Source organism: Zosterops lateralis (genome assembly GCF_965231275.1).
Source record: "Zosterops lateralis genome assembly, chromosome: 22".
NCBI classification, from domain to species: Eukaryota; Metazoa; Chordata; class Aves; order Passeriformes; family Zosteropidae; genus Zosterops; species Zosterops lateralis.
The window spans coordinates 6,563,963-6,824,150 of record NC_139782.1 but is presented as its reverse complement, the minus strand read 5'-3'; the positions used below and the strand labels follow the sequence as shown (position 1 = coordinate 6,824,150).

At 45.0% G+C, this 260,188-nt stretch overlaps 3 protein-coding genes and 2 long non-coding RNA genes across 16 annotated transcripts; 3 read left to right on the top strand and 2 right to left on the bottom strand.

The window, feature by feature from the left end:
* The first annotated feature begins 19,587 nt into the window (after positions 1-19,587).
* Positions 19,588-175,973, top strand: AGRN (agrin). Its single transcript, XM_083876993.1, has 42 exons — positions 19,588-20,229; positions 36,532-36,765; positions 39,475-39,502; positions 66,830-66,850; positions 86,540-86,587; positions 94,215-94,430; positions 96,586-96,807; positions 101,115-101,339; positions 102,830-102,882; positions 103,062-103,215; positions 111,551-111,772; positions 114,332-114,526; positions 117,781-117,981; positions 120,576-120,724; positions 120,807-120,912; positions 122,206-122,297; positions 123,399-123,420; positions 127,860-128,024; positions 132,131-132,274; positions 134,103-134,227; positions 135,079-135,184; positions 137,401-137,817; positions 139,087-139,230; positions 142,455-142,582; positions 143,947-144,061; positions 145,488-145,607; positions 147,264-147,643; positions 147,707-147,824; positions 149,662-149,854; positions 151,942-152,157; positions 153,116-153,345; positions 154,105-154,239; positions 154,322-154,418; positions 155,691-155,855; positions 157,310-157,421; positions 163,575-163,691; positions 164,603-164,792; positions 165,670-165,785; positions 169,535-169,800; positions 171,014-171,238; positions 172,107-172,210; positions 174,171-175,973. Exons 1-42 carry the CDS (start codon positions 20,050-20,052, stop codon positions 174,326-174,328), a joined length of 6,654 nt encoding a protein of 2,217 aa, XP_083733119.1. The 5' UTR covers positions 19,588-20,049; the 3' UTR covers positions 174,329-175,973.
* Positions 175,974-181,277: 5,304 nt separating this feature from the next.
* RNF223 (ring finger protein 223) lies at positions 181,278-184,323 on the bottom strand (the record flags this gene model as incomplete). Its single annotated transcript, XM_083876992.1, has 2 exons — positions 183,104-184,323; positions 181,278-181,637 (listed from the first exon to the last, which is right to left on the bottom strand). The coding sequence occupies exons 1-2, from the start codon at positions 183,551-183,553 to the stop codon at positions 181,278-181,280; spliced, it is 810 nt and encodes a 269-aa protein (XP_083733118.1). The 5' UTR covers positions 183,554-184,323.
* Positions 184,324-202,262: 17,939 nt separating this feature from the next.
* On the top strand, positions 202,263-224,423 carry LOC310918041 (uncharacterized protein C1orf159). 11 transcript variants are annotated; one of them, XR_014591575.1, is made up of 12 exons: positions 202,263-202,331; positions 203,609-203,703; positions 208,890-209,013; positions 209,978-210,066; positions 210,869-210,944; positions 213,486-213,590; positions 215,726-215,791; positions 217,224-217,358; positions 219,772-219,797; positions 220,197-220,227; positions 223,046-223,472; positions 223,651-224,423. XR_014591575.1 is itself a non-coding variant. In XM_083876746.1 (11 exons), the coding sequence occupies exons 4-11, from the start codon at positions 209,995-209,997 to the stop codon at positions 223,114-223,116; spliced, it is 582 nt and encodes a 193-aa protein (XP_083732872.1). In that variant the 5' UTR covers positions 202,263-202,331; positions 203,609-203,703; positions 208,890-209,013; positions 209,978-209,994; the 3' UTR covers positions 223,117-224,423. The 11 variants fall into 11 exon arrangements, 2 of the variants coding, with proteins under 2 accessions (XP_083732872.1, XP_083732873.1); XR_014591576.1 differs by having other exon boundaries at positions 223,628-224,423; XR_014591577.1 differs by having other exon boundaries at positions 223,046-223,548; positions 223,746-224,423.
* Positions 224,424-237,235: 12,812 nt separating this feature from the next.
* On the bottom strand, positions 237,236-239,178 carry LOC310918043. Its single transcript, XR_014591584.1, has 2 exons — positions 238,824-239,178; positions 237,236-238,406 (listed from the first exon to the last, which is right to left on the bottom strand). It is a non-coding gene; the product is annotated as an uncharacterized lncRNA (long non-coding RNA).
* A 19,160-nt stretch (positions 239,179-258,338) lies between these two features.
* On the top strand, positions 258,339-259,758 carry LOC310918094. Of its 2 annotated transcripts, none has more exons than XR_014591587.1 (3): positions 258,339-258,392; positions 258,493-258,638; positions 258,741-259,758. It is a non-coding gene; the product is annotated as an uncharacterized lncRNA (long non-coding RNA). The 2 variants fall into 2 exon arrangements; XR_014591588.1 differs by having other exon boundaries at positions 258,361-258,426.
* The last annotated feature ends 430 nt before the right edge of the window (positions 259,759-260,188 follow it).

Here is a 260,188-nt window from a genome sequence, read left to right as displayed (position 1 = left end):
ATCCAATCCCATCCCATGGAATGGAGAATGGAATGGAATGGAATGGACTCCAGGATGGTTTAGATTGGGTGGGACCTTCAGTCCCATCCCATCCCATGGAATGGAGTTTCCACTCCAGGGTGGTTTCGGTTGGAAGAGACATTCAATTCCATCTCATCCCATCCCATGGAATGGAGTTTCCATTCCAGGATGGTTTGGGTTGGAAGAGACCTTCAATCCTATCCCATCCCATTTCATTCCATCCCATCCCATCCCATCCCATCCCATCCCATCCCATCCCATCCCATCCCATCCCATCCCATCCCATCCCATCCCATCCCATCCCATTTCATTCTATCCCATCCCATCCCATTTCATTCCATCCCATCCCATCCCATTTCATTCCATCCCATCCCATCCCATTTCATTCCATCCCATCCCATCCCATCCCATCCCATCCCATCCCATCCCATCCTGTCCCGTCCCGTCCCGTCCCGTCCTATCCTATCCCATCCCATCTCATCCCATCTCATTCCATGGAATGGAGTTTCCTCTCCAGAGTGGTTTGGGTTTGGGACCTTCAATCCCATCCCATCCCATCCCATCCCACCCCATGGAATGGAGTTTCCATTCCAGGGTGGAATGGTTTGGGTTGGAAGGGACCTTCAATCCCATCCCATCTTATTCCGTGGAATGGAATGGAATGGAGTTTCCACTCCAGGGTGGTTTGGGTTGGAAAGGACCTTCAATCCCATCCCATCACATTCCATGGGGAGTTTCCTCTCCAGGGTGGTTTGGCTGGGAAAGGACCTTCAATCCCAACCTATTTCATCCCATCCCACCCCATGGAATGGAGTTTCCACTTGTCCTGGATTTGTGAGATAAGAATGTATTCTATTTGCCATCTGTTGGAGGTGGGGGGCAGTTATCTTATCTCTTCCAAGAACAATGTCTCCCTCCGGGGAGATGTCTCCTGCTAATGGGCCATTAAGTGACTCACTGCATGACTGATAAGGTACATCATCCCATTGTGAGATGCTCCACCCAGAAGGAGGAACCAAGCATTCCTACCTGCATAAAATAAGCTTGGTCTAAGCCATCGGCCCCAGTTTTCTTCACTGGATTCCCAGAGGAGCAGCCATCTTCGCTGGATTCCCAGAGAAGCAGCTTCTTCCCTGCTGGATTCCCAGAGGAGGACCAGGCCCATCTACTCTATCACCAGACCTTCACAGAGAACTATACCCTTCTACAGGATCTCTGCTTCAGCAGCATTTCATCTGCCACTGCAGGAGGCACAGCCACCATCCAACTGGACTTTTACCAACACCCTGACTCCTCAGGGTGTCAGGTTTTCTGACTGTATCAGTAGTTTTGTTTGTACTAATTACATTTGTTGTTTTTTTTTCTATTTTAGTTTTTTCTAGTAAATAACTATTATTCCCATTCCCATACCTTTGCCTGAGAGCTGTTTTTATTTTGAAATTGTGGTAATTCGGAGGGAGGGAGGGGGTTTACCTTTCCCACTTCACAGGAGGCTTTTGCCTTCCTTTACAGACTCCTGTCTTTTCAAACTAAGACAGATCTTGGCGCCCAACGTGGGGCTCGAGGGCATTGAAAGGAAAAAGGGAATAATAGTTCTTAAGTAATCTAATTGTGTGTACTGATATAGAAACATCTTTGAGTGTCACCATGTGGTCTAGCTTACCTTGGTTTGGGTGGCACGTGATCGTGGCTGTATTTCTCCCATTTGCAGGCCCTTATCTAGATATGGGTCCTATAACTAAGGCTACTGTGGCTGTTATCCAGTTTGGCTTATGGGTTAATAAGGTGAGGAATTCATGGATCTTTAACTTCCTCTGGAAGGCAGGTACATGGATTCAGAGCTATCATACACTAACTGTGTGTTTTTGGGGTTACCTTAATAATGGTACCTATTGTGAAGAAATGACACCAGGGGAGATTTTCTCCCAACCTTTTAACCATCTTTTTGGGTCTGCTCCACCAGTTTTTGAAGGGTTAAGATCCACTCTGAATGCTAATGATGTCATACAATGGGTGGTGTTGTTAATATGCCTGTTATATTTAGCACTCAGAGATAAGGGAAGATTAACATGGAGAACTACCCTGACACCTGCCCCAGAGACTAGAGATGCTGCTGTTCCAGAGCCTGACCCTGCCCCACAGTCTGTCTCAGAAATGAACCACCCAGATTGGGTGGGGGTTCTGGTTAAGGAGATACATGAGATGAGTCAGATGCTGAAGGAGTGCATTTCCCCAGCTATTGAGAAACTCTCACTTTGCCTTCAAGAGGGACAGCCAAATAGTACAGCAGTGGAACCCACAGGTGTTACAACTGTCCAGGGTCCAGCCGAACCACAAAGGCAGTCACAGCCAGCAGCAGTTGCCCCGGTAGAAACAAGGAGGTCTAAGATGAAAGCTGAGCACCCAGATAAGGATAGGAATGGAGGAACCTCACAACCCACAGGGGAGCCAGAGGTTGCAATCATCACCGAGTCCCTGAGGTACGAAAGTCTCCGTAACCTGCACAAAGACATTGTGCGACGGGGACGTGAGGCTTATACTACCTGGTTACTCCGGGTCTGGGATCTTATGGGTACAGGCGTGCAGCTGGATGGTGGTGAGGCAAGGAACTTGGGACCCTTGACCCAGGACTCAGGTATGAATCAGATTTTTGTAAGGGAGCCAGGGTCTCTTTCTCTCTGGGAGCGGCTTTTAATGAGTGTCAGAGAGAGGTTTGTCCACAGGGAAAGAATGCAGGAGCACCACCATAGGATGCGCTGGAAGACCCTTGAGGAAGGGATCCAACAGCTGAGGGAAGTAGCAATATTGGAGGTACTCTTCGGGAGGGATGGACAGCATGACAATGACCCCGACAAAGTCAGGTGCACAGGGCAAATGCTGTGGAGCCTAGCAAACCTTGGGCCATCTCAATACACCACTTTTATTGCAACAATTGATGCAGATACTAACCGAGAGACCGTGGGTTCTGTTGCCAACAAGCTGAGGAATTATGAGAGCATGATCAATGGCCCAATGCAGGCTCATATCTCAGCTGTGATTAAGGAGTTCAAAGAGGAGATGAGGGAGATGAGGGAGGAGATGAAGAAAGTTAATGCAGCCCCTGTGCAAGTTACAGGCCCCAAATTCAGTGCCCAACATTCCCCAGCTAGAGACAGAGGGTACACCCCAAGGGCCAATTTGTGGTTCTTCCTGCGTGACCATGGGGAAGACATGGGTAGGTGGGATGGGAAACCCACTTCTGTCCTGGCAGCACGGGTGCGTCAGCTCAAAGAGGGAAACTCTAACCGAGGAATTTCCACCAAGGTGAAGGTAGCCTCGACCTCCCATGACCGAGCTGCCGGGTATGATGTGTCAAATCCCCTTGAAGGAACCTCTAGTATGTATGCCCAGGAAGGGAATAATAACCAGTGTTAGAGGTGCCCTGTCTCTAGCCAGGGAGAGGCACGGGAAAACCGGATCTTCTGGACAGTGTGGATCCGATGGCCTGGCACATCAGAGCCACAAAAATATGATGCTTTAGTTGATACTGGTGCGCAGTGTACTTTAATACCATCGGGACAGGTGGGGGCAGAGGCTGTTTCCATTGCTGGTGTGACAGGGGGATCTCAGCAACTGACCCTGGTGGAGGCCGAGGTGAGCCTGACCGGGAAGGAGTGGAAGAAACATTCTATTGTGACCGGCCCAGATGCTCCATGTATTCTAGGCATAGACTTTCTCCGGAACGGCTATTACAAAGACCCAAAGGGACTCAGGTGGGCTTTTGGAATAGCTGCTGTAGAGGCAGAGAACATTAAGCAGTTGAACACCTTGCCTGGATTATCAGAGAACCCGTCTGCAGTAGGACTCCTGAGGGTGGAAGAGCAACGTGTGCCAATTGCGACCTCGACAGTGCACCGCCGGCAATATCGGACAGATCGAGATGCTGTGATCCCCATCCACCGGATGATTCGTGAGCTGGAGAGCCAAGGGGTGGTCAGCAAAACTCACTCACCCTTCAACAGCCCCATCTGGCCTGTGCGCAAATCCGACAGAGAATGGAGATTGACTGTGGACTACCGTGGCTTGAATGAAGTGACTCCACCGCTGAGCGCTGCCGTGCCGGACATGCTGGAACTCCAGTACGAGCTGGAGTCCAAAGCAGCAAAGTGGTATGCCACTATTGACATTGCTAACGCGTTTTTCTCCATTCCTCTGGCAGCAGAATGCAGGCCTCAGTTTGCTTTCACGTGGAGAGGTGTGCAGTACACCTGGAACCGACTGCCCCAGGGGTGGAAGCACAGCCCCACCATCTGCCATGGACTGATCCAGACTGCACTGGAAAAGGGTGAGGCTCCAGAACACCTGCAATACATCGATGACATCATTGTGTGGGGGAGCACAGTGGCAGAGGTGTTTGAGAAAGGAGAAAAAATCATCCAGATTCTCCTGAAAGCCGGTTTCGCCATTAAGAAGAGCAAAGTCAAAGGACCTGCCCGAGAGATCCAGTTCCTTGGAGTGAAATGGCAAGATGGACGCCGCCAGATTCCCACTGAGGTCATCAACAAGATCACGGCGATGTCTCCACCGACCAGCAAAAAGGAAACACAAGCTTTCCTGGGTGCCATAGGATTTTGGAGAATGCACATTCCCGAGTATAGCCAGATTGTGAGCCCTCTCTACCTGGTTACCCGCAAGAAGAACGATTTCCACTGGGGCCCTGAACAGCAGCAAGCCTTCACCCAGATCAAGCAGGAGATTGCTCATGCGGTAGCCCTTGGCCCAGTCAGGACCGGACCAGAGGTGAAGAACGTGCTCTACTCTGCAGCCGGGAACAATGGCTTGTCCTGGAGCCTTTGGCAGAAGGTGCCTGGTGAGACTCGAGGCCGACCCTTGGGATTCTGGAGCCGAGGTTACAGAGGGTCCGAAGCCAACTACACCCCAACAGAGAAAGAAATCTTGGCTGCCTATGAAGGAGTTCAAGCCGCCTCGGAGGTGATTGGCACGGAAGCACAACTCCTCCTGGCACCCCGACTCCCGGTGCTGGGCTGGATGTTCAAAGGAAAGGTTCCCACTACCCACCATGCCACTGATGCTACATGGAGCAAATGGATTGCCCTTATCACCCAGCGTGCCCGTATTGGAAATCCAAATCGCCCTGGGATTTTGGAGATAATTACGAACTGGCCGGAAGGTGAAAACTTCGGTCTCACTGATGATGAGGAACAGGAACAAGTGACAAGGGCTGAAGAAGCGCCACCATATAACCAACTACCAGCAGAGGAAACATGCTACGCTCTTTTCACTGACGGTTCTTGTCGCATCGTAGGGATAAACCGAAAGTGGAAAGCAGCCGTATGGAGCCCCACACGACAGGTTGCACAGGCTACCGAAGGAGAAGGTGGATCGAGCCAACTCGCTGAGCTCAAGGCTGTTCAGCTGGCCCTGGACATTGCTGAAAGGGAGAAGTGGCCAAGGCTCTACCTTTACACTGATTCGTGGATGGTAGCCAATGCTCTGTGGGGGTGGCTGGGAAGGTGGAGAAAGGCCAACTGGCAGCGCAGAGGAAAACCCATCTGGGCTGCTGATATATGGAAAGACATTGCCTCTCGGGTGGAGAAACTAACAGTGAAAGTCCGTCATGTAGATGCCCATGTCCCCAAAAGTCGGGCTGATGAGGAGCACCGAAACAACGAGCAAGTAGATCAGGCAGCAAGAATAGAGGTGTCAAAGATAGACCTAGATTGGCACCATAAGGGGGAGTTGTTCCTGGCTCGATGGGCCCATGATGCGTCAGGTCATCAGGGCAGAGATGCCACCTACAAGTGGGCACGAGACCGAGGGGTGGACCTAACCATGGACAGCATTTCTCAGGTTATCCATGACTGTGAGACGTGTGCTGCCATCAAACAGGCCAAGCGGGTGAAGCCCCTATGGTATGGTGGACGGTGGTCCAAGTACAAGTATGGGGAGGCCTGGCAGATAGACTACATCACACTGCCCCAGACATGCCAAGGCAAGCGCTACGTGCTGACCATGGTGGAAGCCACCACTGGATGGCTGGAGACCTACCCTGTGCCTCATGCCACCGCCCGGAACACCATCTTAGGCCTGGAAAAGCAAGTCCTGTGGAGACATGGCACCCCTGAGAGAATAGAGTCAGACAACGGAACCCATTTCAAGAACGGCCTTATCAACACCTGGGCCAGAGAACATGGTATCGAATGGATATATCATATTCCCTATCATGCTCCAGCTGCCGGCAAAGTTGAACGGTGCAACGGACTCCTTAAGACCACCCTGAAGGCACTTGGTGGTGGAACTTTTAGAAACTGGGAAATGAACCTGGCAAAAGCAACCTGGATGGTCAACACCCGAGGGTCCATCAATCGAGCTGGTCCTGCCCAGTCTGAACCCGTGCACACAGTAGATGGAGATAAAGTCCCTGTGGTACATATGAAAGGTATTTTAGGAAAAACTGTTTGGATTAATCCCACCTCAGGCAAAGACAAACCCATCCGTGGGATTGTTTTTGCTCAAGGACCTGGTTATACTTGGTGGGTAATGCAGAAAGATGGAGAAACCCGTTGTGTACCACAAGGAAACCTAGTCTTAAGTGAGAAATGGGTGTAAGATTTCATTGTGATGCAGATGGAAATAGAATAAGGGGTGGATAATGTCCTGGATTTGTGAGATAAGAATGTATTCTATTTGCCATCTGTTGGAGGTGGGGGGCAGTTATCTTATCTCTTCCAAGAACAATGTCTCCCTCCGGGGAGATGTCTCCTGCTAATGGGCCATTAAGTGACTCACTGCATGACTGATAAGGTACATCATCCCATTGTGAGATGCTCCACCCAGAAGGAGGAACCAAGCATTCCTACCTGCATAAAATAAGCTTGGTCTAAGCCATCGGCCCCAGTTTTCTTCACTGGATTCCCAGAGGAGCAGCCATCTTCGCTGGATTCCCAGAGAAGCAGCTTCTTCCCTGCTGGATTCCCAGAGGAGGACCAGGCCCATCTACTCTATCACCAGACCTTCACAGAGAACTATACCCTTCTACAGGATCTCTGCTTCAGCAGCATTTCATCTGCCACTGCAGGAGGCACAGCCACCATCCAACTGGACTTTTACCAACACCCTGACTCCTCAGGGTGTCAGGTTTTCTGACTGTATCAGTAGTTTTGTTTGTACTAATTACATTTGTTGTTTTTTTTTCTATTTTAGTTTTTTCTAGTAAATAACTATTATTCCCATTCCCATACCTTTGCCTGAGAGCTGTTTTTATTTTGAAATTGTGGTAATTCGGAGGGAGGGAGGGGGTTTACCTTTCCCACTTCACAGGAGGCTTTTGCCTTCCTTTACAGACTCCTGTCTTTTCAAACTAAGACACCACTCCAGGATGGTTTGGGTTGGGAAGGACCTTCAATCCCATCCCATCCCACCCCATGGAATGGAGTCTCCACCCCAGGGTGGTTTGAGTTGGAAAGGACCTTCAATCTCATCCCATTCCATGGGCAGGGAATTTCCACTCCACAATTCCAGAAGGATCTGGGCTCGATGTCCTGCAGGGTGAGCCTGCAGAGGGGTGAGGGTATTCCAGAGGGCTGGGGATATTCCTGAAGGGTGAGAATATTCCACAAGTGTGGGGATATTCCAAAGGAATGGGGATATTCCAGAGGGGTGAGGATATTCCCAAGGATTGGGGAGATATTCCAGAGGGGTGGGGACATTCCAGAGGATTGAGAATATTCCAGAAGAGGGGGGATATTCATATTCCAGAGGGATGGGAATATTCCAGAGGAATGGGGGGATATTCCTGAGGACTGGGGAGATATTCCAGAGGATTGAGAATATTCCAGAAGAGGGGGGATATTCATATTCCAGAGGGATGGGGATATTCCAGAGGGATGGGGATATTCCAGAGGGGTGAGGATATTCCCGAGGATTGGGGATATTCCAGAAGAGGGAGGATATTCCCGAGGATTGGGGATACTCCAGAAGGGTGAGGATATTCCACATCAGGGTTATCTGGTCTCACCCTCCTCATTCCTCCCCCTCTCCCTCCTCGCCCCAAACCCCCAATTTCCCCTTCCCCTCCAAAATCCCTCCATTCCCCCTCCCTCTGAGCCATCCTGGCTCTTCCTCACTCCCATCCCGACCTTTTATGGGATTCCATCCCCCTCTCCGTGCTCTGAGCCAGGAATTCCAGCCAAACCTCCACTTTAACTCCATTAAACCTCCTGGCTCAGCTGATCCTCTTTAATTGAACGTTCTCCTGGGCTCAGCTTTTAATTTGACGTTCCCTGCCTGGCTCCATCCCAGCCCTCTGGGCCCCTTCCAGCACTGCAGGGATGGGAAAAAATAAAAAGGGAAAAAAAAAGGATGGAGGTGGCACTGGGACAGAGCCGGGGACTGGGACACGCCCTGGGTGGGGTGAGGAATTCGGGGGGATTAATTAATTAATTAGGTGGGATTAATTAGGTGGGATTAATTAATATTCCAGAGGGGTGGGAATATTCTAGAGGATTGGGAATATTCCAGAGGGATGGGGATATTCCAGAGCATTGGGGATATTCCAGAGGATTGAGGATATTCCAGAGGGATGGGGATATTCCAGAGGGATTTGGGATATTCCAGAGGGATGGGGATATTCCAGAGCATTGGGGATATTCTAGATACCCCTGATTCCATTAAAAAAATTCAGAGGAATGTGGATATTCCAGAGGATTGAGGATATTCCAGAGGATTGGGACTATTCCAGAGAATTGGGGATATTCCAGAGGATTGAGGATATTCCAGATATCCCTGATTCTATGAAAACAATTCAGAGGAATGTGGATATTCCAGAGGGATGGGGATATTCCAGAGGATTTGGGTTATTCCAGAGGGATATTCCATTTCCCACCCTGGCCTGGGATCTCACCCCTGAGACCCCTCAGCCCCCTCTGGCACATCCCACTCCATCCCCTCTGATCCCAAACCCAGGCCCAGCTCCGGGATTGGATCCACCCTGAACCATCCCCTTGCCTTTGGCAGAATTTTGGGAGAAGGGGAAGGGGCAGAGATGTTTCTACCACGGCCTGGACCAGCCAAACTGGGAGAAAAACCAGCGCAGGAGGGACCAACCCAGCTTTAAACTGGTTTTTCACTGGGCTGGAGCAGGATGGGCAGAGGGAGGTGAAGGATTTCTCTGCCCAGGGCCCAGCACCAGCCGGCCTGGTTTGGCCACCTTGGCTTTAAAAAGCAGAAATATAATTAATATTTGTGTCCTGGCAGCCTTTCCCAGGGTGAGCCCAGGGCTGGGAGCAGCAGGAGCCGCCTGTCCCTTCCTGGGGAGATTCCTGGGGCAATCCTGGGCTCCAGCAGGGTTGGATTGACTCAGGGATGGGGCCAGGACAGAGAGAAGCTGCTGCAGCAAATCCTGCCTGACTGGACCTGGAGCGAGCCCTGGGCAAGGCTCTGCTGTCAGCCTGAGCTTTGATTTGAGCTCAGACAGGGTGGATTTATTTTCCTTTCCTTTCCTTTCCTTTCCTTTCCTTTCCTTTCCTTTCCTTTCCTTTCCTTTCCTTTCCTTTCCTTTCCTTTCCTTTCCTTTCCTTTCCTTTCCTTTCCTTTCCTTTCCTTTCCTTTCCTTTCCTTTCCTTTCCTTTCCCTTTCCCTTTCCCTTTCCCTTTCCCTTTCCCTTTCCCTTTCCCTTTCCCTTTCCCTTTCCCTTTCCCTTTCCCTTCCCTTTTTTCCCCATTTTTGACCATCCTGTGAATAGGATGGAGTCACTCCCAGACCCAACAGCTCTGCAGGACAAGGATCCCATTCCTGAAATGGTTTGGGGTGGAAGAGATTCGAAAAATCATCCCATTCCCACCATCCCAGGGTGCTCCAGCCTGGCCTTGGACACTCCCAGGGATGGGACAGCATCGATTTATCAAATAAATCTGTTCCAGTGCCTCTCCACCCTCACCTAAATCTCTTTTGGCCCTGAAATGGGAGAAAAAAAACACCCAGAAAAACCTTCCTGGGACTGGGAGCTCCACCACCCTCCAGATCCCCCCCAGTGCCCAAATCCCCCCATTTTTCCCCCTGGCAGAGGCACAGAGTGTCCCCAACCCAAATATTTTCCTTTATTTTTTTTCCCCCTTCTTGACCATGCCATGAATGGGATGGTGTCACCCCCAGACCCGACAGCTCTGCAGGACAAGGATCCCATTCCCAAAAGGGATTGGTGTTTAAGGGATTTTCACCTTAGTTTTCACCATTCCCATGGGCAGAACCATCCCATTCCCACCACCCCAGGCCTTGGACACTCCCAGGGATGGAACAGCATCGATTTATCAAATAAATCTTCTCCAGTGCCTCCCCACCCTCACCTAAAACTATTTTTTTTACACCAAATCCCCCCGTTTCCCCCTGGCAGGGGCACAGAGTGTCCCCAGGCCGGGCAGTCAATGGTGCCCCTGTCTCTGCCCGGGCTGAGCCAGAGGAGTTTCTCCCTTCCCAGCCCGGATTGTGTGTCTGGACAAGCCCTGGCAGCTGTTTTCCAGCTTTGCTTTAACAAAGAGCACTTTGATGGCTGCGGGGAAGGAGTGGGAGTTGGGGTTTGCAGCTGGGCCGGGGGGGCTCAGGGTGGGCTCAGGGGGGGCTCAGGGGGGCACTGGGGACAGGGACAGCTCTGTGCCCATGGAATTCCCCTTCCCTGGCTCTCTAAAAAATATCCTTGGGTTTGTTTTTGGTGTTAAAACTGAGCCCAGCCTGCCTGGGGCTGGGAAATTTGGGGTTTCCTGGTGGGTTCAGGTTTTCCTGGGGCTGGGAAATTCGGGTTTTCCTGGTGGGTTCAGCTTTTCCCCTGTGCCTGTTCCTCCTTTTTCCCAGCTGGGGAAAGAGGAGAAGAACTTCTGTCCCTCCCTGCCCACCCCAAAAAACATTCCTGGGCTCATTTTTGATATTAAAACTGAGCCCATCCTGCCTGGGGATGGGAAATTCGGGTTTTCCTGGTGGGTTCAGCTGGGGAAAGAGGAGAAGAACCTCTGCCCCTCCAGAATTCCCACCCCAAAACATTCCTGGCCTCATTTTTGATGTTAAACCCGAGCCCATCCTGCCTGGGGCTGGGAAATTTGGGTTTTCCTGACTTTCCCCTCCTCACCCTCCCTTTTCCCCTGCTCTTCCCCCTTTTTCCCAGCTAGGGAAAGAAAAGAGCCTCTGACCCCCCAAAATTCCCACCCCAAAACATTCCTGGGCTCATTTTTGCTGTTAAAACTGAGCCCATCCTGCCTGGGGTTGGGAAATTTGGTTTTTCCTGGTGGGTTCAGCTGGGGTTGGGTTTTCCTGGTGGGTTCAGCTTTTCCTGGGGCTGGAAAATTCAGGTTTTCCTGGTGGGTTCAGCTTTTCCCCTTCACTCTCTCCTCTCCCCTGTGTCTGTTCCCCTTTTTTTCAGCTGGGGAAAGAGGAGAAGAACTTCTGTCCCTCCTTGCCCACCCAAAAATATTTTTTTGCCCCATTTTTTTCTGCTAAACCCAAGCCCATCCTGCCTGGCGCTGGGAAATTTGGGTTTTCCTGGTGTGTTCAGCTCTTCCTGGGGCTGGGAAATTCAGTTTTTTCTGCTGTTTTCACCTCACCCCTCTCATTCCCCATTCCCGTTCCGGGCTGGGGCTGACTCAGCCTCACTGATGGATAAATCTGCAGAACACTTTGGATAATGAAAAGGTTTTGCCAGGAGGATGCGCTGCCCCAGGAGGAACCCAGAGCTCCTTTGGCTCCTCTCCCGCTCCCTGCAGCAAATTCAAAAGTGAAGAGATTCCATGGCTGAGGTGCTTTGGGATTTTTCTGAATTTTTTTTCTGATTTATTTTTTTTTTTTGGATTTTTTTTTTTTTTTTTTGGAATTTTTTTTAAACAGAAAAAAATATTTTTATAAGTAGTATTTATATTTTTTTATTCTTTTTTCCTAGGAGGGACTTCTTGCTGTCTTCCTTCCCCCTCCTTTAATGTCTTTTTTTATTCTTTTTTTTCCCTCCCCCTTCAATATTTTTTTATTCTTTTTTTTTTCCTCCCCCCTCCTTCAATATATTTTTTAATCTTTTTTTTTTCTCCTCCTTCAATGACTTTTTAAATTATTTTTTCTTCCCCCCTCCTTCAATGTCTTTTTTATTCTTTTTTTTCTCCCACCTCCTTTAATGTCTTTTTTTATTCTTTTTCCTCCTTCCCCCTCCTTTAATGTATTTTTTAATTCTTTTTTCCCCTCCTTTTAATGTCTTTTTTTATTGTTTTTTTTCCTCCCCCCCTCCTTCAATGTCTTTTTTATTTTGATTTTTTCCTCCCCCCTCCTTCTCCCTCCCCTTATTTTATTTTATTTTATTTATTTTATTTTTTTGTTTCTTTTTGCCCACGCAACAGCTGCATGAAAAGAATTTGGGATAAAAAAATTCCACACAAAAGCCTCAATCCCCTCCTGGGGGCCAATAAATCCTGGAAATGGATTTTTTTTTTAGTGGGAAAGAGTGTGAAACCCCAATTTGGGAGGGCTGTGCCCACCCCTGGCCCTCCCTGGGAGAGGCTCCAAAAAATCCAAAAACTCTCCCAGGGGTTGCCAAGAGCCCTCGGAGGGACTGGGAAAATCTTGGCTCCTTCAATCCTTAAAAAAAAAAACTTTAAAAAAGAAGGAGAAAAGGAAAAGCTGGATCTCTACATGCCCTGAATCTTAATTTTTTTTCTCTTTCAGGCTGTGATTTGTGTTTTCCTTCAGGGAGTTTTTTTGGGATTTTTTTTCCCCAAGGAATAAATGGGATTTTCCAGGAGGAGCTGTGGGAATTCCCAAATTTCTTTGGTTTTTAAGGAATAAATGGGATTTTCCAGGAGGAGCTGTGGGAATTCCCAAATTTCTTTGGTTTTTAGGGAATAAATGGGATTTCCAAGAGGAGCTGTGGGAATTCCCAAATTTCTTTGGTTTTTAAGGAATAAATGGGATTTCCAAGAGGAGCTGTGGGAATTCCCATATTTCTGTGGTTTTTAAGGAATAAATGGGATTTTCCAGGAGGAGCTGTGGGAATTCCCAATTTCCTGTGGTTTATTCCAAGGAATAAATGGGATTTGCCTGGAGGAGCTGTGGGAATTCCCAAATTCCAGTGGTTTATTCCAAGGAATAAATGGGATTTCCAAGAGGAGCTCTGGGAATTCACCCCCTGGGGTTGTCCAGAATTCCCAGCCCCTTACACTGAACACAGGAATTCCTCTGGAATTTAAACCAGGAAAGGTTTTGGGGTGTTTGATTCCAAATATTCTTCATTTCTGCACCCACAGTTCACGCATCAAATCCAGGGAATTCTGGAATTTAAACCAGGAAAAGGTTTTTGTGGTGTTTGATTCCAAATATTCTTCATTTCTGCATCCATGGATCCCACATCAAATCCTGGGAATTCTGTGCTGGGATGAGAGGAGAGACTGGGGATGTCCAGATCCATCTGGACAAAATTCCCAGGGCTCTTTACACAGAAAATGGGCTCAGAATTCCTCTGGAATTTAAACCAGGAAAGGTTTTTGGGGTGTTTGATGCTGAATATTCTTCATTTCTGCATCCATGGTTCACACATCAAATCCAGGGAATTCTGTGTGGGATGGGAGGAGAGACTGGGAATGTCCAGATCCATGTGGACAAAATTCCCTTACACTGAACGCAGGAATTCCTCTGGAATTTAAACCAGGAAAGGTTTTTGTGGTGTTTGATTCCGAATATTCTTAATTTCTGCCCCCCATGGCCCCACATCAAATCCAGGGAATTCTGTGTGGGATGAGAGGATTCAATTCCATCTGGACAGAATTCCCAGCCCATTACACCGAATTCCTCTGGAATTTAAACCATGAAAATCTCCACCTGTTCCCTCCCAAACACCCCCAGCCCCAGTGAGGACAAAATCCAGAATTCCCACCCCAAATCCTCCTCCCCATCCCCCCGGGCCTGGCAGAGCTGGATTTTCCCCTTGCTGGGAACAGCAGGAAAATAAAATAATAAAATAAATAAAATAAAATCAAACCTGCTGTGGCTGCACTTTCCCTGCCCAGCTAATCCCATTTGTCTCCCAAAAAAAGCCTTTTAAGGATTCCCAGCAATGCAGCAGCAGAAAAAAAAAAAAAAAAAAAAAAATCCATTTCTCCTGGCAGGAGAAAGGGGAATTTTGATTTCCTGCACTTATTAACCAGTGACACGGTGAAGATTGATGGTCTCCAGGGAAAAAAAGCTTTTTTTTTACTTCCCTCTAATTAATCCTGATTGATTTTAATCAATCCGGGAGAGGGAGGAATGAGGTGGGAACGTTTTTCCTTCTCCTCATTTTGGGGGGGATGGATGGAGATAGAAAAAAATAGAAAAAAATTGAAAAAAAAATTTTGTTTTTTTCTGCTGGAAGTCCAAGGAAAATCCACTTAGCTCAGGGATTTCTGGGAGAAAAAAAAATAAAAAATATGGATATCAGGGGCGAGGGGAGCAGCTCCAGGCCATCAATCCACATTAGGGAGGCTCCTGTGGCCACAGAGAATTCCAGCAGGAGGAATTCCAGCAGAGATTTGGGGTTTTGGGGGCTTTTTTGGTGGTTTTTTGGGGTGTTTTTTTGGGTGGGGTTTTTTTGGGGGTTTTTGTGTGTGTGGTTTTTTGTTGTTGTTGTTGTTGTTGTTGTTGTTTTGTTTTTGTGGGGTTTTTTGGTTTTTTTTTTTTTGGTTGGTTTGGTTTGGTTTTGATTTTTGGTTTTGTTTTTGTTTTTTTTTTTTTTTTTTTTTTGAGGGTGGGATTTGATCCTGGGGAAATCCTTTGCCTTCAAGTTCCCGCTGGGTTTTCCTTCCTTTTTTTTTTTTTTTTTTTTCCTTTATTTTCCCCCTTTTTCCCCCCTTTTGATTTTGGTTCAAAGACTCCTCGTGGTTCACCGGGTGCTCTGGGCCCTGAGCTGGGGTGAAGCCAAACCCCTCTGGAGGTTCAGGGATGATAAACCCACCCCTAAAACACTTGGGGTGATTTTAAAAGCCCCTTTTCCACCCCAAACCGTTTTGGGAATGGGATCCTTGTCCTGCAGAGCTGTCGGCTCTGGGGGTGATCCCATCCCATTCACAGGATGGGAAAAAAGGGGGGAAAAAATTAAAGGAAAATATTTCGAAATGGAAGAGGCAGAAGTTTGAATCCAGAGGGTTTGATGGGGAGGAGGGAAAAGGGAAAAGGGGAAAAGGGAAAAGGGAAAAGGGAAAAGGGAAAAGGGAAAAGGGAAAAGGGGAAAAGGGGAAAAGGGAAAAGGGGAAAGGGAAAAGGGGAAAAGGGAAAAGGGAAAAGGGAAGGGAAGGGAAGGGAAGGGAAGGGAAGGACACTGGAAATGAGGGATGGGGACCCAAAATCAGGGATGGGGACACTGGAAATAAATCAGGGATGGGGACACAAAATCAGGGATGGGGACACAGGAAATGTGGAATTGGGGACACTGGAAATAAATCAGGGATGGGAACATGGGAAATGAGGGATGGGGACACAAAATCAGGGATGGGGGACACAAAATCAGCGATGGGGACGGAGAAAATGAGGGATGGGGACATTGGAAATGGGAATTGGGGACAGGAAATGAGGATTGGGGACACTGGAAATAAATCAGGGATGGGGACACTGGAAATGAGGAACTGGGGACACAAAACCAGGGATGGGGACACTGGAAATGGGAATTGGGGACACAAAATGAGAGATGGGGACACTGAAATCAGGGATGGGGACACTGAAATGAGGAATTGGGGACACTGGAAATGGGAATTGGGGACACAAAACCAGGGATGGGGACAGAGGAAATGAGGGAAATGAGGGATGGGGACACTGGAAATAAATCAGGGATGGGGACACAAAATGAGGATTGGGGACACTGGAAATGGGAATTGGGGACACAAAATCAGGGATGGGACACTGGAAATGGGAATTGGGGACACTGGAAATGGGAATTGGGGACACAGGAAATGGGAATTGGGGACACAAAACCAGGGATGGGGACAAGAAACGAGGATTGGGGACAGGAAATGAGGGATTTGGACACTTTTATCCCCCCCAGGGCTGAATTTTCCACACTGGGACCTTTTATTTCCTTTAAGGCAAATATTTGGCTCAGAACTCTGAAGGAATTCCTGCCCTGACTCGTCCTGGGCTGTTCCAGTCCCTCCCTTCCCTTTTCTCCTTTTCTCCCTTCTCCACTCCCTCCCAAAAAAATCCAAAATTTCCACCCCAAATCCCACAGGAAGCGAATCCTGCTGAAAATTTTGACAATTTTTCCAAAATGTTTTAATTTTTCCTGCTGATTCACCTGCAAAATTCATTTCAGGAAGTTTTTTTTTCCAGTTCCAGGTTCACCAGGAAGAGCCTGGGAGAAATTCTGGGTGTTTATTTATTTTTATTTTTATTTTTTGGGCGTTGATTTGACAAAGAATTTGGTTCTTTTTTTTATTTTTTTTTTTTCCCCCACAGGAAACATCCCTTTGGTTTATTTTTGGTTTGTTTGTTTGTTTTTTATTTTTCTGGGGTTTTTGAGGGGTTTTTTGGGGGTTTTTTTTGTTGCTTTTTGTTTGTTTGTTTTGGGGTTTTTTGGGGCCATTTTTTGGGGTTTTTTTTGTGGGTTTTTTGGGGTTTTTTTGTGGTTTTTTTGTGGTTTTGTTCTTGTTGATTTGAGTGGGGGTTTTGGGGGGGTTGGGGTTTTTTTTCCAGGTTTTTGGGGGGGTTTTTTGTGGATTTTTTGGGGTTTGTTTTATTTTTGTTGTTGTTTTGGGATGGTTTTGGGTTTTGGGGTTTTTTTGGGGGTTTTTTTTGGGTTTTTTGTTGTTTTTTTTTGTTTGATTGTTTTAGGTTTTTTGGGTTTTTTTGGGGATTTTGGGGGGGGAGTTTGAGTTTTTTTGGGTTTTTTTGTTTGGTTGGTTTTGGGTTTGTTTTTTTTGTTTGTTTTTTTGGGGGGGGGTTTTGGGTGGTTTTATTGTTGTTGTTTGGGGATTTTTGGGGGGGATTGGGTTTTATTGTTGCTTGTTTGTTTGGTTTGAGGTTTTAGGGGGTTTTGTGGGTTTTTTTGGGGTTTTGTTGTTGTTGCTGTTGTTTTGGGGTGTTTTTTTGGGGTTTTGTGATTTTTTTTTGCATTTTTTCATCTGTTTCTCCTTTTATCACCTCAAGATCCCTCTGAGGACGTTCCATGACCCCTAAAAACATAATTATTTCCTTTTTTCCCTCCCTTTTGGAAACTCCTTTTCCTCCTAAACCCCCAAAAAACCTCCTCAAACACAACAATCCCCTCCCATCTCCCCCCACCAGAAAAACCCCTCGAGGCCAAAGAATTCCACACCAGATTGGGGCAAAAAATATTAAAAAAATCTGTAAAATCACTTTTTTTTTTTCCTCACCTCCGAGCTCTGAAAACAGATGGAGGGGTGGAGTTAAAAAAATTATTTAAATATAGAAAAAGTGGTTAAAATTCAGCAGAAATAATTAATTCAATATTAGTATATCTATATAAATAAAAATATATTTATATATAAAAATAAATATTATATATAAAAATAATTATTAAATTTAAATATAAATACAATTTTTATTCAATTTTAAATATTTATTTATTTTTATATTGATTCAAATAGAAAAATATTTATATAAATATAATAATAAAATTTTATATAGAATAAATATTAAATATTATATATAAATAAATATAAATATATTTTTATTTTGTAATATTTATTTATTTGTATATTGATTTAAATATAAAAATATTTATATTTTTATAATATAAATACATATAAATAAAATATAAATAAATATAAATAAGTGTATAATAAATATAAATATAAATAAGTATATAAATAAATAGAAAAATAAAATGAAATAAATCTAAATATAAAAAATAAAAAATAAATATAAAAATTATTAAAATAAATATAAAAATAAAAAGAGCATGTTGGGGGTGCAGGATGGAGAGGGGACAGGACTGGGGGTGACAGGGAGGGGCATTTCGGGGTGTCACCCCTCTTTGATCACCCCAGGGACACAGACTGGACCAGGCCAGCTCTGGGGACATTTTGGGGACATTTCGGGGTGTCACCCCTCTCTGAACACCCCAGGGTCACAGAATAGACCAGGCCAGCTCTGGGGACAAGGCTGGGGACAGGCTGGGGGTGACAAGGAGGGACATGTCACCTCTCTTTGATCACCCCAGGGACACAGGATGGACCAGGGCCAGCTCTGGGGACAAGGCTGGGGACACTCTAGGGGTGACAAGGAGGGACATTTCGGGGTGTCACCCCTCTTCTATCACCCCAGGGACACAGACTGGGCCAGGCCAGCTCTGGTGACATTTTGGGGACATTTTGGGGACATTTCGGGGTGTCACCCCTGTTGATCACCCCAGGGATGCAGACTGGACCAGGCCAGCTCTGGTGACATTTTGGGGACATTTTGGGGACATTTCGGGGTGTCACCCCTGTTTTATCACCCCAGGGACACAGAGTGGGCCAGGCCATGTCTGTGCCAGCCGGGCCCCTCCTCCCGCAGTCGCTGCACCTTTAACAATCTCCTCACGTTTGCGGCTGATTATCCATTAACCGGGCCCGGCTCCCTTTATTTATTTTATTTTTTTTTTTCTTCCTGGGGGCGGTGTTCCAGCAGGGCGGCTTTTCCTTTTCCCTTTTTTTTTTTTTTTTTTTTTTCCCTCCCCCCTTTTTTTTTTCCTCCCTTCCTTTTTTTTCTCCCTCCTTTTTTTTTTCTCCCTTTATTTTTTTCTCCCTCCCTTTTTTTTTTCTCCCTTTTTTTTCCTCCCTCCCTTTTTTTCTCCCTCCTTTTTTTTTCTCCCTCCCTTTTTTTTTCTCCCTCCCTTTATTTTTTCCCCTTTTTCTCTCTCTCTTTTTCCCTCCCTCCCTTTTTTTTCCTCCCTTTTTTTTCCTCCCTTTTTTTTCTCCCTTTTTTTTCTCCCTTTTTTTTCCCTTTTTTTTTCTCCTTTTTTTCTCCCTTTTTTTTTCTCCCTTTTTTTTCCTCCCTTTTTTTTCCTCCCTTTTTTTCCTCCCTTTTTTTCCTCCCTTTTTTTTCCCCTTTTTTTCTCCCTTTTTTTTTCTCCCTCCTTTTTTTTCCTCCCTTTTTTTTCCCACCCTCCCTTTATTTTTTCCCTTTTTTTTTCTCCCTCCTTTTTTTTCTCCCGTTTTTTCCTCCCTTTTTTTTCCCTCCCTTTTTTTTTCTCCCTCCTTTTTTTTCTCCCTTTTTTTTCCCTCCCTTTTTTTCCACCCTCCCTTTATTTTTTTCCCTTGTTTTTTCTCCCTTTTTTTTTCTCCGTCCCTTTCTTTTCTCCCTTTTTTTCCCTCCCTCCTTTTTTCCTCCCTTTTTTTTTCTCCATTTTCCCCCCCTTTTTTTTCCTCCCTCCCTTTTTTTTTCCCCTTTATTTTTTCTCCTTTTTTCCTCCCTTTTTTTTTCTCCCTTTTTTCCTCCCTTTTTTTCCCCTTTTCCCTTTTATTTTTTTCTCCTTTTTTTTTTTTCTCCCTCCTTTTTTTTTTTCTTCCCTCCCTTTTTTTCCTCCCTTTTTTTCCCACCCTCCCTTTATTTTTTTCCCTTTTTTTCCCTCCCTTTTTTCCTCCCTCCCTTATTTTTCATCCCTCCCCTTTCCCCCCCCTCCTCTTTCCCCCCTTTATCAGCAATTCAGATTTTATGCAAATCCGCTCTTTTCTCCCAGGCAAAAAAAAAAAAAAAAAAAAAAAAAAAAAGGCAGCAGCGCTTTTTTTCTCTCTCTCTCTCCGAGAATTCTCCTCCTCCTCCTCTTGGGATTTTCCTCCTTTTTCCCCTCCCCTGGTCCCTCCCTCTTTTCTCTTTCTTTCCTCCTTTTCACCTCCCGCAAACAAAAGTGTCTCTTTCGCCTTGAACAAAACGCTTCTCTTTTTTTTATTTTTATTTTATTTTATTTTTTTTTTAATTTAATTTATTTTTTTTTTTACAAAGAAGAAACGCTTTGTCCCAAAAAAATAACATTTTGGGGACACCCCCAAAAAAATAATTTTTTTTTTTGGGGGAGAGCCCAGGAATTTTTGGGCGGCCATGGGGGGCCGGGGGTGGGTGTTTTGGTGGGTTTTGGGGGTTTTTGGGGGGGATTTGGGCAGGACAAGCTGCCCCGAGAGGGATTTGGAGAGGAGGGAGGAGGAGGCCAACGTGGTGCTCACCGGGACGGTGGAGGAGATTCTCAATGTGGATCCCGTGCACCACACCTACTCCTGTAAGGTAAGAGAGAAAAATAATGAAATCATGGAATTTTTAAAAAAAAAAGGGTGGAAAAAAAGGAAAAAAAGGAAAAAAAAGGGAAAAAAAAGTAAAAAAAAAAAAAAAAGGAAAAAAAAGGTAAAGAAAAAGTAAAAAAAAAAAGTAAAAAAAAAAAAGGGAAAAAAAAGGTAAAGAAAAGGAAAAAAAAGTAAAAAAAAAAGGTAAAAAAAAAAAAGAAAAAAAGGGGAAAAAAAAAAAGAAAAAATAAAAATTAAGTGTAACTACTCCTGTAAGGTAAGACACAAAATGGGATAAAATAATAGAATTTAAAAAAAAAAAAAAAAAAAAAGATAAAAAAAAGTAAATAAAAAAGGTAAAGAAAAAGTAAAAAAAAAGTTAAAAAAAAGGGGAAAAAAAGGTAAAAAAAAAGTAAAAAAAAAAGGAAAAAAAAAGCAAAAAAAAAAGTTAAAAAAAAAAGGAAAAAAGGGAAAAAAAAGGTAAAAAAATAAAAGAAAAGAAGGAAAGAAAAAGAAAAAATAAAAATTAAGTGTAAAGTAAAATGAAGTCCACACCTACTCCTGTAAGGTAAGACACAAAATGGGAAAAAATGAAATAAAAATTAAAAAAATAATAATAAAAAAAATGGAATTAAATGAAATAAAATAAAGTAAAAAAAAAAAAGTAAAAAAAAAAGAAATAAAAATTAAATAAAATAAAAAATAAAATAAAATAAAAAAAAGAGAAAAAATAAAATAAAATTAAATTAAAATAAAGTAAAGTAAAATAAAATTAAACTAAAATGAAGTAGAAAATAAAATAAAAGTAAAATAAAATAATAAAATAAAATAAAATAAAGTAAAATATAAGTAAAATATAAATAAAGTAAAGTAAAATAAAATATGAAATAAAAGGAAATAAAAATAAAATAAAATATAAATAAGATAAAATAAAGTAAAATAAAATAAAGTAAAATAAAGTAAAATAAAAATAAAATAAAATAAAGTAAAATAAAGTAAAATAAAATAATAAAAGAAAAGAAAAGAAAATATAAATAAAATGAAATAAAAAATAAAATAAAATAAAATAGTAAAGTAAAATTAAAAAAAAAAAGGTGAGGGTGGAGGGGAACTTTTTTGGGCCCGTGCGGTTTTTTAATTAATTAATTTGGTTTTATTTATTTATTTTGGGGGGGTGGGAATGTGATTTTGAAAGCTGCAGGAGAGGAACTTTTGGCCCCGTCCGTGTTTCTTATTTATTTATTTATCTTATTTATTTATCTTATTTATTCATTTAATGGGGGGATGTGTGTGTGGAATGTGATTTTTGAAGCTGTGGAGAAAAACTTCTGGCCCTGTCTGTGTTTCTTATTTATTTATTTTTATTTATTTATTGATCTTATTTATTCATTTACTGGGGGAGGGTGTGTGGGAATGTGATTCTGAAGCTGCAGAGAGGAACTTTTTTCACCCTGTGCAGGTCTTTAATAATTAATCTATCCACCTATCTATCTATTTATCTATCTATCTATCTATTTATCTATCTATCTATCTATCTATCTATCTATCTACCTATTTATCTATTTATATATATATATATAATTATTATTATTATTATTATTTTGGGGGGTGGGATGTGATTTTGAAGCTGCAGAGAGGAACTTTTTTCACCCTGTGCAGGTCTTTAATAATTAATTTATCCACCTATCTATCTACCTATTTATCTATCTATCTATCTATCTATCTATCTATCTATCTACCTATTTATCTATCTATTTATATATATATTTATTATTATTATTATTATTATTATTATTATTATTATTATTATTATTATTTTGGGGGGTGGGATGTGATTTTGAAGCTGCAAAGAGGAACTTTTTTCACCCTGTGCGGGTCGTTAATAATTAATTTATCCATCTATCCATCTATTTTATCTATTATTTATCTATTTATTTTATATATTTATTTATATATATATATATATATTTATATATATATACTGGAGATGGGATGTGATTTTGAAGCTGCAGAGAGGAACTTTTTTCACCCTGTGCAGGTCTTTAATAATTAATTTATCCACCTATCTATCTATTTATTTATCTATTTATCTATCTATTTATCTATCTATCTACCTATTTATCTATCTATTTATATATATATATATATAATTATTATTATTATTATTATTTTGGGGAGGTGGGATGTGATTCTGAAGCTGCAAAAAGGAACTTTTTTCACCCTGTGCGGATCTTTAATTAATTAATTTATCCACCTATCCATCTATTTATTTATCTATCTATATCTATCTATCTATTTATCTATTTATACATTTATTTATTTATTAGGGGTGTGTGTGAAATGGGATTTTGAAGCTGCAAAGAGGAACTTTTTTCACCCTGTGCAGGTCTTTAATAATTAATTTATCCACCTATCTATCTATCTATCTATTTATTTATCTATTTATCTATCTATTTATCTATCTATCTACCTGTTTATCTATCTATTTATATATATTTTTTTTTAAAAAAAAAATTATTATTATTTTTTTTTGAGGGGTGGGATGTGATTTTGAAGCTACAGAAAGGAACTTTTTTCCCCCTGTGCGGATCTTTAATTAATTAATCTATCCACCTATTTATTTATCTATTTATTTATCTATTTATTTATCTATTTATACATTTATTTATTTATTGGGGGGGTGTGTGGAATGTGATTTTGAAGCTGCAAAAAGGAACTTTTTTCACCCTGTGCAGGTCTTTAATAATTAATTTATCCACCTATCTATCTATCTATCTATCTATTTATCTATTTATCTATTTATTTATCTATCTATCTACCTGTTTATCTATCTATTTATATATATTTTTTTTTTTTAATTATTATTTTTTTTTTGAGGGGTGGGATGTGATTTTGAAGCTACAGAAAGGAACTTTTTTCACCCTGTGCGGATCTTTAATTAATTAATCTATCCACCTATTTATTTATCTATTTTTTTTATCTATTTATTCACTGTGGGGGCCTGTAAAATCTAATTTAAACCCACCACAGAGAATCTCCCCCAGAGCTGAGGCCGAGCCCAGGAAAGCAAAGAGACAGAAACAAAAACAGAGAGAAAAAAAAAAAAAAGAAGAGAAGAAAAAAAATCTCCCAAGATTTCTTTCCTTTTTATGGCCATTTCCCTCCTGGGGGATCTGGGAGGTGCCTTTTCCCAACTTTTCTGTTGCTCCGGGGGAAGGTGGGAAAATTTCCAGATTTTTTGTTGATTTTTCAGCATCTCTTGAGTTCCTGGAGCCAAATCTGGGCTGTTGTTTAACCACCAACCTGCCCTGGGGCTCTGGTTTTTTTCTTTTTTTTCCTTTTTTTTCTTTTTTTTTCTTTCTTTTTTATCTTTATCCCCTTTAAGAGAAGTCCCGAGTAAACCTGAAATCTCATCCGGCCTCTTGTCAGAAAATGTGCCGGGTGATTTAACCCTTGACGGGACAGGGACTCCCTCAAAAAATCTTGATTTTTCTGTTTGTTGGGGCAGGAATCTCGTTCTTGCTTTGCTTTTTTCTCTTCTCCCCTTTTCTCTTTTCCTCTTCTCCCCTTTCCCTTTTCCCCTTTTTCCCTTTTCCCCTTTTTCTCTTTTCCTTTTCTCCCCTTTCCCTTCTCCCTTTTCCCTTCTCCCTTTTCCTCTTTTCTCTTTTCTCCCCTTTTTTCTTTTCCATCCCAAAAATCCTCCTTTTTTTCTGTCTGCTGGGGCAGGAATCTCCCTCTTCCTTTTCCTCTTCTCCCCTTTCCCCTTTTTCCCTTTTCCCCTTTTCTTCTTCTCCCCTTTCCCCTTTTCCCCTTTTCCCTTTTTCTCTTCTCCCCTTATTTCTTTTCATCCCCCCCAAAAAATCTCGTTTTTTCTTGCCCACCAAGGCCAAGGACGATGTTTTTTGTGACAGAGGAGGGTGAACTTTCCCCAAGTATCCCCTGAGCATCCCCTGAGCATCCCCTGAGTATCCCCTGAGTATCCCCTGAGCATCCCCTGAGTATCCCCTGAGTATCCCCTGAGCATCCCCTGAGCATCCCCTGAGTATCCCCTGAGTAACCCCTGAGTATCCCCTGAGCATCCCCTGAGTATCCCCTGAGCATCCCCTGAGTATCCCCTGAGTAACCCCTGAGTATCCCCTGAGTATCCCCTGAGCATCCCCTGAGTATCCCCCGAGTATCCCCTGAGTATCCCCTGAGCATCCCCTGAATATCCCCTGAGTATCCCCTGAGCATCCCCTGAGTATCCCCTGAGTAACCCCTGAGCATCCCCTGAGCATCCCCTGAGTATCCCCAGCACCTGTGGGGGCTGGAGGTGTTGGGGGGTGAGGAGGGGATGGGAGAGTGAGGAATTAAAATATTAAATTAAATTATTATTTTTTTATTCTTGCACATTGTTGAGGGAGTTACGGAGGGAGGGGGGAGAGAAATTGTCCCACGGCAGCAGCAGGGCCTGGGTGGGGGAAAGTGGGATGGGAAAAGTGGGATGGGAAATTCTGGGATAGGAAAAGTCAGATGGGAAAAGTGGGATGGGGAAACTGGGATGGGAAAATTCAGATGGGAAAACTTGGATGGGAAAACTGGGATGGAAAAAGGTGGGATAGAGAGAGCTGGGATGGGGAAACTGGGATGGGGAAACTGGGATGGAAAAAGGTGGGATAGAGAGAGCTGGGATGGGGAAACTGGGATGGGGAAAGGTGGGACGGAGAAAACTCAGATGGGAAAACTGGGATGGGGAAACTGGGATGGGAAAATTGGGATGGGGAAACTGGGATGGGGAAACTGGGACAGGAAAAGTCAGATGGGAAATGTGGGATGGGGAAAGGTGGGACGGAAAATGCTGGGATAGGAAAAACTGGGATGGGGAAAACTGAGACAGGAAAACTGGGATGGGGAAAGGTGGGATGGGAAATTCTGGGATGGGGAAAGTGGAATAGAGAGAGCTGGGATAGGAAAACTGGGTGGGGAAAGGTGGGAAAAGAAAAGCTGAGATGGGGAAACTGGGATGGGGAAAGGTGGGACGGGAAAAGCTGGGATAGGAAATGCTGGGATGGAGAAATGCTGGAATGGGGAAAAGATGGGATGGGGAAAAGCTGAGATGGGAAAAGCTGGGATAAGCAAAACTGGGATGGAGAAAACTGGGTCAGGAAAAGCTGGGACAGGAAAACCGGGATGGAAAAGCCGGGGTAGGAAAAGCCGGGATGGGGAAACTGGGATGGAAAAACTGGGATGGGGAAAAGCTGGGATGGGAAAAGATGGGATAGAGAGAGCTGGGATGGGGAAAACTGGGATAGGAAATGCTGGGACAGGAAAAGCTGGGACAGGAAAAGCCGGGACAGGGAAAGCTGGGATAGGAAAAGCTGAGATGGGAAAAAACGGGATGGAAAAGCTGGGATGGGGAAACTGGGATGGAAAAACTGGGATGGGAAAAGCTGGGATAAGCAAAACTGGGATGGAGAAAACTGGGACAGGAAAAGCTGGGACGGGGAAAACCGAGATGGAAAAGCCGGGGTAGGAAAAGCTGGGATGCGGAAACTGGGATGGAAAAACTGGGATGGGGAAACTGGGATAGGGAATGCTGGGATGGGGAAAAGCTGGAACAGGAAAAGCTGAGACGGGAAAAGCTGAAATGGGGAAATGCTGGGATGGGAAAACTCAGGTGGGAAAAGGTGGGACGGGGAAAACTCAGATGGAAAAACTGGGATGGGGAAAAGTGCGATAGAAAAACTCAGATGGAGAAACTGGGATGAGAAAAGCTGGGATGGGGAAAACTCAGATGGGAAAACTGGGATAGGAAATGCTGGGATGGCATTTTTTTTCTTCTTGCTGACTTGGCCACAGAGTTAATTCCAACCTTGGAGTCGTGTAAAAGTGAAATCAGGAGAATTTTTATCCCATTATCCCATTATCCCATCCAGGAATTCTCACAGTTCCCTGTTCCCTTTTCCTGCCCCTCAGCCCGTCCTGGATCATTTGTTTTTGGTGGAATTTGTGGTGTTTTCTGCAGGGAAACAGAACTTTAGGGTGGAATTTGTGGTGTTTCTGCAGGGAAAAGGAGATTTATGGGATTTGTGACAGGGATAAATCCCTGCGGTGACTCAGGGGATGTTTTGGCTCCTCAGCCCTTCCAAAGTCTTGGAATTGTCTGGATTTTTTTTTATTATTATTTATTTAATTTTTTTGCTGGCTTGGCCATAGAGATAATTCCAACCTTGGAGTCGTGTAAAAGTGAAATCAGGAGAATTTTTATCCCATTATCCCATTATCCCATCCAGGAATTCTCACAATTCCCTGTTCCCTTTTCCTGCCCCTCAGCCCGTCCTGGATCATTTATTTTGGTGGAATTTGTGGTGTTTTCTGCAGGGAAAAGGAGATTTATGGGATTTGTGACAGGGATAAATCCCTGCGGTGACTCAGGGGATGTTTTGGCTCCTCAGCCCTTCCAAAGTCTTGGAATTGTCTGGATTTTTAATTTATTTTTTGCTGGATTTTTTTTTTTTTAATTTATTTTTTTTGCTGACTTGGCCACAGAGTTAATTCCAACCTTGGAGTTGTGTAAAAGTGAAATCAGGAGAATTTTTATCCCATTATCCCATTATCCCATCCAGGAGTTCTCACAGTTCCCTGTTCCCTTTTCCTGCCCCTCAGCCCATCCTGGGTCATTTATATTTTTGGCATTTCATGGTGTTTCTGCAGGGAAAAGGAACTTTAGGGTGGGATTTGTGGTGTCTTTGGGGGGAAAAGGAGATTTATGGGATTTGTGACAGGGATAAATCCCTGCAGTGACTCAGGGGATGTTTTGGCTCCTCAGCCCTTCCAAAGTCTTGGAATTGTGTGGATTTTTTATTATTATTATTTATTTAATTTTTTTGCTGGCTTGGCCACAGAGTTAATTCCAACCTTGGAGTTGTGTAAAAGTGAAATCAGGAGAATTTTTATCCCATTATCCCATTATCCCACCCCATTATCCCATCCAGGAGTTCTCACAGTTCCCTGTTCCCTTTTCCTGCCCCTCAGCCCATCCTGGGTCATTTATATTTTTGGTATTTCATGGTGTTTCTGCAGGGAAAAGGAGATTTGGGGTGGAATTTGTGATGTCTTTGGGGGGAAAAGGAGATTTATGGGATTTGTGACAGGGATAAATCCCTGCGGTGACTCAGGGGATGTTTTGGCTCCTCAGCCCTTCCAAAGTCTTGGAATTGTCTGGATTTTTAATTTTTTTTTTTTTTTTTTTTTTTTGCTGGCTTGGCCATAGAGATAATTCCAACTTTGGAGTCGTGTAAAAGTGAAATCAGGAGAATTTTTATCCCATTATCCCATCCAGGAGTTCTCACAATTCCCTGTTCCCTTTTCCTGCCCCTCAGCCCGTCCTGGATCATTTATTTTTGGTGGAATTTGTGGTGTTTCTGCAGGGAAAAGGAACTTTAGGGTGGGATTTGTGGTGTCTCTGCAGGGAAAAGGAGATTTATGGGATTTGTGACAGGGATAAATCCCTGCGGTGACTCAGGGGATGTTTTGGCTCCTCAGCCCTTCCAAAGTCTTGGAATTGTCTGGATTTTTAATTTATTTTTTGCTGGATTTTATTTTTTTTAATTTATTTTTTTTTTGCTGACTTGGCCACAGAGTTAATTCCAACCTTGGAGTCGTGTAAAAGTGAAATCAGGAGAATTTTTATCCCATTATCCCATCCAGGAATTCTCACAGTTCCCTGTTCCCTTTTCCTGCCCCTCAGCCCATCCTGGGTCATTTATTTTTTGGCATTTCATGGTGTTTCTGCAGGGAAAAGGAACTTTAGGGTGGGATTTGTGGTGTTTTCTGCAGGGAAAAGGAGATTTATGGGATTTGTGACAGGGATAAATCCCTGCGGTGACTCAGGGGATGTTTTGGCTCCTCAGCCCTTCCAAAGTCTTGGAATTGTCTGGATTTTTAATTTATTTTTTGCTGGTTTTTTTTTTTTTTTAATTTATTTTTTTTTGCTGGCTTGGCCACAGAGTTAATTCCAACCTTGGAGTCGTGTAAAAGTGAAATCAGGAGAATTTTTATCCCATTATCCCATTATCCCATCCAGGAATTCTCACAATTCCCTGTTCCCTTTTCCTGCCCCTCAGCCCATCCTGGCTCATTTATATTTTTGGTATTTCATGGTGTTTCTGCAGGGAAAAGGAGATTTGGGGTGGAATTTGTGGTGTCTTTGGGGGGAAAAGGAGATTTATGGGATTTGTGACAGGGATAAATCCCTGCAGTGACTCAGGGGTTGTGCAGCAGCAGCTTTTGGCTCCTCAGCCCTTCCAGAGTCTTGAATTGTTGGCTGGGCCATCACTGCGGTTTATTTTTATTATTTATTTCCTTATTTTAGTCAAAAACACCTAAATTTCATCAGCAATTGGGGATTGAACGTGACCTCAGTTCTCCCAAAGTCTTGGATTTGTTGGATTTGTTGGATTTGTTGGATTTGTTGGATTTGTTGGATTTGCTGGCTGGGCCATCCCTGCAGTTTATTTTTATTATTTATTTCTTTATTTTAATCTAAAATAAAGAAATTCCAGCAGCAATTTGAGATTAAACCTGATCTCAGCTCCCTCAAAGTCTTGGATTTGTTGGATTTGTTGGCTGGGCCATCACTGTGGTTAATTTTTATTATTTATTTCTTTATTTTAGTCTAAAATGCCAAAATTTCATCAGCAATTTGGGGTTAAACCTGATTTCCTCAGTTCTCTCAAAGTCTTGGGGTTGTGTGAAATATTTTTTTTTTTTTGCTGGCTTGACCATCCCTTGGCAGTTTTATTTTATTTTATTTTACTTTATTTTATTTTATTTTACTTTTACTTTTACTTTTACTATTTTATTTTTACTATTTTTTTAATTTTTTATTTTAATTTTTTATTTTATTATTTATTTTAGTTTTTAATTTATTTTATTTTTATTTATTTTATTTTTATTTTATTATATTATCCTATATTTTATTTTATTTTATTTTATTTTACTTTATATTTTTTAATATTTATTTTATATATTATTTTAATTTGATTTTATTATTTACTTTATTTTCCTTTATTTTATTTTTTCCTTTATTTATTTATTAATTTAGTTATTTATTTTATTTTATATTATTTTTATTTAATTTATTTAATTTTTTGTTTTACTTATTTCAACCTGAACTCCACCACCAATTTTGGATGAACCCTCCCCCTTTTTTTCCTCCCATCGCCCCCAGGGCTGGGAGAAACTGCGAAAAATCCTGAATTTTCCTGAGGAAATTCCTCCCCCAATCCCCTTTATCTCCTGCCAGACCCCAAAAAATCCCAAATATTTCCATATTCCTGGGGCTGGGTGGGCCCTGAGGGGAAAAAATAAAATTCCGTGAATTCCTCCCTTGAGGGAATTAAAAAATCCCTCCTCAAGTTCACATTTCTTCCCTTTTTTGGGGTTTTTCTCCCTTTTTTGGGGGGTTTTCCTCCCTTTTTGGGGTTGTCCTCCTTTATTTGGGGTTTTCCTCCTTGTTTGGGGCGTTTTCCTCCCTTTTTTGGGGGATTAGACTCCCTTTTTGGGGATTTTCCTCCCTTTTTTTGGGCCTTTCCTCCCTTTTTTTGGGGTTGTCCTGTTTTTTTCGGGATTGTCCTCCTTTTTTTGGGGTCGTCCTCTCTTTTTTGGGGTTTTTCTCCCTTTTTTTGGGTTTTTAGGAAGGCAGATGTTGTTTTATAGGACCAATCCAGATTTCTGTGGGGAAAGGATGTGGATCCTGTGCAGGACAATAGGACACGGATTTATTTTTATTTTATTTTATTCTCTTTCTCTCTTCCTTTCCTTTCCTTTCCTTTCCTTTCCTTTCCTTTCCTTTCCTTTCCTTTCCTTTCCTTTCCTTTCCTTTCCTTTCCTTTCCTTTCCTTTCCTTTCCTTCCTTTCCTTTCCTTTCCTTTCCTTTCCTTTCCTTTCCTTTCCTTTCCTTTCCTTTCCTTTCCTTTCCTTTCCTTTCCTTTCCTTTCCTTTCCTTTCCTTTCCTTTCCTTTCCTTTCCTTTCCTTTCCTTTCCTTTCCTTTCCTTTCCTTTCCTTTCCTTTCCTTTCCTTTCCTTTCCTTTCCTTTCCTTTCCTTTCCTTTCCTTTCCTTTCCTTTCCTTTCCTTTCCTTTCCTTTCCTTTCCTTTCCTTTCCTTTCCTTTCCTTTCCTTTCCTTTCCTTCCTTTCCTTTCCTTTCCTTTCCTTTCTTTCCTTTCCTTTCCTTTCCTTTCCTTTCCTTTCCTTTTCCTTTCCTTTCCTTTCCTTTCCTTTCCTTTCCTTTCCTTTCCTTTCCTTTCCTTTCCTTTCCTTTCCTTTCCTTTCCTTTCCTTTCCTTTCCTTTCCTTTCCTTTCCTTTCCTTTCCTCCCCAGCTCTTCACTCCAAGGCAGGATCCTCCTCCAAACAAGTCCCAACCCATTTTTATTTTATTTTATTGTATTTATTTTATTTATTTCTCTCTCTGCCTTTCCTTTTCTCCCGGATCCTCCTGGCTGGATCCTCCTCCAGTCAAGTCCCAGCCCACTTTTATTGTATTTTATTTATTTTTATTTTATTTTATTCTATTTTATTTTTTTATATTTTATTCTATTTTATTTTACTTTATTTTTTATTTTATTTTATTTTTATTTTTATATTCTATTTTATTTTACTTTATTTTATATGTTATTTTATTTTATTTTTATTTTTATATTCTATTTTATTTTACTTTATTTTATATGTAATTTTATTTTATTTTATTTTATTTTTTATGTATTTTATTTTATTTTAATTTTATTTTTTATATTCTATTTTATTTTATTTTACTTTATATTTTATTTTATTTTTAATTTATTTTTATTTTTTATATTCTATTTTATTTTATATTTTATTTTTTTATTTTTATTCTTTTATATTCTATTTTATTTTACTTTACTTTTGTTTTACTTTATTTTATTTTATTTTTTTTTTATTTTTATTTAATTTTTATTTAATTTTATTTTATTTTATTTCTCCCTTTCCTCCCGGCTCCTCCTGTGTGTGCCCCATGAGTCAGCGGTGCCAAAGTCTTCATTAGAAAGGGAGGCCCCGCAGTCATTAATTAACCTTCACCAGCCTTGGGGGACTTTTTTTTTTTTCAGATTTTTTTTCAGATTTTCAGAAATTTTTTTCTGATTTTTTTCTCAAATTTTCTGAATTTTTTTTTTTCAGATTTTTTTCTGATTTTCTGGGATTTTTTTCTGACTTTTTTTTTCCAGATTTTCCAAATTTTTTTTTTTTTTTTAGTTTTTTTAAATTGTTATTTATTTTTTCATTTTGTTATTTTTATACTTATTTTTATACTTTTTTTATACTTTTTAAAAATTTTTTTATTTTTTTATTTTTACTTTTATATAGTTATATTTTTATATAGAGACATATATCACATACTATATATGTTATAGTTATATTTTATTTATCTATCTATCTATCTATCTATCTATATATTTATACATTTATGTATCTATTTATATAAATAGAAATATAAACGTATAAAAATAAATATAAAAATAAATATATAAATAAATAGAAAATAAATATAATTAAATATAAAATAAATATAATTAAATATAATTAAACATATAAATAAATATAAAATAGATATATAAATAAATATATAAATAAATATAAATTAGATATATAAATAAATATAAAATAAATATAAAATAAATATAAAATAAATATAATTAAATATAATTAAACATATAAATAAATATAAAATAGATATATAAATAAATATATAAATAAATATAAAATAGATATATAAATAAATATAAAATAAATATAAATATAAATATAAATATAAATATATAAATAAATATAAAATAAATATAAAATAAATATAAATATAAATATATAAATAAATATAAAAATATATAAAAATAAATATAAAAATATATAAAATAAATATAGAAATAAATATAGAAATATATATAAATAAATATGTAAATAAATATATAAAGAAATATAAACTAAATATAAAATAAATACATAAATATATATAAAAATATATATAAAAATATATATAAAAATAAATATATTTTTACATAACAAATTTAAACCTACATCCCCCAAACCAACTAAACCCCCCCCGCCTTTTCACCCCATTTTTATCTCCTCCAAAACCCCAAAAAAACCCTTTAAACTTTCCCTCAAACCACTTTTAAACCCTAAAAAAACCACCCCAACCCTCCCCAGGCTGGAGCAGCCGAGGCTTGTCCGGGCCCTTCAGCACCTCAGGAATGCACAGGGCAGGGCAGGGCCTTGAAAAATTAAAATAATTTACATTTAAATTAAAATAAATTATTATTTTTATCATGGTGGAGATGAACTCCCAGCCCCAAGTGGGGAGGGGGGAAAGGAGGGGAAAGAGGGAGGAAAATGGGAGAGAAAATCGTAATTTTGGGGTTGAGGTTTGGGTTTGTGTCCGCGGGGCATGGGCGGGGCTGGGTTATTTGGGATTTGTTTCCTTTTTTTCTGCTGGGTTTATTTCCTTTTTCATGTTGGATTTATTCCCTTTTTCTCTTGGGTTTATTCTCTTTTTCCTCTTGGGTTTATTCCCTTTTCCTGTTGGGTTTATTCCCTTTTTCCTGCTGGATTTATTCCCTTTTCCTATTGAATTTATTCACTTTTCCTGTTGGGTTTATTCCCTTTTTCCTGCTGGGTTTATTCCCTTTTTCTATTGAATTTATTCCCTTTTCCTGTTGGATTTATTCCCTTTTTCTGTTGGGTTTATTCTCTTTTTCCTGTTGGATTCTTTCCCTTTTCCTGATGGATTTATTCCCTTTTCCTGCTGGATTTAATCCCTTTTTCTGTTGGGTTTATTCCCTTTTTCTGTTGGGTTTATTCCCTTTTTCCTGCTGGATTTATTCCCTTTTCCTATTGAATTTATTCACTTTTCCTGTTGGGTTTATTCCCTTTTTCCTGCTGGGTTTATTCCCTTTTTCTATTGAATTTATTCCCTTTTCCTGTTGGGTTTATTCCCTTTTTCTGTTGGGTTTATTCTCTTTTTCCTCCTGGATTTATTTCCTTTTCCTGTTGGGTTTATTCCCTTTTTTTCTGCTGGATTTATTCCCTTTTCCTCCTGGGTTTATTCCCTTTTTCCTATTGAATTTATTCCCTTTTCCTGTTGGGTTTATTCTCTTTTCCCTGCTGGGTTTATTTCCCTTTTTCCTTGCTGGATTTATTCTCTTTTTCCTGCTGGATTTATTTCCTTTTCCTGATGGATTCCTTCCCTTTTCTTGATGGATTTATTTCCTTTTCCTGCTGGATTTATTCCCTTTTTCCTCCTGTGTTTATTCCCTTTTTCCTGCTTGGCAGTTGAGGCTGGAATTTGGGAATGACCCCATTCCTGTCCTTCCAGCCCTGCAGGGAATTTGGGAATTCCCTCAGGGAATTTGGGAATGACCCTGTTCTTGTCCTCCCAGTCCCACAGGGAATTTGGGAATGACTCCATTCCCATCATTCCAGCCCTGCAGGGAATTTGGGAATTTGGGAATGACCCCATTCCCATCATTCCAGCCCTGCAGGGAATTTGGGAATTTGGGAATGACTCCATTCCCATCCTCCTGGTCTCACAGGGAATTTGGGAATTTGGGAATGACCCCGTTCCCATCATTCCAGTCCCAGAGGGAGTTTGAGAATTACCCTGTTCCCGTCATTCCAGCCCTGCAGGGAATTTGGGAATGACCCCATTCCCAAAGGAAATTTGGGAATTACCCTGTTCCTGTCCTCCCAGTCCTGCAGGGAATTTGGGAATTTGGGAATGACCCTGTTCCCATCATTCCAGTCCTGCAGGGAATTTGGGAATGACCCCATTCCCATCCTCCTGGTCTCACAGGGAATTTGGGAATTTGGGAATGACCCCATTCCTGTCCTCCCAGTCCTGGCAGGGAATTCGGGAATGACCCTTTTCCCATAATCCCAGTCCCTCATGGAATTTGGGGAGCCCAGAGAGGGAAAAGACAAACCCAAGGAGGGAATTGAGGAGCCCAGAGAGGAAAAAGAGAAGCCCAGAATGGGAAAGACAAACTCAGGGAGGAAAAAAAGGAGCCCAGAATGGGAAAGATGAGCCCAGGGAGGGAACTGAGGAGCCCAGAAGGGGAAAAAGAGGAGCCCAGAGTGGGAAATACAAACTCAGGAAGGGAATTGAGGACCCAGAGATGGAAAAGAGAAGCCCAGAATGGGAAAGACAAACCCAGAGAGGAAAAAAAAGGAGCCCAGAATGGGAAAGAGGAGCTCAGGGATGGAATTGAGGAGCCCAGAGAGGGAAAAGACAAACCCAGGGATGGAATTGAAGACCCCAGAGATTGAAAAGACAACCCCAGAGATGGAATTTAGGACCCCAGAGAAGAATTGAGGAGCCCAGAAATTGAAAAGACGAACCCAGGGATGGAATTGAGGAACCAGAGAGGGAATTGAGGAGCCCAGAGATGGAAAAGAGGATCCCAAAAAGGGAATTGAGAAGCCCAGAATGGAAAAGAGGAACCCAGGGAGGGAATTGAGGAGCCCAGAGATGGAAAAGAGGATCCCAAAAAGGGAATTGAGGAGCCCAGAGAGGAATTGAGGAGCTCAGAATGGGAAAGACGAACCCAGGGAGGGAATTGAGGACAGAGATTAAAAAGATGAGTCCAGAGAGGAATTGAGGACCCCAGAGATGGAAAAGACAAACCCAGGGAGGGAATTGAGGAGCCCAGAGAGGAAAAAGAGGAGCCCAGAGAAGAAATTGAGGAGCCCAGAATGTGAAAGACAAACCCAGGAAGGGAATTGAGGAGGCCAGAGATTGAAAAGACGAACCCAGGGATGGAATTGAGGAACCAGAGAGGGAATTGAGAAGCCCAGAATGAGAAAGACGAACCCAGGGAGGATAAAAAGGACCCCAGAAAAGGAATTGAGGACCTCAGAGATGGAAAAGACGAACCTAGAGAAGGAATTGAGGAGCCCAGAATGGGAAAGACAAACCCAGGGAGGAAAAAAAGGAGCCCAGAATGGGAAAGACAAACCCAGGAAGGGAATTGAGGAGGCCAGAATGGGAAAGAGGAACCCAGGGAGGGAATTGAGGAGCCCAGAGATAGAAAAGAGGAGCCCAGAATGGGAAAGACAAACCCAAGGAGGGAATTGAGGAGCCCAGAATGGAAAAGAGGAACCCAGGAAGGGAATTTAGGACCCCAGAGAAGAATTGAGGAGCCCAGAAATTGAAAAGACGAACTCAGGGATGGAATTGAGGAACCAGAGAGGGAATTGAGGAGCCCAGAGATGGAAAAAACGAACCTAGAGAGGGAAAAGAGGAGCCCAGAGAGGAATTGAGGAGCCCTGGGAGGAAAAAAAGGAGCCCAGAATGGGAAAGACAAACCCAGGGAGGGACTTGAGGGGCCCAGAGATGGAAAAGACGAACCCAGAGAAGGAATTGAGGAGCTCAGAATGAGAAAGACAAACCCAGGGAGGGAATTCAGGACAGAGATTATAAAGACGAGCCCAGAGAGGAATTGAGGAGATCAGAGAAGGAATTGAGGAGCCCGGAATGGGAAAGAGGAGCCCAGGGAGGGAATTGAGGAGCCCAGAGAGGAATTGAGAAGCCCAGAGAGGAAAAAGAGAAGCCCAGAATGGGAAAGACAAACTCAGGGAGGAAAAAACAGGAGCCCAGAATGGGAAAGAGGAGACCAGAGGTGGAAAAGACGAACCCAGGGAGGGAATTGAGGAACCCAGACATTGAAAAGAAGAGCCCAGAGAGGAATTGAGGAGCCCAGAGATGGAAAAGACGAACCCAGGGATGGAATTGAGGAGCCCAGGGAGGAAAAAAGAGGAGCCCAGAATGGAAAAGAGTAACCCAGAGGGGGAATTGAGGAACCCAGAGAAGGAACTGAGGAGCCCAGAGAGGGAAAAGACAAACCTAGGGAGGAAATTGAGGACCCCAGAGAGGAATTGAGGAACCCAGAGAGGAATTGAGGAACCCAGAGAGGAATTGAGGAGCCCAGAATGGGAAATACGAACTCAGGAAGGGAATTGAGGAGCCCAGAATGGAAAAGACGAACCCAGGGAGGAAAAAAAGGAGCCCAGAATGGGAAAGACAAACCCAGGGATGGAATTGAGGAGCCCAGAGATTGAAAAAAGGAACCCAGGGAGGAAAAAGAGGAGCCCAGAATGGGAAAGACAAACCCAGAGAGGGAACTGAAGACCCCAGATAGAAAAGACAAACCCAGGGATGAAACTGAAAATCCCAAAGATTGAAAAGATGACCCCAAAGAACCAAACCAAGAACCTCCCAACCCTCACCCACCTTTCCATCTCCCCCCTCCCCAGGTGCGCGTGTGGCGTTACCTGAAGGGCCGCGACGTCGTCACCCACGAGATCCTGCTGGACGGGGGCAACAAGGTGGTCATCGGGGGCTTCGGGGACCCCCTGATCTGTGACAACCAGGTGGCCACGGGGGACACGCGCATCTTCTTCGTCAACCCCGCGCCGCGGGCGCTGTGGCCGGCGCACCGCAACGAGCTCATGCTCAACTCCAGCCTCATGCGCATCACCCTGAGGAACCTGGAGGAGGTGGAGCACTGTGTGGAAGGTGAGGTTGGGGATTTTGGTTTTTATGAGGGTTTTTTTGGTGTTTTTAGGGGTTTTACGGGGTTTTTATGGGATTTTTTTTGGAGTTTTGTGAGCGTGAGCACCGCAACGAGCTCACGCTCAACTCCAGCCTCGTGCACATCACCCTGAGAAACCTGGAGGAGGTGGAGCACTGTGTGGAAGGTGAGAATGGGTTTTGTTTTTTGGGGTTTTTTTGGTGTTTTTAGGGGTTTTACAGGTTTTGTTTAGGGGTTTTTAGGGGTTTTTATGGGGTTTTATGGGATTTTTTTTGGAGTTTTGTGAGCGTGAGCACCGCAACGAGCTCACGCTCAACTCCAGCCTCGTGCGCATCACCCTGAGAAACCTGGAGGAGGTGGAGCACTGTGTGGAAGGTGAGGTTGGGGTTTTTGTTTTTTACGAGGTTTTTTAGGGGTTTTTATGGGGGTTTTGTGGGATTTTTTTGGGAGTTTTGTGAGCGTGAGCACCGCAACGAGCTCACGCTCAACTCCAGCCTCGTATGCGTCACCCTGAGGAACCTGGAGGAGGTGGAGCACTGTGTGGAAGGTGAGGTTGGGGTTTTTGGTTTTTATGAGGGTTTTTTTGGTGTTTTTAGGGGTTTTACGGGTTTTGTTTAGGGGTTTTTAGGGGTTTTAGGGGGTTTTTATGGGATTTTTTTTGGAGTTTTGTGAGCGTGAGCACCGCAACGAGCTCGTGCTCAACTCCAGCCTCGTGCGCATCACCCTGAGAAACCTGGAGGAGGTGGAGCACTGTGTGGAAGGTGAGGTTGGGGTTTTTGTTTTTTACGAGGTTTTTTTGGTGTTTTTAGGGGTTTTACGGGTTTTGTTTAGGGGTTTTTAGGGGTTTTGTGGGGGTTTTGCGGGATTTTTTTTGGAGTTTTGTGAGCATGAGCACCGCAACGAGCTCGTGCTCAACTCCAGCCTCGTGCGCGTCACCCTGAGAAACCTGGAGGAGGTGGAGCACTGTGTGGAAGGTGAGGTTGGGTTTTGTTTTTTGGGGTTTTTTTTGGGGTTTTTTTAGGGGTTTTACTGGAGTTTTGTGGGATTTTTTTTGGAGTTTTGTGAGCGTGAGCACCGCAACGAGCTCACGCTCAACTCCAGCCTCGTGCACATCACCCTGAGGAACCTGGAGGAGGTGGAGCACTGTGTGGAAGGTGAGGTTGGGTTTTGTTTTTTGGTGTTTTTAGGGGTTTTATGGGGGTTTTGTGGGATTTTTTTTGGAGTTTTGTGAGCATGAGCACCGCAACGAGCTCACGCTCAACTCCAGCCTCATGCGCATCACCCTGAGAAACCTGGAGGAGGTGGAGCACTGTGTGGAAGGTGAGGTTGGGGTTTTTGGTTTTTATGAGGGTTTTTTTGGTGTTTTTAGGGGTTTTACGGGTTTTGTTTAGGGGTTTTTAGGGGTTTTTATGGGGGTTTTATGGGATTTTTTTTGGAGTTTTGTGAGCGTGAGCACCGCAACGAGCTCGTGCTCAACTCCAGCCTCGTATGCGTCACCCTGAGAAACCTGGAGGAGGTGGAGCATTGTGTGGAAGGTGAGGTTGGGGTTTTTGGTTTTTATGAGGTTTTTTTGGTGTTTTTAGGGGTTTTACGGGTTTTGTTTAGGGGTTTTTAGGGGTTTTGTGGGGGTTTTATGGGATTTTTTTTGGAGTTTTGTGAGCATGAGCACCGCAACGAGCTCACGCTCAACTCCAGCCTCGTGCACATCACCCTGAGAAACCTGAAGGAGGTGGAGCATTGTGTGGAAGGTGAGGTTGGGTTTTTTGGTTTTTACGAGGTTTTTTAGGGGTTTTAGGGGGTTTTTATGGGATTTTTTTTGGAGTTTTGTGAGCGTGAGCACCGCAACGAGCTCGTGCTCAACTCCAGCCTCGTGCGCATCACCCTGAGAAACCTGGAGGAGGTGGAGCACTGTGTGGAAGGTGAGGTTGGGGTTTTTGTTTTTTACGAGGTTTTTTTGGTGTTTTTAGGGGTTTTACGGGTTTTGTTTAGGGGTTTTTAGGGGTTTTGTGGGGGTTTTGCGGGATTTTTTTTGGAGTTTTGTGAGCATGAGCACCGCAACGAGCTCGTGCTCAACTCCAGCCTCGTGCGCGTCACCCTGAGAAACCTGGAGGAGGTGGAGCACTGTGTGGAAGGTGAGGTTGGGTTTTGTTTTTTGGGGTTTTTTTTGGGGTTTTTTTAGGGGTTTTACTGGAGTTTTATGGGATTTTTTTTGGAGTTTTGTGAGCGTGAGCACCGCAACGAGCTCACGCTCAACTCCAGCCTCGTGCACATCACCCTGAGGAACCTGGAGGAGGTGGAGCACTGTGTGGAAGGTGAGGTTGGGTTTTGTTTTTTGGTGTTTTTAGGGGTTTTATGGGGGTTTTGTGGGATTTTTTTTGGAGTTTTGTGAGCATGAGCACCGCAACGAGCTCACGCTCAACTCCAGCCTCATGCGCATCACCCTGAGAAACCTGGAGGAGGTGGAGCACTGTGTGGAAGGTGAGGTTGGGGTTTTTGGTTTTTATGAGGGTTTTTTTGGTGTTTTTAGGGGTTTTACGGGTTTTGTTTAGGGGTTTTTAGGGGTTTTTATGGGGGTTTTATGGGATTTTTTTTGGAGTTTTGTGAGCGTGAGCACCGCAACGAGCTCGTGCTCAACTCCAGCCTCGTATGCGTCACCCTGAGAAACCTGGAGGAGGTGGAGCACTGTGTGGAAGGTGAGGTTGGGTTTTTTGTTTTTTATGAGGTTTTTTTGGTGTTTTTAGGGGTTTTATGGGGTTTTTTAATGGGATTTTTATGGGGAATTTTGTGGGGATCTATGGGATTTTTATGGGATTTTTTTTTTTTTTTAGAGTTTTGTGAGGGTTCTATGGGATTTTAATGGGATTTTTATGAGATTTTTTTTCGTGGGATTTTGACAGGATTTTTTACAGGGGGCAGTTCTGGAACTTTCTGGGGACACCAGGGGCTGATCTGGGACTTTTTGGGGACACCAGGAGCAGCTCTGGGGCTGATCTGGGGACACCAGGAGCTGATTTGGGACACCAGGAACTGATCTGGGGGTGACTGGGGTCACCAAGAGCTGTTTTGGGACTTTTTGGGGACACCAGGAGCTGTTTTGGGGCTGATTTAGGACATGAGGAACAGCTCTGGGGGTGATTTGGGGACACCAGGAGCAGCTTTGGGGGTGATTTGGGACATGAAGAGCAGCTCTGGGACTGTTTGGGGACACCAGGAGCTGATTTGGGACACCAGGAACAAGTTTGGGACTTTCTGGGGACACCAGGAGCAGCTCTGGGACTTTTTGGGGACACCAGGGGCTGTTTTGGGACTTTCTGGGGACACCAGGAGCAGCTCTGGGGCTGATTTGGGACATCCCTGTCCCATCCCTGTCCCCCCTGGAGTCCCTCCCTCCCTCCCAGAACATTCCAGAACATTCCTGGGCTGTGGCAGGAGCTGAGAGTCTCTGTTTGTTCATTTGTTCAGTAAATTCCTGTGGAATTTTAAATTCCTGTGGAATTTTGATCCCAACTGGGGTTAAATCCTTCTGGGAAGGCTCCCATGGACCCGAGCTCCACCTCAGGGGATGGAAGGCCGGATTCCCCTTTTCCAGCATCCCTGGATTGCCCAGGATCCCCAAATTTCCCTTTCCCAGGATCCCTGGATTCCCATTTTATCCCTTCCCAGTATCCCTGGATTCCCAGTTTTCTCCTGTCCAGTATCCCTGAATTTTCCATTTTTTCCTTTCCCAGTTTCCCTCAATGTCCCAGTTCCCCCATTCCCACTATCCCAGAATTCCCAATTTTTTCCTTTCCCAGTATCCCTGGATGTCCCAGTTTTTCCCTGGATTTAGATTCCTGGTTTCTCCCTGCCCAGGACCCATGGATTGCTCACAATCCCTGAATTCCCAATTCCTCCTGTCCAGGGATCTCTGGAATCCCAATTTCCCCTTTCCCAATATCCCTGAATTCCCAATTTCCCCCATCCCAGTATCCCTGAATTTCCCAGTTTCCCCTTTCCCAATATCCCTGAATTTCCCAGTATCCCTGGATTCCCAATTCCCCCATTCCCAGTTTCCCTGGATTTCCCAGTTCCCCTTTCCCAGTTTCCCTGGATTTCCCAATTTCCCTGGATTTCCCAGTATCCCTCAAATTCCTAGTATCCCCTTTCCTATTACTCCTGGATTTCCCAGTTTCCCCTTTCCCATTACCCCTGAATTCCCAGTTTTTTCCTTTCCCAGTATCCCTGAATTTCCCAGTTCCCCTTTCCCAGTTTCCCTGGATTCCCAATTTCCCTGAATTTCCCAGTATCCCGTTTCCCAGTATCCCTGAATTTCCCAATCTCCCCTTTCCCATTACCCCTGGATTTCCCAGTTCCCCCTTCCCACTATCCCTGGATTTCCCAGTATCTCCTTTCCCACTATCCCTGAATTCCCAATTTCCCCCTTCCCAGTTTCCCTGAATTTCCCAGTATCCGCCTTCCCAGTATCCCTAAAATTCCCAGTATCCCCTTTCCTATTACTCCTGGATTTCCCAGTTCCCCTTTCCCAGTATTTCTGAATTTCCCAGTTTCCCCTTTCCAAGTCTCCCTGAATTCCCAGTTCCCCATTCCCAGTTTCCCTGGATTCTGAGTTTCCCTGGATGTCCCAGTTCCCTGGAATCCCAATTTCCCCTTTCCCAGTATCCCTGGATTTCCCAATTTCCCCCTTCCAAGTCTCCCTGAATTCTCAGTTCCCCCTTTCCCAATATCCCTGAATTTCCCAGCTCCCCCTTTCCCAGTCTCCCTGAATTCCCAGTTTTTCCCATTCCCAGTTCCCCTGGCTGCCCCATGTCCCCTCTCTCCCTGTCCCTGTCCCTGTCCCTGTCCCTGTCCCAGTGTCAGGAATGTGGCTGTCGGGGCTGGAATTCCAGCAATGCTCCCCTGGGATCCCGCCAGGACCTCCCGGGGCCCTCCCAGGGAACTCGGGCAATGCTGGAACTCCCCTGCTCCAGGGGATTTGGGCATTTTCTGGGAGTGTGAGGGAAAAAAATCAGGAATTTCAGGGAATTTGGGCATTGCTGGAACTCCCCTGCTCCAGGGGATTTGGGCATTTTCTGGGAGTGTGAGGGAAAAAAATCAGGAATTTCAGGGAATTTGGACAATGCTGGAACTCCTCTGCTCCAGGGAATTTGGGGAGTTTCCAGAGGTGTGAGGGGATTATCAGGATATTCTGAATTTCAGGGAATTTGGGGAATTTCCAGAGGTGTGTGAGAATTATCAGGAATTCCAGGGAATTTGGGCATTTTCCAGGTGTGTGGGGATTATCAGGATATTCTGAATTTCAGGGAATTTGGGCAATGCCAGGGCTTGTCTGTTCTGGGGAATTTAGGCAATTTCCAGGGGTGTGAGAGATTTATCAGGAATTCCAGGGAATTTGGGCAAGGCTGGAGCTCCTCTGCTCCAGGGAATTTGGGCATTTTCCAGGGGTGGGAGATTTATCAGGAATTCCAGAGAATTTGGGCATTTTCTGGGAGTGTGAGGGAAAAAAATCAGGAATTTCAGGGAATTTGGACAATGCTGGAGCTCCTCTGCTCCAGGGAATTTGGGGAGTTTCCAGAGGTGTGAGGGGATTATCAGGATATTCTGAATTTCAGGGAATTTGGGGAATTTCCAGAGGTGTGTGAGAATTATCAGGAATTCCAGGGAATTTGGGCATTTTCCAGGTGTGTGGGGATTATCAGGATATTCTGAATTTCAGGGAATTTGGGGAATTTCCAGAGGTGTGTGAGAATTATCAGGAATTCCAGGGAATTTGGGCATTTTCCAGGTGTGTGGGGATTATCAGGATATTCTGAATTTCAGGGAATTTGGGCAATGCCAGGGCTTGTCTGTTCTGGGGAATTTAGGCAATTTCCAGGGGTGTGAGAGATTTATCAGGAATTCCAGAGAATTGGAGGAATTTCCAGAGGTGGAATAGGAATTTTGGGGAGCCCCACTGGTGCCTGTTCCGGGGAATTTGGGCAATGCCAGGGGGGTGTGAGGGATTTATCAGGAATTCCAGGGAATTTGGGCAATGCTGGAACTCCTCTGCTCCAGGGAATTTGGGCATTTTCCAGGGGTGGGAGATTTATCAGGAATTCCAGGGAATTTGGGCATTTTCTGGGAGTGTGAGGAAAAAAAAAAAAATCAGGAATTTCAGGGAATTTGGGCATTTTCCAGGGGTGGGAGATTTATCAGGAATTCCAGAGAATTTGGGCATTTTCTGGGAGTGTGAGGAAAAAAAAATCAGGAATTTCAGGGAATTTGGGCATTTTCCAGGGGTGGAATAGGAATTTTGGGGAGCCCCACTGGTGCCTGTTCCGGGGAATTTGGGCAATTTCCAGGGGTGTGTGGGAATTATCAGGAATTCCAGGGAATTTGGGCAATGCTGGAGCTCCTCTGCTCCAGGGAATTTGGGCAATTTCCAGGTGTGTGAAGGGATTATCAGGATATTCTGAATTCCAGGGAATTTGAGCATTTTCTGGGAGTGTGAGGTAAAAAAATCAGGAATTTCAGGGAATTTGGGCAATGCTGGAGCTCCTCTGCTCCAGGGAATTTGGGTATTTTCCAGGGGTGTGAGGGGAAAAAAATCAGGAATTCCAGGGAATTTGGGCAATGCCAGAACTTGTCTGTTCCAGGGAATTTGGGCAGTTTCCAGGGGTGTGAGGGATATTCTGAATTCCAGGGAATTTGGGCAATGCCAGGGGTGAGAGAGATTTATCAGGAATTCCAGGGAATTGGGGCAATGCTGGAGCTCCTCTGCTCCAGGGAATTTGGGGAATTTCCAGGGATGTGTATGGGAATTATCAGGATATTCTGAATTTCAGGGAATTTGGGCAATGCCAGAGCTGGATCTGCTCCCTCCAGGGAATTTGGGCAATTTCCAGGGATATGACTGGATTATCAGGAATTCCAGAGAATTTGGGAATTTCCAGGGGTGTGAGAATGATCAGGAATTCCAGGGAATTTATAAATTCAATTTCAAGCGATTCAAGAGCAATTTTGGAGATCCCACTGATGCCTTTTCCAGGGAATTTATAACACAACAACAAACCCTGAGGAATTATCCCACAACACCATTTTTTAAAGCCAATTTTCCCCCCTGAAAATCCCAATTTTTTGTGCTCTGGGTGTTGTTAAACAGCTGCTCCTGTGGTTTTTTTCCGTGGGAAATGGAATTATTTTCCCAGCCCAGCTCCAGGATGTGTCCCGTGGTGAGGTTTGGGAGGTTTGTTTGGTTTTTTTTTTAAATTTTTTTTTATCTCCCGTGGCTCAGCTTTTTGTCCTGGAAACATCAAAGGATGGATTTTCCCACCCACTGAGGGGGGAAAATGTGAGGCTGAGATGGGGTTGGGTCCAGGGATGTTGTTTTGGTTCAGGGTTTGTTTTTAATTCAGGCTGGTTTTAGTCTAGTGATGTTTTTTGGGGTCCAGGGCTGAGTTTGGGTCCAGAGATGTTGTTTTGGTTCAGGGCTGTTTTTAAATCCAGGGCTGGTTTTTGTGTCCAAAGATATTTTATTTTATTTTATTTTATTTTATTTTATTTTATTTTATTTTATTTTATTTTATTTTTATTTATTTTATTTTATTTTATTTTATTTTTATTTTATTTTATTTTATTTTATTTTATTTTATTTTATTTGATCCAGGGCTATTTTTTAATCCAGGGCTGTTTTTAGTCTAGTGCTGTTTTTGGGGTCCAGGGATGTTGTTTTGGTTCAGGGTTTGTTTTTAATTCAGGCTGTTTTTAGTCTAGTGATGTTTTTGGGGGTCCAGGGCTGAGTTTGGGGTTCTGGGCTATTTTTTAGTCCAGGGCTGTTTTTAAATCCAGGGCTGGTTTTTGGGTCCAGAGATTTTTTTTATTATTATTATTTTTATTATATATATATTTATTATTATTATTATTATTATTATTATTATTATTATTATTATTATTATTGGTCCAGGGCTGTTCTTAAATCCAGAGCTGTTTTTAGGGTCCAGAGATATTTTTGGGGGGTCCAGGGCTGGTTTTGGGTCCAGAGATATTGTTTTGGTCCAGTGTTATTTTTTAATCCAGAGCTGTTTTTTAGGGTCCAGGGCTACTTTTTCACTCCAGGTTTTTTTGGGTCCAGGGCTGGTTTGGGTCCAGAGATGTTTTTTTGGTTCAGGGATGTTTTTTAATGCAAAGCTGTTTTTAGTCCAGAGCTGTTTTTAGGGTCCAGAGATATTTTTTGGAGGTCCAGAGCTCATTTTTAGTCCGGGGCTGTTTTTTAGTCCAGAGATGTTTTTTGGGTCCAGGGTTGTTTCTTTAGGATCCAGGGCTGTTATTTGGGGGTCCAGGGCTGCTTTTTCATTTTTCTTTCCCTTTCTCTTTCCATTTCCTTTTTCCTCCTCCTCCTCTCCAGGACCATCCCACTCTCCATGTCACTGGGAGCACTGGGAGCACTGGGAGCACTGGGAGGGCACTGGGAGCACTGGGAGGGCACTGGGAGGGCACTGGGAGCACTGGGAGCACTGGGAGCACTGGGAGGGCACTGGGAGGGCACTGGGAGGGCACTGGGAGCACTGGGAGGGCACTGGGAGGGCACTGGGAGGGCACTGGGAGCACTGGGAGGGCACTGGGAGCACTGGGAGGGCACTGGGAGGGCACTGGGAGCACTGGGAGGGCACTGGGAGGGCACTGGGAGCACTGGGAGGGCACTGGGAGCACTGGGAGGGCACTGGGAGGGCACTGGGAGCACTGGGAGCACTGGGAGGGCACTGGGAGCACTGGGAGAGCACTGGGAGCACTGGGAGCACTGGGAGAGCACTGGGAGCACTGGGAGGGCACTGGGAGGGCATTGGGAGAGCACTGGGAGGGCACTGGGAGCACTGGGAGGGCACTGGGAGCACTGGGAGGGCACTGGGAGCACTGGGAGCACTGGGAGCACTGGGAGGGCACTGGGAGCACTGGGAGCACTGGGAGGGCACTGGGAGGGCACTGGGAGCACTGGGAGCACTGGGAGGGCACTGGGAGCACTGGGAGGGCACTGGGAGCACTGGGAGCACTGGGAAGGCACTGGGAGCACTGGGAGCACTGGGAGGGCACTGGGAGCACTGGGAGGGCACTGGGAGCACTGGGAGCACTGGGAGCACTGGGAGGGCACTGGGAGCACTGGGAGCACTGGGAGGGCACTGGGAGCACTGGGAGCACTGGGAGGGCACTGGGAGCACTGGGAGGGCACTGGGAGCACTGGGAGGGCACTGGGAGGGCACTGGGAGCACCGGGCTGTGCTGTCCCCACTGTCCCCAGAGTGTCCCCAGAGTGTCCCCAGCCCTGGGGGAGGATGTTGGACATTCCAGAGCCGTGGGAAACCTTTTGGAAAAAAAAAAATAAAGATAAAAAAAAATAATTCCTCTGGAATCCATCCCAGAGCAGAGGCTGAGAGGGGCTGGAGCTGCTCCTGCCACCAAATCTGTCCTGATAAGGGGAAAAAAAAATAAATTATCTTTTTTTCAGGGAGTTTGGGCAGTTTTTGGGGTGTGACAGGAATTCCAGGGGATTTGGGGAATTTTCAGGGGTGGAAAAGGAATTTTAGGGGGTCACACTGGAGACTGTTCCAGGGAATTTGGGGAATTTCCAGGGGTGTGAGGGGATTATCAGGAATTCCAGGGAAATTGGGGAATTTCCAGGGATTCAAGAGGAATTTTGGGGAGGCACCACTGGTGCCTCTTTTAGGGAATTTCAGCAATTTTTTGGGATGTGAGGGGAATTTTGGGGAGCCCCACTGGTGCCTCTTTTAGGGAATTTGGGGAATTTCAAGGGCTGTGAGGGGAAAATTCCTTTTCCAGAGAATTTCAGCAATTTCCAGGGATTCAATAGGAATTTTAGGGAGATGCCACTGTTGCCAATTCCAGGGAATTTGGGGAATTTCCTGGGATGTGAGAGGGATATTGGGGGGCACCACCAAATCCAGGGAATTTGGGGAATTTCAAGGGATTCAAGAGGAATTTTGGGGAGTCACACTGGTGCCTCTTTTAGGGAATTTCAGCAATTTTTTGGGATGTGAGGGGAATTTTGGGGAGTCCCACTGGTGCCTCTTTTAAAGAATTTGGGGAAATTCCAGGAAATTCCAGAGAATTTGGGCAATTTCCAAGGGTGGAAAAGGAATTTTGGGGAGCCACACTGGTGCCTCTTTTAGGGAATTTGGGGAATTTCAAGGGGTCTAATGGGAAAATTCCTTTTCCAGGGAATTTGGGGAATTTCCAGGTATTCCCTATCAATTTTTGGGACCCCACTGACACCTTTTCCATACAGAAAAAAATCCCTCCAGCTCCAAACCCTTTTTCCCTCAGTTTTTTGCCACTCCTTTTGTGCCTTTTGCTCCATTTTTCCAGCTGGGATTTGTTTTATTTATTTATTATTTTTTTTTTTTCCTGAGTTTTTATTTCCTGAGAGCTCTGATCCCACGGCCTGAGAGCTGCAGGATGGACACGTCCCAGCTGTCCCTCTGTCCGTCCATCTGTCCGTCTGTCCGTGTGTCCAGCCAGGGGGTGGCCCTGTCAGGGAAGGGATGGAATGTCCAGCTGGAGCTGCGGGAGGTCATTGTCCATCCTGTCCTGAGGTCACACATTGAGTGATGTGTCCGGTCTGGGGTGGACATTGAGTGCTGTGTCCAGTTTGGGATCTCAGCTTAGGATGGACACTGAGTGCTGTGTCCAGTTCTGGGTGGACACTGAGTGCTGTGTCCAGTTTAGGGATGGACACTGAGTGCTGTGTCCAGTTCAGGATGGACACTGAGTGCTGTGTCCAGTTCAGGATGGACACTGAGTGCTGTGTCCAGTTCGGGATGGACATTGAGTGCTGTGTCCAGTTCAGGATGGACACTGAGTGCTGTGTCCAGTTCGGGATGGACACTGAGTGCTGTGTCCAGTTCAGGATGGACACTGAGTGCTGTGTCCAGTTCTGGGTGGACACTGAGTGCTGTGTCCAGTTCAGGATGGACACTGAGTGCTGTGTCCAGTTCAGGATGGACACTGAGTGCTGTGTCCAGTTTAGGGTGGACACTGAGTGCTGTGTCCAGTTCAGGATGGACACTGAGTGCTGTGTCCAGTTCGGGATGGACACTGAGTGCTGTGTCCAGTTCAGGATGGACACTGAGTGCTGTGTCCAGCTCTGGGTGGACATTGAGTGCTGTGTCCAGTTTAGGATGGACACTGAGTGCTGTGTCCAGTTCGGGATGGACATTGAGTGCTGTGTCCAGTTCGGGATGGACACTGAGTGCTGTGTCCAGTTCAGGATGGACACTGAGTGCTGTGTCCAGTTCTGGGTGTCCAGTTTAGGGTGGACACTGAGTGCTGTGTCAACTGCAGGTTTTTTGGGGGGAATTTCAGGTTTTTTGGGATGAATCTCTAGGGGAAAATTCAGGTTTTTTGGGGTGAATCTTTGGAGGAATTACAGGGGTTTTAGGATGAATTTCTAGGGGAAAATTCAGGATTTTTGGGGTGAATATGTGAGGGGAAATTCAGGTTTTTTGGGGGAATTTCAGGGGGTTTTGGGATGAATCTTTGGAGGAAATTTCAGGGTTTTTTGGGTTGATCTCTGGAGGAAATTTCAGGGTTTTTAGGGTGAATTTCTAGGGGAAATATCAGATTTTTTTGGGTGAATCTTTGGAGGAAATTTCAGGTTTTTTGAGGCGAATCTCTGGAGGAAATTCAGGTTTTTTGGGGGAATTTCAGGGTTTTTGGGGTGAATCTCTGGAGGAATTGTAGATTTTTTGGGATGAATTTCGGGGGGGACTGCAGGTTTTTGGGGTGAATATCTGGGGGGAAATTCAGTTTTTTTGGGGGGGAATTTCAGGTTTTTTAGGATGAATCTATAGGGGAAATTCAGGTTTTTTTGGGGTTGATCTCTGGAGGGAATTTCAGGGTTTTTATGGTGAATTTCTAGGGGAAATATCAGATTTTTTGGGTGAATCTTTGGAGGAAATTTCAGTTTTTTTGGGGTGAATCTTTGGAGGAATTTCAGATTTTTTGGGGTGAATATCTGGGGGGAAATTCAGTTTTTTGGGGGAATTTCAGTTTTTTTGGGATGAATCTCTGGGAGGAATTTCAGGGTTTTTGGGGTGAATTTCTAGGGGAAAATTCAGGATTTTTTGGGTGAATATCTGGGGGGAAATTCAGGTTTTTTGGGGGAATTTCAGGTTTTTTTGGGATGAATCTCTAGGGGAAATTTCAGGTTTTTTGGGGTGAATCTCTGGAGGAAATTTCAGGGGTTTTAGGGTGAATTTCTCGGGGAAAATTCAGGTTTTTTGGGGTGAATTTCTGGAGGAAAATTCAGATTTTATGGGGGGAATTTCACCTTTTTTTGGGTGAAACTCCCTCTCCTGCCCAACCCCTTTCCCTCAGCAGGATTTTCCCTTTTCTCACCATCCCTTTTCCTGTTTATTTTTATTTTCCATGTGCCGCCCTTTGTGTCCTCCCCTGCGGAATTTTGGATTATTTATCAGGTAAGAACATCATTCCTCTTATTTTTGGGGATGGAAATTGGGGCAGGGCAGGAATTCTGTGTCTGATTAATGAGATTGGAGGAGAATTCCTTGGAATTTTCCTTTTCCTTGGAGTTTCCCCTGGGCAGGTGGCACAGAGGGGACAAAAACTCCTCTGTCCTGGATTAAAAAATATTCCCTGGAGCTCAGGGATGGTGAGGAAGGTGGGGAAAAAAAGGAGGTGACAAATTCCCATTTTTTTCCTGTCGAGGATCCCTGGATTTTCCAGTTTTTTCCTTTCCCATCCCTGGATTTTGCAGTTTCTCCTGTCCCAATATCCCTGGATTTCCCAATTCCCACCATCCCTGGATTTTCCAGTTTTTCCTTTCCCAGTATTCCTGAATTTTCCAGTTAATCCTTTCCCAGTATTCCTGGATTTCCCAGTTTTTCCCTTCCCAGTATCCCTGGATTTTCCAATTTCCCTTTCCCATCCCTGATTTTCCCAGTTTTTACCTTTCCCAGTATCCCTGAATTTCCCATTTTTCCCAGGATCCCTGAATTTTCCAATTTTCCCTTTCCCATCCCTGGATTCCCAGATTCTCTTGTTCACTTTCCCTGAATTTCCCATTTTTTCCCTTCCCAATATCCCTGAATTTCCCTTTTTTTTCCTTTCCCATTATCCCTGAATTTCCCACTTTCCCCTTTTCCAGTTTCCCTGGATTTCCCAGTTTTTTTCTGCCCAATTTCCCCAAATTTCCCAGTTTCCCCTTTCCCAGGATCCGCAAATTCCCAGTTCCCCCTTTCCCGATATCCCTGATTTTCCCACTTTCCCCTTTTCCAGTTTCCCTGGATTTTCCAGTTCCCCCTTTCCCATTATCCCTGAATTTCCCAATTTCCCTTTCCCAATATCCCTGAATTTCCCAGTTTCTCCAGCCCAGGATCTTTGAATTCCCAGTTTCTCCTGTCCAAGATCCCTGAATTTCCCATTTTTTTCCCTTCCCAATATCTCTGAATTTTCCACTTCCCCCTTTCCCAGTATCCCCATATTTCCAGGTTTTTTTTTTCCTTTCCCAGGATCCCTGGATTTCTCAGTTTTTCCCTTTCCCAATATCCCTGAATTTCCCAATTCCCCCTTTCCCACTATCCCTGAATTTTTCATTTTTTCCCTTCCCATTATCCCTGGATTTCCCAATTTCTCCTTTCCCTATATCCCCAAATTTCCCAATTTTCCCTTTCCCAGTTTCCCTGTATTTCCCTTTTTTTTCCTTTCCCAATTCCCTGAATTCCCCATTTTCCCTCTCTATTTTCCTGCCCATCATTCCCTGACAATTTTCCCTCCTGGAAAACAAACCCCTCCCCATCCCACATGCGGCTTTTGGGAATTTATGGATCCAAACAAACCCTCGGGGTCACTCGGGGTCACTCGGGGTCACTCGGGGTCACTCGGGGTCAAGGGGAGGGAACTGGGAGAGTTTTGCCCGAGGTCGGGAATTCATTAAACTCCAGGAATTCCCTGGGAAACCTGAGAACTCCAGGAATTCCCTGGGAAACCTGAGCCCGTCCCGGCAGCCTCTGAAGAGATGGGAATGGGCTGGGAATGTGAGCTGGGAATGAACAGGAATGGACTGGAATGAACTGGAAATATGAGCTGGGAATGGGCTGGGAATGAGCTGGGAATTATTTGGGAAGGGGTTGGGAATTGACTGGGAATATGAGCTGGAATGAGCTGGGAAGGGGCTGGGAATGAGCTGGAATTAGTTGGGAATGAGCTGGAATATGAAGTGGGAATTAGTTGGGAATGAGCTGGGAAAATGAGCTGGGAAGGGGCTGGGAGTGGGTTGGGAATTATTTGGGAATGAGTTGGGAATGAGCTGGGAATTGACTGGGAATGAGCTGGGAATCAGCTGGAATCAGCTGGGAATAAACTGAGAATGAGCTGGGACTATGAGCTGGGAATTAGTTGGGAATGAGCTGGGAATATGAGCTGGGAATTATTTGGGAAGGGGTTGGGAATTAGATGGAATGAGCTGGGAATCAGCTGGAATCAGCTGGGAATTAGTTTGGAATGAGCTGGGAATGAGCTGGAATCAACTGGGAATAAACTGAGAATGAGCTGGGAATATGAGCTGGGAATTAGTTGGGAAGAGGTTGGGAATTAGATGGAATGAGCTGGGAAGGGGCTGGGAAGGGACTGGGAATTAACTGGGAAGGGGCTGGGAATGGGCTGGAAATATGAGCTGGGAATTAGTTGGGAAGGGGTTGGGAATTAGATGGAATAAGCTGGGAAGGGGCTGGGAATTGACTGGGAATGAGCTGGGAATTAGTTGGGAATGAGCTGGGAATGAGTTGGGAATTGATTGAGAATGAGCTGGGATTATGAGCTGGGAATGGGCTGGGAATCAAGTATGAGTTGGGAATGAGCTGGGAATTGACTGGGAATATGAGCTGGAATGAGCTGGGAATTATTTGGGAAGGGATTGGGAATTGACTGGGAATGAGCTGGAAATTAGTTGGGAATGAGCTGGAATCAGCTGGGAATCAGTTGGGAATGAGCCGGGAATATGAGCTGGGAATTGTTTGGGAAGGGGTTGGGAATTAGATGGAATGACCTGGGAATGAGCTGGGAATTAGTTGGGAATGAGCTGGGAATGGGCTGGGAATTGACTGGGGCATATGAGCTGGAAAAAGCTGGGAATATGAGCTGGAAATTAGTTGGGAATGAGCTGGGAATATGAGCTGGGAATTATTTGGGAAGAGGTTGGGAATTGACTGGGAATGAGTTGGGAATGATCTGGAATCAACTGGGAATAAACTGAGAATGAGCTGGGAATATGAGCTGGGAATTAGTTGGGAAGGGGTTGGGAATTAGATGGAATGAGCTGGGAATTGACTGGGAATGAACTGGGAATATGGGCTGGGAATGAGCTGGAATTGACTGGGAATTGGCTAGGAATGAGCTGGGAATTTACTGAGGATGAGCTGGGATGAGCTGGGAATGAGGTGGAATCAACTGGGAAGAGGTTGGGAATGAACTTTGGGATTCCTGCTGGAATCAGGAGAGAACGGGATGATGGAGAAGGATCCAGGATGTTATTTTAGGCTCTCCAATAAACAATTCCAAGGAAATCTCCTCTGGAGTTTAAAAATCCCAGGAAAAGCTGGGAAAATCTGGGAAATGCAGGGAAATTCTGGGAAAATCTTGGCTGGAGGAGGCAAAACTGCAGAATTTCTGCTGGAATCAGGAGGGAACAGGATGAGCAGGATGATGGAGAGGGATCCAGGATGTTATTTTAGGCTCTCCAATAAACAATTCCAAGGGAATCTCCTCTGGAGCTTTAAAATCCTGGGAAAATCTGGGAAAACCTGGGAAAATCTGGGCTGGAAGAGGCAGAACTACAGAATTTCTGCTGGAATCAGGAGGGAACGGGATGAGCAGCTGACGGAGAAAAACTCAGGATTTAATTTTGGGCTCTCCATGAAACAATTCCAAAGGGAATCTCCTCCAGAGTTTTAAAATCCCTGAGTTTAAAAAATCCCAGAGTTTTAAAAAGGAAAAAGGAGGCAGCTCTGCCCTGGATGAGCAGCAAACAGCAATTCCCAGAAGGAGAAAAGAGAATGAATTTTAATGGAAAAATCTTGAAAGGCTTTAAATATTTCATGTTTCCCCCGTCAATTATTCAGGACGACGGGAGGAAAAAGCGACTTTAAAGAGCAAAAGGGAAAAGGAGAGAGAACACTCGGCTTCCCCTGCAGGGGATTTATTTGCATTTTGCTCCTGCTCAGGAGGGAAAAAAAAAAAGGAGTTTTGGAGAGGAGGAGGGATTTGGGGAATTTGGGTAAAGGGGTGGAGTCTGTGCTGTGGAATGTGGGCTGGCAAAATTCCCCCTGGAGCTGATCCCAGGAGGGATTTGGGGCTCTCCCAGAATGGAATGGGGGAGGCAGGGATGGATCCTGGCCTGGGACACCATTCCCAGTTCCTGAAGGAAGGGAATGGTTTTTTTTCCCTGGCAAGGGGAGGGTTTTTAGGGTTTCTGTCCCTGTGGGATCAGGGCTGGGAATGTGAGCTCACGGAATTCCCAGTGGGAGCTGATCCCAGGGGGAATTTGGGGTGGAGACAGGGATGGATCCTGGCCTGGGACATAATTCCCAACTCCTGAAGGAAGGGGGAATGTTTTTTTTCCCTGGCAAGGGAAGGGTTTTTAGGGTTTCTGTCCCTGTGGAATAATCTGGCTCCTTTCATCCTCCAGCCTGTGGAATGTGGGCTGGGAAAATTCCCCCTGGAGCTGATCCCAGGAGGGGTTTGGGAGGGAGGCAGGGATGAATCCAGGCCTGGGACATCATTCCCAATTCCTGGCCTGGGAAGGGAAGGGATTTTAGGGATCCTGGACCCGTCCTGGCTCTGTCCCTGTGGGATAACCTGGCTCCCTTCATCCTGTGGGATCAGAATTCCCAGTGGGAGCTGATCCCAGGAGGGATTTGGGGAGGAGACAGGGATGGATCCTGGTCTGGGACACCATTCCCAGCTCCTGAAGGAAGGGAAGAGTTTTTCACTTGGGAAGGGATTTTAGGGATCCTGGAGCCCGTCCTGGCTCTGTCCTTGTGGGATACTCTGGCTCCCTTCAGCCTGTGGAATGTGGGTTGGCAAAATTCCCCCTGGAGCTGATCCCAGGAGGGATTTGGGGTGGAGACAGGGATGGATCCTGGCCTGGGACACCATTCCCAACTCCTGAAGGAAGGGAATGTTTTTTTCCCTGGCAAGGGAAGGGTTTTTAGGGTTTCTGCCCCTGTGGAATAATCTGGCTCCTTTCATCCTCCAGCCTGTGGAATGTGGGCTGGGAAAATTCCCCCTGGAGCTGATCCCAGGAGGGATTTGGGGCTCTCCCAGAATGGAATGGGGGAGGCAGGGATGGATCCTGGCCTGGGACACCATTCCCAGTTCCTGGCCTGGCAAGGGAAGGGATTTTAGGGATCCTGGAGCCCGTCCTGGCTCTGTCCCTGTGTGATAACCTCCCTCCCTTCATCCTCCAGCCTGTGGGATCAGAATTCCCAGTGGGAGCTGATCCCAGGAGAGATTTGGGGAGGAGACAGGGATGGATCCTGGCCTGGGACACCATTCCCAGTTCCTGAAGGAAGGAAATGTTTTTTCCTCTGGTAGGGAAGGGGTTTTAGGGTTTCTGTCCCTGTGGGATAATCTGGCTCCTTTCATCCTCCAGCCTGTGGAATGTGGGCTGGGAAAATTCCCCCTGGAGCTGATCCCAGGAGGGGTTTGGGAGGGAGGCAGGGATGAATCCAGGCCTGGGACACCATTCCCAATTCCTGGCCTGGGAAGGGAAGGGATTTTAGGGATCCTGGACCCGTCCTGGCTCTGTCCCTGTGGGATAATCTGGCTCCCTTCATCCTGTGGGATCAGAATTCCCAGTGGGAGCTGATCCCAGGAGGGATTTGGGGAGGAGACAGGGATGGATCCTGGTCTGGGACGCCATTCCCAGCTCCTGAAGGAAGGGAAGAGTTTTTCACTTGGGAAGGGATTTTAGGGATCCTGGAGCCCGTCCTGGCCCTGTCCTTGTGGGATACTCTGGCTCCCTTCAGCCTGTGGAATGTGGGTTGGCAAAATTCCCCCTGGAGCTGATCCCAGGAGGGATTTGGGGTGGAGACAGGGATGGATCCTGGCCTGGGACATAATTCCCAACTCCTGAAGGAAGGGGGAATGTTTTTTTTCCCTGGCAAGGGAAGGGTTTTTAGGGTTTCTGTCCCTGTGGAATAATCTGGCTCCTTTCATCCTCCAGCCTGTGGAATGTGGGCTGGGAAAATTCCCCCTGGAGCTGATCCCAGGAGGGATTTGGGAGGGAGGCAGGGACGGATCCTGGTCTGGGACACCATTCCCAATTCCTGGCCTGGGTAGGGAAGGGATTTTCCCTGGGAAGGGAAGGGATTTTAGGGATCCTGGACCCGTCCTGGCTCTGTCCCTGTGGGATAATCTGGCTCCCTTCATCCTCCAGCCTGTGGGATCAGAATTCCCAGTGGGAGCTGATCCCAGGAGGGGTTTGGGGAGGAGACAGGGATGGATCCTGGCCTGGGCCATTATTCCCAACTCCTGAAGGAAGGAAATGTTTTTTCCTCTGGTAGGGAAGGGGTTTTAGGATTTCTGTCCCTGTGGAATGTGGGTTGGCAAAATTCCCCCTGGAGCTGATCCCAGGAGGGATTTGGGGCTCTCCCAGAATGGAATGGGGGAGGCAGGGATGGATCCTGGCCTGGGACACCATTCCCAGTTCCTGGCCTGGCAAGGGAAGGGGTTTTAGGGATCCTGGAGCCCGTCCTGGCTCTGTCCCTGTGGGATAACCTCCCTCCCTTGATCCTCCAGCCTGTGGGATCAGAATTCCCAGTGGGAGCTGATCCCAGGAGAGATTTGGGGAGGAGGCAGGGATGGATCCTGGCCTGGGACATCATTCCCAGTTCCTGAAGGAAGGAAATGTTTTTTCCTCTGGTAGGGAAGGGTTTTTAGGGTTTCTGTCCCTGTGGAATAATCTGGCTCCTTTCATCCTCCAGCCTGTGGAATGTGGGCTGGCAAAATTCCCCCTGGAGCTGATCCCAGGAGGGGTTTGGGAGGGAGGCAGGGATGAATCCAGGCCTGGGACACCATTCCTAGTTCCTGGCCTGGGAAGGGAAGGGATTTTCCCTGGGAAGGGAAGGGATTTTAGGGATCCTGGACCCGTCCTGGCTCTGTCCCTGTGGGATAATCTGGCTCCCTTCATCCTGTGGGATCAGAATTCCCAGTGGGAGCTGATCCCAGGAGGGATTTGGGGAGGAGACAGGGATGGATCCTGGCCTGGGCCATTATTCCCAACTCCTGAAGGAAGGAAATGTTTTTTCCTCTGGTAGGGAAGGGGTTTTAGGGTTTCTGTCCCTGTGGAATGTGGGTTGGCAAAATTCCCCCTGGAGCTGATCCCAGGAGGGATTTGGGGCTCTCCCAAAATGGAATGGGGGAGGCAGGGACGGATCCTGGCCTGGGACATCATTCCCAATTCCTGGCCTGGGAAGGGAAGGGATTTTCCCTGGGAAGGGAAGGGATTTTCCCTGGGAAGGGAAGGGATTTTAGGGATCCTGGAGCCTGTCCTGGCTCTGTCCCTGTGTGATAACCTCCCTCCCTTCATCCTGTGGGATCAGAATTCCCAGTGGGAGCTGATCCCAGGAGGAATTTAGGACTCTCCATTCTGGAGTGGTGGATCAGGAATCCATCCTGGATCCATCCCCAATTCCTGACCTGACAAAGGAAGGGATTTTAGGGATCCTGGAACCCGTCTTGACTCTGTCCCTGGCTCCATCCAGCCTGTGGGATCAGAATTCCCTGTGGGAGCTGATCCCAGGAGGGATTTCGGGGGGAGGCAGGGATGAATCCTGGTCTGGGACATCATTCCCAGTTCCTGATCTGGGAAGGGAATAGGTTTTTCCCTGGCAAGGGAAGGGTTTTTAGGGTTTCTGTCCCTGTGGAATAATCTGGCTCCTTTCATCCTCCAGCCTGTGGAATGTGGGCTGGGAAAATTCCCCCTGGAGCTGATCCCAGGAGGGGTTTGGGGCTCTCCCAGAATGGAATGGGGGAGGCAGGGACGGATCCTGGCCTGGGACACCATTCCCAGTTCCTGGCCTGGGAAGGGAAGGGATTTTCCCTGGGAAGGGAAGGGATTTTCCCTGGGAAGGGAAGGGGTTTTAGGGATCCTGGACCCGTCCTGGCTCTGTCCCTGTGTGATAACCTCCCTCCCTTCATCCTCCAGCCTGTGGGATCAGAATTCCCAGTGGGAGCTGATCCCAGGAGGAATTCAGGACTCTCCATTCTGGAGTGGTGGATCAGGAATCCATCCTGGATCCATCCCCAATTCCTGACCTGACAAAGGAAGGGATTTTAGGGATCCTGGAACCCGTCTTGACTCTGTCCCTGGCTCCATCCAGCCTGTGGGATCAGAATTCCTGGTGGGAGCTGATCCCAGGAGGGATTCAGGACTCTCCATGGTGCAGCAGAGATCCATCCCCAATTCCTGGCCTGGCAAAGGAAGGGATTTTAGGGATCCCAGAGCTCACCCATGGCTCTGTCCTGTGGGATAACCTGCCCCCCTTGATCCTCCAGCCTGTGGGATCAGAATTCCCAGTGGGAGCTGATCCCAAGAAGAATTTAGGGACTCTCCATTCTGGAGTGGTGGATCAGGGCTCCATCCTGAATCCATCCCCAATTCCTGACCTGACAAAGGACGGATTTATGGGGATATTTTGCACTCCCAACACTCCGCTGTCCCCACACTGTCCCCACACTGTCCCCGCTCTGTCTCTGTCCCCGCTCTGTCGCTGTCCCCATCGTGTCCCCCTCGGGGTGGCCCCAGCTCTGCCGGGGGAGGCACAATGGGGGCTTTGATTCGGGGCCGGAGCTGCCAGCGCTGGCTCCTGGCCCAGGAGCAGATCCCGACACAAGCGGCTCTTTGTGTGCCGGGAGAGACGGGGCTGGGACAGGCCTGGGGGACACGGGGGGACACAGCTCTGCGGGCTTGGGTTGTGCTGAAAATAAAGTAAAATAAAATAAAATAACATAAAATAAAATAACATAAAATAAAATAAAATAAAAGAAAAGAAAAGAAAATAACATGAAATAGCATAAAATAAATAACATAAAATAACATAAAATAAAATAACATAAAATAAAATAAAATAAAATAAAATAAAATAAAATAACATAACATAAAATAACATAATAAAATAACATAAAATAACATAAAATAACATAAAATAACATAAAATAGAATAAAATAAAATAACATAAAATAACATAAAATAAAACAAAATAAAATAAAATAACATAAAATAAAATAAAATAGAATAAACCAAAACAAAATAAAATAAAATAAAATAAAATAAAATGAAGAGGACGTGGTTCATCCTCGGAGCCGCCGTTGCTCTGTCCCCACCCCAAGGGAGGTTGTGGCCACCAAAGGTCACTTTTTGTCCCCAAGGGCTGTGGGGGGACAGGGGGACCCCCCACCCACAGCTTGGGTTCTGCTCCTGGGATTGGGGTCCCTGGGGGTGTCCTGGAGCTTGGGGACAAGGGACAAGGGTGACAAAGTGATGGTGACAAAGTGATGGTGACAAAAGGCTTTGTGTCCTCCCTGTCCCTGAAGGATTCCTGGAGGGGTTTAGGATGCAGGAGCTGCTTCCCAGGATTTTCTGGGTTCCCCAGTCCATGGGGATTGGTGTCCTTGGTGTTGTCCCCAGTGTCGGGAGTGACACTTGGGGACAAGGGACAAGGGTAACAAAGCCATGGTGACAAAGCCATGGTGACAAAGCCATGGTGACAAAAGGCTTTGTGTCCTCTCCCTGTCCCTAAGGGATTCCTGGAGGGATTTAGGATGCAGGAGCTGCTTTCCAGGATTTTCTGGCTTTCCCGGGATTTTCTGGCTTTCCTGGGGTTGTCCCCGGTGTCAGGAGTGGCACCTGGGGACACGGGATGGTGACAAAGTGATGGTGACAAAAGGCTTTGTGTCCTCCCTGTCCCTGGAAAGGGATTCTGGAGGGGTTTAGGATCCTTCATCCTTCAGCCTGTGGGATTCCACATCCCACAGAATTCCACATCCCTGAGCAGCCCCGAGTCTCTGTTCCCTGCAAGGACCTGCCTGTTCTGATCTGTCTGATCCAGCCCTGAAATCCAGGGAAAACCATCTGGGAACTCAGGGATGGGAATCCTGGAGTCTGTTCCCTGCAAGGACCTGCCTGTTCTGATTGCCCTGAAATCCAAGGAAAACTGGTTGGGAACTCATGGATCAGTCAGGAAATCCTGGAGCCACATCCCTGAGCAGCCCCAAACCTGTTTTCCCTGCAAGGACCTGCCTATTCTTATCTCCCTGATCCAACCCTAAAATCCAGGGAAAACTGGTTGGGAACACAGGGATGGGTCAGGAAAACCTGGAGCCACATCCCTGAGCAGCCTCAAACCTGTTTTCCCTGCAAGGACCTGCCTGCTCTGATTGCCCTGAAATCCAGGGAAAACCCAGTGGGAACACAGGGATGGGGATCCTGGAGTCTGTTCCCTGCAAGGACCTGCCTGCTCTGATTGCCCAGATCTGTCCAATCCAGCCCTAAAATCCAAGGAAAACTGGTTGGGAACTCATGGATGGGTCAGGAAAACTTGGAGCCACATCCCTGAGCAGCCCCAAACCTGTTTTCCCTGCAAGGACCTGCCTGCTCTGATTCCTTGGATCTGCCTGATCCAAGCCTGAAATCCAGGGAAAACCAGGTGGGAACTCAGGGATGGGAATCCTGGAGTCTGTTCCCTGCAAGGACCTGCCTGTTCTGATCTCCCTGATCCAACCCTGAAATCCAGGGAAAACCAGGTGGGAACTCAGGGATGGGGATCCTGGAGTCTGTTCCCTGCAAGGACCTGCCTGCTCTGATTGCCCTGAAATCCAGGGAAAATTGAGTGGGAATTCATGGATCAGTCAGGAAATCCTGGAGCCACATCCCTGAGCAGCCTCAAACCTGTTTTCCCTGCAAGGACCTGCCTGCTCTGATCTGTCAAATCCAGCCCTAAAATCCAAGGAAAACCCAGTGGGAACACAGGGATGGGGATCCTGGAGTCTGTTCCCTGCAAGGACCTGCCTGCTCTGATTGCCCAGATCTGTCAAATCCAACCCTAAAATCCAAGGAAAACTGGCTGGGAACTCATGGATCAGTCAGGAAAACCTGGAAAAGAAATTCCCAAAGTGTTTCCTGCTTGTTTTTCCCCCTCTGGAAGCCGGGAAGGTGCCAAGGAATGAACTAAAAACTCATTTCACGCCTGGTTGGGCCTCGGTGAGGCAGGAAAATGGGATTTGGGAGGAGTTTTTTCAGTTTAATCTCCCAGAGTGGTTTGGGATCCCTGAACCTGCCGCCAGCCCCGGCTGAACAAACTTTGCCTTTTCCTGAAATCCCAAATGTTTGTGCAGAAAAAATTCTGTATTGAGGATTTTTTATTTTGTTTTGGTTTGGTTTTGGTGGCTTGGGGTTTTTTTTTTATTATTATTATTATTTTATTTTATTTTATTTTACTTTATTTTATTTTATTTTATGTTATTTTTTGGGGTTTTTTTGGGGTTTTTTTGGGGGTTTTTTTGGGTTTGTTTTGTTTTGTTTTGTTTTGTTTTTGGGTTTTTTCAGGGATATTTTTTGGGTTTTTTGGTTTTTTTTTTTTTTTGTTGTTGTTGTTGTTGTTGGTTTTGGATTTTTAGTTTTGGGCTTTTTTTTTAATTTTTGGGGTGTTTTTTTGGTGGGGGTTTTTTTTGTGTTTTGGGGGGGGGGTTGTGGGGTTTTTGTGGTTATTTTTTTGTTTGTTTTTTGGTTTTGGTTTGGGTTTTTTTAGGTTTTGTTTGTTCGCTTGAGGTTATTTTGGGGGTTTTTTTTTAGGCCTTTGGGTTTTTTGTGTTTGTTTGGTTTTTTGGGGTTTTTGTGTTTGTTTGGTTTTTGGGTTTTGGGTTTTTTTGTGCTTGTTTGGTTTTTGGGGTTTTTTTTGTGTTTTATTGTTGGAGGTTTTTGTGGGATTTTTTGGGGGTTTTTTTGTTTGTTTGGTTGGTTGGTTTTGGTTTTGTTGTTTGGTTTGGGGTTTTTTTTGTTTGTTTTGTTTTGTTTTTTCCCTTGTTCCCAACCCCCTTCCAAGCATTTTTTTATTTTGCCAGTGGCAGAAAAAAAGTGAAAAACCTCAAATCCTGGTGAAGCAATTCCCGCTAATGAGACACTTCCCACACATCTGGTTCCAATCCTTGGCAGCCTTTTGGGAACTTGGAGAACTCGGGGAAGGGAGGAAAGTCAGGGAAATCCTGTTTTTTTCTTCTCGAGGCTCTGGGGATATTCCTGAGTTCCCAAATTCCGTCTCCTCATCCCAAAATTTGGGTTCTGTGGGGTGAATTAATTCCCGCTAATGAGACACTTCCCACACATCTGGTTCCAATCCTTGACGGCGTTTTGGGAATTGAAGAAGGGAGGAAAGTGAGGGAAATCCTGGTATTTTTCTCTCCCTTTTCCTCTCGAGGCTCTGGGGATGTTCCCGAGTTCCCAAATTCCGTCTCCTCATCCCAAAATTTGGGTTCTGTAGGGTGAAGCAATTCCTGCTAATGAGACACTTCCCACACATCTGGTTTCAATCCTTGGCGGCGTTTTGGGAATTTGAAAAAGGGAGGCAAGTGAGGAAAATCCTGGTTTTTTCCTCTCGAGGCTCTGGGGATGTTCCTGAGTTCCCAAATTCCGTCTCCTCATCCCAAAATTTGGGTTCTGTAGGATGAAGCAATTCCCGCTAATGAGACACTTCCAACAGATTTGGTTTCAATCCTTGGTGCTGTTTTGGGAACTTGAAGAACTCAGGGAGGAGAGGAAAGTCAGGGAAATCCTGGTCTCTCCCTCTTCCTCTCGTTCCCAAATCCCATCTCCCCAACCCAAAATTTGGGTTCTGTGGGGGCGAAGCAATTCCCGCTAATGAGACACTTCCCACACATCTGGTTTCAATCCTTGGCGCCGTTTCGGTAACTTGAAGAAGGGAGGAAAGTGAGGAAAATCCTGGTTTCTTCTTCTCGAGGCTCTGGGGATGTTCCTGAGTTCCCAAATTCCGTCTCCCCATCCCAAAATTTGGGTTCTGTAGGGTGAATTAATTCCCGCTAATGAGACACTTCCCACACATCTGGTTCCGATCCTTGGCGCCGTTTTGGGAATTTGAAAAAGGGAGGAAAGTGAGGAAAATCCTGGTTTTTTCCTCTCGAGGCTCTGGGGATGTTCCCCAATTCCCAAATTCCGTCTCCTCATCCCAAATTTTGGGTTCTGTAGGGAGGGTGGGGTCGTTTATTCAGTGCTGGTTTAATCAATCTGTGACTCGCCTAATTAGGGTGTAATTAACACAAACTTTCCCCAAACTTCAGGAAAAAACAATATTTAAAATATCACTGAATTTATTGCCAGACTCGAGAAACTCTGGAACAAGATGAAATTGTGGATATTCTGATTTTTCCCAGCTCCTCTTTCTGGTTCCTGGACATTCCCAGGTCCTCAATATCCACCCTCATCCCATTCCTTGGGATTTCTGAGGTTTTTCTCCTGGGGAAACCTGGGAAAGGCCCTTCCTACCCTGCCCAGCTTTAAATCCACTTCCCAGAGCCTTTTTTCCAGGCTCAGGATCTCCAGGCTGGGTTTGTTTTTATTTTCCAGGCCAAGCCTGAGCTTTGCCCTGGGATAAAAATCCGGGAATTACTCAGGAGCCCAATATTTGCTTTAAATCCGCTTCCAAGAGCCTTTTTTCCAGGCTCAGGATCTCCAGGCTGGATTTTTTTGTATTTTTTTTATTCCAGGCCAAGGCTGAGCTTTACCCCATCATTTAGCCTGGGATAAAACCCAGGAGTGACTCAGGAGCCAATATTTCCTTTAAATCCACTTCCCAGAGCCTCATTTCCAGGCTGAGGATCTCCGGGCTGGGTTTGTTTTTATTTTCCAGGCCAAGGCTGGACTTTGTCCCGGGATAAAACCCCGGCAGTGACTCAGGAGCAGCTCCAGGGGTGGCCACACGTGGCTTTCCCAGCCAGTGTCACTTGTCCCAGTCACGGGCAGCGAGTCAAAGTCACCTCAGGAGGGGAGGGGAAGGGAAAAGGAGGGGAAGGGCAGCTTTTTATTACCCCAGCACCGCCTTTCCCAGGAATATTCCTTGTTCCCATTGAGGAGGAAAAACTTTGCTGACCTTGGAACGGAGCCTCCCTTTCACTCTCCTTTTGAGTTTTTTTTTTTGTTTTATCAAATCTGGACTAAAACAAACTCCTTTTTTTTTTTTTTTTTTTTTTTCCTCCTTTATCTCTCCTCGATGTTCTCAGCTGCCCCAGGGAGCTGCAGGGAAAAATCAAAGCCAGAGGGAGGGAATTGTGGAGGAGTTTCAGCTCAATGGGATTTTTGTTCTGGGAATGGGAGGGGAATGTGTGAGCCCTGCTGGGCTGGGGAGGGGTGGGAATTGTGTGGGAAGGGGCTGGAGTGTCCATCCAGAGTGGAACATCAGGATTTGGCTGAGCACAGGAGGTTCTGGAGTCCCCATGAGTGACCCTTGGCCTGTGGTTCCATGGGGTCAAGTGTCCAGTGTGGCTTTGGGATGTCCCGAGGGACAGGGAGCTGTGGGAGGGATGGGAATTGTGTGGGAAGGGGCTGGAGTGTCCATCCTGGGCTGTGGGTGGACAGAGGAGTGGTCTGGCGTCCCCATGAGTGACCCTTGGCCTGTGGCTCCATGGGGTCAAGTGTCCATTGTGGCTTGACCCCTTTGGGGTCTCCCCAGGGACAGGGATGGATGTGGGAAGGATGGGAATTGTGTGGGAAGGGGCTGGAGTGTCCAGGAGTCATCCAGGAGTCATCCTTGGCCTGTGGCTCCATGGGGTCAAGTGTCCAGTGTGGCTGTGGGATGTCCCGAGGGACAGGGAGCTGTGGGATGGACGGGAATTGTGTGGGAAGGGGCTGGAGTGTCCATCCTGAGCTGTGGATGGATTTGGCCAAGCACAGGAGGTTCTGGGGTCCCCATGAGTGACCCTTGGCCTGTGGTTCTATGGGGTCAAGTGTCCAGTCTGGCTGTGGAGTCTCCCGAGGGACAGGGATGGATGTGGGATGGACGGGAATTGTGTGGGAAGGGGCTGGAGTGTCCATCCAGAGCTGTGAGTGGACTTGGATGAGCACAGGAGGGGTCTGGAGTCACCCTTGGCCTGTGGTTCCGTGGGGTCAAGTGTCCAGTGTGGCTTGACCCCTTTGGGGTCTCCCGAGGGACAGGGATGGATGTGGGAAGGATGGGAATTGTGTGGGAAGGGGCTGGAGTGTCCATCCAGAGTGGAACATCAGGATTTGGCTGAGCACAGGAGGTTCTGGAGTCCCCATGAGTGACCCTTGGCCTGTGGTTCCGTGGGGTCAAGTGTCCAGTGTGGCTTGACCCCTTTGGGGTCTCCCCAGGGACAGGGATGGATGTGGGAAGGATGGGAATTGTGTGGGAAGGGGCTGGAGTGTCCAGGAGTCATCCAGGACTCATCCTTGGCCTGTGGCTCCATGGGGTCAAGTGTCCAGTGTGGCTTTGGGATGTCCCGAGGGACAGGGAGCTGTGGGATGGATGGGAATGGTGTGGGAAGGGGCTGGAGTGTCCATCCTGAGCTGTGGATGGATTTGGCCAAGCACAGGAGGTTCTGGAGTCCCCATGAGTGACCCTTGGCCTGTGGCTCCATGGGGTCAAGTGTCCAGTCTGGCTGTGGAGTCTCCCAAGGGACAGGGATGGATGTGGGATGGACGGGAATTGTGTGGGAAGGGGCTGGAGTGTCCATCCAGAGCTGTGGATGGATGTGGCCAAGCACAGGAGGTTCTGGTGTCCCCATGAGTGACCCTTGGCCTGTGGTTCCATGGGGTCAAGTGTCCAGTGTGGCTTTGGGATGTCCCGAGGGACAGGGAGCTGTGGGAAGGATGGGAATTGTGTGGGAAGGGACTGGAGTGTCCATCCAGAGCTGTGAGTGGACTTGGATGAGCACAGGAGGGGTCTGGAGTCACCCTTGGCCTGTGGTTCCGTGGGGTCAAGTGTCCAGTCTGGCTTGACCCTTTGGGGTCTCCCGAGAGACAGAGATGGATGTGGGATGGATGGGAATTGTGTGGGAAGGGGCTTGGAGTGTCCATGCAGAGTGGAATATCAGGATTTGGCCGAGCACAGGAGAGGTCTGGACTCACCCTTGGCCTGTGGTTCCGTGGGGTCAAGTGTCCAGTGTGGCTTGACCCCTTTGGGGTCTCCCAAGGGACAGGGAGCTGTGGGATGGACGGGAATTGTGTGGGAAGGGGCTGGAGTGTCCATCCCGAGCCGTGGATGGATTTGGCCAAGCACAGGAGATTTTGATGTCCCCATGAGTGACCCTTGGCCTGTGGGTCCATGGGGTCAAGTGTCCAGTGTGGCTTTGGGACACTGGACAAAGAATTCCTGTCCCGTTTGTGGGGCAGGATCCAGCCTGGAAAAAGAGCTGGGAGAAAAAGGACATGAAAAGGACATAAAAAAACTCACATTTTCCCTGTTGGGAAGTGAAAGTGAAAGTTTGTTTTGGTTTGGTGTTTAAATAGCGTTTGGAATTTGATCAGGGAATGAGGTGAACACGTCTCTGGCCCCAGTGGTGGATTTAGAAATCTGTCAGTTTGTCCAGTTTCTCCATGGAAGGAATTTAATTTGTTGTTTGACAAATATCAGGGTTTGGTTGCTTTTTTTTTTTTTTTTTTTTTTTTTTTTGGTGGGTTTTTTTTTACAGTTTGTGAAAAAGTGCTGGTTCAAAAATGGAAAATAAAGATAACTTTAAAAAAAAATCTCAACCACCCCAAAAAAACCAACCAAAAAAAAAAAAAAAAAAAAAAAAAACCAAAAAAAACCCCCCAAAAAAACAACAAAAAAAAGAAACCAAAAACCAAAACAAAAAACACAAACAAAACAAAACAAAACAAAAAAAAAAAAAATCACAAAAAAACCCACAAAAAACCACAAAAAAAACAACCAACCAAACAAAAAAACACAACCCCCCCCCAAAAAAAAACCACAAAAACAAAACAAAAACCACCCAACCCCCCCAAAAAACAAAAAACAACAACAACAAAACACCCAAAAGACAAAAAAAAAAAACCAAAAAAAAAAACCCAAAAACAAAACCCCAAAAAAACCCAAACCACCCTCCAAAATCAACCCCCCAAAAAACCCCAAAATAACCCAAAAAAACAAAACAAAAACCTCCCAAACCCCCTGAAAAAAAACAAAAACAAAAACAAAAAAGACAAAAAAACTCACAAAAATACCCAAAAACAAAACCCCAAAAAACCCCAAACCACCCTCCAAAATCAACCCCCCACAAAAAACCCCAAAAAAACCCAAAAAAACAAAACAAAACAAAAATCACCCAAAACCCCCCCAAAAAACACCCCCCCAAAAAAAAACCCACAAAAAACCCCACCCCAACAACAACAAAAAAACCGCCAAAAAACCCTAAAAAAAATCCCCAAAAAATCCCCCCAAAAAACCCACCTCAACAACAACAAAAAACCGCCAAAAAAACCCTTAAAAATCCCCAAAAAAACCCTTAAAAATCCCCCAAAAACCCCACCTCAACAACAACAAAAAAACCCCAAAACCCTCAAAATAAAAAACCCCAAAAAACCCAAAAAATTCCCCCAAAAAACCCACCTCAACAACAACAAAAAAATCCCAAAAAAACCCTTAAAAAATCCCCAAAAAACCCCTTAAAAATCCCAAAAAACCCCTTAAAATATCCCCAAAAAACCCTAAAAAATCCCCAAAAGCCCCAAAAAACACCCAAAAAAACCCCAAAAAAATCCCCAAAAAACCCTAAAAAATCCCCAAAAAAACCCCTAAAAATCCCAAAAAACCCCCTAAACCCAAAAAAAACCTAAAAAACCCTCAAACCAACACCCCAGGAAGTGGCTGAAGGGACTCGGGGAGGAAAAGGAAATAAAAATCTTTGTGATGGGGCTGCTCCTTTTTTATTTTTTCCTGCTTCTAACCTGATTTCTTCTCTCCTTTTTCCTCCTCTGCTTTCTAAAGAACATAGGAAACTTCTCGCCGGTAAGTGGTGGGGAATCATCACACCAAAAAATAACCCAAAAAAACCCAAAATAATTCCATTTTTTCCCAAAAAATCTCATTTTTTTTCCATCCATCATCAGCCTGGTTGGTTTAATCTTTGTCATCCTCATCCCCTGGGGATGTGACGGAGCAATGGGAGCCTTTGGAGGTTTTTGTGTCACCTCTGAGGTCACCATTGGTGTTAGATCACAGGTTTTGGGTGTCCCCTGGATGTCCCTGGATGTCCCTGGATGTCCCCTGGATGTCCCCTGGATGTCCCCTGGTTGTCCCTGGATGTCCCCTGGATGTCCCCTGGTTGTCCCCTGGTTGTCCCCTGGTTGTCCCCTGGATGTCCCCAGGTGTCCCCTGGATGTCCCTGGATGTCCCCTGGATGTCCCTGGTTGTCCCTGTGTGTCCCCTGGATGTCCCCTGGATGTCCCCTGGGTGTCCCCTGGATGTCCCTGGATGTCCCCAGGTGTCCCCTGGTTGTCCCCTGGATGTCCCCTGGATGTCCCTGGATGTCCCCTGTGTGTCCCCTGGTTGTCCCCTGGTTGTCCCCTGGATGTCCCTGGATGTCCCCTGTGTGTCCCCTGGTTGTCCCCTGGATGTCCCCTGGTTGTCCTCTGGATGTCCCCCTGGATGTCCCTGGGTGTCCCCTGGATGTCCCCTGTGTGTCCCCTGGTTGTCCCCTGGGTATCCCCTGGTTGTCCCCTGTGTGTCCCCTGGTTGTCCCTTGATGTCCCCTGGATGTCCCCTGGTTGTCCCCTGGTTGTCCCCTGGATGTCCCTTGTTGTCCCCTGGATGTCCCCTGGATGTCCCCTGGTTGTCCCCTGGTTGTCCCCTGGACGTCCCCTGGATGTCCCTTGTTGTCCCCTGGATGTCCCCTGGATGTCCCCTGGATGTCCCTGGTTGTCTCTGGATATCCCCTGGTTGTCCCTTGTTGTCCCCTGGATGTCCCTTGATGTCCCCTGGATGTCCCCTGGTTGTCCCTGGATGTCCCCTGTGTGTCCCCTGGTTGTCCTCTGGATGTCCCCTGGTTGTCCCCTGGATGTCCCCCTGGATGTCCCTGGATGTCCCCGGGATGTCCCCTGTGTGTCCTCTGGATGTCCCCTTGATGTCCCCTGGTTGTCCCCTGGATGTCCCCTGGATGTCCCCTGGATGTCCCTGGTTGTCCCTTGATGTCCCCTGGGTGTCCCCTGGATGTCCCCTGGATGTCCCTGGATGTCCCCTGGATGTCCCTGGTTGTCCCTTGATGTCCCCTGGGTGTCCCCTGGATGTCCCCTGGATGTCCCTGGATGTCCCCTGGATGTCCCTGGTTGTCCCTTGATGTCCCCTGGATGTCCCCTGGATGTCCCCTGGATGTCCCCTGGGTGTCCCCTGGTTGTCCCCTGGTTGTCCCCTGGTTGTCCCCTGTGTGTCCCCTGGATGTCCCCTGGATGTCCCCTGGTTGTCCCTTGTTGTCCCCTGGTTGTCCCCTGGTTGTCCCCTGGATGTCCCCTGTGTGTCCCCTGGGTATCCCCTGGATGTCCCCTGGTTGTCCCCTGGTTGTCCCTGGTTGTCCCTTGATGTCCCCTGGATGTCCCCTGGATGTCCCCTGGATGTCCCCTGGATGTCCCCTTGTTGTCCCCTGGTTGTCCCTTGATGTCCCCTGGATGTCCCCTGGGTGTCCCCTGGTTGTCCCCTGGGTATCCCCTGGATGTCCCCTGGATGTCCCTGGTTGTCCCTGGTTGTCCCCTGGATGTCCCTGGTTGTCCCTTGTTGTCCCCTGGTTGTCCCCTGGTTGTCCCTGGTTGTCCCCTGGATGTCCCCTGGTTGTCCCCTGGATGTCCCCTGGATGTCCCCTGGATGTCCCCTGGTTGTCCCCTGGATGTCCCTGGTTGTCCCCTGGATGTCCCTGGATGTCCCCTGGATGTCCCCTGGATGTCCCCTGGATGTCCCTGGTTGTCCCTGGATGTCCCCTGGTTGTCCCTGGATGTCCCTGGATGTCCCTGGTTGTCCCTGGTTGTCCCCTGGATGTCCCTGGATGTCCCCGGGATGTCCCCTGTGTGTCCTCTGGATGTCCCCTGGTTGTCCCCTGGGTGTCCCCTGGTTGTCCCCTGGTTGTCCCCTGGATGTCCCCTGGTTGTCCCTGGTTGTCCCCTGGATGTCCCTGGTTGTCCAAGGATGTCCCCTGGATGTCCCTGGTTGTCCAAGGATGTCCCCTGGGTATCCCCTGGTTGTCCCCTGGATGTCCCCTGGTTGTCCCTGGTTGTCCCTGGATGTCCCCTTGTTGTCCCCTTGTTGTCCCCTGTCTGTCCCTTGATGTCCCCTGGGTGTCCCCTGGTTGTCCCCTGGGTATCCCCTGGATGTCCCCTGGATGTCCCTGGTTGTCCCTTGATGTCCCCTTGTTGTCCCCTGGTTGTCCCTTGATGTCCCCTGGATGTCCCCTTGTTGTCCCCTGGTTGTCCCCTGGGTATCCCCTGGATGTCCCCTGGTTGTCCCTGGATGTCCCCTGGTTGTCCCTTGTTGTCCCCTGGATGTCCCTGGATGTCCCCTGTCTGTCCCTTGATGTCCCCTGGATGTCCCCTGGGTGTCCCCTGGTTGTCCCCAGGTGTCCCCTGGATGTCCCCTGGTTGTCCCCTGGTTGTCCCCTGGATGTCCCCTGGATGTCCCTGGATGTCCCCTGGATGTCCCTGGTTGTCCCTGGATGTCCCCTGGTTGTCCCCTGGTTGTCCCCTGGATGTCCCCTGGTTGTCCCTGGTTGTCCCCTGGATGTCCCTGGTTGTCCAAGGATGTCCCCTGGGTGTCCCCTGGTTGTCCCCTGGGTATCCCCTGGTTGTCCCCTGGTTGTCCCCTGGTTGTCCCTGGTTGTCCCTGGATGTCCCCTTGTTGTCCCCTTGTTGTCCCCTGTCTGTCCCTTGATGTCCCCTGGGTGTCCCCTGGTTGTCCCCTGGGTATCCCCTGGGTATCCCCTGGTTGTCCCCTGGTTGTCCCCTCCCTCCCTCTGGGTTTTGTCCCCACCCTTGGGGTGATGCCACTGTGATCTAAAGGTTCCTCATGTAGTGCTTGTCTCATTTTCCTCATTATTTTCCTCATTTTCCTCATTATTTTCCTCATTTTCCTCATTTTCTCCATCTTCCTCTCCATCCTCAGACTCTCATCACCATCTGGGGAGGGTGGACAGAACTGTCCAAGCTCAAACTGGGGCAAACTGGGAGGACTGGGAAGGGTTTGGGGTTTGTGTTTTCACATCCAGAAAATTCCTGGTTGAACTGGGGAGGGTGGGCAGAGCTGTCTGAGCTCAAACTGGGACAAACTGGGAGGACTGGGATGTTTTGGGAAGGGGTTTGGGGTTTGGGGTTTGTGTTTTCACATCCAGGGGATTCCTGGGCAAACTGGGAGAACTGGGATGTTTTGAGAAGAATTTGGAGTTTGTGTTTTCACATCCAGAAAATTCCTGTCCTGTGGAGGGCAGGCAGAGCTCTGTGAGCTCAAACTGGGACAAACTGGGAGGACTGGGAGGGGTTTGGGATTTGTGTTTTCACATCCAGAAAATTCCTGTCCTGGCTGAGCTGGGGAGGACTGGTGGAGCTCTTTGAGCTCGAACTGGGGCAAACTGGGAGGACTGGGATGGGTTTGGGGTTTGTGTTTTCACATCCAGGGGATTCCTGGGCAAGCTGGGAGGACTGGGATGTTTTGGGAAGGATTTGGGGTTTGTGTTTTCACATCCAGAAAATTCCTGTCCTGGCTGAGCTGGGAAAGGCTGGTGGAGATCTCTGAGCTCATACTGGGGCAAACTGGGAGAACTGGGAAGGGTTTGGGATTGTGTTTTCACATCCAGAAAATTCCTGGGCAAACTGGGAGGACTGGGATGTTCCGGGAGCGGTTTGGAGTTTGTAGGGATTCCTGTCCTGTCCTGGCTGAGCTCTCTGAGCTCATACTGGGGCAAACTGGGAGGACTGGGATGTTTTCTGCTCACCCCTTTTAGAGTTTCTATGATCACAGCCGACCCCAAATCAGCTTTTAGGGGTGATTTGAGGTGGGACAAAGCTGTCCCAGCCCTGCCCTCGGTGCCAGAGGAGCTGAGGAGCAGGGATTGAACCAGGAATGTCACAAAATTGAGGTTGGAGCTGCTCCTCTTCCCACTTTTCTCCTCATCCCAAGACTTTTCTGACCCCAAAACAACTTTTGAGGTGATTTGAGTTGTGACAAAGCTGTCCCAGCTCTGCCCTCGGTGCCAGAGGAGCCGGGATTGAATCAAGAGTGTCCCAGATTTGGGATTGAGGCTCTTCCTCTTCCCACTCTGGAGCTCCTGTGCTCACCCCAAGACTTTTATGATCAGAGCCGACCCCAAAACAGTTTTTAGGGGTGATTTGAAGTGGGACAAAGCTGTCCCAGCCCTGCCCTCGGTGCCAGAGGAGCAGGGATTGAACCAGGAATGTCCCAAATTTGGTGTTGGAGCTGCTCCTTTTCCCACTTTTCTGCTCACCCCAAGACTTTTCTGACCTCAAAACAACTTTTGGGGTGATTTGAGTTGTGACAAAGCTGTCCCAGCCCTGCCCTCGGTGCCAGAGGAGCCGGGATTGAACCAGGAGTGCCCCAAATTTGGGATTGAGGCTCTTCCTCTTCCCACTCTGGAGCTCCTGTGCTCACCCCAAGACTTTTATGATCAGAGCCGACCCCAAAACAGTTTTTAGGGGTGATTTGAAGTGGGACAAAGCTGTGCCAGCTCTGCCCTCGGTGCCAGAGGAGCAGGGATTGAACCAGGAATGTCCCAAATTTTTTGTTGGAGCTGCTCCTTTTCCCACTTTTCTGCTCACCCCAAGACTTTTCTGACCTCAAAACAACTTTTGGGGTGATTTTAGGTGTGACAAAGCTGTCCCAGCCCTGCCCTCGGTGCCAGAGGAGCCGGGATTGAACCAGGAGTGCCCCAAATTTGGGATTGAGGCTCTTCCTCTTCCCACTCTGGAGCTCCTGTGCTCACCCCAAGACTTTGTTGACCCCAAAACAACTTTTGGGGTGATTTGAGTTGGGACAAAGCCGTGCCAGCCCTGCCCTTGGTACCAGAGGAGCAGGAATTGAACCAGGAGCGCCCCAAATTTGGGATTGAGGCTCTTCCTCTTCCCACTCTGGAGCTCCTGTGCTCACCCCAAGAATTTTATGATCACAGCCGACCTCAAAACAGCTTTTTGGGGTGACAAAGCTGTCCCAGCCCTGCCCTCGGTGCCCTCAGAGCAGGAATTTCACCCAGAGGTGTCCAGCCCTCTGGACAAACCCACAGCTCCCGGATTTCCTCCCTCCCCGTTAATTCCCCAGGCTGGGAACAATCCCGGGGGTGGCACTGGGAATGTGTCCCGCTGCCAGGGACACGGGGACAGGAATTCCCCGGGAATTCCACACGCTCCAGGATTATTTTCCGAGCTCACAGCATCCTCTGCTGGCTGCCTGATGCTTCCTGGCCTCCTCAGAAATCCAGGGAATTCTGATTTCCAGGGAATCCCAATTCCCGAGGATGAAATCCTGGACACCCCAATGGTGACACAGCACAGGGACATCCCAATGGTGGATTTTGGCTCTCCCAGAGCTGGAAAAAAAAAGAGTTTGGATTCCTGGGAATGTTTTTGTTGTGCCCCATTCAGCCCCTAAACTTCTCCGGGTGCGATTTTGAGGCGTCGGAAATGTCCCGTTTGTCCCCATTTGTCGCCGTTTTTTGTCGCCGTTTTTTTGTCGCCGTTTTTGTCGCCGTTTTTCGCCGTTTTTTGTTGCCGTTTGTCACCATTTTTTGCTTTTTATTCCCCATTTGTTGCAGTTTTTTGTCATTTTTTGTCCCTGTTTGTCGCCATTTTTTGTCACCGTTTGTTGCCCTTTTTTGTTGCCGTTTGTCACCGTTTTTTGACCCCATTTGTTGTCGTTTTTTGTCCCCGTTTGTTGCCGTTTTTTGCCCCCATTTGTCGCCAATTTTTGCTCCCATTTGTCGCCGTTTGTCGCCGTTTTTCGCCATTTTTGGTCCCATTTGTCACCAGTTTTGGTCCCCATTTGTCACTGGTTTTTGTCCTTTTTTGTCCCTGTTTGTCGCCGTTTTTTGTCGCCGTTTTTTGTCGCTGTTTTTGTCGCCATTTTTCGCCGTTTTTTGTTGCCGTTTGTCACCAGTTTTTGCCTTTTATTCCCCTTTTGTTGCCGGTTTTTTTGTCACCGTTTTTCGTCATTTTTTGTCCCTGTTTGTCGCCATTTTTTGTCACCGTTTGTTGCCATTTTTTGTCCCCGTTTGTCACCGTTTTTTGACCCCATTTGTTGCCGTTTTTTGTCCCCGTTTGTCGCCGTTTTTTGTCGCCGTTTGTCACTGTTTGTCACCGTTTTTTGCCCCTATTTGTCCCCATTTTTTGTCCCCATTTGTCCCCGTTTGTCACCGTTTTTTGCCTCTGTTTGTCACTGTTTGTCACCGTTTTTTGCCCCTATTTGTCCCCATTTTTTGTCCCTTTTTGTCCCCGTTTTTTGCCATTTTTTGTCCCTGTTTGTCGCTGGTTTTTTGCCATTTTTTGTCCCCATTTTTTGCCATTTTTTGTCCCCGTTTGTCGCCGTTTTTTGCCCCCATTTGTCACCATTTTTTGCCCCCATTTGTCACCATTTTTTGTCCCCATTTGTCCCTTTTTTTTTTTTTTTTTCTGTCCCTTCCTCCCTGGCTGTTCTCCCCTCCCTTTGGAATTCATCTGGAATTGTGGAATTCCCAGCAGCAGGAGAGGCTGGGGAAGGGCGGCAGGTGGCGGTGCGAGCCCGCGACACGCTCGATTGTCACCGCCCTGAGCATCGGGACAAGGGGACACTCAGGGGTTTGTCACCGTCACTGTCCTGCTGTGGGCAGGGGACACTTGGGGGTTTGTCACTGTCACTGTCCTGCTGTGGGCAGGGGACACTCAGGGGTTTGTCACTGTCACTGTCCTGCTGTGGGCAGGGGACACTCAGGGGTTTGTCACTGTCACTGTCCTGCTGTGGGCAGGGGACACTCAGGGGTTTGTCACTGTCACTGTCCTGCTGTGGGCAGGGGACACTCAGGGGTTTGTCACTGTCACTGTCCTGCTATGGGCAGGGGACACTCTGGGGTTTGTCACTGTCCTGCTGTGGGCAGGGGACACTCTGGGGTTTGTCACTGTCCTGCTGTGGGCAGGGGACACTCAGGGGTTTGTCACTGTCACTGTCCTGCTTTGGGCAGGGGACACTCAGGGGTTTGTCACTGTCACTGTCCTGCTGTGGGCAGGGGACACTCAGGGGTTTGTCACTGTCACTGTCCTGCTTTGGGCAGGGGACACTCTGGGGTTTGTCACTGTCACTGCAGTGCCTCTCTCCTGGTTGTGGGCAGGGGACACTCAGGGGTTTGTCACCGTCACTGTCCTGCTGTGGGCAGGGGACACTCTGGGGTTTGTCACTGTCCTGCTGTGGGCAGGGGACACTCTGGGGTTTGTCACTGTCCTGCTGTGGGCAGGGAACACTCAGGGGTTTGTCACTGTCACTGTCCTGCTGTGGGCAGGGGACACTCAGGGGTTTGTCACTGTCACTGTCCTGCTGTGGGCAGGGGACACTCAGGGGTTTGTCACTGTCACTGTCCTGCTGGGGGCAGGGGACACTCAGGGGTTTGTCACTGTCACTGTCCTGCTGTGGGCAGGGGACACTCAGGGGGTTTGTCACTGTCACTGTCCTGCTGTGGGCAGGGGACACTCAGGGGTTTGTCACTGTCCTGCTGTGGGCAGGGGACACTCAGGGGGTTTGTCACTGTCCTGCTGTGGGCAGGGGACACTCAGGGGTTTGTCACTGTCACTGTCCTGCTGGGGGCAGGGGACACTCAGGGGTTTGTCACTGTCACTGCCCTGCTGTGGGCAGGGGACACTCAGGGGGTTTGTCACCATCACTGTCCTGCTGGGGGCAGGGGACACTCAGGGGTTTGTCACTGTCACTGTCCTGCTGTGGGCAGGGGACACTTAGGGGTTTGTCACTGTCACTGCCCTGCTGTGGGCAGGGGACACAGGGGTTGTCACTGTCACTGTCCTGCTGGGGGCAGGGGACACAGGGGTTGTCACTGTCACTGTCCTGCTGGGGGCAGGGGACACTCAGAGGTTTGTCACCATCCCTGCTGTGCCTCTCCTGGCTCTGGACAGGGGACACTGGGGCTTTGTCACCATCACTGCTGTGTCTCTCTCCTGGCTCTGGACAGGGGACATTCTGGGGTTTGTCACTGTCACCATCACTGCTGTGTCTCTCCTGGTTCCAGGCAGGGGACACTCAGGGAAATTGTCACCGTCATTGTCCTGCTGTGGGCAGGGGACACTTTGGGGTTGGTCTATCAGGGACGTCTATTGGGAATGTTTATTGGGAATGTCCATTGGGAATAGTTATCAGGAATGTTTGTGGGGAATGTCTATCGGGAATGGTTATCAGGAATGTTTATCAGAAATGTTTATCAGGAATGTTTATCGGGAATATTTTTTGGGAATGTCTATCAGGAATATATATCAGGAATGGTTATTGGGAATGTTTATCAGGAATGTTTATTGGGAATATTTTTTGGGAATGTTGATTAGGAATATATATCAGGAATGGTTATTGGGAATGTTTATCGGGAATGTTTATCAGGAATGTTTATTGGGAATATTTTTTGGGAATGTTGATTAGGAATGGTAATTGGGAATGTCTATCAGGAATATATATCGGGGATGATTATTGGGAATGTCTATTAGGAATGGTTGTCAGGAATGGTTATCGGGAATGATTATCGGGAATATATATCGGGAATGTCTATTGGGAATGTTTATTGGGAATGTTTATCGGGAATATTTTTGGGGAATGTTGATTAGGAATGGTAATTGGGAATGTATCGGGAATATTTATCGGGAATGGTTATTGGGAATGGTTATTGGGAATGTCTATAGGGAATGTCTATTGGGAATATTTATTGGGAATGTTTATCGGGAATGATTATTGGGAATGGTTATTGGGAATGGCTATTGGGGACGTTTATTGGGAATGTCTATCGGGAATGGTTGTCAGGAATGTTTATCAGGAATGGTTATTGAGAAGGTTTATTGGGAATGTTTATTGGGAATGGTTGTCGGGGACGTTTATTGGGAATATTTATCAGGAATGTTTATCGGGGACGTTTATTGGAAATTGTGAAAAACAGGAATGTTTTTCGGGAATGGTTATCAGGAATGATTATTGGGAGTGTTTATCGGGGACATTTATTGGGAATATTTATTGGGAATGTCTACTGGGAATGTCTATTAAGAACAATTATCGGGAATAATTATCAGGGACGTTTATTGGGAATGTGTCGGGAATGATTATCAGGAATGTTTATGGGGAATGGTGACAAACCACACAAATCCCTCCCATCCCGACCACCCCAGCCCCTCTCCCTCCCCTCCCGCAGCGAGGCTTTAAAACCTTTCAAATCTCTCCATTTCCCAGCGCTTTGCTCTGCTCTGCTCTGCTCGGCGGGGAGTCGAGCTGGGCCCTGCCAAGTGTTAAACAGAATAATTAAAACTCTGATTTTCCCTTTTTTCTCCTCCCCCCTTTCCTTTCCCCCTCCTGTCTCCGGGGAAAAACTGCTGGGAGGGGATGGGGAAAAGGGGGAAGGAGAGAAAGGCTTTTACAGGCTCTGAAATCAAACTCCTCCTCCTCCTCCATCCCCATTTGGGGGGGCTAAAGAAGGGCTGAGCCTTCCCCATCCCCTCCCACCTCCCTCCCCATCCCTGGGGGTCTCCTGGGATGATCCCACTCGCTCTTTGCGACCCCCGCCCCCTTTTTTCCTCCCTTTTCTTTGTCCTGGCCGCGCCCCTGCGCCCCCCACTCCCCTTTGTTGGCCACCGACCCCTCGGGAGGGGCTCAAAAATCTCGGGAAAAGGCTCAAAAATCTCAGGAAAAGGCTCAAAAATCTCAGGAAAAGGCTCAAAAATCTCAGGAGGGGCTCAAAGCCCACCCACCCTCCGCCGGGGGTCGATCCGAGTGGGCGGAGAGGAGGGAGGAGATGGAAGGATGGCAAGAGAAGGAGGAGGAGGGAAGAAAAAGAAGAAAAAGCAGCAGAAGCGGCTCCAGGGCGTGGGAAGAGCTGGCTCCGCTCTCCCTCTCCTTTTTCTGATGCTTCTCCCTTTTTTCCCGGCTCGGGGGGCGCGCGGAGACCACGGAAATTAAGGATTTTTAAATTTTATCTCGTCGTTATCCATCCATCCGTCCCTCTGTCTGTCCGTCCGTCCATCCATCCCTCTGTCCATCCGTCCATCCATCCATCCATCCATCCATCCATCCATCCCTCCATCTGTCCGTCCATCCATCCATCCATCCCTCCGTCCGTCCGTCCGTCCGTCCATCCATCCATCCATCCCTCCATCCATCCATCCATCCATCCATCCATCCATCCCTCCATCCATCCATCCATCCATCCATCCATCCATCCCTCCATCCATCCGTCCGTCCGTCCGTCCATCCATCCATCCATCCATCCATCCATCCGTCCGTCCGTCCATCCATCCATCCATCCATCCATCCATCCATCCGTCCGTCCGTCCATCCTTCCATCCATCCATCCCTCTGTCCATCCGAGCTCCGGGCGGGGCTGGAATGTCCCAGCGGTTTGAGAAAATCTCTCCGGGGTCTGTCCCCGTTGGAACCCACCGGTCCCGGGTTTGGGAAGAGCAGGAGGAGGAGGAGGAGGAGGGGATGGAGCTGCCCAGGAGCTGAAAAGGAGCTGCTGAGGGAGAGAGAAGAGAGAGCAGTTCTGCCTCCGGAACGACGGAGACGCACTTGGGGCTGTTCCTGGGGGTTTGGGGCTGTTCCTGGGATTTTGGGGCTGTTCCTGGGATTTTGGGGTTGTTCCTGGGATTTTGGAGCTGTTCCTGGGATTTTGGGGCTGCTCCTGGAATCCTCAGGTTGCTCCCGGAATTTTTGGTTTTACCCAGAATTTGGGGTTTCTCCCAGAGTCGTTGGGATTTTGGGCTGCTCCTGGAATTTTGGGCTGCTACCGGAATCCTCGGGCTGCTCCCGGGGTTTTGGGGCTGTTCCCGGGATTTTGGGGCTGTTCCTGAGATTTTGGGGTTGTTCCTGGGATTTTGGGGCTGCCCTCGGGATTTTGGGGTTCTCTTGGAATCCTCAGGCTGTTCCTGGGACTTTGGGGCTGCTATTGGAATTTTGGGCTGCTCCTGAAATCTTGGCTGCTCCCAGGATTTTGGGCTTATCCCAGAGCCTTTAAGCTGCTCCTGGAATTTTGGGGCTGTTCCCAGGATTTTGGGGCTGTTACTGGAATTTTTCCGACTGTTCTCGGGAATTTTGGGGGGCTGCTCCCAGAACCCTCGAGCTGCTGCTGGAATTTCGGGTTTTTCCCAGAATTTGGGGTTTCTCCTGGAGTTGTTGGGCTGCTCCTGAAATCTTGGCTGCTCCCAGGATTTTGGAGCTGCTCCTGGGATTTTGGGGCTGCTCCTGGGAACCCTTGAGCTGCTCCTGGAATTTTGGATTTTTGCCGGAATTTTGGGGTTTTGCCGGAATTTTGGGTTTCTCCCGGAGTCCTCGGGCTGCTCCTGGAATCCTCAGGCTACTCCTGGAATATTTGGGTCGCTCTCGGAATCCTCGGGCTGCTCTCAAGGCTTTGGGCTTCTCCTGGAATATTTTGGGCTTCTCCCGGAATCCTCAGACTCCTCCCGAAATCTTGGCTGCTCCCAGAAATTTGGGGTTCTCCCAGAATTTTGGGCTTCTCCCGGAATTTTGGGCTTCTCCCGGAATTTTGGGCTTCTCCTGGAATTTTGGCTTGCTCCTGGAATCCTTGGGCTGCTCCTGGAAATCTCGGCTGTTCCCGGAATATTTGAGTTGCTCTTGGAATTTTGGGGCTTCTCCCGGAGTCTTTAGGCTGCTTCTGGAATTTTGGGCTTCTCTGGGAATTTTGGGCTGCTCCTGGAATATTTTGGACTGCTCCCAGAATCTTTAGGCTGCTTCTGGAATTTGGGGGGTTTTCCCGGAATTTTGGGGTTTTTCCCGGAATTTTGGGCTTCTCTTGAAATCTTGGCTGCTCTCAGGATTTTGGGCTCCTCCTGGAATTTTTGGGCTGCTGCCGGAATTTTTGGCTTCTCTCGGAATCTTTAGGCTGCTCCTGGAATTTTGGGTTTCTCCCAGAATTTTGGGCTTCCCCCAAAATCTTGGCTGCTCCTGGAATTTTGGGTTTCTCTCACAGTCTTGGCTGCTCCCAGAATCTTGGGCTTTTCCTGGAATATTTTGGGATTCTCCTGGAATTTTTTGGGCTGCAGGGACTGCCAGAGGAGCCGCCGGACAGCTGGGACAGCTCCGTGATCCCACAGTGAGGTTGGTGGGGATGTGAGGGGGGTTTCCTGAGGGTCTGAGAGAGAAAATATCCCTGAGGATCTGAGAAAATATCCTGGATAATCTGAGAGAATATCCCTGAGGATTCTGAGAGAGAGAATATTCCCAAAGGATCTGAGAGAGTATCCCGGAGGATCTGACAGAGAAAATATCCCAAAGGATCGGATAGAATGTCCCAAAGGATCTGAGAAAATATCCCTGAGGATCTGAGAGAGAAAATATCTCAAAGGATCTGAGAGATAGAATATCCTGAAGGGTCTTAGAGAATATCCCTGAGGATCTGAGAAAATATCCCAAAGGATCGGATAGAATATCCCGGAGGACATGAGAGAATTTCCCTGAGGATCTGAGAAAATATCCCAAAGGATCAGATAGAATATCCCAAAGGATCTGAGAAAATATTCCTGAGATCTGAGAGAGAAAATATTCCCAAAGGATCTGAGAGAATATTCCCTGAGGGTCTGAGAGAGAGAATATCCCGAAGGATCTTAGGGAATATCCCAGTGGATCTGAAAGAATATCCTGGAGGATCTGGGAGAAAATATCCTGAAGGATCCGAAAGGACATCCCTGAGGACCTGAGAGAGAAAATACCCCAAAGGATCTGAGAGAGAGAATATCCTGGAGAATCTGAGAGAGAGGATATCCCTGAGGATCCGAGAGAATATCCCCGAGGATCTGAGAGAATTTCCCGGAGGATCTGACAGAGAGGGAATATCCCTGAGGATCTGAGAGAATATCCCTGAGGATCTGAGAGAATTTCCCGGAGGATCTGACAGAGAGGGAATATCCCTGAGGATCTGAGAGAGAGAATATCCCAAAGGATCTGAGACAATATCCCTGAGGATGCAAAAGGATTTCCCTGAGGAATTGAGAGAATATCCTGGATGACCTGAGAGAACATCCCTGAGAGAGAGAAAATATCCTGAAGGATCTGAGAGAGAAAATATCCCTGAATATCACATCCCTGAGGATGTGAAAGGACATCCCTGAGGGTCTGAGAGAGACAATATCCTGAAGGATTTGAGAGAATATCCAAAAGGGTCTGAGAGAAAATATCCCAAAGGATCTGAGGGAATATCCCTGAGGATCTGGGAGAGAAAATATCTCAAAGGACCTGAGAGAGAAAATATCCCTGAAGACCTGAGAGAAAATCCTGAAAATCTGAGAGAAAATCCTGAGGATCTGGGAGAGAAAATATCTCAAAGGATCTGAGAGAGAAAATATCTCAAAGGATCTGAAAGAGAAAATCCTGAAAATCTGAGAGAAAATCCTGAAAATCTGAAAGAAAATCCTGAAAATCTGAAAGAAAATCCTGAAAATCTGAAAGAAAATCCTGAAAATCTGAAAGGAAATCCTGAAAATCTGACAGCACATCCCTGAGGATCTGAGTGGACATCCCTGAGTTCAGGGACATTCCCCTGTCCCTGTCCCTGTCCCTGTCCCTGTCCCTTGTCCCTGTCCCCGTCCCTGTCCCCGTCCCTGTCCCTGTCCCTGTCCCTGTCCCTGTCCCTGTCCCTGTCCCCGTCCCTGTCCCACCCTCCTCCTCCTCACCCACAAATTTAGTATTTACACCCCTCAACTCTGGGATTTTTTTGATTTTTTATTTCCTTTCCATGAATTAACACCCCTGGGAGCCACCTGAGCGTGTCCCCAAGGCCACCACACCCCTTACCATGTCACCTCCAGCCACCTGAAAGTGCCACCACCCCCAACTCCTGAAAGGGACCACGATGGGAACCTTGGGAAAAACATAAAAATTCCCAAAAAAAACCCCCAAAGAGTGGAAAAAAAGGCTCCTATATGAACCTGGTGGTGACTGTGGTGACAATGACAATGTGCCACCACCCCGTGGGTGCCCTGGAGAGGGACAGGCTGTACCAGCACAAGGTGTCCCTGGTGGTTCGTTATTTCATGATCCCCTGCAACATCTGCCTGATCCTGCTGGCCACCTCCACGCTGGGCTTTGCCGTGCTGCTCTTCCTCAATAACTGTACGTGGCAAATGGGTGGGGATGGGTTTTGGGGGGTTTGGTGGAGGTTTGAGGGGGTTTGATGGTATTTTTTGGGGTCTGGTGGAGTTTGGGGGGCTCTGGTGGCGTTTTGGGGGCTCCAGGGGCCACCAAATGGCTTTTGGGGGGTTTTGGTGGCGTTTTGGGGGCTTTGGTGGCATTTTGGGGGGCTCCAGGTGCCACCAAGTGACTTTTTGGGAGTTGTGGTGGTGTTGTAGGGGTTGCTACAGGTGTCATCCAGTGGCTTTTTGGGGGGTTTTGTGGCACTTTGGGGGGCTTTGGTGATGGTTTGGGGGCTTTGGTGGTGTTTTGGTGGAGTTTTGAGGGGCTACAGATGTCATCAAGTGACTTTTTGGGGATTTGATGGCATTTGGGGGGTTTGGTGATGCTTTGGGGGGTTTGTTGGTATTTTGTTGGTGTTTTGGGGGCTCCAGGTACCACCAAATGGCTTTTTGGGGGGGGTTGTGACATTTGGGGAGGTTTGGTGATGTTTTGGGGGCTTTGGTGGTGTTTTGTTGGTGTTTTGGGGGGCTCTGGGTGTCATCGAGTGACTTTTTGGGGAGTTTGTTGGTATTTTCTTGGTGTTTTTGGGGGTTCCAGGTGCCACCAACTGGCTTTTTGGGGGCTCCAGGTGTCACCAGAACTGTAGGCGTCACCTGGATGGGGATGGGTGGGGGGTTTTGGGGGGGATTTGGTGGAGTTTTGGGGGGTTTGGTGGCATTTTGGGGGGTTTGGTGGAGTTTTGAGGCGCTCCAGGTGTCATCGAGTGACTTTTGGGGGGTTTTGTGGCACTTTGGGGGGATTTGCTGATGTTTTGGGGGCTTTGGTGGTGTTTTGTTGGTGTTTTGGGGGGCTCTGGGTGTCATCGAGTGACTTTTTGGGGAGTTTGTTGGTATTTTGTTGGTGTTTTGGGGGTTCCAGGTACCACCAAGTGGCTTTCTGGGGGGTTTTGTGGCACTTTTGGGGGGGGGTTGGTGATGTTTCAGGGGGGCTGGTGGCGTTTTGGGGGCTCCAGGTGTCACCAGAACTGTAGGCGGCACCTGGATAGGGATGGGTGGGGGTTTTGGGGGGGGTTGGTGGAGTTTTGGGGGGTTTGGGGATGTTTTGGGGGCTGTGGTGGTGTTTTGTTGGTGTTTTGGGGGCTCCAGGTGTCACCAAGTGACTTTTTTGGGGGGTTTGGTGGCATTTTGGTGGTGCTTTGGGGGCTCCAGGTGCCACCAAGTGACTTTTTGGGGGGGTTTTGTGGCATTTTAGGGAGTTCCAGGTACCACCAAGTGCCTTTTTTGGGGCTTTTGTGGCATTTTAGGGCCTCCAGGTGCCACCAGCTCGGTTTTTTTCCATGATTTTTTGTTTCCCTCGGGCACAACCCGAGGATTGGCAGCTCCCCCGTGGCCGTGCCCCAGTTTTCCCTGGAGCAGAGCTGGGAGGGCGGCCCTGCGTGGGCACAGCTCCGCTCACACCTCCCGCTGCTGCTGCTGCTGCTGCTGCCGCCGGCAAATCCCAAATCCTGGGGATGGGCCTGAGGGAAGGGATGGGAGGGTTTGGGAAGAGCTGGTGGATAAATATGATCCAGGGGATGTGGATTTGGGAAGGGCTGGTGATGATCCTGAAGGGATGTGAGGGTTTGGGAAGAGCTGGAGATGATCCTGAAGGAATATGGATTTGGGAAGAGCAGGCGATGGTCCAGGGGATGTGGATTTGGGAAGGGCTGGTGGATAAATATGATCCAGGGGATGTGGATTTGGGAAGGGCTGGTGATGATCCAAAGGGATGTGAGGGTTTGGAAGAGCAGGAGATGATCCTGAGGGATGTGAAGATTTGGGAAGAGTTAGTGATGATCCAGGGGATGTGAGGGTTTGGGAAAGGCTGGTGGCATGTGATGATCCTGAGGGGATGTGAGGGTTTGGAAGTGCTGGTGATGATCCAGGAGATGTGAAGGTTTGGGAAGAGCTGGTGGATAAATATGATCCAGGGGATGTGGATTTCTGAAGAGCTGGTGGCAGGTGATGATCCCGAGGGAATATGGATTTGGGAAAGGCTGGTGATGGTCCCAAGAGGATGGGAGGGTTTGGAAGAGCAGGAGATGGTCCAGGGGATGTGGATTTGGGAAGGGCTGGTGATGATCCAGGGGATGTGAGGATTTGGGAATGTGATGATCCTGAAGGAATCTGGATTTGGGAAGGGCTGGTGATGATCCTGAGGGATGTGAGGATTTGGGAATGTGATGATCCTGAAGGAATCTGGATTTGGGAAGGGCTGGTGATGATCCTGAGGGATGTGAGGATTTGGGAATGTGATGATCCTGAAGGAATCTGGATTTGGGAAGGGCTGGTGATGATCCGGGAGATGTGAAGGTTTGGGAAGGACTGGCGGATGGAGATGATCCAGGGGATATGAGAGTTTTGGAAGAGCAGGAGATGGATGATCCAGGGGATGTGAGGATTTGGGAAGAACTGGTGGATAAATACGATCCATGGGATGTGGATTTGGGAAGAGCTGGTGGATGGAGATGATCCTGAGGGTTCTGAGGGCTTGGAAAGGCTGGTGATGATCCTGAGGGAATATGGATTTGGGAAGAACTGGTGATGATCAGGAGGTTGTGAGGATTTGGGAAAGGCTGGTGATGATCCAGAGGGGTGTGAGGGTTTGGGAAGGTGATGATCCTGAGGGAATATGGATTTTGGATTTGGGAAGGGCTAATTGATGCTGATGATCCCAAGGGGATGTGAGGATTTGGGAAGGGCTGGTGCATAAATATGATCCAGGGGATGTGAGAATTTGGGAAGGACAGGTGATGATCCTGAAAGAATCTGGATTTGGGAAAGGCTGGTGATGATCCAAGGGGATGTGAGGATTTGGAAGAGCTGGCGATGGTCCAGGGGATGTGGATTTAGGAAGGGCTGGTGGCTCATGATGATCCAGGGGATGTGGATTTGGGAAGGGCAGGTGATGATCCAAAGGGAAGTGAGGATTTGGGAAGGTGATGATCCAGGAGATGTGAAGGTTTGGGAAGGGCTGATGGCAGGTGTTGATCCAGGGGAATGTGAGAATTTGGGAAGAGCAGGAGATGATCCTGCAGGAATATGGATTTGGGAAGGGCTGGTGATGATCCAAAGGGATGTGGATTTGGGAAGGGCTGGTGGATAAATATGATCCAGGGAATGTGAGAATTTGGGAAGGGCTGGTGATGATCCTGATGGGGTGTGAGGGTTTAGGAAGAACTGGAGATGATCCAGGAGATGTGAAGATTTGGGAAGGGCTGGTGGATAAATACGATCCACGGGATGTGGATTTGGGAAGGGCTGGTGGGTGGAGATGATGCAGGGGAATGTGAGGATTTGGGAAGAGCTGGTGATGATCCTGCAGGAATATGGATTTGGGAAGGGCTGGTGATGATCCAGGGGATGTGGATTTGGGAAGGGCTGGTGATGATCCCAAAGGGATATGAGGATTTGGAAGAGCAGGAGATGATCCCGAGTGATGTGAGAATTTGGGAAGAGTTAGTGATGATCCAGGAGATGTGAGGGTTTGAAAAAGCTGGTGGATAAATCTGATCCAGGGGATGTGGATTTGGGAAGGGCTGGTGATGATCCTGAAGGGATGTGAGTCTTTGGGATTGGCTGGAGATGATCCTGAAGGAATATGGATTTGGGAAGAGTTGGTGATGATCCCAAGGGAAATTGGATTTGGGAAAGGCTGGTGATGATCCAGGGGGGGATGTGAGGGTTTGGGAAGAGCTGGTGGAGAAATACAATCCAGGAGATGTGGATTTGGGAAGGGCTGGTGCATAAATATGATCCAGGGAATGTGAGAATTTGGGAAGGACAGGTGATGATCCTGAAAGAATCTGGATTTGGGAGGGGCTGGTGATGATCCAAGGGGATGGGAGGATTTGGAAGAGCAGGAGATGATCCAGGGGATGTGGATTTGGGAAGAGTTGGTGATGATCCAAAGGGATGTGGATTTGGGAAGGGCTGGTGGCAGGTGATGATCCCAAGGGAATATGGATTTGGGAAGAGCTGGAGATGATCCTGAGGGACAAGAAGGTTTGGGAAGGTCTGGTGGATAAATATGATCATGGGGATGTGGATTTGGGAAGGGCTGGTGATGATCCAGGGGATGTGAGAATTTGGGAAGGTGATGATCCTGAGGGAATACGGATTTGAGAAGGGCTGGTGATAAATATTATCCAAGAGATGTGGATTTGGGAAGAACTGGTGATGATCCAGGAGATGTGAAGGTTTGGGAAGAACTGGTGGATAAATACGATCCATGGGATGTGGATTTGGGAAGGGCTGGTGGATGGAGATGATCCAGAGGGATGTAAAGATTTGGGAAAGGTTCAGAGCTGGGTCTCCACACCCAGGACATGTTTGGGGACAGGGAGAGCTTTTCCTGGGCTGGTCTTTCCCTCAGGAAAAAAAAATGGAATAAACTTTCCCTCAGGAAAAAAAAAAAATGGAATAAACTTTCCCTCAGGAAAAAAAAAATGGAATGGCCTTTCCCTCAGGAAAAAAAAAAAAAATCCTGCTCCAGGATTGCAAAAATGGGGTTGTTTGGGGGGTTTTGGTGGGGTTTTGGTTTTTTGGTTTTTTGTTTTTTTTTTTTGTGGGTTTTTTTGGTTGTTGTTTGGTTGGTTTTTGGTTTTTGGTTTGTTTGTGTTTTTTGTTGGTTTGGTTTGGGTTGGGGTTTTTGGGGTTTTTTTTGTTTTTGGTTTGGTGGTTTTTTTTTGTTTGTTTGTTTTGGTTTGTTTTGGTTTGGTTTTTTGGGTTTGTTGGTTTTTGGGGTTTTTTTTGTGTTTTGGTTTGTTTTGGTTTGGTTTTTTTTTTCTTTTTTTTGGTGTTTTGGTTTGTTTTGGTTTGGTTTTTTTGGTTTGTTGTTTTTTTTTTTTTTTGGTGTTTTGTTTTGTTTTGGTTTGGGGTTTTTTGGTTTTTTTGTTGTTTTTTTTTTTTTTTGGTGTTTTGGTTTGTTTTGGTTTGGTTTTTTTGGTTTGGGTTTTTTTTTTTTTGGTGGTTTGGTTTGGTTTTTTTGGTTTGGTTTTTTTTTTCGTGTTTTGGTTTGTTTTGGTTTGGTTTTTTGTGTTGTCTTGTTTTGGTTTTGTTTTTTTGTTTTGAGGTTTTGTTTTTTTTTTTTTTGCTTTTATTTGTTTGTTTTTGTCCCAACCCTCCAAACCCCAACCCCAAAAACCCCATCCCAAAGACGCTCCATCCATCCCCAAAATGGGATTTTTTAATGTTTTTTCATCTCCTGGGATCCCAAACCTGGATAAAAAATCCCATAAAAGGGTTTGGGATGGGGTAGAGAAGGAATTTGTGATAAATTGTGGTTTTTTTGGGGTTTTTTTTGCAGACAAACCCAACAGTTACTTCACGCAGACGCCGCCGACGCCGCGGGATGGTGAGTCAGGGGGGTTTTCCTCAAAAAGGGGAAAAATTAATGGATTTTTTCTCAAAAAGGGAGAAAAGGGAATGGATTTTCCCTAAAGGAAAAAAGGAAATGGTATTTTCTGAAAAAAAGGGGAAATAGGGAATGGATTTACCCCAAAAAGGGAAAAAAGGAAATGGTATTTTCTGAAAAAAGGGAAAAAAAGGAATGGTTTTTTCCTTAAAAAGGGAAAAAAAAGGGAATGGATTTTCCTCAAAAAGGGAAAACAGGGAGTGGATTTTCCCTCAAAAAGGAAAATAAAGGAAATGGGATTTTCCTCAAAAAGGAAAAAAGGAAATGGGATTTTCCTCAAAAAGGGAAAAAACAATGGATTTTTCCCTAAGGGAAAAAAGGAAATGGTATTTTCTGAAAAAAGGGGAAAAAGGGAATAGAATTTCTCTCAAAAAGGGAAAAAAAAGGAATAGTCTTTCCCTTAAAAAGGGAAAAAAAGGGAATGGATTTTCCCTCAAAAAGGAAAAAAGGAGAATGGATTTTCCCTAAGGGAAAAAAAGGAAATGGTATTTTTATATGGTTTATTTTTATTTTTTTCGCGCTTTTTTTTCATTTTTTTCCCCCCATTTTATCTTTTTCTTTTTTTCCTTGTTTATTTTTCTTTTTTTGTTTCTTTTTTTTTTTGCTTTTTCTCTTTCTTTCCTCTTTTCTCTTCTTTTTCTTTTTTCCTGTTTTGTTCCTTTTTTTTCTTTTTTTTTTTCCCCTTTTTCTCTATTTTCTTTTTTTCTTTTTTCTTTTTTTCTTTTTTTTCCCTTTTTTTCTTTCTTTTCTTTCTTTTTCTCTTTTTCTTTTTCCTTTTTTTTCCCTTTTTTTTCCTTTTTTTCTCCTTTTTTTCCCCCTTTTTTTTTCCTTTTTTCCCCTTTTTTTCTCCTTTTTTTCCCTTTTTTTCCCTTTTTTTTTTTCCCTCCTCTGCTGTGTGTGGGAGAAACCTAAGAAGAGAAAAAAAAACAAACAGATTTTTATTTTTTAAAAATGTGATTAACCTAAAATTATCCCCAGGGAAAAAAAAAAAAAAAAAAAAAAAAAAAAAAAAAAAAAAATCTTTGAGTGAGAAACTTAAAAATAAAATAAAACCCCACACGTGGGTGGAAAATTTTCACTCAGGGCTCCAAAATCTTTCAACAGCCCAACCCAGGCAGATGCTGCCAAAAATGCCACAGAAAATGGAAAAATGCCAATTTTTTTTTTATTTTTTTGGGGAAAGTTGCCGAGGCTCCCGGGGGAGAAAAATCCCAATTTGGGGTTTGGGAGGGGATTTTAGGGGAAAAGGGGGATGGGGTTGGGTGGTTCTGGTTGGGTTTTGTCCGTCCCTGGGATGGATTTGGGATTCTGTTCATCCTTAGGATGGATTTGGGATGGTTTGGGGGTGGATTTAGGGTGGTTCTGTCCCTGGGGTGGTTCTGTCCCAAATCCATGGATTTGGGGTAGTTCTTTTCATCCCTGGGATGGATTTAGGGGGTTCTGGAATGGGTTTGGGGTGGTTCTGGGATGGATTTGGGGTGTTCTTTTCATCCTTGGGATGGATTTGGGGTGTTCTGGGCCATCCCTGGGATGGATTTGGGGTGTTCTGTCCATCCCTTGGGGTTTTGGGCCATCCCTGGATGGATTTGGGGATTCTGTCCATCCCTGGATGGATTTGGGGGGTTCTGTCCATCCCTGGGATGGATTTGGGGTGTTCTGTCCATCACTGGGATGGATTTGGGGATTCTGTTCATCCTTAGGAGGGATTTGGAGTAGTTTTGGGGTGGATTTGAGATGGTTCTGGGATGGATTTGGGGTGTTCTGTCCATCCCTGGGGGTTCTGGGATGGATATAGGGGGTTCTGTCCATCCCTGGGATGGATTTGGGGAGTTCTGTCCATCCTTGGGGGTTCTGTCCATCCCTTGGATGGATTTAGGAGGTCCTGTTCATCCTTAGGATGGATTTGAGGTGGTTTTGGGGTGGATTTGAGGGGTTCTGGGATGGATTTTGGAGGTTCTGTCTGTGGGATGGATTTAGGGTGGTTCTGTCCATTCCTGGGATGGATTTGGGGAGTTCTGTCCATCCCCGGGGGTTCTGTCCATCCCTGGGGGTTCTGTTCACCCGTGGGGTGGATTTGATGTGATTTTGTCCCTGGGATGGATTTGAGGTGTTCTGTCCATCCCTGGGGTTCTGTCCATCCCTGGGATGGATTTGGGGAGTTCTGTCCATCTCTGAGGTGGATTTGGGGAGTTCTGTCCATCCCTGGGATGGATTTGGGATGTTCTGTCGTCCCTGGGATGGATTTGTGGTGGTTCTGTCCATCCCTGGGTGTGGATTGATGCCGAGGATGTTCCCGGTGCTGATTTTGGGTATCAGTTGATGCCAGAGCTTTTCCCGGTGCTGATTTTGGGTGTTGGGCAATGCCCAAGGAGTCCTCATCACTGATTTTGGGTGTCAGTTGGTGCCAGAGGTGTCGGAAAAGACCTGGGGTGAATTCCCAGCCCTGCCCTGGCTCTTCCTGGGGCAGATTTTGGGTATCTATTGATGCCGGGGATGTTCCTGGCACTAATTTTGGTTATCAGTCGGTGCCTGAGGTGTCGGAAAAGACTCGAGGTGAATTCCCAGCCCTGCCCCTGGGTCTCCCATTGCTGATTTTGGGTATCAATCAATGCCAGAGGAGTTCCCAGCACTGATTTTGGGTGTTGGGCAATGCCCAAGATGTTCCCGGGGCAGATTTTGGGTATCAATTGATGCTGGGAATGTTCCCATTGCTGATTTTGGGTATCAGTTGGTGCCTGAGGTGTCCAAAAACACCCGTGGAGAATTCCCAGCCCTGCCCCAGCCCTTCCAGGGGCAGATTTTGGGTGTCAGTCAATGCTGGAGCTTTTTCCGGCGCTGATTTTGGGTGTTGGGCAATGCCCGAGGTGCTCCCATCGCTGATTTTGGGTATCTATTGATGCCGGGGATGTTCCTGGCACTGATTTTGGTTATCAGTCGGTGCCTGAGGTGTCGGAAAACACCCGAGGTGAATTCCCAGCCCTGCCCCTGACTCTTCCTGGTGCTGATTTTGGGTGTTGATCAATGCCTGAGGTGCTCCCATCACTAATTTTGGATGTGGATCGATGCTGGAGATGCTCTCAAAGACCCGGGGAGAATTCCCAGCCCTGCCCCGGCTCTTCCCGGGGCAGATTTTTGGTGCGGATCAATGCTGGAGGATGTTCCCATTGCTAATTTTGGGTATCGATCAATGCCCGAGGTGTTCCCATCGCTGATTTTGGTTATCAATCGGTGCCTCAGGTGTCCAAAAACACCCATGGAGAATTCCCAGCCCTGTCCCATCTCTCCCCAGCCCCTCCTGCCGTCCCCCCACGGTTGATGTGTTGATGCTGATGAATCTCGATGGCACCAGGGCACAGCCGCTCTCTCCATGGCAACGGGCACCTCGCTCAGGCGGAATTAATGCCCTTTTTGGCACAGGAAAAAACCCAAAATTTCCTTTTTTATCCCTTGGACATGGGGGTGAAGCGTCTCAGCTCATCCCTGTTTGTATTCCCAGATTTCTGTGTTTTTTTCCAGCGTTTTACCAGTTGATTTTTAATCTCTGGGGTTTGTCATGGGCAGGGAATTCCTAAATCCAGGTTTTTCCTGGGGGTTTTCACTCTCCATCCCATCCCTGTGAAGGGATTTGTGGCTGGGCCTGGTGGTGTCATTCTTTGGGATCTTTTTTCCCCCTTTTTCTCCCTTTTCTCCTCTTTTTTTCCCTGTGTTTTTTTTTTCCTTTTTTTTTTCCCCTCTTTTCCCTCCCCTTTTGTTCCCATCTTTCCCCCTCATCTCTTTTTTCCCACCTTTTTTTTTTTCACCTTTTTTCTAGTTTTTTTTCCCCACTCCTTTCCTTTCCTTTCCTTTCCTTTCTTTCCTTTCCTTTCCTTTCCTTTCCTTTCCTTTCCTTTCCTTTCCTTTCCTTTCCTTTCCTTTCCTTTCCTTTCCTTTCCTTTCCTTTCCTTTCCTTTCCTTTCCTTTCCTTTCCTTTCCTTTCCTTTTCCTTTCCTTTCCTTTCCTTTCCTTTCCTTTCCCCCATCCCTTCCTCCCCCTTTTTTCCCCTTTTCCCCTTCCTTTCCTCCCCCTTTTCCCCCCTTTTCACCTTTTCTCACCTTTCTCCCCCTTTTTTCTCCTTTTTCCCCTTTTTTCCCCTTTCTTCCCCCCTTTTTCCCCTTTTTCTCCCTCTTTTTCCCCTTTTTCCCCCTTTTCCCCTTTTCCCCCCTTTTTTCCCCCTTTTTCCCCCCTTTTTTCCCCCTTTCCCCCTTTTTCCCCCCTTTTCCCCCTTTTCACCTTTTTTCCCCCCTTTTCCCCCTTTTTTTCCCCCTTTTTCCCCCTTTCCCCCTGTTTTTCCTCCTCCTTTTCCTTCCCCCTTTCCTCCCTTTTTTCCCCAATTTTTCCCCTTTTTCCCCCCTTTTCCCCACCCCAATTCCACCCTCCCCACCCCATTTCCAGCCGCTCTGGACATCTGCAGGCACCGTTGGAAGGAGGGAGGTGGGGCTGGAGCCATCTGCCCCCTTGGCACAGCACTAATTAACGAAGTTCTGCTAATTAGGGGCTGCCCGAGGCAGGGACAGGGTTTGGGGCTGGGTTTGGGGAGTTTTTGATCCTGCAGAGAGCCTGGATGGGCTCCAGAGGTTCCTGTCCTTGTCACCTCCTGTCCTTGAGGGTGGAGCTGTGCCAGGAGAGGTTTGGGATGGATTTTAGGGAGAAGTTCTTCCCCTGGGGGTGCCCAGACTCCCCAGGAAATGCTCCAAGAGCTCCAGGCGGGTTTGGGATGGATTTTAGGGAGAAGTTCTTCCCCCAAACTCCCCAGGGGATGTTCCAAATGCTCCCCAAGAGCTCCAGGAGGGTTTGAGTGACTCTCCCAGGGATGCACAGGACCATTCGTTAACCTCGTGTTCTGCCCTGTGGTCACCTGTGTGGACAGTGTGGTCACCTGTCTGGGCCCTGTGGTCACACCTGTGTGGACAGTGTGGTCACTTGTGAGGGCCCTGTGGTCACCTGGAGCCCTGTGGCCACACCTGTGTGGGAAGTGGGGTCACCTGGACAGTGTGGTCACTTGGGGCCCTGTGGTCACCTGTGTGTCCCTGTGGTCACCACGTCTCCTGTGTCCCAATGTCCCCCTATGTCCCCATGTCCCCTGAATGTCCCCTATGCCCACAGACTGTCCCTGTGCCCCTGTGTCCCCATGTGTCTCCATGTCCCCTGAATGTCCCCTTTACCCAGGGCTGTTCCTGTGCCTCTGTGTCCCCATAACCCTGAATGTCCCCATACCCCCATGTGTCTCAATACTCCCCAATGTCCCCATGTCCCCTGAACGTCCCCTTTACCCAGAGCTGTCCCTGTGCCCACAGGCTGTCCCTGTGTCCCCATACCCCCATGTGTCCCCATACCCCTATGTGTCTCCATGTCCCCTGTGTGTCCCCATGGCTCCTGTATCCCAATACCCCCCAATGTCCCTGTGTCCCCTGAATGTCCCCTTTGCCCAGAGCTGTCCCTGTGCCCACAGGCTGTCCCTGTGCCCCTGTGTCCCCATGGCCCCCATGTGTCCCCATACCCCCGGATGTCCCCATACCCCCCAATGTCCCCATGTCCCCTGAAGGTCCCCTTTTCCCTGTGTCCCCCCAGGCTGCCGGGGATGCTGTGCGGGTTCGGGGCCGTGTGTGAGCGCAGCCCCTCGGAGCCGGGCCAGGGGCTGTGCGTGTGCAGGAAGGGTCCCTGTCCCCCCGTGTGTCCCCTATGGTCACCTGTGTGTCCCTGTGCTTTGTGTCCCTATGGTCACCTGTGTGTCCCCTGTGCCCACTGGATGTCTCTGTGTTTAACCATGTGTGTGCCAACCCATGTGTCCCCCTGCTCCTCATATGTCCCTATGGTCGCCTGTGTGTCCCAATACCCCCGTGTGTCCCCATGGCCCCAGTGTCCCAATACCCCCCAATGTCCCTGTGTCCCCTGAATGTCCCCTTTACCCAGATCTGTCCCTGTGCCTACAGGCTGTCCCTGTGCCCCTGTGTCCCCATGGCCCCCATGTGTCCCCATACCCCCCAATGTCTCCGTGTCCCCTGAATGTCCCCTTTACCCAGATCTGTCCCTGTGCCCACAGGCTGTCCCTGTGCCCCTGTGTCCCCATGGCCCCATGTGTCCCCATACCCCCGGATGTCCCCATACCCCCCAATGTCCCCATGTCCCCTGAAGGTCCCCTTTTCCCTGTGTCCCCCCAGGCTGCCGGGGGATGCTGTGTGGGTTCGGGGCCGTGTGTGAGCGCAGCCCCTCGGAGCCGGGCCAGGGGCTGTGTGTGTGCAGGAAGGGTCCCTGTCCCCCGTGTGTCCCCTATGGTCACCTGTGTGTCCCCATGTCCCCTGCATGTCCCTGTGCCCACTGGATGTCCCTATGGTTAACTGTGTGTGTGCCAACTCATGTGTCCCCCTGCTCCTCATATGTCCCTATGGTCGCCTGTGTGTCCCAATACCCCCATGGTCCCCATGGCCCCCATGTGTCCCCATACCCCCCAATGTCTCCGTGTCCCCTGAATGTCCCCTTTACCCAGAGCTGACCCTGTGCCCACAGGCTGTCCCTGTGCCCCTGTGTCCCCATGGCCCCAGTGTCCCAATGCCCGCCCATGTCCTTGTCCTCCTGTGTGTCCCCGTGCCCCCTGTGTGTCCCCATGGCTCCTGTGTCCCAATACCCCCCTATGTCCCCATGTCCCCTGAACGTCCCCTTTACCCAGAGCTGTCCCTGTGTCCCCATACCCCCATGTGTCTCCATACCCCTGTATGTCCCCATATGCCCCAATGCCCCCATACCTCCCAATGTCCCCACGTCCCCTGAAGGTCCCCTTTTCCCTGTGTCCCCCCAGGCTGCCGGGGGATGCTGTGCGGGTTCGGGGCCGTGTGTGAGCGCAGCCCCTCGGAGCCGGGCCAGGGGCTGTGTGTGTGCAGGAAGGGTCCCTGTCCCCCCATGTGTCCCCTATGGTCACCTGTGTGTCCCTGTGCTTTGTGTCCCTATGGTCACCTGTGTGTCCCTGTGCCCACTGGATGTCTCTGTGTTTAACCATGTGTGTGCCAACCCATGTGTCCCCCTGCTCCTCATATGTCCCTATGGTCGCCTGTGTGTCCCAATACCCCCGTGTGTCCCCATGGCCCCAGTGTCCCAATACCCCCCAATGTCCCTGTGTCCCCTGAACGTCCCCTTTACCCAGATCTGTCCCTGTGCCCACAGGCTGTCCCTGTGTCCCCATACCCCCATGTGTCCCCATACCCCCCAATGTCCCATGTCCCCTGAACGTCCCCTTTGCCCAGAGCTGTCCCTGTGCCCACAGGCTGTCCCTGTGTCCCCATACCCCCATGTGTCCCCATACCCCTATGTGTCTCCATGTCCCCTGTGTGTCCCTATGGCTCCTGTATCCCAATGCCCCCCAATGTCCCTGTGTCCCCTGAATGTCCCCTTTGCCCAGAGCTGTCCCTGTGCCCACAGGCTGTCCCTGTGCCCCTGTGTCCCCATGGCCCCATGTGTCCCCATACCCCCCGATGTCCCCATACCCCCCAATGTCCCCATGTCCCCTGAAGGTCCCCTTTTCCCTGTGTCCCCCCAGGCTGCCGGGGGATGCTGTGCGGGTTCGGGGCCGTGTGCGAGCGCAGCCCCTCGGAGCCGGGCCAGGGGCTGTGTGTGTGCAAGAAGGGTCCCTGTCCCCCCGTGGTGGCCCCGGTGTGCGGCTCCGACCACTCCACCTACAGCAACGAGTGCGAGCTGGACCGAGCCCAGTGCAACCAGCAGAGGAGGATCAAGGTGGTCAGCAAGGGACCCTGCGGTGAGTGACAGCGGTGACAGTGTCCCCAAGGGGGGGACAGGGAGGGGATGGATGGGGTGGGGACATTGAGGGGGTGAGGGGTGTTGGGGATGGGGTTGGGGGTCAGGGGAGTGGGATGAGGGGGAGTGGTGGGGGAAAATGGTGGAGAAATGATGGGAAAATGATGGGGAAATTATGGGAAAAGAGTGGGGAAATGATGGGAAAAGAGCAGGGAAATTATGGGAAAAGGGTACAGAAATGATGGGGAAATGGTGGAGAAATGGTGGAGAAATGATGGGAAAAGGGTGGGGAAATGATGGGAAAATGATGGAGAAATGGTGGAGAAGTGATGAAGATATTATGGGAAAACAGTGGGAAAATTATGGAAAAGTTATATATGTAATATTATATTACATATATATTATATTTATATACATATACATACATATATATGTGTGTTATATAATGTATAATATAATATGTATAATATATATTATATAGTATGTATTATATATATTATACATTACTTATTACATATTACATATTATATATTATATATTATATATTATATATTATATATTATATATTATATATTATATATTATACATTAGGGTTATTCCATCCTGTGCCACACCCTCACCTGTGTCCCCTCCCCTGTCCCTCACGTTCCAAGGAATTCACTGAAGCTGATGAAAAATCATCCATTGGTGCAGGATTGGGGTGTTTTGAGGGATGGATTTGGGGAATATTAGGGGATTTTTCCCCAATATTATATTACATATATTATATATATGTAATATAATATATATATAAATATAATATAATATAATATAATATAATATAATATAATATAATATAATATAATATATATTATATTATATTATATTATATTATATTTATATAGATAATTATATATATTGTACAATATATTATATATTATATATTATATATTATGTATTATATATCATATATCATATATTATATATTATATATCATATATTATGTATTAGGGTTATTCCACCCATGTCCCCTCCCCTGTCCCCCAGGCTCTGAGGATCCCCAAGATTGATGAAACTGAGACTGATGAAAAATTATTCATTGCTGCAGGATTGGGGTGTTTTGAGTGATGGATTTGGGGAATATCAGGGGATTTTTCCCCAATATTATATTACATATATTATATATATAATCTATTATATATCTATTATAAATCTATTATATATATTACATTATATTATATTATATTATATTATATTATATTATATTATGTTATGTTATGTTATATTATGTTATGTTATATTATATTTATTATATTACATTATATTATATTATATTATATTATATATATAATATATAATATATATAATATAATATATATATATAATATATATAATATATATATAATTATATATATTGTACAATATATTATATATTATATATTAGGATTATTCCACCCCTGTCCCCCAGGCTCCAAGGACCCCTGTGCCGAGGTCACCTGCAGCTTTGGCAGCACCTGTGTCCCCTCCCCTCCCCTGTCCCTCAGGCTGAAACTGATGAAAAATCATCCATTACTGCAGGATTGGGATGTTTGGAGGGATGGATTTTGGGAATATGAGGAAATTTTGGAGTTATTCCTTTAGGGGAACAGGAGCACATCCTGCACCAGGCTCTCACCTGTGTCCCCTCCTGTGTTCCTCAGGCTGAAGCTGATGAGAAATTATCCTCTGCCATAGGACTGGGGTGTTTTGAGGGGAATATCAGGGGGTTGTTCCTCAATATAATATATAATATGTAATATGTAATATGTAATATATCATATATCATATAAAATATAAAATATAAAATATAAAATATAAAATATAAAATATATGGTACATAATATAACATATAATATATATTATATAATATATAGTATGTAATATATAATACATAATATATAATATATAATATATAATATATAATATATAATATATTCTTTAATATTCATTATTTATCTTTATTATAATATATAATATTTTATATATAGATATTATATTATATTATATTATATTATATTATATTATATTATATTATATTATATTATACTATATTATATTATTTATATAATTATATATAGTATATTGGAACTATTCCACCCTGTACCACGCCCTCACCCCTGTCCCCCCCTGTCCCCCAGGCTCCAAGGACCCCTGTGCCGAGGTCACCTGCAGCTTTGGCAGCACCTGTGTCCCCTCCGAGGACGGTCAGGGCGCGCGCTGCGCCTGCCCCGCGTCCTGCGCCGGCCCCGACAGCCCCGTGTGCGGCAGCGACGGCCGCCAGCACCGCAGCCTCTGCCACCTGCTCCGCCACGCCTGCGACATGCAGGAGAACGTCAGCAAGAAATTCGACGGGCCCTGTGGTGAGCAGGAGGGAGAGGGAGGGAAAGAGGGGTCAAGAAGTTGGTGACGACTCTGAAAGGTCACTTTAGGCAGGAAAAGATCAGGTTTGGGTAATGAAAGATCATTTTGGGCAATAAAAGATCACTCTGGGTAGGAAAGGGTCAGGTTTGGGCAGTAAAGGATCAAGTTTGGGCAATAAAAGGTCATTTCGGGCAGTAAAAGATCACTTTGGGTAGGAAAAGGTCAGTATTTGGTAATAAAAGGTCACTGGGCAATAAAAGGTCAGGTTTGGGCAATAAAAGGTCATTTTGGGCAGTAAAAGGTCAGGTTGGGGTAATAAAAGGTCAGGTTTGGGCAGTAAAAGGTCACTGGGCAAGAAAAGGTCATTTTGGGCAGTAAAAGGTCACTCTGAGCAGGCAAAGGTCAGGTTTGGGCAAAAAAAGGGTCAGGTTTGGGCAGGGCACCACCGCAGCCTCTGCCACCTGCTCCGCCACGCCTGCGACACACAGGAGAACCTCAGCAAGAAATTCGACGGGCCCTGTGGTGAGCAGGAGGGAGAGGGGAAGAGTTTTGGTCAGGAAAAGGTCAGGTTTGGGCAGGAAAGGGTTAATTTTGGGTAGAAAAGGGGTGATTTGGGTAGAAAAGGGGTGATTTAGGGTCAGATTTGGGCAGGAAAAGGTCACTTTGGGCAATAGAAGGTCAGGTTTGGGTAGTAAAAGATCACTCTGGGCAGTAAAAGGTCACTCTGGACAATAAAAGGATATTTTGGGTAGTAAAAGGTCACTCTGGGCAGGAAAAGGTCAGGTTTGGGCAGGGCACCACCGCAGCCTCTGCCACCTGCTCCGCCACGCCTGTGACACGCAGGAGAACATCAGCAAGAAGTTCGACGGGCCCTGTGGTGAGCAGGAGGGAGAGGGGAATGGTATGGGGGTGCTTTGGTCAGGAAAAGGTCAGGTTTGGGTAATAAAAGGTCATTTTGGGCAGTAAAGTGGTGATTTGGGCTGAAGAAGGTCAGGTTTGGGCAATAAAAGGTCGGTTTGGGCAATAAAAGGTCACTTTGGGCAATAAAAGGTCATTTGGGGCAGGAAAAAGTCACTGGGCAATAAAAGGTCAGGTTTGGGTAATAAAAGGTCACTTTGGGCAGGAAAAGGTCACTCTGGGCAATAAAAGGTCACTCTGGGCAAGAAAAGGGTCAAGTTTGGGTAATAAAAGGTCACTGGGCTGTACAAGGTCACTCTGGGCAGTAAAAGGTCAGGTTTGGGCAGGAAAAGTCACTGAGCAATAAAAGGTCAGGTTTGGGCAGTAAAAGGTCAGGTTTGGGCAGTAAAAGGTCAGGTTTGGGCAGGAAAAGTCACTGAGCAATAAAAGGTCAGGTTTGGGCAATAAAAGGTCAGGTTTGGGCAGTAAAAGGTCACTCTGGGCAATAAAAGGTCACTCTGGGCAGAAAAGGGGTGATTTGGGCAGGAAAAGGTCAGGTTTGGGCAGGGCACCACCGCAGCCTCTGCCACCTGCTCCGCCACGCCTGCGACACGCAGGAGAACGTCAGCAAGAAATTCGACGGGCCCTGTGGTGAGCAGGAGGGAGAGGGGAACAGTCTGGGCGTGAAGGGGTTAAAAATGGGGGAAGGAAAGGTGGGAGAGGGGTTGGGGTGGAGGTTTGGGGCATGAAAAGGTCACGATTGGGCAGTAAAAGGTCATTTTGGGTAGTAAAAGGTCACTGGGCAGGAAAAGATCAGGTTTTGGGCAGGAAAAGATCAGGTTTGGGCAATAAAAGGTCACTGGGCAGTACAAGGTCACTCTGGGCAGTAACAGGTCAGGTTTGGATAGGAAAAGGTCAAGTTTGGGCAATAAAAGGTAATTTTGGGCAGTAAAAGGTCACTCTGGGCAGCCAAAGGTCACAGTGGGTGCCAGGCAGAGCTTCCCTCCTTCCCTCCCTCCCTCCCTGGGCTGTTTGTGCTGGACCCCCCGACCTCAAGAGATCCCAACACCTGAGACCCTCCTCTGGCCCTGCTGCTCCCCTGGGCAGCTGTCCAGGGAGATCCTGGAGTTAAAATATCCTGGGATTAGTTTACCAAACAGACCCTGGGATTGGAGCATCCCAAACAACTGCTGGAATTAAAATATCCTGGAATCAAAGCATCCCAAACAGATCCTGGGTTTAAAATATCCTGGGATTGGGGCTTCCCAAAGAGACCCTGGGGTTAAAATATCCTGGGATTGGAGATTTCCAAACAGCTCCTGGAATTAAAATATCTTGGAATTAAAGCATCCCAAAAACTCCTGGAATTAAAGCTTCCCAAAGAGCTCCTGGAATTAAAATATCCTGGAATTAAAGCATCCCAAAAACTCCTGGAATTAAAGCTTCCCAAAGAGCTCCTGGAATTAAAATATCCTGGAATTAAAGCTTCTCAAACAGATCCTGGAACTAGAACATCCCAAAGAGATCCTGGAATTAAAATATCCTGGAATTAAAGCATCCCAAACAGATCCTGGAATCAGAACTTCCCAAAGAACTCAAGGAATTAAAATATCCTGGAATTAAAGCTTCCCAAAAATATCCTGGAATTAAAAATATCCTGGAATGGAGCATCTCAAAGAGCTCATGGAATTAAAATATCCTGGAATTAAAGTTCCTCAAAAAGATCCTGGAATTAAAATATCCCAAACAGATCCTGGAATCAGAGCTTCCCAAAGAACTCATGGAATTAAAATATCCTGGAATTAAAGCTTCCCAAAAAGATCCTGGAATTAAAATATCCTGGAATTAAAGCTTCCCAAACAGATCCTGGAATCAGAGCTTCCCAAAGAACTCATGGAATTAAAATATCCTGGAATTAAAGCAGATCCTGGAATTAAAATATCCTGGAATTAAAGCAGATCCTGGAATTAAAATATCCTGGAATTAAAGCTTCTCAAGCAGCTCCTGGAACTGGAGCATCCCAAAGAACTCCTGGAATTAAAATATTCTGGAATTAAAGTTTCCCAAGCAGATCCTGGAATTAAAATATCCTGGAATGGAGCATCTCAAACAGCTCATGGAATTAAAACATCCTGGAATTAAAGTTTCTCAAAAAGATCCTGGAATTAAAATATCCCAAACAGCTGGTGGAAAAATCATCCCTTGCTGCAGGATTGGGGTGTTTGGAGGGATGGATTTGGGGGAATATCAGGAGATTATTCCCCAATATTATATAAATATAAATATAAATATAAATATAAATATAAATATAAATATAAATGTAAATATAAATATAAATATCATTATATACTTATTATATTATATATATAAAATATCTAATATAAAATATTATACACAATATATTTTATTCCCCAATATTATATAATTTTATATAGAATTTTAGATATACTATACATATTCTATAAAAATAATATATGAAATATTATATATAATATATTATATATAAAATATTATATATTAGGATTATTCCATCCCATGCCAGGGATGGTTTTATTTTGATTAAAAAACTCAGAAATTTAGGATCCTTCCTGCAGGGCTATAAGTTGATGATCTCTCCCCTCATAATTTTTGGGTTTTGGTCAGCCTAGAAGTCAAAAAATAAAAAATACAAACAGTGTTCTTACCACTTACATCATGTCACAATTAGGAGGTTCACTAATAATTTTTTTAAATCCCATAATTTTAAATATAATAAAATAAAATAAAATAAAATATATAATTAATATAATATAATATAATATAATATAATATAATATAATATAATATGATATATAGTATAATATAATATAATATAATATAATATAATATATAGTAAATATAATAAAATAAAATAAAATATATAATTAATATATTATAAATATATATAATTAATATATTATAAATATATATAATTAATATATTATAAAATTATATTTATATATAATTATTATATATATTTCATATAATTGACATTAATATATAATATTTTTATATTAATATTGATATATATCATATATTATATATGATTAATATATTATAAAATATATAATTAATATAATATAATATAGATATAATATAATATAATATAATATTGTATAATATGATATAATGTAATATAATATTATATAATATAATATATAATAAATATAATATAATATAATTAATATAATATAATATGATATATAATTAATATAATATAACATAGTATAATATAATAATATAATATAATATAATATAATATAAATAATTTTAAATCCCATAATCCCATAAACAGTCCAATTACACACACACACTATTTATCCCAATATTCACCAAAAATCAACTTCATAATACATATTTATAACAATAAATTTTCTTTTCCCTTCCCCAGACCCGTGTAAAAACATCCCGAGCGACCCGAGCCGCGTGTGCCGGGTGAACCCGCGGACGCGGCGCCCGGAGCTGCTGCCCCGGCCCGAGGATTGTCCCCCGGGAGGGGACCCCGTGTGCGGGGACGACGGCGTCACCTACGGCAGCGAGTGCGCCATGGCCAGGGCCGCCGCCATCCGCGGGATGGACATCCAGAAGGTTCGCTCGGGGCAGTGTCTGCAGCAGGGTGAGTGTATTAATAGGTGATTTGGTTGAGGTTTTGTTTGGTTGGTTTGGTTTTGGGGATTTTGGTGAGGTTTTTTGGGAGGTTTTTGTGTTGGGATGATGTTGTCGCCTACGGCAGCGAGTGCGCCATGGGCAGGGCCGCGGCCATCCGCAGGATGGACATACAGAAGGTTCGCTCAGGGCAGTGTCTGCAGCAGGGTGAGTGTATTAATAGGTGATTTGGTTGAGGTTTTGTTGGTTTGGTTTGATTTTGGGTTTTTGGGGGGTTATTTGTGGGGACGACGGCGTCACCTACGGCAGCGAGTGCACCATGGCCAGGGCCGCGGCCATCCGCGGGATGGACATACAGAAGGTTCGCTCGGGGCAGTGTCTGCAGCAGGGTGAGTGCAGACATGGGTTATGTTTTATGCCTTGGTTGTGTTTTTGGTTGATTGGTTTGGTTTTGGGGTTTTTGGGGTGTTATTTGTGGGGACGACGGCGTCACCTACGGCAGCGAGTGCGCCATGGGCAGGGCCGCGGCCATCCGCGGGATGGACATCCAGAAGGTTCGCTCGGGGCAGTGTCTGCAGCAGGGTGAGTGTGTCAATGGGTGATTTGGTTGAGGTTTTGTTGGTTTGGTTTGATTTTGGGGTTTTTGGGGGGTCTTTGGGGGTTTTTTTGTGGGGAACGGCAGCGAGTGCGCCATGGCCAGGGCCGCAGCCATCTGCGGGATGGACATACAGAAGGTTTGCTCGGGGCAGTGTCTGCAGCAGGGTGAGTGTGTCAATAGGTTCCTTGAGGTTGTTTGGGGTTTGTTTAGGGTTTTTTGGGGGGTTTTGGGGTGTTATTTGTGGGGACGACGGCGTCACCTACGGCAGCGAGTGCGCCATGGGCAGGGCCGCGGCCATCCGCGGGATGGACATCCAGAAGGTTCGCTCGGGGCAGTGTCTGCAGCAGGGTGAGTGTATTAATAGGTGATTTGGTTGAGGTTTTGTTGGTTTGGTTTTGGGGTTTTTGGGGAAGTTTTTTTGGGTTTTTTTGTGGGGACGATGGTGTCACCTACGACATCTGCGGGATGGACATCCAGAAGGTTTGGAGACCCAGGGCCATCCATGGGATGGACACCCAAAAGATTTGGTCGGGGCAGTGTCTGCAGCAGAGTGAGTGCAGCGATGGGTTTCTTGTTTGTGTGGTTTTTCGTATGTTTGAACCACTGCAGGTCTACTTGGTTAAAATCAGGTTTTTTTTCCCCTTTTTCAGACCAATGCAAGGAGGAATGCAAATTCAACACGGTGTGTCTGAACCACTGCGGGGCCTCTTGGTTAAAATAAATTTTTTTTTCCCCTTTTTCAGACAAACATAAATTCAACACATTTTTTTTCCTTTTTTCAGACCAGTGCAAGGAGGAATGCAAATTCAATGCAGCTGCGGAGCCACCCATTGTTCCTGTGACCAGATCACCTGCGACAGATCATCCCAGAATTAAAATCAATTTTTTTTTTCCGTTTTCAGACCAATGCAAGGAGGAATGCAAGTTCAACGCGGTGTGTATGAACCGCCGAGGGGCCACTTGGTTAAAATCAAATTTTTTTTCCCTTTTTTTGCAGACAAATGTAAATTCAACGCTGTGTATTTGAACTGCCATGGGGCCTCCCAGTTAAAACCAAAACCTTTTTCTCATTTTTTTTCAGACCAATGCAAGGAGGAATGCAAATTCAACGCGGTGTGCCTGAACCGGCGCGGGTCCGCGCGCTGCTCCTGCGACCGCATCACCTGCGACGGGGCGTTCCGGCCCCTGTGCGGCCGCGACAGCCGCACCTACGGCAGCGACTGCGAGCGGCGCAGGGCCGAGTGCCGCCTGCAGCAGCACATCCCCGTCAGGCACAGCGGGCCCTGCGGTGAGACACGGGGGGTGACAGCTCCAGGGGATGTCGCGGGAGGAGTGGGAGTGGTTGGGTTGTGATGGTGGGATTGGTATGTGGGGTGGTGGTGCTCAAATTGTCCCACAGGGATGCTGTCCCGTGGGGATGGTGGTGGTGAAATTGTCATGTGAAGGATGTCAATCCCCAAGTTGTCCTGTGAGATGCTGGTCCCCAAATTGTCCCTTGGGGTGGTGGTGGTGAAATTGTCCCTGAGGATGGTGGTCCTCAAATTGTCCTGTTGGGATGTCAGTGCTCAAATTGTCCCCAGGGGTGGTGGTGAAGCTGTTCCCATGGGTGGTGGTAGTGAAATTGTCCCCAGGGGTGGTGGTGCTCAAATTGTGCCATGGGGTGTCAGTCCCCAAGTTGTTCTGTGAGATGCTGGTCCCCAAATTGTCCCATGGTGATGCTGGTCCCCAAACTGTCCCCTGGGGATGCTGGTCCCCAAACTGTCCCCTGGGGATGCTGGTCACCCCTGTCCCATGGTGATGCTGGTCCCTCTGTCCCATGGTGATGCCGGTCCCCAAACTGTCCTCTGGGGACACTGTCCCATGGGGATGCTGGTCCCCCTGTCCTGTGATGCTGGTCACCCCTGTCCCATGGTGATGCTGGTCCCCAAACTGTCCCCTGGTGATGCTGGTCCCCAAACTGTCCTCTGGGGATGCTGGTCACCCCTGTCCCATGGTGATGCTGGTCCCTCTGTCCCATGGTGATGCCGGTCCCCAAACTGTCCTCTGGGGACACTGTTCCCTGGGGATGCTGGTCACCCCTGTCCCCTGGGGATGCTGGTCCCTCTGTCCCATGGTGATGCTGGTCCCCAAACTGTCCTCTGGGGACACTGTCCCATGGTGATGCTGGTCCCCAAACTGTCCCCTGGTGATGCTGGTCCCCAAACTGTCCCCTGGGGACACTGTCCCATGGGGATGCTGGTCCCCCTGTCCTGTGATGCTGGTCACCCCTGTCCCATGGTGATGCTGGTCCCCAAACTGTCCCCTGGTGATGCTGGTCCCCAAACTGTCCCCTGGGGACACTGTCCCATGGGAATGCTGGTCCCCCTGTCCTGTGGTGATGCTGGTCCCCAAACTGTCCCCTGGTGATGCTGGTCCCCAAACTGTCCCCTGGGGACACTGTCCCATGGGAATGCTGGTCACCCCTGTCCCATGGTGATGCTGGTCCCCAGACTGTCCCCTGGGGACACTGTCCCATGGGAATGCTGGTCCCCAAACTGTCCCTATGGTGATGCTGGTCCCCAAACTGTCCCCTGGGGACACTGTCCCATGGTGATGCTGGTCCCCAGACTGTCCCCTGGGGACACTGTCCCATGGGAATGCTGGTCCCCAAACTGTCCCTATGGTGATGCTGGTCCCCAAACTGTCCCCTGGGGACACTGTCCCATGGTGATGCTGGTCCCCAAACTGTCCCCTGGGGACACTGTCCTATGAGGAATTCTGGTCCCCCCTATCCTGCAGTGACACCAATCCCCCACCCACCCTTGGCCCATCCCAGCCCTTTCCTGTCAGGATGGGATTCCAGATGGATTCCCACTGAGCAGCCAGCCTGGAGCCCTCCCTGTCCCCGTGTCCCCGTGTCCCCGCCCTGCCGTGTGTCCTGTCTCTGTCTGCTGTGTGTGACACAGATTGTGGGGACACTCATTTGTGTCTGTGACATCCTGCTGGATTATTTTTCTTATTCCCTTTTCCATCCGTGCCACATCCATTGCTCCTCCCGGGGTAGTGCCAGTCTCCCAAAAATCCATTTTTCACGCTCTCCTTTCCATTCCTGCCTGCTCCTCTCTCAGCTCCAGGTGCTCTGTGCCATCAGCTCTTCCCTCCCTCTGTGTTTTCTCTTTCTCTGGAGCTCTCACCGTGTCTTTGTCTCGTCTCTAGGAGCAGCTCCCCACTGGACTGTCGCTGTAGGACACCAAAGAGAGGCTTCAAATATTTCAGAAGGCAAAGAGTATAGAAAAAAAGCTTTATTTTCTAAATTTTTACTACTTTTAATAAGGTGTTTCAATACAAACTTAATATGATTGGTGAATAGGAAAGACACCTCTCTAATGCCATGGGTTAAATCAGAGAAACAGCAGGAAAGAAAGATGAAAGATTTTAAATATTTCAGAGGGTAAAAAGCATAGAAAAAAGGCTTTTATTGTTTATTTTTTACTACTTTTTATAAGGTCTTCCTATACAGATTTAATATGGTTGGGGTGAATAGGAATGACACCTCTCTAATCTCGTGGGTTAAACCAGAGAAACAACAGGAAAGAAAGATGAAAGATTTTAAATATTTCAGAGGGTAAAAAGCATAGAAAAAAGGCTTTTATTATCTAATTTTTATTATTTTTTATAAGTAGTTTTGATACAGATTTAACATGGTTGGAGTAATATGAACGACACCTCTCTAATCCCATGGGTTAAACCAGAGAAACTGCAGGAAAGAAAGATGAAATATTTTAAATACTTCAGAAGGCAAAGAGCATAGAAAAAAAGGCTTTTATTGTTTATTTTTTATTACTTTTTATAAGGAGTTTTGATACAAATTTAACATGATTTGGGTAAATAGGAATGACACCTCTCTAATTCTATAAACCAGAGAAACAGCAGGAAAGAAAGATGAAAAATTTCAAATATTTCAGAGGGTAAAGAGCATAGAAAAAAGGCTTTTATTATCTAATTTTTATTATTTTTTATAAGGAGTTTTGATACAGATTTAACATGGTTGGAGTAATAGGAACGACACCTCTCTAATCCCACTGGTTAAACCAGAGAAACTGCAGGAAAGAAAGATGAAAAATTTCAAATATTTCAGAGGGTAAAGAGCATAGAAAAAAGGCTTTTATTGTCTAATTTTTATTATTTTTTATAAGGAGTTTTGATACAGATTTAACATGGTTGGGGTAAATAGGAATGACACCTCTCTAATTCTGTAAACCAGAGAAACAGCAGGAAAGAAAGATGAAAGATTTCAAATATTTCAGGAGAAGGAGGTGGAGAGAGGGATGGCAGGAGAACATCCTGCTGCTCCTGGCCTGGTGCCCTGGACACGGTGCAAAATGATGCTCAGGAGCAGCAGGAATTTCCCTGGGATTTGGGAATTTTTCAGCCTCTCCAGGAGGGTTTGAAGAGAGCCCAGGGATGCAAAAAAAAAAATTAAAAAAAATCCCCCACTCCTCCTGTGGGATCACAGCTTTTCCCCACAGGGAAATCTCAGGGAATTATTCTCCACCCAGAGAAATGAATGGTTAAAAATAATTATTCTGAGTGGGGTTTTGGGATTTTTGACAAATTCTTTTTTTTTTTTTCCAGCAGTCTGGGAGCCTCAAAATCCTCCAAGCCAAGCACAAATCTGCTCCAGGAGCTGGGATAGGAGCAGAAAAAATGAGGGAATAAATCAAAATTAGGGCTCTGTCTGCCAAAACTTGGTGCTGCAGAGCTGTGACAGCCCCAGGCAGTCCTGGAGGTGTGAGAAGATATTTTATTTTTTATCCCCATCAGTTCTGGGAAAAAAAAAAGGTCTGAGGTCGATGCTGGGGAGGAAAGGAAAGGAAAGGAAAGGAAAGGAAAGGAAAGGAAAGGAAAGGAAAGGAAAGGAAAGGAAAGGAAAGGAAAGGAAAGGAAAGGAAAGGAAAGGAAAGGAAAGGAAAGGAAAGGAAAGGAAAGGAAAGGAAAGGAAAGGAAAGGAAAGGAAAGGAAAGGAAAGGAAAGGAAAGGAAAGGAAAGGAAAGGAAAGGAAAGGAAAGGAAAGGAAAGGAAAGGAAAGGAAAGGAAAGGAAAGGAAAGGAAAGGAAAGGAAAGGAAAGGAAAGGAAAGGAAAGGAAAGGAAAGGAAAGGAAAGGAAAGGAAAGGAAAGGAAAGGAAAGGAAAGGAAAGGAAAGGAAAGGAAAGGAAAGGAAAGGAGGAAGTTTTTACATCTGTCTTTTCCTCTCTCTGCTCTCCCCTCTCTCCTCTTCTCTCTCTCCTGTTTGTCTGTGTCTTGTGTTTTACAGTGTTTCCTGTGTGGAGGAAGGAATTCTCTCCTGGCCCTCCTGCTCTCCCTGCTGGGACATCTCTGCTGGGAACTCAGCCCTGCCCCTCTGGGCCTCCTCTCAGGGCTCCCACCTCTCTCTAATTCCACCTGAGAGTCCCCCCAAGGATGGAGAGGTGACCCCAGGGCTTTGTCCCACCCCTGGCCCCCCAAATCTCTGCAATGGGAATTTGCTGTGCCTCCGAGGCAGAGGAGAGTGGGAGCAGAGGTGGGTGCTGGGAGCCCCTCACTCCTCACCCAGCCCCTTCCCTGGGCTTGTTGCATCATTTTGGGGCTGCTCCTGATTGATATTTTAATTTTTTTGGGCTTGTTGCATCATTTTGGGGCTGCTCCTGATTGATTATTTAATTTTTTGGGGGGGTTGTTGCATCATTTTGGGACTCCTCCTGATTGATTTTTTATTTTTTTGGGGGGTTGCTGCATCATTTTGAGGCTGCTCCTGATTAGTTTGGGGTTTTTTTGTTTGTTTGTTTGGGGTTTTTTGTTTGTTTGTTTGTTTGTTTTTTGGTTTTTTGTGGGTTTTTTGTTTTTTGGTTTTTTGGGGTTTTTTTGGGGCTTTTTTGGTTTTTTTGTTGTTGTTGTTTTTTTTTGTTGTTTTTTTTTGTTTTTTTTTTTGTTTTGTTTTTGTTTTTTTGGTTTTGGTTTTTTTGGGGTTTTTTTTGTTTGTTCGTTTTTTTTTTTTTTTTTTTTTTTGGTTGCTGCATAATTTTGGGACTGCTCCTGATTGATTTATTTTATTTTATTTTTTTCCCCTCTCTCCTCCTGCTGCTGCTCCCAACTAACCTCCCCCTGGTTTTTCCCCAGCTTGTCCTTGTCCCTGCCTGCCTGGGCTTGTGGAATTATTGTCCCCTGTGCTTTGTGTCCTGCTTTTCCTGGGGCTGGCAGCTCCTCAGGGATCCCAGTTCTCTCTCTTGGGCTCAAAAGTGGTTTTTTCTTGAGAATATTTCCTTGTGGAGCAGTGCTGGAGCTTGCTGGGTGTCCAAAAATTCTAAAAATTTGGGATTCCCACATCTCTGGGTTCATTGGGTGTCCCAGGTGTGGATTGATGGGTTTGGTGTCTTTTCCCTGTGGTTATCCCCAGCTGGGCAGGCAGGAGAGCTCAGTTTTCCCTGGATGTTCTCAGAATTTGGGATTCCCACACCCCTGGGCTTGTTGGGTGTCCCAGGTGTGGATTGATGGGTTTGGTGCCTCCTATCCCCAGCTGGGCTGGCAGGAGAGCTCAGCTTTCCCTGGATGTTCTCAGGATTTGGGATTCCCACATCCCTGGGTTCATTGGGTGTCCCAGGTGTGGATTGATGGGTTTGGTGTCTCTTCCCTGTGGTTATCCCAAGCTGGGCAGGCAGGAGAGCTCAGTTTTCCCTGAAATTTGGGATTCCCACACCCCTGGGCCTGTTTAGGTGTGTGTTCACAACCATGGAATGCTCTGGGTTGGAGGAATCTTAAATTATCATCCAGTTCCTGCCATCCAACCCCTCCCACCATCCCAAAACTGACTCCAAACCAGGACTGGAGCTCTCCCAGGGCTCAGCAGTGGTAAAGGATCACCCAGGGTGGAAAAAGAGAGTTTGGCTTCCCCTGTGCCTCCAGGATGGAATTTAAGGTCTGGATTCAAGCCCAGCTCAGCAGCTCCTTGTTGCTCCCACCCACAAAACAAAGTCAGTGTCAGAGAAATTTTAGGGAAAAGTTCTTCCCCAGAGGCTTCTGGGCACTGTGAGATATTCCAGGCTGGGATTTGGGGATTTCATTCCCTGCATCCCCAATATTTTCCTGCTGGAGAAGGACAGGGAATGCCAGGATCAAGTTTTTCTCCAGAGCTGAGTTTTCCCAGTTCTCCCACTGCCATTCCTGCCCTTCCCAAGGCTTGCTCCAAGCCTGGATCTCAAACCAGGAATTATTTTTGCTCCTCACTCAGGAAAATCGTGCCCAGAGGGAATTTCCCCATGGAAACGGTGTCTGTGTGTTGGAGGAACGTGGTGATGGGACAAAAAAAAGGGGGAACAAAATGGGAGCAGCACCCCAGGGGAAAATTCCTGGGAATTTCTGAGTCCTTGGGAAGTGCTGGGAGCTGCAGGGACAGAGCTGGGGAGGGGACAGAGCTGGGGAGGGGACAGAGCTGTGCCTCAACTGTCCCCCTGTCCCTGTCCCTTGGCACATTTTGGCTCTGGGCTGCCCCTTGGTGGGTGCAGATCCCAATCCAGGCATTCCCTGACCTTTCCTGGCTGGCTGGTGTCACCGAGATGCCACCAAAGTGCCACCAAAGTGCCACCAAGGTGCCACCAGGGTGCTGCTGGCAGGGGAGGTGCCCAGGGCCACTCCAGAAGGATTTTTCCCATTTTTTCCCAGCTCTGTGCTCCGTGCCTGCCTGGCTGCTGTCACATTGTCTGTCCCCCCTGCCTGTGTCCCTCGTGTCCTGTGTCACTGTCACTGTCACTGTCCAGCACGGATGGACCCCCTGGTGTCCCCGCTCTCCGTGTCCCTCCCTCAGCTCCTGGCTGGTGTGTGGGTGGGTGGGGGGAAAATTCCTGCAGGGAATTCTTGGTTGGGAGATGGGATGGAGCCCCCTGGGATGGCCCTGCCAGCAGGGAGGGGACACGGGCTGTGCTGTGGGATGGCACTTTGTCACCTCCCCCTGGGAGAGGGGACACTGCTGGGCTGGGTCCAGGGGGGGTCACACTGTGGATCCAGAGGGAATCACATTGTGGATCCTGATGGAATTTTACATTTTGGATCCAGAGGGAATCACATTGTGGATCCAGAGGGAATCACACTGTGAATCCTGAGGGAATTACACTGTGTATCCCAAGGGAATTTTGCATTGTGGATCCAGAGGGAATCCCATTCTAGATCCGGAGGGAATCCCATTGTAGATCCTGGGGGAATCACATTGTGGATCCAGAAGGAATTTTACATTTTGGATCCAGAGGGAATCACATTGTGGATCCAGAGGGAATTTTACATTTGTGGATCCAGAGGGAATCACACTGTGGATCCAGGGCGAATTTTACATTGTGCATCCAGAAGGAATTTCGCGTTGTGGATCCAAAGGGAATTTTACAGTGTGAATCCAGATAGAATCATACTGTAAACCTAGAGGGAATTTTATATTGTGGATCCAGAGGAATTTTACATTGTGGATTCAGAGGAAATTTTACATTGTGGATCCTGAGGGAATCACACTGTGGATCCAGATGGAATCACACTGTGGATCCAGAGGGAATTTTACATTTGTGGATCCAGAGGGAATCCCATTGTAGATCCTGGGGGAATCCCATTGTAGATCCTGGGGGAATCCCATTGTGGATCCAGAGGGAATTTACCTTGTGGATCCAGAGGGAATCACATTGTGGATCCCAAGGGAATCACATTGTGGATCCAGGGGGAATCACACTGTGGATCCAGAGGGAATTTTACATTGTGGATCCAGGGGGAATTACACTGTGGATCCAGATGGAACTTTTTATTGTGGATCCAGAAGGAATTTCACATTGTGGATCCAGAGGGAATTTTAAATTGTGGATCCTGAGGGAATCACACTGTGGATCCAGGGGGAATCATACTGTGGATTCAGATGGAATCACACTGTGCATCCAGAGGGAATTTTACATTGTGGGTCCGGATGGAATCCCATTGTAGATCCAGAGAGAATCACGTTGTGGATCCAGAGGGAATTTTACATTTTGGACCCAGGTGGAATCACACTGTGGATCCAGAAGGAATTTTGCATTGTGGATCCAGAGGGAATCACATTGTGGATCCTGGGGGAATCATTGTGGACCCAGACAGAATCACATTGTGGATCCTGAGGGAATTTTACATTGTGGATCCAGAGGGAATTAAATTGTGGATCCAGAGGGAATTAAATTGTGGATCCAGAGGGAATTTTACATTGTGGATTCAGAGGGAATTTTACATTTTGGATCCAGAGGGAATTTTACATTGTGGGCCCAGATGGAATCCCATTGTGGATCCACAGAGAATTTTACATTGTGGATCCAGGGAGAATTTTACACTGTGAATCCTGAGGGAATTAAATTGTGGATCCAAAGGGAATCACACTTTGGATCCAGAGAGATTTTACCTTGTGGATCCTGAGGGAATTTCACATTGTGGATCCAGAGGGAATTAAACTGTGTATCCAGAGGGAATTTTACAACTCAAAAAAAAAAAAAAAAAATCTATTTTTTTTTTCCAAAATTTTGAAACCATCACTCACCAACCACCCAAAAAAAAAAAAAAAAAAAAAAAAAAAAAATTAAAAAAACACTAAAATCCCCGCATTCCCTCCTGACAGACCTGGGCTCTCCCAGCCCGTGCCGGGGCGTGCAGTGCTCGTTCGGGGCCAGCTGCGTGGTGCAGAACCAGCGCGCCGTGTGCGAGTGCCAGCGGCACTGCCAGCCCCGCTACGACCCCGTCTGCGGCTCCGACCTGCGCACCTACGGCAACCCCTGCGAGCTGCGCGCCATGGCCTGCCGCCTGCAGACACACATCGACATCAAACACAAGGGGCCCTGCGGTGAGAGACGGGACTGGGGGGTGGTGGTCCTAAAAGGGGTGTTGGGGTCAAGGATAAAGGGCTGTGTCCCAAGAGATGGGGTTAGGGTCATGGTGGTGGTTGTGGTGGTGGTGGTGTCCCCAAAAGGGATATCGGGGTCAAGGATAAAGGGTTTTGTTGTAAGGGATGGGTTAAGGTTATGGTGGTAGTGGTGGTGGTTGTGGTGGTGGTGGTGTCCCCAAAAGGGACATTGGGGTCAAGGACAAGGGGCCCTGTGGTAAGGGATGGGGTTGGGGTGGTGGTGGTGGTTATGGTGGTGTCCCCAAAAGGGATTTAAGGGATGGGGTTGGAGTGATGGGGGTGGTGGTTGTGTCCCCAAAAGCAGGGTCAAACACAAGGGGCCATGTGGTAAGGGATGGGTTGAGGTTGTGGTGGTGTCCCCAAAAGGGGCATTGGGGTCAAGGAGAAAGGGGCCATGACCCAAGAGATGGGGTTAGGGTCATGGTGGTGGTTGTGGTGGTGGTGGTGTCCCCAAAAGGGGCATTGGGATCAAGGATAAAGGATTTTGTTGTAAGGGATGGGGTTGGAGTGGTGGTGGTGTCCCCAAAAGGGGCATTGGGGTCAAGGATAAGGGGCTGTGTGGTAAGGGAGGGGATTGGGGTGACTGTGGTGGTGGCTCTGTCCTCAAAAGAGACATAAAGGTCAAGGACAAGGGGCTTGTGGTAAGGGGTGGGGTTGGGGTGGTGGTGGTTGTGTCCCCAAAAGGGACAGCAGGGTAAAGCACAAGGGGCCCTCCAGGGCAGGATAGAAACATTCTGGCCAGGATAAAACCTTCCAAGCCAGGATAAAAACCTCCAAGCCAGGATAAAAACCTCCAAGCCAGGATAAAAACCTCCTGGCCAGGATAAAAACCTCCTGGCCAGGATAAAACATTTCACACCAGAATAAAAACCTCCAGACCAGAATAAAAACCTCCAGACCTGAATAAAAACCTCCAGGCCAGGATAAAACCCTCCAAGCCAGGATAAAAACCTTCTGGCCAGGATAAAAAATTCCACACCAGGATAAAACCATCCAAGCCAGGATAAAAACCTCCAGACCAGAATAAAAACCTCCAGGCCAGGATAAAACCATCCAAGCCAGGATAAAAACCTCCAGACCTGAATAAAAACCTCCAGGCCAGGATAAAACCCTCCAAGCCAGGATAAAAACCTTCTGGCCAGGATAAAAAATTCCACACCAGGATAAAACCATCCAAGCCAGGATAAAAACCTCCATGCCAGGATAAAACATTTCACACCAGAATAAAAACCTCCAGGGCAGGATAAAATTTTCCACACCAGGATAAAAACCTCCACACCAGGATAAAAACCTCCAGACCAGGATAAAACCCTCCAAGCCAGGATAAAAACCTCCAGGCCAGGATAAAAACCTCCAGGCCAGAATAAAAACCTCCAGGGCAGGATAAAATTTTCCACACCAGGATAAAACCCTCCAAGGCAGGATAAAACCCTCCTGGCCACCAGCAGGAACCCGAGCAGGGGGTCGGTCCCTCCTCCTCCTCCTCCTCTCCCTTGCCAAGGCAGCAGCTGCTGCGTGAAAGAGAAAAATAAAAAAAAAAAAGGCAGAAAAAGCACCTCGGAGCCAAATTCCCGGTGAAAATGAGTGACAGGGAGGGGAGGGAGGTGTGGGGAGCAGAGGATGAATCACTGAAATACCCAGGGGGATGTGCAGGAGGGGAGAGCTGCTCCGAGAGCGAAATTTTTAACAAAAAAAAATCAAAATCAAGGTTTTCTGTGTCCCAGAAATGTGATGTTCCACCTGCACGCAGTGAAATAATCGAGCTGAGGGTGGAATTTCCTCTTCCCACCTCGTCTCCCTGTGCTCTGCTGGGGGAGGGAGGGGCAGAGAGCCTTTAATTCTGATTTTTTTTTTTTTTTTTTTTGTTTTTTTTTTTTTTTTTTTTTGTTTAGAGCCTTTATTTCAGATTTTTTTTTTTTTGGTTTAGAGCTTTTAATTCTGAATTATTTGGGGGAGCTTTTATTTCTGTATTATTTGGGTTTAGAGCTTTTATTTCTGTATTATTTGGGTTCGGAGCTTTTATTTCTGAATTGTTTTGGTTTAGAGCTTTTATTTCTGCATTATTTAGTTTGGAGCTTTTATTTCTGCATTATTTGGGTTTGGAGCTTTTAATTCTGAATTATTTTGGTTTAGAGCTCTTATTTCTGCATTATTTGAGTTTAGAGCTTTTATTTCTGCATTATTTTGGTTTAGAGCTCTTAATTCTGAATTATTTGAGTTTAGAGCTTTTATTTCTGTATTATTTGGGTTTGGAGTTTTTAATTCTGAATTATTTGGGTTTGGAGCTTTTATTTCTGAATTATTTGAGTTTCGAGCTTTTATTTCTGCATTATTTTTTCCCCCCTTTTTTTCCCCTTTTTCCCCCTTTTTTCCCCAATTTTTACTATCTATTTCCCCCTTTTTTCCCCTTTTTTTCCCCATTTTTAATATATATTTCCCCTTTTTTTTTCCCTTTTTTTCCCCCAATTTTTACTATCTATCCCCTTTTTCTCCCCCCAGAGCGCTGCGGGCAGTGCCGTTTCGGGGCCATCTGCGAGGCGGAGAGCGGGCGCTGCGTCTGCCCCACCGAGTGCGTCCCGTCGGCCCAGCCCGTCTGCGGCACCGACGGCGTCACCTACGGCAGCGAGTGCGAGCTCAACGTCCGCGCCTGCACCCAGCAGAGGGACATCCGCGTGGCCGCGCAGGGACACTGCAGTGAGTGGCTTTTTGTCACTTTTGTCACCTTTCTCTGGGTTGTGGGATCGCCCGTGGAAAGGTGGTGGTGGAGTGGAGGGTTTGGGGTTGGGTAATGTTGATGTTGGGTTTGGTGTGTTTGGGCGTTTTGGGCCTTTTGGTAGATTTGGGTGTGGGTTTGGGTTTGGGATTGGGTTTGGGTTTGGGGTTGGGTTTGAGTTTGGGTTTGGGTTTGGGTTTGGGGTTGGGTTTGAGTTTGGGTTTGGGGTTGGGTTTGGGTTTGGGATTGGGGTTGGGGTTGGGGTTGGGTTTGGGTTTGGGATTGGGGTTGGGGTTGGGTTTGAGTTTGGGTTTGGGTTTGGGTTTGGGTTGGGGTTTGGGTTTGGGTTTGGGTTTGGGTTTGAAATTGAGTTTAGGTTTGAGTTTGGGATTGAGTTTGGGATTAAGTTTGTGTCTGGGTTTGAGTTTGGGTTTGGGCAGCCTTGATTTAGTCTTTGCTGTGTTTGGGTGGTTTTGGGGCTTTCGGCAGATTTGGGTTTGGGTTTGGGTAACGTTGATTTAGTCTTTGGTGTGTTTGGGTGTTTTTGGGGCTTTCAGCAGATTTGTATCCAGGTTTGGGTTTGGGTTGGGTTTGGGTTTGGGTTTGGGTTTGGGTTTGTGTCTGGGTTTGGGTTTGGGTTTGGGCAGCCTTGATTTAGTCTTTGGTGTGTTTGGGTGTTTTGGGCCTTTCGGCAGATTTGTGTCTGGGTTTGGGTTTGGGTTTGGGTTTGGGTTTGGGTTTGGGTTTGGGTTTGGGTTTGGGGTTGGGTTTGGGCAGCCTTGATTTAGTCTTTGGTGTGTTTGGGTGGTTTTGGGGCTTTTTGGCAGATTTGTGTCTGGGTTTGGGTTTGGGTAACGTTGACTTTTTGGCTTTGGTGTGTTTGGGTGTTTTGGGGCTTTCAGTAGATTTGTATCTGGGTTTGGGTTTGCGTCTGGGTCTAGGTTTGGGTTTCGGTTTGGTTTTGAGTTTGGGTTTGTGCACCTTGTCCTGGGTGGTTTTTCCTTTTGCTTTTGGTGTTTTGAGGGTGTTTTGGGGTTTTCCAGTAGCTTTTGTAGCTGGGTTTGGGTTTGGGTTTGGGTTTAGAATTGGGTTTGGGTTTAGAATTGGGTTTGAGTTTGGGTTTGGGTCTGAGTTTGTTTGACTTTGTTTGACTTTGGTTTGGGCACCTCGTTCTGGGTGGTTTTCCCTTTTGCTTTTGGTATTTTGAAGGTGTTTTGAGGCTTTCCAGAAGCTTTTGAGCGGGATTTGGGTTTGTGCACCTTTGCCTGAGTGATTCTTCCCTTTTACTTTTGGTGTAATTGAGGATTTTGAGGTTTTCCAGCAGCTTTTTAGCCCCAGCTGGGTTTGGGTTTCTGCACCTTGACCTGGGTGATTTTCCCTTTTACTTTTGTTGTTTTGAGGGTATTTTGAGTCTTTCCAGCAGCTTTTTTTAGCCCCATCTGGTTTTGATTTTTTTTCCCCCTTCACGTTGTTTATCTGAGCCAAGCGAAGAAATTGGATTAAATGTCGGTGGGGCTGAATTAGGGTAAAAATGTGTTAACAGCCCGCAGGGCTGAGAGCGCGGGGCCTGTTTGATCCTTTCCCTCCCCTGGGGTCGATTCCTCTTTGTTCCTGCCTTTCCTCCCCACTCCCAGCCCGGGGACCTGTCTGGGTTAATTTCTTAATGAATTAAAAGCTTTGCTTGGGCTTCTTCATTAGGAGAAAAGCTGCAATGATGATTTGAGCCTCATAAAAAACCTCCTGTGCAGCTGGGGCTGGGCTGTTCTGGGGTGAGATTCTCCAGGAATATGGGGAAGAATGAGTGAGAATAAAGGATTTAATAGGATTTATTTCCCTCCAGAAAAAGCTGTTGGGAAAACCCAAAACGCTCAGTGTGCGCACCCCGATTTTACATGAATTAAATAAAAAATAATGTGACAATTGTGTCCCCAACTCTGGTGACCACCAGGGTTGGGTGAGCGAAATGATGAGTGAAGGTGATTCCTAAAATAAATGATTTAATAGGATTTATTTCCCTCCAGAAAAAGCTGCTGCAAATCCCAAAATGCTCAGTGCACCCCAATTTCCACCAATTTTAATTTTTGTTAAATGTAAAATTTCGTGACAATCATGTCCCCAACCCTGTGACAACACTGGTGGAAGGTGACTCCTAAAATAAATTATTTAATGGGATTTTTCCTCCAGAAAAAGCTGCTGGGAAAAACCCAAAACGCTCAATGCGCGCACCCCGATTTCACACCCGTTAAATGTGAAATATCGTGACAATCAAGTCCCCAACTCTGTGACAACGCTCCTGACCATCAAGGTGGCTGAGGGCAGGGAGGAGTAAAGATGACTCCTAAAATAAATGATTTAATGGGATTTTTTCCCTCCAGAAAAAGCCACTGGGAAACCCAAACGGCTCAGTGCGCGCACATCAATTTTACATGAAATAACGCGACAATTGCGTCCCCAACTCTGTGACAACACTCCTGGCCACCAGAGTTGGCTGAGGGCAGGGAGGAGTGAAGATGACTCCTAAAATAAATGATTTAAAGGGATTTTTTCCTCCAGAAAAAGCTGCTGCAAACCCAAAACGCTCGATGTGTGTACGTCAACTTCCGCTAATTTTAATTTCCGTTAAATGTGAAATATCGTGTCCCCAACTCTGGTGGCCACCAGGATTGGCTGAGGGGAATGATGAGTGAAGGTGATTCCTAAAATCAATGATTGAATCCTAAAATAAATTATTTTTCCCTCCAGAAGAAGCTGTCAGGAAACCCCAAAACACTCAGTGCGCGCATGTCAATTTTACATGCATTAAATGCAAATAATAAATGGTGACCACCAGGGTTGGCTGAGGGAAATGATGAGTTGAATGTGACTCCTAAAATAAATTATTTAAAGGGATTTTTTCCCTCCAGAAGAAGCTGTTGGGAAACCCAAAATGCTCAATGCGCGCACATCCCGATTTCGCACCCGTTAAATGTGAAATATCGTGACAATGGTGTCCCCAGCTCTGTGACAACACTCCTGACCACTGAGGTGGCTGAGGGGAAGGATGAATGAAAGTGATTCCTGAAACAAATTATTTAGTGGGATTTTTTCCTCCAGAAAAAGCTATCGGGAAACCCAAAGCACTCAATGCGCGCACACCAATTTCACACGAAATAACGCGACAATCGCATCCCCAACTCTATGACAACACCCCTGAACCCCCGAAACGACTGAATTTGTCCCCTCCGTGTCCCCGCAGAGTCGTGTGGCAGCTCGGTGTGCTCCTTCGGCAGCCGCTGCGTGGACGGGCAGTGCGTGTGCCCGCGGTGCCAGCGCCAGCCCCCGGCCCCGGTCTGCGGCACCGACGGCGTCACCTACGGCAGCCCCTGCCAGCTGCAGGTGGCCTCGTGTCGCCTCCAGAAGAGCATCGAGGTGGCCAAGATGGGGCCTTGTGAGGATGGTAGGTTGGGGTTGGGGTTGTGGTGGGTGGGTTTTATGGGGGGGGGAAAAAGGGAGGGAGGAATGAGGGGTGGGTTGGGTTGTTGTGGTTTGGAGGACTCACCAAAAAAAAAACCCTAAAAGAGGTTCTCTGCCAGTCGTGTTGACCCTGTGTGGCCTGGGAGATGCCAAAACCCTTCAAAGTGCCCCAAAACAGCAGGTCCTGTGCCAGCCCTGTTGACCCTTTGTGTCCTGAGAGACCCAAAAAAAAACCCCCAAACCCCCAAAACAGGTCCTGTGCCAGCCCTGCTTCTCTCACTGACCCTCTGTGTCCTGGGAGACCCCAAAACCCCCCAAAATGCCCCAAAACAGCAGGTCCTGTGCCAGCCATGCTGCCCCTGTGTGCCCTGAGAGACCCCCCAAAAAATCCCAAAACAGGTCCTATGGCAGCCCTGCTTGCCCCTCTGTGTCCCACAGGACCCCATTGTGCCCTGCGAGACCCCTGAGTGTCCAGAGATCCCAAAAAGCCCCCAAATAGCAGGTCCTGTGCCAGCCCTGCTGACCCTTTGTGTCCTGGGAGACCCCAAAATCCCCAAAAATGCCCCAAAACAGGTCCTGTGCCAGCCCTGTTTTTCTCACTGACCCTCTGTGTCCTGGGAGACCCCAAAACCCTCCAAAATGCCCCAAAACAGCAGGTTCTGTGTCAGTCATTTTTCTCTCACTGTCACTCTGTGCCCTGGGAGACCCTAAAAAAAACCCTGTGCAAGCCCTGCTGCCCCTTTGTGCACTGGGAGACCCCAAAAAACCCCAGAACAGGTTCTGTGCCAGCCCTGCTGACCCTCTGTGTCCTGAGAGACCCCAAAAAAAAAAAACCCCAAATCCCCAAAACAGGTCCTGTGCCAGCCCTGCTTCTCTCACTGCCCCTTTGTGACCTGTGAGATCCCAAAAAAAACCCTAAAACAGCAGGTCCTGTGCCAGCCCTGTTGAAACTCTGTGTCCTGGGAGACCCCAAAAAGATTTTCCCTCTCCAATTCCATCCCTGGGTAAATTTTCTCTCTTCAATTCCATCCCTGGGTGAATTTTCCCTCTCCAGTTCCATCTCTGGGTGAATTTTCCCTCTCCAATTCTATCCCTGGTGAATTTTCCCTTTCCAATGGAAAATGGTAAATTTTCCCTGGTAATTTTTCCCTCTCCAATCCCATCCCCGGGTAAATTTTAATTTTCCCTCTCCAAATCCATCCCAGTCCCTGGCAGGGTTTTGGGACTGGATGATCTTTAGGGTCCCTTTCTACCCCAACCCATCCCAGGGCTCTGCAGAGCTCCAGGGAAGGTTTTTGGGGTTGGCTTGATGATCCTAAAAATAAAAATAAATCTAGAACCCAGAGTAAAAATAATAAAAATAAAAATAAAAATAAAAATAAAAATAAATCCAGAGTTTTCCCTCTCTGGGGGAAAAAAATTCCTGCTGGCACAGGGAAGGAGCTGAGAGATTCCCTGGGCTGGATGTCAGAGCTGAGAGGGGAAAAAAGGCAGAGCAGAGTGTTTGATCACAGCCCTGCTCGGGGGATTTCAGGTCCTGTCCCCTCCCTGAGAGCAGAATGAATAATTCTCTCTGTGATTTGCCAAAACTCAGCCTTTGATCCCGACATAAAAAGGGGCAGGTTCGCATTTCATTCCCCCCCTTTTTTTTATTTTTCCTCTTTGAAATCAGCCACGTCTCTGCTGTTGATGGAGCGTCCTGAAGAGTTTTGGGAGTTTATTCTCCCAAATTCCAAATTCCAGCCCCAAATCCCATTCCTTCCCCAGCTCCAGGTTATCCACAATATCCCCGTGCTCGGTGGGGTTGGGATGGGGGAAAGGAGCTGCACGGAAATTTATCCAGGGATGGAACGGGAGAGGGAAAATTTACCTGGGATGGAACTGGAGAGGGAAAATTAAAATTTTCCAGAGATGGGATTAGAGAGGGAAAATTTATCTGGGATGGAATTGGAGAAGGAAAAATTATCTGGGATGGAGTTGGAGAGGGAAAATTAAAATTTACCCAGGGATGAGATTGGAGAGGGAAATTCACCTGGGATGGACTTGGAGGGAAAATCAACCTGGGATGGATTTGGTGTCACCCTGGGGATCCCATTGTGGTGACACCAGTGTCACTGTGGGGGATCCCATTGTGGTGACACCAGTGTCACTATGGAGGATCCCATTGTGGTGACCCTGGTGTCACCATAGGGGAGCCCTTTGGGGTGATCCCAGTGTCACCACAGGGGATCCCATTGTGGTGACCCCAGTGTCACCCTGGAGGAGCCCATTGTGGTGACCCCGGTGTCACCCCAGGGGATCCCATTGTGGTGACCCCGGTGTCACTGTGGGGGATCCCATTGTGGTGACCCCAGTGTCACCATTGGGGATCCCATTGTGGTGACCCCGGTGTCACTGTGGGGGATCCCATTGTGGTGACCCCAGTGTCACCATTGGGGATCCCATTGTGGTGACCCCGGTGTCACCCTGGGGATCCCATTGTGGTGACACCAGTGTCACTGTGGGGGATCCCATTGTGGTGACCCCAGTGTCACCCTGGAGGATCCCATTGTCACCGTGGGCTGTCCCTGTCCCCAGAGTGCGGCTCGGGGGGCTCGGGGGGCTCCGGGGACGGCAGCGAGTGCGAGCAGGAGCGGTGCCGGCAGTTCGGGGGCTGGTGGGACGAGGACGCCGAGGACGAGCCCTGCGTGTGTGACTTCACCTGCCTGGCCGTGCCCCGCAGCCCGGTGAGCCTCCCCTGGTGTCCCCTGTGCTGTCCCCTGCCGTCCCCGGGCTCGGCCCTGAGCTGTCCCCTGGCCGTGGTGGCAGGTGTGTGGCTCTGACGGTGTCACCTACGCCAACGAGTGCGAGCTGAAGAAGACGCGGTGCGAGAAACGCCAGGAGCTGTTTGTCGCCAGCCAGGGAGCCTGTCGGGGTGAGTGACACGGCGGGGGGTCACGCCTGCCTGGTGGGTGTGTCACCAAGTGTGTCCCCAAGTGTGTCATTGGGTGTGTCCCCAAGTGTGTCATTGGGTGTGTCCCCAAGTGTGTCCCCAAGTGTGTCATTGGGTGTGTCCCCAGGTGTGTCCCTGGGTGTGTCATTGGCTGTGTCCCCAGATGTGTCATTGGGTGTGTTCCCAGGTGTGTCACTGGGTGTGTCCCCAGATGTGCCACTGGGTGTGTCCCAAAGTGTGTCACTGGGTGTGTCATTGGGTGTATCATTGGGTGTGTCCCCAGGTGTGTCACTGGGTGTGTCCCCAGGTGTGTTATTGGGCATGTCCCCAAGTGTGTCACTGGGTGTGTCCCCAAGTGTGTCATTGGGTGTGTCCCCAGGTATGTCACTGGGTGTGTCCCCAAATGTGTCATTGAGTGTGTCCCCAGATGTGTCACTGGGTGTGTCCCCAGGTGTGTCACTGGGTGTGTCCCCAAATGTGTCATTGAGTGTGTCCCCAGATGTGTCACTGGGTGTGTCCCCAGGTGTGTCATTGAGTGAGTCCCCCAGTGTATCCCCAGATGTGTCACTGGGTGTGTCCCCAGGTGTGTCATTGGATGTGTCCCCAGGTGTGTCCCCAGATGTGTCACTGGGTGTGTCCCCATGTTTGTCCCCTGCCCTTTCCCTGGGAAGCAGCAGGCATCACTCCCAGGGGTCACTCCCTGTCCCTGTCCCTGCACTGTCCCCATCCCCTGTCCCCTGCCCTCGGAATTCCTGTCCCACTCCCAAAGTGACCTCTGCCTGTGTCCTTGTCCCCTCCCTGCAGCCCTGGCCACCACCTCCCCTTGGATTTCCTGTCCCCACTCCCAAAGTGACCTCTGTGTGTGTCCCTGTCCCCATCCCTTATCCCCTGGCCTCAGAATTCCTGTCCCCACTCCCAAAGTGACCCCTGCCTGTGTCCCTGTCCCCTCCCTGCAGCCCTGGCCACCACCTCCCCTTGGATTTCCGGTCCCACTCCCAAAGTGACCTCTGTGTGTGTCCCTGTCCCACTCCCAAAGTGACCTCTGTCTGTCCCTGTCCCCTCCCTGCAGCCCTGGCCTCAGAATTCCTGTCCCCACTCCCAAAGTGACCTCTGTGTGTCCCTGTCCCCATCCCCTGTCCCTTGGCCTCAGAATTCCTGTCCCCCATCCCAAAGTGACCTCTGTGTGTCCCTGTCCCCATCCCCTGTCCCTTGGCCTCAGAATTCCTGTCCCCAGTCCCAAAGTGACCTGTGTGTGTCCCTGTCCCCTCCCTGCAGCCCTGGCCACCACCCCTCCACCTCTGCTGGTCGTGCACTGCAGCCAGACCGTCTACGGCTGCTGCCCCGACAACGTCACCCTGGCCCTGGGCGTGGGAGCTGCGGGATGTCCCAGTGAGTGTCACCAAAGGGGACACCTGGGGAGGTCTGGGGGGGATGTCACCCTGGGCGTGGGAGCTGCTGGATGTCCCAGTGAGTGTCACCAAAGGGGACACCCGGGGAGGTCTGGGGGGGATGTCACCCTGGGCGTGGGAGCTGCGGGATGTCCCAGTGAGTGTCACCAAAGGGGACACCTGGGGAGGTCTGGGGGGGATGTCACCCTGGGCGTGGGAGCTGCGGGATGTCCCAGTGAGTGTCACCAAAGGGGACACCCGGGGAGGTCTGGGTGGGATGTCACCCTGGGCGTGGGAGCTGCGGGATGTCCCAGTGTCACCAAAGGGGACACCTGGGGAGGTCTGGGGGGGATGTCACCCTGGGCGTGGGAGCTGCGGGATGTCCCAGTGAGTGTCACCAAAGGGGACACCTCGGGAGGTCTGGGGGGGACATCACCCTGGGCGTGGGAGCTGCTGGATGTCCCAGTGAGTGTCACCAAAGGGGACACCTGGGGAGGTCTGGGGGGGACATCACCTGGCCCTGGGCGTGGGAGCTGCGGGATGTCCCAGTGAGTGTCACCAAAGGGGACACCCGGGGAGGTCTGGGGGGGATGTCACCCTGGGCGTGGGAGCTGCGGGATGTCCCAGTGAGTGTCACCAAAGGGGACACCTGGGGACACCTGGGTGGGATGTCACCCTGGGCGTGGGAGCTGCGGGATGTCCCAGTGAGTGTCACCAAAGGGGACACCTGGGGACACCTGGGTGGGATGTCACCCTGGGCGTGGGAGCTGCAGGATGTCCCAGTGAGTGTCACCAAAGGGGACACCTGGGGACACCTGGGTGGGATGTCACCCTGGGCGTGGGAGCTGCGGGATGTCCCAGTGAGTGTCACCAAAGGGGACACCTGGGGAGGTTCTGGGGGGGATGTCACCCTGGCCCTGGGCGTGGGAGCTGCGGGATGTCCCAGTGAGTGTCACCAAAGGGGACACCTGGGGAGGTCTGGGGGGGATGTCACCCTGGGCGTGGGAGCTGCTGGATGTCCCAGTGTCACCAAAGGGGACACCTGGGGAGGTCTGGGTGGGACGTCACCTGGCCCTGGGCGTGGGAGCTGCTGGATGTCCCAGTGAGTGTCACCAGAGGGGACACCCGGGGAGGTCTGGGGGTGAAAAAATTGAAAAAATGGGGAAAAATAGCAATGTGTTTTCTCAGGTTTTGGTTTCTCTCACCTGAGATTTCAGGCTGGTGGTTCTGGTGGGATTTTTTTGCCCTCTGTGACCTCAGAAGGTTTTGAGTCTGTGTGAGAATGATTTGGAGTCTCTTGGTTTTCTTGGTTTTTCTTTCTTGGTTATTAATTCTTATCTTACAATTCTCTGTGCTGTCCCAAGGTGTTCACAGCAGTTTATTACCTTTTATAAGGTGTTTAAATACAGATTTAACATGCTTGGGGTGAATAGGAAGGACACCTCTCTAATTCTCTAATTAACCAGAGAAACTGCAGGAAAGATGAAAGATTTCAAATATTTTAGAAGGCAAAGAGCGTAGAAAAAAGGCTTTTATTGTCTAATTTTTACTACTTTTTATAAGGTGTTTCCATACAGATTTAACACGATTGGGGTGAATAGGAAGGACACCTCTCTAATTCTCTAATTAACCAGAGAAACAGCAAAACTCCACCTGGAGAAAGATTAATTTGAGGAAGGAGAGTTTTTTACCAAGATTATTTCAAGAAGAAAAATCTCTTGAGGAAATTTTTTCCTTGTGGAAAAAAAAAAAATCAGCAGCTGCTGGGCAGCCTAAAAACCTCTCAAACCCAGAAATATCAGGCCCAGAGATGACTCTGCCCCATTCCTGAGGGATTTCCACCTCTCTGGGTGACAGGAATATTCCGTGGTGTCACCTGGGGACGGGTGACAGGTGGGTGACCCCCTGTGCAGGAAGGCTGATATTAATTTCATTAATATTTTATTCACTAATTGCTCGAGATGGAAATTTGAAAGGCTCTCAACAGCTGAGGCTGATGGGGGAAAAAAACATCAGCTCGTGGAGACACCAGTCTGGGTTGGGATAATGCCTGGGGAGGGCGGGATAATGGGAAAACACTGATGGATAATGGGAAAACAGAGATGGATAATGGGAAAACAGAGATGGATAATGGGAAAACATAGATGGATAATGGGAAAACACCATTGGATAATGGGAAAACACCACTGGATAATGGGAAAACATAGATGGATAATAGGAAAACACATCTGGATAATGGGAAAGGCAGGTGGATAATGGGAAAACACCGCTGGATAATGGGAAAGGAAACTGGATAATGGGAAAGGCAGGTGGATAAAGGGAAAACACCATTGGATAATGGGAAAACATAGATGGATAATGGGAAAACACTGATGGATAATGGGAAAAGTAGTTGGATAATGGGAAAGGCAGTTGGATAATGGGAAAGGAAACTGGATAGCGGGAAAACACCACTGGATAATGGGAAAACATAGATGGATAATGGGAAAGGCAGTTGGATAATGGGAAAGGCAAGTGGATAATGGGAAGAGCTGCAGGAGATGTGGAGATGTTGCTCCAGGAGATGCTCCAGGGGACAGGAATGTTTCCATTGCTCTGGCAGGGATGATTTTTGGGGTTTCTGGTGGGAATCCTGCCCCAAATCCATGGACTCGGCTTCCCAGGGTTGGTGTTTCCCATGGAAATCCTGCCCCAAATCCATGGACACAGCTCCCCAGTGTTGGTGTTTCCCATTAAAATCTTGGCCAGGATTGGTGTTTCCAATGGAAATCTTTCCCCAAATCCATGGACTCAGCTCCCCAGTTTTGGTGTTTCCAGTGGGAATCCTCACCCAAATCCATGGACTCAGCTCCCCCATTGGCTGGGACCCAGATCCCCCCAGTTTGTGTCCCACCTTTGTCCCTCCCATGTCCCTCCTGTGTCCCCAGAGGGTTATCACCACTTAAGGAGCACTTGAATCCCCTAGGACATGTTTATCCATGATTTATCCATGGATATTCCCTTTTCCCTGCCTTTGGATGTGCTCACATCCCCTCCCTGCTCCTCCCCAGGTGTCCCTTTGTGTCCCTTTATGTCCCTTTGTGTCCCTTTGTGTCCCTTTGTGTCCCTTTCCCTCTGGGACAAGGACACTTTATCCATGGATATTCCCTTTTCCCTGGGACACTTTTATCCACATTTATCCATGGATATTCCCTTTTCCCTGGGACACGTTTATCCATGGATATTCCCTTTTCCCTGGGACACGTTTATCCATGGATATTCCTTTTTACCTGGGACACGTTTATCCATGATTTATCCATGGATATTCCCTTTTCCCTGGGACACGTTTATCCACATTTATCCATGGATATTCCCTTTTCCCTGGGACACTTTTATCCACATTTATCCATGGATATTCCCTTTTCCCTGGGACATGTTTATCCATGATTTATCCATGGATATTCCCTTTTCCCTGGGACACTTTATCCATGGATATTCCCTCTTCCCTGGGACACATTTATCCATTATTTATCCATGGATATTCCCTTTTCCCTGGGACATGTTTATCCATGATTTATCCATGGATATTCCCTTTTCCCTGGGACACTTTATCCATGGATATTCCCTCTTCCCTGGGACACATTTATCCATTATTTATCCATGGATATTCCCTTTTCCCTGGGACATGATTTATCCATGGATATTCCCTTTTTCCCTGCCCTTGGATGTGCTCACATCCCCTCCCTGCTCCTCCCTTTGTGTCCCTTTGTGTCCCTTTGTGTCCCTTTCCCGTCTCCATCTTCATCTGCCTTCCTTCCCTCCTCCATCAAGCCGCTGTTTAATGAATTATTAATAATAATATTAATAATCTAATAGCTTCCTTCCCCTTTGATGTTTAATGAGGAGAGGAGCTGTTGATGGCAGGGGGGTTGAGGTGATGAGAGCAGGGAGGTGACACAGGGTGACAGAGGTGACACAGGGGGGTGTCCCCTTGTGGAAAAACAAGGTTTGATCTCCAGGTGAATTTTTAAAAATAGGTTTGATCAAAAATAAGGCAATTAGGAGTAAAAAAAAAGGCAAGTTCAGCCGAGTCCACACCCTGCTGTTGCAGAAGGTTTCTTTAAAAATCTTTTTTATTGCATCCCAGTTATGTAGGACCCAAAATCCCAAATAAACAGGACTCCAAACCCCCAATATAAAGGACCCAAACCCCAAATAAACAGAAACCAAAACCCCAAACAAACGGGACCCAAAATCCAAAATATACAGGACCCCAAACCCCCAATATAAAGGACCCAAAATCCAAAATACACAGGACCCAAAATCCCAAATAAACAGAAACCAAAACCCATAATATACAGGACCCCAAACCCCAAATACCCAAGACCCAAAATCCCAAATAAACAGGACTCAAAATCCCAAATACACAGGACCCAAATTCCCAAACAAACGGGACCCAAAATCCAAAATATACAGGACCCCAAACCCCCAATATAAAGGACCCCAAACCCATAATATACAGGACCCAAAATCCCAAATAAACAGGACCCAAAATCCAAAATATACAGGACCCCAAACTCCCAATATACAGGACCCAAAATTCCAAATAAACAGGACCCAAAATTCCAAATAAACAAGACTCCAAAATCCCAAACAACCAACACCCAAAATCCCAAATAAACAGAAACCAAAACCCCAAATAAACAGGACCCCAAACCCCAAATATACAAGACCCAAATTCCCAAATATACAGGACCCCAGACCCCAAATACACAGGACCCAAAACCCTGAAAATACAGAGTCAAATGTGGGATCAGCAGGACCCCAGACCCCAAATACACAGGACCCAAAACCCTGAAAATACAGAGTCAAATGCGGGATCAGGATGGATGTGTGTAGCCCTGGCTCTGAGATGTTTTGGTTTTTTAAATTTTTTTCCCCAGGGAATTTTCTGTAAACAGGAGAAATGTTTTTGTAGCTATTCCTATGTTTTCGTTCCTTTTTCTGGGACTTCTCCTTGCTGTCCCTCTGCTCTGCCCAATGGGAGTGAAGAGGTTTTGCCTTTGTGTCCCCAATCAGATTGGTCTGTGTGAAATGGGATAAAAGGGAGGCACAGCCCAGAAATAAAGGAGTCATTTTCAGCCTCCTGAATCTCAGATCTGTGTCCTTGTGGTGTGAAACAGAGTCAAATGTGGGATCAGGATGGATGTGTGTAACCCTGGTTCTGTGCCTGAGGGGTTTTGGTTTTTTGAAATTCTTTTCCCAGGGAATTTTCTGTAAACAGGAGAAATGTTTTTGTAGCTGTAACTTTGTTATTCATCCCTTTCCCTGGGAGGGACTTCTCCTTGCTGTCCCTCTGCTCTGACCAATGGGAGTGAAGAGGTTTTGCCTTTGTGTCCCCAATCAGATTGGTCTGTGTGAAATGGGATAAAAGGGAGACACAGCCCAAAAACAAAGAAGTCCTTTTCAACCTTCCGAACCTCGCGGTCTGTGGTGTCACCCAGTGTCACCAGTGTCACCCAGTGTCACCCAGTGTCACCCAGGCTGCTGTCCTGTCCCCAGGCACGTGTCAGTGCAATCCCTACGGCTCGTACGGCGGCTCCTGTGACCCGGGCTCGGGGCAGTGCTCCTGCAAACCCGGCGTGGGCGGCCTCAAGTGCGACCGCTGCGAGCCCGGCTTCTGGGACTTCCGCGGCATCGTCACCGACCGCCGCAGCGGCTGCACCCGTGAGTCACACAGCTTGGGGACAGTGGGGGACAGCCAGGGGACACTGCACCCGTGAGTCACACCCAGGGGACAGCCAGGGGACACTGCACCCGTGAGTCACACCTGGGGACAGCAGGGGACAGTGGGGGACAGCCAGAGGACACTGCACGCGTGAGTCACACACAGCTTGGGGACAGTGGAGGACAGTGGAGGACAGCTAGGGGACACTGCACCTGTGAGTCACACATCTTGGGGACAGTGGGGGACAGCCAGGGGACACTGCACCCGTGAGTCACACCCAGGGGACAGCCAGGGGACACGGACCGAGGGGGACAGTGGAGGGGACACTGCACACTCCCCAGGTGAGTCACACCTGGGGACAGCAGGGGACAGTGGGGGGACACTGCACACATGAGTCACACACAGCTTGGGGACAGTGGGGGACAGCTAGGGGACACTGCACACATGAGTCACACAGCTTGGGGACAGTGGGGGACAGCCAGGGGACACTGCACACGTGAGTCACACAGCTTGGGGACAGTGGGGGACAGCCAGGGGACACTGCACACGTGAGTCACACAGCTTGGGGACAGTGGGGGACAGCCAGGGGACACTGCACCCGTGAGTCACACACAGGTTGGGGACAGTGGGGGACAGCCAGGGGACACTGCACACGTGAGTCACACAGCTTGGGGACAGTGGGGGACAGCCAGGGGACACTGCACCCGTGAGTCACACACAGGTTGGGGACAGTGGGGGACAGTGGGGGACAGCCAGGGGACAGCGAGGGGACAGGGACCGAGGGGGACAGCCAGGGGACACCCTGAGTGACAACCAGGGGACACGGACCAAGGGGGACACAGGGAGGGGACAACCTAAGTGACAGTGATGGGAGGGGACACAGACTGAGGAGGGGACAGGGAGGGGACACTGCACATGTGAGTCACACCTGGGGACAGCAAGGAGACACAGACTGAGGGGGGTCAGGGAGGGGACAGTGCCTGACAGGGCGACAGCCAGGGGACACTGCCCAAGGGGGGGTCAGGGAGGGGACACCTTGAGTGACAGCTCAGCCAGGGGACAATGCCTGAGGGGGGGACGAGGAGGGGACATTGCCCAAGGGGGTGTCAGGGAGGGGACACCTTGAGTGACAGCTCAGCCAGGGGACAGTGCCTGAGGGGGGGACGAGGAGGGGACACTGCCCAAGGGGGTGTCAGGGAGGGGACACTGCACACATGAGTCACACCCAGGGACAGTGAGGGGACAGTGAGGGGACACAGCCCAAGGGCGGGTCAGGAAGGGGACACAGCCCGAGGGGGGACAGGGAGGGGACACCCTGAGTGACACTGATGGGAGGTGACACAGACCGAGGGAGGGACAGCCAGGGGACATGGCCCGAGGGGGAAGACAGGGAGGGGACACTGAACATGTGAGCCACTGCCCGGGGACAGCGAGGGGACAGTGCCTGAGGGAGGGTCAGGGAGGGGACACTGCACACGTGAGTGACAGCCAGGGGACAGGAGGGGACATGGCCAGGGGTGATGGGGAGGGGACGGTCCCCGCAGTGGGTATAGGGATGGGACACTGCCCGTGGGAGGGATGGGGATGTCACCCCCTGAGTGACAGCACAGTGAGGGGACACGGCCCATGGCGGGGACAGGGATGTCACCCCCTGAGTGACAGTGACAGGACACTGCCCACGGGTTTTCCCCTTTCCTACCCCGTAACTGCATTTCCCCCTTTCCCACCCTATAACAGTGGGATTTTCCCCCCTTTTCCCACTCTATAATGGTGGGATTTCCCCCTTTCCCACCCCATAACTGCATTTCCCTCCTTTCCCACCCTATTAGAGTGGGTTTTCCCCATTCCCACCCCACAACTTTGTTTTCTCCCCTGCTCCCACCCCATAACTGCCTTACCCACCCCATAACCGTGTTTTTCCCCATTCCCACCCCCCTAACTGCATTTCTCCCCTTTCCCACCCTATTAGAGTGGTTTTTTTCCCCACTTTCCCACCCCATAACTGTGAGATTTCCCCCCATTCCCACCCCATAACCCTGTCCCCCATCCCCAGCGTGCCAGTGTGACCCCGTGGGCTCGGTGCGGGACGACTGTGAGCAGATGACGGGGCTGTGGGATTTCTCTCATTTCCCACCCCATAACCCTGTTTTCCCACCCCATAACTGTATTTTTCCCCCCATCCCCAGCGTGCCAGTGTGACCCCGTGGGCTCTGTGCGGGACGACTGTGAGCAGATGACGGGGCTGTGGGATTTCTCCCCTGTTCCCACCCCATAACTGTGGGATTTCTCTCATTTCCCACCCCATAACTGTATTTTCCCCCCCATTCCCACCCCATAACTGGTTTTTTCCTCCATTCCCACCCCATAACTTCATTTCCCCTCTTTTCCACCCTATAACTGTGGGTTTTCTCTCATTTCCCACCCCATAACTGTATTTTCCCCCCCATTCCCACCCCATAACTGTTTTTTTCCTCCGTTCCCACCCCATAACTTCATTTCCCCTCTTTTCCACCCTATAAGAGTGTGATTTCTCCCCTTTCCCACCCTATAACTGTGGGATTTCTCTCATTTCCCACCCCATAACTGTATTTTTTCCCCCTGTTCCCACCCCATAACCCTGTTTCTTGGGCTCGGTGCGGGACGACTGTGAGCAGATGACGGGGCTGTGGGATTTCTCTCATTTCCCACCCCATAACAGTGGGATTTCTCTCATTTCCCGCCCCATAACTGTATTTTCCCCCCCATTCCCACCCCATAACTGTATTTTTCCCCCTGTTCCCACCCCATAACCCTGTTTCCTGGGCTCGGTGCGGGACGACTGTGAGCAGATGACGGGGCTGTGGGATTTCTCTCATTTCCCACCCCATAACCCTGTTTTCTCACCCCATAACTGTATTTTTCCCCCCATCCCCAGCGTGCCAGTGTGACCCCGTGGGCTCGGTGCGGGACGACTGTGAGCAGATGACGGGGCTGTGGGATTTCTCTCATTTCCCACCCCATAACAGTGGGATTTCTCTCATTTCCCACCCCATAACTGTATTTTTTCCCCCTGTTCCCACCCCATAACCCTGTTTCCTGGGCTCGGTGCGGGACGACTGTGAGCAGATGCCGGGGCTGTGGGATTTCTCTCATTTCCCACCCCATAACAGTGGGATTTCTCTCATTTCCCACCCCATAACCCTGTTTTCCCACCCCATAACTGTATTTTTCCCCCCATCCCCAGCGTGCCAGTGTGACCCCGTGGGCTCGGTGCGGGACGACTGTGAGCAGATGACGGGGCTGTGGGATTTCTCCCCTGTTCCCACCCCATAACAGTGGGATTTCTCTCATTTCCCACCCCATAACTGTATTTTCCCCCCCATTCCCACCCCATAACTGTATTTTCCCCCCCATTCCCACCCCATAACTGTATTTTTCCCCCTGTTTCCTGGGCTCGGTGCGGGATGACTGTGAGCAGATGACGGAGCTGTGGGATTTCTCTCATTTCCCACCCCATAACCGTGGGATTTCCCCCCATTCCAACCCCATAACTGCATTTGCCCCTTTCCCACCCCGTATCTGTTTTTTTCCTCCATTCCCACCCCATAACTTCATTTCCCCTCTTTTCCACCCTATAACTGTGGGTTTTCTCTCATTTCCCACCCCATAACTGTATTTTCCCCCCCATTCCCACCCCATAACTGTTTTTTTCCTCCGTTCCCACCCCATAACTTCATTTCCCCTCTTTTCCACCTTATAAGAGTGTGATTTCTCTCATTTCCCACCCTACAACTGTGGGATTTCTCTCATTTCCCACCCCATAACTGTATTTTTTCCCCCTGTTCCCACCCCATAACCCTGTTTCCTGGGCTCGGTGCGGGACGACTGTGAGCAGATGCCGGGGCTGTGGGATTTCTCTCATTTCCCACCCCATAACCCTGTTTTCTCACCCCATAACTGTATTTTTTCCCCCCATCCCCAGCGTGCCAGTGTGACCCCGTGGGCTCGGTGCGGGATGACTGTGAGCAGATGACGGAGCTGTGGGATTTCTCTCATTTCCCACCCCATAACAGTGGGATTTCTCTCATTTCCCACCCCATAACTGTATTTTTCCCCCCATCCCCAGCGTGCCAGTGTGACCCCGTGGGCTCGGTGCGGGACGACTGTGAGCAGATGACGGGGCTGTGCTCCTGCAGGACGGGGATCACAGGCATGAAGTGCAACCAGTGCCCCAACGGCAGCAAACTGGGCTCCACGGGGTGTGAGAAGGGTGAGCACAGTGGGGTTTGGGGTCCTGTTTGTTTGGGATTTTGGTCCTTTTTATTTGGGGTTTTGAGTCCTGTTTATTTGGGATTTTGGGTCGTGTTTATTTGGGGTTTGGTGTCTTGCTTCTTTGGGAATTTGGGTACCGTGTATTTGGGGTTTGGGGTCCTGTTTGTTTGGGGTTTTGGTTTCTGTTTATTTGGGAATTTGGGTCCTGTTTGTTTGGTGTTTGGGGTCCTGTTTATTTGGGGTTTGGGGTCCTGTTTATCTGGGGTTTTGGGTCCTGTATATTTGGGATTTTGGTTTTCTGTATAATTGGATTTTGGGTCCTGTTTGTTTATTTATTTGGGGGTTTTGGGTCCTGCATCATTGGGATTTTGGTTTCTGAAAAATTGGGATTTGGGGTCCTGCATCACTGGGATTTTGGGTCCTGTATAACTGGGGGTTTGGTTTCTGTTTATTTGGGGTTTGGGGTCCTTTTTATTTGGGGGTTTGGGGTTCTCTTTGTTTGGGGTTTTGGGGTCTTGCATAACTGGGATTTTGGTTCCTGCATAATTGGGATTTTAGTTTCTGAATAACTGGGGTTTTGGTTTCTGTTTATTTGGGGTTTAGGGTCCTGTTTATCTGGGAATTTGAGTCTTTTTTATTTGGGGTCCTATTTATTTGGGGGTTTGGGTCCTGTATATTCGAGGTTTTGGTCCTGTTTGTTTGGGGTCCTGTTTATTCAGGGTGTTGGGTCCTGTTTATTTGGGGTTTGGGGTCATGTTTGTTTGGGAATTTGGGTCCTTTTTATTTGAGGTTTGGGGTCCTATTTATTTGGGGTTTGGGTCGTGCATAACTAGGATTTTGGGTCCTGTTTGTTTGGGGTTTGGGGTCCTGCATAACTAGGATTTTGGTTCCTGCATAATTGGGATTTTGGTTTCTGAATAACTGAGGTTTGGGGTCCTGTCTGTTTGGGGTTTAGGGTCCTGTTTATTTGGGAACTTGGGTTCTGTTTATTTGAGGTTTAAGGGTCCTGTTTATTTGGGGTTGGGGTCCTGTTTGTTTGGCGTTTGGGGTCCTGTTTATTTAGGGTTTTGGTTCCTGTTTATTTAGGGTTTTGGGTCCTGTATAACTGGGATTTTAGTTTCTGAATAACTGGGATTTTGGGTCCTTCATAGCTGGGATTCTGGCTGCTGTACATTTGGGATTTTGGCCCCTGTGTATTTGGGATTTTGGCTGCTAACTGGAATTTTGACTCCTGCCTAACTGGAATTTTGGCTGCCATATAATTGGAATTTTGATTGACATATATCTGGGATTTTGGCTGCCATATATTTGGGATTGTGGCTGCTGTATATTTGGTATTCTGGCTGCCCTATATTTGGGATTCTGGCTGCCATATATTTGGTATTTTGGCTGCTGTACATTTGGGATTTTGGGTCCTGGATATTTGGTTTTTTGGCTGCTAACTGAGATTCTGTCTCCTGTATATTTGGGATTCTGACTCCTACATATTTGGTATTCTGTCTGCCATATATCTGGTATTTTGTCTGCCATATATCTGGTATTCTGTCTGCCATATATCTGGGATTTTGGCTGCCATATATTTGGGATTCTGGCTGCTGTATAATTGGGATTTTGGCTCCTGTGTATTTGGGATTTTGGCCACTAACTGGAATTCTGGCTGCCGTATATTTGGGATTTTGGCTGCTGTATATCTGGTATTTTGGCTGCCATATATCTGGTATTCTGGCTGCTGTCTATTTGGGATTCTGGCTGCTGTCTATTTGGGATTCTGGCTGCTGTCTATTTGGGATTTTAGCTGCTAACCAGTCTGTGTCCTGCCCTCGCAGACCCCTCGGCGCCCAGGTCGTGCCAGGAGCTGAGCTGTGCCTTCGGGGCCTCGTGCGTGGAGGTGAACGGCTTCGCCCACTGCGAGTGCCCGTCCCCGCTCTGCGCCGAGGCCAACATCACCAAGGTTTGGGGTCACCGCCTCTGGGGGGGGTTCTGGGGACTTTTGGGGTGATTATGGGGTGTCTCCTTCCCCCACAAAACCAGGCAGGAGTTTGTTCTCTTTTTGGGGACCTTTTTGGTGGTTCTGGGATGTCTTTTCACCCACAAAACCAGGAATTTGTTCCCTTTTTGGAGATATTTGGGGTGGTTCTGGGTGGTTCTCCCCCACACCTTTTGGGGGACATTTGGGGTGGTTCTAGGATGTTTCATCCCACACAAAACCAGGCAGGAGTTCATTTCTTTTTTGGAGACATTTGGGATGGTTCTGGGTGGGTCTCCCCCACACCTTTTTGGGGACATTTGGGGTGGTTCTGGGATGTCTTTTCCCCAGAAAACCAGGCAGGAATTTGTTCCCTTTTTGGGGACATTTGGGATGGTTCTGGGATGGTTTTTCGCCCACAAAACCAGGAATTTGTTCCCTTTTTGGGGACATTTGGGATGGTTTTGGGATGTCTCCTTCACAAAACGAGGGGGAAATTCATTCCCTTTTTTGGGGACATTTGGGGTGGTTTTGGGATGTCTCATCCACACCTTTATAGGGACATTTGGGGTGGTTCTGGGTGGTTTTCCCCCACACCTTTTTGGGGACATTTGGGGTGGTTTTGGGATCTCTTTCCCCCACAAAACCAGATAGGAATTCATTCCCTTTTTGGGGACATTTGGGGTGGTTTTGGGATCTCTTTCCCCCCCAAAACCGGGCAGGAATTGATTCCCTGCCGGGCAATGGGGACACACAGGTCACAGATGTCCCCTGGCCCCGTTGATGTCACCAGGAGGGGCCCAGGGGTGCAGCTGTGGTGTCCCCTGTGTCCCCAGGTGTGTGGCTCTGACGGTGTCACCTACGGGGACCAGTGCCAGCTGCAGACCATCGCCTGCAGGCAGGGCCAGCACATCACTGTCAAACACCTGGGCCAGTGTCACGGTGAGTGTCACCTGGTGGTGTCACTGAGTGTCCCCTGGGCAGTGTCAATGTCACCTGGGCAGTGTCACGGTGAGTGTCCCCTGGGTGGTGTCATTGAGTGTCACCTGGTGGTGTCACTGAGTGTCCCCAGGGCAGTGTCAATGTCACCTGGGCCAGTGTCACAGTGAGTGTCACCTGGGCAGTGCCATTGTCACTAGGACAGTGTCACACTGAGTGTCCCCTGGGTGGTGTCCCTGAGTGTCCCCTGGGCAGTGTCACATTGAGTGTCCCCTGGGCGGTGTCATGGTGAGTGTCCCCATGGCAGTGTCTTGGTGAGTGTCCCCTGGGTGGTGTCACTGAGTGTCCCCAGGGCAGTGTCACTGTCACTAGGGCAGTATCATTAAGGGTACCCTGGCCAGTGTCACTGAGTGTCCCCATTGAGTGTCCTGTACTGTCACTAGGACAGTGCCACTGTCACCTGGTGGTGTCACTGAGTGTCCCCAGGGCAGTGTCACAGTAAGTGTCACCTGGGCAGTGTCACATTGAGTGTCCCCTGGGCAGTGTCACGATGAGTGTCCCCTGGGTGGTGTCACGGTCAGTGTCCCCTGGGCAGTGCCATTGTCATTAGGACAGTACCACACTGAGTGTCCCCTGGCAGTGTCATTGTCACTAGGACAGTGTCACGGTGTCCTCTGGACAGTGTCACTGTGAGTGTCACCTGGGTGGTGTCATAGTGAGTGTCACCTGGGTGGTGTCATAGTGAGTGTCACCTGGGTGGTGTCACTGAGTGTCCCCTAGGCAGTGTCATGGTGAGTGTCACCTGGGTGGTGTCACTGAGTGTCCTCTGAGCAGTGCCATTGAGTGTCTCCTGGGTGGTGTCACTGAGTGTCACCTGGGCAGTATCACACTGAGTGTCCCCAAGGCAGTGCCATTGTCATTAGGGCAGTGTCACACTGAGTGTCCCCTGGGCAGTGTCATGGTGAGTGTCACCTGGACAGTGTCACTGGGAGTGTCACCTGGGCAGTGTCACGGTGAGTGTCCCCTGGGTGGTGTCATTGAGTGTCACCTGGTGGTGTCACCGAGTGTCACCTAGGCAGTGCCATTGTCACTAGGACAGTGTCACAGTGAGTGTCACCTGGTGGTGTCACCGAGTGTCACCTGGGCAGTGCCATTGTCACTAGGACAGTGTCACACTGAGTGTCACCTGGGCAGTGTCACTGAGTGTCCCCAGGGTAGTGTCGCACTGCGTGTCCCCAAGGCAGTGCCATTGTCATTAGGACAGTGTCACTGTGAGTGTCCCCAAGGCAGTGCCATTGTCATTAGGACAGTGTCACACTGAGTGTCCCCAGGTCTGTGTCACCGAATGTCCCCAGGGTTGTGTCACTGTGAGTGTCCCCTGGGCAGTGTCAATGTCACCTGGGCAGTGTCACACTTAGTGTCCCCAGGTCTGTGTCACCGAATGTCCCCAGGGTTGTGTCACTGTGAGTGTCCCCTGGGCAGTGTCAATGTCACCTGGGCAGTGTCACACTTAGTGTCCCCAGGTCTGTGTCACCGAATGTCCCCTGGGCAGTGTTACGGTGTCCCCTGGGCAGTGTCACACTGAGTGTCCCCTGGGCAGTGTCACGATGAGTGTCCCCTAGGCAGTGTCACACTGAGTGTCCCCAGGGCAGTGTTGCTAGGTGTCCCCTGGGCAGTGTCATGGTGAGTGTCCCCTGGGCAGTGCCACTGAGTGTCCTCAGGGTGGTGTCACACTGAGTGTCCCCAAGGCAGTGCCACCCCCATGTCCTGCAGTTGGCCCTGCCTCTGGCTGCCACCCTGCAGGACACCCCCTGTGTTTGTCACCCCCTCCCTGTCTTTGTCACCTCTTTCCCTGTGCTTGTCACCCTTCCTTGTATTTGTCACCCCCTTCTTTATGTTTGTCACCCCCTTCCCTGTGTTTGTCACTCCTTTCCCTGTGTTTGTCACCCTTCCTTGTATTTGTCACTCCTTTCCCTGTATTTGTCACCCCTTCCCTGTGTTTGTCACCCCTTTCCCTGTATTTGTCACCTTTCCTTGTATTTGTCACCCCCTTCCTTGAGTTTGTCACCTCTTCCTTGTTATTGTCACCCTTCCCTGTCTTTGTCACCCCTCCCTGTATTTGCCACCCCTCCCCTGTATTTGTCACCTCTTCCCTGTATTTGTCACCCCCTTCCCTGTGCCACCCCTGTCCTCACCCCCCTCTCTCCTTCTCCCCACAGAGCCCCTGACCCACACCAGCCCCTCCGCGCCCCCCACGCCACTGCCCACTCTGCCCCTGGACCGTGTCCTGCTGCCCGCGCCCCCTCAGGCCACCACAGTGTCCCCAGAGCCCACCGTGGTGGCCACCACCACCTCGTCACCCCCTGAAGCCACCACGGAACAACGAGGCCACCCCAGCACCGCCACCAGACGTGTGACAACATCCATCCCTGCCACCACCACCACCACCACCACTGCCACCACCACCACGGTGTCCTGGCACGGCCACAAGGCCACCATCCTCCCTCTGGCCACCGTGCCCGTGGTGGTGAGCACCGGCCAGCCGGGCTACGCCGAGTCCGGCAGCGCCGAGGGCAGCGGTGACCAGGACTTGGTGACCAGCGGGGACCAGGAGTCCAGCGGGGCCGGATCGGCCGGTGAGTGACACCCCCGGGACTGACAGGGACAAGGGACTCTGAAACCTGAGATATTCTACAATGTGTGGGTTTATTGCAAGGGTGGTGGGTAGAAAGGGCTTTTCGCCTTTTCTGGGAAGTCCCAGAGAGAGAAAACGAGAGAGTGGAAGAGGGTTTGGGTTAAAAAGAGGAGAGAAAAAGAGCAAACTGGCAGGGTCAGAGTGCAGGGGGAAGAGCAGGGAAAGGAGAGCGAGGTCCAGAGAGAGAGAGCAAAGAGACCAAGGTCTTTGTTAAATCCATTATATCTCCTTTAGTGATGAATATTCTAATTTACAGTGACCAACCAACACAAGACACAAAATCCTATAGAATCTCCACACAGCCTATAAGAACTGCTACATTACCATGTGTTATATTTTAAACTCTAAAAACTCCTCTTTAGACTTTTCTGTTTTGCTGCATTGACCTTTGGCTCCCTCAGGTCTTGTTCAATCAAAAGGGATTCAATTAAAATGATAATTGTTCAATTAAAAGGGATTTTCCTTCAGCTGCCCAGGCTGTTGTTTTCAGGTTATAGAGTAACTAAACTCAATATCCTACAACTCAAAATAAGCTTCCATTTCTAGTTCAATTACAGGTTTCATATTTTCAGAATCTTTTGTTAAGCAATCATATTGATAAGATTTCCCTGATCAATCTTTCCCAACACCTGGGGGCTCCGTGGCGGGTGTGTCACCACCCAGAGGTGTCACCTGGGGGTGTCACCACCCAGAGGTGTCACCTGGGGGTGTCACTGCTTGGAGGTGTCACCTGGGGGTGTCACCGCCCAGAGGTGTCACCTGGCTGTGTCACCACCCAGAGGTGTCACCTGGGGGTGTCACTGCTTGGAGGTGTCACCTGGGTGTGTCACCACCCAGAGGTGTCACCTGGGTGTGTCACCGCCCAGAGGTGTCACCTGGGGGTGTCACCACCCAGAGGTGTCACCTGGGGGTGTCACCGCCCAGAGGTGTCACCTGGGGGTGTCACCACCCAGAGGTGTCACCTGGGTGTGTCACTGCCTGGAGGTGTCACCTGGGTGTGTCACCACCCGGAGGTGTCACCTGGGGGTGTCACCGCCCAGAGATGTCACCTGGTGTGTCACCATCCAGGGGTGTCACCTGGGGGTGTCACCACCCAGAGGTGTCACCTGGGTGTGTCAGCACCCAGAGGTGTCACCTGGTGTGTCACCATCCAGAGGTGTCACCTGGCGGTGTCACCACCCAGAGGTGTCACCTGGCTGTGTCCCCACAGGTGAGGAGGAGGAGGAGGAGCAGGAGCTGGAGGAGGTGACGGCCACGCCGGGCGTGGAAAGGGCCACGTGCTACAACAGCGCCCTGGGCTGCTGCTCCGACGGCAAAACCGCCGCCGCCGACGCCGAGGGGAGCAACTGCCCAGGTGGATTTGGGGTTGAGGGGTGGTTTGGGGTCACTTTGGGGTCACTTTGGGGTCATTTTGGGGTCTGGAATTGGGGATGTGTCAAGGTGGGATGGTACAGAACTGCCCAGGTGGATTTGGGGTCAGGAATGGGGAATTTCTCAAAGTGAGACGGCACAAAACTGCCCAGGTAGATTTGGGGTTGGGGGGAGGTTTGGGGTCACTTTGGGGTCATTTTGGGGTCTGGAGTTGGGGATTTCTCAAGGTGGGATGGCCCAGGTGAATTCAGGACTGGGGGAAGGTTTGGGGTTGTTTTGGCGTCAGGAATTGGGGATTTCTCAAGGTGGGATGGCCCAGGTGAATTCAGGACTGGGGGAAGGTTTGGGGTCGTTTTGGGGTCTGGAGTTGGGGATGTCTCAAGGTGGGATGACACAGAACTGCCCAGATGAATTCAGGGTTGGGGAGAGGTTTGGGGTCACTTTGGGGTCTGAAGTTGGGGGTGTCTCAAGGTGGGATGACACAGAGAACTCTCCAGGTGGATTTGGGGCTGGGAGAAGGTTTGGGATCACTTTGGGGTCAGGAATCAGATCAGGAACCATGTCCCAGAATTTTCCTCACTGAAGTTCCTTCCTCGTTCCTTGGGGTTTCCAGTGGGACATCCCCTTTTCCTCTGGGAAAAATTTCCTTTTTAACCCATAAAGGACAGAGCCTGTGTGAAGGGAAAGGGGAAGAGAAAAGGGGAAAGGAGAGGGAAAGAGGAAAAGGAAAAGGGAGAGGGAAAGGAGAAAGGAAAAGGGAATTCCCTGTTCCAGGTGTCCCCCTTGTCCCCAGCCCCTTCTGGCCCCTGTGTAGGACACAAAAGAAAGATGAGAGACTCCAAATATTTCAGGAGGCAAAGAGCACAGAAAAAAGGCTTTTATTGTTTATTTTTTACTACTTTTTATAAGGTGTTTCAATACAGATTTAACATGGTTGGGGTGAATAGGAACGACACCTCTAATCCCATTGGGTTAAACCAGAGAAACAGCAGGAAAGAAAGATGAAAGATTTCAAATATTTCAGGAGGCAAAGAGCACAGAAAAAAGGCTTTTATTGTCTAATTTTTACTACTTTTTATAAGGAGTTTTGATACAGATTTAACATGATTGGGGTGAATAGGAAGGACACCTCTCTAATTCTCTAATTAACCAGAGAAACAGCAAAAACATCACCTGGAGAAAGATTGTTTTGAGGAAGGAGTGTCTCCTGAGTGTCCTCTGAGTGTCCCCTGAGTGTCCTCTGAATGTCCTCTAAGTGTCCTCTGAGTGTCCCCTGAGTGTCCCCAAGTGTCCTCTAAATGTCTAAGTGTCCTCTGAGTGTCCTCTGAGTGTCCTCTGAGTGTCCTGTGTCTAAGTGTCCCCTGAGTGTCCTCTGACCTCTATGTGTCCTGAGTGTCCTCTGTGTCCTCTGAGTGTCCTCTGAGTGTTTTCTGAGTGTCCTCTAAATGTCTAACTGTCCTGTGAGTGTCCTCTAAGTGTCCTCTGAGTGTCCCCTGAGTGTCCTCTAAATGTCCTCTAAGTGTCCTCTGAGTGTCCTCTGAGTATCCTCTGAGTGTCCTCTGAGTGTCCCCGAGTGTCCCCTGAGTGTCCCCTAAATTTCCTCTGAGTGTCCCCTAAGTGTCATCAGTGTCCTCAGAGTGTCCCATGAGTGTCCTCTGAGTGTCCTCAGAGTGTCCTCTAATGGGTCTAAATTCCTCTAAGTGTCCTCTAAATGTCCTCTGAGTGTCTTATGTTTTATGAGTGTCCTCTAAGTATCCTGAGTGTCCTCTGAGTGTCCCCTGAATGTCTAAGTGTCCTCTGAGTGTCCTCTAAGTGTCCTGTGAGTGTCCCCTGAGTGTCCTGAGTGTCTTGAGTGTCCTGAGTGTCCTGAGTGTCCAAGTGTCCTCTGAGTGTCCTCTAAGTGTCGGAATGTCCTCTAAATGACCTCAGAGTGTCTAAGGTCCTCTAAGTGTCCTGTGAGTGTCCCCTGAGTGTCCTGAGTGTCCAAGTGTCCTCTAAGTGTCCTCTGAGTGTTGGAATGACCTCTAAATGACCTCTGAATGTCTAAATGTCATCTAAGTGTCCCCAGAGTGTCCCCTGAGTGTCCTCTGAGTGTCCTCTAACGTGTCTAAATGTCCTCTAAGTGTCCCCTAAGTGTCCCCAGAGTATCCTCTAAATATCTGAGTGTCTCAGTGTCCCCAGAGTGTCCCCAGGGTGTCCTCTGAGTGTCCTCTAAGTGTCCTCTAAGTGTCGGAATGTCCTCTAAATGACCTAGGAGTGTCTAAGGTCCTCTAAGTGTCCCCTGAGTGTCCCCTGGGTATCCTGAGTGTCCCCTGAGTGTCCCCTGAATGTCTAAGTGTCCTCTGAGTGTCCTCTAAGTGTCCCCAGAGTGTCCTCTGAGTGTCCTCTGAGTGTCCTCTAACGTGTCTAAATGTCCTCTAAGTGTCCCCTGAGTGTCCCCAGAGTATCCTCTAAGTATCTGAGTGTCTCAGTGTCCCCAGAGTGTCCCCAGAGTGTCCTGAGTGTCCAAGTGTCCTCTAAGTGTCCTCTGAGTGTCCTCTGAGTGTCGGAATGTCCTCTAAAAGACCTCTGAGTGTCCAGAGTGTCCTCTAAGTGTCCCCTAAGTGTCCCCAGAGTATCCTCTAAGTATCTGAGTGTCTCAGTGTCCCCTGAGTGTCCTCTGAGTGCCCTCTAACGTGTCTAAATGTCCTCTAAGTGTCCCCTGAGTGTCCCCAGAGTATCCTCTAAGTATCTGAGTGTCTCAGTGTCCCCAGAGTGTCCCCTGAGTGTCCTGAGTGTCCAAGTGTCCTCTAAGTGTCCCCTGAGTGTCCCCCGAGTATCCTCTAAGTATCTGAGTGTCTCAGTGTCCCCAGAGTGTCCCCTGGGTGTCCTGTGCGTGTCTCTAACGTGTCTCTCTTGTCACCCAGCGGTGCAGGGGCCGCTCTCCCGGCCGGAGCTCTCGGGAACCCGTCTGGTAAAGCCTGTCCCCTCCAGCCCGGTGTTTGCCATCTGCCCCAGCACTAATCCCTCCATGGCCGTGTCCCCTTTGTCCCCAACCTCACTAACTCAGCACTGGCACTACCCCAACACTGTCATTTCTCCTCCTTTTTTATCCCCCCCTCTCTCTCTCAGGGATTTCTGGAGTTCTCCTCATTATCAGTTTTCCCAGCTAAAAGATTTTGTTTTGTGTTTTTTTGTTGTTTTTTTTTTTTTCTCCTTCCCCTCCAGCCACCAAAGTGTTCCAGGGCGTGTTGATCCTGGAGGAGGTGGAGGGGCAGGAGTTGTTTTATACCCCGGAGATGGCTGATCCCAAATCTGAGCTCTTCGGGGAGACGGCGCGGAGCATCGAGAGCGCGGTGAGTGCTGTTCCCATCCTGGGAAAAAATCCGGGAAAAATGGGAATTCTGTCATGTCCTGGAGCCTGAGAATCCTGGGAGTCAGGTGGGGAAAAATGGAAATTCTGTCATACCCTGGAGCCTGAGAATCCCGGGATTCAGGTGGGGAAAAATGGGAATTCTGTCATACCCTGGAGCCTGAGAATCCTGGGATTTGGGTGGGGAAAAATGGGAATTCTGTCATACCCTGGAGCCTGAGAATCCTGGGATTTGGGTGGGGAAAAATGGGAATTCTGTCATACCCTGGAGCCTGAGAATTCCAGGAGTCAGGTGGGGAAAAATGGGGATTCTGTCACACCCTGGAGCCTGAGAATCCCGGGATTCAGGTGGGGAAAAATGGGAATTCTGTCATACCCTGGAGCCTGAGAATCCTGGGATTTGGGTGGGGAAAAATGGGCATTCTGTCATGTCCTGGAGCCTGAGAATCCTGGGATTCAGGTGGGGAAAAATGGGAATTCTGTCACACCCTGGAGCCTGAGAATCCTGGGATTTGGATGGGGAAAAATGGGAATTCTGTCATACCCTGGAGCCTGAGAATCCTGGGATTTGGGTGGGGAAAGTGCTGCAGGATCATCAAATCCAGCCCGGCACTGTTCCCTCCCTGTCATTGAGGTGAGTCAGGATCTTTTCAAGGATGGTTCCCTGTCCCACTTGATTGATGGATCCTTTTGTATAAATCCTATAAACATTTGGATCCTTTTACATAAATCCTATGGGTTTATATTATTCCCTGTGCCCTAAAGAACGGGAACCAGCTGGAATTGTCACAGCACATCCCTGTTCCCTCCCTGAAGCAATTCCAGGAGATCCAGGATCTTTTCCTGGCAGGATCCCCATCCCAGGATTTTCCCTTTAACCACAATATTCCCTTTCCTCCTCACCATGACGATGGTTCATTATCCCACTTGATTTATGGATCCTTTTACATAAATCCTGTGGGTTTATGTTCTTCCCTGTGCCCTAAAGAACAGGGACCAAGTGGAATTGTCACAGCACATCCCTGTTCCCTCCCTGAAGCAAATCCAGGAGATCCAGGATCTTTTCCTGGCAGGATCTCCATCCCAGGATTTCCCCTTTAACCATGATATTCCCATTTCTGCTCCATTCTGTTCCTCCTCATAATGAGGATGATTCATTATCCCACTTGATTTATGGATCCTGTTCTTCCCTGTGCCCTAAATAATGGGAACCAGGTGGAATTGTCACAGCACATCCCTGTTCCCTCCCTGAAGCAATTCCAGGAGATCCAGGATGTTTCCCTGGCAGGATCCCCATCCCAGAATTTCCCCTTTAACCTGGACCTTCCCTCTCCTCCCTCCCCGCAGCTGGACGAGCTTTTCCGTGTCTCTGAGGTCCGGAGGGATTTCAGGAGCATCCGAGTGCGGGACCTGGGCCAGAGCAGCACCGTCAGGGTCATCGTGGAGGCTCATTTTGACCCAGGTAGGGACAAATTCCACAGGAATTCTTTGGAAAAGGAAGATTGTTTTCCTTGGAAAAGGAGAGTTCTTTTCCATGGGGAAGGAGGGTTGTTTTTCTTGGGAAATGAGGGTTATTTTCCTTGGAAAAGGAAGATTATTTTCTTTGGGAAATGAGAATTATTTTCCTTGGAAAAGGAGGTTTATTTTCCTTGGGGAATGAAGATAATTTTCCTTGGGAAATGAAGATTATTTTGTTTGGGAAAGGAAGATTATTTTTCCTTTTGGAAATGAGGATTATTTTCCTTGGAAAGGAAGATTATTTTACTTGGGAAATGAGGGTTATTTTCCTTGGGAAATGAGGATTACTTTCCTTGCAAAAGGAGATTTTTTCCTTTGGGGAATGAGGATTATTTTCCTTTGGAAAGAAGGTTATTTTCTTTGGGAAATGAGGATTATTTTACTTGGGAAAGAAGGTTATTTTCTTTGGGAAATGAGGATTATTTTACTTGGAAAAGAAGATTATTTTCCTTGGAAAAGGAGGGTTCTTTTCCATGGGGAAGGAGGGTTGTTTTTCTTGGGAAATGGGGATTATTTTCCTTGGGAAATGAGGGTTATTTTCCTTGGGAAATGAGAATTATTTTCCTTTGGAAAGATGATTATTTTCCTTGGAGAAGGAGAAAAGTTTTCCTTGGGGAAGGAAGATTATTTCTTTTGGGAAATGAGGATTATTTTCCTTGGGAAATGAGGATTATTTTACTTAGGGAAGGAGGATTATTTTCCTTGGGAAAGGAGAATTATTTTCCCTGGGGAAGGAAGATTATTTTCCTTGGGAAAGATGATTATTTTCTTTGGGAAATGAGAGTTATTTTCCTTGGGGAATGAGGATTATTTTTCTTGGGAAATGAGGCTTATTTTCCTTGGGAAAGAACTTTATTTTCCTTGGAAAATAAGGATTATTTTACTTGGAAAAGGAGAATTATTTTCCTTGGAAAAGGAGGGTTCTTTTCCATGGGGAAGGAGGGTTGTTTTTCTTGGGAAATGGGGATTCTTTTCTTTGGGAAATGGGGATTCTTTTCTTTGGGAAATGGGGATTCTTTTCTTTGGGAAATGAGGATTATTTTCCTTGGGAAAGAAGATTATTTTCCTTGGAAAAGGAGGGTTCTTTTCCATGGGGAAGGAGGGTTGTTTTTCTTGGGAAATGAGAGTTATTTTCCTTGGAAAAGAAAGATTATTTTCCTTGGGAAATGAGGATTATTTTACTTGGGAAATGAGGATTATTTTCCTCAGCAAGTGAGGATTAATTTCCTTGAAAAATAAGGATTATTTTCCTTGAAGAAGGAAACTCATTTTCCTTGGTCAAACAAGAGATTTATAGCGCTCACAGCAGAGAAATTCCCATTAAACCCCATTAAACCCCTCACCATTTCCCCTTTTTTCCCTGGGACCAGCCACCTCCTACACGGCCGCCGACATCCAGGGGGCTCTGCTGAAACAGCTCCGAGCTGCCCGGAGAAAAACCATCCTGGTGAAGAAACCCCAGCAGGAGCACGTCAAATTCATGGATTTCGGTCAGTTCTCAGCTCCCTTTGGCTCCATTTTGGGGTTTCACAGTTCCAGGGGGGATTTGAGACCCTTGAAAAATATCCCCAAAAGAATTGGGGAATTCCAATTCCCCAGTTGGAGAGAGACCTTAAAGGGGTGGGAGAGACCTTAAAGGTTTTTTGGATGGTAGGACAGGGTGGTCCAGCCTGGACTTGGGAAATTCCAGGGAAAAATTCCTAACCCTGATCCTGATCCTGACCCTAATCCTAACCCTAATCCTGATCCTGATCCTGATCCTGACCCTGATCCTGACCCTTGGCTCAATTTGGGGTTTCACAGTTCCAGGGGGGATTTGAGACCCTTCAAAAACATCCCCAGAGGAATTGGGGAATGTTTGTGGGGTTGGGAGAGACCTTAAAGGTTTTCTGGATGGTGGGACAGGGTGGTCCAGCCTGGACTTGGGAAATTCCAGGGAAAAATTCCTAACCCTGATTCTGACCCTAATCCTAATCCTAACCCTAATCCTGATCCTGATCCTGACCCTGATCCTGACCCTTGGCTCAATTTGGGGTTTCACAGTTCCAGGGGGGATTTGAGACCCTTCAAAAACATCCCCAGAGGAATTGGGGAATGTTTGTGGGGTTGGGAGAGACCTTAAAGGTTTTCTGGATGGTGGGACAGGGTGGTCCAGCCTGGACTTGGGAAATTCCAGGGAAAAATTCCAGCCTCGGCTACTCTGGGAATTCCATCCCAGAATGGAATCTCCACCCCAACCCTAACCCACACCTGACCCCAAAACTAACCCACACCTGACCTTAAAACTAACCCATAACTAACCTTAAAACCAACCCATTCCTGACCCTAACTCACACCTGACCCTAAACCACACCTGACCCTGACCCACACCTGACCCTGACCCACACCTGACCTTAACCCTAACCCTAACTCACACCTGATCCTAACCCAAACCCACACCTGACCCTAACCCTAACCCATACATGACCCTAACCCTTATCCACACCTGACCCTGGCCCTGACTCTAACCCTAACCCACACCTGCCCCCAACCCACACCTAACCCTAAAACTAACTCATACCTAACCCCAACCCTTACTCACACCTGACGCTGACCCACACCTGACCCTAAAACTAACCCATAACTAACCTTAAAACCAACCCATACCTGACCCTAACTCACACCTGACCCTGACCCCAACGCTAACGCTAAAATTGACCTAAAACTAACCCTAACCCCAACCCTACCCTAACCCACACCTGACCCCAACCCTAACCTGACCCTAACCCTAATCCACACCTGATCCTAACCCTAGCCCACAGTTCACCCTAACCCTAACTCACACCTGACCATAACCCTAACCCCAACCCTACCCTAACCCACACCTAACCCATACCTGACCCTGACCCTAACCCATACCCTGACCCTAACCCAAACCCACATCTGACCCTGACCCTGACCCACACCTGACCTTGACCCACACCTGACCGCAACCCTAACCCATAACTAACCCTAACCCTAACCCTAACCCACACCTGACCCTAACCCCAACCCACACCTGACCCTGACCCTAATTCACACCTAACCCTAACCCTAACCCATAACTAACCCTAACCTTAACCCATACCTGACCCTGACCCTAACCCCAACGCTCTGCTCTCTTCCAGACTGGATCCCCCATCTCTTCACCACCACCATCACCACCACCACGGCCACCACCATGAGCCCTGCAGCCACCACCCGCCGTGTCCCCGGGGCCACCACCCACCACGTCCCTGGGGCCACCATGGGCCCTGCCACCACCCACCACATCCCTGGGGCCACCATGGGCCCTGCCACCACCCACCACGTCCCTGTGGCCACCCACCGTGTCCCCGTGGCCACCCACCGTGTCCCTGTGGCCACCCACCGTGTCCCTGCCACCACCATGAGCCCTGCAGCCACCACCCGCCGTGTTCCCTTGGCCACCACTGGTCCTGCCGCCACCCACCGTGTCCCCGTGGCCACCCCAGCCCTGAGCCACCACCTGGAGCCCTCGGGGAGAGCCGTGGGCAGCACCAGGAGGCCCAGCCCCAGCTCCAGCAGCTCCAGCAGCAGGAGGAAACCCCCCGGAGCCCCCCGGCCCTGCCAGTCCCAGCCCTGCCTGCACGGTGGCACCTGCAGGGACGACGGCCACGACTTCACCTGCAGCTGCCCCGCGGGGAGAGGAGGGGCTGTGTGTGAGAAAGGTGGGTGTTGAGCCCAAAAAAAATCACAATTTCTGGGTTTTCGGTGGTGTCCTCATTCCTTTGGAGTGGGTGGGGGTGGCACCTCTCTGGGACAGGTTTGGTAAAAATGGGTTTTTGTCTGTTTGAGTGGGAGGGGATGTCATTCTGTGTGCCAGGTTTGCTGAAAATTGGTTCTTGTTTCTTTGAGTGGGAAAGGATGTCATTATCTGTGCCAGGTTTGTTAAAAATCAGTTCCCAGCCCTTTGCCATGTCACCCTCTGTGCCAGGTTTGCTGAAAATTAATTCCCATTCCTTTACCATGTCATCATCTGTGCCAGGTTTGTTAAAAATCAGTCCCCACCCCTTTAAATGGGCAGGGATGTCACTCTCTGTGCCAGGTTTGCTAAAAATAAGTTCCCATCCCTTTACCATTCATCCTCTCTGCCAGGTTTGTTAAAAATCACTTCCCAGCCCTTTGCCATGTCATCATCTCTGCCAGGTCTGCTGAAAATCAGTTTCCACACCTTTACCATTCACCCTCAGTGCCAGGTTTGCTAAAAATCAGTTCCCACCCATTTAAATGGGCAGGGATGTCACCTTCTCTGCCAGGTTTGTTAAAAATCAGTTCCCAGCCCTTTAAATGGGCAGAGATGTCAGTCTCTGTGCCAGGTTTGCTAAAAATAAGTTCCCATCCCTTTACCATTCATCCTCTCTGCCAGGTTTGTTAAAAATCAGTTCCCACCCCTTAGGATGGACACTGAGTGCTGTGTCCAGTTTGGGATGGACATTGAGTGCTGTGTCCAGTTCAGGGTGGACACTGAGTGCTGTGTCCAGTTCAGGATGGACACTGAGTGCTGTGTCCAGTTTGGGATGGACATTGAGTGCTGTGTCCAGTTCAGGATGGACACTGAGTGCTGTGTCCAGTTTGGGATGGACATTGAGTGCTGTGTCCAGTTCAGGGTGGACACTGAGTGCTGTGTCCAGTTCAGGATGGACATTGAGTGCTGTGTCCAGTTTGGGATGGACATTGAGTGCTGTGCCCAGTTCAGGATGGACATTGAGTGCTGTGTCCAGTTCAGGATGGACACTGAGTGCTGTGCCCAGTTCAGGATGGACACTGAGTGCTGTGTCCAGTTCAGGGTGGACACTGAGTGCTGTGTCCAGTTCAGGGTGGACACTGAGTGCTGTGTCCAGTTCTGGATGGACACTGAGTGCTGTGTCCAGTTCAGGGTGGACACTGAGTGCTGTGTCCAGTTCAGGATGGACACTGAGTGCTGTGTCCAGTTCTGGATGGACATTGAGTGCTGTGTCCAGTTCTGGCCCCTCAGTTCAGGAAGGACATTGAGATATTTGAACGTGTCCAGAGAAGGGCAACAAACCTAGTGATTGGAAAACAAACCATAAGAAGAACAGCTGAGGGAGCTGGGGGTGTTTATCCTGGAGAAAAGGAGACTCAGGGGTGACTTTATCACTCTCCACAACCCCCTGAAAGGTGCCTGTGCTCAGCTGGGGTTGGTCTTTCTCCAGGCAGCACTGACAGGAGAGGACACAGCCTCAAGCTTCACCAAGGGAAATACAGGTTGGATATTAAGAAGAAATTTTTCACAAAAAAAGTGATTAAACACTGGAATTATCTGCCCAGGGAGGTGATGGAATCACCATTCCTGGGTGTGTTTAAAAGAAAACTGGATGTGGCACTGGGATGACCCAGTTGAGGTGTCAGGGCTGGGTTGGACTCGGTGATCTCGAAGGTCTTTTCCAACCTGGAAATTCTGTAATTCTGTGATTCAAAAGGGGAAAAACAGACAAAAAACAAAAAAATCCCCAAAATCTCACTGCCTTCTGCCCCTCCTCACAGCCATCAGCTACTTCATCCCCAGCTTTGGGGGCAACTCCTTCCTGGCCTTCAAGACGATGAAGGCTTATCACACGGTGAGGATTTCCATGGAATTCCGGGCGCTGGAGCCCAACGGGCTCCTCCTCTACAACGCCCAGAAACACGGCAAGGATTTCATCTCCCTGGCGCTGGTGGGCGGCTTCGTGCAGCTCAGGTAAAGGGGAATTTGCATCCCAGGATGGGGGAAAAATTTATATCCCAGAAGGGGAAAATTTGCATTTCAAAAAGGGCTTCAAAGTGGATAAAAATCAGGATTTTTTTTTGGTAGATGGAAGGAGTTCGGTTCTTGCTCTTTTCAGCTCAGAGCTCAGCTGGTGTCAATTTGAATTTCAAAAAAATAAAGCTCCTCGAGGTGTGGGAGGTTGATTTTTTTGAGAGATCTTTTTTTGGTGGGTTTTTTTTTTTTTTAAAGACTGGGAGAAGAAATGAGGAGAGAGGAGAAGGAGGGGGGGGAAAAGGACAGGGAGGAGAAGGGCAGAGTGGAAGAAATCCACTTTTTTTTGAGTGGATTTTCTTTTATTTTAGTGGATTTTTTTGAGTGGATTTTTTTTTTTGAGTGGATTTTTTTTGAGTGGTTTTTTTTTTTTGAGTGGCTTTTTTTTTGAGTGGCCTTTTTTTGAGTGGATTTTTTTTAGTGGCTTTTTTTTTTTTTTAGTGGCCTTTTTTTGAGTGGTTTTTTTTTTTTTGGTGTCCAAAAAATCCAACGGGATTGGGTTTGGAGTGAGGGGAGGAGGAGGGCAGAGCATAGGGAAGGAGAGAGGGAGGGAGGGAGAAAAGGAGAGAAGGAAGAAAGGAGGGAAGGTGGGAGAAGAGGAAAGGGGAGAAGGAGGGATGGAGAGGGAGAGAAGGATGGAGAGAAAGAAATAGGGAGGGAGAGAAGGAAGGAGGGAGAGAGGGATGAAGAGAGGGATGAAGAGATGGAGAGGAGGTGAAGGGAAGGAGAGAAGGAAAGAGAAAGAGAGAAGGAAAGAGGGAGAGAAGGGGAAGGAGAGAGGCAGAGAAGAGAGGGAGAGAAGGATGGAGAGAAAGAGAAGGAAGGGAGAGAGGGAGAGAGAGAAGGAGGGAGGGAAAGAGGAAGAGATGGAGAGGAGGAGTGAAGGAGAGAAGGGGGAGGGAGAGAAGGAGAGAGAGAAGGAAGATGAGAGAGGGAGAGAAGGATGGAGAGAGAGAAGGAGGGAGGGAGGGAAGGAGAGTGTCCCCAAGTGCTCCCAGTGCCACCTCACCCCTGGCACAGCCCAGCCAGCACTTTTGGGCACAGCCCCCAGGTTTTCTGGGGCAGGGTGAGCAGCAGGGTGTGAGTGCAGCTTTGGGCACAGTCCCCGTGGTTTTTGGCAGGTTTAACACAGGCACAGTGAGCAGCAGGGTGCGGGTTCAGCTTTGGGCACACTCCTCATGGTTTTTGGCAGGTTTAAAGGCAGGGTGAGCAGCTCTGGGCTCACACCCCGTATTTTCTGTCAGGTTTAACACAGACTTGGGCACGGGCACAGTGAGCAGCTTTGGGCACAGACACACTCCCTGTATTTTTTGTCAGGTTTAGCGCAGGCTCAGGCACGGGCACGGTGACCAGCTCTGGGCTCACACCCCAAATATATATATTGTATATATATATTTATATATTATATATATTCTGTCAGGTTTAACACGGGCTCAGGCACAGACACAGTGCCCAGCTCTGGGCTCACACCCCAAATAGATATATTATATATATATTTATATATTATCTATTATATATATTCTGTCAGGTTTAACACGGGCTCAGGCACAGGCACAGTGCCCAGCTCTGGGCTCACACCCCAAATATATTTATTGTATATATATTTATATATTATCTATTATATATATTCTGTCGGGTTTAACACGGGCTCAGGCACGGGCACAGTGACCAGCTCTGGGCTCACACCCCAAATATATATATTATATATATATATTTATATACTATATATATTCTGCCAGGTTTAACACGGGCTCAGGCACGGGCACAGTGACCAGCTCTGGGCTCACACCCCAAATATATATATTATATATATATATTTATATACTATATATATTCTGCCAGGTTTAACACGGGCTCAGGCACAGACACAGTGACCAGCTCTGGGCTCACACCTCAAATATATATATTGTATATATATATTTATATATTATATATATTCTCTCAGGTTTAACACGGGCTCGGGCACGGGCACAGTGACCAGCACAGTGCGGGTACAGATTTGGGCACACACTCCATGTTTTTGGCAGGTTTAACACGGGCTCGGGCACGGGCACAGTGACCAGCACAGTGCGGGTACAGCCCGGGCGGTGGCACCAGCTGGAGGTGACAAGGAACAGGCGCAGTGGGGCCCTGGCCGTGGACGGGGAGCCCCAGGTGAGCGGGCACAGCCCCCCCGGCACCGACGGCCTCAACCTGGACACCGACCTCTTCATCGGGGGAGCGCCCCACGACATCATGGCCACGTGAGGGGACACGGGGGACACTGGGAGGGTGGCACTGCGTCTGTGAGGGTGGCACTGGGACCAGAAGGGACACTGGGCATAGGGGAGGCACTGTGAGGGTGGCACTGTGAGGGTGGCACTGTGAGGGTGGCACTGGGACCAGGGGGTCACTGGGCATGGGACGGTGGCACTGCCCCATGGAGGGGAACACTGGGCCTGAGAGGGTGGCACTGTGATGGTGACACTGGGCATGGGGGGACACTGGGACTGGGGGTGGCACCCTGGAGGGGTGGCACTGAGTCTTGGGGGGGTGGTACTGGCCCTGTGAGGGTGGCATTGCCCCATGACTGTGACACTGTCCCTGTGAGTGGGACACTCCTCTGTGACTGTGACACTGCTCCATGGAGGGTGACACTGCCCCATGATGGTGACACTGCCTCATTACGTGATACTGTCCCATGAGTGTGACATTGCCCCATGAGGGTGACACTGTCCCATGAGTGTGACATTGCCACATGAGGATGACATTGCCCTGCAAGGGTGACACTGCCCCATGAGTGTGACACTGCCCCATGAGTGTGACACTGTCCCATGAGTGTGACATTGCCACATGAGGATGACAGTGCCTCGTGACATGAGTGGGACACTCCCCTGTGACTGTCACACTGCCCCATGATGGTGACACTGCCCCTGTGAGTGTGACATTGCCCCATGAGGGTGACACTGTCCCATCACATTCCCCTGGGAATGTGGCACTGTCCCATGATGGTGACACCTGTGAGGGCACCAAGACAGTGACACCTCCCATCCCCAATGTCCCCATTCCCCGCCCTGTCACTCCAATGTCCCCACCACCCCCCACACCACTGGGTGACACCCCCGTCACTCTGATGTCCCCACCACCCACCACACCCCTCAATGGCACCCCTGTCACTCTGCTGTCCCTAGTGCCCACCCTGTCACTCTGCTGTCCCCTCAGGGTGACAGAGCACACCGAGGCCACCACAGGCCTGCGGGGCTGTATCCGCCTGCTGGGCATCAATGACCGCGAGCACCAGCTGCGCCAGGGCCAGGGCGACGTCCTGTACGGCAGCGCCGTGGGCCAGTGCGGCCACAACCCCTGCCAGCCCAACCCCTGCCACCACGGCGGCACCTGCCACGCCAGGGACGCCGGCATGTTCCACTGCCAGTGCCTCGAGGGCCACACCGGTAACGGGATGGGGTTTGTTCCTTCCAGGGAACGGGATGGTCTTTGGTCATGGGAATTGTCTTTGGGCATGGGAATTGTGTTGGGGGGATATTGGGGATGTGGGGACACTGGGGGGCATTGGGGACATGGGGGGCATTGGGGACACTGGGGACATTGGTGACATGGGGACACTGGAGACATGGGGAGCACTAGGGGACACTGGGGATGTGAGGGACATTGGGGGCATGAGGACACTGGGGACATGGATGACACTGGGAATGTGGGGGACACGGGAGGACATTGTGGGGACATGGAGGACATTGGGAATGTAGGGGACAATGGGGACATGGGGACATTGGGGACATGGGGACATGGAGGACATGGGGACATTGGGGACATGAGGACATTGAGGACATGGGGGACATTTGGGACCTGGGAGACATGTGGGACATGGGGGACACTGGGGACATTGGGGACATTGAGGACATGGGGGACTTTAGGGACATGGGGACACTGGGGATGTGGGGAACACTGGCGCTGTGGTAGACAAGAGGGACATGGAGGACATTGGGGACATGAGGACATTGGGGATGTGGGGGACACTGGGGCCATGGGGGACATTTGGGACATGGGAGACATACAGGACATGGGGAACACTGGGGACATGGGGACACTGGGACGTGGGGCCATGGTGACCCTGTGCACACAGTGACCCTGTGCACACAGTGACAACGAGGCCATGTCCCTGGTGTGGGTGACACTCCCCCTGTCCCCCACAGGCCCCACGTGCGCCTTGGAGCAGAACCCGTGCGAGCCGTCCCCGTGTCACCCGTCTGCCACCTGCCTGGTGCTGCCCGACAGGGGCCCCCTCTGTGCCTGCCCCATGGGCCGCCAGGGCGACTTCTGCGAGCGAGGTGGGACCCTGGGGACATCCGGGGTGGCCTTTGGGACATGTGTCCCCAAGGCTGTCCCCAACGCTGTCCCCTCTGTGCCCAGTGACGGAGCAGGACCAGACCGTGCCCTTCATGCCCGAGTTCAGCGGCTCCTCCTTCCTGGAGCTGAACGGGCTGCAGAGCTTCGTGCCCGACCTGCAGTGAGTGATGGGACATGGGGACAGGGACATGGGGGACAGGGACATGGGACATGGGGACAGGGATGGGGGACAGGGATGGGGGACAGGGATGGGAGACAGGGACAGGGATGGGGGACAGGGACAGAACAGAGGGACAGGGATGGGACACAAGGATGGGACATAGGGAGAGGGATGGGGGACAGGGACAGGGATGGGGCATAGGGACAGGGACAGGGCACAGATATGGGACACTGGGACAGGGATGGGGACACAGGGACGGGGACACAGGGACAGGGATGGGGCTCTGGGGCACAGGGACAGAGACAGGGACAGGGACAAGGACAGGCACAGCCTCACCCTGCAGTGCCCTGGACATCAGGGACATCCCTCACCTGGCAGGGCTGGCATTCCTGTCACATCCACCAGCTCAGGCCCCAGGGTTATCCTGAGGGAGATGGGATAACAGGTTATCCCAAGGGATTTGGGATAAGAGAATTATCCTGAAGGATTTGGGATAAGAGGGTTACCCCAAGAGATTTGGGATAACAGGTTAACCCGAGAGATTTGGGTTAGGGTTAGGGTTTAGGGTTAGGTTAGAGGTTTACCCTGAGGGATTTGGGATAACAAGGGTTACCCCAAGAAATTTGGGATAACAGGTGGGATTTGGGATAACAGGGGTTACCCCGAGGGATTTGGGATAACAGGTGGGATTTGGGAAAACAGGATTTTCCCAAGGGATTTGGGATAACAGGTGGTATTTGGGATAACAAGGTTACCCCAACAGATTTGGGATAACAGGTGGGATTTGGGATAAGAGGTTATCCCGAGGGATTTGGGATAACAGGTTTTCCCAAGGGATTTGGGCTAACAGGGTTACCCCAAGAGATTTGGGATAACAGGTGAGATTTGGGATAACAGGTGAGATTTGGGATAACAGGGGTTACCCCAAGAGATTTGGGATAACAGGTGGGATTTGGGATAACAGGGTTTTCCCAAGGGATTTGGGATAAGAGGTGGGATTTGGGATAACAGGTTTTCCCGAGGGATTTGGGCTAACAAGGTTACCCCAAGAGATTTGGGATAACAGGTGAGATTTGGGATAACAGGGTTTACCCCGAGGGATTTGGGATAACAGGTGGGATTTGGGAAAACAGGATTTTCCCAAGGGATTTGGGATAACAGGTGGGATTTGGGATAAGAGGTTATCCCAGGAGATTTAGGCTAACAGGTTACCCCAAGGGATTTGGGCACAGATCAGGACAGGACCCCCCTGACCGACCCCTGTCCCCTCAGGGAGAAGATGACCATGGAGCTGGTGCTGCTGGCCAAGAAACCCGACGGGATGATTTTCTACAACGGGCAGAAAAGCGACGGCAAAGGGGACTTTGTGTCCCTGGCGCTGGCCCAGGGACACCTGGAGTTCAGATACGACCTGGGCAAGGGCCCTGCCGTGCTCAGGTGAGCCCTGCCCACCTCCCCTCGCGTTTTTGGGGGGTTTTATCCCACCCCAGATTCCAGGCTGGTGGTTCTGGGGGGTGGTTTTTGTGTCTCTGTGACCTCTGGAGGTTTTGGGGTTGGGCTGAGTTTGTGGGAGAATGAATTGGAGTCTCAAGGTTTTGGTTTTTCTTGGGTTTTTTTGTGTTGTTTATTAATTCTTAATTTATAATTCTTTGTGTGTCTGGCCAAGGTGTTCATATCTTGGACATGATGTGACTCCCCCCGTGATGGGAGGTCACTTTGCTTTTTATACAGATAATTCTGTGTTTATTATTTATTATTTTATACCAATGTCTTGGTTTTCTTGGTTTCTTGTGTTGTTTATTAATTCTTAATTTATAATTCTTTGTGTGTCTGGCCAAGGTGTTCACAGCAGCCAGATGTGACTCCCCCCATGATGGGAGGTCACTTTGCCTTTATACAGATAATTCTGTGTTTATTATTTATTATTTTATACCAATGCCCAATGCCTGGACTAGAAGGGTCATTTCTATTTTAAACCCCTCAAATCACCCTGTGCCCATGTCACTGCAGAAAACTGATCCCAAGGGAGGAGGAGAAGGACTCAGGGTTCCATCCTAAATCCTGCGTCTGGTCCCCCAGTCAGCTCCATTCTAAAAACCCCAAAATTACCAAATTTTCCACCTGGTGATAAACCACACCCCTGTCTGTAAGACATTTGTGACTTGTGATTCCTCTCTTTGTGTTGTTGGAAGACCCCAGACCCCCCTGGAGAGACCCCAGACCCCCCTGGGCTGACCCCAGACCCCCCTGGAGAGACCCCAGACCCCCCTGGAGAGACCCCAGACCCTCCTGGGCAGACCCCAGACCCTTCTGGGCAGACCCCAGACCCTCCTGGACAGACCCCAGACCCTCCTGGAGAGACCCCAGACTCCCCTGGACAGACCCCAGACCCCCCTGGAGAGACCCCAGACCCCCCTGGGCAGACCCCAGACCCCCTGTAGTGACCCCAGACCCTCCTGGAGAGACCCCAGACCCTCCTGGGCAGACCCCAGACCCCCTGGGCAGACCCCAGACCCCCTGAACACACCCCAGACCCCCCTGGAGAGACCCCAGACCCTCCTGGGCAGACCCCAGACCCCCTGAACACACCCCAGACCCCTTTCTCAGTTCCCAGACACCCCTGGGCAGACCCCAGACCCTCCTTTACAGACTCCAGACCCCCTGGACAGACCCCAGACCCTCTTGGACAGACCCCAGACCCCCTGGACTGACCCCAGACCCCCTGGGCAGACCCCAGACCCCCCTGGGCAGACCCCAGACCCCCTTTCTCAGTTCCCAGACCCCTCTCCCAATCTCTTTGACCCTCCAGAGGGATTCCCTGGACTATGACACTCTCCCATCACTTTTGGAGGTCACAGATCTCACCCTGGAGGTTTATTTTTCTCCCCCAGGAGCGAGGAGCCCGTGCCCCTGGACACGTGGGTCACTGTCCTGCTGGAGAGGAGCGGCCGCAAGGGCGTCCTGAGGGTCAACAACGGCCGCAGGGTCATGGGGGAGTCCCCGGTGAGTTGGGGGCTCTGGGAGAGGAGTTTCTCACATTCCTGGGCTTTCAATCCTGGATTTGGGGGTGGAAAAGTGGAATTTCTCAGGTGCTTGGTGTTCAAATCATGGCTGTAAGGGAGGAAAAGTGGAATTTCTCAGGGTCCTGGGTTTTAAATAATGGATTTGAGGTTGGAAGAGTGGAATTTATCAGGTTCCTGAATTTTAAATCAGTGGAATTTCTCAGGGTCCTGAGCTTCAAATTGTGGATTTGAGAGTAGAAGAATAGAATTTCTCAGGTTCTTGGGCTTTAAATTGTGGCTATAAGGGAGGAGAAGTGGAATTTCTCAGGGACAGGGTCATGGGAGAGTCCCCGGTGAGTTGGGGGCTCTGGGAGAGGAGTTTCTCACATTCCTGGGGTTTAAATCCAGGGTTTGGGGATGGAAAAGTGGAATTTCTCAGGGTCCTGGGTTTTCAGTTCTGGATTTCAGGTTGCAAGAGTGGAATTTATCAGGGTCCTGGGCTTTAAATCACAGATTTGAGGGATGGAAAAGTGGAGTTCCTCAGGTTCTTGTGGTTATAACTGTGGAGGAAAAGTGGAATTTCTCAGGGACAGGGTCATGGGGGAGTCCCCGGTGAGTTGGGGGCTCAGAACTGTCCTAGGGGAGGGATTTCTCAGGTTCCTGGGCTTTAAATCCTGGGGTTGGGGGTGGAAAAGTGGAATTTTTCAGGTTCCTGGATTTTAAGTCATGGATTTCAGGGTGGAAGAGTGGAATTTCTCACCTTTCTGGGCTTTAAATTGTGGGTTTCAGGGTGGAAAAGTGGAATTTCTCAGGTTCTTGGGCTTTAAATCTTGGATTTGAGGTTGGAGGAGCGGAATTTCTCAGGTTCCTGAATTTTAAATCAGTGGATTTGAGGATGGAGAAGTGGAATTTCTCATGTCATGGATTTCAGGGTGAAGGAGTGGAATTTTCTCAGGGTCCTGGGTTTTAAATCGTGGATTTGAGGGTGAAGAAGGAGGCAGGAGCCAGGGAGGGAAGGATCCCTGCATCCCTTCCTGTGGAATTCCAGCCCCTCTCCTCTTTTCCCAGCTGGCAGCTTCTCCCCATTCCCTGGGATGGGAATTCCATACTTTCCCCATCCCCTGGGATGGGAATTCCAGCCTTTCTCCATCCCCTGGGATGGGAATTCCAGCCTCTCCCCATTCCCTGGGATGGGAATTCCAGCCTCTCCCCATTCCCTGGGATGGGAATTCCAGCCTCTCCCCATTCCCTGGGATGGGAATTCCAGCCTTTTCCCATTCCCTGGGATGGGAATTCCAGTCTTTTCCCATTCCCTGGGATGGGAATTCCAGTCTTTCCCCATTCCCTGGGATGGGAATTCCAGCTTTTCTCATCCCCAGGGATAGGAATTCCAGCCTTTTCCCATCCCCTGGGATGGGAATTCCAGCTTTTGTCCATTCCCTGGGATGGGAATTCCAGCTTTTCTCATCCCCTGGGATGGGAATTCCAGCCTTTCCCCATCCCCTGGGATGGGAATTCCAGCCTTTCCCCATCCCCTGGGATGGGAATTCCAGCTTTTCTCATCCCCTGGGATGGGAATTCCAGCTTTTCTCATCCCCTGGGATGGGAATTCCAGCCTTTCCCCATCCCCTGGGATGGGAATTCCAGCCTTTCCCCATCCCCTGGGATGGGAATTCCAGCCTTTTCCCATTCCCTGGGATGGGAATTCCAGCTTTTCCCCATTCCCTGGGATGGGAATTCCAGCCTGTCTCCATCCCCAGGGATGGGAATTCCAGGTTTTCACCATCCCCTGGGATGGGAATTCCAGCCTTTCCCCATTCCCTGGGATGGGAATTCCAGCCTTTCTCCATCCCCTGGGATGGGAATTCCAGCCTCTCCCCATTCCCTGGGATGGGAATTCCAGCCTTTTCCCATTCCCTGGGATGGGAATTCCAGCCTTTCCCCATTCCCTGGGATGGGAATTCCAGCCTCTCCCCATTCCCTGGGATGGGAATTCCAGCCTTTTCCCATTCCCTGGGATGGGAATTCCAGTCTTTCCCCATTCCCTGGGATGGGAATTCCAGCCTTTCCCCATTCCCTGGGATGGGAATTCCAGCCTTTCCCCATTCCCTGGGATGGGAATTCCAGCCTCTCTCCATCCCCAGGGATGGGAATTCCAGTCTTTCTCCATCCCCTGGGATGGGAATTCCATCCTGTCCCCATTCCCTGGGATGGGAATTCCAGCTTTTCTCCATCCCCTGGGATGGGAATTCCAGCTTTTCTCCATCCCCTGGGATGGGAATTCCCTAAATCCCCCCAAAACCTCCAAAAAAAAGGGATTTTTCCTCCTCTCCTTTTCCTCTTTCCAAACCCCTGGGTGACAGTGACCCTGTTGTCACCTCCTGTCACCCCCAGAGCCACCAGTTGTGATGTCCCCACTGATGTCCCTTTTATTGGGATTTTTTGGGGATTTTTTTGGGGGGTTTTTTGGGTTTTTGGGGGGTTTTTTGGGTTTTTTTTTTCTCTCTCCCTTTAATTTTCTTTATCTTTTTCCCTTCCCTGCTGTTCTGGATCCCAGAAATCCCGTAAGGTACAGATAAGTATGAGCAGCCTCTGGTCCATCTCATTTCTCATTGGGGTTGTTTTTTTTTAATTTTTTTTTTTTTCCATCCCAATGTTAGTTGTTTTTTTTTTCATCTCCCAGATTTAGGATCGTTGTAGTTTAGAGCTGCTCATTCCCTTCATTCCCAGCCAGTTGTTGTCATCTTTCGTTGTGGGGGCATTTCAATTAATTCAGTCATTTTAACTTTATTTTATTTTTATTTATTTATTTTATTTTATTTTATTTTATTTTATTTTATCTTTATTTAATTTTATTGCATTGCATTTTATTGCATTGCATTTTATTGCATTGTATTTTATTGTATCTTACTTTATTTTATTTTATTTTATTTTACTTCATTTAATTTAATTTAATTTAATTGCATTGCATTTATTTTATTTTATTTAACTTTACTTTATTTTACTTTACCTTACTTTATTTTACTTAGTTTAATTTAATTTCACTTTATTTTATTTTATTTTACTTAATTTAATTGCATTGCATTGTATTTTATTATTTTATTTTCTTTTATTTCATTATATTTATTCTTATTTTACTTTAATTTATTTTACTTTATTTTATTGCATTGCATTGTATTTATTTTATTTTATTTTACTTAATTCTACTTTATTTTACTTTATTTAATTTTATTGCATTGCATTTTATTGTATTGTATTGTATTTTATTTTACTTTAATTTTTTAAACTTTAATTTATTTTATTTTACTTTATTTAACTTTATTGCATTGCATTGTATTGCATTGCATTTTATTGTATTATTTTATTGTATTTTACTTTATTTTATTTTACTTTAATTTTATTGCATTGCATTTTATTGCATTGTATTTTATTGTATTTTATTTTGTTTTATTTTACTTCACTTTATTTAATTTTAATTTTATTTAATTTAATTTTAGCTTACTTTATTTTATTTTACTTTATTTTTATTTTATTTTATTTTATTTTATTTTATTTTATTTTACTTTATTTTATTTTACTTTATTTTTATTTTATTTTATTTTATTTTATTTTACTTTATTTTTATTTTATTTTATTTTATTTTATTTTACTTTATTTTTATTTTATTTTATTTTATTTTATTTTACTTTAATTTTATTTTACTTTATTTTTATTTTATTTTATTTTATTTTATTTTACTTTATTTTATTTTATTTTACTTTATTTTTATTTTATTTTATTTTTATTTTATTTTATTTTATTTTATTTTATTTTATTTATCCCATCCCGTTCACCGCACCGTCCATCCCTCAGTGTGACCCCCCAGCCCGTCCCTGCTGTGGCTCCGGCCCCGGGAATGTCCCAGGGGGGACACGGGAGGGGATTCCTCCCCCAAAACACCCCGGGGCAGGAGAACCTCCTCGGACCTGGGGAACCTCCTCAAATCAAACCTGAGAAACCTCCTCGGGCCTGGGGAACCTCCTCAAATCAAACCTGGGGAAGCTCCTCAGACCTGGGAAGCTCCTCAAACCTGGGAGAGTTCCTCAGACCTGGGAAAGGTCCTCAGACCTGGGAAAGCTTCTAAAACTTGGGGAAGCTCCTCAAACCTGGAGAAGATCCCCAAACTTGGAGAAACTCCCCAAACCTGGAGCATCTCAAACCTGGAGCAGCTCCTCAAACCTGGAGCAGCTCCCCAAATCTGGGGAAGCTCCTCAAATTTGGAGAAACTCCTCAAACTTGGAGAAACTCCTCAAACCTGGAGCAGCTCCTTAAACCTGGAGCAGCTCCTCAGAACTGGAGCAGGTCCTCAAACCAAAACTCAGAGCAGTTCCTCAGACCTAGAGCAGCTCCTCAAATAAAACCTGGAGCAGCTCCTCAAACCTGGAGAAACTCCCAAAATTTGGAGCAGCTCCTCAAATCTGGATGATCCACAAACCTGGGGAAACTCCCCAAACCTGGAGAAGCTCCTCAAACCTGGATAATCCTCAAAGCTGGAGCATCTCAAATCTGGAGAATCTCCTCAAATCAAACCTGGAGCAGCTCCTCAAACCTGGGGAAGCTCCTCAAATTTGGAGCAGCTCCTCAGATTTGAGGAAGTTCCTCAAACCTGGAGCATCTCCTCAAACTTGGAAAAGTTCCTCAGATCTGGATGAGCCTCAAGCCTGGAGCAGCTCCTCAGACCTGGAGCAGCTCCTCAAACCTGGATAATCCTCAAAGCTGGAGCATCTCAAACCTGGAGAAACTCCTCAAATCAAAACTCGGAGCAGCTCCTCAAACTTGGAGCAACTCCTCAAATAAAACTTGGAGCAGCTCTCCAAACCTGGGGAAGCTCCTCAAACCAAAACTTGGAGCAGCTCCTCAAACCTTGGGAAGTTCCCCAAATTTGGAGAAGCTCCTCAAATTTAGAGAAGCTCCTCAAACCTGGATGAGCCTCAAACCTGGAGAAACTCCTCAGACCTGGGGAAGCTCCTTAAATCTGGAGCAGTTCCTCAGACCTGGAGCAGTTCCTCAAACCTGGATCATCTCAAATCTGGAGAAACTCCTCAAACCAAAACTCGGAGCAGCTCCTCAAACCTGGGGAAGCTCCTCAAATTTGAGCAGCTCCTCAGATCTGGATGAGCCTCAAACCTGGAGAAGCTCCCAAAATTTGGAGCAGCTCCTCAAACCCAGGGAAACTCCTCAAACCTGGAGCAGTTCCCCAAACCTGGATGAGCTTTAAACCTGGAGAAGCTCCCAAAATTTGGAGCAGCTCCTCAGACCTGGAGCAACTCCTCAGATCTGGATGAGCCTCAAACCTGAAAAAGCTCCTCAAATCAAGCCTGGAGCAGCTCCTCAAACCTGGAGCAGCTCCCAAAATTTGGAGAAGCTCCTCAAACCTGGATGAGCCTCAAACCTGGAGAAGCTCCTCGGACCTGGGGAATTTACTCAAACTTGGAGCAGTTCCTCAGACCTGGAGAAGCTCCTCAAATCAAACCTGGAGCAGCTCCTCAAACCTGGAGCAGCTCCTCAGATTTGGGGAAGTTCCCCAAATTTGGAGAAGCTCCTCAAACTTTGAAAAGCTCCTCAAACCTGGAGAAGCCCCTCAGATCTGGGGAATTTACTCAAACTTGGAGCAGTTACTCAGACCTGGAGAAGCTCCTCAAATCAAACCTGGAGAAACTCCTCAGACCTGGAGCATCTCAAACCTGGATGAGCCCAGGTGTGCCCAGGCCCACCCAGGTGTGCCCAGGGCTGCCCAGGTGTGCCCAGGTGTGCTCAGAGCTGCCCAGGTGTGCCCAGGGCTGCCCAGGTGTGCCCAGGTGTGCCCAGGACTGCCCAGGTGTGCTCAGAGCTGCCCAGGTGTGCCCAGGCCCACCCAGGTGTGCCCAGGGCTGCCCAGGTGTGCCCAGGACTGCCCAGGTGTGCCCAGGGCTGCCCAGGTGTGCCCAGGACTGCCCAGGTGTGCTCAGAGCTGCCCAGGTGTGCCCAGGACTGCCCAGGTGTGCCCAGGACTGCCCAGGTGTGCTCAGAGCTGCCCAGGTGTGCCCAGGACTGCCCAGGTGTGCTCAGAGCTGCCCAGGTGTGCTCAGGGCCACCCAGGTGTCCCCAGGTGTCCCCTGACTCTGTGTCCCCACAGGTGCCCCACATGGTGCTGAACCTGAAGGAGCCTCTGTTCGTGGGGGGAGCCCCGGAGCTGTCCCGGCTGGCCCGAGCAGCCGCCATCAGCAGCGGCTTCCAGGGGGCCCTGCAGAGGGTGAGACACACCTGGGACACCTGGGTCACCTACAGGGTCACTCGTGTCACCTGTGCCCCCTACAGTGTCACCTGGGTCACCTACAGTGTCACCTGTGTCCTCTACAGTGTCACCTGTGTCACCTACAGTGTCACCTGGGACAGCCCAGGGTCACCTGTGTCCCCTCCCTGATCCTTTTTTTCCCTCCCTCACCCATTTTTCCCCCTTGATCTGTTTTTCCCCATCTCATCTTTTTTTCCCCCTCCCTGATCAGATTTTCCCCTCCCTGATCCATTTTTCCCCCTCCTTGATCTGTTTTTTCCTTTCCTGAGCCAGTTTTTTCCTTCTCTGAGTGGATTTTCCCCTCCCTGATCCATTTTCCCCTCCCTGATCCATTTTTTCCCCTCCCTGATCCATTTTCCCCCTCCCTTTACTGGTTTTTCCCTCCCTGGTCGGATTTTTCCCTCCCTGAGTACGTTTTTCTCTCCCTGAGTATGTTTTTTCCTTCTCTGAGTAGGTGTTTCCTTCCCTGGTCCATTTTTTCATCCCTGATCCATTTTTTCCCTCCCTGATTCAGATTTTCCCCTCCTTGATCCATTTTCTTCTCTCCCTGTCAGATTTTTCCTTCCCTGAGTGGGTTTTTTCCCTCCCCAATCAGATTTTCCTCTCTCAGATCCATTTTTCCCCTCCCTGATCAGATTTTCCCCACCCTAATCCATTTTTCCCTCTCCCTCATCCATTTTTCCCCCTCCCTCATCCATTTTCCCCCTCCCTTTGCTGGTTTTTTCCCTCCCTGACCCATTTTTCCCTCTGGTTTTCCCCTCCCTGATCCATTTCCCCCCCCACCCCGATCCATTTTCCCCTTCCCTAATTTGGATTTTCCCCCTCCCTTTGCCATTTTTCCCCCCTCTAACCCCTCTTTTCCCCCGCAGATCTCGCTGGGCTCGGTGTCCATCCTGCAGGAGCAGAACATCCGCAGTGCCCGGGACATCTCCCCGTTCCGGGGCCACCCCTGCACCCAGAGCCCCAACCCGTGTGAGCACGGGGGCCACTGCCAGCCCAGCCTGGGCTCCTTCCAGTGCCACTGCCAGCGCGGCTTCTCGGGGACCCGCTGTGACAAAGGTGACATTGGGGGTTCTATCAGTGCCACTGCCAGCCCAGCCTGGGCTCCTTCCAGTGCCACTGCCAGCGTGGCTTCTCGGGGACCCGCTGTGACAAAGGTGACATTGGGGGACACAGAGACATAGGAGTGACATGGAGACACTGGGGACATGGGGACACAGGGCTCCTTCCAGTGCCACTGCCAGCCCAGCCTGGGCTCCTTCCAGTGCCACTGCCAGCGTGGCTTCTCGGGGACACGCTGTGACAAAGGTGACATTGGGGGTTCTATCAGTGCCACTGCCAGCGCGGCTTCTCGGGGACACGCTGTGACAAAGGTGACATTGGGGGACACAGAGACATAGGAGTGACATGGAGACACTGGGGACATGGGGACACAGGGCTCCTTCCAGTGCCACTGCCAGCGCGGCTTCTCGGGGACTCGCAGTGACAAAGGTGACAGGGGGGGTGACACAGGGCTCCTTCCAGTGCCACTGCCAGCGCGGTTTCTCGGGGACTCACTGTGACAAAGGTGACAGGGGGACACTGGGGGGACAGGGAGTGACACAGGGGACACAGGGCTCCTTCCAGTGCCACTGCCAGCGCAGCTTCTTGGGGACTCGCTGTGACAAAGGTGGGGACACCAGGGAGGACAGGGGGACATGGGGGACAGGGGGTGACACAGGGCTCCTTCCAGTGCCACTGCCAGCGCGGCTTCTCGGGGACTCGCTGTGACAAAGGTGACATTGGGGGTTCTATCAGTGCCACTGCCAGCGCGGCTTCTCGGGGACTCGCTGTGACAAAGGTGGGGACAGCAGGGGGCTGAGGTGGCACTGGGGGCTGAGGTGGCACAGGGGATGGAGATAACTCAGCCCCATCTCCCTGTTTGTGTTTCCCCCAGTGATCATCGAGAAGGCGGCTGGGGACGCCGAGGCCGTGGCCTTCGATGGCCAGACCTACCTGGAGTATCACAACGCTGTCACCAAGAGGTACCCGAGCCCCAGAACGGGAATTTGGGCAGGAAAAAACGGGATCCAGGAGCTGAAAACGGGGGCTGGATATTCCTGATCCTTCCCCCCAAACCAGCCCTGGATATTCCTGATCCTTCCCCCCAAACTGGGCTGGATATTCCTGATCCTTCCCCCAAACTGGGCTGGATATTCCTGATCCTTCCCCCTAAACTGGGCTGGATATTCCTGATCCTTCCCCCCAAACCAACCTGGATATTCCTGATCCTTCCCCCCAAACCAACCTGGATATTCCTGATCCTTCCCTCCAAACTGGGCTGGATATTCCTGATCCTTCCCCCAAACTGGGCTGGATATTCCTGATCCTTCCCCCCAAACCAACCTGGATATTCCTGATCCTTCCCCCCAAACTGGGCTGGATATTCCTGATCCTTCCCCCCAAACCAACCTGGATATTCCTGATCCTTCCCCCCAAACCAACCTGGATATTCCTGATCCTTCCCCCCAAACTGGGCTGGATATTCCTGATCCTTCCCTCCAAACTGGGCTGGATATTCCTGATCCTTCCCCCAAACTGGGCTGGATATTCCTGATCCTTCCCCCCAAACCAACCTGGATATTCCTGATCCTTCCCCCCAAACTGGGCTGGATATTCCTGATCCTTCCCCCCAAACCAACCTGGATATTCCTGATCCTTCCCCCAAACTGGGCTGGATATTCCTGATCCTTCCCCCCAAACTGGGCTGGATATTCCTGATCTTTCCCCCCAAACTGGGCTGGATATTCCTGATCCTTCCCCCCAAACTGGGCTGGATATTCCTGATCCTTCCCCCCAAACCAACCTGGATATTCCTGATCCTTCCCCCCAAACTGGGCTGGATATTCCTGATCCTTCCCTCCAAACCAACCTGGATATTCCTGATCCTTCCCCCCAAACCAACCTGGATATTCCTGATCCTTCCCTCCAAACTGGGCTGGATATTCCTGATCTTTCCCTCCAAACTGGGCTGGATATTCCTGATCCTTCCCCCCAAACTGGGCTGGATATTCCTGATCCTTCCCTCCAAACCAGCCCTGGATATTCCTGATCCTTCCCCCCAAACCAACCTGGATATTCCTGATCCTTCCCTCCAAACCAACCTGGATATTCCTGATCCTTCCCCCAAACTGGGCTGGATATTCCTGATCCTTCCCCCCAAACTGGGCTGGATATTCCTGATCCTTCCCCCCAAACTGGGCTGGATATTCCTGATCCTTCCCTCCAAACCAACCTGGATATTCCTGATCCTTCCCCCCAAACTGGGCTGGATATTCCTGATCCTTCCCTCCAAACCAACCTGGATATTCCTGATCCTTCCCCCAAACTGGGCTGGATATTCCTGATCCTTCCCCCCAAACTGGGCTGGATATTCCTGATCCTTCCCCCAAACTGGGCTGGATATTCCTGATCCTTCCCCCCAAACCAGCACTGGATATTCCTGATCCTTCCCCCCAAACCAACCTGGATATTCCTGATCCTTCCCTCCAAACTGGGCTGGATATTCCTGATCCTTCCCCCAAACTGGGCTGGATATTCCTGATCCTTCCCCCCAAACCAACCTGGATATTCCTGATCCTTCCCCCAAACTGGGCTGGATATTCCTGATCCTTCCCCCCAAAACTGGGCTGGATATTCCTGATCCTTCCCCCAAACTGGGCTGGATATTCCTGATCCTTCCCCCCAAACTGGGCTGGATATTCCTGATCTTTCCCCCCAAACTGGGCTGGATATTCCTGATCCTTCCCCCCAAACCAACCTGGATATTCCTGATCCTTCCCTCCAAACTGGGCTGGATATTCCTGATCTTTCCCTCCAAACTGGGCTGGATATTCCTGATCCTTCCCTCCAAACCAGCCCTGGATATTCCTGATCCTTCCCTCCAAACTGGGCTGGATATTCCTGATCCTTCCGTCCAAACTGGGCTGGATATTCCTGATCCTTCCCCCCAAACCAACCTGGATATTCCTGATCCTTCCCTCCAATTCCTGATCCTTCCCCCAAACTGGGCTGGATATTCCTGATCCTTCCCCCCAAACCAGCCCTGGATATTCCTGATCCTTCCCCCCAAACTGGGCTGGATATTCCTGATCCTTCCCCCCAAACCAACCTGGATATTCCTGATCCTTCCTTGCAAACCTGCCTCTCCCATTCCTGATTTTCCAGCCCAGCCCATTCTATTCCCGGTTTTCCAGCCTCTCCCATTCCCAGTTTTTCCCAGCCCAGCCTCTCCCATTCCCAGTTTTCCAGCCCTGTGTTCTATTCTTGGTTTTCCAGGCTCTCCCATTCCTGGTTTTCCAACCCAGCCCATTCTATTCCCGGTTTTCCAGCCCAGCCTGTTCTATTCCTGGTTTCCAATTCCTGCTTTTCCAGCCTCTCCCATTCCTGGTTTCCATTCCCAGTTTTCCAGTCCAGCCTTTCCCATTTCCACTTTTCCAGCCCAGCCTGTTCTATTCCTGGTTTTCCAGCCTCTCCCATTCCCGGTTTCCCAGCCCCGTGGGGTGGGTGTGTCCGTGTGGAGCCGTGTCTGTCTGTCTCTCTCTCTGTCTGTCTCTCTGTCTGTCTGTCTGTCTGTCTGTCTGTCTGTCCCCTCTCAGTGTCGCTGTTTCTCTGTCCCCAAAAGCCGCCTGAGCAATGAGATCCCAGCGTGAGTAACGGCCCCATTGTCACCTCCCCCATGGCCCCATTGTCACCCCAAAGGCTCTGCCACCCCCAGCACAGCCCCACTGTCACCCCAAAGGCTTTGCCATGTCCCCATTGTCACCCCAAGGGCTCTGCCACCCCCAGCACGGCCCCATTGTCACCCCAAAGGCCCCATTGTCACCCCAAGGGCTCTGCCACCCCCAGCACGGCCCCATTGTCACCCCAGAACAGCCCCATTGTCACCCCAAAGGCTTTGCCACGTCCCCATTGTCACCCCAAAGGCTCTGCCACCCCCAGCACGGCCCCATTGTCACCCCAAAGGCTTTGCCATGTCCCCATTGTCACCCCAAGGCTCTGCCACCCCCGGCATGTCCCCATTGTCACCCCAAACCCCGGGGCAGGAGCTGGGGGGAGGAATTCGGGGCCTTTCCATGGAGGAATTTCCCCAAATATCCAATTTAAACCCACCCTGAGGCCGTTCCCTCTCCTCCTGTCCCCTGTCCCCTGGGGCTGTCCCCTGTCCCATGGAGCTGTCCCCTGGGGCTGTCCCCTGTCCCCTGTCCCATGGAGCTGTCCCCATCCTCTCATGGATTTATGGGGAGCAAAAAGTCCCTTCCTGAGCTGCTTTTCTGCCCCTTCCCAGCTCCCTCAGGGGAGGATTGTTCCCTCCTGGCCACAATCCTGCTGACCCCTCATCCCTGGGACAATTCCTGATCACCCCCAAATTCCTGCTTGGGCTCTGAGGAGGAGGGAGAGGGAAAAGGGAAAAGAGGAGAAGGAGAAGGAGAAGGAGAAGGAGAAGGAGAAGGAGAAGGAGAAGGAGAAGGAGAAGGAGAAGGAGAAGGAGAAGGAGAAGGGAAGAAAAATGGGAAAATAAAATGGGAAAGAAAAGGAAAATGGAAAAGGAAAATAGGAAAGGAAAATGGAAAAGAAAAATGGAAAAAAAGGGGAGAGGGAGAAGGAGAATGGAGGAAAGGAAAGGAAAGGAAAGGAAAGGAAAGGAAAGGAAAGGAAAGGAAAGGAAAGGAAAGGAAAGGAAAGGAAAGGAAAGGAAAGGAAAGGAAAGGAAAGGAAAGGAAAGGAAAGGAAAGGAAAGGAAAGGAAAGGAAAGGAAAGGAAAGGAAAGGAAAGGAAAGGAAAGGAAAGGAAAGGAAAGGAAAGGAAAGGAAAGGAAAGGAAAGGAAAGGAAAGGAAAGGAAAGGAAAGGAAAGGAAAGGAAAGGAAAGGAAAGGAAAGGAAAGGAAAGGAAAGGAAAGGAAAAGGAAAGGAAAGGAAAGGAAAGGAAAAGGAAAGGAAAGGAAAGGAAGAAACTGCCCCACGCTTACGGCACATTCCCCTTTTCTCCCCCGAGTGCCGAGGCGCTGGATCTCCCCTGGGAGCCCAGGTGAGTGTCCCAGGCCGTGCCTGCCGCGCTCTGCCCCTGCCCCAGCATGTCCCGTGTCCCTGTGCGTGTCCCCTGTGTCCTGTCCTGCCTTTCTATCCCCGAGGGACCACAGAGGGGACAGCCAAGGGCCACCAGCCCCAGCCTCTGGGTGTCCCTTGGGAATACAAAGCTCTCTGTGTTGTCCTTGTCCTGTCTCTGTGTGTCCCTCACTCCACCAAGAGACTCGTGCCCGTCCCAGAGGCAAAAATTGGGATTCCAACCTGGGGAAAATCCCGTCCTTCCTTGGGAAAAGGGGTTTTGTTGCCTCCATGCCCTTCCTGGGACAGTGTCCAGGGTGGGATATTGATCCTCATGCTCCATGGGGAACAAAAACTCATCTGGATTTTTTGGGGAGGATCCCAGGAGAGCTGTGCAGCCTCACCCAGGGGGAACTCCAGCCTTGGAATTCCCAAATGTGGGAACTGGCTCAGAGACCTCCAGGAGACTCTGGACTGGTTTGGAGCTTCCCATCTGCTTCCAGGAATTCTGATCCCACAAAATATTTCCCTTTGAGGGCAGCAGGTGGGGACAAACCCCATGGGTTTATTCTGATGCCAGGAATGGGATGGAGGTAATCCCAAAACCTGCCCCTCCATGAGTCCACCAGGTGGGGACAGACCCCATAGGTGAATCCTAGGAAAAAGGGATGGAGATTATCCCGAAATCCATGACCCTCAAGTCCAGCAGGTGGGACAGACCCCATGGGTGAATCCTAGGAAAAAGGGATGGAGATTATCCCGAAATCTGTGACCTTCATGAATCCAGCAGGTGGGACAGACCCCATGGGTGAATCCTAGGAAAAAGAGATGGAGATTATCCCAAAATTTGTGATCTTCAAGGCCAGCAGGTGGGGAACAGACTCCATGGACATATCCTAGGAATGGGATGGAGGTAATCCCAAAACCTGACCCTCTGTGAGTCCAGCAGGTGGGGACAGATTCCAAGAGTTTATTCTGATGCCAGGAATGGGATGGAGGTAATCCCAAAACCTGTGACCCTCAAAGGTGGGCACAGGTGGGCACAGGTCCATCCCACCAAACCCTGGGATGAGGATGAGAATGAGGATGATGATGATGAGGAGGAGGAGGAGAATGAGGATGATGAGGATGATGAGGATGAGGAGGTTGCTGTAGGATTTTCCCCTCCCTGCCCTCACCCCCGTGTCCCTCCCCAGCGAGAAGGCGCTGCAGTCCAACCACTTTGAGCTGAGCATCAAGACGGAGGCGACGCAGGGGCTGCTGCTGTGGAGCGGGAAGGGGCTGGAGCGCTCGGATTTCATCGCCCTGGCCATCGTGGACGGCTTCGTGCAGCTCAGCTACGACCTGGGCTCCAAGGCCGTCACCCTGCGCTCCACCGTGCCCGTCAACAACAACCAGTGGGTGCACATCAAAGCCTCCAGGTGAGCACTGGGAGTGGGATTGGGGTTGGGACGGGGATTGGGATAGGGATTGGGTGAGAGGCATCAGGATCAGGATCGGGATCAGGATTGGGATGGGGATCAGGATCGGGATCGGGATTGGCATTGGGATTGGGTGAAGGGCATTGGGATTGGGTGAAGGGCATTGGGTAAGGGGCATTGGGATCAGGATTGGAATCAGGATTGGAATTGGGATTGGGTGAGGGGCATTGGGATTGGGATCAGGATTGGGTGAGGGGGAGCGGGATCGGCATTGGGATCAGGATCGGGATAGGGATTGGGTGAGGGGCATTGGGATGGGGATTGGGACTGGAATTGGGATCAGAATCAGGATTGTGATGGGGATGGGGGTTGGATTTGGGATCAGGATGGGGATCGGGATCAGGATCAGGACAGGGATCAGAATTGGGATCAGAATCGGGATTGCGTGAGGGACATGGGGATCAGGATTGGGATGGGGATCAGGGCATTGGGATTGGGTGAGGGCCATTGGGATCGGAATTGGGATCGGGATCAGGATTGGGATGAGGATGGGGATTGTGTGAAGGGCATTGGGATTGGGATCAGGATTGGGATAAGGATTGGGTGAGGGGCATTGGGATCATGATTGGGGATGGGGATCAGGATCTCAGTTGGGACTGGGATTGGGTGAGGGGCACCGGGATGGAGACTGGGATTGGGATCAGGATCGGGATTGGGTGAGGGGCATCGGGATTGGCATTGGGATCAGGATTGGGATGAAGGTGGGGATTGGGTGAAGGGCATCAGGATTGGCATTGGGATCAAGATTGGGTGAAGGGCATCGGGCTGTTGGTGAATCCCTGTTTTCCCTCCCTCCCTCCCGGGGCAGGGTGCAGAGGGAAGGGACCCTCCAGGTGGGGAACGAAGCCCCCATCGCCGGCTCCTCTCCCCTGGGGGCCACCCAGCTGGACACGGACGGGGCGCTGTGGCTGGGTGAGTCTGGGGAAAGGGGACATTGCCCTGTCCCAGGGTGGGATTCCCTGTCCCCTTCCCTGTCCCCATGCTGTCCCTTTCCCTATCCCCTATTCCTGTCCCCTGTCCCCATGCTGTCCCCCTCCATCTGACCCTGTTCCATTGCAGGTGGGTTGTCCCTGTCCCTGTGCTGTCCCCTATCCGTGTCCCTGTCCTGTCCCCTGTCCCCAGCCTGTCCCCACACTGTCCCCTGTCCCCTGTCCATCTGACCTTGTTCCATTGCAGGTGGGCTGTCCCCTATCCCTGTCCCTTGTCCCCTATCCCTGTCCCTGTCCCCTGTCACTATCCCCATTCTGTCCCCCCTCCACATGACCCCATTCCCTTCCAGGTGGTCTGGACAAGGTGCGCGAGTGGCCCCAGCTGCCCAAGGCGTTCAGCACGGCCTTTGTGGGCTGTCCCCTGTCCCCTATCCCTGTCCCCTGTCCCTGTCCTGTGTCCCCTGTCCCTGTCCCCATTCTGCCCCTCTCCATGTCACTTTATTCCCTTCCAGGAGGCCTGGACAAGGCGAGCCCGCGGCCCCGGCTGCCCAAGGCGTTCAGCACGGCCTTTGTGGGCTGTCCCCTGTCCCCTATCCCTGTCCCTGTGCCTTCCCTGTCCCCTGTCCCTGTCCCCTCCATGTGACCCTATTCCATTTCAGGCGGGCTGGACAAGGCAAGCACACTGCCCAAGGCGTTCAGCACGGCCTTCATGGGCTGTCCCCTATCCCTGTCCCCTATCCCATCTCCATCTCACCCCATTTTTCTCTCCAGGCGGTCTGGACAAGGCGAGCCCGCGGCCGCGGCTGCCCAAGGCGTTCAGCACGGCCCTTGTGGGCTGTCCCCTGTCCTGTGTCCCTGTCCCCTATCCCTGTCCCCTATCCCTGTCCTGTGTCCCCTGTCCCTGTCCCCATTCTGCCTCTCTCCATGTCACTTTATTCCCTTCCAGGAGGCCTGGACAAGGCGAGCCCGCAGCCCCGGCTGCCCAAGGCGTTCAGCACGGCCTTTGTGGGCTGTCCCCTATCCCTGTCCCTATCCCTGTCCATCTCACCCCATTTTCCATTCCAGGTGGTCTGGACAAGGCGAGCCTGTGGCCGCGGCTGCCCAAGGCGTTCAGCACGGCCTTTGTGGCCTGTCCCCTGTCCTGTGTCCCTGTCCCTTGTCCCTTTCCCTGTCCCCTGTCCCCATTCTGCCCCTCTCTATGTGACTGTGTTTTATTCCAGGTGGTCTGGACAAGGCGAGCCCGCGGCCGTGGCTGCCCAAGGCGTTCAGCACGGCCCTTGTGGGCTGTCCCCTGTCCCTGCCCCCTGTCCATCTCACCCCGTTTTTCTCTCCAGGCAGTCTGGACAAGGCGAGCCCGCGGCCGCGGCTGCCCAAGGCGTTCAGCACGGCCTTTGTGGGCTGTCCCCTGTCCCCTATCCCTGTCCCCTATCCCTGTCCTGTGTCCCCTGTCCCCTATCCCCATTCTGCCCCTCTCCATGTCACTTTATTCCCTTCCAGGAGGCCTGGACAAGGCGAGCCCACGGCCGCGGCTGCCCAAGGTGTTCAGCACGGCCTTTGTGGGCTGTCCTCTGTCCCTGTCCCCTATCCCTGTCCCCTATCCCATCTCCATCTCACCCCATTTTCCATTCCAGGCGGTCTGGACAAGGCGAGCCCGCGGCCCCAGCTGCCCAAGGCGTTCAGCACGGCCTTTGTGGGCTGTCCCCTGTCCCCTATCCCTGTCCCCTATCCCTGTCCCCTATCCCTGTCCTGTGTCCCCTGTCCCCTGTGCCCATTCTGCCCCTCTCTATGTGACTGTGTTCTATTCCAGGAGGCCTGGACAAGGCGAGCCCGCGGCCCCGGCTGCCCAAGGCGTTCAGCACGGCCTTTGTGGGCTGTCCCCTGTCCCCTATCCCTGTCCCCTATCCCCATTCTGCCCCTCTCTATGTGACTGTGTTCTATTCCAGGCGGTCTGGACAAGGCGAGCCCGCGGCCGCGGCTGCCCAAGGCGTTCAGCACGGCCTTTGTGGGCTGCATGAGGGATGTCCAGGTGGACCGGCGCGAGCTGCACCTGCTGGAGGACGCCCTGAACCAGCCCCGGATATTGCACTGCTCCGACAAATAGAGCCCAGGGACCTCCCTGCCTTCCCTCCCCCCCTACCTGCCTATTGCTGTAATTATTTTCTATTTTTGTAAACTTATTGCTTTTTATATTTTTTGAAGGGGAGGGGAGGGCAGGGAGGGCAGGAACCCCTTTTTTTTTTTTTTTTTTTTTTTTTTTGGTGTTTTTTTGGGGCTTTTTCGGGTTCTTTCTTGGGGCACCAAAACTTGGACCCAAAACGGAACAAAGGAACGACCACAAGAACTCTCCCACTGCAGCCTCCATCTTCTTCATACTTGAAACTTCTTTTTTAGAGGGGATGATGTTGTTCCCCTCCTCTTTTTATTTTTCCTGCTGTTTTTTTTTGGGAGGGGATAACCCCCAAAAATTTCCTGTGCACCGAAAGTTGGACCCAAAACAGAACAAAGGAACGACCACAAGAACTCTCCCACTGCAGCCTCCATCTTCTTCATACTTGAAGCTTCTTTTTTTTAGAAGGGGGGACATTGTTCCCCTCCTCTTTTATTTTTCCTGCTGTTTTTTGGGGGGGAGGGACAAACAACCTCCCAAATTCCCTGTGCGCCGAAATTTGGACCCAAAATGGAACAAAGGAACGACCACAAGAACTCTCCCACTGCAGCCTCCATCTTCTTCATACCTGAAGCTTCTTCTTTTTTAGAGAGGAGGATGTTATTCCCCTCTCTCTATTTTTTCCTGCTGTTTTTTTGGGGGGAGACAAACAACCCCCCAAATTTCCAAAACTTGGGCCCAAAACAGAACAAAGGAACGACCACAAGAACTCTCCCACTGCAGCCTCCATCTTCTTCATACTTGAAACTTCTTCTTTTTTAGAGAGGATGGATGTTATTCCTCCCTCTTTTATTTTTTCCTGCTGTTTTTTTGGGGGAATAACCCCCAAAATTTCCTGTGAGGGAGAAAACGCTGCTGGTGCAGGCGAAACCTTCACAGATTTGGGTTTTGGCTCTTCCAAACCTCCTCCTGGCCCTTTGTTCACCCCGATTCTGCCCCTCCTTTTTTCTCCCTCCTCTCACTGTAATTTATGTGTGTAAAGGATCTCAAGTGCTTTTTTTATTTTTCCTCCTTCGAGCTCTGCTCAAATCAGGGATGCCACGCACTGGAAAATGAGAGAGAGATAGAGATGTGCTCGCCTCGGGACTCTTTTCTGGGCTCAGAGGTGGCTGGGGAGGGAAAAAAGTGGATTTTTCCAGCTCTTCTCCTCCTCCTCTTCCTCTCGGACAGGCTGTGAAACCTCATTCCCGATGTTTTTTGTGTTCATCCACACAAAAATCCCCTCTGAGGTCACCCCAAGCCTTGGCCACTTGGAGCTCCTCTCCAAGAGCTGGGAATTCTCTCCCTCTTTCCCAAAAAAAAAACAAAAAAGGACCAGAAGATTCCCTTTATTCCCTTTTTTTCCCTTTCTCAGAGATCTCTTGGATATTTTTATCCAGCTTGGGAAGGCAGAGCTGGGCACCAGAGCCTCTCCCACGACGAAAATTTGGAATTATATTCTTTTTACCTTGGATTTCGAGGTAAAATTTGGATTTTCTGCATCAGGAATGCAGAGCTGGGCACTGGAGCCTCTCCCACGACGAAAATTTGGAATTTTATTATTTTTTACCTTGGATTTGGACGGTTTTTTGGGTCTCATTCCCAATGTTTTTTGTGTTCATCCACACAAAAATCCCCTCCGGGGTCACCCCAAGCCTTGGCCACTTGGAGCTCCTCTCCAAGAGCTGGGAATTCTCTCCTTCTTTCCCAAAAAACAAAAAAAAAAGGACCAGGAAATTTCCATTTTTCCCCCTTCTCAGAGATCTCTTGGATGTGTTTTTCCAGCCTGGGAAGGCAGAGCTGGGCACCAGAGCCTCTCCCACAACAAAAATTTGGAATTATATTCTTTTTACCTTGGATTTCGAGGTAAAATTTGGATTTTCTGCATCAGGAATGCAGAGCTGGGCACTGGAGCCTCTCCCACGACGAAAATTTGGAATTTTATTATTTTTTACCTTGGATTTGGAGGGTTTTTTGAGTCTCATTCCTGACCAGGAGCCAGAGCCTCTCCCACGACAAGAATTTAGAATTTTATTATTTTTTACCTTGGATTTGGAGGTTTTTTTGGGTCTCATTCCTGACCAGGACATTCCCATTTTTTTCCCTTTTCTCAGAAATCTCTTGGATATTTTTATCCAGCCTGGGAATGCAGAACTGGCACTGGAGCCTCTCCCACAAGGAAAATTTGGAATTTTATTATTTTTTACCTTGGATTTGGAGGTTTTTTTGAGTCTCATTCCCGACCAGGAGATTCCCATTTTTTTCCCCTTTCTCAGAGATCTCTTGGATATTTTTATCCAGCCTGGGAATGCAGAGCTGGGCACCAGAGCCTCTCCCACAACAAAAATTTGGAATTATATTCTTTTTACCTTGGATTTCGAGGTAAAATTTGGATTTTCTGCATCAGGAATGCAGAGCTGGGCACTGGAGCCTCTCCCACGACGAAAATTTGGAATTTTATTATTTTTTACCTTGGATTTGGAGGGTTTTTTGGGTCTCATTCCCAATGTTTTTTGTGTTCATCCACACAAAATTCCCCTCCGGGGTCACCCCAAGCCTTGGTCACTTGGAGCTCCTCTCCAAGAGCTGGGAATTCTCTCCCTCCTTCCCAAAAAAAAAAAAAAAAAGGACCAGGAAATTTCCATTTTTCCCCCTTCTCAGAGATCTTTTGGATGTGTTTTTCCAGCCTGGGAAGGCAGAACTGGCACCAGAGCCTCTCCCACGACGAAAATTTGGAATTTTATATTTTTTACCTTGGATTTGGAGGTAAAATTCGGATTTTCTGCATCAGGAATGCAGAGCTGGGCACTGGAGCCTCTCCCACGACGAAAATTTGGAATTTTATTATTTTTTACCTTGGATTTGGAGGTTTTTTTGGGTCTCATTCCTGACCAGGAGCCAGAGCCTCTCCCACTACAAGAATTTAGAATTTTATTATTTTTTACCTTGGATTTGGAGATTTTTTTGGGTCTCATTCCCAACCAGGAGATTCCCATTTTTTTCCCTTTTCTCAGAAATCTCTTGGATATTTTTATCCAGCCTGGGAATGCAGAGCTGGGCACTGGAGCCTCTCCCACAATGAAAATTTGGAATTTTATTATTTTTTACCTTGGATTTGGAGGTTTTTTTGGGGTTTTCCACTCTCCTCTGGATGTTTCCAGCCCGGCAGGAACAGCTCCAATGGGAATGGGGAATATTTGAGGTGGAAATTTGAAGAATTTTCTGCCTGGAAAGGAAAATTTCGGATCCCTGGATCTCCTGGAGGAGAAAAGATGGATCTCCACATTTCTGCTGGAAATTCCATTTCCCCATTTTGGGATTTCCTTCTCCACAGGGAAAGGATTTCCTGGTGGTTTGTGGCTCCTTTTTTCCACCCTCAGCTGGAATTTCTCCGTGGAAAAAAATGACTTTATTTATGGAATTTATGGAATTCACCTGCGGGATCCCGACGGGTTTTGGGTGGGAATTTCTGCCCAAAAATGGCAGAAATTGGTGCTTTTTTCCCCCTAAATTTCTATCCCACCTCACAGGACACCCTTTAAAAAACCTTTAAACCCTTTAAAAACCTTTAAAACCTTTTAAAACCCTTTAAAACCCTTTAAAATGGGGCTTTTGGCACCAACCTTTGAGCCAGGAAAAATCAAATTTTTTCTCTCAGGGGCGAGCTCTGAACAAAGAAGGGAAAAAAAAAAAAACAACGGAAAAAAAAAAGAAAAAAAACCACTTGGATCTGCTTTTATTTCATTTATTCAATTAAAAAAAAAAATAAATATTCCCAAGTTGTGACATTTCCTGTGGAAAATCTGGGGTTAAATATAAATATTCTGTGGCTGTGCCTGGAGGGGGTTCCCTGAGTGCCAAAATTCCCATTTTTTTTTTTTTAGTGGCTGCTGGGTCCAGGTTGGGATTCCTGGTGGGAAATGCTGGGATGGGATGGGAGGGGAAAAATCTGGGAGTATCCCACAAAATCCATATTTTGGGAATGGGATTTTCCAGCTCCAAAGGGACGGGAGAAGCCGCTGGTTTTCAAAGTCAAGAAACAGCAAAAAAAAAAAAAACAAAAAAACGCAACAACTGAACAATAAAAATTAAAAAATAAAACCTCATCTTGCTTTTTCTTGGAAATGCCTTAAACCAGGATTTTATCTCCTGCTGGGGGAACATTTGGAATTTTTGGGTTTATTTTTAATCACATTTATACCCCAAAACCTAAAAAAAAAAAATCCCCACAAAAAAAAAAAACCCCATTGAGGTTGTGGGATTTTTTTTTTTTTTTTTAACCCAGATTTGATTAAATTTTTTTTGGCTTTAATTTAAAATCTCTGAGATGTGGAGAAAAGGGGGAATGAATTCCTGACTTTGGGGAGCTGCTGGCTCAAATCCCGAGGGGCGACGCGCACTAGAGGAGCAGAATGATTATAACCATTTACTAACTCGTGTCTTTTTTTTTTTCCTCAAAAAAAAAAATAAAATAAAATAAATAAATCACCCAGAAATAAAAAGTTTGGAAACGATTAAAGAGGTTTGTAAAGGATTTGGTGTTTCTTTTTTTTCTTTCTGTGTTTTTTGGTTTTTTTTTTGGAATTAAGGAAAATTCTGATTTTATTTTTATTTTTATATTTTTTTGGTGTTGTTTGATGGGAAAAAAGGGGTTTCTGTGTCTCCTAAATTCAGTTTTTTTCCACAATTTCCCACCACAATTTGCAGGATTTTTGTGTCTTTCCTTCCTCTTCTCTGTGGCCAGGGAGTGGTTTAAACTCTTGGGAATTTCCACTTTTCCCTCTTTTTGTTTTTCCAAGGAATTTTTTTACATTCCAAGGATCTCACGGGGACTGAGGAGATTCCCCTGAGGGTTTTCCCTGCTGGAAATCCATGAAAAATCAGCCTGGAACAGGATGGGGTTTGATAAAAACCTTTCCAGGTTTAATAAAAACCTTTCCAGGTGGGCTGAGATCCCACAGGGAGGGACCAGTGGCACCAGGGAAGGACAATTCCATCATTTTCCTTTGGATTTGAAAGGGAAATTCAGAGGTTTTGGAAAAAATCCAAGTCAAATTTATGCTTTTCCCCATAAAAGACAGAAATCCTGAGAAATTGCTTCCCTTAAAAGCCAAAAATCCCAAGAAATTGGGATAAGGAGGAGTCAAGTGTGTGTTACATTTCACATAAATTGAGAATATTTGGGGTTTGAAGGGTGAATTCAGAGGTTTTGGACAAATCCAAGTCAAATTTATGCTGTTTCCCAATCAAAAGCCAGAAATCCCAAGAAATGGGGACGTTCCAGTGAGGGGAGAGGGGTTTGGGGTCTGCCAGGAAATCCAGGAGAGGAGTTTTGTCCTGTCCATGTTCCCCATGGAGCTGAGCAGATCCAGGAGCTCGTGGAAAGGGGAATTTTATCCCAAATCCTGTCAGGATAACAGATTTTGTCCTTGTTTCTCATCCCTGAGCAGATCCAGGAGCTCCTGGTGCTGCTGAAATGGGGGTTTTGTCCCAAATCCAGCCATGACAGAAGTTCCTGTCGTTGTTCCTCATCCCTGAGCAGATCTGGGAGCTCCTGGTACTGCTGGAAAAAGGTTTTGTCCCAAATTCTGTCAGGATCCAGAGGCTCTGGCACTGCTGGAATGGGGATTTTGTCCCAGAATTTGTCAGGGCAGGAGTTCCTGCCCCTGTTCTTCATCCTTGAGCAGATCCAGGAGCTCCTGGGGCTGCTGGAATGGGGATTTTTTTCCCAAATCCTGTCAGCACAGCAGGTCTAGTCCCTGTTCCTCATCCCTGAGCAGATCCAGGAGCTCCTGGGGCTGCTGGAATGGGGGTTTTGTCCCAGAAGTTGTCAGAGCAGAAGTTCCTTATCCCTGAGCAGATCCAGAGTCTCTGGCACCACCAGAATGGGAGTTTTGTCCCAGATCTTGCCAGCACAGCAGCTCCTGCCCCTGCTCCTCATCCCTGAGCACATCCAGAGTCTCTGGCACCACCAGAACGGGGATTTTGTCCCAGATCCTGTCAGCACAGCAGGTTCTGTCCCGTTCCAATCCCTGAGCAGACCCAGGAGCTCCTGGCCCTACTAGAACTGGGTTTTTTCCCCAAATCCTGTCAGGATCCAGAAGCTCCTGGCACTACTGGAATGGGGATTTTTTTTTTCCCAAAATCCTGTCAGGATCCAGAGCCTCTGGCACCACTGGAATCGGGATTTTCTCCCAGATCTTGTCAGCCCAGCAGGTCCTGTCCCTTGTCCCCATAGAGCTGAGGGGATCCAGGAGCTCCTGGGGCTGCTGGAATGGAGGTTTTGTCCCAGAAGTTGTCAGGGCAGAAGTTCCTCATCCCTGAGCAGATCCAGGAGCTCCTGGCACCACCAGAATGGGGATTTTGTCCCAGATCCTGTCAGCACAGCAGCTCCTGTCCCCGTTCCAATCCCTGAGCACATCCAGAGTCTCTGGCACCACCAGAATGGGGGTTTTGTCCCAGATCCTGTCAGCACAGCAGGTTCTGTCCCCGTTCCAATCCCTGAGCAGACCCAGGAGCTCCTGGCCCTACTAGAACTGGGTTTTTTCCCCAAATCCTGTCAGGATCCAGAAGCTCCTGGCACTACTGGAATGGGGATTTTTTTTCCCAAATCCTGTCAGGATCCAGAGCCTCTGGCACCATTGGAACAGGAATTTTGCCCCAGATCTTGTCAGCACAGCAGGTCCTGTCCCTTGTTCTCATAGAGCTGAGGGGATCCAGGAGCTCCTGGCACCACTGGAACGGGGGTTTTGTCCCAGAAGTTGTCAGGGCAGAAGTTCCTCATCCCTGAGCAGATCTAGGAGCTTCTGGGACCACCAGAATGGGGATTTTCTCCCAGATCTTCTCAGCACAGCAGGTCCTGTCCCTGCTCCTCAGCCCCGAGCAGACCCAGGATCTCCTGGCCCTACTGGAAGGGGGCCGGTGTGACAGCAGCCGCCGCCGTGGTGGCTTTGGGGGGCAGGAACTCGGGCCTGCTGACGGCCACAGTCCGCGTGAAGCAGCGCAGGTTGCCCGTCTTGAGCGCGCACTGCACGGGCCACAGGATGATGCAGAACAGGATGATGATCAGCGCCGACAGCAGCACCACTCGTTTCCAGTCGTCACACAGCTCACACCTTGACAATCTCCCCGCCAGCCCTTCGGGGGCAGCCTCAGCACTCTCGGGTTTGCTCATGGCCACGTCGATGGAGATGCAGGACTCGGGGTTCTCGGCGTCGTCGGAGGCGCGGCGGCAGCAGAGCTTGGTGCCCTCCATCCACAGCACCTGTGGGAAATGGAATTCTTTGTTAGGCAGCCGGTTTGTTGAAGTTCTTGATGTTGGTTATGTGACCAGTTTGTTAAAGTTCTTAATGTTTGTAACCTTTGTTATGTAAAAGCTCTTGATGCTTGTAAACCCATCAAGTTTCATAGCAAATGTTTCACCCAGAAGTCCCTATACCCTTTCTCAGTTCCCACTTCCCCCACGTCAAGTGAGGCGCTCCCACTGCTCCCATAAAGACTTGTGCACATCTGCATATTCAAATGAGAGAGCTCCAGCACCCCTAACAGCGAGCCAACCTAAGGTGAACACCCAAAACTGATTGCCCTAAGTCAGGAACACATAAAGGAACTCCAGGCCCATTCCTTGGTCGCTCACCATGAATTGACAGTAGAAGAGAAAAGTAAGTGCCCCGAGTATCTTAAAGGCAAAGAAGGATTTGGATTTCTAGCCTGACCCCATCCTGTTTGGAGCCTTCCCAAGGACTCCTGAGAGGATGGAAGGTGTTGGAGTCCAGGGCATCCCTCTGGGCGCCCTGGAAGGTCACAGACCTCGGTAGAGAGGCCTGGGACCCGAAAAAGAGGGTCTGGGGTCTGTCCAGGGGGGTCTGGGGTCTCTCCAGGGGGTCTGGAGTCTGTGCAGAGGGGTCTGGGGTCTGCCCAGGGGGGTTTGCCTGGCACAGAGCCCAGGAAGACACAATCTTTGATTTTGGTCCATGTGAAAAACATCTAACAGAGAGAAGAATTGCAAGTCACAAAGGTGTTACTGAGAGTAGTGTAGTTATCACGGTGCAGAAGATGTTGTAGTTTTGGGTTTTTAGAATGTAGATGCAAAGGGACAAGATGGAGATTTTAGGGCGGTGCCCTGGGTTCTTCTTCTTCTCCCTTGGCATCCATTTTCTGCAGTGACGTGGGCACAAAGGAGTTTCAGTGGATTGGGGCAGAGTAGAAATGACCCTGTTAGTGCAGGTGATAGACATTGGCGTCCCTGGGTGGGCACGAATGGGCAGGAATGGACAGAGGACATAGGGGAGTCACCTCGTGTCCAGGCTGCTGTGAACACCTCGGCCAAACACAGAGAATTTTAAGATAAGAAATAATAAACAACGCGAGAAACAAGAAAACCAAGACCTTGAGACTCCTCATCATTCTCACACCGAGCTCAGCACAGAACACAGAGACACAGAGTCAGACAGCAGACCCTAAATCCTTCAGAAGTCAAGAGGGAAAATCACTCTCTTCGTGCCCACACAAACCACCAGCCAGCCTTGGAATCTCAGGTGAGGAAACAACCAGATTAAAACCCAAGAGGAAGGCCCAGCTCTGCCTGCTCTCCAGTGGACAGAACTGAAGACTCCTCCTCGGGAGCAGCGGTGGTGTGTGCGCACCCCTAACCCCCCATCCCTGGCTGTTTTTCAATAAAATCCATTTTCTGAAGGAGAAGAAGGTCTCCTTGGCCCGTTCTAACAGCACCTTCTCCTGCTGCAGCTCCGGGGGCAGCGTGGCCAGCAGCTCCTTGCTGGTCCTCAGCCCCGGCGGGCCCTGCTGGGGGATGTTGGTGAGCTGGCGGCAGAAGGGACAGGGCAGCAGGTCCTCGGGTTGGTTGGGAGGTAGGGCAGTGCTCAGCCTGGCCACGCACTCCAGGCAGAAGACGTGCGAGCACTGCAGCAGTTTGGGCGTTTTGAAGGTGTTGTCGTAGGTGTTGAAGCAGATGGAGCACTCCACCGGAGAGGCGGGTTTGGGCGACGTGGGGTTGGGGGAGCTCGGGGAGGCCCCCGGGGATCGGCCCTTCCTGCGCCCATCGCTGGGCGAGGGCAGCACCAGGGGGCTGATGGGGATGGGGATGTCACCCGGAGAGGACGGGACGGGGCTGCTGGGGGACTCCGGGGTGCTGGAGTGCCACAGCTGCGAGAAACACGACATGGCGGAGCTCCCGGACAGGAACCCAGCCCGGCCGGACTCTGCAAGAGAAGAACAGCATGGGTTGAGTTAATATTATTATTATTATTATTATTATTATTATTATTAATTTTATTTTAATTTTTATTATTTTTATTATTTTTATTATTTTTATTATTTTTATTATTTTATTTTTATTGTATTTTTATTATTTTATTTTTATTATTTTTATTGTATTTTATTATTTTATTTTTATTATTTTATTTTTATTATTTTTATTGTATTTTTATTATTTTATTTTTATTATTTTTATTGTATTTTTATTATTTTATTATTTTAATATTTTATTGTTATTATTTTAATTTTTATTCTTTTTATTTGAATTTTTTTTGTTAATTTATCTTATTTTACTATTTTATTTTTTCTTTAATTCTGGAAGAGAAAAAGAGCACAGGATTTATTTTATTATTTTATCATATTATATTATTATATATATTATTATTATTATATTATATTATATTATTATTATATTATATTATATTATATTATTTTTATTCTTTTAAAAATTATTTTAATTTTTAATTATTTTATTTTTCTTTTTAAAATTATTTTCTTTTCTTCTTTTGTTATATTATTTCCCTATTTTATTTTATGGTTTTAATTTATAATTTAATGCGATTATTTTCTTTTATCATTTGACTTTATTTTCTTAATTTATTTCACCCACCCAAACCCAAATTCCATCTCCTGTCCCTTTATCCTTCTTGGAATCCCCCAAAATTGAATTATTTTAGGCAGCACCTGCATCCAACCCCAATTTTTTCCATTAATTCCCCTCAGAATCCTCCAAAATTCAGATTATTTCAGGCAACACCAGAATCCAGAGCCAAATTTCATCCTCTGTCTCTTCAAACCCCTCAAAATCCTCCAAAATTTGGATTATTTCAGGCAGCTCCAGCTCCATCCAACCCCAAATTTCACCTCTTTTCCCTTCAAATCCCTCAGAATCACCCAAAATTTGGGTTATTTCAGACAAATCCTGCATCCAAACCCAAATTCCATCTCCTGTCCCTTTATCCTTCTTGGAATCACCAAAAATGGAATAATTTTAGGCAGCACCTGCATCCAACCCCAAATTTTTCCTTTAATCCCCCTCAGAATCCCCCAAAATCCGGATTATTTCAGACAACACCAGAATCCAGAGCCAAATTTCATCCCATATCTCTTCAAATCCCTCAGAATCCCCCAAATTTTGGATTATTTCAGGCAAATCCTCCATCTAAACCCGAATTCCATTTCCTGTCCCTTTATCCTTCTTGGAATCACCAAAAATTGAATAATTTTAGGCAGCACCTGCATCCAACCCCAAATTTTTCCTTTAATCCCCCTCAGAATCCTCAAAAATTCGGATTATTTCAGACAACACCAGAATCCAGAGCCAAATTTCATCCTGTATCTCCTCAAACCCCTCAGAATTCCCCAAAATTTGGATTATTTCAGACAACACCAGAATCCAGAGCCAAATTTCATCCTGTATCTCTTCAAACCCCTCAAAATCCTCCAAAATTTGGGTTATTTCAGGCACCTCCAGCCCCATCCAAACCCAAATTCCATCTCCTGTCCCTTTATCCTTCTTGGAATCACCAAAAATTGAATTATTTTAGGCAGCACCTGCATCCAAACCCAAATTTTTCCATTAATTCCCCTCAGAATCCTCCAAAATTCAGATTATTTCAGACAACACCTGAATCCAGAGCCAAATTTCATCCTCTGTCTCTTCAAACCCCTCAAAATCCTCCAAAATTCGGATTATTTCAGGCAGCTCCATCCAAACCCAAATTCCATCTCCTGTCCCTTTATCCTTCTTGGAATCACCGAAAATTGAATTATTTTAGGCAGCACCTGCATCCAAACCCAAATTTTTACTCTAATCCCCCTCAGAATCTCCCAAAATTCAGATTATTTCAGACAACACCAGAATCCAGAGCCAAATTTCATCCTGTATCTCTTCAAACCCCTCAAAATCCTCCAAAATTCGGATTATTTCAGGCACCTCCAGCCCCATCCAAACCCAAATTCCATCTCCTGGTCCCTTTATCCTTCTTGGAATCACCAAAAATTGAATTATTTTAGGCAGCACCTGCATCCAAACCCAAATTTTTACTTTAATCCCCCTCAGATTCCCCCAAAATTCAGATTATTTCAGACAACATCTGAATCCAGAGCCAAATTTCATCCTCTGTCTCTTCAAACCCCTCAAAATCCTCCAAAATTTGGGTTATTTCAGGCACCTCCAGCCCCATCCAACCCCAAATTTCATCTCCTGTTCCCTTTATCCTTCTTGGAATCACCAAAAATTGAATTATTTTAGGCAGCACCTGCATCCAAACCCAAATTTTTACTTTAATTCCCCTCAGAATCCCCCAAAATCCGGATTATTTCAGGCAACACCAGAATCCAGAGCTAAATTTCATCCCATATCTCTTCAAACCCTTCAGAATCACCCAAAATTTGAGTTATTTCAGGCAAATCCTCCATCTAAACCCAAATTCCATCTCCTGTCCCTTTATCCTTCTTGGAATCACCAAAAATTGAATTATTTTAGGCAGCACCTGCATCCAAACCCAAATTTTTCCATTAATCCCCCTCAGAATCTCCCAAAATTCGAATTATTTCAGGCACCTCCAGCTCCATCCAACCCCAAATTTCTGCTCCTGTCCCTTCAAACCCCTCAGAATCCCCCAAATTTTGGATTATTTCAGGCAAATCCTCCATCTAAACCCAAATTCCATCTCCTGTCCCTTTATCCTTCTTGGAATCCCCCCAAATTGAATAATTTTAGGCAGCACTTGCATCCAACCCCAAATTTTTCCTTTAATCCCCCTCAAAATCCCCCAAAATTCGAATTATTTCAGACAACACCAGAACCCAGAGCCAAATTTCATCCTGTATCTCTTCAAACCCCTCAAAATCCTCCAAAATTCGGATTATTTCAGGCAGATCCAGCTCCATCCAAACCCAAATTTCATCTCCTGTTCCTTTATCCCTCTTGGAATCACCAAAAATTGAATTATTTCAGGCAGCACCTGCATCCAAACCCAAATTTTTCCTTTAATCCCCCTCAGAATTCCCCAAAAATTCGGATTATTTCAGGCACCTCCAGCTCCATCCAAACCCAAATTTCTGCTCCTGTCCCTTCAAATCCCTCAGAATCCCCCAAAATTTGGATTATTTCAGGCAAATCCTCCATCTAAACCCAAATTCCATCTCCTGTCCCTTTATCCTTCTTGGAATCCCCCCAAATTGAATAATTTTAGGCAGCACCTGCATCCAAACCAAATTTTTTCCATTAATCCCCCTCAGAATCCCCCAAAATTCGAATTATTTCAGACAACACCAGAATCCAGAGCCAAATTTCATCCTGTATCTCCTCAAACCCCTCAGAATCCTCCAAAATTTGGATTATTTCAGGCAACACCAGCTCCATCCAACCCCAAATTTCATCTCCTGTCCCTTTATCCCTCTTTGAATCACCAAAAATTGAATTATTTTAGGCAGCTCCTGCATCCAAACCCAAATTTTTACTTTAATCCCCCAAAATTCGGATTATTTCAGGCACCTCCAGCTCCATCCAACCCCAAATTTCTGCTCCTGTCCCTTCAAATCCCTCAGAATCACCCAAAATTCGGGTTATTTCAGGCAAATCCTGCATCTAAATCCAAATTCTATCCTTTGTCCCTTTCACTCTCCTCAAAAATCTCCTGTTTTTTCTTTAATTCTTTATTTTTCCTCAGCCCAGAGACAGAAAAAACGCGGCGCCCTCAGCGATTCCCGCCAAAATTCCTCCTCGTTTTTTAACCAGAAAAACAATAATAAAATAATAAAAAATAATAAAAAATAACAACCCCAAGGTCAAACCTACCCCTGGTGGTGCTCCCCGACACTCGAACTGGGAGAAGAAGAGAAGATTCCATAAAAAATATCCCCAAAATTTCTGGGAAACCCCTGAGGGGTTTTGGAAAACGAACGAGGCCTGAGGGCGGAAAAAAAACCATTTTATTCAAATGGGGCGATAATGAGGGGAAAAAAACTGCTTTTTTTTGTTGTTTGTGAGGGGGAGGTTTGGGATTTCGGCTGGAAAGTGGTGGAATTACAGGAAAAGATGAGGAAATTGAAGGTTTTGGGGTTTTTATCTGGTAAAATTGTGGAATTCTCAGCCTGGAGTGACACAGAGAGAAGGAAAACGGCTCCGGGGAATTATTTGAGATATTTTCCTCAAAAAAGGAAGATTTTCTCTGGAAAAAGGTGCTGGAATTCCAGGAAAATATGAGGGAAGATAAGAAATTTATTTTTGGAGGTTTTTTTTTCTGGTAAAATTGTGGAATTCCCAGCCTGGAGAGACACAGTGAGGAGGAAAAGGGGTCGGGGGAATTATTGGAGAGATTTTCCTCAGAAAAGGAAGATTTTCTCTGGAAAAGGTGCTGGAATTTCAGGAAAAGATGAGAAAAGTGAGGAAATTGAGATTTTAGGGGGTTTTTTTCTGGTAAAATTGTGGAATTCTCGGCCTGGAGTGACACAGTGAGGAGGAAAAAGGGCTCAAAGGCAGAGCCGGGGGAATTATTGGAGAGATTTTCCTCAGAAAAAAGAAGATTTTCTCTGGAAAAAGTCCTGAAATTCCAAGAAAAACTGAGGGAAGTGAGAAAATTAAGGGGGTTTTTTTGGTCTTTTTCTGGTAAAATTGTGGAATTCCCAGCCTGGAGTGACACAGAGAGAAGGAAAACGGCTCCGGGGAATTATTTGAGATATTTTCCTCAAAAAAGGAAGATTTTCTCTGGAAAAAAAAGTGCTGGAATTCCAGGAAAATATGAGAAAAGTGAGGAAATTGAGATTTTGGGGTTTTTATCTGGTAAAATTGTGGAATTCGTGGCCTGGAGTGACACAGTGAGGAGGAAAAGGGGTCGGGGGAATTATTGGAGAGATTTTCCTCAGAAAAGGAAGATTTTCTCTGGAAAAAGTGCTGGAATTCCAGGAAAATATGAGGGAAGATAAGAAATTGATTTTTTGGAGTTTTTTTTCTGGTAAAATTGTGGAATTCCCAGCCTGGAGTGACACAGTGAGGAGGAAAAGGGGTCGGGGGAATTATTGGAGAGATTTTCCTCAGAAAAGAAGATTTTCTCTGGAAAAAGTCCTGAAATTCCAAGAAAAACTGAGGGAAGTGAGAAAATTAAGGGGGTTTTTTTGGTCTTTTTCTGGTAAAATTGTGGAATTTTCAACTTGGAGTGACACAGTGAGGAGAAAAAAGGGCTCAAAGGCAGAGCTGGGGGAATTATTGGAGAGATTTTCCTCAGAAAAAGAAGATTTTCTCTGGAAAAAGTCCTGAAATTCCAAGAAAAACTGAGGGAAGTGAGAAAATTAAGGGGGTTTTTTTGGTCTTTTTCTGGTAAAATTGTGGAATTCCCAGCCTGGAGTGACACAGAGAGAAGGAAAACGGCTCCGGGGAATTATTTGAGATATTTTCCTCAAAAAAGGAAGATTTTCTCTGGAAAAAGGTGCTGGAATTCCAGGAAAATATGAAGGAAGATAAGAAATTGATTTTTTTGGGGTTTTTTTCTGGTAAAATTGTGGAATTCCCAGCCTGGAGTGGCACAGTGAGGAGGAAAAGGGGTCGGGGGAATTATTGGAGAGATTTTCCTCAGAAAAGGAAGATTTTCTCTGGAAAAAGTGCTGGAATTCCAGGAAAATATGAGGGAAGATAAGAAATTGATTTTTTGGGGTTTTTTTTCTGGTAAAATTGTGGCATTCCCGGCCTGGAGTGACACAGTGAGGAGGAAAAAGGACTTGGGAGAAAATCCTGGAGAGATTTCCCTCAGGAAAGGAAATAAAAGTGTTGGAATTCCAGAAAAAAAACTGAGGAAATGGAGATTTTTGGGGGTTTTTTTTCTGGTAAAATTGTGGAATTCCCGAGGAGGAAAAAGACTCGGGAGAATTCCTGGAGAGATTTCCCTCAGGAAAGGAGGATCTGCCCCTGAGCCTCAAACTGGGAATGCAGGAGCTCAAATCCCAAAATATTTGGGTTAAAAATAACCTTCATCCCCCTCAGAATCACCCAAAATTTGGGTTATTTCAGACAACACCTGCAGCTCCACCTGAATCCAGAGCCAAAGGTCACTTCTTGTCCCTTTATCCCTCTCGGAATCCCCCAAAATTCAGATTATTTCAGGCAGCACCTGAATCCAGAGCCAAATTTTACCTCTTGTCCTTTAGTCTCCCCCAGATTCCCCCAAAATTTTGGGGTTTTTTTAAGCAACACCTGAATCCAGAGCCAAATTTCCTCTCCCATCCCTTCATTCCTCTTAAAATCACCCAAAATTCAGATTATTTCAGGCAGCACCTGAATCCAACCCCAAATTCCTTCATTCATCCCTCTCAGGATCCCCCAAAATCCAGATTATTTCAGGCAACACCTGAATCCAACCCCAAATTCCTTCATTCATCCCTCTCAGAATCCCCCAAAATTCGGATTATTCCAGGCAACACCTGAATCCAGAGCCAAATTCCAGCTCCCTCTCAGAATTCCCCAAAATTCAGATTATTTCAGCATCTCCAGCCCCATCCCGAGCTGAATTCCATCCCTTGTCCCTTCATCCCTCCCAGAATCATCACAATTTGGGGATTTTTACGCAGCACCTGCATCCAAACACAAAATTCAGCTCCTCTCCCTTCATCCCTCTCAGAATCCTCCAAAATTCAGATTATTTCAGCATCTCCAGCCCCATCCCGAGCCGAATTCCATCCCTTGTCCCTTCATCCCTCCCAGAATCACCAAAAATTTGGATTATTTCAGGCAACACCTGAATCCAGAGCCGAATTCCATCTCCTGTCCCTTTATCTCTCTCAGAATGTCCCAAAATTCAGATTATTCCAGGCAACACCTGCATCCAACCCCAAATTTCTCCATTCATCCCTCCCAGAATCCCCCAAAATTCAGATTATTTCAGGCAACACCTGCATCCAACCCCAAAGTCCTTCATTCATCCCTCTCAGAATCATTAAAATTCAGATTATTCCGGCATCTCAGCCCCATCCCGCATTCCCTCCCCGAAAGCAGCGACAGGAAATTCCTGGTGACGGGTCTGGCCCGTGGCCGCCGCATTTCCCGGGAACATTTTTCGGGGCTGTGTCAGGGCTCCTCCCCTGGCCCGGCTTTGCTTTAATTGCAGCTCACGCATTTCAGTGGTATTTAAATGGTATTTAAATGGTATTTAAATGGCATTTAAATCTTGATTTAAGTGCCCAGAAACACCAAATATATTTCCCTGCGTTCCACAAGGAGGGGGGAAAAAAATCCCAATTTTTAAAATTTAAATACTTTATTTTAATTTTTTTATTATTTTTTAAACGTTTAATTTTTTATTTTTTAATTTTTTTAAATTTTTAGTTTTTTAAATGTTTAATTTTTATTTTTATTTTATTTTTAATTTTACTTTTTATTTTTATTTTTTTTTATTTTTTATATTTTTAACTTTTTAATTTTTTATTTTAAATTTTTTATTTTAATTTTTTAATTTTTAAATGTTCAATTTTTTATTATTTTTTATTTTTTAAAATTTTAACTATTTATCTTTTTAAGGTTTTAATGTTTTAATGTTTTAATTTTTTTATTTTTTAAATGTTTGATTTTTATTTCTTTTATTTTAAAATTTTTTATCTTTTTAACTTTTTAATTTTTAAACTTTTTTATTCCTGTCCTCTCAAAGTTGGCGCTTCCACCCCTTCAAAATTTCTCTCTCTCTTTTTCTTTTTGGTGCTTCTCTTCATTTAAATTGAATTCAACTGCTACTATAAATTAAAATTAAATTATAAAATTTAATTTTTATAAAAATTAAATTAAATTAAATTTAAAATGAAATTTTTAAGGGGGTTGCAGCTTCTCCCGGGGTCAAATTTTGTGCATTTTTCAGTGATTTTTTCACAGATTTTAATTTTCCTTTCTGGATTTTTTTTTTTCCTGGTTACAAATGCTGATAAATCACAAATCCAAACCCAAAGGAGGGAATTTTTTCCTTTTTCCTCTTTATTTTTCTTTCTTTTAAAAACTAAATCTTCTTTTTTTGCAGAACTCCATCCCCTAAATCCATTATTTTATATTTTTTTCCACTTCCTGGGTGTTTTTCGGGAGGATTTTCAGGAATTTCCGAGCAGCAAAGGGAAAAGCTTTGACTTGCCCAAGATTTTGATTTCACAACTTGGAATTATGAAATTTCCAGCTGCTCACGGGAAGTTTTTATTGGTCTGGGCCTCGTCAGCTCCAGGACAGCAAAATCCTGAGAGGAAATTCAAAATTTACACCTCAAAATTTTGCTTTTAAATCAAAAAATTTACTTTTAAAGAACTTTTTAAAATTGCCTTTTAAATTTTGCTGTTAAAACCAGAAATTCCAATTTTTCTCCCACATTTTCCATTTCCTAAACACAATCAGGATATAAAAAAAAGCTCCTCGGATTTAATAAATTGATATTTTACTTATTTTTATCACTTTATTCCACATTTTGGAATTTTTGGAGTTTTGTGGAATCAGAGGCATTTGGGATCAACCTGGGGGAGACCATTTTTAATTGAGACTTAATTGATAATTAATTGAGAATTAATTGATAATTAATTGATAATTAATTTTTAATCCCCTGGGGGTTGTTGACCTTCCCCTCCTGCGCCTTTTTAACAGAATTTTTGATGTTTAAGGGGTTTTTTTTGTTTGATTTTAAAATATTTTTTTGAAATTCAGAGCCTGCAGCTCTTCCTCTCCTTTTCCCAGTTTTCAGTTGGGTTTTTCCAGGAATTTCAGGAATATCTGGAAACAACAAAACTGTTCAGGAGAGCGACACGAGGGAGGGAATTTCCTGAGTTTTCAGGAATCTTTTTACACCATAAAACCAGAGAGGGGTCACAGATAGGACGGGATTTGGGATTTAAGATTAGGGGTTGTTTTGTTCCAGTGATCCCAGTTCAAAAAATCCCAGTTCCAGTGATCCCAGTTCCAACAATTCTCATTCCAATGATCCCTATTCCAAAAATTCCCTGTTCCAGTGATCCCAAATCCAACAATCCTCATTCCAGTGATCCCAGTTCCAGAGATCCCAGTCCCAGTGATCCCAGTTCCAAAAATCCCAGTTCCAGTGATCCCAAATCCAACGATCCTAATTCCAGTGATCCCAGTTCCAAAAATCCCAGTTCCAGTGATCCCTATTCCAGGAAACCCAGTTTCAGTGGTCCCAGTTCCAACAATCCTTACTCCAGAGATCCCAATTCCAACAATCCCAGTTCCAGTGATCCCAGTTATAATTATCCCAGTTCCAACAATCCCTGTCCCAGTAAATCCTATTCCAGTGATCCCAGTCCCAGTGATCCTTATTCCAGGAATCCCAGTTCCAATGATCCCAGTTCCAACATTTCCAGTTCCGGTGATCCCACTTCCAGAGATGCCAAATCCAATAAACCCAGTTCCAGTGATTCCCAGTTCCAGTGATCCCACTTCCAGAGATCCCAAATCCAATAAACCCAGTTCCAGTGATCCCTGTCCCACTGATCCCAGTTCCAACATTCCCAGTTCCAACATTCCCAGTTCCAGTGATCCCTATCCAAATAATCCTTGTCCCACTGATCCCAGTCTGTGATCTCAGTTCCAGGGATCCCAGTTCCAACAATCCCAGTTCCAGGGATCCCAGTTCCAACAATCCCAGTTCCAGTGATCCCAGTCCCAATGATCCCAGTTCCAACGATCCTTATTCCAGGAATCCCAGTTCCAACATTCCCAGTTCCAGAGATCTCTGCTCCCTGTTCTAAATCCAGTGATCCCAAATCCAATAAACCCAGTTCCAGTGATCCCTGTCCCACTGATCCCAGTTCCAGGGATCCCTATTCCAGGAATCCCAGTTCCAGGAATCCCTGTCCCACTGATCCCAGTTTGTGATCTCTGTTCCAACAATCCCAGTTCCAGGAACCCCCTATTCCAGGGATCCCAGTTCCAGGAATCCCTGTCCCACTGATCCCAGTTTGTGATCCCAGTTCCAGGGATCCTAGTTCCAAATCCAGTGATCCCAAATCCAGTGATCCCAGTCCCAACAATCCCAATTCCAGCGATCCCAGTGCCAAAAATTCCTGTTCCAGTGACCCCAGTTCCAGGGATCCCTGTGCCAAAAACTCCTGTTCCAGGAATCCCAGTTCCAGAGATCCCAGTTCCAGAGATCCCTACTCCAGGAATCCCAGTTCCAACAATCCCAGTCCCAAAACTCTCTGTTCCAGTGATCCCAGTTCCAACAATCCCAGTTCCAAAACTCCCGTCCCAGTGATCCCAATTCCAACAATCCCAGTCCCAAAACTCCCAGTTCCAACAATCCCAGTCCCAACAATCCCAGTCCCAAAACTCCTGTTCCAGTGATCCCAATTCCAACAATCCCAGTCCCAAAACTCCCTGTTCCAGTGATCCCAATTCCAGCAATCCCAGTCCCAAAACTCCCAATTCCAACAATCCCAGTCCCAAAACTCCAATCCCAGGGACCCCAGGGGACCCCAATCCCCACAGCAAATTTCCCCTCCCACCCACCCAAAACCCCAAACACAAAACCCCTTTCCATACCTGCTCAGCCTCTCTCAGTCCCACAATCCCATCTTCATCTCCCTCAAACCCCTCCAGAAAATCCCAGAAAATCCCAAAAAACTCCTCTTTGAGCTCTGACTCTGCAGGAATTCCAGGCAGGACTTGTTTTCCCCGGGGTTTTTCCAGCAGCAGCAGGAGGAGGAGGAGGAAGAACAGGAGGAGCTGCGGGCTGGGGCAGCCCAGGTGTGTATTTTATACCTTCCTGTGGGCACAGGTGACTTTTCCTGCTCCACCTGCCCTTCCCCGGCTGAATCAGCCCCGGCTCCGGCCGGTTCCCGGGACAAACAGCCTGGAATGCTCCTGATAAGGGAAAACAGGCCACGGCCAGCTCGGGAATTCTCATTTCCAGGGGAGTTTTCAATTTTTTCCATATTTTTTTATTGATTTCTGTCATTAATTCTTTTTTTTCCAAAGAAAAATTTCTATTTTTGAGGGATTTTTATAAAAGTTTCTGAAGGGGTTTTCAATGTTTTCCATATTTTTCCATTACTTTCCGTCATTAATTCTCCTTTTCCAGGCTGGGAAATTCTATTTCTGAGACTTTAAAGAAAAAAAAAAAAAATTAAAAAAAAAAAAAAAAAAAAAAAAAAAAATCCCATAATTTATCCTTGTTTTCCAGGCTGGGAAATTCTGGTTTTGAGGGGTTTGTAAGATTTTCCATAATTTTACATCAATTTCCATCATTAATTCTCTTTTCTCAAGGGGGAAATTCTATTTTTGAGGGATTTTTATAAAAGTTTCCAAGGGGTTTTCAAAATTTTTCCATAATTTTTCACTGATTTCAGTCATTAATTCTCCTTTTCCAGGCTGGGAAATTCTATTTCTGAGACTTAAAAAAAAAAAAAAAAATCCCATAATTTATCCTTCTTTTCCAGGCTGGGAAATTCTGGTTTTGAGGGTTTTTAAAATTATTTTCCATCCCTCATTTCTGCAGGAGCAAAGGCAGCCTCGGGAATTCCCATTGGAATTAATTCCCATTGCTGGGAACAGAAAAAAATCCTGGGAAAAATCCCTGGAGGAGAATTCTCTGCTGGAATTTCAGATCCTGGAGAATTCCCTGATGGAATTTCAGGGCCCAGAGAATTCCCTGATGGAATTTCAGATCCTGGAGAAGTCCCTGATGGAATTTCAGAGCCCAGAGAATTCCCAGTTGGGATTTCAGATCCCAGAGAATTCCCTGATGGAATTTCAGATCCTGGAGAATTCCCTGCTGGAATTTCAGAGCCTGGAGAATTCCCTGCTGGAATTTCAGATCCCAGAGAATTCCCTGCTGGAATTTCAGATCCCAGAGAATTCCCTGATGGAATTTCAGAGTCACGGAGAATTCCCTGATGGAATTTTCATACCCTGGAGAATTCCCTGATGGAATTTCAGATCCCAGAGAATTCCCTGATGGAATTTTCACAGCCTGAAAAATTCCCTGATGGAATTTCAGATCCCAGAGAATTCCCTGATGGAATTTTCACATCCCAGAGAATTCCCTGATAAATTTCCTGAAGCAGAATTCCCTGATGGAATTTCAGAGCCCAGAGAATTCCCTGCTGGAATTTCAGATCCTGGAGAATCCCCTGATGGAATTTTCACAGCCCAGAGAATTCCAGGATAAATTTCAGATCCCAGAGAATTCCCGGATGGAATTTCAGAGCCCAGAGAATTCCCTGATGGAATTTTCACTCTGGAGAATTCCCTGATGGAATTTTCATACCCTGGAGAATTCCCTGATGGAATTTTCATACCCTGGAAAATTCCCTGATGGAACTTCACACCCCAGAGAATTCCCTGATGGAATTTTGGAGCCTGAAAAATTCCCTGATGGAATTTCAGAGCCCAAAGAATTCCCTGATGGAATTTTCACATCCCAGAGAATTCCCTGATAAATTTCAGAGCCTGAAAATTCCCTGATAAAATTTCAGGGCCTGAAAAATTCCCTGATGGAATTTCAGAGCCCAGAGAATTCCCTGATGGAATTTTCACATCCCAGAGAATTCCCTGATAAATTTCCTGAAGCAGAATTCCCTGATGGAATTTCAGAGCCCAGAGAATTCCCTGCTGGAATTTCAGATCCTGGAGAATTCCCTGATGGAATTTCAGATCCCAGAGAATTCCCTGACAAATTTCGGAGCCCTGGAGAATTCCCTCATGGAATTTTCACATCCTGGAGAATTCCCTGATGGAATTTCAGAGCCCAGAGAATTCCCTGCTGGAATTTCAGATCCTGGAGAATTCCCTGATGGAATTTTCACAGGCCAGAGAATTCCAGGATAAATTTCAGATCCCAGAGAATTCCCTGCTGGAATTTCAGAGCCCAGAGAATTCCCTGATAAAATTTCAGAGCCCAGAGAATTCCCTGACACATTTCGGAGCCCTGGAAAAATTCCCTGATGGGAATTTTCTGAGTCCTGGAGAATTCCCTGATGGAATTTCATTTCAGGGCCCAGAGAATTCCCTGATGGAATTTTCACTCTGGAGAATTCCCTGATGGAATTTTCATACCCTGGAAAATTCCCTGATGGAACTTCACACCCCAGAGAATTCCCTGATGGAATTTTGGAGCCTGAAAAATTCCCTGATGGAATTTCAGAGCCCAAAGAATTCCCTGATGGAATTTTCAGATCCCAGAGAATTCCCTGATAAATTTCAGAGCCTGAAAATTCCCTGATAAATTTCAGAGTCTGAAAAATTCCCTGATGGAATTTTCAGAGCCCAGAGAATTCCCTGATGGAATTTTCATACCCTGGAGAATTCCCAGTTGGGATTTCAGATCCTGGAGAATTCCCTGCTGGAATTTTCACAGCCCGGAGAATTCCCTGATAAATTTCCTGGAGGAGAATTCCCTGATAAATTTCACAGCCTGAAAAATTCCCTGATGGAATTTTCACAGCCCAGAGAATTCCCTGATGGAATTTTCACACTCTGGAGAATTCCCTGATGGAACTTCAGAGCCCAAAGAATTCCCTGATGGAATTTTCACACTCTGGAGAATTCCCTGATGGAATTTCAGATCCCAGAGAATTCCCTGATGGAATTTCAGGGCCTGGAGAATTCCCTGATGGGATTTTCACACCCTGGAGCAGAATTCCAGCAGCATCAGCATCTCCAATTCCCGGGAATGCTGCAAGGAAAAAAAAAAAAAAATTGAATTATTTATCTGGAATTATTTATCGGGAAAAGCCGGGATTGGATTCCTGGGAACTGGGATTGTCCTGCAAGGTCAAAAAACTGAAATTGTTTATCCTGGGAATGCTGAGAGGACAAAAAGCTGGAATTTTTTGTTGGGAAAATCCAGGACAAAAAACTGGAATTTTTTGTTGGGAAAATCCAGGACAAAAAACTGGAATTTTTTGTTGGGAAAAGCTGGGACTGGACCCCTGGGAATACTGAGAGGACAAAAAAATGGAATTATTTATCAGGAAAATCCAGGACAAAAACCTGGAATTGTTTATCCCAGGAATGCTGAGAGGACAAAAAACTGGAATTTTTTAATCAGGAAAATCCAGCCCTGGAATTTTTTTTTTATCAGGAAAATCCAGGACAAAAAGCAGGAATTTTTTATCCCAGGAAAGCTGAGAGGACAAAAAAATGGATTTTTTTTTTTTAATTGGGAAAATTCAGGAGAAAAAACTGGAATTGTTTATCTCACGAATGCTGAGGGAACAAAAAAAAAATGGATTTTTTAAGTCAGGAAAATCCAGGACAAAAACCTGGAATTGTTTATCCTGGGAATGCTGAGAGGACAAAAAAATGGATTTTTTAAATCAGGAAAATCCAGGACAAAAAGCAGGAATTTTTTATCCCAGGAATGCTGAGAGGACAAAAATATGGATTTTTTTTTTTTTTATTGGGAAAATTCAGGAGAAAAAACTGGAATTGTTTATCCCAGGAATGTTGAGAGGATAAAAAACTGGATTTTTTTAATCAGGAAAATCCAGCCCTGGAATTTTTTTATCAGGAAAATCCAGGACAAAAAACTGGAATTGTTTATCCCAGGAATGCTGAGAGGACAAAAAACTGGAATTTTTTATCAGGAAAATCCAGGACAAAAACCTGGATTTTTTTAATTGGGAAAATCCAGGACAAAAACCTGCAATTGTTTATTGGGAAAATCCAGGACTGGACCCCCAGGAATCCTGCAAGGACAAAAACCAAAAATTGTTTATCCCAGGAACAAACACTGAGAGAACAAAAATCCTGGATTTTTTTTAATCAGGAAAATCCAGCCCTGGAATTGTTTATCAGGAAAATCCAGGCCTGGAATTGTTTATCAGGAAAATCCAGGACTGAACTCCCAGGGAACAAAAAAAATTGATTTTTTTTATCAGTTAAATCCAGCCCGTGCCGGGCTCTGCTCCTGCAGCTGAATTAAAACCGATAAGAGGCAGCTTTGGGCGATGGAAAATGTCAATATTTCCATTCCACGGTGGGAAATGTCAATATTTGATCCAAAGTTATCCCGGAGAAACGGGATCCTGCAGGAATTCCCCCACTGGAGGCGCCGGGACCGGCCCCAACCTCAAAGGTTCCGTCCTCAAGGCTTGAAATTTTTTAAATTTAATTTTTTTTTTAAATTTTAAATTTTCTTTCTGAATTTAATTTTTTTTAAATTTTTAAATTTTCTTTCTGAATTTATTGAGGGAAATTCACCCAGCAAAGAACCAGGATGGAAAATGAAGGTTTTGAATCCCATTTCTTGATTTTTTTCTCAATTTATTTAGGAAAATTCATCTGTCAATGAGCTTGAATTAATTTTCTTAATTTTTTTTTTCAATTTATTGAGGAAAATTCACCCAGCAAAGGAGCAGGATGGAAAATAAAAGCTTTAAATTCCATTTCTTCATTTTTTTCCTGAATTTATTGAGGGAAATTCACCCAGCAAAGGGGCAGGATGGAAAACCAAGGCCTCGAATTCCATTTCTTTATTTTCTTTCTCATTTTGTTGAGCAAAATTCATCCGTCAATGAGCTTGAATTAATTTTCTTAATTTTTTTTTTTCAATTTATTGAGGAAAATTGACCCAGCAAAGGGGCAGGATGGAAAACGAAGGTTTTAAATTCCATTTTTTCATTTTTTTCTGAATTTATTGAGGAAAATTCACGCAGCAAAGGAGCAGGATGGAAAATAAAAGCTTTGGATTCCATTTCTTCATTTTTTTTCTGAATTTATCGAGGAAAATTGACCCAACAAGGAGCAGGATGGAAAACAAAGGCTTTAAATTCCATTTCTTCATTTTCTTTCTCAATTTATTGAGGGAAATTTACCCAGCAAAGAACCAGGATGGAAAATGAAGGTTTTGAATCCCATTTCTTCATTTTTTTTCTCTCAATTTATTGAGGAAAATTCATCCATCAATGAGCTTGAATTAATTATCTTAATTTTCTTTCTTGATTTATTGAGGGAAATTCACCCAGCAAAGGGGTAGGATGGAAAATAAAAGCTTTGGATTCCATTTCTTCATTTTTTTTCTGAATTTATTGAGGAAAATTGACCCAGCAAAGGGGCAGGATGGAAAACGAAGGTTTTAAATTCCATTTCTTCATTTTTTTCTGAATTTATTGAAGAAAATTCATCCAACAAGGAGCAGGATGGGAAACGAAGGTTTTAAATTCCATTTCTTCAGGGTTTTTTTGGAATTTATTGAGCAAAATTCATCCAACAAGGAGCAGGATAGAAAATTAAAGCTTTAAATTCCATTTCTTCATTTCTTTTCTGAATTTATTGAGGAAAATTGACCCAACCAGGAGCAAGATGGAAAACTAAAGCTTTAAATTCCATTTTTTTCTCAATTTATTGAAGAAAATTCACCCATCAATGAACAAGATGCAAAACAAAACCTTTAAAATCCCATTTTTTCATTATTTTTCCCTCTTCCATCCCCTCCACCTCCACCAGGCTCATCCTTTTCCCAGCACAATTCCCATTTTTTTTTCCCCTGGCAGGAGGAGCCCGGAGCTCTCCCAACATTTTTTAATTTGAATTTTAATTTGAATTTGAATTGCGGTGATTGTTCCCCGCTCGGGTTCCGGTGCGGTGACTCATTTCCCTCCCATTCATTGGGGAAGGATTTGGGGATGTGATGTCAGAGCCCCGGGAATGGCCCCGGGATCCTCCTGCTCCTCCTCGCCCGGATTTTCCTGACGTGACATAAATCATCTTTCCCTCTGCTGGGGGAAATCCTTCCTTTTCCAGCCCTGGATCCAGGGGAATCCTCCTGGACACAGAATTCCAGCTGTGGGTTCATGGGAATCCTCCTGGCTGAAGGATTTTTCCTTTTCCAGATGTGGATCCATGGGAATTCTCATGGCCAAAGGATTTCTCCTTTTCCAGCCCTGGATCCGTGGGAATCCTGCTGGCAAAAGGATTAATTCCTCCTTTTCCAGCCCTGGATCCGTGGGAATCCTGCTGGCAAAAGGATTAATTCCTCCTTTTCCAGCCCTGGATCCATGGGAATCCTCATGTCTAAAGAATTCCTCATTCCAATTTTTCCAGCCCTGGATCCATGGGAATCCTCCTGACCAAAGGATTAATTCCTCCTTTTCCAGCATTGGATCTATTGGAATCATCTTGGCCTCAAAATTCCTCCTTTTCCAGCTGTGGGTTCATGGGAATCCTCCTGGCAAAAGGATTTTTCCTTTTCCAGCCGTGGATTCATGGGAATCCTCATGTCTAAAGAATTCCTCATTCCAATTTTTCCACATGTGGATCCATGGGAATCCTCCTGGCCACAAAATTCCTTCTTTTCCAGCTGTGGGTTCATGGGAATTCTCCTGGCAAAAGGAATTTTCCTCCTTTTCCAGGTATGGATTCATGGGAATCCTCATGGCCAAAGGATCCCTCATTCCTCCTTTTCCAGCCCTGGATCCATGGGAATCTTCATGTTCAAAGGATTAATTCCTTCCTTTTCCAGGTGTGGATCTATGGGAATCCTCCTGGCAAAAGGATTTTTCCTTTTCCAGATGTGGATCCATGGGAATTCTTCATGGCCAAAGGATTAATTCCTCCTTTTCCAGCCCTGGATCCATGGGAATCCTCCTGGCCTCAAAATTCCTTTTTTTCCAGCTGTGGGTCCATGGGATCCTCCTGGCCAAAGGATTAATTCCTCCTTTTCCAGCCCTGGATCCATAGGAATCCTCCTGGCAAAAGGATTTTTCCTTTTCCAGCTGTGGGTTCATGGGAATTCTCATGGCCAAAGGATTTTTCCTTTTCCAGGTGTGGATCTATGGGAATCCTCCTGGCCACAAATTCCCCATTCCAATTTTTCCAGCCCTGGATCCATTGGAATTCTCATGAACAAAGAATTCCTCATTCCAATTTTTCCAGCCCTGGATCCATGGGAATCCTCCTGGCCAAAGGATTTCTCCTTTTCCAGTCGTGGATCTCTGGGAATCTTCACGTCCAAATGTTTCCTCCTTTTCCAGGCTGATTTTTAGGAGGAAACGAACCATATTAAAGGGAGAATTTTTTCAGGGGGAAATAAACCACACGGTTTCCTTTATGGAATTACGGAAAGGTTTTATTTCTTTTATGGAATTACGGAAAGATTTTATTTCCTTTATAGAATTATGAAAAGGATGGATGGAATCCCATCCAGCCCCTCCCCTTTCACCATCCCAGGCGGCTCCAAATCCCACCCAAACCGACTTCGGGCACTTCCAGGGCTGGAGCAGCCACATCTGGCGCGGCTTTTCCCGGAATTCCCGATTTTTTTTCCTCGAATTCCGGGAATTTTGGGGCTCACAGGCTCCTCCTCCTCCTTCTCTTTCCTCCCGCCGCGTCACCGTTACCAAGCAACGCCTCAAAATGGCGGCGCGCTCGCAGGGCACGCCGGGAATTGTAGTGCGAAAACCCCGCCGCCTTCACGTCCCTCAGGCAGAATGAGACTCGCTTTCCCAGCAACCCCCGCGGCCAGCGGCGCGAAAAGGCTGAGCTTAGCGCCGTTTACCTGCGGGGGAGCGGGGGGCGCGCCGCGGGGGCTGATGGGATTTGTTGTTCTCAGCAGCGCGGCCGCTCATAGAAACGGCTGGAGGGGCGGCGGCCGTGGGAACTACGAGTCCCAGGGGGCTGCGGGGCGCGGCGGGACGGGCGGCGGTGGAGGGCGGGGGGTACGAACGGGAAGCTCGGAGGGGGCCGGGGGGATGCCCGGGGAGCCCTCAGGTGAGGAGGAGGATGGAGATGGAGGAAATAGAGGAGAAAAAGGAGAAAAAGGAGGAGGAAGAAGAGGGAGGGAGGGAGGAAGGCGAGCCCCGGGTGTGGCTCCATTGTTTCCCTCATGGATCCCCTCAGTTCTCAAGGGAAATGGGCATTGGAAGGGCTGGAAGGGTTTGGTTTTAAGGTTAAAAATCGCTTTTTATTCCTCTTTTTCCTCCTCGTTCAGTGATTTTGGGTTCGGCTGGTTGTTGGTTCCTTTCTTTCTTATCCCTTGAAACTTTGGGTGTTTTATATCTTAATAATTTAAATGAGTTTATGACAATTTGTTGTTGTTGTTGAGCTGAGATTGTTGGGGTTTTGGTGGGTTTTTGGTGTCGTTGTTTTGGTGTGGTTTTATTTGTTGAGTTTCCTCCACAATTTTTATATATCCCAATAATAAGGATTTTGGGATATATAAAAATTTACATATATATAATTATATAATTTATATATATAATTATATAATTTTATATATATATATATATATATAATATATTTTAAAAAAAACCCAAATTTGCCATAGAAATGTTGGGATTGTTGAATATTGAACCTGGAGAAGTGAAGGTTTGGGGTGAACTCAGTGTGAGATTCCAGAGGAAAGGAGAGATGGAATATTCTCTACAGGAAAAATGGAACATTTCCTACAGGAAATATGGAACATTTCCTGCAGGAATAATGGAATATTCTCTACAGGAAATAGGGAACATTTCCTGCAGGAAAAACTGAATATTTCCTACAGGAAAAACTGAATATTTCCTACAGGAAAAACTGAATATTTCCAAACTTGAACTTGGACTTGACAGCACAAGGAGGAATTAATTCAGATTATCAAAGAACAGCTTTAAGTTGGATTTTGAGAAGAATTTCCCCTTTTGACTCTGCTGAGACCCTGATTATTTATCCCACAAACATCCCACCCCTGAAATATCCAAACCCTTGACTTGGAGACATCACTAAACACCCTTAAAACCCCTTTCCTCTGGGGAATATTCCTTTTTCCTGTTAATTTTTAAATGCTATTAAAATCAGAAAGTTATCCCAGCAATAAATATTCATTGATGTTTGCCCAGGGCAGGAGTTGGGAGCAGCTCTGATTATTTTAATTACTCAATGTTGTTACAAAAGGAAAAGGCAGAACTCAAAGCTGGAAAAACAAGTCCTCCTTCTTCTCCTTTTCCTCCTCCTCTTTTTTCTTTAGCTGAAGTTGATAAAAAAGATTTATTTTGTTGTTTTTTGTGGCACAGGAGGCCGGCGGGGGATGAGCAGCGAAGGACGAGCTTCAGGAGTTTGCTGGAGGTTGGGAAAGGTGTTCAAGGCTCCTGGGAGCCTGCGGGGACTGGTGAGTGATTCCTGTGGGTGTAAAAGGGTTTTTAGGCTTCTCTCAGGTCTGTCAGTTGGGTTTAAAGGTTTTTCCTTCTTCTCTCAGGTCTGTCAGTTGTGTTTAAAGCCTTTTCCTTCTTCTCTCAGTTTGGTCATTTCAGCTTTTCTCTCTCAGTTTGGTCATTTCAGCTTTTCTCTCTCAGTTTTGTGATTTCGGCTTTTAAAACCCTCTGGTTCTGCTCTCAGTTTTATTTCAGCTTTTCTCTCTCAGTTTGGTCATTTCGGCTTTTAAAACCCTTTCGTTCTTCTCTCAGTTCTGTCATTTGTGTTTAAAGCCTTTTTCTCCTTCTCTCAGTTTTGTCATTTCAACTTTTCTCTCTCAGTTTGGTCATTTCAGCTTTTAAAACCCTCTGGTTCTGCTCTTGGTTTTATCATTTCAGTGTTTAAAGCCTTTTCCTTCTTCTCTCAGTTCTGTCATTTGTGTTTAAAGCCTTTTTCTCCTTCTCTCAGTTTTGTCATTTCAGCTTTTCTCTCTCAGTTTGGTCATTTCGGCTTTTAAAACCTTTAATTCTTCTCTCAGTTTTATCATTTCAGTGTTTAAAGGCCTTTCCTTCTTCTCTGAGTTTTGTCATTTCAGCTTTTCTCTCTCAGTTTGGTCATTTCGGCTTTTAAAACCCTTTCCTTCTTCTCTCAGGTCTGTCAGTTGTGTTTAAAGCATTTTTCTTCTCTCAGTTTGGTCATTTCAGCTTTTCCAGCCCTCTGGTTCTGCTCTCAGTTTTATCATTTCAGTGTTTTAAAGCCTTTTAAAAGTTCTTCTCTCAGTTTTGTCATTTCAGCTTTTAAAACCCCCTCTGGTTCTGCTCTCAGTTTTATCATTTCAGTGTTTTAAAGCCTTTTCCTTCTTCTCTCAGTTTTGTCATTTCAGCTTTTCTCTCTCAGTTTTGTCATTTCAACTTTTCTCTCTCAGTTTGGTCATTTCAGCTTTTAAAACCTTTAATTCTTCTCTCAGTTCTGTCATTTCAGTGTTTAAAGCCTTTTCCTTATTCTCTCAGGTCTGTCATTTCAGCTTTTAAAAGCCTTTCGTTCTTCTCTGTTTTCTCATTTCAAATTTCTCTCTCAGTTTGGTCATTTCAGCTTTTAAAACCCTTTCGTTCTTTTCTCAGTTTTATCATTTCTGCTTTTAAAACCTTTAATTCTTCTCTCAGTTTTATCATTTCACTGTTTAAAGGCCTTTCCTTGTTCTCTCAGTTTGGTCATTTTAGTGTTTAAAGCTTTTTCCTTCTTCTCTCAGGTCTGTCCTTTGTGTTTAAAGTCTTTTCCTTCTCTCAGTTTTCTCATTTCAACTTTTCTCTCTCAGTTTGGTCATTTCAGCTTTTAAACCCCTCTGGTTCTGCTCTTGGTTTTATTTCAGCTTTTCCAGCCTCAGTTTTATCATTTCAGCTTTTAAAACCCTTTTCCTTCTTCTCTCAGCTTGGTCATTTCAGCTTTTCTCTCTCAGTTTGGTCATTTCAGCTTTTAAAACCCTCTGGTTCTGCTCTTGGTTTTGTCATTTCAGCTTTTAGAACCCTCTGGTTCTTCCTTCAGTTTTGTCATTTCAGTGTTTAAAGCCTTTTCCTTCTCTCAGGTCTGTCATTTCAACTTTTAAAACCCTTTCGTTCTTCTCTCAGGTCTGTCATTTGTGTTTAAAGGCTTTTTCTTCTTCTCTCAGTTTGGTCATTTCGGCTTTTCTCTCTCAGTTTGGTCATTTCAGTATTTAAAACATTTTCATTCTTCTCTCCATTTTATCATTTCAGCTTTTAAAACCCTTTCCTTCTTCTCTCAGTTTTCTCATTTCAACTTTTCTCCTCAGTTTGGTTATTTCGGCTTTTAAAACCCTCTAGTTCTGCTCTCAGTTTAGTAATTTCACTGTTTAAAGCCTTTTCATTCTTCTCTCAGTTTTGTCATTTCAGCTTTTCTCTCTCAGTTTGGTCATTTCAGCTTTTAAACCCCTCTGATTCTGCTCTTGGTTTTATTTCAACTTTTCCAACCCTCTGGTTCTGCTCTCAGTTTTATCATTTCAGTGTTTAAAGCCTTTTTCTTCTTCTCTCGGGTCTGTCGTTTGTGTTTAAAGCCTTTTCCTTCTTCTCTCAGTTTGGTCATTTCAGCTTTTCTCTCTCAGTTTGGTCATTTCAGCTTTTAAAACCTTTAATTCTTCTCTCAGTTTTATCATTTCACTGTTTAAAGGCCTTTCCTTCTTCTCTCAGTTTGGTCATTTCGGCTTTTAAAACCCTCTGATTCTGCTCTCGGTTTTATTTCAACTTTTCCAACCCTCTGGTTCTTTTCTCAGTTCTGTCATTTCAGTGTTTAAAGCCTTTTCCTTCTTTCGGGTCTGTCATTTGTATTTAAAGCCTTTTCCTTCTTCTCTCAGTTTGGTCATTTCAGCTTTTAAAACCCTCTGGTTCTGCTCTTGGTTTTATCATTTCAGCTTTTAAAACCTTCTGGTTCTGCTCTTGGTTTTATCATTTCAGCTTTTAAAACCTTCTGGTTCTGCTCTTGGTTTTATCATTTCAGCTTTTAAAACCTTCTGGTTCTGCTCTTGGTTTTATCATTTCAGCTTTTAAAACCTTCTGGTTCTGCTCTTGGTTTTATCATTTCAGCTTTTAAAACCTTCTGGTTCTGCTCTTGGTTTTATCATTTCAGCTTTTAAAACCTTCTGGTTCTGCTCTTGGTTTTGTCATTTCAGTGTTTAAAACATTTTCATCCTTCTCTCAGTTTTGTCATTTCAGCTTTTAGAACCCTCTGGTTCTTCCTTCAGTTCTGTCATTTCAGTGTTTAAAGGCCTTTCCTTCTTCTCTGAGTTTTGTCATTTCAACTTTTCTCGCTCAGTTTTATCATTTCAGTGTTTAAGACCTTTTCGTTCTTCTCTCAGTTTTGTCATTTCAGCTTTTAAACCCCTCTGGTTCTGCTCTTGGTTTTATCATTTCAGTGTTTAAAATATTTTCTTTTTTTCTCTCAGTTTTATCATTTCAGTGTTTAAAACCCTTTAGTTCTTCTCTTAGTTTTGTCATTTCAGCTTTTCTCTCTCAGTTTTGTCATTTCAGCTTTTCCAACCCTCTGGTTCTGCTCTCAGCTTTATCATTTCAGCTTTTAAAACCCTTTAATTCTTTCCATTTTATCATTTCAACATTTAAAACCCTTTCACTTTCCATCATTTTCCTGCTGCTGAAGTAATTTTTGAGCTCCAACAGAAAGAATTTTCCTTCTGAAAGAACTTTCAGCAAGAAAAAAAATGCTGATAATACAGGAAAAAATAAAAGAAAAAGAGATAAAATTGTAAAATAATGAAATAATTTTGTTTCAAGGAGTGGGAGGAAATCCTTGAGTTGTTTTTGTTGCTTTTGAGAAGCAACAAAAGGCAAAATTCCCAATTTAATTCCCGTATTTTAGAAAAAAATGCTGATAATGCAGGAAAAAAAAAATTAAAAAATAAATTAAAACTGTGAAAATAATGAAATAATTTTGTTTCCAGGAGTGGGAGGAAAGCCTTGAGTTGTTTTTGTTGCTTTTGAGGAGCAACAAAAGGTAAAATTCCCAATTTAATTCCCATATTTTGTGGCTCTGAGGAGCTGAAATTTGGGATTTGTTCCAAACCTGACACTTGGGGTGTGAAATCCTGGTGGGAATTCCAGGATTTTCCTAAAATTCTGAATTAAAACCTCGACTTTGGAGGCAGCAAAATGTTGTGTTTGAGCAGAAAATATGAAAATAAGTAAATATAAGTAAAATAAAATCGAAGTAAATATCAAGTAAATATAAAAATAAATATATTTTTACTTAATTTCCGCTTGATTTTTAAAATGAAGTGGAAATTAAGGGAAAATAATTTTAAAAAATTATGTTGAAATTAAGATTAAGTAAATCTAAAATAAATATATAAATATGAGTAAATATAAATAAAATGAAAGGGAAAATAAAATATAAGTAAATATAAAGTAAATATAGATAAAAAATATATAAATATAAATAAAAATATAAATAAATAAAAATAAAAATATAAATCAATATAAATAAAATACAAAAAAAATAGAAGTAAATATATAATATAAATATATAAATATAAATAAAAATAAATACATTTTTTACTTCATTTCTGCTTAATTTTAAAAATTAAGTGGAAATTAAATAAAAATAAATATATTTTTTTACTTCATTTCTGCTTAATTTTAAAAATTAAGTGGAAATTAAGTCAAAATAATTTGTAAAAATTATGTCAAAATTAAGTAAGATTCAGTAACTATAAAGTAACTTAAAAATTAAGTAAAAATTAAGTAAAAATCACCAAATATTTGAAATATTTAGAAGTTTTAAAGCAGTTTTTGGGCTCAGCTTTGTTTTCAAACTGGTTCAATAAAACCCCCCGAGGGCTCCACGTCCATCAAATGTTCCCAAATTATCTCTGGGGGTGGAAATCACAGTTATTGATTGGTGGAAATTCAAATTATTGATCCACAGGTTGGGATGATAATCCTCAGGGCAGCTCCTGATTGTGTCCTGATTGATTTTTATTTTTATTTTATTTTATTTCTCTTCTAGTCTTATTTTATTCTATTTTATATTTATTCCAATCTACTTTATTCTACTCTATTCTACTTTATTCAATTTTATTTTAATTTTATTTTTATTTAATTTTAATTTTATTCTATTCTCTTTTATTTTATTTTATTCTCTTTTATTTTATTCTCTTTTATTTTCTTTTCTTTCTATTTCTTTTATTCTCCCTTTTCTTTTATTCCCTTTTTTATTCCCTTTTTTTATTCTTTTCCCCTTTTTATTCTTTTCCCCTTTTTATCTTTTCCCCTTTTTTTATTCTTTCCCCTTTTTATTCTTTTCCCCTTTTTATTCTTTTCCCCTTTTTATTCTTTCCCCTTTTTATTCTTTTCCCCTTTTTATTCTTTCCCCTTTTTATTCTTTTCCCTTTTATTCTTTTCCCCTTTTTATTCTTTTCCCCTTTTTATTTTTTCCCCTTTTTATTTTTTCCCCTTTTTATTTTTTCCCCTTTTTATTCTTTTCCCCTTTTTATTCTTTCCCCTTTTATTTTCTTGTCTTTTTTTAATTCCCTTTTATTTTATTCCCTTTTATTCCATTCCCTTCCATTCTCATTTTAATTTTTAATTTAATTTTAATTTTATTTTATCTTAATTTTATTTTATTTTTATTTTATTTTAGGGATGGGCCCCCAGGCAGGGCTGAGCTGACGGAGCCCTTTGCCTTCCCCAGGAGGATCCAAGTGGTTTTTTCCACCCAAATTCCCATTTTTATTATGAATTATTCCTCAAGCTCCTTTTTCTAGGTAAGAACAATTTATTATTTAAATAAAAATTTCAATTTATTGTGTTTTTTTTAATGAATAATCCTTTTTTATCCCTATTTTCTGACTCTTTGAATCATCAGGTATTGACAAAAATTGAAATAATAATTAAATTTTATCCAATTTTGTAATAAATATTTTTTTCTTCCTCTTTGAGTCATCAGATATTGAGAAAAATCTAAAAAAAAATTTAGTTTTATTAGATTTTGTAATAAATAATAATTTTTTTATCCATAATAATTGAATTTTATTTGATTTTGTAATAAATATTCCTTTTTCTTACTCTTTGAATCATCAGGTGTTGACAAAAATCTAAAAAAAAGTTTAATTTTCTTAGATTTTTTTAATAAATAGAATTCTTTTTTAATAATTTGAATTTATTCCTGATTTTCCCCCAGTCCTGGGTATTTATTCTGCCCTATGGAAGCAGAATTCCAATAATTAATAAATAAATTGAATTTATTTCCAATTTTTCCCCACTCCTGGGCATTTATTCTACCCCAGGGAAGCAAAATTCTTCCCTAAATAATTTGAATTTATTCCTGATTTTTCTCCAGCCTTAGGGAAGCAGAATTCCAATGCCATTAATAAATAAATTGAATTTATTCTGTATTTTCCCCAGCTGTGTGTCCCCAGGCCATGGAGGTGCCCCAGGGGACGCAGAATTCCAGTAATTAATAAATAAATTGAATTTATTTCCAATTTTTCCCCACTCCTGGGCATTTATTCTACCCCAGGGAAGCAAAATTCTTCCTTTAATAATTTGAATTTATTCCTGATTTTTCTCCAGCCTTAGGGAAGCAGAATTCCAGTGAAATTAATAAATAAATTGAATTTATTCTGTATTTTCCCCAGCTGTGTGTCCCCAGGCCATGGAGGTGCCCCAGGGAAGCAGAATTCCAGTAATTAATAAATAAATTGAATTTATTTTTTATTTTCTATCCAGTTGTGTGTCCCCAGGCCATGGAGGTGCCCTTTGTGCTCCTCCTCACCAGAGTCGTGGCAGAAGTTGCAGGAAAATCCCCGGAGAACTCGGTGGGTGCTCCAGGAATTCTTTTCTTGTTCTAATCCAGATTATTTTGGGGCTATTTTTTATTTTATTCCCCTTTTATTCCCCTTTTATTCCCCTTTTATTCCCCTTTTATTTTTTTCCTTTTTCCTTTTCCCTTTCTAGGAATTGTTTCCTGCTCCAATCCAGATTATTTTGGTGGTATTTTCCATTTTTTTCCTTTTAGTTTTCCTTTTTGTTTTCCTTTTTTTTTTCCCATTTTCCCGCCCTTTTTTTCCCGCCTTTTTTTTTCCCGCCCTTTTTTTCCCGCCTTTTTTTTTCCCGCCTTTTTTTTCCCGCCTTTTTTTCCCCGCCATTTTTTCCCCCCCATTTTTCCCCCTTTTTTTTCCCCCCCTTTTTTTTCCCCCCCATTTCTTTTCCCCCCATTTTTTCCCCCCCATTTTTTTTCCCCCCATTTTTTTTCCCCCCATTTTTTCTCCCCCCATTTTTTTCCCCGCCATTTTTTTCCCCGCCATTTATTTCCCCGCCATTTTTTTCCCCGCCATTTATTTCCCCGCCATTTTTTTCCCGCCATTTTTTCCCCGCCATTTTTCCCCGCCATTTTTTTCCCCCCCTTTTTCCCCGCCATTTTTTTCCCCGCCATTTTTTTCCCCCCCATTTTTTTCCCCCCCATTTTTTTCCCCCCATTTTTTTCCCCGCCCTTTTTTCCCGCCATTTTTTTCCCCCCATTTTTTTCCCCCCCATTTTTTTCCCCCCCATTTTTTTTCCTTTTTCCTTTTTCCTGGATGGAAAAATTGGGAATTTCCTTTGGAATTTGTGTGTCCTCAGGTCGCAGAGGCGGAATGTTGTGTGGAAATGTTGGATTCCAACAGCTCCTGCCCCGTCAGCCACCACTGCAGCCCAGGTGGGGAAAACTGGGAGAAAATCCACATTATTGGGGAAAAAATTCAAATTATTGGGGATAAAATCAAATTATTGGGGAGAAATCCAAGTTGTTGGGGAGAAATCCAAATTATTGTGGAGAAATCCAAACTATTGGGGAGAAATTCAAATTATTTGGGATAAATTCAAACTATTGGGGAGAAATGCAAACTATTGGGGAGAAATGCAAATTATTGGGGAGAAATCCAAACTATTTGGGATAAAATCCAAACTATTGGGGATAAAATCCAAATTATTTGGGATAAAATCCAAACTATTGGGGATAAAATCCAAACTATTTGGGATAAATCCAGACTATGTGGGATAAATCCAGACTATTTGGGATAAATCCAGACTATGTGGGATAAATCCAGACTATTTGGGATAAATCCAAACTATGTGGGATAAATTCAGATTATTTGGGATAAATCTGATGGATAAATTTGGGATAAATGGTCCAGGACATCCATGGAAATTCACAGACCTCGGTAAAGGGGTCTGGGGTCTCTCCAGGGGGGTCTGGGGTCTCTCCAGGAGGGTCTGGGGTCTCTCCAGGGGGGTCTGGGGTCTCCAAGGGGGTCTGGGGTCTGCCCAGGGGGGTCTGGGGTCTGCCCAGGGGGGTCTGGGGTCTCTCCAGGGGGGTCTGGGGTCTCTCCAGGGGGGTCTGGGGTCTGCCCAGGGGGGTCTGGGGTCTCTCCAGGGGGTCTGGGACCTCTCCAGGAGGGTCTGGGGTCAGCCCAGGGGGCTCTGGGGTCTGCCCAGGGGGGTCTGGGGTCTCTCCAGGGGGGTCTGGGGTCTCTCCAGGAGGGTCTGGGGTCTGCCCAGGAGGGTCTGGGGTCTCCAGGGGGCTCTGGGGTCTCTCCAGGAGGGTCTGGGGTCTGCCCAGGGGGGTCTGGGGTCAGTCCAGGGGGGTCTGGGGTCTCTCCAGGGGGGTCTGGGGTCTGCCCAGGGGGGTCTGGGGTCTCTCCAGGGGGGTCTGGGGTCTGTCCAGGGGGGTCTGGGGTCTCTCCAGGAGGGTCTGGGGGCTGCCCAGGGGGGTCTGGGGTCTCTCCAGGGGGGTCTGGGGTCTGCCCAGGGGGGTCTGGGGTCTCTCCAGGAGGGTCTGGGGTCTGTCCAGGGGGGTCTGGGGTCTGCCCAGGGGGGTCTGGGGTCTCTCCAGGGGGTCTGGGGTCTCTCCAGGGGGGTCTGGGGTCTGCCCAGGGGGGTCTGGGGTCTCTCCAGGGGGTCTGGGGTCTGCCCAGGAGGGTCTGGGGTCTGTGAGGAGGGTCTGGGGTCTCTCCAGGGGGGTCTGGGGTCTCTCCAGGGAGGTCTGGGGTCTCTCCAGGGGGGTCTGGGGTCTCTCCAGGGAGGTCTGGGGTCTCCCCAGGAGGTCTGGGGTCTGCCCAGGTGGGTCTGGGGTCTCTCCAGGGGGGTCTGGGGTCTGTCCAGGGGGGTCTGGGGTCTCTCCAGGGGGGTCTGGGGTCTCCAGGGGGGTCTGGGGTCTGCCCAGGGGGCTCTGGGGTCTCTCCAGGAGGGTCTGGGGTCTGCCCAGGGGGGTCTGGGGTCTCCAGGGGGGTCTGGGGTCTGCCCAGGTGGGTCTGGGGTCTCTCCAGGGTGGTCTGGGGTCTCTCCAGGGGGGTCTGGGGTCTCCCCAGGAGGTCTGGGGTCTGTCCAGGGGGGTCTGGGGTCTGCCCAGGAGGGTCTGGGGTCTCTCCAGGAGGGTCTGGGGGCTGCCCAGGGGGGTCTGGGGTCTGTCCAGGGGGGTCTGGGGTCTCTCCAGGAGGGTCTGGGGGCTGCCCAGGAGGGTCTGGGGTCTGTCCAGGGGGGTCTGGGGTCTCTCCAGGGGGGTCTGGGGTCAGTGCAGGAGGGTCTGGGGTCTGTCCAGGGGGGTCTGGGGTCTCTCCAGGGGGGTCTGGGGTCAGTGCAGGAGGGTCTGGGGTCTGCCCAGGGGGGTCTGGGGTCTCTCCAGGGGGGTCTGGGGTCTGCCCAGGGGGGTCTGGGGTCTCTCCAGGGGGGTCTGGGGTCTGCCCAGGGGGGTCTGGGGTCTCTCCAGGAGGGTCTGGGGTCTGCCCAGGGGGGTCTGGGGTCTGTCCAGGGGGGTCTGGGGTCTCTCCAGGGGGTTCTGGGGTCTGCCCAGGGGGGTCTGGGGTCTGTCCAGGGGGGTCTGGGGTCTGCCCAGGGGGGTCTGGGGTCTCTCCAGGAGGGTCTGGGGTCTGCCCAGGGGGGTCTGGGGTCTGTCCAGGGGGGTCTGGGGTCTGCCCAGGGGGGTCTGGGGTCTGTCCAGGAGGGTCTGGGGTCTCCAGGGGGGTCTGGGGTCTCTCCAGGTATAAGAGAATAAAAATAAAGTGAATTTCTGCAGAAAAAAAGGGATTTTTTTTGCCATTTTTTCCCCTCTAAAATCTGGGAATTTGGTGAGAAAATTGGGAATTTTGTTGGGTTTTTTCCCTTTTTCCATATTTTAATCCCTTTTACTATATTTTAATCCCTTTTTCTAGATTTTAATCCTTTTTTCCATGGTTTTTTTTGGATTTTTTTTGGGGAACAGGGTGTTACAGGAGGTGGAACGAGGACGGGAGCAGCAGCTGCATCAAGTGCAGGAACGAGACCCTGCCCGGCCCCTCCGGGCACAACCTCACTGACTGCAGGAATTGTGAGTTAATTCAATTAAATTTAATTATTTTTAATTGATTTTCCTTCATTTATTTAAATTCATTTTAATTGATTTGAATGGTTTGTATGAATTGAGGGGTGTCAAATTCCACAGAAACTCCTCCAAAAGGCAGCGAAAAATTGAGATTTTTATCCCTTTATTGGGACAAAATGGGGAATTTTCTCCAATAAATGGGAATTTTCTCCAATAAATGGGAATTGATTAGGACAAAATGGGGATTTATTAGGATAAAATGGGGATTTATTAGGATAAAATGGGATTTATTAGGATAAAATGGGGATTTATTAGGATAAAATGGGGATTTATTAGGATAAAATGGGGATTTATTAGGATAAAATGGGGATTTATTAGGATAAAATGGGATTTATTAGGATAAAATGGGATTTATTAGGATAAAATGGGGATTTATTGGGACAAAAATGGGAATTTTCTGCACCAAATGCAGGAACGAGACCCTGCCCGGCCCCTCTGGGCACAACCTCAGTGACTGCAGGAATTGTGAGATTTTTAATTAAATTTTAATTTAATTCTCCTTCAGGCATTTTAATTAAATTTATTTTAATTATTTTAATCATTTATTAGGACAAAATGGGGATTTGTTGGGACAAAATGGGATTTTTTTCTCCAAAAAATGGGAATTTATCAGCCCAAAATGGGCAATTTTCTCCACAAAATGGGGATTTATCAGCCAAAAATGGGAATTTTCTCCTCAAAATGGGGATTTATTGGGATAAAATGGGAATTTATTGGGATAAAATGGGAATTTTCTCCCCAAAATGGGGAATTTTCTGCACCAAATGGAGGAACAAGACCCTGCCCGGCCCCTCCGGGCACAACCTCAGTGACTGCAGGAATTGTGAGATTTTAATTCAATTTTAATTGTTTTTCCTTCATTTATTTAAATTAAATTCATTTTAATTGATTTGAATGGTTTGTATGAATTGAGGGGTGTCAAATTCCACAGAAACTGCTCTGAAAGGCAGCGAAAATTTGAGATTTTTATCCTTTTATTGCCACAAAATGGGGAATTTTCTCCACAAAATGAGAATTTATTGGGACAAAATGGAGATTCATTAGGAAAAAATGTGAATTTTCTCCACAAAATGGGGATTTATTGGGCAAAATGAGGAATTTTCTCCACAAAATGAGAATTTATTGGAACAAAATGGGGATTTATTGGGGCAAAATGAGGAATTTTCTCCAATAAATGGGAATTTATTGGGACAAAATGGGAATTTATTCCACAAAATGGGAATTCTCTCCTATAAATGGGAATTTTCTCCAATAAATGGGAATTTATTGGGCAAAATGAGGAATTTTCACCACAAAATGGGAATTTTCTCTACAAAATTGGGATTTATTAGGATAAAATGAGGAATTTTCTCCACAAAATGGGAATTTTCTCCAATAAATGGGGATTTATTGGGACAAAATGGGAATTTTCTCCACAAAATGGAGATTTATCAGCCAAAAATGGGAATTTATTGGGACAAAATGGGAATTTATTCCACAAAATGGGAATTCTCTCCTATAAATGGGAATTTTTCTCCAATAAATGGGAATTTATTGGGACAAAATGGGGATTTATTGGGACAAAATGGGAATTTTCTCCACAAAATGGGGATTTATTGGGACAAAGTGGGAATTTTCTCTACAAAATGGGAATTTATTGGGATAAAATGGGGATTTATTGGAATAAAATCGAGATTTTCTCCACAAAATGGGGATTTATTGGGACAAAATGGGAATTTTCTCCACAAAATGGGGATTTATTGGGACAAAATGGGAATTTTCTCTACAAAATGGGGATTTATTGCGACAAAATGGGGGTTTATTGGGACAAAATGGGATTTTTCTCCACAAAATGGGGATTTATTGGGACAAAATGAGGAATTTTCTCCACAAAATGGGGATTTATTGGGACAAAATGAGGAATTTTCTCCTATAAATGGGAATTTATTGGGACAAAATGGGAATTTATCAGCCAAAAATGGGAATTTTCTCCTCAAAATGGGCATTTATTGTGACAAAACGGGGAATTTTCTCTCCAAAATGAGGAAATAATGTCCAAATATTTTGATTTTTAATATAAATTTGATTCTTTCCCATCCCAGCCGGGAGCAGAGCGCCGAGCCCCCCGATGAACACGAGCACTGTCACCCCTCTCATCCACAGCCTGGGTCAGTACACTGAATTTCTGGGGAGATTTGGGGTTTAAAAAGTGATTTTATGTGTTTAAAAAATGATTGAATTTGGAAAAAGGAGTTTTAAAAGGGATTTAATGAGTTTTAAAAGGGATTTAATCACTTTTAAAAGGGATTTAATGAGTTTAAAATGGGATTTGGTTTGTTAAAATCAGTTTTAAAAGGGATTTAATCAGTTCAAAATGTGATTTAATTTGTAAAAATGAGTTTAAAAAGGGATTTAAGGAGTCTAAAAAGTGATTTAATTTGTAAAAATTAGTTTAAAATGGGATTTAAGGAGTTTAAAAAGGATTTAAGGAGTTTAAAACATTATTTAATTTGTAAAATGAGTTTAAAAAGTGAATTAATGAGTTCAAAATATGATTTTAGTTTGTTAAAATGAGTTTTTAAAGTGATTTAATGAGTTTAAAAGGGACTTAATTTGTAAAAATTAGATTTAAAAAGTGATTTAATGAGTGTAAAAAGTGAATTTGTGAAAATGAGTTTAAAAAGGGATTTAATGAGTTTAAAAGGGATTGAAGGAGTTTAAAACGTGATTTAATTTGTTAAAATGAGTTTAAAAAGTGAATTAATGAGTTCAAAATGTGATTTAGTTTGTTAAAAGGAATTTTAAAAGGGATTGAAGGAGTTTTACAAGTTATTAATTTGTTAAAATAAGTTTTTAAAGGGATTTAAAGAGTTTAAAAAGTGATTTCATGAGTTTAAAACGGGATTGAATTTGTAAAAAAAGGAGTTTTAAAAGGGATTTAAAGAGTTTAAAATGGGATTTGGTTTGTTAAAATCAGTTTTAAAAGGGATTTAATGAGTTTAAAACGGGATTTGGTTTGTTAAAATCAGTTTTAAAAGTGATTTAATGAGTTTAAAATGGGATTTAGTTTGTTAAAAGGAGTTTTTAAAGGGATTTAAGGAGGTTAAAATGGATTTAATTTGTAAAAATGAGATTTAAAACATGATTCAATGAGTGCAAAAAGTGAATTTGTTAAAATGAGGTAAAAAAAGGATTTAATGAGTTTAAAAGGGATTGAATTTGTTAAAATGAGTTTTAAAAGGGATTTAATGAGTTTAAAAAGGGATTTAATGAGTTTAAAAGGGATTTAAGAAGTTTAAAACATGATTTAATTTGTAAAATGAGTTTTAAAAGGGATTTGATCAGTTTAAAAGGGATTGAATGACTTTAAAACGTGATTTAATGACTTTAAAAAGTGATTAATTCATTAAAATGCCTTTAAAAAGTTCTTTACTGACCTTAAAAAAACCATTTAAATCCACCCCAAAACCCAATTTAACCCATTAAAATCCGCTCAAACTTCATGAATTTCCTCTTTTTTTCATTCCACCTTTTTATTAAAACCATTTTTTTTATATAAACCAAACTTTTATTAATTTTTTTGCTGATTTTTATCCGCAGGGGGCCCCGAGGTGGCGGCCGGGCTGATTTTGGGGACGTTTTTCCTGAGCCTTTTCCTGATTCTCTCCGTGGCCGCTTTTTTCTACCTCAAACGGGCCCAGAAACTGCCAAAGGTTTTCTACAGGAGGAATAAAGGTAAAAAAAATAAAAAAAAATAATAAAAAAAGACTTTAATTAATGTTTGTTAATGAGGTTTGGTTGTTTTGATGGGAGTGGGAATTTTTTTCCCAGTGAAAATTGATCATTTTGGGCTCAAAAATCGACATTTTGTGGGAATAAATTCACATTTTATGGAAAAAATTCTCATTTTGGGTTAATAAATTGCCCAGAAACTGCCAAAGGTTTTCTACAGGAGGAATAAAGGTAAAAAAAAATAAAATTAAAATAAAAAATTTGGCTTTATTGGATGTTTGTTAATGAGGTTTGGTTGTTTTGATGGGAATGGGGAGTTTTTTCCCAGTGAAAATTGATCATTTTGGGCTCAAAAATCAACATTTTGTGGCAATAAATTCACATTTTATGGAAAAAATTCTCATTTTGGGTTAATAAATGGCCCAGAAACTGCCAAAGGTTTTCTACAGGAGGAATAAAAGTAAAAAAAAATTAAATATTAAAAAATTTACTTTAATTGGATGTTTGTTAATGAGGTTTGGTTGTTTTGATGGGAATGGGAATTTTTTTCCCAGTGAAAATTGACCATTTTAGGCTCAAAAATCGACATTTTGTGGCAATAAATTCACATTTTATGGAAAAAATTCTCATTTTGGGTTAATAAATTGCCCAGAAACTGCCAAAGGTTTTCTATAGGAGGAATAAAGGTAAAAAAAAATAAAATTAAAATAAAAAATTTGGCTTTATTGGATGTTTGTTAATGAGGTTTGGTTGTTTTGATGGGAGTGGGGAGTTTTTTCCCAGTGAAAATTGATCATTTTGGGCTCAAAAATCCACATTTTGGGGCAATAAATTCACATTTTATGGAGAAAATTCCCATTTTGAGGAGAAAATTCTCATTTTGGGTTAATAAATGGCCCAGAAACTGCCAAAGGTTTTCTACAGGAGGAATAAAGGTAAAAAAAAAATTAAATATTAAAAAATTTACTTTAATTGGATGTTTGTTAATGAGGTTTGGTTGTTTTGATGGGAATGGGAATTTTTTTCCAGTGAAAATTGATCATTTTGTGGCAATAAATTCCCATTTTGGGTTAATAAATTCCCATTTTGTGGGAATAAATTCACATTTTATGGAAAAAATTCTCATTTTGGGTTAATAAATTGCCCAGAAACTGCCAAAGGTTTTCTACAGGAGGAATAAAAGTAAAAAAAAATTAAATATTAAACATTTTACTTTAATTGGATGTTTGTTAATGAGGTTTGGTTGTTTTGATGGGAATGGGAATTTTTCCCAGTGAAAATTGATCATTTTGGGCTCAAAAATCCACATTTTGTGGGAATAAATTCACATTTTATGGAGAAAATTCTCATTTTGGGTTAATAAATTGCCCAGAAACTGCCAAAGGTTTTCTACAGGAGGAATAAAGGTAAAAAAATAAAATTAAAATTAAAAAATTTGGCTTTATTGGATGTTTGTTAATGAGGTTTGGTTGTTTTGATGGGAATGGGAATTTTTTTCCAGTGAAAATTGATCATTTTGGGGCAATAAATTCACATTTTGGGGCAATAAATTCACATTTTGTGGCAATAAATTCACATTTTATGGGGAAAATTCTCATTTTGGGTTAATAAATTGCCCAGAAACTGCCAAAGGTTTTCTACAGGAGGAATAAAAGTAAAAAAAAATTAAATATTAAAAAATTTACTTTAATTGGATGTTTGTTAATGAGGTTTGGTTGTTTTGATGGGAGTGGGAATTTTTTTCCAGTGAAAATTGATCATTTTGGGGCAATAAATTCCCATTTTGTGGCAATAAATTCCCATTTTGTGGCAATAAATTTTCATTTTATGCCAAAAATCCCCATTTGGTCGCAATAAATTCCCATTTTGAGGGGAAAATTTCCATTTTGGGCCAATAAATTCCCCATTTTGTAGAGAAAATTCCCATTTTGTGGCAATAAATTCTCATTTTGAAGAGAAAATTTCTCTTTTTGAGGAGAAAAATCTCATTTTGGACTGATAAATTCTCATTTTGTGGAGAAAATCCCCATTTTGTGCCAATAAAATCTCATTCTATGGAGAAAATTCCCATTTTGGGCCAATAAATTCTCATTTTATGCCAAAAATCACCATTTTGCAACAATAAATTCCCATTTTGTGGAAAAAAATCCCATTTTGTGGTGAAAATTCCCACTTTGGGCTGATAAATTCTCAGTTTATGCCAAAAATCCCCATTTGGTCGCAATAAATTCCCATTTGGAGGAGAAAATTACCATTTTGGGCCAAAAAATTCTCATTTTATACAGAAAATCCCCATTTTTTTAGTAATAAATTCCCATTTTATGGGAAAAATTTCCATCTTCATTAATCTCTTAATGAATTAATTCCCTTTTTAAAAATTAATTTTAATTAATTCTCTTTTTTTTCTCTCTTTCAGCCTCTGTCCTCCAGCCCAGTGAAACTGTGAGTGAATTTTGCTTTTATAAGAATTTAATTAACAATAATTTCCATTTTAATTAACAATTATTTCAATTTTAATTAACAATAATTTCCCTTCTAATTAACAATTATTTCCATTTTAATTAATTAAATGGAAAACTTTGAGTGAAAATTAGAAAAATCCTAAAAAAATCTCATTTTTTAAAGGAAAAATTTTTATATTCTAAAAAAATTTCTCATTTTTTTAAAGGAAAAACTGATTTTAAGTTCTTAAAATTCCCATTTTTTTTACGGAAAAACTGATTAAAATTTGCTTTTTTTCACCCAAATATTATTAAAATTCTAAAAAATTCTCATTTTTAAAGGAAAAACTGATTAAAATTTGCTTTTTTTTTTAAATATTTTTCCCTCTTTTCCCCCCAGGCCTCCATGATCCCTCCTCCAGCTCCTTCAGGTGAGGAATTTTTCCTGGATTTTGCTCAAAAATCCCCAAAAATTCCCCAAAATTCTCCCAATAAATTCTCAGGGAACCGAAATCCGACGGAATTTTGGTTTTTCTGGGGGAATTTTATTTGGTTTAGTTGGTGAAGGGTGAAATGGGGGGGGATTTTGGTGGGAAATTGAGATTTTTTTGGGGGTTGATTTTGGGTTTTGTGGGTTTGGGGTTGAGTTTGGGGTTGAATTTTGGGTTTTGTGTGTTTAATTTGGGGTTTTGTGAGTTTAGTTTGGGTTTTTTGGGTTTAGTTTGGGTTTAGTTTTGGGTTTTGGGTTTTGTTGGGTTTAGTTTTGGGTTTGTGGGTTGGATTTTGGGGTTGGGGTTGAATTTGTGGGTTTAATTTTGGGTTCATGGGTTTGATTTTTGGTATAATTTTAGGTTTGTGGGTTTGGGTTTGAGTTTTGTGGGTTTGATTTTGGGGTTTGTGGGTTTAATTTGGGTTTAGTTTTGGGTTTTGTGGGTTTGGGGTTTAGTTTTGGGTTTAGTTTGGGTTTTGTGGGTTTAATTTTGGTTTTGGAGTTGAGTTTTGGGGTTTATTTTGGGTTTTGTGAGTTTGATTTTGGGTTTTGTGGGTTTGATTTTGGGTTTGGGTTTGAGTTCTGTGGGTTTCATTTTGGGTTTGGGTTTGATTTTAGGTTTGGAGTTGAGTTTTGTGGGTTTAATTTTGGGTACATGGGTTTGATTTTGGGTTTTGTGGGTTTAATTTTGGTTTTGGGGTTGAGTTTTGGGGGTTTAGTTTGGGGTTTCTGGGTTTGTGGTTAAGTTTTGTGGTTTAGTTTGGGTTTTGTGGCTTTGATTTTGGGTTTGTGGGTTTAATTTTGGTTTTGGGGTTGAGTTTTGGGGGTTTAGTTTGGGGTTTCTGGGTTTGTGGTTAAGTTTTGTGGTTTAGTTTGGGTTTTGTGGCTTTGATTTTGGGTTTGTGGGTTTGATTTCGGTTTTGTGGTTGAGTTTTGCGGCTTTACCTTTGTGCATTTACCTTCAAGGGCTGAATTCCCCACAAACCCCAATCCCCTTCCCCTCAATCCCCCAGACCCAGCTCCTTTTCCCTTCTCCAACCCCAAAATTCCTCAGGGTTTTTTTATTTCCCGGACCCTTTTTTATTTAATTCCATACAGTTCTACATCCTCCTTCCTTCTCCAACCCCTAAAAAATTCCCCAGAGGGTTTTTTTTTATTTCTAAACCCTTATTTATTTATTTATTTCCAGTTCGGAAGGCTCGTTACGTCCTCCTTCCCTCACTCACCAACCCCTAAAAAATTCCCCAGAGGGTTTTTCCAGACCCTTTTTTATTTAATTCCTCACAGTTCTACATCCACCTTCCCTCTCCAACCCCAAAATTCCTCAGGAAGGTTTTATTTCCCAGATCCTTTTTTAATTTAATTCTTTCCAGTGCGGAAGGCTTGTTACGTCCCTCTTCCTTCTCTCCCCAACCTCAAAAAAATTCCCCAGGCTTTTTAGGAATTTTTTTCAGACCCTTTTTTAAATTCCTTACAGTGTGGAAACCCTTCTAAGTCCGCCTTCCCTCTCTCCCCAACCCCTAAAAAAATCCCCAGGTTTTTTTTTTATTATTATTATTTATTTCCCAAACCTTTTTTAATTTAATTCCTCACAGTTCAGAAGCCACGCTTCCCTCACCCTCCCTTAACCCCAAAATCCCCTGGGCGGGGGCGGTTTCCTGACCCTTTTTTATTCCTTACAGTTCTACGTCCTCCTTCCTTCCTTCTCCAACCCCTAAAACATTCCCCAGAGGGTTTATTTATTCCCCAAACCCTTTATTTTTATTTATTTCTTTCCAGTTCGGAAGGCTCGTTACGTCCCCTTCCCTCACTCCCCAACCCCTAAAAAATTCCCCAGAGGGTTTTTTTCCAGACCCTTTTTTATTTAATTCCTTACAGTTCTATGTCCACCTTCCCTCTCCAACCCCTAAAAAATTCCCCAGGATTTTTTTTTTATTATTTTCCAGACCCTTTTTTAATTTAATTCCCCACAGTTTGGAAGCCGCGCTTCCCTCACCCTCTCCAACCCCAAAATTCCTCAGGGGGGAGTTTTTTCAAGACCCTTTTTTAATTCCAGACCCTTTTTTAATTCCAGTTCTACATCCTCCTCCTCTCTCCAACCCCTAAAAAATTCCCCAAGTTTATTTATTTATTTATTTATTTATTTATTTATTTCCCAGATCTTTTTTTATTTAATTCCCCAGAGTTTGGAAGCCGCGCTTCCCTCCCCAACTCCAAAGTTCCTCAGGGGGAAGTTCTTTCCAGACCCTTTTTTAATTCCTTACAGTGCAGAAACCGCCCTACGTCCGCCTTTCTTCCCTCCTCAACCCCTAAAAAATTCCCCAGAGGGTTTATTTATTCCCCAAACCCTTTATTTTTATTTATTTCTTTCTAGTTCGGAAGGCTCGTTACGTCCTCCTTCCCTCACCCTCCTCAACCCCAAAATCCCCCTGGGGGGGGGCGCTTTCCTGGCCCTTTTTTAATTCCTTACAGTTCTACATCCTCCTTCCTTCTCCAACCCCTAAAAAATTCCCCGGAGGGTTTTTTTTAATTTCTAAACCCTTTTAAATTTAATTCTTTCCAGTTCGGAAGGCTCGTTACGTCCCCCGTCCTTCCCCAACCCCAGGGAGAGGAATTCCTCGGGGGGGGGGGCGTTTTCTAGACCCTTTTTAATTTAATTCCTCACAGTTTCTAAGCCGCGCTTCCCTCTCCAACCCCTAAAAAATTCCCCAGAGGGTTTTTTTTATTCCTAAACCCTTTTAAATTTAATTTTTTTCCAGTTCGGAAGGCTCGTTACGTGCGCCGCGATCGCTCCCTGGGCCCCGCCGAGAGCCGCGTCAGCAACGTCTGAACCCGCCCCGGAACCGCCTTTTTTTCCTCTTTTTTTCCTTCAAAAATCCCCCTGGAAACTCCTGAGCCCACGGGAAATAACTGAGTTTGTGATAAAATATCTCACCCAGAATGAGAGAGAGAAGAGAAAAAGGAGGAGGAGAAAAAGAAGGAGAAGCCGGGACGGTTTGAGAGGATTTGGAGGGTTTTGTTTGGTGCTGCCGGAGGATGAGGGAGAATTCCTGAGAATTTTTGGGTTTTTTTGTCCTGTTTGGAGAGAATTCCTGAGGGATTTGGGTTATTTCCCTGTTTGGAGAGAATTCCTGAGGGATTTGGGATTTTTCCCTGTTTGGAGAGAATTCCTGAGGAATTTGAGGGGTTTTTGTCATGTTTGGAGAGAATTCCTGAGGAATTTGGGGAATTCATGAGGAGAATCCTTAAGGAATTTGGGGAGGTTTCCCTGTTTGGAAAGAATTTCTGAAGAATTTGGGGGAATTTTCCTGTTTGGAAGGAATTCCTGAGGAATTTGTGAGGAGAATCCTTAAGGAATTTGAAGGATTTTTCATGTTTGGAGAGAATTCCTGAGGGATTTGAGGGGCTTTTGTCATGTTTGGAGAGAATTCCTGAGGAATTTGGGGAATTCATGAGGAGAATCCTTAAGGATTCCTTAAGGAATTTGGGGGTTTTTCCCTGTTTGGAGAGAATTCCTGAAGAATTTGGGATTTTTCCCTGTTTGGAGAGAATTCCTGAGGGATTTGAGGAGTTTTCCCTGTTTGGAGAGAATTCCTGAGGGATTTGGGGAATTCATGAGGAGAATCCTTAAGGAATTTGGGGAGGTTTCCCTGTTTGGAGAGAATTCCTGAAGAATTTGGGGGAATTTTCCTGTTTGGAAGGAATTCCTGAGGAATTTGTGAGGAGAATCCTTAAGGAATTTGAAGGATTTTTCATGTTTGGAGAGAATTCCTGAGGGATTTGGGGAATTCATGAGGAGAATCCTTAAGGATTCCTTAAGGAATTTGGGGGTTTTTCCCTGTTTGGAGAGAATTCCTGAAGAATTTGGGATTTTTCCCTGTTTGGAGAGAATTCCTGAGGGATTTGAGGGGTTTTTGTCATGTTTGGAGAGAATTCCTGAAGAATTTGGGATTTTTCCATGTTTGGAGAGAATTCCTGAGGGATTTGAGGGGTTTTCCCTGTTTGGAGAGAATTCCTGAGGAATTTGTGAGGAGAATCCTTAAGGAATTTGAAGGATTTTTCATATTTGGAGAGAATTCCTGAGGGATTTGGGAGATTTCTGAGGAGAATCCTTAAGGAATTTGGGTGAGTTTTGCTGTTTGGGGAGAATCCTTAAGGATTTTTTTAAAGAATTTGGGGGAATTTCCCCGTTTGGGGAGAATCCTTAAGGAATTTGAGGGATTTTTCCTGTTTGGAGAGAATTCCTGAAGAATTTGGGGAATTTCTGAGGAGAATCTTTAAGAAATTTGCGTGAGTTTTGCTGTTTGTGAAGAATCCTTAAGGAATTTGGTGAATTTCTGATGAGAATCCTTAAGGAATTTGGGGGAATTTTCATGTTTGGAGAGAATTCCTGAAGAATTTGGGGGATTATGAGAAGAATCCTTAAGGAATTTGGTGAATTTTTGAGGAGAATCCTTAAGGAATTTGGGTGAGTTTTGCCATTTTGGGAGAATCCTTAGAGAATTCAAACATTTTCTTTAGGATTGTGACCCCAAAAGTGGAATTAAAACCCCAAAATCCCAAAGATTTGGGATTTGGATCCATCCCGGGCTGGAGCCTTGGCAAAGGGGGATCCTCTCCAGTGATTAATTATGCTAATTAATTATGCTAATTAACCACGATTAATTAATCACAATTACAATTAAGATGCAGATTTTTTTTGGAAACAAATCCCTGGGAGAGTTTTTCCTTCTCTCTTGGTGCTCCAATCCCAAAATTTGATTTTTGGGGGGATTTTTTCCAGCTCAATCCTTGGATAAAATGTGGAAATGAGAGAATTCCTGGGGTTGGGATTTTTCCCAAAAATCAGGGATTTTTTGGGGGGATGAGCTGAAGGGATTGGAGGGAAAAAAATCCCATTTTTTCCACTCCTGTTCATGGAAAAATGGGATTTTTTTTGGGATAAATCCCCTGGAATTTGCAGGGCAGCTCCAGAGGGATTCCTGAATTCCAAGCACCAGCCTCAACATCTCCCACGGATCTTTTTGGAATTTGGGGAAGTTTAAAATAGCTGGAAAGGGAATTTTATTTTTATTTTTATTTTCCTGGTTGGGTTTCCCTCTTCCAGCTTTTCCATCCAAACCTGAGGGGCCCAAATCCATGGAAAAGTCTCTGTCAACCCCTGGAATTCCAACTTTTTTCCTTCTGGCTGGGATTGATTTGGGATCCATCCCTAAATCCGTCCCAAATCCGTCCTAAATCCATGGAAAATTCCCTTTCACCCCCTGGAATTTCAGATTTTCCTCCTGGCTGAGGTTTATCTGGGATTCATCCATCCCAAATCCATGGAAAATTCCCTTTCACCTCCTGGAATTCCAACTCTTTTCCTTCTGGCTGGGATTGATCTGGGATCCATCCTAAATCCATCCTAAATCCGTCTTTAATCCATGGAAAAGTCTCTCTCACCCCGTGGAATTCCAGTTATTTTCCTTCTGGCTGGGATTGATCCTAAATTCATCCCTAAACCTGTCCGAAATCCGTCCTAAATCCATGGAAAATTCCCTTTCACCCCCTGGAATTCCAACTCTTTTCCTTCTGGCCAGGCTGGATCCCAAATCTGTCCTAAATCCATCCCAAATCCACGGAAGATTCCCTTTCACTCCCTGAAATTCCAACTCTTTACCTCCTGGCTGAGCTGGATCCCAAATCCATCCTAAATCCATGGAAAAGTCTCTGTCACCCCCTGGAATTCCAACTCTTTTCCTTCTGGCCAGACTGGATCCCAAATCTGTCCTAAATCTGTCCCAAATCCATGGAAAATTCCCTTTCCCCCCCTGGAATTCCAACTGTTTTCCTCCTGGCTGGGATTGATCTGGGATTGATCCCAAATCCATCCTAAATCCATCCCAAAACCTGTCCCAAATCCATCCCAAATCCATCCTTAACCCATCCTAAATCCATGGAAAAGTCCCTGTCACCCCCTGGAATTCCAATTCTTTTCCTTCTGGCTGGACTGGATCCCAAACCCATCCTAAATCTGTCCCAAATCCACAGAAAAATTCCCTTTCATCCCCTGGAATTCCAACTCTTTTCCTTCTGGCTGGACTGGATCCCAAATCCATCCTAAATCCCAAATCCACAGAAAAATTCCCTTTCATCCCCTGGAATTCCAGCTATTTTCCTCCTGGCTGGGCTGGATCCCAAATCCATCCTAAATCCCAAATCCACAGAAAAATTCCCTTTCATCCCTCGAAATTCCAACTCTCTTCTTCCTGGCTGGGATCGATCCTAAATCCATCCTAAATCCCAAATTTGATCCCAAATCCATCCTTTACCCATCCTTTACACATCCTAAATCCATCCAAAATCCCAAATCCATGGAATAAAGTCCCTTTCATCCCCTGAAATTCCAACTCTTTTCCTCCTGTCTGGGGTGGATCCCAAATCCATCCCAAATCCCTCCCAAATCCCAAATCCATCCAAAATCCCAAATCCATGGAAAATTCCCTTTCATCCCCTGAAATTCCAACTCTTTTCCTTCTGGCTGGGCTGGATCCCAAATCCATCCCAAATCCCAAATCCCTGGAAAATTCCCTTTCCCCCCCTGGAATTCCAGTTCTGACCATTCCCAGCTCTTTGTGCTGCTCCTTTTTTCCCCCAAATTTTTAATTTTTATTTTTAGGGGAAAAATGAGAAGGAAATTCTTGGATTTTCCCTCCCCCTCCATGGAAAAAAATCCATATTTTTTTTTAGGATTTAAAACCTTCCAAGAGGAGAATTTAGGATGGGAAAAAAATGAATTTATCTCACAAAATAATCCTAATTTTTTTCTGGGATTTTTTGAGGTTGTTGGTTTTGATTTTTTTATCTCCTTAAAAAAAAAATACAGAAAAAATGAGATTTTTGTGGAATTTTTTAGGGATAAAACCCCAAATCATGGAGAAGCTCCTTGTGCTAAAAAAACTTTTGAAATTCCAGATTTTTTCCCTCTTTATTTTGAGAAATAAAATTAATTTTATTATTTTCCTCTTGGTCAAGGAATTCCAGTTGAAAATTTTCCCATTTTTAAAATTTTTGGGGTTTTTTTTGGGAATTTTCAACTTGGAATTTTGATCATTTTCAAAATTTTTTTTTCTGAAATAATTTAATTTTTTTTTCCCTCAATTTCCCAAGTAGAAATTCCTGGAATTATTTCTTTTAAAAAATAATATTTTTTTGGAATTCCTGAGGATTTTTTTTTTCCCAAATTCCAAAAGGGGGGAAAAAATAAAAGGAGGAAACTATGCAAAAAAAAAAAAATTAAAAATATTCCAAGGAATTGCACCAAAAATGGGATTTTTGGGGGATGAAAAATGGGATTTTTGTGGGGTTAAAAATGGGATTTTTGTGTGTCAAAAATGGGATTTTTGTGGGATGAAAAATGGGATTTTTGGGGGATGAAAATGGGATTTTTGTGTGTCTGAAAATGGGATTTTTGTGTGTCTGAAAATGGGATTTTTGTGTGTCTAAAAATGGGATTTTTGGGGGGTTGAAAATGGGATTTTTGAGGGGTTGAAATGGGATTTTTATGTGTCTAAAAATGAGATTTTGTGGGATGAAAAATGGGATTTTTGGGGGGGTGAAAAATGGGATTTTTGGGGGGGTGAAAAATGGGATTTTTGGGGGGGTGAAAAATGGGATTTTTATGTGTCTAAAAATGAGATTTTGTGGGGTGAAAAATGGGATTTTTGGGGGGTGAAAAATGGGATTTTTGGGGGATGAAAAATGGGATTTTTGTGTGTCCAAAAATGGGATTTTTGTGTGTCTAAAAATGAGATTTTCTGAGATTAAAAATGGGATTTTTACGCGTCTAAAAATGAGATTTTTGTGTGTCTAAAAATGAGATTTTTGTGTGATTAAAATTCTTAATTTCTGTAATTAAAAATCAAAAAATCAAATTCTGTGTGTGATTAAAAATCAACTTTCTGTCAGTGATTTTTTTTACCTTGAAAATCCTCAATTTTTTACCCAGAAAAACGTTAAAATCCCCCAAATTTTGAATTTTGGGGTCGAATTTTGTGGTTTTAGATTCAATTTTGGGGTCAAAATTAATTTTTGTGAATTTAATTTTGAGTTTTGGGATTGAATTTTCTGTGTTTTTTTCCTTTTCCTGTGAATTCCTTTGTTAAAAACACCAAAATTTTGTTTTTAAATTCAATTTTAACCACCCCAAATATCCCCTGGATTTGTAGATTTGTAAAATGTGCCAAAAATAAAGAGATTTAAACTTTTCTTTTGGGACTTTTGGGCTTTTTTGGGGGAATTTTGGGGCTTTTTTTGGGCAAATTTTGGGCTTTTTTGGGGGGAATTTTGAGCTTTTTTGGGGGGAATTTTTGACCTTTTTTAGGAGGAATTTTGAGCTTTTTGGGAGGGAATTTTGAGCTTTTTTTGGGGGAATTTTTTTGCTTTTTTGGGGGAATTTTGAGCTTTTTTGGGGGGAATTTTGATTTTTTTTTTGAGAGAGTTTTTGGGCTTTTTTGGGGGGGGGATTTTGGGCTTTTTTGGGGGGAATTTTGAGCTTTTTTTGGAGAATTTTTGAGGTTTTTTTGGGCGAATTTTGGGGCTTTTTTGGGGGGAATTTTGACCTTTTTTAGGAGGAATTTTGAGGTTTTTGGGGGGGAATTTTGACCTTTTTTGGGGCAAATTTTGAGCTTTTTTGGGGGTAATTTTTGAGCTTTTTTGGGGGGATTTTTTTTGCTTTTTTAGAAGGAATTTTGAGGCTTTTTTGGGGGGAAATTTTGACCTTTTTTGGGGGGAAATTTGAGCTTTTTGGGAGGGAATTTTGACCTTTTTAAGGAGGAATTTTGAGGGTTTTTGGTGGGAATTTTGAGATTTTTTGGGGGGGAATTTTTAGATTTTTTTGGAGAATTTTTGGGCTTTTTTTGGGAGGATTTTGAGCTTTTTTGGGGGGAATTTTTTAGCTTTTTTGGGGGGAAATTTGACCTTTTTTAGGAGGAATTTTGAGGTTTTTTGGAGGAATTTTTAGCTTTTTTGGGGAGAAATTTGATCTTTTTTGGGGGAAATTTTGACCTTTTTTGGGGAGGGAATTTTGGGCTTTTTTGGAGGGAAATTTGAGCTTTTTTGAGGGGAATTTTTTGCTTTTTTGGGGAGGGAATTTTGACCTTTTTTAGGAGGAATTTTGACCTTTTTTGGGAGGGAATTTTGAGCTTTTTTAGGGGGAAATTTTGACCTTTTTTGGGGGGAATTTTTTTGCTTTTTTAGGGGGAATTTTGAGCTTTTTTTTGGGGAATTTTTGGGCTTTTTGTGGGGGAATTTTTGAGCTTTTTTGGGGAAATTTTTGACCTTTTTTTGGGGAAATTTTGACCTTTTTTCAGGATAATTTTTGGGATTTTTTGGGGGAAAATTTGGGACTTTTTAATGAATTTTTTTTCTTTATTTTTCTTTTTTAATTCCATGGATTTCATATTAATTTAATGAATTTTTTTGCTTTTCCTCCCAGGAAATCCCTGAAGCTGCGGCCACTGGGGGGAGTAAAAGGCAGCGAGAAAAATCCTCCTAAAAATGAATTTTAACCCGAAGAAACTGAGCTGGAACCACAAATTTCCAATAAATCAAATTTTTAATTCCCTTTGGACCCAAAAATTCCAGATTTTCACCCATAAAATTGATGCTGAGACCCCAAATTTCCCAATAATTCCCAATAAATCAAATTTTAAATTCCCTTTGGACCAGAAAATCCCAAATTTTAACCCAGAAAAGTTGAGCTGGGACCCCAAATTTCCAATAAATCAAATTTTTAATTCCCTTTGGACCAACAAATCCAGGATTTTAACCCCTAAAAGTTGAGCTGAGACTCCAAATTCCCAATAATTCCCAGAAAATTGAATTTTTCATTCCCTTTGAACCAACAAATCCCAAATTTTAACCCATAAAAGTTGAGCTGGAACCGCAATTTTCCAATAAATCAAATTTTTAATTCCCTTTGGACCCAAAAATTCCGGATTTTCACCCAGAAAATTGATGCTGAGACCCAAATTTCCCAATAATTCCCAATAAATCGAATTCTTAATTCCCTTTTGACCAACAAATCCAAGATTTCAACCCATAAAATTGATGCTGAGACCCCAAATTTCAAATAATTCCCAATAAATCCAATTTTTTAATTCCCTCTGAACCAACAAATCCTGGATTTTAACCCAGAAAAGTTGAGCTGGAACCGCAATTTTCCAATAAATCAAATTTTTAATTCCCTTTGGACCAACAAATCCAGGATTTTAACCCCTAAAAGTTGAGCTGAGACTCCAAATTCCCAATAATTCCCAATAAATCCAATTTTTTAATCCCCTCTGAACCAACAAATCCCAGATTTTAACCCAGAAAAGTTGAGCTGGAACCCCAAATTCCCAATAATTCCCAATAAATCAAATTTTTAATTCCCTTTGAACCAACAAATCCCAAATTTTAACCCAGAAAATTGGAGCTGGAGCCACAATTTTCCAATAAATCCAATTTTTTAATTCCCTTTTGACCAACAAATCCTGGATTTTAACCCCTAAAAGTTGAGCTGAGACTCCAAATTCCCAATAATTCCCAGAAAATTGAATTTTTCATTCCCTTTGGACCAACAAATCCCAAATTTTAACCCAGAAAAGTTGAGCTGGGACCCCAATTTTCCAATAAATCAAATTTTTAATTCCCTTTGGACCCAAAAATTCCGGATTTTCACCCAGAAAATTGATGCCGAGACCCCAAATTTCAAATAATTCCCAATAGATCAAATTTTTAATTCCCTTTGGACCCGAAAATTGCAGTTTTTCCCCCCGGCAAACCCGACTTGGTAAATTCCAGTTCCAAACCTTTGTTCTCTTATCTCAGACCTGATAAGGCCCCAACGGTCCTGGGATAATAAAATAATAAAATCCCAGAAAAATAAAAATAATAAAAATAATAAAAATAATAAAAATAATAAGAAAAAAAAATCTGATTTTTTTCTGGAGGATGAAAAGCTGAGCTCGGCTGGGGAAGGACAAAATCCACAAAAAAATTTTTGGGATGAGGAAAAAAAAAAATGAGATTTTTTTCAAGTCTTAAATTTTTTTGGTGAAATATCTTTGTTTTATTGAGTTTATTAATTGTTGTTTTATTTTAAAAGAATTAAGAATTGTTAAATTGTTTTTGTTGTTAATTTTGGGGTTTTTTTCTCTTGCAGGTTCTGGTTTTTCTGCTTTTTTTTTTATTGGAATAAAATTTGTATTTCAACTTTCCTGAGTCTCTTTTCCATCATTTTCAGTGTTTGTTGGAACAAATTGTTTATTTTATTTTATTTTATTTTATTTTATTTTATTTCATTTCATTTTTTGATTATTTTATTTCATTTTTTATTTAATTTTTAGTTTTGTTCTTATTTCATTTTTATTTCATTTTTAATTTCATTTTTTCTTTCATTTTATTTTATTACTTTATTCTATTATTTTTTATTACTTTATTTTCTTTTTATTTCATTTTTTTCTTTATTTCATTTCATTTTTTATTTTATTTTTTTATTTCATTTCATTTCAATTTTATTTTATTTTATTTTATTTTATTTTATTTTATTATTATTTTATTTTACTTTGTTTTATTTTATTTTATTTTATTTTATATTTTCCCAGCTGCTTTCCCCACCCAACCCCCAGAGCCAATTAACGAGTTGTTTTTAACGAACCTTTAATTGTGCAGCTGCTCAGCTTCTTAGTTATTATTTTATTTTATCTTATTCTTTTATCATTTTCTTTTATATTATTTTATTATTTAATTTCATATTATATTGTTTTATTTCATTTCAATTTTATTTTTATTTTATTTTATTATTTCATTTTTAATTTCTTTTTTTTTATTTTATTTTTTATTTTATTTCACTTCATTTTTTATTTCTTTTTTTTAATTTTTATTATTTTATTATTTTATTCTATTTTATTTTATGGTGGTTTTTTATTTTATTACTTTATTTTATTTCATTTTTTATTTTATTTTTTATTTCATTTCTTCATTTTTATTATTTCATTTTTATTTCATTATTATTTCATTTTTTATTTCAGTTTTATTTCATTTTTATTTTATTATTTAATTTCATTTCATTTTTCATTTCATTTTTTATATTTTATTTGATTCAATTTTTTTATTATTTAATTCATTTTTATTCCATTTTTTATTCCATTTTTATTTCTTTTTATTTCATTTTTCATTCATTTATTTTATTATTTTATTTTATTATTTTATTTTTATTTATTTTATTTCAATTTTTATTTTATTTATTTTCTTTTCTATTTTATTTCACATTTTATTCCATTTTATTTCATTTTTTATTTCATATTTTATTTCACATTTTATTTCATATTTTATTTTATTTTCATTTCCTTTAATTTCATTTTTTACTGTTTTATTTAATTTCATTTTTATTTAATATTTTAATATTTAATATTTCATTTTATTTTACTTTATTTTAACTTTTTATTTTTATTTTATTTTATTTTATTTCATTTTTTATTTCATATTTTATTTCATATTTTATTTTTTATTTTATTTTCATTTCCTTTTTATTTCATTTTTACTGTTTTATTTCATTTCATTTTCATTCAATATTTAATATTTGATATTTAATATTTCATTTTATTTTACTTTCTTTTAAATTTTTATTTTAAATTTTTATTTTATTTTACTTTATTTTAAATTTTTATTTTATTTTACTTTACTTTAAATTTTTATTTTATTTTACTTTATTTTAATTTTTTATTTTTATTTTATTTTATTTTATTTTTATTATTTTTATTTTATTTTATTTTCTATTTTCCCATCTCCTTTCCCCACTCCACCAATTAACACCAACTCATTTTCCCCTTTAATTATTGAATTTCTCCTCCCTCCCTGTGCAGGAGCCGCAGGTGCAGAGACACAAAAATCCAAATAAACAGAATTTAACGAGCACAAAACAATAAAAACACCCGAACTCTGTCCCGGTTCCGCCTCCTTTGGGCTTTGCTGGAAAAATAAATTCATTTTCCTCCTGGGAATCAACAGCTCCACTGGGCGCAGACTTGGAGGGGAAAAATTGGCATTTTTTGGAGGTTTAAATGGGATTTTTTTGAGGTTTAAATGGGAATTTTTGAGGTTAAAATGGGATTTTTAAATGGGATTTTTTGAGGTTTAAATGGGATTTTTGGTGGATAAAAATTGAGGATTTTTGTAGGTTTAAATGGGATTTTTTGAGGTTTAAATGGGAATTTTTTGTGGGTAAAAATTGGGGATTTTTTGAGGTTTAAATCGGGATTTTTTTTCGTGGAAAAATAAATTCATTTTCCTCCTGGGAATCAACAGCTCGACTTGGCGCAAACTTGGAGGGGAAAAATTGGGATTTTTTGGAGGTTTAAAGGGGATTTTTAATGGGATTTTTTGGGGTTTAAATGGGATTTTTTGGAGGTTTAAATGGGATTTTTAAATGGGATTTTTTGGAGGTTTAAAGGGGATTTTTAAATGGGATTTTTGGGGGTTTAAAGGGGATTTTAAATGGGATTTTTTGGAGGTTTAAATGGGGATTTTTAATGGGATTTTTGGGGGTTTAAAGGGGATTTTTAAATGGGATTTTTTGAGGTTTAAATGGGAATTTTAAATGGGATTTTTTGGGGGTTTAAATGGGATTTTTAAATTGGATTTTTTGGGGTTTAAAGGGGATTTTTAAATTGGATTTTTTGGGGTTTAAAGGGGATTTTTAATGGGATTTTTGGAGGTTTAAATGGGATTTTTTGGAGGTTTAAATGGGAATTTTAAATGGGATTTTTTGAGGGTTTAAATGGGATTTTTTGAGGTTTAAATGGGAATTTTTTGTGGGTAAAAATTGGGGATTTTTGGAGGTTTAAATGGGATTTTTAAGTGGGGGGTTTAAGTGGGATTTTTTGGGGTTTGAAGGGGATTTTTAAATGGGATTTTTGGAGGTTCAAATGGGATTTTTGGGGTTTAAATGGGATTTTTAATGGGATTTTTTGGAGGTTTAAATGGGATTTTTAAATGGGGATTTTTTGAGGTTTAAAGGGGATTTTTAATGGGATTTTTTGGGGTTTAAATGGGATTTTTTGGAGGTTTAATTGGGATTTTTAAATGGGATTTTTGGAGGTTTAAATGGGGATTTTTTGGAGGTTTAAATGGGATTTTTAAATGGGGATTTTTTGAGGTTTAAATGGGATTTTTTGAGGTTTAAATGGGATTTTTTAATGGGATTTTTTGGAGGTTTAAATGAGATTTTTTGGGGTTTAAATGGGAATTTTAAATGGGATTTTTTGAGGGTTTAAATGGGATTTTTTGAGGGTTTAAATGGGATTTTTTAATGGGATTTTTTTAAGTTCAAATGGGATTTTTAATGGGAATTTTTGAGGTTTAAATGGGATTTTTAAATTGGATTTTTTGGGGTTTAAATGGGATTTTTAAATGGGATTTTTTGGGGTTTAAATGGGAATTTTTGGGGTTTAAATGGGATTTTTAAATTGGATTTTTTGGGGTTTAAATGGGGATTTTTGGGGTTTAAATGGGATTTTTAAATGGGGAATTTTTGAGGTTTAAATGGGATTTTTTGGGGGGTAAAAATTGGGGATTTTTTGAGGTTTAAATGGGATTTTTTTTTATTTCTTGTGTGTTTTAAAGTGAATTTTCCCATTTTCTGAGTAAAATGTGCCTGAAATAAATAAAAAAGAATAAAAATATCAATAAAATGTTGGTTCTTTACCAAATTTTGTCTGTTTTTTCTATTTCTTTGTGTGTTTTAAAGTGAATTTTCCCATTTTCTGAGTGAAATGTGCCTGAAATAAATAAAAAAGAATAAAAATATCAATAAAATGTTGGTTCTTTACCAAATTTTGTCTTTTTTTTCCATTTCTTGTGTGTTTTAAAGTGAATTTTCCCATTTTCTGAGTGAAATTTCAACCCTGAAATAAATAAAAATAATAAAAATATAAATAAATTGTCATTTTTTTCCCATTTCAATGATCAAAATCATGAATTAATTTCCTTTTCTGCTGCTTTAACCACAACCCAAAAAAAAATTAATTTTTATCTTTTCAAACAAAGGGAAAAAAACACCAAAAAATCTTTTATTTTTCCTCATTTTTCCCCATAAAAATCCTTTAATTCCTTCCCTAAAAAATCATGAAAAAATTAATTTATATATTTTCATACAAAGGGAAAAAAAACCAAAAAAATCTTTTATTTTTCCTCATTTTTTTCCATAAAAACCAAAAAAATATTTTATTTTTCCTCATTTTTCCCCATAAAAATCCTTTAATTCCTTCCCTAAAAAAAAACAGGAAAAATGAGGAAAAAAAATAATTTATATATTTTCAAACAAAGGGAAAAAAACACAAAAAATCTTTTATTTTTCCTCATTTTTTTCCCTAAAAACGAGGAAAAATGAGGAAAAAAAATAATTTAAATCTTTCCAAACAAAGAAAAAAAAACACCAAAAAATCTTTTATTTTTCCTCATTTTTTTCCCATAAAAACCATTTAATTCCTTCCCTAAAAATCAGGAAAAAATCAGAAAAAAAAATAGGGGAAAAAAGTTAATTTTTATCTTTTCAAACAAAGGGAAAAAATACACAAAAAATCTTTTATTTTTCCCATAAAAACCCTTTAATTCCTTCCCTAAAAACCAGGAAAAAAATAATTTTTATCTTTTCAAACAAAGGAAAAAAAAAACCCCAAAAATCTTTTATTTTTCCTCATTTTTTTTCCCATAAAAACCAAAAAAATCTTTTATTTTTCCTCATTTTTTCCCATAAAAATCCTTTAATTCCTTCCCTAAAAACCAGGAAAAATGAGGAAAAAAAATAATTTAAATCTTTTCAAACAAAGGGAAAAAAACCACAAAAAATCTTTTATTTTTCCTCATTTTTTTCCCTAAAAACCAGGAAAAATGAGGAAAAAAAATAATTTAAATCTTTCCAAACAAAGAAAAAAAAACACCAAAAAATCTTTTATTTTTCCTCATTTTTCCCCATAAAAATCCTTTAATTCCTTCCCTAAAAATCAGGAAAAAATCAGAAAAAAAAATAGGGAAAAAAGTTAATTTTTATCTTTTCAAACAAAGGGAAAAAATACACAAAAAATCTTTTATTTTTCCCATAAAAACCCTTTAATTCCTTCCCTAAAAACCAGGAAAAAAAATAATTTTTATCTTTTCAAACAAAGGAAAAAAAAAACCCCAAAAATCTTTTATTTTTCCTCATTTTTTCCCATAAAAATCCTTTAATTCCTTCCCTAAAAACCAGGAAAAATGAGGAAAAAAAATAATTTAAATCTTTTCAAACAAAGAAAAAAAAAACCCAAAAAATCTTTTATTTTTCCTCATTTTTTTTTCCATAAAAACCAGGAAAAATGAGGGAAAAAAAATAATTTTTATCTTTTCAAACAAAGGGAAAAAAAACCCCAAAAAATCTTTTCTTTTTCCCATAAAAACCCTTTAATTCCTTCCCTAAAAACCAGGAAAAAATTTTATTTCTATCTTTTCAAACAAAGTAAAAAAAAAACCAAAAAATCTTTTATTTTTCCTCATTTTTTTTCCCATAAAAACCAAAAAAATCTTTTATTTTTCCTCTATTTTTCCTCTATTTTTCCCATAAAAATCCTTTAATTCCTCCCTAAAAACCAGAAAAAAATTAAAAAAAAATTAAAAAAAAAATAAAAATAAAAATTAAATCCCTTTTTCCAACCAAAAAAATCCAACTTTTTCCTTCTAAAACCCAACGGAGCGAAACCTCCGGAGCCTCATTTTGTTTTTCCTTTGTCGGGAAAGGAGCAAAAGTTAAAAATTATTCCGAGTTAAAAATTCCTTGGGCTGTGAAGCGAAAGGCTGGGGCTGTACCAGGCAAAGATTTCCCTGCGGAGATAAAGGAGGGAAAAAAAATCTCATTTTTGGATTCCAGTGGGAGCTGCCATTCACAACTTGGGTTTTTTCTTGATTTTTTCCTTCTTTTTTTTTAATTTTTTCCTCTTTTTTTCTTATTTTTACCCGATTTTTCCCTATTTTTTGTTGGATTTGGGATGAGGATTTTTGGCCTTTTCTCCTCCAGACAAGGAAGTGCTGGACTTTATCCTCTCCTGAGGAATTTATTTTTATTTATTTCTTTTTCCCTTTTTTTTTTAACCTCATTTCCCCCTTTTTTTCTCTCCTTTTTTCCCCCATTTCCCCCTATTTTTCCCCCTCTTTTTTCCCTTATTTTTCTCTTATTTTTCTCTATTTTTTGCTCTATTTGGGATGAGGATTTGGCCTCATTTTCTCCTTTTTTCCCCTCTTTTTTCCTCTTTTCCCCTCTTTTTTCCCTGTTTTTTCACTCATTTTTCCCTTTTCCCCCTCTTTTTTTCCCCTCTTTTTTCCTCTTTTCTCCCCTCTTTTTTCCTTCTTCTTTCCCTATTTTTTCCTTAATTTTTACCTCTTTTTTCCCTATTTTCGCCTCTTTTTTCCCTTATTTTTCCCTATGTTTTCCCTGGTTTTTTCCCTATTTTTTGCCCTCTTTTCCCCCTCTTTTCCCCCTCTTTTTTCTTAATTTTTCTTCATTTTTACCTGATTTTTTTATCGTTTATTCTGGATTTGGGATGTGGATTTTTGGCCTTTTCTCCTCCAGACAAGGAAGTGCTGGACTTTATCCTCTCCTGAGGAATTTATTTTTATTTATTTATTTATTTCTAATTTTTTACCTCTTTTTTTTTCCCTCCTTTTCCCTCTTTTTTCCCTCTTTTTTCTCTCATTTTCCCCCTATTTTTCTCCCTATTTTTTCCCTATTTTTTCCTCTATTTGGGATGAGGATTTGGCCTAATTTTCTCTTTTTTCCCCCTCTTTTTTCCCTATTTTTTCCCTCTTTTTTCCCTATTTTTTCCCTCTTTTTTCCCCTATTTTTTCCTTAATTTTTTCACTATTTTTTCCCTATTTTCCCCTCTTTTTTCCCTTATTTTTCCCTACTTTTTCCCTATTTTTTGCCCTCTTTTCCCCCTCTTTTCCCCCTCTTTTTTTCCTCTTTTTTTCTTATTTTTACCCGATTTTTCCCTATTTTTTGTTGGATTTGGGATGAGGATTTTTGGCCTTTTCTCCTCCAGACAAGGAAGTGCTGGACTTTATCCTCTCCTGAGGAATTTATTTTTTTTTTTTTTTTTTCCTATTTTTCCCTTTTTTTCTCCTCTTTTTTCCCCTCTTTTTTCCCTATTTTTTCCCTATTTTTTCCCTATTTTTTCCCCTTTTTTCCCTCTTTCCCCCCTTTTATTCTCCTCTTTTTTCCCCCCTTTTTTCTCCTCTTTTCCCCCTCTTTTCCCTCTTTTTCTCCTCTTTTTTCTCCTTTTTTTTTTCTTCTTTTTTCTTCTTTTTTTTCTCTCTTTTCCACCTCTTTTTTCCCTATTTTCCCCTCATTTTCCCCTCTTTTTTCCCCTCTTTTTTCCCTCTTTTTTCCTCTCTTTTCCCCCTCTTTTTTCCCTATTTTTCCCCTCATTTTCCCCTATTTTTTCCCTCCTTTTCCTTAATTTTTCCCTATTTTCCCCTTATTTTTACCTGATTTTGTCTCTATTTGGGATGAGGATTTTTGGCCTCTTCTCCTCCAGACAAGACACCCACAAGTGACTGTTGGACTTTATCCTCTCTTAAGGAATTTATTCCCATTTATTTATTTTTCCCTATTTTTTTACCTCATTTTCCCTATTTTTTCCCTATTTTTTTGTCTCTATTTTGGGATGAGGATTTGGCCTCTTCTTCTCTGGTTTTGCTGGAGTTTAAAGGACAAGGCACCCACCCACAAGTAAGTTGGACTTTATCCTCATTTATGGATTTTATAATATTTATTTATTTTAATTTTATTTTCCTGAGTCCTTGGATTGTGTTTTTAGGGTATTTTTATAGGAGAGAAACAAAAAAAGGGGTAAAAAAGGTAAAAAATCCCTGAATTTTGAGGTATTTCCTGAGGGATTCTTGGATTGGGATCTGTCTATATATTTATATTTATATATATATAATTTATATTATTTATATTTATATTTATATTATTATTATTATTTTATTTTTAGTGTATTTTTAAAGGAAAAAAAAAAAAGGGGTAAAAATCCCTGAATTTTGAGGCATTTCCTGAGGGATTCTTGGATTTGGGATCAATTTTATTTTTCCCTTCACCTTTAACAAACCAAATCCAGGGGAGTGAATTTTGCATAATTAAATATGAATTAATTAAAATAAAATGCAGCAGCTGTTGGGGACAAAAAAAATAAAGTGAATTTGAATAATTTTTGCCTGGAATTTTCTTTTCCTTAATTTCTTTTGCAAAAGGGGGAAACGAGGTTTGGTTGGAATATTCAAAATTATTTCAGGGAAATAAAAAAGGGAATAAAATTAAATCCTTGAGGGGTTTAAGGGGAAAAAAAAAAAAAGGGTTTAAAAGGGGAATTAAAAGAGGATTTTTATGGAGTTTGGGGCAGCTCAAACTTGTGGTTTTTCACTTTTTCCAGATTTTTTAAATTCCCAGAATTATTTGGAATATTTGAATTATCCCAGGGAAATATTGGGAGAAATCTTTGAGGGGTTTAAGGAAAAAAAAAGGGTTTAAAAGAGGAATAAGATCCCTAAAGACCCAAAAATCCATAAAATTATCCTGAGGTTCCCTAAAATCCTTCAAAGATCTTTAAAAACATCCAAAAAAAATCCATAAAATCATCCAAAAAAACCAAAAAATCCTTCAAATATCCCAAAAAACATCCAAAAATCCCTAAAATCATCCCAAAAAAATCACTAAAATCATCCAAAAAAACCCAAAAATTCTTCCAAGATCCTAAAAAACCAAAATATCCCTAAAATCCCCCAGAAATCCTGAAAATCATCCAAAAAATCCCTAAAATCCACCAAATATTCCTAAAAACCACCCAAAGATCCCTAAAATCCCCCAGAAATCCTGAAAATCTTCCCAAAATTCCCTAAAATCTTTCAAAGATCTTTAAAAACATCAAAAAAATCCCTAAAATCATCCAAAAAACCCCAAAAATCCTTCCAAGATCCCAAAAAAACCACCCAAATATCCCTAAAATCCCCCAGAAATCCTGAAAAATCATCCAAAAAATCCCTAAAATCTTTCAAAGATCTTTAAAAATATTAAAAAAACCCCATAAAATCGCAATGAGTGACGCGATGACGTCACGATGACGTCACAGGGATGTCGGGATGACGTCATAGGGGTGTAATTATGACGTCATAGGGATGGAATTCCCAGAGAAGTTTTTTTCTGCCTCAGTTCTGGATTCCAGGAATCAGAAATTTGAGAAAAAACTGAGAAATCCCCAAAATGGAAACTTTGTTTGCAGGGACAAATCTGGCCTGGAAAATCCAGGATGGGCTGAAAACAAATCTGGGATAAAATTTGCATTTTTTTGCTCCACTCAACTGCTCCAGGAGGAAAGAAAAGCAGGGAAAAAATGGCCCAAAAAAAATCCAGGATAAAATGAAAACCAATCCAGGATTAAATCTGATTTTTTTCCTCCATTCAGCTGCTCCAGGAACAAACAAAAACAGAGGAAAAATTGCCCAAAATATCCAGGATAAAATGAAAATAAATACGGGATTAAATCTGCATTTTTTTCCTCCATTCAGCTGCTCCAAGAACAAACAAAAGTAGGGAAAGAATGGTCAAAAAAAACCAGGAAAAAAATAAAAACAAATATGAGATTAAATCTGATTTTTTCCTCCATCAGCTGCTCCAGGAGGAAACAAAGGCAGGGAAATGATGGAACAAAATATCCAGGATTAAATCCGATTTTTTTTTCTCCATCCACCTGCTACAGGAGGAAACAAAGGCAGGGGAAAATGACCCAAAAAATCCAGGATGGGCTGAAAACAAATACGGGGTTAAATTTGCATTTTTCCTCCCTCCACCTGCTCCAGGAACAAACAAAGGCAGAGACATGAGGGCCCAAAAAATCCAGGATAAAATGAAAACAAATCCAGGATTAAATCTGAATTTTTGCTCCATCCACCTGCTCCAGGAACAAACAAAAACAGGGGAAAAATTACCCAAAATATCCAAGATGAAATGAAAACAAATCTGAGATTAAATCTGATTTTTTTGCTCCATCAGCTGCTCCAAGAACAAACAAAAAACAGGGAAAATGGCCTAAAAAATTCAAGATAAAATAAAAACAAATCTGAGATTAAATCTGATTTTTTCCTCCATTCAGCTGCTCCAGGAGGAAACAAAAACCAGGAAAATTGGCCTAAAAAATCCAGGATAAAATGAGAACCAATCCAGGATTAAATCTGATTTTTTTCCCCCATTTAACTGCTCCAGGAACAAACAAAAACAGGGGGGAAATGGTCAAAAAAATCCAGGATAAAATGAAAACCAATCCAGGGTTAAATTGGGTTTTTTTACTCCACTGAACTGCTCCAGGAGGAGACAAAAGCAGGGAAAGGATGGAACAAAATATCCAGGATAAAATGAAAACAAATGTGGAATTAAATCTGATTTTTTCCTCCATCAGCTGCTCCAGGAACAAGCAAAAGTAGGGAAAAAATGGTCAAAAAAAAATCCAGTATAAAATAAAAACCAATCTGGAATTAAATCTGATTTTTTCCTCCATCAGCTGCTCCAGGAGGAAACAAAAACCAGGAAAAATGGCCTAAAAAATTCAAGATAAAATGAAAACAAATCTGAGAATAAATCTGATTTTTTTTCTCCATCAGCTGCTCCAAGAAGAAACAAAAAACAGTAAAAATGGCCTAAAAAATCCAGGATAAAATAAAAACCAACCCACGATTAAATCTGATTTTTTTTCCTCCCTCCAGCAACAAAAACAAAACCAGAATAAAAACAACTCATTAAAAAACAACCTGAAAAAACCAACCTGAAAAAACCAAGCCCCAAACCCCTCCCGGCTCCCGGAGCTGTAAAAACCTTCCCGCTTTGAAGTGGAAAAGACTTTGTTCCCTTTTATTTATTTTATTTTTTATTTTATTTATTTTTTATTTTATTTTCTCTCCCCTTTGTCCCGCAGGGAGGGAGTGGAGGGAGGAAAGGGCAGCAACGGCCGCAGTTCCTGGGAATGAAGGGAAGGGTTGGGATTTTTAATTTTTTATTTTTATTTTTTGACAATTCTGGGCTCGGGGAAGGGTTTGGGAATTGGATTTGTGAAATTTTGAGGTGGAATCGGAGGGTTTTAGTTGGATTATCAAAATTTTGTGGGGTTGGTTTTAAGGGTTTTTTTAATTGGATTTGCAAAAATTCTGGGTCCGAGGTCCCAAAAAAGTGTTTTTAAATTGGATTTTCAAAATTCTGTGGTGTCGATTCCAAGGGGTTTTATGTTGGGTTCCCAAATTCTGAGTCCAAAGTCTCAAGGAAGGATTTTTAACGTGAATTTTAAAAATTCTGAGCCCAAGGTCCCAATAAAGGATTTTTAAATTGGATTCTCAAAATTCTGGGCTCAATCCAAAGGTTTCAGTCGGATTCTCAAAATTCTCTGGTGTCGTTTCCAAAGTTTTTTTAATTGGATTCTCAAAATTCTGGGCCCAAGGTCCCAATAAAGGGTTTTTAAATTGAATTTTCAAAATTCTGGGGTGTTGATTCCAAGGGGTTTTAAGTTGGATTCTCAAAATTCTGAATCCAAGGATTCAAGGAAGGCTTTTAACCCAGATCCTCAAAATTCTGGGTCCAAGGTACCAATAAATGGTTTTTAAATTGGATTTTCAAAATTCTCTGCTGCGTCCAAGGTCTAAAGGAGGGATTTTTAACCTGAATTCTCAAAATTCTGAAGGTCCCAAGGAAGGATTTTTAAATTGGATTCTCAAAATTCTGGGTCCAAGGTCCCAATGAAGTGTTTTTAAATTGGATTTTCGAAATTCTGTGGGGTCAATCCCAAGGGTTTGGGAATTGGATTCTCAAAATTCTGGGCTCGATCCAAAGATTTCAGTCGGATTCTCAAGATTCTGTGGGGTCGAATCCAAAGGTTTTGAAATTGGATTCTCCAAATTTGGAGTCCCAAGGTCTAAAGGAGGGATTTTTAACCTGAATTCTCAAAATTCTGGGCGCCCAAGGTCCCAAGGAAGGGTTTTAACCCAGATCCTCAAAATTCTGGGTCCAAGGTCCCAAAAAAAGGGTTTTTAATTTGGATTTTCAAAATTCGGGATCCAAAGTCCCAAGGAAGGATTTTTAAATTGGATTTTCAAAATTCTGTGGTGTTGATTCCAAGGTTTTTTTAAAATTGGATTTTCAAAATTCTCTGCTGAGTCCAAGGTCTAAAGGAGGGATTTTTAAATTGGATTTTCAAAATTCTTGGCCAAACCCAAGGATCCAAGGAAGGATTTTTACCCAAATTCTCAAAATTCTGTGTCCAAGGCCTTAAGGAAGAGATTTTAAATTAAATTCTTAAAATTCTGGGCCAAACCCAATGATCCAATGAAGGATTTTTACCCAAATTATCGAAATTTTGGGTCCAAGGTCTCAAGGAAGAGACTTTAAATTAAATTCTTAAAATTCTGGGCCAAACTCAATGATCCAATGAAGGATTTTTACCCAAATTATCGAAATTTTGGGTCCAAGGCCTTAAGGAAGAGTTTTTAAATTAAATTCTTAAAATTCTTGGCCAAACTCAAGGATCCAAGGAAGGATTTTTACCCAAATTCTCGAAATTTTGTGTCCAAAGGTCTCAAGAAAGGATTTTAATCTCAGTTTAAGGTCTCAGATTTCTCCGTGTTTGTTTTGGGGCCACAACGACCCCACAAATCCCTCGGGGTCAATTAAAAAGTCCCAATTTTCCTCCTGGGAATTCTCAAATGTTTTTCTGAGCTTTGGGATCCGGATCCTCTTTCACTCTGAAAACACAGATGGGGAATTGGAGAAAAGGGATGGAAAATGAGAAAATTATGGGATAATTGGGGTTATTTTGAAGATTTTAAGGGGTTTTTTTTCAAGGATTTTAAGGGTTTTTTTTAAAAAAATATTTTTAGGGGTTTTTTTCTGAAGATTTTTAGGGATTTTTTTAAAAAAATTAAGGTTTTTTTCAAAGATTTTAAGGGGTTTTTTAAAAGGATTTTAAGGTTTTTTTCCAAGGATTTTTAGGGTTTTTTTCCAAGGATTTTAAGGGGGTTTTTTCAAGGATTTTAAGGGTTTTTTTAAAAAAGATTTTTAGTGATTTTTTCCCCCAAGATTTTGAGGTTTTTTCCCAATGATTTTAAGGGTTTTCCAAATATATTATGTTTTTTCCAAAGATTTCGGGGTTTTTTCCAAAGATTTTTAAGGTTTTTACAATGATTTTTAAGGGTTTTTTTCCAATTATTTTTAAGGATTTTTTCCAAAACTTTTGAGGTTTCTTTAAAAGGTTTTTTAAAGTTTTTCCCAAAGATTTTAAAGTTGGTTTTGTTTTTTTTTTTTTTTTTTTTCTAAAGATTTTTAAAGTTGTTCCAAATGTTTGGGATCGTCATCCAAGGGGAATGTTCTGTGGGGTTGATGGGGTGGAGAATATTTGGGATTTTCCTCAAATGGGAATTTTCTGTGGGGTTGGTCGGGTAGAGAATATTTGGGAATATCCTTGAATGGAAATATTCTCTGGGAATGTTCTCCAGGGCTGGTGGAGTAGAGGATATTTAGGATTTTCCTCAAATAACGATGTTCTCTGGGATTGATGGGGTAGGGAATATTTAGGATTATTGTCAAATGGGAATTTTCTGTGGGAATGTTCTGTGGGGTTGATGGGGTAGAGAATATTTGGGATTATCCTCAAATGGGAATGTTCTCTGCAAATGTTCTCCAGGGTTGGTGGAGTAGAGAATATTTGGGGTTATCCTCGAATGGGAACGTTCTTTGGGAACGTTCTCTGGGAATGTTCTGTGGGGTTGATGGGGTGGAGAATATTTGGGATTTTCCTCAAATGGGAATTTTCTGTGGGAACGTTCTCCAGGGCTGATGGAATAGAGGATATTTGGGATTATCCTCAAACGGGAATTTTCTGTGGGAATGTTCTTTGAAGTTGGTGGAGTAGGGAATATTTGGGATTATCCTTGAATGGAAATATTCTCTGGGAATGTTCTCTGGGAATGTTCTCCAGGGTTGGTGGAGTAGAGGATATTTGGGATTATCCTCAAATGAGAATGTTCTGTGGGGTTGGTCGGGTAGAGAATATTTGGGAATATCCTTGAATGGAAATATTCTCTGGGAATGTTCTCCAGGGCTGGTGGAGTAGAGGATATTTAGGATTTTCCTCAAATAAGGATGTTCTCTGGGATTGATGGGGTAGGGAATATTTAGGATTATTGTCAAATGGGAATTTTCTGTGGGAATGTTCTGTGGGGTTGATGGGGTGGAGAATATTTAGGATTTTCCTCCAATGGGAATGTTCTGTGGGAATGCTCTGTGGGGCTGGTGGAGTAGAGGATATTTAGGATTTTCCTCCAATGAGAATGTTCTCTGGGATTGATGGGGTAGAAAATATTTGTGATTATCCTTCAATGGGAATTTTCTGTGGGAATGTTCTCTGGAATGTTCTCTGGGGTTGATGGGGTAGAGAATATTTAGGATTTTCCTCCAATGGGATTTTTCTGTGGGAATGTTCTTTGGGAATGTTCTGTGGGATTGGTGGGGGAGACAATATTTAGGATTATCATCCAATGGGAATGTCCTCTGGGATTGTTCTCTGGGATTGGTGGGGTCGAGAATATTTGGGATTTTTCTCCAATGGAAAAGTTCTCTGAGAATGTTCTCTGGGGTTGACGGGGTAGAGAATGTTTGGGGTTATCCTCAAATGGGAACGTTCTTTGGGAATGTTCCGTGGGAATTTCTCTGGGGTTGATGGGGCAGGGAATATTTGGGATTATATTGATACGGGAACGTTCTCCAGGATGTTCTCTGGGAATCTCCTGCCCGTCCCACCCAAGGCCTCCACAACCCCCCAACCCCAAACCCACCAACCCCACAAATCCCCCAACCCCATTCCTGGAGCCCCTTCCGGCACAAATCCGTGTTTGGGATGAGAAGGAACAGCCCAGGGGCTCCTTTGGGGCAACAAAAACAAACCAAACCCAACCAAACCCAACCAAACCAAACCAAACCAAACCCAACCAAACCCAACCCAACCCAACCAAACCCAACCCAACCCAACCCAACCAAACCCAACCAAACCAAACCCAAACCAAACCCAACCAAACCAAACCAAACCAAACCAAACCCAACCCAACCAAACCCAACCAAACCAAACCCAACCAAACCCAAACCAAACCCAACCCAACCAAACCAAACCAAACCCAACCAAACCCAACCCAACCCAACCAAACCAAACCCAACCAAACCCAACCCAACCAAACCCAACCCAACCAAACCCAACCAAACCCAACCCAACCAAACCCAACCAAACCAAACCCAACCAAACCCAACCAAACCAAACCAAACCCAACCAAACCCAACCCAACCCAACCAAACCAAACCAAACCCAACCAAACCCAACCAAACCAAACCAAACCCAACCAAACCCAACCAACCCAACCCAACCAAACCCAACCAAACCCAACCAAACCAAACCAAACCCAACCAAACCAAACCAAACCCAACCAAACCCAACCAAACCCAACCAAACCCAACCCAACCAAACCAAACCCAACCAACCCAACCCAACCAAACCCAACCAAACCCAACCAAACCAAACCAAACCCAACCAAACCCAACCAAACCAAACCCAACCAAACCCAACCCAACCAAACCAAACCCAACCAAACCCAACCAAACCCAAACACAACCAAACCCAACCCAACCCAACCCAACCAAACCCAACCAAACCAAACCCAACCAAACCAAACCCAACCAAACCCAACCAAACCCAACCAAACCCAACCAAACCAAACCCAACCCAACCAAACCCAACCCAACCAAACCAAACCCAACCAAACCCAACCAAACCAAACCCAACCCCAAACCCAACCAAACCCAACCAAACCAAACCCAACCAAACCCAACCAAACCCAACCCAACCAAACCAAACCCAACCAAACCAAACCCAACCAAACCAACCAAACCCAACCCAACCCAACCAAACCCAAACCAAACCAAACCAAACCCAACCCAACCAAACCCAACCCAACCCAACCAAACCCAACCAAACCAAACCCAACCCAACCAAACCCAAACCCAACCAAACCCAACCAAACCAAACCAAACCCAACCAAACCAAACCAAACCAAACCAAACCGCCGCGGGGACCTCGGAGTCGCCTCCAGGAGAAATTCGGCTCCTTTGGGAGCCAATTATGGGATAATTGGAGCTGAATTTTCCTTGGGGAAATCTGAGTTTTGTTTCCTTCACAAACAGGGGAAAATATTTGGGTTTTGTGGCTCCGATGGGGAATTTTCCAACGTCTTTGGAAGGGGATAATTCTTTTGTTTGTTGGTTCCCGATTTTTAAAGGTTTAGAAAGTCACAGATCTAATTTTTAAACTTTTTTTTCATTTGGTGATTCCCAATTTTTAAAGGAAATTTAGGAGGCCATAATTCTAAATTTTAAACATTTTTTTTTGTTTGTTTGATGATTCCCAGTTTTTGAAGATTTAAAAGGCCACAATTCTAATTTTTGAACATTTTTTCATTTGATGATTCCTGAGTTTTCAAGGTTTAGAAAGTCCCAGTTCTAATTTTTAAACTTTCTTTTATTTGATTATTCCTGATTTTTAACCATTCTTTCATTTGATTAATCCCAATTTCTAAAGGAAATTTAGGAGGCTACAATTCTAATTTTTAAACATTTTTTTCATTTGACGATTCCTGGGTTTTAAAGATTTAAAAGGCCACAGCTCTAACTTTTACCCATTCTTTTATTTGAAACCCTTTCATTTAAAATAATTTTTTTTTTCAATGCTCTTATTTTTCAAGTATTTTATTTTTATTTTAAATGGAGAGAGCTCAGAGCCCTTCCAGGGCCTAAAGGAGCTCCAGGAGAAGGATTTGGGACAAGAAATGGACACAGGGAACGGGTTTGGGCTGGATAAAATCAGGTTTAGGTGGAAAATTGGGAATAAATTGTTCCCTGTGAGTGTGACAAGGACTTGGAATGGAATTTGCAAATTTTAAGGGGGTGCAGGAGGAGGCGGAGAGTTTATGGCCCTTCCAGGGCCTAAAGGGGCTCCAGGAGAGCTGCAGAGGGACTTTTTTATCTTTATAAAGCCTGAATTAGACAGAAAATTCAGCATAAATAACTCCCTTTGAGAATATCCCTGCCCTCAGCCTGGCCTGACCCCCTTCCCTTCCCTTCCCTTCCCTTCCCTTCCCTTCCCTTCCCTTCCCTTCCCTTCCCTTCCCTTCCCTTCCCTTCCCTTCCCTTCCCTTCCCTTCCCTTCCCTTCCCTTCCCTTCCCTTCCCTTCCCTTCCCTTCCCTTCCCTTCCCTTCCCTTCCCTTCCCTTCCCTTCCCTTCCCTTCCCTTCCCTTCCCTTCCCTTCCCTTCCCTTCCCTTCCCCTCCTCCTCCTCCCTGAACAATAACCCAACCTTTGTCAACCCAAACCCCACCCCAGGTGAGGCCACACCTGTGGGGCTGTGGGGCACTCCCAGGTGAGGCCACACCTGTGGGGCTGTGGGGCACTCCCAGGTGAGGCCACACCTGTGGGGCTGTGGAGCTCCAGGTGAGGCCACACCTGTGGGGCTGTGGGGCACTGCCCAGGTGAGGCCACACCTGTGGGGCTGTGGGGCACTCCCAGGTGAGGCCACACCTGTGGGGCTGTGGGGCACTGCCCAGGTGAGGCCACACCTGTGGGGTGTGGAGCTCCATTGGTGTTCCCAGGTGAGGCCACACCTGTGGGGCTGTGGAGCTCCATTGGTGTTCCCAGGTGAGGCCACACCTGTGGGGTGTGGAGCTCCAGGTGAGGCCACACCTGTGGGGTGTGGAGCTCCATTGGCACTCCCAGGTGAGGCCACACCTGTGGGGCTGTGGAGCTCCATTGGCACTCCCAGGTGAGGCCACACCTGTGGGGCTGTGGAGCTCCAGGTGAGGCCACACCTGTGGGGCTGTGGAGCTCCATTGGCACTCCCAGGTGAGGCCACACCTGTGGGGCTGTGGAGCTCCAGGTGAGGCCACACCTGTGGGGTGTGGAGCTCCATTGGTGTTCCCAGGTGAGGCCACACCTGTGGGGCTGTGGGGCACTCCCAGGTGAGGCCACACCTGTGGGGCTGTGGGGCACTCCCAGGTGAGGCCACACCTGTCGGGCTGTGGGGCACTCCCAGGTGAGGCTACACCTGTGGGGCTGTGGAGCTCCAGGTGAGGCCACACCTGTGGGGCTGTGGAGCTCCATTGGCACTCCCAGGTGAGGCCACACCTGTGGGGCTGTGGGGCACTCCCAGGTGAGGCCACACCTGTGGGGCTGTGGAGCTCCATTGACACTCCCAGGTGAGGCCACACCTGTGGGGCTGTGGAGCTCCAGGTGAGGCCACACCTGTGGGGCTGTGGGGCACTCCCAGGTGAGGCCACACCTGTGGGGCTGTGGGGCACTCCCAGGTGAGGCCACACCTGTGGGGCTGTGGGGCACTCCCAGGTGAGGCCACACCTGTGGGGCTGTGGAGCTCCATTGGTGTTCCCAGGTGAGGCCACACCTGTGGGGCTGTGGAGCTCCAGGTGAGGCCACACCTGTGGGGTGTGGAGCTCCAGGTGAGGCCACACCTGTGGGGTGTGGAGCTCTGCCATTGGCCAGCTCAGGTGTTGCACCTGCGCAGGGAAGGGCCCGGAGCTCCATGTAAGACGATCCTCGGCCTTTTTCTCTCTCTCTTTATTTCCCTCCTCAGTTCCGGCCCCGACACGCAGCTCGACTCCGGCTCGTCGCGCTCGGTTTGGCCTTCAACCTCCACTTTTCCTTCCTCCTTTTATTTTTTATATTTTTTATAATTTTCTTAATTTAATCTCATTTTTTTCAACAGTTTAACGAGGTGTAGTCGTGTTGTTTTGCTAATTTTTTCTCTCTCTCCCCCCTTTTTTTAGGAAATTTTATATTTTTTTATAATTTTCTTCTTTAATCTTATTTTTTTTCAACAGTTTAATGAAGTGTATTTGTGTTGTTTTGCCAATTTTTTTGTCTCTCCACCCTTTTTTTAGGAAAGTTTTTTTTAATATTTTTTTATATTTTTTTATCATTTTCTTCTTTAGCTATTTTTTTATATTTTTTTTATAATTTTCTTAATTTAATCTCATTTTTTTCAACAGTTTAACGAGGTGTATTTGTGGTTTTTTGCCAATTTTTTTTTGTCTCTCCCCCCCTTTTTTTAGGAAATCTATTTTTTATATATTTTTTATAATTTTCTTCTTTAAATCTCATTTTTTTATCAGTTTAACGAGGTGTATTCGTGTTGTTTTGCCATTTTTTTTTTCTCTCTCCCTCCCTTTTTTTAGGAAATCTATTTTTTATATTTTTTTACAATTTTCTTCTTTAAATCTCATTTTTTTCAACAGTTTAACGAGGTGTAGTCGTGTTGTTTTGCCAATTTTTTTTTGTCTCCCCCCCTTTTTTTAGGAAATTTTATATTTTTTTTTTATTTTCTTATTTAATCTCATTTTTTTTTCAGATTAACAAGGTGTATTCGTGTTTTTTTTCCAATTTTTTTTTTCTCTCCCCCCCTTTTTTTAGGAAATCCAAGGTCGCCCTTTTCTCGCCACGACGCGGAACAAGGAAAAAGAAAAAAAGAAAATAAAAAAACCGACTCCCCGACTGCTCCTCCCAGAAAAAAAAAAAGGTGTTTTTTTCCACCCTTTTTTTGCTCACCTGGAGGTTGATGCGGCTTCTTGGGATTCTCCAGAAATGAAGATTATTCGTGGTAAGATTTTAAAAAAATGGATTTAGGGGGGAAAAAATTAAAAAAAAAAGGGGTTGTGGAGTGTGAAAAAAATTAATTTCTCGTTGTATTTTATTTTATTTTATTTTATTTTATTTTATTTTATTTTATTTTATTTTATTTTATTTTATTTTATTCTCCTTTCTCTGTTTTGCTTTGTCTGGAATTGTGGCCTTTTTTTTTTCCTTTTCTTCCTTTTCTCTTCTCAGATCTAAAAAATATCCAGGAAAAAAGTCCAAAAAAAAACCCCCAAAAAACCCCCCAAAAAACCCAAAAAAACCCCCCAAAAAACACAAAAAAAAAGCCCCAAAAAACCCCAAAAAACCCCCCAAAAACCCAAAAAAGCCCCAAATAAACTCTAAAAAAAACCCCCCAAAAAAACCCAAAAAAAAACCCCAAAAAAGCCCCAAAAAAACCCTAAAAAAAACCCCCCAAAAACCCCAAAAAACCCTAAAAAAAAAAAAAACCAAAAAACCAAAAAAAACCCCAAAAAACCCTAAAAAAACCCCAAAAAAACCCCAAAAAACCCAAAAAAGGGGATTTTTAGAGCACAAAAACCCAAATCGACTTTTCGAAGGTTTTTTCCTATTTTTTATGGATTTTCCTTCCCTCCATTTCACTTTCTCTGGGATTCTTCCCCTTTTTTTCTCTTCCTCCTTCTCCCCCCTCAGATCCAAAAAATATCCAGGAAAAAAATCCAAAAAAACCCCCCAAAAAACCCCCAAAAAAACCCCCCAAAAAACCCCAAAAAACCCAAAAAAAAAAACCCCAAAAAAACCCCCCAAAAACCCCAAAAAAAACCCCCAAAAAACACCCCAAAAAACCCAAAAAAAACCCCAAAAAACCCCCAAAAAAACCCCAAAAAACGCCCAAAAAAAACCCTAAAAAAAACCCCAAAAAACCCAAAAAAAACCCCCAAAAAAACCCTAAAAAAACCCCCAAAAAACCCCTAAAAAAACCCCAAAATAACCCAAAAAAACCCCCCAAAAAACCAAAAAAACCCCCAAAAAACCCCCAAAAAACCCCAAAAAACCAAAAAAAATCCCCCCAAAAACCCCAAAAAAAAGGTATTTACGAAACGCCAAAAAAATAACGACTTTTCGACGTCTTTTTCCTACTTTTCCACGGATTTTTCCTTCACTTTCTCTCCAATTTTTTTTTTTCATTTTTTTTTCCTCTTCCTCCTTCTCCCCCCTCAGATCCAAAAAATATCCAGGAAAAAAAAAAACCCAAAAAAAACCAAAAAAAAAAAGAGATTTATAGAAACACCAAAAAAAAAAAGAATTTTTGACGCCTTTTTCCTACTTTTCCACGGATTTTCCTTCACTTTCTCTCCAATTTTTTTTTTCTTTTTTTTTTTCTCTTCCTCCTTCTCCCCCCTCAGATCCAAAAAATATCCAGAAAAAAAAAAACAACTCAAAAAAACCCCCCAAAAAAAAGAGATTTATAGAAACACCAAAAAAAATAACGACTTTTCAACGTCGTTTTTCTACTTTTCCACTGATTTTTCCTTCACTTTCTCTCCAATTTTTTTTTTCTTTTTTTTTTTTCTCTTCCTCCTTCTCCCCCCAGGTGGATTCATGAATTTATTTTTTTTTTTTTCCTGTTGTTGGACAGATCAGGTTTTGTGTTCTGGCTCTTGGGGGGAGGGGAAGGGAGGGCAGAGCACAAATCCAAACGTTCATTTTACAACCAGTTCGACCAGTTGGGGCAGATCTGAGAAAGAAAGAAAGAAAAAAAGGAGGGGGAAAAACTGTTCTGGGCCAGGTGTCACGGAAAGCTCAGGGAGAAAAAGGAGGGGCTGGAAAATCTGCTGAAAATCGGACGAAAATCGGACGAAAATTGGACGAAAATTGGATGAAAATTGGGTTAAAGTCGGTAGGAAACGACGATGGGATTGGAAGGGGTTTGTACAAGATTTTTGGGGTTGGAATATTTGGATTTAAGGGAGGATTTCCTGGTTTGGGAGTGAAGGTGAGGATTGGAAACCTGAGTTTGGTGCTGGTTCTGAAATAAATGGAAATATTGAGGAAATCTGATTAAATCCAAATAATATTTATATGAAATGAGGATGGGGTTGAAGGGGGTTTTTCCAAGATTTCTGGGGTTTGGAATATTTGGATTTAAGGGAGGATTTCCTGGTTTGGGGAGTGAAGGCGAGGATTGGAAATCTGAGTTTGGTGCTGGTTGTGGAATAGAAATAGAATATTGGGAAAATCCAGATGAAGTCGGTAGGAAATGAGGATGGGATTGGAAGGGGTTTGTACAAGATTTGTGGAGTTGGAATATTTGGATTTAAGGGAGGATTTCCTGGTTTTCGACTCAAGGTGAGGATTGGAAATCTGAGTTTGGTGCTGGCTCTGAGAATAAAAAAATATTGGGATATTCTGATTAAATTTGAATAATATTTATAGGAAACAAGGATGGGGTTGGAAGGGGTTCGTACGAGATTTTTGGGTTTGGAATATTTGGATTTAAGGGAGGATTTCCTGGTTTTCGACTCAAGGTGAGGATTGGAAACCTGAGTTTGGTGCTGGTTATGAGAATAAAAAGGAAAATTAGGAAAATCCAAATCAAATCGATAGGAAACGACGATGGGATTGGAAGGGCTTTGTACAAGATTTGTGGGTTTGGAATATTTGGATTTAAGGGAGGATTTCCTGGTTTGGGAGTGAAGGTGAGGGTTGGAAACCTGAGTTTGGTGCTGGCTCTGAGAATAAAAAAAATATTGGGATATTCTGATGAAATTTGAATAATATTTATAGGAAACAAGGATGGGGTTGGAAGGGCTTTGTACAAGATTTGTGGGGTTGGAATATTTGGATTTAAGGGAGGATTTCCTGGTTTTGGGAGTGAAGGCGAGGATTGGAAATCTGAGTTTGGTGCTGGTTATGGAATAGAAATAGAATATTGGGAAAATCCAGATGAAGTCGGTAGGAAATGAGGATGGGGTTGGAAGGGGTTTGTACAAGATTTGTGGGTTTGGAATATTTGGATTTAAGGGAGGATTTCCTGGTTTCTGACTCAAGGTGAGGATTGGAAATCTGAGTTTGGTGCTGGTTATGAGAACAAAAAGGAATATTGGGAAAATCCAGGTAAAGTCAATAGGAAACGACGATGGGATTGAAGGGGATTTTTCCAATATTTCTGGGGTTTGGAATATTTGGATTTAAGGGAGGATTTCCTGGTTTTGGGAGCGAAGGTGAGGATTGGAAATCTGAGTTTGGTGCTGGTTGTGAAATAAAAAGGAAAATTAGGAAAATCTGATTAAATCCGAATAAAATCGACATGAAATGAGGATGAGATTGAAGGGGGTTCGTACAAGATTTTTGGGTTTGGAATATTTGGATTTAAGGGAGGATTTCCTGGTTTTCGACTCAAAGTGAGGATTGGAAATCTGAGTTTGGTGCTGGTTCTGAAATAAATGGAAATATTGAGGAAATCTGATTAAATCCAAATGAAATTGATATAAAATCAGCATAAAATTAACATAAAATGAGCATAAAATTGAAGGGGATTCTTCCAATATTTCTGGGATTTGGAATATTTGGATTTAAGGGAGGATTTCCTGGTTTTTGACTCAAACTGAGGATGGAAAATCCGACTCTGAGTAACGACCCTTTTAATCAGCTCTTTAATTACTCAAAATTTAATGAGCTTTTTCTCACTCTCAATTTCTCTTTTATTTTTTCCTCTTTTCCTGCTCCAAATCCAGTCCAAGATAAGAGAAATTAAAGGAAGAAGTTGGGAAGAAAAGAAAATAAATTGGAATTTTTTTTGGTTTGATTTGAGTGGAAAAATCTGTTGGGAGGAGCCATTTTGGGCCTTTTATTTTTAATTTATTTTTATTTATTTTTTTATTCCTTTTTTATTATTATTTATTTTTATTTTTATTTTTATTTTTTATTATTTTATTTTTATTCTTTTTTTTATTTTTATTTTTATTTTTTAAATTTTTATTCTTTTTTATTCTTAATTTATTTTTATTTTTATTCCTTTTTAAATTATTTTTTATTTTTTATTTTATTTTTATTCTTTTTTTATTTTTTATTTTTTATTTTTTAGATTTTTATTCTTTTTTATTTTTAATTAATTTTTATTTTTATTCCTTTATTATTATAATTATTATTATAATTATTATTTTTATTTTTTATTTTTTATTTTTATTCTTTTTTCTTTTTATTTTTTATTTTATTTTTAAATTTTTATTCTTTTTATTTTTAATTTATTTTTATTTTTATTTTTATTCCTTTTTAAATTATTTTTTTATTTTTTATTATTTTATTTTTATTCTTTTTTATTTTTATTTTTTATTTTTTAAATTTTTATTCTTCTTTATTTTTAATTTATTTTTATTCCTTTATTATTATTATTATTATTTATTTTTATTTTTATTTTTATTTTTACTTTTTATTATTTTTATGTTTATTATTCTTTATTTTTATTTTTATTTTTTAATTTTAGCTTTTATTTTTATTTTAATTTTTATTTTATTTTTATTTTATTTTATTTTTTATTATTATTTTTATTATTTTTTATTATTTTTGTTTATTTTTATTCTTATTTTTATTCTTTTTTTAAAAAATTATTTTATTTTATTTTATTTTATTTTGTTCTTTTTAATGCTCAAAACCAAAAAAATCCAAAAAATATTTTAATTTTTTTGTCTTTATTTCCAGTGCCGGATTTTCCTGAATTTTTCCTGATTTTTTCCTGAAATTTGGAGGAAGGAGAAGGTAAAATAAATTTGATTTTATTTCATTTTCAGGGATTTAGGTGAATTTCCCTTTTTTTCTCAAGTTTTTCCTCATTTTTCCCCTTTTTTTCTGCCACTTTTCCACATTCTCACCTAAAACAAAATAAAAATTTGATTTATTTCCCCATTTTTGCCCAAAAAATTGGGAATTTTTTGAGTTATTTTATTTTATTTTATTTTATTTTATTTTTCTTTGGTTTTATTGTATTTTCTGACAATTTTTTTTCTCATTTTGTAGATTTTTGGTGGGTTTTGGTTATTTTGGGATTTTTTGGAACTTTTTGTTTGTTGAGTTGGGACTTTTTTGATGTTTTTTGACTTTTTGAGGATTTTTTTCCTCAAAATTATTGAATTTTGAGTGAATTTTTTGACATTTTTGAACCAATTTAAACTGATTTTGAACTGGTTTTTTTCTTCTGATTTTTAAATTATTTTGGGGTGTTTTTTTTACTGGTTTTGAACAGTTTTAAACTGGTTTTTAAATGGTTTAAACCCATTTTAAACTGATTTTGAACTGTTTTTTTAACTGGTTTTTAATTGATTTTAGGGGGGGTTTTAAACTGGTTTTGAACAGTTTTAAACTGGTTTTTACTGGGTTTTAAAGTGGTTTTTAAACTGGTTTTTACTGGTTTTGAACTGGTTTTTCACTGGATTTTACTGGTTTTCAACTAATTTTAAATTTTTAATGGGTTTTAACTGGGTTTTAACTGGATTTTTAGTGAGTTTTTAACTGGGTTTGAACTGGTTTTTAACAGATTTTGAATTGGATTTTGAATTGATTTTAATTTTTTTTCTGGGTTTTTACTGGTTTTTGAACTGGGTTTTGAACTGGTTTTAATGGGTTTTAACTGGGTTTTTAACTGGGTTTTGAGCTGGTTTTTAACTGGTTTTAATTTTTTTTTTTCTGGGTTTTTACTGGTTTTGAACTGGTTTTAAACTGGTTTTGATGGGTTTGAACTGGTTTTAATGGGGTTTAACTGGGTTTTTAGTGAGTTTTTAACTGGGTTTTTACTGGTTATTAATTATTTTCTTTATTAATTTATCAATATTATTATTATTAAATATTGAGGCATTTGGGGGAATTATTTTATTAACTACATTATTATTATTGTTATAACTATTATTATTATTATATATTTGGGGTATTTGGGGAATTGTTTTCTTCATTATTATTATTATTATTATTATTATTATTATTATTATTATTATTAAATATTGGGGAGTTTGGGGGAATTGTTTCTTTACTATTATTATTATTATTATTATTATTATTACTATTAAATATTGGGGTAATTGGGAATTTTTTTTCCCAAATTTCTCCAGGAATTTTTTTTCCCCAAATTTTTTCAGGAATTTTTTTTCCCCAATTTCCTTCAAGATTTTTTTTCCCCAAATTTCTTTGGGAATTTTTTTTCCCAAATTTTTTCAGGAATTTTTTTTTTCCAAATTTCTTTTGGAATTTTTTTCCCAAATTCCTTCAGGAATTTTTTTTCCCCAAAATTCCTTCGAGAATTTTTTTTTCCCCCAAATTCCTTCAGGATTTTTCTTTTTCCCTCAAATCCCTTCAGGAATTTTTTTTTTTCCCAAATTCCTTCAAGATTTTTTTTTCCCAAAATTCCTTCAGGAATTTTTTTTTCCCAATATTTTTTCAGGGAATTTTTTTTTTTCCCCCCCAAATTCCTTTGGGGGAAATTTTTTTGCCCAAATTCCTTCGGGATTTTTTTTTTCTCCCCAAATTCTTTTGGGAATTTTTTTTTCCCAAGTTCCTTCAGGATCTTTTTTTCCCCCAAATATTTATTGGAAATTTTTTTTCCCCAAATTCCTTTGGGATTTTTTTCCCCAAAATTTTTTCAGGATTTTTTTTTTCCCAAATTCCTTCAGGAGTTTTTTTTTTTTCCAAATTCCTTTAAGAATCTTTTTTTTTCCCAAATTCTTTTGGGGAATTTTTTTCCCAAATTTTTTCAGGATTTTTTTTTTCCCCAAATTCCTTCAGGAGAATTTTTTTATCAAATTTCTCCAGGAATTATTTCCCCAAAATTCTTTTAGGGGCAATTTTTTCACCCCAAATTTTTTCATGAATTTTTTTTTCCCAATTTCCTTCGAGATTTTTTTTTTTTCCCAATTTTTTTTCATTATTTTTGCTCCAAAAAAAAGTGAATTTTGGAGCATTTGACATTGAGACGTCCTCACCATCTTACTGGGCAGCATTGGACGATTTCTGCCTCTCTAATACTGCCTGGTAATGATGATGAGGGGGTTTCCTGCGCGCCGAGAGAGCCAAAATCCGCCCAAAAAATCACCTTTGGGGGGGTTAATTTGAGTTTAACTCATCCAGGTTTGGGGGTTTAATCTGAGTTTATTGGGGGTTTAATTTGAGTTTAATTCATCCAGGTTTCGGGGTTTAATCTGAGTTTATTGGGGGTTTAATTTGAGTTTAATTCATCCAGATTTGGGGGTTTAATCTGAGTTTATTGGGGGTTTAATCTGAGTTTATTGGGGGTTTAATCTGAGTTTATTGGGGGTTTAATCTGAGTTTAATTCATCCAGGTTTGGAGGTTTAATTTGAGTTTAATTCATCCAGGTTTGCGGGTTTAATTCAAGTTAACTAGTCCAGGTTTGGAGTTTTAATTCAGTTTAACTCATCCAGGTTTGGGGGTTTAATCTGAGTTTATTGGGGGTTTAATTTGAGTTTAATTCATCCAGGTTTGGGGTTTAATTTGAGTTTAATTCATCCAGGTTTGGGGGTTTAATTCATCCAGGTTTGGGGGTTTAATCTGAGTTTAATTCATCCAGGTTTGGGAGTTTAATTCATCCAGGTTTGGGAGTTTAATTCATCCAGGTTTGGGGTTTAATTTGAGTTTAATTCATCCAGGTTTGGGGGTTTAGTTCATCCAGGTTTGGGGGTTTAATCTGAGTTTATTGGGGGTTTAATCTGAGTTTAATTCATCCAGGTTTGGGAGTTTAATTCATCCAGGTTTGGGGGTTTAATTTGAGTTTAATTCATCCAGGTTTGGGGGTTTAATCTGAGTTTATTGGGGGTTTAATCTGAGTTTAATTCATCCAGGTTTGGGGGTTTAATCTGAGTTTAACTAGTCCAGGTTTGGAGCTTTAACCCAGGGTTAACTAGTCCAGGTTTGGGGATTTAATCCTATTTTAAGAAATCCAGGTTTGGTGTTTCATTCCCAGTTTAACTAGTCCAGGTTTGGAGTTTTAATCCCAGTTTAACAAGTCAAGGTTTGGAATTTTATTCCCAGGTTTAACTAATCCAGGTTTGGGGGTTTAATTCCGGCTCAGCAAATCCAGGTTTGGGGCCCAAATCCGGCTAAAATTCATATTTTTATTTTTGGATCTGGATTAAATCAGATTTAACCTCTCATTTCTTTTTTAGATCCAAATTAAATCAGGTTTATCTTCATGGTTTTATTCTTGGATCTGGATTAAATCAGATTTAACCTCTCATTTATTTTCTAGATCTGGATTAAATCCATCTAAACTTCATATTTTTATTTTTAGATCTGGATTAAATCAGATTTAACCTCCTATTTCCCTTCCAGCTCCTGTTTCTCTTTTAGATCCAGATTAAATCAGATTTATCTTCATTTTTTTTTTATTTTAGATCTCAATTAAGTCAGGTTTAACCTCCTATTTCCCTTCCAGTTCTGTTTTAAACCATTTTAATCTCACATTTCCCTTTCAGATCTGCCTTAAATCAGATTTAACTCCATATTTCTATTTTAAACTTGTGTTAAATCACATTTTTTTTCTTTTAAACCTGCATTAAATCACATTTTTCTCCTTTTTTTCCTTCCTAAAACCCACCAGGATTTCACACCCTCCTCCAGCACCAGCCCCTTTTCCCTTTCCTGAATTCCCAATTAATTAAAACCATTTTTTGGGGATTTTTTTTCCTGGAATTCTGTCCTGGGACAACAAATTAAAACCATTTTTGGTTTTTTTTTCCTGGAATTTTCCCACTGGAAGAACCGGGACAATGAATTAAATCCATTCCTTGGAATTCTGCCCTGGGGAAGAACCGGGACAAGGAATTCAAACCATTTTTTGAGGTTTTTCCTGGAAGAATTGGGAATTCCCAATTAATTAAAATCATTTTGGGGGTTTTTCCCTTGGAATTCTGCCTGAATTCCCTGGAATTCCCTGAATTAAAACCATTTTTGGGGTTTTTTCCTGGAAGAACTGGGAATTCCCAATAAATTCAAACCATTTTTGGGTTTTTTTTTTCTGGAATTTTCCCTCAGGAAGAACCAGGACAAGGAATTAAAACCATTTTTGGGGTTTTTTCCTGGAAGAACTGGGAATTCCCAATAAATTCAAACCATTTTTTT

What these genes read in the sequence shown, in the direction of transcription:
- LOC310918041 (XM_083876746.1), top strand. Translation starts at nt 209,995, where the DNA reads ATGGAGGTGCCCTTTGTGCTCCTCCTCACCAGAGTCGTGGCAGAAGTT. An exon ending in CCTCACTGACTGCAGGAATT is followed by an intron (nt 213,591 to 215,725) that starts GTGAGTTAATTC and finishes TTCCCATCCCAG; the next exon opens with CCGGGAGCAGAGCGCCGAGC. An exon ending in TTTCTACAGGAGGAATAAAG is followed by an intron (nt 217,359 to 219,771) that starts GTAAAAAAAATA and finishes TCTCTCTTTCAG; the next exon opens with CCTCTGTCCTCCAGCCCAGT.
- AGRN (XM_083876993.1), top strand. Translation starts at nt 20,050, where the DNA reads ATGGGGGGCCGGGGGTGGGTGTTTTGGTGGGTTTTGGGGGTTTTTGGG. An exon ending in GGGGCAGTGTCTGCAGCAGG is followed by an intron (nt 101,340 to 102,829) that starts GTGAGTGTATTA and finishes TTCCGTTTTCAG; the next exon opens with ACCAATGCAAGGAGGAATGC. An exon ending in CGCGGAGCATCGAGAGCGCG is followed by an intron (nt 142,583 to 143,946) that starts GTGAGTGCTGTT and finishes CCCTCCCCGCAG; the next exon opens with CTGGACGAGCTTTTCCGTGT.